Source organism: Aquarana catesbeiana, linkage group LG07 (genome assembly GCF_042186555.1).
Source record: "Aquarana catesbeiana isolate 2022-GZ linkage group LG07, ASM4218655v1, whole genome shotgun sequence".
Classification (NCBI taxonomy): domain Eukaryota; kingdom Metazoa; phylum Chordata; class Amphibia; order Anura; family Ranidae; genus Aquarana; species Aquarana catesbeiana.
In genome coordinates this window covers 166,808,734-167,097,091 of record NC_133330.1, presented here as the reverse complement: position 1 = coordinate 167,097,091, position 288,358 = coordinate 166,808,734, and the positions used below count along the sequence as shown (strand labels likewise).

The 288,358-nt window shown below is 43.7% G+C and overlaps 2 protein-coding genes across 4 annotated transcripts; both read right to left on the bottom strand.

Annotated features, from left to right (window-relative positions):
- Nucleotides 1–16,456: 16,456 nt before the first annotated feature.
- MGST3 (microsomal glutathione S-transferase 3) lies at nucleotides 16,457–41,619 on the bottom strand. The gene is made up of 6 exons (XM_073592854.1): nucleotides 41,483–41,619; nucleotides 33,635–33,758; nucleotides 28,426–28,499; nucleotides 26,398–26,455; nucleotides 20,285–20,357; nucleotides 16,457–16,736 (listed from the first exon to the last, which is right to left on the bottom strand). The coding sequence occupies exons 2-6, from the start codon at nucleotides 33,749–33,751 to the stop codon at nucleotides 16,615–16,617; spliced, it is 444 nt and encodes a 147-aa protein (XP_073448955.1). The 5' UTR covers nucleotides 33,752–33,758; nucleotides 41,483–41,619; the 3' UTR covers nucleotides 16,457–16,614.
- A 26,653-nt stretch (nucleotides 41,620–68,272) lies between these two features.
- LRRC52 (leucine rich repeat containing 52) lies at nucleotides 68,273–260,097 on the bottom strand. 3 transcript variants are annotated; one of them, XM_073592853.1, is made up of 2 exons: nucleotides 259,272–260,097; nucleotides 68,273–68,679 (listed from the first exon to the last, which is right to left on the bottom strand). In XM_073592853.1, the coding sequence occupies exons 1-2, from the start codon at nucleotides 259,948–259,950 to the stop codon at nucleotides 68,390–68,392; spliced, it is 969 nt and encodes a 322-aa protein (XP_073448954.1). In that variant the 5' UTR covers nucleotides 259,951–260,097; the 3' UTR covers nucleotides 68,273–68,389. The 3 variants fall into 3 exon arrangements, 1 of the variants encoding a protein (XP_073448954.1); XR_012235303.1 differs by lacking the exon at nucleotides 259,272–260,097 and adding an exon at nucleotides 163,653–164,248 and having other exon boundaries at nucleotides 68,550–68,679; XR_012235304.1 differs by lacking the exon at nucleotides 259,272–260,097 and adding an exon at nucleotides 80,425–80,758 and having other exon boundaries at nucleotides 68,557–68,679.
- Nucleotides 260,098–288,358: the final 28,261 nt, after the last annotated feature.

The window sequence follows — 288,358 nt, the reverse complement described above, 5'->3', positions numbered from 1 at the left end:
ATGGCGAGTTCTTTAAGGTGGTACTTGATGGCCATCTCAACAGCTTTTAGGATTGCAGCGAGTTCAGCAACTTGGCTGCTTTTTGGCCCAAGCTTGTATCCCACAGAGATCGGGGCTACACCTTGGGTCCATACAATCCTGATACCTTGAATGAATGTATGTTGTATATGCCTGTCCCAAAAAAACAACAATGCTCTGCGCTTAGTACAATATTCTAACGGTGTATGTGCGGCACATAAATAATTATATGACTAGTAGCAGCTGCTTAAATAGTAGAACATGTATATAGGCAATAATGAATCAATTAAATTAGATAAATATATAAATACACAATTATAAATATATAAATATATAAAGTGTCTCTTCAGTATTGCAGCAGCGCTGTGCACCCCAATTGAACAGGGTCTCTTTCTTGATCTATTTCAGAAAGTTCAAACATGGATCTGATAGCCAGAGATCCACCAATAAATAATCAAGATGTATTCTGTGAGGGTAGTAATCCTTTCACCAAGCAATACACCACGTGCTGGGGTCCCCAATGAAAACTCACTCACCAGAAATCAGATCAATAAAAGCCTTGATTAATAGTAGTAAATCTGCATCAATATCCAAAGCGACCACCAGATGTCAGTATTATTCCCAGTAGTTCCAATAGGATATGTAGAAGAAACAAAAATGCTCACATAGCGTGATACTGCTAAACATCTTTATTTGAACCATCCAAATATCCCCTTAAAACCATGCGTACCAAAATTTAATAAACATTGAGCAAAGATAACAAAGTGCACTGTGCCTGATTGCGTCCTCCAGTCGTGAAAACCTGTCAGGAGCGCTCCCTGTGTGTAACCACAGTCACACGCTTCCTGGTTCCTCGGTTGGTGGAGCACATGCGTCACTTCCTGTGCGACACGTCCCTAACGTTTCGTCACTTCCTGGACTTCTTCTGAGGGCGTGACACACAAGAAAGGAGGCCGGTATTTATATAAGTGGCAGGCGGAACAGCCAATCAGCAGAAGCAGACGCCCGGATGACTCACACATCCCCGCCCCTAATGCTAAATACTGTCAGCAATGTGTGAAATAACATCATCCGGACATTCTGCTCCCACAGGTCGTATTAAGCATGACAATACCGGTTCTAGTGGAAGATGACCTAATGCATAAAAAACAAGTACCTTGAATACCTGCAATCATTCAGTGTATGTGGCGCGGACATTGATCCGCAGCGCTATCATTGAGCAAGCACACTTTCGGTATTCATTAAAACTGATTAAAATATTCTCTCAAAATATAAAAGTATTTAGTAAACAAGAATTGTCTAGCAATTTTACATCATATATTGCTTATCCTATGAATAAAGATAAAACTGCATAGCGATTTCCTAGCATGTATTGAATAATCGCATACGCTAAATTGCACCTGATAAACATATGTTGGAATATTAAAATAAATATATTGTCTAGCAATTTTACATCATACATTGCTTATCCTATGAAAAGATAAAAACTGCATAGCGATTTCCTAGCACGTATTGAATAATCGCATACGATAAATTGCACCTGATAAACACATGTTGAGATATTAAAATAAATATGTATTAAAATTGTATATCTAAAATGTATATATGTACATATATAAAATATATGACAATCCACATGTAAATATATGTATATAAAACATTTATATAAAACGTGATCATATTGGACTCAAAATTATAATAAAAATTACACTGTGATAAAATGAAACTGGAACCATACCCCAGGGTATGTCTATGTGTCACTGATGAAACAATTTATGTCAAGCTCTATGTTAAGACCCTTGGGGGCAATCACATCCACAGAATAGATCCAATGGGTTTCACGTTTGGATAACTCTCGGATGCGATTTATGCCCCTCCAATGGGACTGGAGATGTTCAACCCCCCAAAATTCCAATCCCGTCGGGTCACTATCATGTTTTAATTTAAAATGCAGTGAGACGTTATGATCCTTATAGCCTATTTTTATGTTGTTTATGTGTTCAGCTATTCTCACCCGTAATAGCCTTTTTGTACGGCCTATATAGATTAAACCGCAAGGACATTTCAATGCGTACACCACAAAGGTGCTGTTGCATGTAATGAATTGTTTAATCCCGAAACTGCGATTATTAATCGGGGAAAGGAAACTATCAATTCCTCTAAGAGGTCTGGAGACCTCCCTGCAGGCTTTGCATCTCCTGCATGCAAAAAAGCCGTTGCGATCCCAAAATGTCGGAGGACGTTTAGGAGGGTCAATCACTTTCTTCACCACTCTGTCTCCAAAACTTGTGGTTTTTCTATAAATGAACTGGGGCTCAGAAGGTAATACTGTGGTGAGTTTCTTATCTAACCGGAGTATATGCCAGTGTCTTCTGAAGATCTCCTCCACTTCCTTGTATTGAGTATGAAATTGAGAAATAAAGCCCCACTCTTTATTACGATTTTTTTCTGTTGGTGCTACCTCAGAACCCACCGGCCGTGATTCTTGTAAGCATGTAATTCTAGGTATTTCAGCCACTTCCTCCACCACCTTCTTCAGTTTCTTCGGGTCATATCCCTTGGCTTCAAATCTCTCTGTAAGGACTTTAGATTGAATCCAGAACTGTGTATCTTCAGAGCAGTTTCTTCTTACTCTCATAATCTGTCCTTTTGGGATATTCCGGAGCCATAAAGGATGATGACCGCTTGAGATGGGCAAATAACTGTTCCTGTCTGTTTTTTTAAAATAAACTCTTGTTTCTAATTTATCGTTCACCCTATAAATGGTGACGTCCAAAAAGTTTATTTCTTCTTTATGCCATTCTGAAGTAAGCTTAATATTATTATTATTATTATTCAAGGCCTGTATAAATGCCCCTAATGACTCAGATGTACCATTCCAGATAAAAAACAGGTCATCAATGAAGCGTTTGTAAAATATAAGTTCCGGCCTTTGTTCTCTAAAAATGGTCTTATCCTCCCACTCCGCCATGAACAAATTGGCTATGCTGGGCGCGAATTTCGCGCCCATCGCAACGCCTCTTTGTTGTGAGTAGAATGTACCGTCATACCAAAAATAGTTATGACAAAGGCAGAAATCCAAGGCATTCCTAAGGAAAATCTTTTGGTTATGGGGGAGATCCTCTCTTTGACTAAGGGCCCAATTGAGCGCCAATAAGGCATCATCATGCTGTATGATGGAATAAAGAGAGGAAACGTCGGCTGTGACCAAAATTGCCTGCTCTCTTCCTATCAGGCTCACATTCTGCAAACAATTTAAAAAATTCTTAGTGTCCCTTATATATGAACGGGTATTAGTGACACTCTTTTGCAAGAACCGGTCCAAGTACTGACCCATTCTGGCAGAGACCGAATCAATACTGTTGACAATAGGTCTTGCTGGAGGATTAGAGGGGTCTTTGTGAATCTTCGGCAAGGTGTAGAGCGTGGGGATCCGACTGCTGGTGGGTAACAGGAACCTTTTCTCTTTGTCCGTTAGTACTCCGCTTTTTAAACCCATGTGTACTAGAATATCCAATTCATCCCTATAGGGCAGGGTGGGGTCATTCTTCAGACGTTTATATGTTACTTCATCTGAGAGCATCTCCATAATCTGGTTATGATAGAACTCCTTTGAGAGTATTACTACCCCACCCCCCTTATCGGCTGGTCTTATGATGATATCTTTTCGTTTCTCCAACATGGTAATCCCCTCACTGATATGCCTTACATTCATTTGTTTATCGGGTTTCAGATGTTCCAGATCTCGTAGTATTAACCCTTTGAATACCTCAACTTGATGGTTGGGATTGTTGAGGGGGTTAAATAGGGACTTATTTTTAAGACCACTATTGATCACCTCCCCTGGCTTATGAGTTACCGCTGATATATTAGGGGTGCATCCCAAAAAATACTTTTTAATATTTATCTTCCTAATATATTTGTGGATGTCAATGAAGACGTCGAACTTATTGATTGGTTTTTTCAAGCCACATTTTAAGCCTAGATTCAGAATATTCATCTCTTTGTGTGTTAGTTGTTTGTCAGTCAGATTGAAGATGCCCTCTACTCCGACTCCCTTCTTCTTTTTTTGGGTCCTAGATCCCGCTCTGCAACCACGATATTTTCTTCCTTTGATTGTGGGTATTGCGGAGGGTCCCTCTTTCGTTGCGGATGTTGAGTCTTCCAATATGGGGTATTGGGGTTGTTCTGGGGTTGCTGGTCCCTGTATTGAACCCACGGGTGGGGTCTCCCTCCACGTCGGGGTTGGTTCCGACCTCTGGACGAACGACCCCTTCCTCTCCCTAAAAAAGGACGGGGGTGTGGGTGATTATTAGCATAATTCTCTTGGTTATTTCGATATTCCTGCAGGGGCTGAAACCTGTTGTGTGTGGGTATGTCATAGGTGTTGGGTTGTGAATATCCATTCTGATTAGAACGTCTTCCATTCCCCTTTAGTTTCCTTCCTCCTTTCTGTATGGGAGTGGAACACCTAATCGGTGAATTTGCATACGAGGTGTTCCCTGCACGATCATTCGTAGATACCGGATAGTTAACCGATGGTAATCCTGGTATCAGTCGCCGGATCTGCTGTGGAGGTGCAGAAGGCTCTTGTATAGATTGATCTCCTGCCTCATTTCTACAAGGCACTTGTTGCCACGAGTAAATGGAATTCTTTTTGAAGTCCTCCAAATCCCTATGGTATTTCTTCAGTTTCTTTTTTTGTGTCTCTCTATCAACTTTTTCCAATTTCTTTTGTATTCTGGCATTAAACTCTATAATTTGTTGACTGTCTTTTATTGGGTCTAATTGCTGTTGTAGATCATTGATTCTTGACTCCAAATTGGCCATTTTGCGTTTTTTTCTTTGTAAGACTAACTGTTGTAGCTTGAAACCCACACCGTTAAAAAAGTCCAACCATTCTTGCATGGAACCTTGGTCATCCAACCCATCCTGTGGGGTGACATCCCATCTAAGGCTCCTAATGATGACTTTTTCCTTGATGTATTGTTCAAGACTACATATGTCCCACCAAGTACGTACTTGTTTTTCTAACACATGGCCCAGTGCTGACATTGCTCCATTGTAATTGGTTTGTGTGGTGGTCGGTTCATAACTGGTGAACAAAGCGTCCACATCAATGTGCCTATTACTTAAATACCGTAGGACGTCCATAGCAGCAGAGAACTAAATATGTGCCTTGAATGAATGTATGTTGTATATGCCCGTCCCAAAAAAACAACAATGCTCTGCGCTTAGTACAATATTCTAACGGTGTATGTGCGGCACATAAATAATTATATGACTAGTAGCAGCTGCTTAAATAGTAGAACATGTATATAGGCAATAATGAATCAATTAAATTAGATAAATATATAAATACACAATTATAAATATATAAATATATAAAGTGTCTCTTCAGTATTGCAGCCCGGTGGGTTCTGAGGTAGCACCAACAGAAAAAAATCGTAATAAAGAGTGGGGCTTTATTTCTCAATTTCATACTCAATACAAGGAAGTGGAGGAGATCTTCAGAAGACACTGGCATATACTCCGGTTAGATAAGAAACTCACCACAGTATTACCTTCTGAGCCCCAGTTCATTTATAGAAAAACCACAAGTTTTGGAGACAGAGTGGTGAAGAAAGTGATTGACCCTCCTAAACGTCCTCCGACATTTTGGGATCGCAACGGCTTTTTTGCATGCAGGAGATGCAAAGCCTGCAGGGAGGTCTCCAGACCTCTTAGAGGAATTGATAGTTTCCTTTCCCCGATTAATAATCGCAGTTTCGGGATTAAACAATTCATTACATGCAACAGCACCTTTGTGGTGTACGCATTGAAATGTCCTTGCGGTTTAATCTATATAGGCCGTACAAAAAGGCTATTACGGGTGAGAATAGCTGAACACATAAACAACATAAAAATAGGCTATAAGGATCATAACGTCTCACTGCATTTTAAATTAAAACATGATAGTGACCCGACGGGATTGGAATTTTGGGGGGTTGAACATCTCCAGTCCCATTGGAGGGGCATAAATCGCATCCGAGAGTTATCCAAACGTGAAACCCATTGGATCTATTCTGTGGATGTGATTGCCCCCAAGGGTCTTAACATAGAGCTTGACATAAATTGTTTCATCAGTGACACATAGACATACCCTGGGGTATGGTTCCAGTTTCATTTTATCACAGTGTAATTTTTATTATAATTTTGAGTCCAATATGATCACGTTTTATATAAATGTTTTATATACATATATTTACATGTGGATTGTCATATATTTTATATATGTACATATATACATTTTAGATATACAATTTTAATACATATTTATTTTAATATCTCAACATGTGTTTATCAGGTGCAATTTATCGTATGCGATTATTCAATACGTGCTAGGAAATCGCTATGCAGTTTTTATCTTTTCATAGGATAAGCAATGTATGATGTAAAATTGCTAGACAATATATTTATTTTAATATTCCAACATATGTTTATCAGGTGCAATTTAGCGTATGCGATTATTCAATACATGCTAGGAAATCGCTATGCAGTTTTATCTTTATTCATAGGATAAGCAATATATGATGTAAAATTGCTAGACAATTCTTGTTTACTAAATACTTTTATATTTTGAGAGAATATTTTAATCAGTTTTAATGAATACCGAAAGTGTGCTTGCTCAATGATAGCGCTGCGGATCAATGTCCGCGCCACATACACTGAATGATTGCAGGTATTCAAGGTACTTGTTTTTTATGCATTAGGTCATCTTCCACTAGAACCGGTATTGTCATGCTTAATACGACCTGTGGGAGCAGAATGTCCGGATGATGTTATTTCACACATTGCTGACAGTATTTAGCATTAGGGGCGGGGATGTGTGAGTCATCCGGGCGTCTGCTTCTGCTGATTGGCTGTTCCGCCTGCCACTTATATAAATACCGGCCTCCTTTCTTGTGTGTCACGCCCTCAGAAGAAGTCCAGGAAGTGACGAAACGTTAGGGACGTGTCGCACAGGAAGTGACGCATGTGCTCCACCAACCGAGGAACCAGGAAGCGTGTGACTGTGGTTACACACAGGGAGCGCTCCTGACAGGTTTTCACGACTGGAGGACGCAATCAGGCACAGTGCACTTTGTTATCTTTGCTCAATGTTTATTAAATTTTGGTACGCATGGTTTTAAGGGGATATTTGGATGGTTCAAATAAAGATGTTTAGCAGTATCACGCTATGTGAGCATTTTTGTTTCTTCTACATATCCTATTGGAACTACTGGGAATAATACTGACATCTGGTGGTCGCTTTGGATATTGATGCAGATTTACTACTATTAATCAAGGCTTTTATTGATCTGATTTCTGGTGAGTGAGTTTTCATTGGGGACCCCAGCACGTGGTGTATTGCTTGGTGAAAGGATTACTACCCTCACAGAATACATCTTGATTATTTATTGGTGGATCTCTGGCTATCAGATCCATGTTTGAACTTTCTGAAATAGATCAAGAAAGAGACCCTGTTCAATTGGGGTGCACAGCGCTGCTGCAATACTGAAGAGACACTTTATATATTTATATATTTATAATTGTGTATTTATATATTTATCTAATTTAATTGATTCATTATTGCCTATATACAAATCCTGATACCTTCCACTAGTTGGAGCTGTTTTGTCCTTATGGGGATAGGCGCAACCATCTACAAATACACACGGCAACTGTTTACAGTATTCATCATCATAAACCTTGAAGGGAGACAACAGTTGTTCTAAAAAGTCCGCATCCCGGGTTTCCGTGCAGGGATCGATACATGAACAATCAAGTAGCTCAGCAAGGCCTTGGGCTACTGGACTTTTCTTGTTCTGTTTGAATCGAATTTCCAGAGGCCACCCTTGCAAAGACAAATTCCAAGCAGTGATGTAGCTATTAGACCAGTGTTGCCAACCCCCCGAAGTGAAATTTACTGGCAGAATGCCAACATTTACAAACGGAAACCATTTTTTTTGCTGGCGGAAAACCGTGCAATTTACTGACAGATCCACATTCTTTACTGACACTGCAAAAAAGTACCTAAAATTACTGTTTTTAGTGCTAAACAGTGCAAATCAATATTTGAACTATAAACACATAGCTAGTGCTATTAGCAATGTGTTTAAGTTAAACAAAAGTCAAAAAAACATATTTCTCCACTGACATGAAGGTCAGGTTACCATAACCCAGCCAGCACAGAGTTCCCCCTTACATCAGAGTCTGCAGGATTCCCCCTTACAGTGCCAGGGAACTCTTATGTAAAGGGGAATGCTGCAGATCATGATGTAAGGGGGAACTCTGATGCAGGGGGGCTCTGGTGAATAGAGACCACCTTCCGCAGAGTGAATACACTAAGGTAAAGGGGGGTTACTAATATAGGAGGGGACCTTTATATCAGTGCCCCCTTACATTATTGTATTTACTCCCCTCATTACATCAACGACCCCCCTCAAACTGGCTTGGCGGAGCTGTCACTGACCTCCTCTCTGGTGCACCATGCAGGGCTCAGACAGCTCCAGCTTGGCGGCTCTGGTTTTATTCTTTAGTCTCCTCTCCACATTCTACACATGTCTGTCTCTTCCCGTAATCCGTTTCTTTCTAGGATCCTCCTCAGAGACTGCAGACATGATAAAAGACAAGAGATGGTCAGAGGCTGCAGACATGATACAGGAGGTGGACAGAGATTGCAGACATACTACAGGAGGTGGACAGAGGCTGCGGACATACTACAGGAAGTGGACAGAGGCTGCAGACATACTACAGGAGGTGGAGAGACTGCGGACATACTATAGGTGGACAGAGGCTGCAGACAGACATCTGTACGGCCGTGCTCCAGACTTACTATTCTGCCAAGGCTGCTGGCCACCCTGGGAAGAATCAACTCTTTTGGGCCATTTCCCAACAATTCTGGTGGCCTAGTCTATGTGCTGATGTAACCGCCTTCATAGCTGCCTGTTCCGTGTGTGCTCAGAGTAAAGCCTCGTACACATGATCGGATTTTTGGCAGGGACTTGTGTGATGACAGACTGTTTGCCTAAAATCCGACCGTTAGTACACTCCATCAGACAATTGTTGTCCAACTTTCGGCCAACAAATGTTGGATGGCAGACTAGTAAATTTTCGGCGGACAACGGTATGTTATCAGATTTTCATATCATGTGTACACAAGCCCATCACACAAAAGTCTAAAGTACAAACATGCATGCTCGGAATCAATGCTCACCAAACATGACATTAGCAGAAGGTGCCCAAAGGGTGGCGCTCAAGAGCTGAAATTCCACGTAGTACATCACTACGTTTGTGTTTGTTGGCCGACAATTGTGTGCCATGATTATGCAAGACAAGTTCCTGGCACACACTCTTCGGACAAAAGTCTGACGCTCTGTTGACCAACAATCGCTGTATGAGATTGTGTGTACGAGGCTTAAGATTCCACGACACCTTCCAGTGGGTCTCCTACAACCCTTATTATGGTCAACCACCATAATCCTTATGGTGGTTGACTGGTTCTCAAAAATGTCTCATTGTATTCCACTTAAGAAGTTGCCCACTTCTAATGACTTGGCTTCCATTTCTGCTCGGGAGATCGTTCACTTACATGGGCTACCCAAGGTGATCGTCTTGGACAGGGGTAGTCAGTTTGTGTTCCGGTTCTGGTGAGCCTTTTGTGCACAGTTGGGAATTCAGCTTGCATTCTCCTCTGCGTATCACCTGCAGTCTAATGGGGCAGCAGAATGAGCCAATCAGTCCTTGGAGCAGTTCCTAGGTTGCTTTATTTCTGACCATCATAACAACTGGTCAGACCTTTTACCGTGGGTGTAGTTTGCTCACAATAGTGCCTTGAATCCTGCTTCCCGATTATCCCAGTTTATGGCGAACTATGGTTTCCAACCTTCCATGTTGCCTGATTTATTTGTTCTGCAGAATATTCCTGCGTTAGAGGAGCATCTCAGTGGTCTTCGTTCCACTTGGGCTCAAGTCCAGGAGGCTTTGCCACACGCTAATGATAGGTACAGACTCCATGCTGACTGCATACGTCTGCCTGCGCCTTCCTACCAGGCTGGGGACAGGGTCTGGCTGTCATCTCGCAACCTCTGACTTCGTGTTCCCTCTTTGAAGTTTGCACCTCGGTTTATTGGGCCTTTCCGTATTCTCCGCAGGATTAACACAGTGGCCTACGCATTAGACCTTCCTTCTAATATGCGTATCTCAAATGTATTTCATGTCTCCTTATTAAAACCTTTGGTCTGCTTTACCACCTCGGTGCCAGGTCCTCACCCCATACAGGTTGAGAACTATGAGGAGTATGAAGTACAGTCCATCGTTGACTCCCATAGGTTCCGTGGGCGCATACAGTATCTGGTGCATTGTAAAGAGTACGGTCCGGAGGAACGTTCTTAGGTCTCATTCTTGGACGTACATGCCCCTTTCCTCCTCTGTAATTTCCATAGACGCTTTCCCCTCAAGCCTGGTGGTCCTCCGAGGAGGAGGGGTCATTGAGGAGGGGGTACTGTCAGGGCTGGGCTCAGCCGTCGGCTAATTGCCAGCTCCTATCTCTCTACAGTGACTCACCTACTTATGATATCCTGCTCATCAGTCCTGCTTACTTAAGCCGTCCAGCCCAGATGATCTCTACCTTCGCCTTGGTCAACATCACAGAGACTTTCTCCTGTGCTCCTGTTAAAGACTTGCTTGGCTGACATTTCTTCTGGCTCCAGATCCTACTTGCTGTTCCACTATGCTGATTCCTGGCTTATCTGACTATCCGTTGCGGTTACCGAACTTAGTCTGTTTTGACAACGTTTGTTCTATTTACTTTTTATTGTTAAACAAGTGTGATTTAACTGTACTTCTGTATCAGTCTGATTCATGGTTTCTGACATAATCTCAGCTAGAGACTCATAGAAGGCTAACGGAAGTCTATATTGCTTTACAAACAATGGTGGGGCTTGAGGGTCAGTCTGGATTCTAGCGAAGTGTAGTTCAGTACTCGTACAATCTTAAGAATCCTGAGCAAAGATTTCTTGGAATTCAAAGAGAAGCTCGAGGAGCAATTGTCGCTCAAGATCATTGGAGCATGCATCAGCAAGGGCTATCATCTCTTCGACTATCTTTTTGAATCCAGGAAAGCTTTCAGGCTGTCCTATCTCATATGCCTCTTCAAGTCTGGTGGTTGGGTCATTGGGTATGTAATGTGTACTTCCTTCCCATTCAGGCTCCTTGGGGTACTCTTGTACTTTGGTTGATCAAAGACAAGAGACGTCTCTTCAATTCTACAGGTACCATCGTTAGAATCATAATTTCTCGAGCTACCTGAACCTCAACAGCATAAGGCATCTGTTCCTGGAATTTCAGGGCTGAGTTCATGTCCTAGTATCCCTCAGGGTCCCCCCTTTAGTCAACTTCATAAGCAGTCATTGATCAGGTCAATTTGGGTGGCAGAACGATGCAATAAGTTGTTGCCGAAGTAAATTTGGGATAGTGGATTGTCCAGGACTATGAACACATGGGTGTGTGTCTTATTACCTATAGTGATATTTAAAAGGCATCTAGCAACTGAATTATGATCCTCAGAATCGTCAATGGCATCTGACATCCAATGTCGCTGAGGAGTGGAGAAACTGATCATTTCAGTGTTTAATAAGTCCATGGCTCACAAAGCTATGCTCTTGCTTTAAATCAATTTTGGCCTATTTTGACCTATTAAAGGGGTTGTAAACTCTTGTGTTTTTTCACCTTAATGCATCATATGCATCATATGCATTAAGGTGAAAAAACATCTGGCAGTCAACGCACCCCCCCCCCCCCCCAGCCCCTTGTTTTACTTACCTGAGCCCCTTCATCTCCTCGGCGGGGACGTGCTGTCCCTCTCTCCACGGGGTCCTGGCTCTTGATTGGATAGATTGATAGCAGCGCAGCCATTGGCTCCCGCTGCTGTCAATCAAATCCAATGAAGTGGGGGGCGGGGCCGAGTCCGGCACTCTTGTCTGTGGACGCAAATGCTGGACTCAGGAGCGCGCCCGCAAAGTAATCCTCCGGGAGAGCGCTTCTCCTAGGGGGTTGTCTGATGCGGGAAGGAGCCGCGAGAGCCGCCGGGGGACCCCAGAAGACGACGGCCACTCTGTGCAAAACGAGCTGCACAGTGGAGGTAAGTATGACATTTTTTTTATTTAAAAAAAATAAAAAACGATCCTTTACAATCACTTTAAGACCATTTATCTGGATAGGGATAAATAGGTCGCTGCTAACCCTTTCCACTCCTGTCAAGAACTGGGCATGATTTCCTAGTTTTATTCTCTTGATGAAAGGATATAGTCAGTACGTTATCTTGGAGGGAGATCTCTTATTTTATCACCGGAAATTTAAAAAATATGGTCATCATCTCCTACCTCCAGGCCATGATTGTCAGGTTGGATAACCGTGACATCAGGGAACTGACTATTCCTGAAATGGATTTCTAGGGAACCAGGCCTTTCTTCCACCAGGTGGCAGTGTCGCAGGAAATGGGGAGTTTTAAGTCTCTCATACTTAATTGGGGAATTGACTTGTGACCACATTACTTGCTTCACACAGTCAACAATTGTGTTCAGCCTTTTAACCACTTCAGCCCCGGACCATTTGGCTGGCCAAAGACCAAATCGTTTTTTGCGATTAGGCACTGCGTGGCTTTAACTGATAATTGCGCGGTGGTGCGACATGGCTCCCAAACAAAATGGACATCCTTTTTTCCCCCACAAATAGAGCTTTCGTTTGGGGGTATTTGATCACCTCTGCGGTTTTTATTTTTTGCGATATAAACAAAAAAAGCGACAATTTTGTAAAAAACGCAATATTTGTTACTTTTTGCTATAATAAATATCCCCCAAAAATATATAAAAAAACATTTTTTTTCCTCAGTTTAGGCCGATACATATTCTTCTACATATTTTTGAAAAAAAAAAAAAAAAAATCGCAATAAGTGTTTATTGATTGGTTTGCGCAAAATTTATAGCGTCTACAAAATAGGGGATAGTTTTATGGCATTTTTATAATTTTTTTTTTTTTTTTTTTTTTACTAGTAATGGCGGCGATCTGCGATTTTTATTATGACTGCAACATTATGGCGGACAGATCGGACACTTTTGGCGCTATTTTGGGACCATTCACATTTATACAGCGATCAGTGCGATTAAAAATGCACTGATTACTGTGTAAATGTGACCGGCAGTGAAGGGGTTAACCAGTAGGGGGCGCTGCAGGGGTTAAGTGTGTCCTAGGGATGTGTTCTAACTATAGGGGGATGGGCTACCTGTGACACGACACTGATCACCGCCCCCGATCACAGGGAGCTGTGATCAGTGTCCTGTCACTAGGCAGAACGGGGAAATGCTATTTACATCAGCATTTCCCCGTTCTTCCTCTCCGTGAGACGATCATGGGTATCCCCACGGACATCGATTCTGCGGGACCCGTGATTACACTCACGGAGCTTGCGGTGGGCACCCGCGCCCCCAATGCTACGTTTTAAAGGGCAACGTACAGGTACGTTAATATGCCTGTACGTGCCCTCTGCCGATGTATATCAGCGTGAGGAGGTCGGCAAGGGGTTAAGGAGATCCATCCCAATTATCATGCGATGGTGTGGGAGATTTGCAATAACAGGGTGCCTAATTTCCTTATTACCTAATTTAAGTTTAAGCCAGGCAGTACCCATGACTTGCAGTGGCTCTCCACCCACCCCGATTAGTGAGCAATCAAAGCTCCTAAGTTTTGGTTTGTTGGGCATTGAATTTTTTACTTCATTAAATTGTTCCTGCGACAGGATGTTGCCTTGGGACCCTGTGTCAATTAGACCTAAAATGAGGTGATCACCGGCATCGTGTACCTTCACTGTAGTGAAATATCTTCCATCAGATTCAGTCAACTCACACGTGAAATTAGCGTGTTTGAGGATCTGTGGGCTTTCCAATAATTTATGGTTGGCATTTATGTCACCGCACGTCACAGATTCTTTTTGCTTATTATTCCCGCTGGATGGCCTGCCGGGCTTTCTTGAGACGGAAGCACAAGGAGTAGGGGGCATTCCGTCCGACTGGTCATTTACAACCACTCTCAGTGGTTTAGCTATATTAGAGGGGTTAGATGAATACTGAAAGACAGGAGCAGAATTAACAACCAAAGACTGATTCCCCCTGGCCCTTTGACCGAGTTCCCTATTTAGGGGCATGTCAGTGGTATGATGTGCATCTCCCGTTATCGCATCCAGTGTTGTCCCCTTGCTGGAGGACTGTTTGGAGGTTTACCCATTCTGTGACCCTGGGTTGGTCACAGGAGCGGCCCCTAAAAAAGATGGTTTGGAAATTTGGTTATTTAAAAACTGGGTCATCTGTTCGAACATTTGTTTCACCTGCGTTTCGACTACCTGTGGTTCAATTCGCCCGCACTATGGTTCCAATTAGTCAGTGATGATTGGGGACCCTTTCGTAGAAAAAAAAACGGGAACCGTTTCTTTTAAGAATTTGATCGTTTTGGGGGTGTCATAACTTTTAACTGGGGCCCTGGACTTCCATTTTTTGCTCATTTGAAGTCCTATCTACTTCCTCTGTACATTTTTGGGAGTAACTTTGAAACTTAGGGGGCGACCTGTATTCTGACCCTGCCTCATTGTGACTTACCTGTATCTCCCGGTGATATGAATATTTCTGTCCTTTCATTTCTTGTTCTTCTAAACAACCTCAGCTCATGGATTCATGGTTTAACTAGGATGTCCATTTCTCTATCCGTTCCTCCATTGCTCTCTGCTCTGATTTGAGTATCTCAATCTCTGCTTTACTCTCTTTATTCCCAGCAGCAGAGATTGCTTCAATAGGGCTTTTTCTCTCTTGTCTATAATATTCTATTTCCTGTTTACATTTTTGATATTTCTCTTTTTCGCAGTTTCTTTAATAGGTTACGGGTCTCTTGATATAAGGGACTCTACTCTCAGCCTGTTGGAGCTTGTCTGACAGGGACCCTCTCTCATGTTTTTTGTCTGTTAAGGTGGAGCGGGTTTCCAAGAATTCTTAAACCACTTCCATACCGGGCCTATTCTGACACTCCTCTCCTGCATGTAAAAATTATCATTTTTTTTGCTAGAAAATTACTCAGAACCCCCAAACATTTATATATTTTTTTTAGCAGACACCCTAGGGACTAAAATGGAGGTTTTTTTAATCACACAGTATTTGCGCAACAATTTTTCAAACACGTTATTTTTTGGGGAAAAAAATAGTTTCATGAATTAAACAACAAAACAGTAAAGCTAGCCCAATTTGTTTGTATAATGTGAAAGATGATGTTACGCTGAGTAAATAGATACCCAATATGTCATGCTTTAAAATTCCGCACACTCGTAGAATGGCGCCAAACTTCGGTTCCCTAAAAATCTCCATGGGCAACGCTTTCAAATTTTTTACAGGTTACATGTTTCGAGTTACAGAGGAGGCGACGCGGCGATACCTCACATGTGTAGTTTGAATGGCGTTTACATATGTAGGCGGGACTTACGTGTGCATTCGATTCTGTGCGCGAGCATGCGGGGACAGGGGCGCTTTAAAAAATGGGGGTTTTTTTTAATTGTAATTTTTGGATTTTTACACTTTCTTTTAAAAAAAAATGTTTTGATCACTTTTCTTCCTATTAGTAGGAATGTAAACATCCCTTGTAATAGGGAATGGTGTGTGACAGGTGCTCTTTATGGAGAGATATGGGGGTCTATAAGACATTTTGGAAGACAATACAACAATAAGCCTGGTTTGTCCCCAAAAAAACAATATATACATGGTTTTAGTATAATAAGTATTAACAAAGTTATTGCCAGATCAATTGGTTAAAAGTGGTTAAAATCACCTTCTGATTCCCCAATATCCAATCCACAGCTGTTCCCATTATATTTTACAATACATTTCTCTAGATATTTTCTGTGAACAAAAGCACTTACTTTAGGGCTCTTTGACACTGGGGCGGATGGCAGGCGCTATTGCGCTAATCATAGCGCCTGCAAACCGACCCGAAACAGCCACTGCTGTCACTCCAGTGTGAAAGCCCCGAGGGCTTTTACACTGGAGCGGTGCGCTAGCAGGATGGGAAAAAAAAAAAGCAGCATCTTCGGAGCGTTGAAGGAGCGGAGTATACACCGCTCCTGCCCATTGAAATCAACGGGACAGCGCAGCTATACCGCAGGCAAAGTGCCTCTGCAGAGGCGCTTTGCGGTGGTTGTTAACCCTTTCTCGGCCGCTAGCAGGGGTAAAACTGCCCCGCTAGCGGCCGAATACCGAATACCTATTGTAAGCGGCGCTTTACCGCCGACACCGCCCCTGCCCCAGTGTGAAAGGGGCCTTAGGGTAACATTATCTTTACTTAGCTTTTAGAATCATCTGTACATTAAAAAACAATAACAAAAAGGTAAACTTTTTAAACATTTTATTTAGAAAATACAGATTATTAGAGAACACCATACTAATTTTGAATAGGTATTATTTTAACCCCTAACAGGGGATAAATCATAAACTGAATCAGCAAGAGAAATCAGCACATTTGGTCCCATTTGCTGTCTTTTCCTGGTTAGACCCATGTCTTTGGGTTAAAAGACCAGCCAAGTAATTTGAAGGCGGAGCATACTGTAGAACCAAACAGACCAAGGAGGGCGAAAGAACTAATGGCTCCTCTTGCACGTTTCTTTGGATCTAGTAAAAGTTTAAATTTTGAAAAGGAGAAAAAAACAAAAACAGTTGATTACTGTAATGTCAAAATATAATAGACATGATAAACAGTTGCAGGAATTTTGCCCAAGATCAAGCTTTAATAAACACTATTGCTAAAAAGGTCTGACAAATGCATTTTTTCAGTTTAGAAAAGGGGTGAGATAAGAAAGAGAGTGATCTTTAATTTGTATAAATTGTGTATTCATTTAAAATAAAAAAAAGTATGCTCCTTTAGGGCCCATTCACACCCAGCTGTCTGCAGCATTAATTTAAATGGGTTGTCAGTGCATCACAACAGACTGAAAACTGAACCTGCACTATTTTTTGTAACGCAGACTACCATGTGGTGGGGTGCGCTGCAAAGCGGGTGCATTGCTTTAATGGGTTAGGGTGCCTTTGAAAATTTAATGTCACTGCAATACATCACAAAAATCTACACTGTAAAAAGATTGGAGCTTACATTGCTGACCTCCTGAAAATGCTAGCTGACTGGCGGTCATGATGATGCTTTTACTTTAATACTGACAGCTACTGACCTGGGAGAAGTCATATGTCTTCCTGCTCAGTCACTCAAAAAGTATAGAGGTCATAGAAACCATGACAACCAGGAAATTAGCATTTTATAAAGGAGGGGTCAGCAATGATAGCCTTATTTCAGGTGGTATTATTAACCTACTTAGGTGGGTTGTTTTTTTTGGCTGTCAAATGAATAATGCTGCTAACTATTTCAGGGTATTTGAAATGCGTGTTCCAGGTAATTAAATCAGACGTTTTTTCACTAGATAAAAAAAAGTTTAGAAATAAAAGTATTTCCTTTAGGCCTTATGTTCTCAAACGGGGGTTAAAGGTGACACCCAAGCTATGATCTGAGAGGTTACATGTAGGGTTGTCCCGATATCGAGCATTTGCCCAAGTGCTTGTACTCGGGCAAATGCTCCTGATGCTTCACCCGATACCTTGACAGTCTGCAGTGATCGGCACATGGGGGAGTTACAAGCTTCTCCCCCGTGGCTTTCAGCTGCTTTAGTGAAATCTATACAGTGATTGTAACTCCCCCACACGCGATCACCGCTGACTGTCACCGCATCCTCCATGCCCCCTGCGTTCCGCTGTCCCCCTCCATGTCCTCCTCCTGTCTTTTCTGTATGGACAGAGTCAGCTGACTGTCCATTCACATAACTGAAACATTGTAACCTCCTGTGATTACTATGTCTCAGTTTATGAATGGAGAGGAACCGCTGTCTTCTCTCCATTCATTTTTAGTGCTGAGGCTGCAGAGAAAGGGACTGGGGAATCTCTATGCTCGGTCTCTTTCTCTGTCTCGAGGGGGAGATATCAGGGGTCTTAACAGATGATATCTCACCAAAGCCCCCCAACAGGGCTGATAAAAAAAAAAAAAAAATTATAGTGTGTGTCTGTATATATAATATACATATACACACACACATACACAAAATTTCTTCCACAGTTTAGGCCGATATGTATTCTACATTTTTTTGGTAAAAAAAAAAAAAAAAATTTGCAATAAGTGTATATTGATTGGTTTGCACAAAGGTTATAGCGTCTACAAAATTGGGGATAGATTTATGTCATTTTTATTATTAATTTTTTTTTTTTTACTGGTAATAGCAGTGATCTGTGATTTTTAAATCGTGACTGCGACATTATGGCGGACAGATTGGACACTTTTGACACTATTTTGGGGGACACATTTGTACAGCAATCAGAGCTACAAGTAGCCACTGATTACTGTATAAATGACACTGGCAGGGAAGGGGTTAAACACTAGGGGCGATCAAGGGGTTAAATGTGTTCGCTCAGCGTGTTCTAACTGTAGGGGGGATGGGCTACCTAGGACATGACAATGATCACTGCTCTCGATGACAGGGAGCAGTAGCTCCCTGTCATGTCACTAGGCAGAACAGGGAAATGCCTTATCTCTCCGTTCTGCCTCTCCTCGCCGCAATCGCGGGCCGCCGGCAAACATTGAGTTCCCGGGGCGCGCCTGCTAGGTGGCAAATTACAAGTACACCCTTTTGCCTACCCGTGCCACTCTGCCGACGCAAATCGGCGTGCGGCAGTCGGCAAGCAGTTAAAGCATCACTTAAGGAAAATATAGGGTACTGAAATTTGTTACCATATTATGGGCGAATGCAGTTTTAAAGCTTGACACGTTGGTTATCTATTTACTTGGCAAAATATCGTCTTTAATAGTTTACCAAAAATTGGGTAACTTATTGCATTTGTGTGCCATAAAATTAATCTTAGTTTATTTTTTTACTGATATTTTGCTTTTCCAAAACCACTGTGCTAATGCTGTGTAACATAAAAAAAACTGGAGCTACCACTATTTTAGTCATTCTTGTCTGCTTTTAGAAAAATTATATAGTGTTTTAGGGCAGTGGTTCTCAATAGAGATGGGCTTGGGCGTGTTAGAAACCCCACATGCCCCCGATCCTGCCAGGAAGCCGACACTGCACAGGGCTAATCACAGGAAGTGAGACATTTCCCGGTCTGCAGCTGCAGAGATTGGGAAATGTCTCACTGCCTGTGATTAGCCCTGTGCAGTGTCGGCTTCCTGGTGGGATTGGGGGCATGTGGGGTTTCTAACACGCCCGAGCCCATCTCTGGTTCTCAACCTCAGTCCTCAAGTACCCCCAACAGGCCATGTTTTTGGAATTTCTCTTAGATAAAATAGCTGTCCAAAATACCAAGCCATTGACTCTGATTTAAAGCACCTGTTCAAGATAAAGGAAAACCTGCAAACATTGCCTGATGGGAGTACTAGAGGACTGTTGAGAACCACTGTTTTAGGGGTTTTATGTAATCTTCAGGCATAAAATAATTTTTAAATGTGTAAAAAAAAAAAAATATGCAAAAATGGCTCTGGCAGCAAAAGGGTTACAATAGTTCATTACAATAAGGTGGTAAGAATTGTGCCCTGAGCTTTCATGCGCAGACGCATAAATTAAGTGTCATCTGATATACTATGGATGCCTCCGTCTGCTGGAACCAATACATTTACTTGGTTTATATGACTTTCCAGTAAGCCGCACTCACATAAGAACACATTGTGTATGTGTGTGTGTATACACACACACACACACACACACAATGTAGTTTAGGAATGCTGCACCAGGTCTGCAGTTAGTGGTCCAGAGGACTGCTGCACCTAAAAACTTCATTTGTTCAAAGATTTTAAAGTTACATCTCAAAAAGATCTTTTTGAACACAAATCTTTGAACAAATTAAACAAAGTTTTTAAGTGCAGCAATCCTCCGGACTTTTATCTCGCTATCTATAGAGATAGAAAATATATATATATATATATATATATATATATATATATATATATATATATATATATATATATTTTCTATCTATATATATATCTCTCTCTCTCTCTCTCTCTCTATAATATACATATATACACACACACACACACCATTTGCCAGATTGGCTTTGCTTGTGCTAACCACAATTAAGCACTTAAAGTCAGGGCAATAAATCTAAGCAGCTTGTGTACTTACCACCTGTAGAGTACCCAGCGGCATAAAGTTCTCTGCCAATAATCCATACAACTCCCATAGCACTAGCAGCACGCTGTAGGAATATAAACAAGTCAATTCAAGTGGTAGATAAACAAGTCAATCTTTGAGAAAGTAAAAAAAGGAACCTTAGGCTATATCACTTAAATTAATGTGTAAAAACAAATGGATGAAAGGAATTAAACCTTTGTAAGACCTATTAAAGTGTATACATACTAAAGACACACTGATTTTCAAACAGAGAGTGCAAAGATGCAAATGTAATATCCACAGATTAACATTCAAAATGTAAAGCTGAACTCCAGGCAAGCCTTGCAAATTTTCCTTTATTACCCATTTCCATTGGGTAGATATCTTTCTTTTCTTTGTCCCCTTGACATCATCACAGGGATCCCAAATCTTCTTTCTTCACCAGTGAAGCCTGCATTGTGAAATACTTACCTTCTTCTAGAGATTTTCACTGCACAGCCCTGACCTACACCACACAAACTGGCCTTTTTCTCTTCCAAGTGTTCATGTGTGCCGTCAATGCCCCATTCATTCTGTATAGATGCTCCAAACTCATGGCAGCATCCAGCAGCAAGAAGACAAGTATGTAACCATAAGGGCTTCATTTATAAGACATCATCACTAAAAGCGAAGTCGTTCTTTAGGAGGTGGGCAATGAACCCCAAGAGTAAAATAAGCAGCAGTTTTCTCTGAGAGCCAGTATAGAGTGCCCTGTGTTGCATTTACCTGGCATTGTGCAGGCAAAATCAACTGGATAAAGATATGATCATTAATTTCTATGACAGCACAGGGGTTTCATCACGGTATTAATATCTGTGCTACTTACACTATTTTTTGTGCCAACCCAACCAATATTTTACCCTTCATTGACCTGAATGGCATACACACACACACACACACACACACACACACACACACAGTCGTGCTCAAAAGTTTGCATACCCTGGCAAAAATTGTGAAATTTTGACATTAATATTGACTCACTTTTATTTAACAATAGCAATCACATGAAGTCATTTATTATCACACAGTTTTTTGGATCCTTTTTAAATAACAGAAATCACCCAAATGGCCCTGATAAAAAGTTTACATACCCTGAAATGTGGCACACACAAGTTAAAATGGCAATTAAAAGGTTAATTTTCCATCTCCCTTATCAGACAGGACTTCCAAAAACTTAGGGAAAGAGTGAAAGAAACTGAGACCAGACTGGGCGAGGTGGAAGATGCTATCCCACCCCTACAAACTTCTTCAGACCGTGTGCAAAGGCAGATACAGCAACTCCTTATAAAGCAAGACGACATGGAGAACAGGCTAAGAAGATGTAATATACGCCTGATAGGCCTGCCGGAAGGATCTGAGGGCAAGGACACTACCACTTTTCTAGAACAACTACTGATCACTACTTATGGGAGAGAAGTCTTTTCTCCTATATTTGCGGTAGAGCGGGCGCATCGCATGCCAGCAAAACCCCCTCCCCAGGGAGCTCCACCACGCACGTTCATAGCTAAACTCCTTAACTATAAGGATCGGGACACTGCTTTAAGAATGGCTAGGGAAAAAGGCAATATTCCAGTTGGAAATGTTAAAGTAGCCATTTTCCCAGATTTCTCGGCAGAAGTCCAGCGTCGTCGTCAGAGCTTTACGGAGGCCAAACGCAAGCTAAGAAATTTACAATACAAGTACTCCATGCTCTTTCCAGCCCGTCTTAGGGTGGAACATGAGGGTCGTGCGGTCTTCTTTGAGGATCCAGAGGAGGTGATCTCTTGGCTGGAACGAAGAGCCAATCCTCAACAAGCTGATTGATTAAGTCCCACTGATAACGTAGATATGACCAGGAACTGCTCCTAACCAGCGCAAGTTTTACGCATAAATCCTGTTTACCCACAGTACAAGAGTCAAAATACCCTCCGGGGCTCCGGAGAGAGAAAAACAGTCCTACAATAAACATGCATCCTGCAGCGAGACTTTTCCCCACACAGTTCTGGGAAGCAGCACCATGCTCATTGGAACATTATCCGATACTTAGAGGTTCCGGTTAAACGGACACAAGAGGATCGAGTGACATGGCTGACATTACTTACTCTATTTAATGTCCGGAGTTTGAACCAACTGTTCTACATTCCATTGTTCACTAAGATGCTAGAATACTTCTCAGATAACAACCAGTTAAGGGATGATGCCCGCACAAGTTTGGGTCAGTGTAGGGCAGGGAGGGGGGTGGGGGTTCAAATGTTTTTGGTTCGTTTAAATTTGAATGTGCATACGCATTATAGGGAAAAGGTAACATTATATATGTGTCCAATCTTTTGATGAGTACATTTGTGTCGCGTGACAAGTGCTTGAGACAACTATGTCTGAAAATTAAAAATCTCTGTGCCTTGTGTGGAAGGAGCAAACTGTTACATATAAATGGTTTATTAATGTTTAAAAAGTCTTACATATGGCATCTTTAAAATTTTTTACATGGAATGCGAGGGGCCTGCGCGAGAAATTTAAGCGTGCGGCAGTCTTCACATTCCTGAAGAAGCAACATGCGGACATAGTGGTACTTGTGGAAACTCATATTGAGGGAAGCGTTCAGATGGCGCTTCGTAGGCCTTGGGTTGGATGGGCGTATCACTCTACCCACACATCTCATTCCAGGGGAGTTTCTGTGTTGATAGCTAAGTCCGTACATTTTGAAATGGGTGAGCTGATTACTGACCCACAGGGCCGCTATGTATTTATTCACGCCAAAATATATGGAGAACCTCTGCTCATAATGGCCTTTTAAATACCACCTCCATTTAATGTGTCCATAGTTAAGGAGGGTATATCATTCATGACCCATCATCCAAATGTAGCAGCGATTTGGCTAGGAGACTTCAATGTCACTTTAAAAAAAGGTTAATTTTCCACATTTGTGGCTTTTTAAAATCACAATTTGTGTCTGTGTATAAATAGTCAATGAGTTTGTTAGCTCTCACATGAATGCATTTAGCAGGCTAGGCACTGAGCCACGAGGAGGTAGAAAAGAACAGTCAAAAGACCTGCGTAACAAGGTAATGAAACTTTACAAAGATGGAAAAGGATATAAAAAGATATCCAAAGCCTTGAATATGTCAGTCAGTACTGTTCAATCATTTAATAAGAAGTGGAAAATTAGGGGCTCTTTTGATACCAAGCCAAGGTCAGGTAGACCAAGAAAGATTGCAGCCACAACTGGTGGAAGAATTGCTCAGGATACAAAGAAAAACCCACAGGTAACCGCAGGAGAAATACAGGCTGCTTTCTACAAAGTGTGGTTGTTTTTCAGGAGCAAAATTCAACGATAGTTGAACAAAAAAGAGCTGCTTGGTTGAGCTGCCAGAAAGAAGCCTTTACTGTGCCAATGCCACAAAAAAAAGCCCAATGAGGCATGTCAAGGTGTTGTTGGGCATATTGTAACCAGGCTTTTTTGTGGCACTTTTGTGGTACAGTAAAGGCTTCTTTCTGGCAACTTGACCATGCAGATCTTTTTTGTTCAAGTATCATCATAGTGTGCTCCTCAAAAACCAACCACACCATCTTTTTCCAGCCTGTATTTCTCCTGAGGTTACCTGTGGGCTTTTCTTTATATCTCAAACAGTTCCTGTGGCAGTTGTGGCTGAAATCTTTCTTGATCTACCTGACCTTGGCTTGGTATCAAGAGATCCCCAAATTTTCCACTTCTTATTAAGTGATTGGACAGTACTGACTGGCATATTCAAGGCTTCGGATATCTTTTTTTTTTATCCTTTTCCGCCTTTGTAAAGTTTCATTACCTTGTTACGCAGGTCTTTTGACTGTTCTTTTCTACCCCCTCATGGCTCAGTGTCTAGCCTGCTTAGTGCATCCATGTGAGAGCTAACAAACTCATTGACTATACACAGACACAAATTTTTTAACCTGCGTCTGCCACCTTCTGTATCTGTACCAAGGCCAAACATTCCAGTGTATATAAGCTTTTTATCAGGGCCATTTGGGTGATTTGTTATTATGGTTTAAAAAGGATCCAAAAAAACTATGTGATAATGAATGGCTTCATGTGATTGCTATACTTAAATAAAAGACAGTTTTTTTTTGGCATTAGATTATATTAATTATATATATATATACTCTATCTCTGCTGGAAACAGTACATTTACTCGGTTTACATGACTTTTCAGTAAGCTGCACTCACATGAGAGGAAGAACTGTAATGGTCTTGTCAACAGAAGGACACATTGACAGGTCCTGTATGACGTGTGTGTGTGTGTGTGTGTGTGTGTGTGTGTGTGTGTGTGTGTATGTGTGTATGTGTGTATGTGTGTATGTGTGTATATGTGTATATGTGTATATATATATATATAATTTTTTTTTTTTTCACATAATTTTCCAAAAGTGAAAGTAAAAGAAAATCACAAATTTTGGGTTGACATCAAAACAGTAATAGGAGGGGAAATCTTTCAATGGGGACACTACTCGAGCCTCACTTTGGAGGGATAATCACAGGGGGTATAATCCTCCCTTATTCTATCCAAAATGGAAAAAAAAAAAAAAAAAAAAAAAAAAAAAAAATATTGCCTTTGGTTACACTTTAGGCCTCATGTACATTGGTTTATTGTAAATGCCATTTTTCCTAACGGGAGAAAATCGGTGTTAAAAATGCACCTAAGCCCCGTTTTTTTCTAACGCAATTAGGTGCGTTTAGGCATTTATTTCATTGTCCAGAATTGCAATTCATTCTGGCCATTGAAATGAATAATTGCTGAAGCGCTAAACTTGCTTAGGCACGTTTAGCTGCGTTTGGCATGATTTTTCTGCGTTCACGAGAAAGAGATTTGACTGCCTGTAAACTCTGCTGCTCCTAAACTCCTCTAAAAGCCTGTGCATGGATACATAGGCTTTTATTGATAAGCATTCAGGGGCTTAGGCAAAAAATGCCAAAAGCCCCAAAAACTCCAATCCAATTTAGGAGCAGTGTGCACAAGGCCTTAATAACATTATAATTACATAAGTGTTTATCACAGTTTAGAAAATGTTTTTTTACTATGCCTTTGTTATAGATATGATATCATTGCATGGCACAGGTTTTTTGGTGCAGTTTTACAGCAAATTAAATAAACAAAGCATTACATTTTGGATAGAGTAGCATTTTTGGGGCTAGTATACAATTTGCCTGAGCTTTAAGTCTCGTACACACAATCAGATTTTTGGACGACCATTCGTCCGTTTTTTTGTTGGCATGCTAGTCTCATGTCAAAAGTGAAGAGGTTACTCACCATACGAAAATTCTCGTACGACAGAATACAAATTCAGAAGTGACGTAATGTGTTGAATAGTTATGTATGTGTTCTTTAGTTTCTGAGCATGCGTAGTCTTGCTCTTATTTTTAACTAACTATCCGAAAATCAGCAGATCGTTTGTCAGACGAAATTTTACTTCTGATTTTCGTATCATGTGTACGGGTCTTTAGAGTTAGGTTTAGGGTAAGGTCTACAGAATATGTTTAAGTTTAGAGTTCAAATATGAAAAATGTGTATACAATAAAAGTTAGTTGTGCCACATATTTGCGTGCTGAGATTTCTGGGGGCAACACTCCAAAATCAGAAACAATTAGGCTCCATACACTCCTAGGCCTTTGGAATAGCGGGTGGAATCGCCGTGATTCTGCATGCAATTCCAGAATAGCGGCAAAACACAGGACGCAATTGCGATAAATCGCTCTGCAATCATGGCAAAATCTAAACCTGCTATGCTACATTGTAGCGATTTTGCCGCGATTGCAGTGCGATTTATTACCCACCACATGTGGTAAAATTGCACCGCGATTGGGGTGCCATTAACAAGTAATGGCACTGCAATCGCGTCCTGCTGCGATTCTGAAATTGCGGGCAAAATCACTGCGATTACAAGCGCCTAGGTGTGAATGGAGCCTAAACTCAAGCTAAATGTGAATATACTGTAAAAGCATTTCATATTTCCAAAGTTAAATTTGAAAATCCAAGTGTTTGAACCTGGATTAGTAAAAAACAACCTGAAATAGGTTAAGCACAACCAAGAATGATGCAAAGTAAAGAGCTAACAACAAACTAATCACTTACCGGATGTGTAAGTCCTCCAGCAGCAAGGAAGAATAAAAAGGGAGGGTATGATTCCAAACTGTAAAATAATGCACAATAAATACAAGGAGCATTTTGTTTGGCATTTTCAAGCACTGTACAAGCGTTTCTGAATGTGTATCAAGTTTCAGGTGTTTGTTTCCTGGGCTGGGCAAGGGGAGGAGTGGAGGGCAAGGGGAGGAGCAGAGGTGTTTTTCAGGCGCAAAAAAATCCATGCAAATGCATGTGTTGCACGCTTACAGTCGCATCCAGGCAAAAATGACTGAATACACTCAAAAGAATCTCATGTACTTTTTCGAACGTTGGGAACTGAGCCTTCAAGAGTGAACAGGGACAATTAGAAAGAATGGGATTCTGAATGTTACATGTAGTCAGGCATTGGGAAAAAAGCTGAAAATTACTGGACGTGTGAACAAGCGCTAAATGTTAATGAAACTAAAAACGTGCCAAGTATAAAATTTCTACTTTAATTTAAAAGGTGTCTTCACATTTTTACCAAGACAGTAGAACAACCACAGTCATTGATGGTACCTGATCAACACTGGGAGCCATAAAACAAGACAATTACTCTTCGTTAGTTTTCTGTTTTGTTTTTTCTACCGCCAAACAGTTATTCCCCCAGGAAATCTATGAAATGCACGTTTCTGACCAGGAAGCCAAGGAAGTGTATTGCTTTGGGGAAAAAACAGAGTAGCTAAAATTTGTTGTCCTAAAAGACTTCCTAAAACTATTTCATTATCCTGTCAGTGGGTAACTTATTAGACCTCATGCACACTGGACGTTTTTAGGGGCGTATAGAGTTTTTTTTTTTGTCTCTAAACTCTCCTGCATGTTAGCCTATGTGTCCAAGCACACGTATTGCAAGCTTTTAGCAGAGTTTAGTGGTAGGAGAGTTTCAAGGCAGGAAAAAAATCCCCACTTCTAGTGTGTCCAAGATCAGCAGAGTTTGGACAGAAAAAATGCTTGACAACCCACGTTAATACTCGGTGCGTTTTAGCGCTTGATCATTAATTTCAAATAAATTATTTATTCTGGCCAATTAAATGAATCGCATAAACCCTTGTAAAAGCGTTAAAACACTTTCTGGAAAACCGCTGCTGCCAGGAGGAAGGCTTCTAGGAGAGTTAAAAAAAAAAAAAAAAAAAACACAAAAAAAAAAAAAAAAAAAACACATCCTGACTGCATTGCATGACACCTAAATCATATAGCCAGCAAAAAAGGACAACTGCTAAAGTCAGGTTTTTTTTTTTTTTTTTTAGATCAGGCTTAGTTTACAGGATACACAGCAGACAGCACCCATTTAGGGTTTCCTAGATTGCCAAGCTAATAACAAACAGGCACAGGTAAGAATGGGGCGCTACCCCAATGCTGGGTTCCTCATTTGCATCTCAAGGCTTAAAGTGACACTAAAGCTTCGTTTTTTTGTACATAACAAACATATGATACGTACTTCCACTGTGCAGCTTGTTTTGCACAGAGTGGCCCCGAACCTGGTCTTCTGGGGTCCCTCGGCGGCTCTCACCCCCTGGGACAAGCAATCTCCTGGGGGGTTACCTTCCGGGCACGCTCCCGAGTTCAGCATTCGGCGTCCATAGACGCCGAATGCAGGACTCGGCCCTGCCCCCCTGGCGGCCGCGTCATTGGATTTGATTGACAGCAGCGGGAGCCAATGGCTGCGCTGCCATCAATCTATCAAATCAACAGCCGAGAACCCCCGAGCAGGGAGACGGTATGTCCCCATGGGACAAGTTCGAGGGTTCAGGTAAGTAAAACAAGGGGGGGGGGGGGGGAGGGGGCTGGTCACTGATGGGTTTTTTCACCTTAATGCATAGGATGCATTAAGGTGAAAAAACACAAACCTTTACAACTCCTTTAATTTTCAGTTTTATTTTCAACACCCACATCCCCTTTTTTCCAGCCCCTTGGCTGAATGTTGCATCTCATTCTACTGATCAGTAAGGGTACAGGATAAGTAAAGCTATGTATAAAATCTCAGAGACATATACTTACGTATTTTGATGTGCCCGCTGTATGCAGTTAAAGATCTTGCCATTTTCTGGATCACTACTGTACATGTTAGGATACTTGTAGGAAGAAAATGAACAATCTCAGTTAACATCAGAAATCGCCAACACTTCTCTATTTAAAAATAACAGACAGAGGAGCTCAATGCAGTACTGCCAGCCTCAAGAAATGTACAGTTACAAAATATTTCAACATAATGTTTGGTAACTGACCAAATCTGCTGACCATACAGATATGTGCTAATGTTAGGATACCAATTGTGTTTCAGGTTTACAAGTTTTAATACTTGTAAATTAACCAATTAATAGACAGTAAACACACATTTTCAATTTATAATCAATATCAATTTCCATACTGTTTTTTCCAACAGTGTTGAGAAGATGGTAAAATGTAAAAAAACATTAAATTAAATTAGAGGATCTCTTTATTAAACACCCTTTTAACCCAATGAACGATTCTGTCTAAGCAATGGATAAGAAGTAGAGAGCTTAAAAAGACCAGCCCTAACCACACTTTCTAAGTGTGTACAAAAGGTCAGGAGGTAGGTACAACAAAAAGACACAGCAAGGGACACATCATACTAAGTGTAGGTTATGTCCCTTGTGCAGACTCTTGTTTTTAGGCTATAATACTTCCCAAAACACTGATTGATTCCAGCTTCACACTGGTGCAATGCAGGAAACCCTGCAATTCAGTGTCGGTTCCCGCATCGCACCTGAATCGCACACTGGTTCACACTGACACCTGCAAACCGCTGGGGGTGTCGATGTAACGTTAATAACCCCCCCGATCTGTTTGCAGATCGCAGTGTGAATTGTCAAATGGTGCAGGAATCGGATCACATAGGTGTAAACACCCATGCGATCCAATTCCAGTGCTGACCAAAAAAAGGGTCCTGCACCATTTTGGTGCGAATGCAATGCGATTTCAGCCAGTTTGTATGGCTGAATTCGCATCGCACAGACATCACATGTGATCTGCACAACAATGCGGTGCGAATCACAGGCGATGCCTGTGATTGCACGAGTGTGAACCCAGCCTCGGGCAGACCAGGAGTTCTAACATTACATGCTGCATTCTTGTTCCAGGTCAGATACTCAGAAAGAATGCAAACAGGTGGTGAGCAATGGTAACATTGAAGGGGACATTTATCAAGAAAATGAGTGAAACACTTCTGGAAAGTCAATGCAACATGTAAAGTGCTGTGAAAAAGTATTTGCCCCCTTCCTGATTTTTTGTTTTGCATATTTCTCACACTTAAATGATTCAGATCAAACGAATTTTAATATTACACAAAGATAACCAGAGTAAATCCATGATCCAGTTTTTTATTTTTTTTTGCCCCAGTAGAAGCCCCGTAGGTCGAAACACGTCGGACTATTTCACTTTCCATGTTGCCCCTTTTTTAATTGTGATCACTTTTATTATAATTGTTTTTTTAGAAATAAAACTCTCTTTTTTTATCTGCACTATGTGGAAGCAATATTTTTTTCTCCACATATTACCCTGATGTGAGTGTGTGTTCCGTCCTGGTACACCTGGTCTACCCTCCTTACAAGATTCCAGTTTCGAGTTCCAGCTATAACGGTTGATTCGTATGGTTTTTGAGTTTCCGTGGAGTCCGTTCCAGAGGTCCCAACCATCTGGACAACTTTACATCTGCCATGTGTGGCACACTGCTCGCAAAGACTCTATGTCGCTAACAGTAGAGTCCACCAGATCCGGTAAGAGCATACACTTACTACTCATCCATTGATGTTGTTTTCTTCTGATGTTGTTCCTACGGATGGATCTATACATCTACTGTCTACACTTGGAAACTCACCATTTCGGGTTGCTGTTCCTGTGTTTACACACCGTTGGACATTCATTTACATGTGGACATCACATTTATTTTTGCTCTAGGCAATCAGAACCTTTGTTTGTCACTTATGGAGTCCATTTAACCCTGTTCAAGGTTTTGTAGTTTCATGGACTTTATGCTTTATATTAATATCATGATATTTTTGTATGTTTTTTAAGCGCTACATTTTTTCTATCACCCCTCTTAGTGTTTTTGTCATACCGTATGTAGCTGCTCATTTTTTTATTTTACTTAGCACAGTGTTGTTCCCCACATCTTTCAGTTTTTAAAATTATTATTTCATTTATAAAGGGAATAAAGCTGTTCAAACCTGCCTGGCCCTATGTGAAAAAGTAATTGCCCCCTCCCCTGCTAAATCATGAATGAACTGTGATTAACCACTATTTTTTGGAAAGCGGAGTTAAATTTCACTTGCCAGACCTGTTGAATGAAGAAATCACATAAATAGAAGCTGTGTGACAAAGTGAAGCACACTAACAGATCACAAAAAGCCACAGTCTAAAAAAATTCAAGAACAGATTAGAAACAAACATGTATCAGTCTAGGAAGGCCATTTCTAAGGCTTGGGAACTCCAGTGAGCCACTGGGAGAGCCATTATCTACAAATGGAGATAACTTGGAACAGTGGTGAACCTTCCCAGGAGTGGCAGCCCTACAAAAATTACTCCAAGAGCATGACGACTCATCCAGAAGGTCATAAAAGAACGCAGGTTTGGACAGCTTTTTCACCTTAGTAAATGAAACCATCATTTAAAAACTGCATTTTGTATTTACTCGGGTTATCTTTGTGTAATAACAACATTTGTTTGATGATCTGAGTCAAGTGTGGAATATGCAAAAATCAGAAAGGGCAAATACTTTTTTACAGCATTGTATTTGCAACCTTTTTCTGGAATCCTAGGCAGCAAAACAATTGGATCGGGTCTGCAACAGCTGCAGATAATGAGACAGACTTTAACTCTAAACAGAAGCATAATTGGGAGGTGGTCAGAAACAGGTTTCGTTCTGTGGCAGTGATACTTTAGCACCAGAGGAAGGAATTTATGTATCAAGCTGAACACTAAGGGCTCTTTCTATCAGTGATGGGCTATCAGTGATGATCCGCCCCGTGAACACCCGCTTGCTCAGCGGGGATCGCTCCGCTGATCCCCGCTGAGCAGGAAGATGACAGGTCCGTCGCTGCGCTGCTCTCCCCTATGGGGGATCGGATGATGACGGACGTAGAGTCTGTCGTCACCCGATCCGATAACGGATGGAAAAGTAGGGTTTTCCCCCGTTACACTTTTCGGATCAGAGCGGGTCGGATGTCAGCGGACATGTCACCGCTAACATCCGACGCTCCATAGGGATACATGTATGTCCGTTTTTCATCCGAAAACGGAAGGATGAAAAACGGACATACATACATTATGTATGTATATATATATATATATATATATATATATATATATATTTAATCATTATATTATATATTTATTTTTTTTACCCAGTGAAGGTGCGTGTACATTTGATCTGTGTGAATGGGGCAAAAAACTTTTTTATTGGGCTTTTTCCTGTGGTCAAATGTTTTTCATTGCTATGAACCAGAAAATATTGTACTTTACTACTAAATAGAGCGAAGTATCATAGGCATTTCCTATAATACTTAGCGCCATCTAGTGGCCATCTGTTTTTCATTTTATATCAATGAAAAACATCCGACAAGCACAGAAAATAGCATACTAACTTTATTTTGTTTGGCTCCATTTGCAAGGAAACTATTTATTTTTGTTTACAAACTTTTTAGCTAGAAGGTTTCAAAAAGTGGTACAGAGAAACTAGCATCTAAAACAGAATATCATATCGGTACAGAAAATGACAAAAAGTACTAAACATGACTAAAGGCACATTACACACGATCGGACTTTGACAACAACGGTCTGACAGACCTGTTCTATCAGACAATCCGACCGTCTGTATGCTCCATCGGATAATTGTTGTTGCTTTTTCAATGGACAAAAGTTCGCTGTGCATGCTCTCAAACTTTGACAAAAAAAGTCCGATGGAGGATAATCTGATCGTGTGTACACAAGTCCATCGGACTAAAGTCCAAAGTACAAACACGTGTGCTCAGAACCAATGCTAAACATCAGCCAATAGCAGAAGTTGCCCAAAGAGTGGCGATAATGAGCTGAAAAACCACGTGATTTGGTCAAAGTTGGCTGAAAATGTTCTGCCGTGTGTATGCAGAACAAGTTTACGGCCAACGCCCTTCGGACAAAAATCCACAGAAAAGTCAGATGGAAGCCCGATCATGTGTATGAGGCTTAAGATGAGGCCCAATCTATAAAAGTGTGCAATATCCACGCACAAATGTGAATACTGATGCTGATAATGCAATTGTTTCAAAAAGGGAAAAAGAGAAGACCTCAACATTACCATATCGATACTTGCAGTTCTAAACATCGAGAATCACTCAAAGTTCAATGATCGAACCAAGGAGTCCATTTAAGTTTTTCCTCTTTACCTATGGACGCTAGACAAAGTTTAACGTAGAAGAGAACTGAAGAAGTTCTCTAATGTAAAGTGACTACCCAATAGATAACATCATCTGTAATGTAGTAGCTTCTGTGATTGAAGCAAATAATAAACAATGGGTTGTGCAAGGAAACAATTTAAATGCACTTTTACTGCGTGATCTGCTATGCAATTATTTTTATAAATACACACTTTAGAGCAAATCTGCCACATAATCTCTCACTGAGCAGTACTGCCTTGCTATGCAACAGAATTGATAAATGCCCCCTTGTGGAGAAGTGGGAGGGAAAAAAATAAAATAAACACACACGGCTTCAGCATCGGTGCAATGCTGCAGATGTCCCCTGCCGGCTCTAAGCCTGAAAACTGAGCGATCACATGACCGCTGATCAGTCAATTCTCTGGTCCACTCTGAGCACAGAACGGTGATTGTCAGTCTGTCCCTTCTGCTGTCACTGCAGCACAGGGTAGGAGCAGCTGGCTCAGGCTCTCAGTGGAATACCGAGAGGCTGATCCAGCCACCAATCAGGCATCTGGGTGGATCCTGACATTATCATCGAGATACATCCAGAGACTGAAGCGGCTTGGTGACGTCAGCTGAAAACAGGCTTCAGCCCACTGTTGGCTGATTCTGAATCACAAGAGTGCACAAGTCAATGCACTCTCGTGACCCACAAGAGAATTATGGGCAAAAGATATTAGGCCAGACTTCTATTTTAATAATCCACTGCTTTTTATTATGAGAAATTACACTGTTAACATGTTATGTTCTGAGAAACAAGAAAATAGTTGAAGAATGTGCCGGCTTCTTACCTCTACTTTATACTGCTTGCGAGCTTTTGACACCTTGATAGCCAGATGAGCCACCATAACAAAGCTGGCTGCCCCTGTGAGGAGCACATATCCATGTTCTTTGGAAAGGACCACCATCTTGAATCTGTAAACAATGACAAATAGATATGGATGTGACAATACTGATTAACCTCTACAAATTAGAACTGTACTACTCTATTGTAATCTTCAGCTGGCACTCCTTTACAGAATCACAGGGGGTAAAGCCCAGTTCCAGGCAAAATTATACCCCCTCCCATTCACATTAAAAAAAAAAAAAAAATTAATGGAAAAAAAAAAAATATATATTTTATGCTGCTTTCACACTTCAACGCTTGTATAACATGCTATGCATTTGAGAAAAAACACATAGCAAGTTTTAAAGAGGAAGTAAACCCTGATGGGTTTTACTTCCTCTTTTTTTCCCTGCAAAGTAAAAGCATAATGGGCTAGTATGCATCACATACTAGCCCATTATGTTGCACTTACCTGCAAACAAAGCCCGCAATGTCCCTGTTGTCCCCGCTGGTGGCAGCATCCATCTTCATCCGTATATGGTAAATATATCCTCCCGTGCAGGTTTAAGAGATATTTCTAGTACATATAGGTAAGCCTTACTATAGGCTTACCTGTAGGTAAAAGTGGTGTAACTAGGTTTACAAACACTTTAAATGCATTGCATTAAAACTTACCGCAATGTATCTGAGGTGAATAGCTGGTTTTTAAGGACGCCATCGGGTTCTGGCTTCTTAACAACCATCTAGTCACTGGTTATTAAAGACGTCAGCAGGTGTTGGCTCTTCTAGTCACTGCTTGTTAAGTAGCCGTCACCCTTAACAACCAGTGAGAACTACACTCCATTACATCCTTGGTGGTCAGCATGCTCCGGCTCCTCTTGTGCAGGAGTGATGCTATCATCAGAGGGGGGAGGCTCCAGAAAGATGGGCGGGACAGCCAGGAGCATCAGCTCAGAGAATGTGAGAGGGGCAGCGGAACCGACTCCTCCACAGAAGCTGGATGGTGACCACAATGGGGGGGGGGGCATTGTTTGTTTATATATCCGCTGATTGTTAAGGAAGCCAGCATGTGCTGGCTCCTTATCAATCAACTATTCACTAATTAAGGATGCTGGTGGGTGCCTGCTCCTTAACAACTCACATATTTATCTCACACACTGGATGCATTTTTTTGGTGATAGATATATATATATATATATATATATATATATATATAGTAAAAGAGTAATTATTTTCATGCGCTTTTGTCACTCTGGAAATGTGTCTTCTAGCGCAGCAAAAGCACATAAGTAAAGGCTCTTTCACACCTATGTCCATGGCAAATGCGTCCCTTGCCAGCTCCTCTTCCAGGTGTGGAGAATGGTGAGCCACAACTGCAATCTCTGCCCACACTGACCAGTCCCTTTGTCCCAACATCATCATGCCACATAAGTCTCCAGGACCTGAGAAAAACCTGCTGCTGTAATAGCCAATAGCAAGTGCTCCTGTCCATCAGCTAGCAACAAGCACAACAGAAGAATGACCTTTTGACCGCAGAATTGGGTAATAAAAGGGGCTTTTCAGATTTTGATTCTTTTAAAACTAAGAAGCTGAATAGTTAAATTTGTAAGTAGGAGGACCTGATGTGCTTCTACACCTGGAAGAGGAGCTGGCAAGGGACGCATTTGCCATGGACATAGGTGTGAAAGAGCCCTTACTTACCTATGTGCTTTTGCTGCGCTAGAAGACACATTTCCACAGGGACAAAAGGGCATCAAAATAAATACCCTTTAAATTCTCTCTAGATAGAGAGATATAGAGATATAGAGATATATATATAGCAAGTCTCAAGCTGGTCTACTGAATGTTATGATCAAACTCCTCAAAAGCATCCAATATCTAATTGGAATAATTGTAACCACAATTTTATATTTAGATTATCAAACGTAACCAAGTCAGTCATCCCATAACAATTCATATAATACTCATAGTAAAGTATATTGATGTAGCATACAGCATGGAGCGTGTGCTGCCAATCTTAGTAGTTGTGGGAGAGAGAAGAGGGGCAGATGATGTCATGATTCCCCCCCCCCCGTCCAATCAGAGAAAGCCTTGCGTCCAATGAAAAAAATGCAAGACGTTTCCCGAATGCCTGAGGTGGGGGAGTGAGACGCTGTGTTTAGTGTAAGACACGGGAAGCCATTCGATCACCCAGAAGAGGTCATCATAAACTGTATGTAGCACAAGCTATTACAAGCATTTGCAGCATCACCAGCATCCCTCTGGAGGTGGCTTATAAAGAATTAGGTTGTACCAAGCTGGACCAAAGTCCAATTTTTTCAAGATAATGCCTGGAGTTCTTCTTTAAAAGCTGAATTCCAGGCAGATATTAAATACACATACATTATTGCAGCTCTGTATTATTAATAAAGTGTAGTATAGCCGATTTAGCCGTTTGCATGGAATTCACCTGTAACCGCATGCAAGTGTGGGGTTTTAAAAGCAAAGGGTTGGCACACTAAACATTGATAAGATCTCATTTTTATGCACTTTGTAAGTTGTTAGTAAAAAAGACAAAATGATTGATGAGTTTGCATAGACTGGCAGCATAGAGATGCTTTGTTCAATAATACAATCGTATACCGATCGATAAGATTACATTGTGGAATCATAATATCACATTGTGGAATCATAATATCGCATTATGATCTTAAATTATATCTTGATTTAGAAACATCTTAAATTAATAATTTAAAATGATAATAAATTATGATCCTAAGAAATCAAACAAAATCCACTTTCCTGTGTGTGACATATTGAGTAAATGGGTTGCCGGCTATAAATTCATTACACCCATCACAAGAGATTGATCGGTAAATAAATGATTGATTATCGCAGCATGTATGGCCACCATAAAAGAAGCACAGGAACAAGGCATACAGTATCTGAGAGCACATTTAACATGGCTGTGTGTCGCCAGACTTGAGGATAATTCAGCTGGTTTTATGGAGTGGGTGTGGCGCAAACCCCAGTGTGGCAGACACACCTAACCTAATGCTGTCTCAGCAATGCAGTTAACCATCAAGTGCCAGCTTGTAATACCTCCATCATTGCCAGGCCAGTTTTCAGCTTTATGTGCTGTCTACACTGTACTCAAATGTCTTTTATACCACTTTTATGAGACAAGTAGAGCTTTATAGGTGATATTTAATAACCACTGAGGTTATTTTTTTTATTATATAAAAGGAAAAAAAGACCAAAAAATATGTAAAGAAAAATGATTTTTTTTTTTCTTTTAATAATTTTTGGGTGAATAAAAATGCCAGGACAGTGCAAAAGCCCCCCAAAAGACCCCTTTAAGAATAAAGAAACATGCTGGTTTTTAGAGAGTTAAAAGCTTGGTGATGGTGCACTAATACACGATTGTTTAGGTCATATACAGTGCCTTGCAAAAGTATTCACCCCCTTAGCCTTTTTTTGTGTTTTGTTGCCTCACAACCTGGAATTAACATGGATTGTTTGAGGATTTGCATCATTTAATTTACAGAACATACCCACAACTCTGAAGATTTTGTTTTTATTGTGAAGCAAACAACAAATAGGACAAAATAACAGAAAAATCAGTCAATACTTTGTAGAGCCACCTTTTGCGGCTATCACAGCTCCAAGTCACTTTGGATAAGTCTCTATGAGCTTGCCACATCTTACCACTGGGATTTTTGCCCATTTTTCCTTGCTAAACTGCTCCAGCTCCTTCAAGTTGGATGGTTTACGCTTGTAAACAGCAATCTTTAAGTCTGACCACAGATTTTCTATTAGATTGAGGTCTAGGCTTTGACTAGGCCATTCCAACACATTTACATGTTTCCCCTTAAACCACTCAAGTGTTGCTTTAGCAGTGTGTTTGGGGTCATTGTCCTGCTGGAAGGTGAACCTCTGTCCTAGCCTCAAATCACACACAGAGTGGTGCAGGCTTTGCTCCAGAATATCCCTGTATTTAGCACCATTCATCTTTCCCTCAACTCTGACCATTTTCCCAGTCCCGACTGCTGAAAAACATCCCCGCAGCATGATGCTGCCACCACCATGTTTCACTGTGGGGATGGTGTTCTTTGATGGTGATGTGATGTGTTGGGTTTGCGCCAGACATAGCGTTTTCTTTGATGGCCAAAAAGTTCAATTTTAGTCTCATCAGACCAGAGCACCTTCCGCCATACATTTTGGGAGTCTCCCACATGCCTTTTCGCAAACTCAAAACGTGCCATTTTGTTTTTTGCTGAAAGTAATGGCTTTCTTCTGGCCACTCTGCCATAAAGCCCAACTCTATGGAGCGTACGGCTTATTGTCCTCCTATGTACAGATACTCCAGTCTCTGCTGTGGAACTCTGCAGCTCCTCCAGGGTTACCTTAGGTCTCTGTGCTGCCTCTCTGATTAATGCCCTCCTTGCCCGGTCCGTGAGTTTTGGTGTGCGGTCGTCTCTTGGCAGGTTTGCTGTTGTGCCATGTTCTTTCTATTTGGTTATGATAGATTTGATGGTGCTCCTAGGGATCATCAAAGATTTGGATATTTTTTTTATAACCTAACCCTGACTTGTACTTCTCAACAACATCGTCCCTTACTTGTTTGGAGAGCTCCTTGGTCTTCATGGCAGTGTTTGGTTAGTGGTGCCTCTTGCTTAGCTGTTGCAGCCTTTCAAAAAGGTGTGTATATGTAATGACAGATCATGTGACACTTAGATTGCACACAGGTGGACATCATTTCACTACTTATGTGATTTCTGAAGGTAATTGGTTGCACCAGAGCTTTTTATGGGCTTCATAACAAAGGGGGTGAATACATACGCACATGCCAATTATCAGTTTTTTTATTTCTGAAAAATAGTTTTATGTATATATTTTTCTAATTTTACTTCCCCAACTTAGACTATTGTGTTCTGACCCATCACATATAATTCAGATGAAAAAACATTGAACTAAAGGCTGTAATGTAACAAAATAGGTAAAAAGCCAAGGGGGTGAATACTTTTGCAAGGCACTGTACAAGTGGGGTGGTGGTGATAGAGGTCACATAAAGTTGCTAGCTAAAGATGAAGGGGATAGGGAATATATGCAGAATAGGGAAGGTGGGATCAGTAGGGAGACAGGCTAGTGATCACATGTGTAGGAGAGGAGGAGGTAAAAAGGTAATATTAGTGCAAATCAATGAATGAGCAGCTCCTGCTGTAGATCCATTCTTTTATTTTTTCCATTCAAAGAATTAATTCCATCCTCTGTTGTAAGAGGAAGGGGAGGGATCTACAATGCAAGCTACTTTTTTTTTTTTTTTTTTTTTACATTTTGACCGCCGTGATTGGATATCACAGGGATCACAAGGTATGCTCACAGCCACTCAGTACACAGTGGTTTGTAGCTGGAACAGCCGTCCGTGGTCTTTATTTCAGAGGACTTTTATAAATGGTGGTGGGTGAAAAACAGTCCACCAATTGGTCATTCATAAACACACTGTGGCAGACAAGGGGTTAAATACCAATGCAGTGGGACTGGAGTTCAGGGATATTAGAACTGCTTAAAGGAACTCGTCTAGGTAAGAAACAAGCAGCAAAGCGAGAATAGGCATTGGGAAGGCCCTGTCACCTTGCCCATTCAGGGCAGACAAGGTCTGTTTAACACTCACCTGGACCACTTATTTCTACTTACCTGCACAGCACGCCTTCTACCTCAATAGACTTGTATGGGGAGACTGTGACCCTCCAGGATGCAGTGATGGAGCCTAGCAGCCAAATACCAGTACAACACTGTCCCCCGGTGGAGGGGGTGATGTCACCGGCCCTTGTAAGCCCCAACACCAGTGAACACCGGGCATTCTGTGCTGGTTAGAAGGAAAGGAAGGACTGTGAGGGAAAGTGTGTGTCCAGGAGGCACAGGGGCAATGTACAGTCACAGCCAGCAGTCTGCCAAAATCAATCACAGGCTGAAATAAGCAGCAGCTGTGCACAGCTCCAAGGGCTATTCGAGTATTGCACCGTGTGCATATCGGGGCATAAACCTCAAATGCAGACTTTCTGCTATCTGGGCTAGGATCAGGAGAGAAGGCACTGGTGATGTAACCTTCCCAGGAGGGCACCCGAGGCCCTGGGTAGATTACCGGTGCCTACTGCAAACCAGGTAGTGGAAGAAAATGAATGCAAATTTTACACGAAAAAAAAAAAAAAACTTGTTCACTGTGAACTTTAGTTAAGGGTCTATTTATAAAACATTCATTGGACGAATGTGAAACATATGGCCAGCTTGCATACATTTTCCACATATTTTCTCTAATATGGTTAATTCCTATGATTGTCGGTGCCACCTAGTGGCCAAGAGTCATTATTTTTCTAAAGTACCTCCATCAGAAAAAATACAGAATTTTGGCCACTAGATGGAGTTGTCAAGCATAGGAAATAATTGTATTAGAGAAAACATGGGAAAAACTTATGCAGGTTAGGTGACTACATGAGATTTGTCCAATGCAAGTTTTGTAAATAGACCTCCTAATGTTGTGGATTGTGCATTCACCACCGATTTTTGTGTTTGGGTCCTTATATCTGTGGCTCCAAGTGTACTGAAGCCAATAAGTCAGTATAACCACCAAGCAGATAGAATGTTTAGAAGGGGATCAGTAGTGGAAGCGCCTCTTATTCCCTTGTGGCAAATGATCATACACAGAACGATTGTATACAGTGATTGTATTGTTGATAGGTTTACTGTCTGATCAGATGATTGAAAAGTTGGTTCCATGAGCCATACAGGCTTTGTTTCTTTATTTGATGGATGTGCAATTTGATCAGAGCATCTGAATCCACAAGCAAACGTATATCCATAACCTTCCTTCCTATTGATTTAGACTCAATCTCAGTGGGATATACATCAATTGGCAGCACTGGGATACTTTGTTCATAAATATGATTGTATGTTGTTTGATCGGATTACATGACTGAAACAGAGATGCGATTGATAACTTACAACTGTATCCTATTGACCCATGTGTGACACATTGATGGAATGGGTTGTCAATTGTAATAAGTGCAGACAAGTTCAGATCCTGATCCGAACCCTCCTTAGTAAACCCAACAGGAAGCGGTCACTTTACTGGGCCAACCAATCACAGGTAGCCGAAGCATTCCATGGCTGCCTATGATTGGACCAATACAGTGACATCTTGGAATTAAAGGCAGCCATGGCATGCCTCGGCTGCCTGTGATTGGCTGGCCCAGCGACAGCTTCCTGGCAGGATCACTCGTGGGTCTGGACCAGGATCTGAACATGTCTGCATTCATCACTACTCCATTCTTCCTCAATCAATCATTTATGGAGGAGTGTATGGCCACCATTATACTGAGCCATCTGCTATGTGGAGTTCTGTCCACACTCATCAGTCATTTTGATGAAATTGCTTTATTTTGCTTGAAATCAATCGATGACAGAGTGTACACCAGTCCATAGATCCGATCATACGATCCTGTGATCAGATGGTAAGGTGTATGGCCCATCACACTCCATAAGTCAGAATAGCTGACACCTTCCAAGCACTGGCCCTGGTGTCACTCAGGATTCCTCCTGTCATATTGTGTCCCGGGAGGGAGGAGATCGGTGACCCCGGTGTGCACTGATCGCTCACCGGCTCGTCCTTCCTCCGCACTGTCAAGGTGACACAAACCGGAAGCCGCTCCCGGAGGAATCCTCAATACTCCACCGGCACTGTGTGACCCCATAGAAGACTGGGCTGTACACGAGACCCTCCTTCCTTGTGTGTGCCACCTACCTGTCCGTATGTACTAACAATCATATCACCTACCTGAACTTCTACCGCCCGGACCTGACAACCTACAACACTCCGCCTGAGGATCCGAACTGAGAGCAGGAGGAGGGGAAGGGGGCGGAGACTCCGTACATGCCCCGCCCACCAGACTACGTGCTCCACAACGTGACACTTGTATTAAGTAATATACAGTGTTCATGTATTTACAGTATATCACAGAAGTGAGTACACCCCTCACATGTATGTAAATATTGTATTCTATCTTTTCAGGTGACAACACTGAAGAAATGACAGTTTGCTACAATGTAAAGTAGTGAGTGTGCGGCTTGTATAACAGTGTAAATTTGCTGTCCCCTCAAAATAACTCAACACACAGCCATTAATGTCTAAACTGCTGGCAACAAAAGTGAGTACACCCCTAAGTGAAAATGTCCAAATTGGGCCCAATTAGCCATTTTCCCTCCCTGATGTCCCCGTGTGACTTGTTAGTGTTACAAGGTCTCAGGTGTGAATGGGGAGCAGGTGTGTTAAATTTGGTGTTATCGCTCTCACTCTCTCATACTGGTCACTGGAAGTTCAACATGGCACCTCATGGCAAAGAACTCTCTGAGGATCTGAAAAAAAGAATTCTTGCTCTACATAAAGATGGCCTAGGCTATAAGAAGATTGCCAAGACCCTGAAACTGAGCTGCAGCATGGTTGCCAAGACCAGCTTTAACAGGACAGGTTTCACTCAGAACAGGCCTCGCCATGGTCGGCCAAAGAAGTTGAGTGAACATGCTCAGCATCATATCCAGAGGTCGTCTTTGGGAAATAGACGTATGAGTGCTGTCGGCATTACTGCAGAGGTCAGCCTGTCAGTGCTCAGACCATACACTGCACACTGCATCAAATTGGTCTGCATGGCTGTTGTCCCAGATGGAAGCCTCTTCTAAAGATGATGCATAAGAAAGCCCGCAAACAGTTTGCTGAAGACAAGCAGACTAAGGACATGGATTACTGGAACCATGTCCTGTGGTCTGATGAGACCAAGATAAACTTATTTGGTTCAGATGGTGTCAAGTGTGTGTGGTGGCAACCAGGTGAGGAGTACAAAGACGAGTGTGTCTTGCCTACAGTCAAGCATGGTGGTGGGAGTGTCACGGTCTGGGGCTGCATGAGTGCTGCCGCCACTGGGGAGCTACAGTTCATTGAGGGAACCCATAGTTGCCAACATTGCAAAAAAAATTTGTGGGACACTTTTTTAGCTGTAGGCGGAGCCGTATAATAATTAGGGGGCGGGGGCATGTGTTTTTAGGCGTGGCATAGCAAAAAAAAAAGAAAACTGCGGCGCACGAAGCGAAAAATGGGCAAGGATTACGTGAATAGTGGCCGTGGCTTAAATAGGTGTGGTTCAAAGGGGGTGTGGTTAGAGTCTGAGATGAATGAGGGATGGAGAGGGAAAGGGGGGGAGGGGGATGGAGGGACAGCAGCCCCAGATCCTACACAACAATAGAAATATGTGTATTCTAGAAAGTTTAACAATCAGCAGATAAAGATACTCCAAACACCTGGTGTTAGCGCTTCAATCATCCCGGCACCATGATTGTTATGGTGTCAGGATGATTGAAGTGCATTATTTCTATTATTACATTGTAATATAAAATTAAATAATTCAACTCACCATAATGCCGAATCAGTGGGATCCCTGAGCGTGTCACTAGCCACGTTACCTGCCACCAGCAGAGTCCTTCTTTGCATCAGGTGCCCCCAGCAGAGTCCGTCCTTGCATCAGGTGTCCCCAGCAGAGTCCCTCCTTGCATCAGGTGCCCCCGGCAGAGTCCCTCCTTGCATCAGGTGCCCCCAGCAGAGTCCCTCCTTGCATCAGGTGCCCCCAGCAGAGTCCCTCCTTGCATCAGGTGCCCCCAGCAGAGTCCCTCCTTGCATCAGGTGCCCCCAGCAGAGTCCCTCCTTGCATCAGGTGCCCCCGGCAGAGTCCCTCCTTGCATCAGGTGCCCCCGGCAGATACCCTCCTTGCATCAGGTGCCCCCGGCAGAGTCCCTCCTTGCATCAGGTGCCACCAGCAGAGTCACTCCTTGCATCAGGTGCCCCCGGCAGAGTCCCTCCTTGCATCAGGTGCCCCCGGCAGAGTCCCTCCTTGCATCAGGTGCCCCCGGCAGATACCCTCCTTGCATCAGGTGCCCCCGGCAGAGTCCCTCCTTGCATCAGGTGCCCCCAGCAGAGTCACTCCTTGCATCAGGTGCCACCAGCAGAGTCACTCCTTGAATCAGGTGCCACCAGCAGAGTCACTCCTTGCATCAGGTGCCACCAGCAGAGTCAGTCTTTACACCAGTGTTCCCAGCCTCAGTCCTTAAATCAGTGTCCCAGGCAGAGCCATAGTTACCCCCCCTGTACATAGTTACCCCCTCCTCCTGTACATAGTTTCCCCTCTCCCCCTAGTTACCCCCTGTGCATAGTTTCCCCCCCGTACATAGTTCCCCCCACTGTACATAGTTAACCCCCCCTCCTGTAAATAGTTAACCCCCTCCTGTAAATAGTTAACCCCCACTCCTGTATATAGTTAACCCTCCCCTCTCCTGTACATAGTTAACCCCCCCCTCCTGTACATAGTTAACCCTCCCCCCTCCTGTATATAGTTAACCCTCCATCTCCTGTATATAGGTAACCCTCCCCCTGCTGTATATAGGTAACCCTCCCCCTCCTGTATATAGTTAACCCCCTCCTCCTGTATATAGTTAACCCCCCCTCCTCCTGTATATAGCTAACCTCTCCCTGCTGTATATAGTTACCCCTATCCTCCTGTACATTAAATTTAAATTGCTGCAGAGACAAGAGCCAGTGGCGTCACTACAGCTGGTGTCACCCGGTGCAGAAAAAAATTGTTGTCACCCCCCCTCCACCAGCTATGGTCCCCCTTCAGTACAGACCCCCCTCCCTCAGTAAAGACCCCCCCCACTAAGTACAGACCACCCCTCCAGCAGTATAGCAGATAGCAGTTTAGACCCCCTCAGTGTAGACCCCCCTCATCAGTATAGACCCCCTCAGTACAGACCCCTCTCCCTCAATACCGATACGTGCAGCTAAAGAAGCCGATTGATTGGCTGCATGGGTCGAGCCCCCTTCCTCTCTCCACTGAACACAAAAGGGAAGATCTAGCGGTGCCCCAGGCGGCCATTTGGCTGGAGCCAGCTGCTCCAAAAATTAAAAAACTAAGATCCCAGATTTTCCCGATGAAAATCCCGATTCGGGACAGCCTCTGACGAGGGTCCCAAAATCGTGATTGTCCTGGGAAAATCGGGACTGTTGGCAACTATGGGAACCATGAATGCCAACATGTACTGTGACATACTGAAGCAGAGCATGATCCCCTCCCTTCGGAGACTGGGCCAATGGGCAGTATTTCAACATGATAACGACCCCAAACACACCTCCAAGACGACCACTGCCTTAAAGAAGCTGAGGGTAAAGGTGATGGATTGGCCAAGCATGTCTCCAGACCTAAACCCTATTGAGCATCTGAGGGGCATCCACAAACAGAAGGTGGAGGAGCGTAAGCTCTCTAACATCCACCAACTCCGTGATGTCATCATGGAGGAGTGGAAAAGGACTCCAGTGGCAACCTGTGAAGCTCTGGTGAACTCCATGCCCAAGAGGGTTAAGGCAGTGCTGGAAAATAATGGTGGCCACACAAAATATTGACACTTTGGGCCCAATTTGGAGATTTTCACTTAGGGGTGTACTCACTTTTGTTGCCAGCAGTTTAGACATTAATAGCTGTGTGTTGAGTTATTTTGAGGGGACAGCAAATTTACACTGTTATACAAGCTGTACACTCACTACTTTACATTGTAGCAAAGTGTCATTTCTTCAGGGTTGTCACATGAAAAGATATAATAAAATATTTACAAAAATGTGAGGGGTGTACTCACTTTTGTGAGATACTGTACATAGTACGTGCTTCACAACGTGAGACTTGTATAAAGTAATATACAGTATTCCTCTATATATGTAGCACTAACTCTCGGTGGAGCTGCTGGTTTAAAGCGGGCTTGTTACCTTCACTCTCGATACTGTTTCACCAGCGCCGGGTCTAGGGTTCCGCTGAGTTTACCTCTGGACGATATAAGCACCAAACGTTTGGGTAGATTTTCCAATGCTTTAATGAACAAATAAAGGAAGTAGCAGGAAAGAGGCAGAAGGAAAGCTGCAGGGAAGCTCAAATACCTTTCCTTAGTATTCTTCAGAACATTCTTAGTAATCGAACACTTGTAGTTGAATGCGCTCCCCTTGTGGGACTCAATCTTTGCCCGCCTGGATAGACCTCTCTCACTTGTCTAGCAGCCAGTACGTAGCACGAACAAAAGTCTCTGCCACAGACTTGTTTGAAACAAAACCCTTACGATCCTCTGCCACAGGATGTATTGGTTTACGATGAATGTCAGACACAGTACTTGAACCTTTAAGCCAACCCGGCAGTACTATGCAGCAAGACTACTTCAGGATACGTCCTCCAACCGAGTCACCAGGCCCCTCTCCAGACCAGCACTCTGCATTATCCTTCCATGACGGGTCCTCCCCTGGGATCTTCTCAGTTGTCCAGCTTCTTCACTCAGGATTAAAACATGGCGTCTGTCCCATAAATACCCTCTCCCAGAATGCAACTCGGAGGACCACCTCCACCGAGTTGTCTCCGGGACAGAGGAGCACTCATACGCTTCAACACGTTGCTTTTCCAACACAAGCCGATGGTGACAACGACACCCACCGGCACAGTGTGGAACCACATGCAACTCAGCCAAGCTGGAACAGAGGCAAATCCAACTTCCTATAATAAGTGACCCACTAGATTTACCTATCAGCGGTAGATAAAAATCTACCAGCGCTACATACTCCCCCCACTACAATAGACGTTGTCCTCAACGTATGTCACAAAAATAATAACTCCCAAGCCTGAGAGCAGGTATTTGAGCTTAAAACTTGGATCTAGGCAAAGAAGAAGGAAAGACAGTAGAAAGACATTATAAGATTAACATTTGTAAAACAATATGTTGACATCCGCAAACAAAACCATCCTATGACTGTACATTTCCTCACTATCTATCTTAGCTGAAAAGCCTAACCGCTTGATAGGAGATCAAATAGTTCCTGAAAAGGAAAACATATTAAACACACATGCAACCTATACAGTTTCAGGAGCAAAGTCTCATTTGAAAAAAATGAAACTCTCTTCCCATTATCTACATCAGAATAATCTTTAGGAGTCCATCCCTATATATATATATATATATATATATATATATATATATATATACACATTTTTTTCTTAAATGAAAGAAATCCGGCTAGCAAAAAGATGTCCTTGGATTTGAAACACTGAGATGAGTATTCAGATCTTGACCACAAAGATCTCTATATACTGACACTAACTAACTATCCCAAAGTTCTTTTGTCCATAATTACCAATAAAACCGGGGATCTGGCAATGTCAGTGTTTTTCCCAATTTATCCACTGTAGTGATGAGATAACGTCATCTTTTCGGGGTCTGCAAATGACCACTTTGTCAGCATGAATGTGCCGACCATAGTTCCAATGCATAAAACATCCACTGAAGCGTTCATCCATAGCAACAGAACATCCAGTTTTCCAGAAAGGCTTAGGCACAGACAAATAGTCCCAAACAGCTTCACTGTACCAAAGCTCCCGGTTAGCTTCAATCACTTGCATTACGTCCTGAGGGACATAAGGGAACTCCAAACCATATTCCGTAGCTACACGCTTGTTCAACATTCTCTGCCATCGTGCAAGTTTCGGTAAGGATCTATTTTTTCCCATACCAGGAGGCACACATGAATCCAATGACTTGCTCACCATAGACCCAGCCGGTGTCCGAAGTGAACTAGTAACTTTTGACAATGTCTCATTTACAGTGCTGTGTGGCTCCACACAAGGTGACGTCTTCCCAGAACTCATGGCTGTCCATTCAGGGAAAGTCATAGCAGAGGCGACATCCTCGCCTTGGGCCCACAACAGTTCCTGTGACATAGTCTCAAACAGGTCATCATCACCGGAGAGAGATCCGACGTGGATTCTATCTCCGAATCTCCCAGCTCTTCTGCTAGCAGATATTTATTTACAGTCCCAGATACATTCCCCATTAATTGCTCACCTGTTCCTGTCGTGGACTTTGTTGGATCCGGTTCGGGTAGTCTCTGGGGTAGGCCTCGACCACGGCCGCGGGAAGCCTTCACATATCCCACCTTCCTCTAGACAGGTACAACAGGGATAGGCGTAGTGGACGCGGAAATCAAAGCAATGTCCGCTGCTGAATCGGTAACAACATTGTCTCTCCCTGGAACATTCTCGGCAACAACAGGCAAAGTCACGGCCTGCCGTTCTCTTTCAGCAGGAGTAGCAGCTTCTACTGTGGTGACACCTGTAGCCCAGTCCATACGATAAGCACGGGGTGACATGGTAGGTTGCTCCACCACAAACAAATATTCTCCACATTGCGGGCAGCGACCAAATGGACGGAGATATACGGCCAGTCCTTCACATTTGCGGCAAATCATGCCCAGCCCTTCGATATCTCCGACGGTATAGAGAACAAACCTCCCCTGCGGCTTCAGACGAATACCGGTATCTGTAAGCAGGGTTCCGGTCAGCACAGTACTCAACACGGTGCTCGTAGGGAACATTCTTGGTCCCATAATTGGCTGCATCACTGGAAAAGACATGGCCACACTCTGATCTTCTCAGCACGATCACAAGGCCTCTCTTCTTCTCTGGCGCCAAACATATACACACGTCCCACGCGGTATCAAGTAGGGTAGGCTCCTCCCACTTGTTCTTCTGATCACGTAGCTTCCGGGCTTTTTTACTGGCGCCCGCCGCCTACGCACTCAGAAATAAAGTCCTGCAACTTTTAACCTCTTCTTTTCCTGAAATGACAAAGTCCAGCTCTCACCGCAAACTCCCGGTGAAACACTTCTCCAGGTTGCGAGAACTGACAGCTAACAAATCCCGGACGACGACCCCACATGTAGCCCTAACTCTCGGTGGAGCTGCTGGTTTAAAGTGGGCTTGTTACCTTCACTCTCGATACCTCTGTTTCACCGGCACCAGGTCTAGGGTTCCGTTGAGTTTACCTCTGGACGATATAAGCACCAAACACTTGGGTAGATTTTCCAATGCTTTAATGAACAAATAAAGGAAGTAGCAGGAAAGAGCCAGAAGGAAAGGGAAGCTCAAATACCTTTCCTTAGTATTCTTCAGAACATTCTTAGTAATCGAACACTTGTGGTTGAATGCGCTCCCCTTGTGGGACTCGATCTTTGCCCGCCTGGATAGACCTCTCTCACTTGTCTAGCAGCCAGTACGTAGCACGAACAAAAGTCTCTGCCACAGACTTGTTTGAAACAAAACCCTTACGATTCTCTGCCACAGGATGTATTGGTTTACGATGAATGTCAGACACAGTACTTGAACCTTTAAGCCAACCCGGCAGTACTATGCAGCAAGACTACTTCAGGATACGTCCTCCAACCGAGTCACCAGGCCCCTCTCCAGACCAGCACTCTGCATGATCCTTCCATGACGGGTCCTTCCCTGGGATCTTCTCGGTTGTCCAACTTCTTCGCTCAGGATAGACAGCTCAGGACCGTTCCTCTGCTGCTGTGGTAGGCCCCAGACATATCTCTGGGCCCACCCACACGCCGCAGCGACGTGGGCCTCCGGACCGGAGGACCACGAGGTGGTACTCTTAACACATACCTGTCGGCCAGGAGGGCCAGCAGGTGGCTGAAAACGAACCCCCTAAACATGGCGTCTGTCCCATAAATACCCTCTCCCAGAATGCAACTCGGAGGACCACCCCCACCGAGTTGTCTCCGGGACAGAGGAGCACTCATATGCTTCAACACGTTGCTTTTCCAACACAAGCCAATGGTGACAACGACACCCACTGGCACAGTGTGGAACCACATGCAACTCAGCCAAGCTGGAACAGAGGCAAATCCAACTTCCTATAATAAGTGACCCACTAGATTTGCCTATCAGCGGTAGATAAAAATCTACCAGCGCTACATATACATACAGTGTTATCATGAGGTGCCCCCACAGTGTGTCAAGGAGCAGTCCTGTGGGATGTATTCTTCTATTTCTGATTATGTAAAATACCCCCAGACATAGAACTGGGATGGGTCGTTTTGCGTTCCATGCTCTGCCTCACATAGGACATTTTAGGGCTTATTCACACCAGGTGCAGTGCGGTAATGTGTGTGAAATCACGTGTCCCCAGTCTGCACAAACATGGGCTGCCTTGTGGGGAGGCGTGCGGGTGCCATGAATTCTTATTGGCCCCCCACACATCTAGTAAATGCATGTTTGCGCCCCCATTAACGGGTGCGTACTACTGCAGTACCATGCATTTTAGTGGGGCGCAATTTAAAAAATCATGCCAGCTCCTTTTTTTTTTTGGAGTGTTTCACAAACATAGAGCAGCCTAATAAAAAACATAACGCACAGGAACGTGCAAAAAAAAGCACTCCGAAGCACCTCCTGGTGTGAACAAGTCCCGAGACTGGTGTGCCCTGGGATTGTGCGCAATTCTAAGGGGTGCCATGACTGAGAAAAGGTAGAAAAAACACTGGTCTACAACAATAAATTGTAAAAGGGGTAACTGACTAAAGTCTGGTATACACTGCAAGCTCTTTATTCGTTCAACCCAGCGGGTTACACAAAAAAAAAAAAAAAATATGGCAGATTGCTGTATCAACACAAACAATGTTAGTGTGGTGATCTCCCCAGCCATTTACTCTGAGTGCTGATAGGATGCTGGTTTCCCAGCATGTCCCTTTGACAAAGGTTGGTTATTAGACTGGCTTCTGTTAGACAGATATCTGTACACATTGACTGAAAGTCAGCAGGAACTGGATGATTTTCGGATAGTGTGTACCCAGCTATAGGATTAAAATTACTTTAAATCTGATTTACTAAAGATTCATAAATCAAAGCCTTCCTCTTGCCATTTATTTTTTATTTTTGTCTCAGTAAGTCTTATATCTGTCTGTTATTCTATTGTGGACACCATCCTGCCCCTATGCCACTGTCTTGCCCCTATGACACCTTCCTGCCCCTATGACACCTTCCTGCCCCATGAAACATTCCTGCCCCTATGACACCGTCCTTCCCCCATGACACCGTCCTTCCCCCATGACACCGTCCTTCCCTCATGACACTGTCCTGCCGCTATGATACTGTCCTGCCCCTATGATACTGTCCTGCCCCTATGACACCGTCCTGCCCCTATGACACCATCCTGCCCCTATGACACCGTCCTGCCCCTATGACTCCTTCCTGCCCCTACGACACCGTCCTTCCCCCATGACACCGTCCTTCCCTCATGACACTGTCCTGCCCCCATGACACCGTCCTGCCCCAATGACACCGTCCTTCCCCCATGACACCGTCCTTCCCTCATGACACTGTCCTGCCCCCATGACACTGTCCTGCCCCTATGACACCGTCCTGCCCCTATGACACCGTCCTGCCTCTTTGACTCCTTTCTGCCCCTATGACACCGTCCTTCCCCCATGACACCGTCCTTCCCTCATGACACTGTCCTGCCCCTATGACACTGTCCTGCCCCTATGACACCGTCCTGCCCCTATGACACCGGCCTGCCTCTATGACTCCTTCCTGCCCCTATGACTCCTTCCTGCCCCTATGACACCGTCCTTCCCCCATGACACCGTCCTTCCCTCATGACACTGTCCTGCCCCTATGACACTGTCCTGCCCCTATGACACTGTCCTGCCCCTATGACACCGGCCTGCCCCTATGACACCGGCCTGCCCCTATGACACCATCCTGCCCCTATGACACCGGCCTGCCCCTATGACTCCTTCCTGCCCCTATGACGCCGTCCTTCCCCCATGACACCGTCCTTTCCACATGACACTGTCCTGCCCCTATGACACCGTCCTGCCCCAATGACACCGTCCTGCCCCTATGACACCGTCCTGCCCCTATGACACTGTCCTGTCCCTATGACACCGGCCTGCCCCTATGACACCGGCCTGCCCCTATGACACCTTCCTGCCCCATGACACCTTCCTGCCCCTATGACTCCTTCCTGACCCTGTGACATGTTCCTGCCCCTGTGACACCATCCTGCCCCTATGACACCATTCTGCCCATATCACACGGTCCTGCCCCTATGACACCGTCCTGCCCCATGACACCTTCCTGTCCCTATGACACAGATCTGCCCCTATGAGGTTGACAGCTAACTTCACAGGCAGGATGTAGGTGCAACAAGGCATGGGTCATGGCAGGCAGCAAGAAAATTCAGCAAGCAAAACAGATGAAGGCTAAACAGGTAACAGATCCAACATTATGAGAACAGGTAGTAAACACATGCCTTTGATCTGGCACTGACTGCTCTGACCTCCATAGTGACCCTGATTAAGGACATTTCTGACAGTTGTTTTGACCACAGTGCAGCACTGAGAATCATCCTGCACACTGCATACACTGAAAGCTGATTGCTACAATAGCCTCTGTCTATAGTCCCCCCCAATATAAGTCGGAATTTGGCAGGAAAACACAAATGGGGTTTCTTCCTTACCATACTTGAGTCTGGCATTAATTATTAATGTAGTATTAAACACTATAATTTTGTTAGCTAAATGCATTCTTTTTAAATAGGCAAACATTCCCCTGCCCATAAAGAAGGGTAGTGGCTGGTATGTCCTTACTAGATAAAGCACCTCATCCCGAAGATTGATTAAAAAAAGGGGACAAAGGGAAGGGGATTATAGTGGTACCAACAACAAAGCAGTACGCAGAATATTTTTTATAAAAAACACATTTTATTACAATAGGTTAAAAACCAATAATTCATTGTAATGAAACACATATAAAAAGGAGCATGTACAATATTCTGTTAGCCAGAATAAGAATGGCTATTTATAACAGCAGGTCAATTCTTCCCTACTAGTTTCGCCAAAACATTGGTTTCATCAGGGGAATAGAATATGACACAAAGCAGATGTTGCTCTATGAGGAGAGAAAAAGAGAGAAAAACATATTTTTTAGAGAAACAATACACAAAAATATGAACGTCGCCCACGGGACTTTAAATGAGGTGTAAATGGTGATCAAAGGGTAAGCAAGTATAAAAGTACAAATATTTATTGAAAACAACAGCATAATCCATAATAGGACATGAGCATGGGTGTACAGGTTCATAAAACAGCAACATTGCAATGTAGTCCTAAAACATAGCCATCATATAATAGTAATACATATAATACAGGTATGCATAGTACATCTCTAACCCGACGCGTTTCGCGAGCTTTCCTCGCTTCATCAGGGGCTGATGTGCATAACTGCTGTCTGTAAATACAGATTAAAGTAATTAGAGTATCGGTTATGATAGGGTAAAAACAAGAAGCCAGACCTGGTCATCCCATACTTACTTGTATCTCCTTTGCTCCGCCTGACGCATGACGTTAGGGGCGGAGAACTCGGCGGATGTCCGGGTATTAGGCGGGGGGTGACAGTATGGCAACCTTTCCTTCACTACCTCTCCAACACTCAGTCGGGACGCTGCACTATACTGGTAGGCACCTTATCTATTTACTCTAATATGAATACCTGCACCTCACAGCGTACCTATCCTCACTTGCCGTTTCTGACTGACTCCTCCAATCACATTCTGCTTCTTCACACATAAGTACTTTTCCAGTTCATCACACCAATAATCATTTTGCCCCTTATTTCACCGTGCCTCTCCTCCCTTCACTTCACTCACTTTCTCTTTCCTTCCCTCTGGTCCCGTCCCCCCTCTTTTCATTTCTCTTCTCTTTCTTTGTCCTTTTTCTGTTACTATTCACTTCACTTCCCCCTGTTTTCCTCTCCTTCCCTTCCCTTTCCTTTCTCATTCACTCTTTCACCCTGCACCCTCCTTTTTCTCTCTGCTCTGCGGGACACTTTGTGCATACCATGCAAGTAGCACATATTTTGTATTTCTATGACAATACCAATGACATTACTTTAGACCTTGCTTACCAACATACCTTGCATTTATGCCACTACATACATCTCATACTTCCAAACTCTTTAATCTTATATTTATATCCCCATACAGTGAGTCGCCCTGCATTGCATTTGGGATCAATTTGGGTTCATGCTCTCCTTTCTCTCTCTCATTCTGCCATGCTGCCCCCCACGCCTGGCCTCGGTCCTCTGGTTGGGTCCTCCGCCCCTTCAGCTCCCGGGGGAGATGCCCTCCGCCGACCCGTGCCTGGGCTATGTGTCTGTAGCTTTGGTCCTACAAGTAAGTATGGGATGACCAGGTCTGGCTTCTTGTTTTTACCCTATCATAACCGATACTCTAATTACTTTAATCTGTATTTACAGACAGCAGTTATGCACATCAGCCCCTGATGAAGCGAGGAAAGCTCGCGAAACGCGTCGGGTTAGAGATGTACTATGCATACCTGTATTATATGTATTACTATTATATGATGGCTATGTTTTAGGACTACATTGCAATGTAGCTGTTTTATGAACCTGTACTCCCATGCTCATGTCCTATTATGGATTATGCTGTTGTTTTCAATAAATATTTGTACTTTTATACTTGCTTACCCTTTGATCACCATTTACACCTCATTTAAAGTCCCGTGGGCGACGTTCATTTGCTTTTTCTCTGATATTAGGGATGGAGGTGTTTTATGTTAGGGGTCAGTTCTCAGACATTCTTTATAATACACAAAAATATCAACATGATGCGCATTACTGAATGATTAGGCAGCATGGTATCATATGTCCGGTCCCCCTCCCCCGTAGCGTCAGAGGGGGGTGGGGCCACCCGGTTCGCCCCCCTCTGACGCTACGGGAAAGCCATAGGGATGTCCTCGTGCGTCAGAGGGGGCAGACCGGGTGGCCCCGCCCCCTCTGACGCTATGGGGGAAGCCATAGGGATGTCTCCGTGCGTCAGAGGGGGGTGGGGTCACCCGGCGACGACACTGTGTGGCCCCGCCCACAGTTTTAAAAGAGCTGTCACCTGCGAGGACGCATCATATGGCGTGTGCCTCCCATGGAGGTGGATCGTCTTTATTTTTTTTTTCCGCCCGTCGGCGCAGGTGAATGGACTACGTGAGACAGTTTAAATCTTTTAATAAAGGACTTCTCCCATGGTGTGTGTTGTTTTTTTTTTACCATTTTCACACTTTCTTGTGAAATGGTACAGGTACAATGTACCCGTTACCATTTCAAACAGGGGGGGTGGGATCTGGTTAAAGGGGGCTTCCAGATTCCGATAAGCCCCCCCACCCACAGACCCCCACAACCACCGGGCAAGGGTTGTGGGTATGAGGCTACCACAAAGCACCCTCCCAATGTTGAGGGCATGTGGCCTGGTACAGTTCAGGGGGGGGAGCGCTCTCTCGTCCCCCCCCTCTTTTCCTGTGGCCTGCCAGGTTGCGTGCTCGGATAAGGGTCTTGTATGGATTTTTGGGGGGACCCCACACCATTTTTAAAAAAAATTTTGGTTCGGGGTTCCCCTGTGGGGAAATCCCATGCCGTTTTTATCAATGAACTTTTATGTGTATTGCCGGACCGACAATTCATTATAGCCACGAGTAGTTTTAAATTATTTTTTTTCCTTTAGAAATGTCATTTTGCTGTCAGACTGTTCTAAAAACGGGAAACATGCGCCCCTTTACAGGCATACTATAGACACCCCCCAGGTACGATATTTAAAGAAATGTTACACTGTTATTGTTTCACTTTAAGCATTATTAAAATCACTGCTCCAGACATTTTTAAAACTTTTTTTTGCATTGATTCATGTCCCCTTTTAGGACAATAACTTGCATATTAACCGTTAAAATTAGCACTCTTGATTTCTCCCATAGACTTTTAAAGGGTGCTCTGCGGCTTTTGAATTTGCCGCGAACACCCCAAATTGTGCGCTATTTGGCGAATGGGCGAACAGCCAATGTTCAAGTCGAGCTCATGTTCGACCCAAACGTAAAGCCAATCCCTAGTTGCCACCTGTATGGGAATGACCTTGACAGTCCGGGTTTTGACAGCTGTGCCCGGGTTTGTGTCCTCCTGATACCCGGACACAGCAACATAGGCACCAGACCAGTCCTAACCCCAGTGTGAGAAGTAGCTGCAGCCCCGGTGTCACCAGCACTGTATCTTTCTTCCCAACCCCCCCAATGCGCTCTCTGAGTCCCACCAGCAGCACTCCACACCCACCCGCTCCTGTGGCTTCAGTAATGAGTGCCTCCTCCCTCCCCATCACCACCCCGTCTCTGACTGTGTTAGAATGGATGCTTTCTTGCTGGGCTCTCCCGCCAGCAGACTCCCCCCCACCAGAAGAAGAACCCCCCCCCCCGCGCAATGTGCCGATGAGGCAGGTGCAGAAGTTGCAGAACTCTCTCTCTCTACCGCCAGCAGCACCCCTCCTTCTTCCCCGCTCCAGTGGGCTGCAGGGCCAATGTTCTGTAATGTCCTGCAGCAGCCGGGTCACACTGCACTGTCTGTGCACTCTCTCACCCAGCTGCCGGTGCCAGAGACAATGAATGGTGGGCCACTGGACTGGTGTCCTAGCAACCAGGGACACTTTTGCAGGAGAGAGCATGCTGTTACAGACTCCCCCCCCAACAGGTTCGCACACACATCTTTGCAGCGGCTCCTGGAAGGTAAGGGGGTTTTGTCTCACTCTATGAAGGTCTCTACTCAGAGCTAACAGGGTCTCTAAGGGGGGGGGGTCTATGCTGCTAATATAAGGGGATGGGGGGGTCTATGCTGCTAATACAAAGGGACGGGAGGGTGTCTATAAAGGGACGGGGGTCTATGCTGCTAATTTAAAGGGACGGGGGTGTCTATGCTGCTAATATAAAGGGAAGGGGGGGGTCTATTCTGCTAATATAAAGGGACGGGGGTCTAGGCTGCTAAAATAAAGGGACGGGGGTCTATGCTGCTTATATAAAGAGGCGGGGGGGTCTATGCTGCTAAAATAAAAGTACGGGGGTCTATGCTGCTAATATAAAGGGACGGGGGGATGTCTATGCTGCTAAAATAAAGGGATGGGGGGTGTCTATGCTGCTAATATAAAGAGGCGGGGGGTGTATGCTGCTAATATAAAGGGAAAGGGGGGGGTCTATCCTGCTAATTTAAAGGGACAGGGGGATGTCTATGCTGCTAATATAAAGGGACGGGGGGGCATCTATGCTGCTAATATAAAGAGACAGAGAGGGTCTATGCTGCTAGTATAAAGGAACTGGGGGGGGGTGTCTATGCTGCTAATATAAAAGGGACGGGAGGGAGTATCTTTTCTGCTAATATAAAGGGACGGGGGGGGGGGCTATGCTGCTAATATTAAGGGACACTAATCTAATGGGGGTCACTCTGTAAGGAGGAGTGCTGATCAGTGGCGTCACTACAGGGGGACTCATTCACACTATAGTCGCCACTGGTGCTGATATAAGATGACTCTAATAAGATGAACTAATGGGGGATGCTGACTGCCGATTTAATGGTTGCTGACCAACCATTAGATCAGCAGTCAGCACCCCCCATTAGAGACCCCCATTATACCAGAGTCATCCTATATCAGCATTCAACACCCACCGCTTACAGACCCCCGTTAGATTAGAGTCCGGTGAAAGGTGTCCAGTATTCCAGTATTCCCCAGCTGATTGGAGAAAAGCCAATGTAGCACCAATATTTAAAAAGGGCCCAAAATACATCCCTGGGAATTACAGACCAGTTAGCCTAACATCAGTAGTATGTAAACTCTTGGAGGGGATGATAAGGGACTATATACAAGATTTTAGTAATGAGAACAGTATCATTAGCAGTAATCAGCATGGATTCATGAAGAATCGTTCTTGCCTAACCAATCTATTAACCTTCTATGAGGAGGTGAGTTGCCATCTAGATAAAGGAAGGCCCGCAGACGTGGTGTATCTGGATTTTGCAAAAGCATTTGACACAGTTCCCCATAAATGTTTACTGTACAAAATAAGGTCCGTTGGCATGGACCATAGGGTGAGTACATGGATTGAAAACTGGCTACAAGGGCGAGTTCAGAGGGTAGTGATAAATGGGGAATACTCGGAATGGTCAGGGGTGGGTAGTGGGGTCCCCCAGGGTTCTGTGCTGGGACCAATCCTGTTTAATTTGTTCATAAACGACCTGGAGGATGGGGTAAACAGTTCAATCTCTGTATTTGCGGGCGATTCTAAGCTAAGCAGGGCAATCACTTCTCTGCAGGATGTTGAAACCTTGCAAGTAGATCTGAACAAATTAATGGGGTGGGCAACTACATTGCAAATGAGGTTCAATGTAGAAAAATGTAAAATAATGCATTTGGGTGGCAAAAATATGAATGCAATCTATATATTGGGGGGGGGGGACTCTGGGGGTATCTAGGATGGAAAAGGACCTGGGGGCCCTAGTAGATGATAGACTCAGCAATGGCATGCAATGCCAAGCTGCTGCTAACAAACAAACAGAATATTGGCATGCATTAAAAAGGGGATTAATTCCAGAGATAAAACAATAATTCTCCCGCTCTACAAGACTCTGGTCCGGCCTCCCCTGGATTATGCTGTCCAGTTTTGGGCACCAGTCCTCAGGAAGGATGTGCTGGAACTGGAGAGAGTCCAGAGAAGGGCAACAAAGCTAAAAAAGGGTCTGGAGGATCTTAGTTATGAAGAAAGGTTGCGAGCACTGAACTTATTATCTCTGGAGAAGAGACGCATGAGAGGGGATATGATTTCAATATACAAATACCATACTAGTGACCCCACAATAGGGATAAAACTTTTTCGCAGAAGAGAGTTTAACAAGACTCGTGGCCACTCATTTAAATTAGAAGAAACAAGGTTTATCCTTAAACTATGTAGAGGGTTCTTTACTGTAAGGTGTGGAAGGATGTGGAATTCCCTTCTACAGGCGGTGGTCTCAGCGGGGAGCATTGATAGCTTCAAGAAACTATTAGATAAGCACCTGAATGACCACAACATACAGGGATATACAATGTAATACTGACATATAATCACACATAGGTTGGACTGGTCTTTTTTCGACCTCACCTACTATGTAACTATGTAAGTGGTTTTTGGGCTTTAACCAATAGAGCTTTTTACTCATTAAATGCAATATTTTTGCTTTCTTATAGGTAATATTTTTTTATACACAGGTAGTCTTTCAATGCACATATAGTGTTTACGTTTATTTCATCACAAAATATATGTATAGTTTATACTACAAAAAAAAAATGCTGTGCGCCGCTAAAATGTTCGGGTTTGGCTTGAAGAAATGGTGGCAACCCTAGCCACAGATGCGATGCTATGCTTTACAGCCATCACAGAAATGATACCCTCACTGATCAAGACCCATTCAATTGGATATCGCTGCTCTGCAAGCGCCCTGCAACCATGTGCAAAGCTGAAGGTGAGGAGGCAATGTACATTCTTACTGCCTGTCAAATGCTCTCTGAAGAGCGTTTCAAATGTTGACTGCTCTTCAGAAAGCAAAGCACATATAAATGCCTTCATTTCTTTTTTTTAAAAGATTTTTAAGAATTTTAGTTTTTTTTTTAATATTTTTTTTAGAATTTCATTGTTTATTTATTTATTTATTTTTTACCCTTTTTAACTGCCCTGTTTGGGGAGGCCTTTGGTGAAATATCAGGGTTCTAAACAGACCTCTGATATCTTACATTTGAGACAGAGAAATAGATTGAGGACATAGATTCATCAGTCCCTTTCTCTGCAGCCTCAGCTGCCCTGGACAGTGAATGAATGGGAAGCTCTCTGAGGCTTCCTTTTTATTCACAAAATGGTGCATAGTAAACACATTTACTATGCTTCAATGAGGAATGAACACAGTAAGCCATTGGTACCAATCACTCAATGTTTTCATTCAGGAAAGGAAGGGGCCAGTAAATATGATATATTTACCCCTCTACATCCTGAACAATCCACCGTGTGCCCTCAGCACAGAGAAGGGTTTCCAGCAGTGCTGAGGAGGGGGCATTCAGGGGGGCCCGAAAGTTGGTGGAAGGAGGTGCAGATGCTAGAATTGATCCTCTACAGTGTAGCCAGAGGCAGAAAGAGGAGTAGAAGCTGGCAGGGCTGCAGGGGGATCCACAAGTGTTAACAATAAGGCAGTATAGCTGGCTTTTCTGCACGGCAGGTGCCTGGGCCCCCTTTTGAACTGATGGGGCCTGAACCCGATACAGGAGGGCTGGCTGTACTGCCTTATCAGCAGCCCTGAGTGTGCTTTGCAGCCTACTGTGTCAGTGCTGTTACTTTTATTGAAGTGTAAATTTAAATTAGAAATTCAGCCAAAAATAACAAGATAAAATAAACACCCCCTTAAAAGATAACAAAAAAAACCCCATCTTTTGCTGCATCATTGGCCTCACAATTTCCCCCGCAGTACTTTTTTCTGCCATTAATGCCATTAAATGTCCTCATTCTGATGGCCAGCATTATCCAACCCACTTCCTCTGATCTCTGGTCATCCTGGGTCAGCCCCAGCCTGTTACTGGATAGTGTTACCGTCAAAGCCAGCTACCCACTCCCCCCCCCCCTCCGAAAGGTGCCAAATGTAGCAGCAGAGGGGGGAGGAAGCAAATAAGCGCAACTTTCCCTTTTGGGAGGAGCTCAGCTTTAACTTGCACATTTTCACTGGCACTTTGTACACTTGCAGAGCACTTGAAGCACAAGTTTTAGTTGACACTTTTCCAATTTTTAGCAAATTTGCAGCGCAAGTCTTTAGCAAGGGCAAAGTTGCAGTGGTGAGTCTGCAGCAAGAGCTCTGCAAGTCTACAGCATGAAAATTCAGCCACAGTGACCCCTGTGGTGGGATGACTATTGCACAACATACCTGAACCAGAACTTGCCGCAGGCTTGCAGAATGTTTGCAAAGAAAGGGGATCTGTAGTCATGCAATGTGGCTGCAACTGTGCAACAAACTTGTGAAGCATGGCAAGTCTAGCAATAGCTTAGCAAGTCATTTTCAAATTTGCAGCTCAATTGCTTGCTATCTGGGATGCTTCTTGCAAGATCATGAACTGATTGTCTACTTGTACTGTTTTTTCCTCACACTCCCGCCTTGCTGAATAGGGACTACAAGAAGCTGATACTACCCTGTTTCCCCGAAAATAAGACCTAGCGTGATTGTCGATGATCGCTGCAATATAAGCTCTACCCGCCAAATAAGCCCTACCCTGTTTCCCCAAAAATAAGCCCTACCCTGAAAATAAGACCTACAAGCACTTTAACTAGGGCTTATTTGGGGGGTAGGGCTTATATTGCAGCCATCACCGACAATCACGCTAGGTCTTATTTTCGGGGAAACAGGGTAGGTCATGTCAGGTACTTACACTGCTTGCATTTAAAAATGCATTTAATAATGTATTAGTGATTGCAAAGCTGTATTAATGTATGTATTTTATATCTGCATAGAGTTTAACCTTCATTCTTTGCATTTTGCATTAAAGAATGTGGATAACAGTCAGTGATTTGCACTTTATTCCACCTGGACGGCTGTCCGGGTGGACGTGTGTTGTACTGCCCCGGGCTGCTAGGCCAGAGACCTGAGGCCTATCCCAGGGGCATCTGGTTGCTAGGCTGTCTGAGGGCCTATCCAGAAGCAAGAGAGCAGTGTAGGGTTGGGACTGCGGCTTTCGGTCCAACCAGAAGTGACGGTTCTCCGGCCGGAGAACCTGTCGTGGTCGGAGGTAGAGGGGAAACTGTCGTCTAAAGGGACTATCCACCTTGTTACCGGGGACCACTGTAAGTAGCTGAAGCAAGTACCAGAGCAGTGTTCTCACCAACCGGGGACAGTGAAGAACTGGGAAACTTCAGCAGGCGCCAAGCCAGGGACCCAGCCAGCGAAGGCGATGCTTGCAGAGCAGTATTGTGTGTCAAGCCAGGGACCGAGAAGGCCAGCAGGGTGACGCTTAAAGAAGATACTGTGTGAGAGGATTGGAAGAGCTCAGGGGATCCAGTGGCAGTGGATCAGCAAGTCTAATGAGAGAGACTGGGAGCTCAGTTGAGTGAAGATCTACACGAGAAGATTGTAGAGGAAGTAAAGGAGTTTGTTACAACTTGTGTTAGAAACTGTTACAAGACTGTTGCAATAGGAGACAGCGATCCTACTAATGCAGATTTGGTGTCTTGCTGGATACCTTTCCCTGCATGGCTGTCTACCTGTAGAGATCTCGGAGTCTGCCAATTAACATTGCAACTGCTAGATGGTGTCCTGGCCCTAACCCTCTCTCCCACAGTTCTGTTTAAGAGACAATAAATCTCTTTGCATTCAAGAAGTGTCTGGCGCCCATTAATCTACCTTGCATTACACCCACCATGCCTCGTAACCCACTCTACATAGACGGATGTCAGCTGCCCCTAACTCTGGAGGTCACCATTAGGCCTGGAGGCCTGGAGAGGCCCTGGACTTGGCTACACTTTATTAAAGGAGAAGTACAGCCAAAGCTGCACTGCACTTCTGTGGATGACAGGAGTGCAGTTCATTCTGCACTCCTGTGATCCGCTTCAGCCCGCTCTCTGCTGACGTCACAGAGTTGGTCCAGGCACCGCGTCATCTCGACCACGGAGTCAGGATCCACCTAGATCCCTGTTTTTTACCTTCATGCATAGAATGCATGATGGTAAAATAGAATTCTGCCTTTAGAACCACTTGAAGGCAGGGGTGTCCAACCTACAGCCCAAGAAGGCTATGAATGCAGCCCAACACAAAATCATAAACTTACCGGATATTAATGCATTGGTTTATCAAAAAACAGTGTCAAATATTGCACTAGTTTTATGTTGCCCTCTTTTACTTTTATAATAAAAAAAAAAAATTACAAAAAATAAAGTTTTATTACTCAGATAGGTACAGTACATTATCTATATCAATAACCCTTAACTTGTGATTTGCCCAAATGTTTCTGCTCATCAGCTATCCTTATTGTTAGTGTATTTTATGTGTGGCCCAAGACAATTCCTCTTCTTCCAATGTGCCCCAGGAAGGTCAAACAAATGTGGACACTTTCTGCAGTTGTCATTAAATCCCACAGTCAAAAAACTTATGCATAATTTTGTCTTGAGGATCATGGCTTGCATTGCCTTGTTCCTGCACACTGTCAGAGCACAGCTTACATTACATTGTTCCACCATTTTGTGGGAGCACACCTTACATTACCTTGTTTCACCAGGTTAGTGGAGCACATCTTACACTACCTTGTTCCACCAGGTAGGGGGAGCATACCTTAAATTAACCTTGTTCCATCAGGAAGGGGGGGCACACCTTGCATGACTTTGTTCCACCAGGTTGGTGGAGCACATCCTACATTACCTTGACCCACCAGGTTGGTGGAACACATCCTACATTACCTTGTTCCACCAGGTTGGTGGAGCACATCTTACATTACCTTGTTCCACCACATAGGGGAAGCACAGCTTGCAGTACCCTTCTTCCATCAGGTAGGGGGAGCACATCTTACTTTACCTTGTTCCACCAGGTAGGGGGAGCACAGGTTACATTAACCTTGTTCCACCAGGTTGGTGGAGCACATCTTGCATTACCCTGTTCCACCAGGTAGGGGGAGCACAGTTTACATGACCTTGTTCCACCAGATTGGTGGAGCACATGTTACATTACACCCGCCAGGTAGGTGGAGCACAGCTTACATTACCTTGTTCCACCAGGTTGGTGGAGCACACCTTGCATGACTTTGTTCCACCAGGTTAGTGGAGCACAGGTTACATTAACCTTGTTCCACCAGGTTGGTGGAGCACATCTTACAATATCTTGCTCTGCCAGGTAGTGGGAGCACAGCTTACAGTAACCTTGTTCCACCAGGTTGGTGGAGCACATCGTACATTACCTTTTTCCACCATGTAGGGGGAGCACATCCTACATTACCTTGTTCCACCAGGTTGGTGGAGCACATCTTACATTACTTTGTTCCACCACGTAGGGGAAGCACAGCTTGCCGTACCCTTCTTCCATCAGGTAGGGGGAGCACATCTTACTTTACCTTGTTCCACCAGGTAGGGGGAGCCCAAGTTACATTAGCCTTGTTCCACCAGGTTGGTGGAGCACATCTTGCATTACCCTGTTCCACCAGGTAGGGGGAGCACAGCTTACATGACCTTGTTCCACCAGATTGGTGGAGCACATGTTACATTACACCCGCCAGGTAGGTGGAGCACAGCTTACATTACTTTGTTCCACCAGGTTGATGGAGCACACCTTGCATGACTTTGTTCCACCAGGTTAGTGGAGCACAGGTTACATTAACCTTGTTCCACCAGGTTGGTGGAGCACATCTTACAATATCTTGCTCTGCCAGGTAGTGGGAGCACAGCTTACAGTAACCTTGTTCCACCAGGTTGGTGGAGCACATCGTACATTACCTTTTTCCACCATGTAGGGGGAGCACATCCTACATTACCTTGTTCCACCAGGTTGGTGGAGCACATCGTACATTACCTTTTTCCACCATGTAGGGGAAGCACATCTTACATTAACCACTTCAATACTGGGCACTTTTACCCTCTTCCTGCCCAGGCCAATTTTCAGCTTTCAGTGCTGTCACACTTTGAATGACAATTGCATGATCATGCAACACTGTACCCATATGACTTTTTTTATCATTTTAGTCACACAAATAGAGCTTTCTTTTGGTAGCATTTAATCACCACTGGGTTTTAAATTTTTTGATAAATAAACAAAAAAGGACCAAAATTTTGAAAGAAAACATGTTTTTCTTTGTTTTTTGCAAAAAATTTTGCAAAAAAATAATCTTTGTTAATGAATTTAGGCCAAAATTTATTCTGCTACATTTCTTTGGTGAAAATAATAACCCAAATCAGTGTATATTATTTAGTCTGTAGGAAAGTTATACAGTCCACAAAATATGGTATATATCTGAAAATTGATCAATCCTGATGTACTTGAGGCCCAAAAATGTCAGGACAGTACAGATATCCCCCAAATGACCTCTTTTTTGAATGTAGATAGTCCAAGGTATTTAGTAAGAGGCATGGCAAGTTTTTTGAAGTTGTAATTTTTTTTTGATAATTTTTTTGAAAATTAACAGCTTCCCGACCGCCGCACGCCAATGTACATCGGCAGAATGACACGGGTGCCCAAAAGGGTGTACGTCCCTTTGTAATCCCGGGCTAGCAGGTGCCCGTGGGTCCCATGGCCTCGATGTCCGCAGGTGGCCCCTGATCGCAACAAGGAGAGGCAAAATGGGGAAATACCTAAATGTAAACAAGGCATTTCCCTGTTCTGCCTAGTGACATGATAGGGATCTACTGCTCCCTGTCATCGGGAGCAGTGATATGTCATATCCAAGGTATCCCATCCCCCCTAAAGTTAGAACAGGCTGAGGGAATACATTTAACCCCTTGATCGCCACCTAGTGTTTAAACCCTTCCCTGCCAGTGACTTTTACACAGTAATCAGTGACTATTTTTAGCTGTATAAATGTCAATGGTCCCAAAATAGTGTCAAAAGAGTCCGATCTGTCCGCTGCAATGTCGCAGTCCCAATAAAAATCGCAGATCACCGCCATTACTAATAAAAAAAAATATATAATAAAAATGCCATAAATCTATCCCCTATTTTGTAGACGCTATGACTTTTGCGCAAACCAATCAATATACACTTATTGCGATTTTTTTTTTTTACCAAAAATATGTAGAAGAATACATATTGGCCTAAACTGAGAAAGAAATTTGTTTTTTATATATTTTTTGGGGATATTTATTATAGCAAAAAGTAAACAAATATTGCTTTTTTTTTCAAAATTGTCAGGTTTTTTTTTGTTTATAGCACAAAAAATAAAAACCGCAGAGGTGATCAAATACCACCAAAACAAAGAATCTATTTGTGAGAAAAAAAGGACATCGATTTTGTTTGGGTACAACGCCACACGACTGCGCAATTGTCAGTTAAAGCAACGCAGTGCCAAATCGCAAAAAATGCTCTGGCCATTAAGGGGGTAAAATCTTCCGGGGCTGAAGTTGTTAAGAAATTAAAAAAACATATATTTGTTTTTACATACTGACACCAGTGCAGTACAGTGTCCTAAAATAATGGGTGTGGCAGTGATCAGGGGCACTGACTGGTGACAGTACGAAAAAACATTTTTTTTTACAATTTATTTATTTATTTATTTATTTATTTTTACTATATATTTTTTTTTATAACACAGTTTGACAGAGCAATATAATATTACCATAGTAACATTGTATTACTCTGGGGAAGTTATCATTATTTTATTTTTATTTTTTTTACATGTTTGCTTATAGCATTGAAAACGTTTGTAACCCTAAAAAAAAAAAAAACAGCGGGGGGGTGTGTATCACACACAATCCAGTGGGTTTGGCTTAAATTTTGGCTTAAATTGTGCTAAATGTGTGTGGCTAATTGGGGTGTGGTTTAATAGAGTCTAAGATGACTTACTGTGGGGACGGAAAGTATTCAGACTCTCTTAAACAGCACCTGAGTTAAATATATGAGTGTCACAGCAAAGGGTCTGAATACTTAGGACCATGCGATATTTCAGTTTTTCTTTTTTAATAAATCTGAAAAAAGGCAACAATTCTGTGTTTTTCTGTCAATATGGGGTGCTGTGTGTACATTAATGAGGAAAAAATGAACAAATGATTTTAGCAAATGGCTGCAATATAACAAAGAGTGAAAAATGTAAGGGGGTCTGAATACTTTCCGTCCCCACTGTATATAGTGCAGAATGCAGTAATGTTAAATAGGTAATGTACAGTGTGGAGTGTATGGCAGTGGGTAGTATGTGCAGTAGAAGAGTGGGGTGTATTTGGTGGTGGGTAGTATGTGCAGGAGAGGAGTGCGGAGTGTAAAGTGGTGGGTATTATATTCAGGATTGTGTAAGTAGGGCAGTGGATGTTGTCAGTTTTTTATTTTTATTTTTTTAAATGATTTTTTTTACATTTTTTCAAAAAGCTTTTTGGCAGCCAGTGGGTGGTGTCACTAGGGCAATGGACGGTGTCAGTAGAGCAATGGACAGTGTCAGAATTTTTTTTATTTGTATTATTTTTTACAATTCAATTCTTTAAAATTATTTCTTACAATTTATTTTCTTTCACAGTGCTTCTGGGGAAGGGGTGGGGGTATGAGGCAGTGGACGGTGTCAGTAGGGCAAAGGTTGGTGGCAGTAGAGCAGTGGATGATGTCAGTTTTTTATTTTTACATATTTTTTTTTTTTTTACAATTTAATTTGTTTAAAAAAATAATGGAGGGGGGGTTGGGGCCATGGACAGTGTAGGCAGGGTAGGGGAGTAGTTTTTTAATAAAATTTACAATTTTATTTTTTAATACTTTTTGCAATATTTTTAATTTAATTTGTTTTAATCAGCCTTGTCGGGGGTCTTTGGTGAGATATCAGGGTTCTAAACAGACCCCCGGGGGCCGGTGCTACCACTAGGCAAACTAGGCAGCTGCCTAGGGCGCACTGCTGCCTAGGGAGCCCAGCCACTGGTGTTCCTACTCTCTGCAGCAAGCAACTAAGTCTCAGCATCAGCCACCGCTCTGTACGTGTCATAGCGTCAGAGGCGCAGCAGAGGACTGTGTCTGTGTCCCGACTCCTGAATGAATGGAAGCAAGCAAACATTCATTGATGAGCACTGGTAGGCTGCATTTGATGGGCGCTGGTTGGGCTGCATTTGATGGGTGCTTCATTAAAATGGTGGGGTATATATGGGGGCGGGGGGGCAAAATGAGTTTTCGCCTAGGGTGTCAAAAATCCTTGCACCAGCCCTGCAGACCCCTGACATCTTCCCTTTGATACAGTGAAAGGGACTGAGGACACAGATTCCCTAGTCCCTTTCTCAGCATTGAAGATGAATGAACAGAAGACAGCCGCTCCTGTTCATTCATACACTAAAGCAGAGTAACACACAGGTTACTCTGCTCAGTTATTAGGACATACAGAGCATTTGGTAACAATCTCTGTCTGTGTCCAATTCAGAAAAGGAAGGGGCCAGTAAATGACATATTTACTGGCCCCTTCCTCCGCTCTCCATCCTGACACATCCTCCGCAGCGCACAGGAGAGGAGAGAAGGGAAGCTGGCTGGGGGGGGGGGGGGGGGGGGGATAGCACAAGGGGGTGGAGGAGAACGGGGGGCAGAGGAGGAGAACGAGGGAGCAGAGAAGAAGGAGTACACAGTGGGCTGGGAGAGAACACAGGGATCGGAGGAGGACACGGAGAACAGCCCGGGAGCGGTGCGGTGGGAGGCACAGCTGTATAGCCCCAGGAGGGAGAGGAGGAGAAGCGGCTGTCATGCAGGGAGATCGGTGCTTATGCTTACAGCTGTCCCTCCCGCTGCACCGGTCATCCCCCGCTGTGAACCAAGGGACAATCATCGTGTGTGCAGGGTGGGTCACAGTGGGCCCCCCTCCCCTCGGAAGGCCCGTGTGCAGTGAACATCCTGCACCCATGGATGATACGCCACTGGTTCCTACTGAATCAGCTGAATTTCGATCCATCTATGGCAGCTTTAAGCGTGAGTGGGCTGAAGTGCCAGTACCAGCATTACTGGTATAGTCAACCATTTCAGTTAAGACTTTTGTTTCTGCATACTGACACTTTCAGTATATGCAGCAATCCATATATCGACAGTAGAAAACACTTACACAGCAGCATCTTATATAACTTTCATTCAGTTTCCATTTTATGGAACAGAATCTCTTATAGTTCACTGCATCAATTTTACATTAAAAAAAAGTGTAGAAGTGTGGAATTAATTTTAATAGTTTGATAATTCGCTTACATCTAAAGATTTCTGTGCTATCAAAGAAAGTGATATAATCTGATGGAAAACAGACTTGTCATGTTGTTTGTGTCTGCTTAGGCTTCTTCTTTTTTCTTTGGTTTTGGGGGTGGAGGAGGTTCTTCATCTTCTTCATCTTCATCGTCCTCACTGCTGCCACACAGTCGGTCATAGATCACAATACAGACGCCGGTTATCCAAGCCACGACTGTACCGGAGCCAAATATGACAAACCCCACCAGCATGAGGAAAATGTAGTCTTTTTCATATAGGTTGGTGAAGCACATTAGATTAATATGTTTTTCAGTATTTTTTAATAATTCTCCATGAATATGCGCAGGTGTTGTACATGTCATGTTTTCTTCATCTGTAAATTATAGAGAGAGACAGCAAAAAGTCAGATTGGGACATATATTAATATTTATTAAATACTTATTAAAAAAGACAAATGAGGAAATTTCACTTGTGTAGAAATGTTTTATACAAAAGTTTACCTAAACCAAAAACTTTTTTTCTTCAGCAGTGGTGAACACTTTTCCAGGTGCCACCTAAGAGGGGACTTTCCTCACTTTTGCCACGTACACACGATCGGAATTTCGGCCCACAAAAGACCGACGAGAGTTTTTCGACGGAAAATGCGACCATGTGTATGCTCCATTGGTCTTTTGCTGGCGGAATTCCAGCCAGCAAAAGATTGAGAGCATGCTCTCAATTTTTTGGTTGGGAAAAGTTCCTATCTGAAAATGCGATCGTCTGTGGCAATTCCAACGTGCAAAATCCCTATGAATGCTCGGAAACAATTCGACTATGCTTCCGAGCATTGAACTTCATTTTCTCGGCTCGTCGTAGTGTTGTACGTCACCGCGTTCTTGACATAATTTAGGGGAACTTTTGCATGGCCGTGTATATGCAAGGCAAACTTGAGCGGAATCCCGTCGGAAAAGCTGTCATATCTTTTTCCGACGAGACGTCCGATCGTGTGTACGCGGCATTTGAAGAGATTTCCTTTCATTTCTCGTTGTGTTTACAGGTTGCGAAATAAAGGAAAATCTTAATGGGACACAAAAAAAAAATAATAACAACCTGAACTGGAATTGAAAGCATTTACTACTATATCCAAAACTAATAATAATAAAAAAATGTTTTAGGTTTAGATGTATTTTAAAGGAAACCTTTAGCCCTCGTTCTCACCGAATCCAATTTTGAAATCGTGCGACTTCACTTGAAATCACATGATTTCAAAGCTGCAGGTCAGTGCGACTTCAGTGCAAGTCGCACCTAAAATCACAAAAAATAGTGCAGGAACCTTTTTTCCAAATCTTTGAATAGTTCCATTGCCGACAATAGGGTGCGACTTGGTCAATGGTTAAGATGAACCAGAAGTACGTCGACGCGTTTCACCCCTCCTCCAGGGTGTTATCAAAGGTCCTTTGATGACGCTCTGGGGGAGGGGCAAAACGCGCTGACATACTTCCGGTTCATGTTAACCATTGACCAATTTTCCGCCTCCGTGGACCGCACACCATACAGCCGTGAACTCGGATTTTTTTACTGAAGCCTGTCTTTGCCAAATATCCTGTAAATGGAGCTTGAAATGCGCTTGATAATTTATGTTAAGCCATATTTCACTATGAGATTTTCCCATCTATGGAGTGTGGCATATCCTTTCTGTCGTAAAGCACCCTCTTGGAAGAGTTTGTTAAGGAACCATCCCACATACCCCCTAATCAATAGATCACTGTCTTTTTTGATCCCAGACTGCGAAGCTGAGCGTCTATTGTTTTTGGTGAGTGGGGTCACCAAAGGGGGAGTCACCTCACATTTTGCAAAGCTTTGGAGCACCGTTGCACTTTTTTTATAGAAGCACCAAGCACTTTACAGATTTGTGCATATTATATTATGTATAATTTTGTTGTATTTTGATTTGTATATCACAAACACATTGATGTATATGGCACTAATCATTAGGATGTGTATTATACTTTCTATCACTTTTAAGGTTGTAGCACCTTTGCACAGTGGCTGCAGTCTTATTATTTTCACTTGTATTTTTATTTAGTACTTCAGCGCGAGTTTTGAATAGATTTACTATATTAGGGGGTGTTACCAGTCCTCTATTTCCCCAGCCCGTCGAAATGCAGCTATAACTATTGAGGAGTCTGAGGCCAAGGCACTCACCCTCGAGGCTCAATACGTTCCCTCTAGGAACCCTATTACCTGTCTAGATATGCAGGCGGCTTACCGAGAGGCGGTCCTCATAGGGGTGGCAAAGGAAAAAAGCAACAATTCGCACAAACAGTGCATCTTTGAGCAGGGGGAGAAAACTAGATGACTTTTGGCCTGGTTGTCCAGAAAACAGCAGCCTATAATAAGTATAGCTTGCATAAAAGATGGTCAAGGGACAGTTGTGAGTATATCCACTCGCTAATAATGCTCGGTTTGCCTCCTACTATAGTGCCCTATACTCTTCCCAGGTAACTTATTCAACAGAACAGCTAGGAATTTATTTAGACCAGATAACCTTTCCCACTCTTACCACCTCAGCTCGTGATCGCCTGGATATCCCCATTACTCTTAAGGGGTTACAGCAGGCTCTTGGTGCCCTGCAGACAGGAAAAACCCCAGGAGTGGATGGCCTACCCCTAGAGTTTTATAAGCAGTATGGGGAACAATTGTAGCCTAAGTTATATTACATGATAAACCAGGCCTTGGAGGAGGGTATTCTCCCTGCTTCTATGGCTGGGGCAATTATTGTGGTGATTCCTAATCCTGATAAGGATCCAGAGCTCTGTACTCTTATATACTCATATACTCTTATCTGCTCAGCAGGGTATAAAACCTTGCAGTAGTGAAATAGAATAAAACATTAACCCTACCACTGCAGTCCATTTTTTAATTTTCACATGCCTGCTAAAATGTACTTAAAACCCCAAACATTATATATTTTCTGAAAACAGCAGACCTGTAAACAAAATATGGTAGTTGCAAATATATAATATTGGGCAAATGTTTATTAAATCTATATTTTCAGCAGAAAATACATTTAATGTAAATTTAGTGCACAGCTGCACTGGACTCTGTGTGCAGCAGTTTTAGTAAATCCCCCCAATATGTCTGACCAAGAAAAAGCTACTGCAAAAATCTAGCACATTGTCCATATCAGTTTAAAGATAACTGTTAATTATGGACCTAGAACTATTCTACTCACTCTGGTGTATGTGGCTATACCAAATATATATTGGGCAATTGACACAAACTTACATACATGGGCGCCCGCATGGGGGGGGCAAGGGGCCGATCCTGGGTGGGTACCCAGGGTGCACCGCGCCCAGGCACAGCAAGCTGCCGGCTGCCGCAAAGGGGGGCACCGCAGCTGTGGCAGTCACTTACTGTTACATTTAGCAGCAGTGGCGCCGTTCAACTCCCTCCACCTGGCATCTAGCAACCAGTGGCGTCATGTCATTAGGCCGAGGCGAGGCCCCAGCATTCAGAGCAGAGGAGGAACTTCTTCCTCCTTCACGCCTGGTCAATTTTGGTTCCATCCACCTCCTCCATCTTCTCCAGGCAGCGCGGCTCAGAGCCTGAAGGAAGGAAGGAAGGGAGCACGCCTGAAGAGCTGAGTGTGAGCTGTCCACCAGCACCAGCACCTGCCTGAGGTAAGGAAGCCTGTGTCCATGCTCTGGAGCTCATCTAACAGCACTACTTGTATAATTGCGATCAAGGTGTTAAAATTATTTCATGATAGATATGCGGGAGATATCATTGCTAACCTTCTAAAAATGCTCTTTACCTGGCTGTAATGCTGACCCGTGGGTCTCAATGCTTTCTAAGCCAGAGCCTGTATGTACATCAGAAAAGTTTAAGGAAAGTTAAAAATTCTTGTCTGCACACCTCCTCCGGGTTGATGATTATAAATATGGGAACAACAGAGCCATGGTGCTGGCATTTTCAGAAAGAAAAGTCACTAGTGGAAACCTCTGTAAACATAAAAGCAGATTAGAAATTGCTAATCAGACAATGGCAGCTTGATCCTTCTATTAAAAGAGAAGCATGGATTTTTTTCCCCTCGTATTCATACTTATAACGGATGGTGTAGCACTAATAAGAACCGTATTATAGTCCAGCATGAACTTTCACTGCATTGAATAGATTATGAATCAACTCCTCTTAAAAGTCCATAACAACAACAGTAGTAAATCTTGCAAAATTCACTCCATCACCCAAACACACTGCCTCTTACACTCAAGTAGATTAAACAAGCCTAGGTATTTCTCAATATCTACTCCTCAGCAGCATGGGAATAGAACTGCAGCTCCTTCAGATAGATAAAAGCAAGCCTAGATGCTCCACAACCGCATGGGAATAAATGTAACAGCTCCTCCGCCACATGTAGTACCCAGATAGAGAGAGAAAACACTTCATAGTGCAGACATCCTAGTCATCTTCTATTGACAAATTTAAAAAATGGTTGCACTCACAATTCAGTAAGATATAACAGGCAAACAAAGGAAATGTCCAGCGCTTCCAACCAGCAAAATGGCTGCTGCATCCCAGCACACAGGTCGCGTCACACGCTCCCCCTACGTGTTTTGTCATCACTGACATCGTCAGGGGCGCGACTTGTGTGCTGGGACGCAGCGGCCATTACTGAAATGTGAGTGTGACGCCCCTGGCGATGTCCATGATCTCCGCAATCAGAGAGCTGCTGCCTGTCAGTCAGCTGCTCTACTCCTCCATGCTCGTTGGAGCGCTGAGCTGTGGATGGGCAGGGAGGGGCCGTCGTCTCAGCCTCTCAGTGGCTCGCTGAGAGGCTATGACAGCCATCAGTCCAGGCGCCTGGCAGATCCAGACTCCCAGAGTCAAGATAATGTGGTACCTGGACTGATCTGTGTGACGTCAGCAGAGAGCGGACTTCAGACTCTGCTGAAAACGGGTCACAGGAGTGCAAAATGAACCCATAGGAGAAGCCCAGCCAAACGAGCTCAGGCTGGACTTCTCCTTTAAGCTTTTGCATCAGGTTTCTCAAACCTTTGCATGCCTGCGCTTTATGTGATAATGACTAAGCCCCTCCCCTTCATGACATTGTCGAAAATGGGCTGAGCATGGCCGAGGGTAAAATGATGCCCCCCCAAATAAAGTTCTGTGGACGCCCATGCTTACACACATGCTTAGTAAGTACTTGTATGGGTGTATATACATATATATATATATATATATATACACATATATACAGTACATATATATACACACAGGATGGGGGTTGTTGAAGCCTTTCATACACTGAGCTCAAGCAGATCAAGGATAAAGAGTCCCCAGTCCATTGTCCACTGAACCACAGCTGTACATTTCCCGATCTCCCCCATCAGTGGGTGAATGCACTCCTTCTATTTGTGCTAATTGCCCCTGAAGCAGAAAGTGTGCTGGGAAATCCAAAATATTACAGCAGTTACTAAAACAAATTACATCTTGTTACCTGTTCCAGTGACAACTGTGTAAGAGGGGAGTTTGCCTCACTTTGGAGAAATTTCTCCACACTGATTGCGCCTTCTGGACAGAAAGAAAAGGGAAATCCCCCCAATGGGACACAGACAGTAAAAAAAAAATAAATATATATATATATATATATATATATATATATATATATATATATTATGGGTTTTAAACGTTTTCTTCTCTTCCTTGCAGTCTACAAAAAAGTGCTTCAAAAACACCAGCTTCCACCTGCATACAGTGCACACTCACCACCTTTTTAGCTGCCAAATCAATGTGCAGCATAATCGGCTTGTATGGTGGTAATAAAGGTAATAAATCTGAGGAAATCTCCAGTTTTGTAACTACATCCTCCAGGGGGCAGCACTCTGTTGTTCAGCATACACCATAGGCAATACGGTAGATGGAAAAACACCAAATGTTGTGCAGTACTTATTTAATGAGGAACAATAGCAACCGTACACATCATAAAAAACTGACCCATCGAGACACATAAAAGCAAAGGGAAATGACCCACTTTCACTTACATCGATCGCTGCCACTATGTGCTCCAATGTTGCAGCACTATACAAGCTCTACTCGACACACATTTTTATGTCTCTGAATGGGTGTGGTTTTTATGATGTGTACTCTTACTATTGTTTCTCATTAAATGAAGTACTACACTATATGGCGTTTTTTTATTTATTGCCAATGGTGTATGTGAACAACACCCCCCTGGAAGCAAGGGTGGATTTGAGGGGAGAGCTCTGTATTAAGGGGGGTTGATGGGGAGAATTTGGCAATTGCGTGACCATGTAACTCTGTACGCAATTGAAACTTTTATCATTTTTTCACACAACTGGGTTTTTTAATTTTTTCCGTGTAAACTAAAAAAGACGGAAACTTAGATAACCAATATTTTTTACTTTCTGCTATAAAACATATTCAATAAAAAGAGTTAATAAAATTTCTTCATGAATTTGGGCCAAAATGTATTTTGCTACATGTCTTTGGTCAAAAAAAATCCCATTGTATATTATTTGGTTTGCGTCAAAGTTAGTGTCTGGTATAGATACTAGAATTTTTATTTATGTATTTTTTCATACTAGTAATGGCGCTGATCAGCACCTTATAGTGGGACTGTGATAGTGTGGTGGGCTAATTTTTAGATTGTAAGCTCTAACGAGCCTCGTGTACCAAATTGTAATGTAATGTAATGTCTGCCCTCATGTTGTAAAGTGCTGCGCAAACGGTTGGCGCTATATAAAACCTGTATAATAATAATAATATAATAATAATATTATACAATGCCTGTGCTAATGACACTGGCACCATGTACATAGCACACTCCTCAACTCTGCACTCTGTACATAGCACGCTTTTGCACTCTGTACATAGCACACTCCTGAACGCTGCACTCTGTACATAGCACACTCCTGCACCCTGTATGTAGTGCACTCCTGAATGCTGCACTCTGTATGTGGTGCACTCCTCAACCCTGCAATCTGTACATAGCACACTCCTGCACCCTGTACATAGCACACTCCTGAACACTGCACTCTGTACATAGTGTACTCCTACAATATGTATGTAGCGCACTTCTGAACTCTGCATTCTCTATGTAGCACACTCCTGAAATCTGCACTCTGTACATAGTGCATTCCTGAAAGCTGCACGCTGTATGTAGCACACTCCTGAACCCTGCACATAGCTCATTGCTACCTTGTACATAGCTCACTCCTGAACCCTGCACTTTGTACATAGCTCACTCCTGATCTCTGCTCCCTGTACATAGCATACTCCTGACCTCAGCACCCTGTACATAGCGCACTCTTGAACTCTGCACCCTGATTATAGCACACCCCTCAACTCTGCACTTTGTACATAGTGCACTCCTGAACTCTGCTCCCTGTACATAGCATGCTCCTGAACTCAGCTCCCTGTACATAGCATGCTCCTGAACTCAGCTCCCTGTACATAGTGTACTACTGAACCCTGCATTCTGTACATAGTGCACTCCTGATTCCTGTCTGGTCTTCAGGTCTCTTCAATGGCCAGCGGGGGATGACGTCACTCCTGTGTATCCACAGGACTGACACTTAAAGCTAAGCTGCGCATGCATAGCTCAGGTTTATAGCGCCACAGAAGACAGCAACCTGGCAGGTAGGGGTATTTTATTGCAGAATAGACAGTGCATGTCTCTTCTGCAGTAAAAGTCTGCTTGCTGTTTCTTACAGCAGAACTTCAGTTATGCTTTAGCAATGCCTTTGTAAGACCATCCCACTGTTGCAGTGCAGTTTAGCCATACACACACACCCTTTCATGCAGTATGCTCTCCCCCTGGGGGGGGGGGGGTGGTCAGGGCATGGTTGAATTCTTGCATCTATTCTCCGAGAAATAAAGTATTCAAAATGTATTTGTATTATGGGGATAGGGATTTGCATAAAATTCAGGTAATAGGGTAAGGTGTCAAAGTGTGTTTTACAATTTATTTTTTATTTTTTTTAAATGAAGCACTCAGCAACATGTAAACTCAGTGTTACAATTATTTCAGGGTTTAAAAAAACAACATCATTTCAACATAAAATAAAATGATACACCTAAATTAATAAAACCACCAAAAAAACATCCAATGAAAGGCAACTATATACAGTATATATTGTTTAAGGACCTTTTTGAAGGCCTTGCTGGAAAAAACTGCTTTCTTTAAAATGGATCGACAGAAAAAAAAGTGACTGCTGCTCTCAAATCAACCACAAACTAAAATTTGAAGAGCAAGAAGAATCATACATCAGTAAAAAAACACAAGAAAGGCAGAAAAGGGTGTGATTGCCCAAGAGCTAACTTGTTGACGACACGGATGTCAAAGTCTTTTGGGTTAAATGAAGACCTGTGAACAGAAGTAGGACACAGGAAAATAAACCCCACCACTGCAATTCATAAAAGTAAAGGATAGCCGATCCTAATCTGTCGCTATGCATCTTAGCAGCTTTTCCTATTCTATCACTATAGCAGCGCATACACAATAGGGGTTATTTACTAAAAGCAAATCCACTTTGCACTACAAGTGTACTTCAAGTACATTTGAAAGTGTACTTGTAAGTGCAGTCGCTGTAGATTGCTGTAGATCTGAGGGGAAGCTCTGAAATGAAGGGAAGCTCTGCTGATTTTATCATCCAATCATGTCCAATCATGTGCAAGCTAAAATGCTATTTTTTATTTTCCTTGCATATCCCCCTCAGATCTACAGTGACTGCACTTCCAAGTGCACTTGCAATGCACTTGTAGTGTAAAGTGGATTTGCCTTTAGTAAATCAACCCCAATGACTCTACAAGGCAAATAGACTGTGCACCTTGCAAGTGCAGTTGCACTCATTTTCTCCAAAGCTTAGTGAATGTTGAAAGGCTCTCCTGATCTAGGTTAGGCAAATTCATTCTGATGGAAGCAGAAAGAATAGCGTTCCCAGAGACATTTAGATTAAATTATTTATGGTATTACTGCAGACTAAAGCTATTTGCAATGTTATTTCCAATTAAAATTGTTGACAGTGGTATTATCACAGAGAACATTTATAAAATGCAGAAGCTGCAGCATATGAAATAAACAGGAGAATATACTGTTATGGTGGTGTGGAGCATCGGATATGCAGACACTGGGGGTTATTTACAAAAGGCAAATCCACTTTGCGCTACAAAGTGCACTTGAAATTGCACTGAAAGTGCACTTGGAAGTGCAGTTGCTGTAGATCCGAGGGGGACATGCAAGGAAAATAAAACACAGCATTTTAGCTTGCACATGATTGGATAATAAAATCGGCAGAGCTTCCCCTAATTTCAGATCTACCCCTCAGATTTACAGCGACTGCACTTCCAAGTGCACTTTCAAGTGCACTTGTAGTTTGCACTTGTAGTGCAAAGTGGATTTGCCTTTGGTAAATAACCCCCACTGTCACATACAAGGTTACTATACTGCATAGTGGTCTATTACAAAAGTGAATAAATCAAACAATAAAATATAATAACTAAATATAATAGTTGTGATGACCCTGACCTACTATGGGGAAAAAAGAGTAGTACTCAAACTTGGGAACATAGAGACTAAGGTGTTTTGGGTTTGGGTTTAGTCTATTAGATACCACGAGGAGTGACTTTCTACACCTGACATGACTCAGCAGGGGCTTTCTTGGCTTGATCATGTTGGTATGACTGGCTAGATCACCAGGAAACAAGTGGAACATACATGCCCAGATTTCTAGGACTCACTGGGCAGAGTGAAGTCTGTGCACAAGAGCCAGTCCCTGAAAATTGTGTGAGGTGCCAAACTTAGGTGTCCGTTTATGAAGCAGTGATCAGCGGTGATCCCGAGGATCACCGCTGATCACAGTCCATAAACAGTTTATGAAACAGTGATAATCGGGGGAGAACATGTTTGAACTTGTTCTCCCGCCGATTATCTCTACACACGGAGAATTCTCATGAATGACACAGTAATGGCCAGTTTATGAAGCGGTAATCTCACCGCTTCACAGTCAAAATTCACACTCCCAGGTTCACCAGCTCAGAGGTGGTGAATCGGGGAGTGAAGAGGAAATCTGGGGGGATCTGAGGGGGAAGGAGGAAGATTTTTAACTTCCTTATGCCTCGTTCAGACCCCCCAACACTGTAAGCATGTCCCCCTGTCATATTTATGTGTATACATATATATACATATATACATATAATGTGTATATGTATATATATATAATGTGTGTGTATATACATGTATATATAATGTGTGTGTGTGTATACATATGTATATAATGTAGGGGGACTCATTATTTTATTAACATTAATCGTCCGTGTATTGAGCGGTGATAATTTATCACTGCTTAATAAACTGACATCTCTGTATTTCTGGTGCTGTAATCTCGTAAAGTCTCACGAGATTCCAGTATCAGGGGCCGTTCTCCACTGTTTGAAGCATTTGTAGATCTCTTCACTCCTCCGAAGGTGAAGCGATCTACAAAGCTTCATAAACAGGCACACAGAGGAGAAAGATCTTCACTGTGAATGCCGGAGAACGAAGCAGTGAATAGATTTCACTGCTTCATAAACGGACACCTTAGCCTGTACAGGCACTGACTCTTCAACTTCTCAGGCAAAGAATGCCAAACACACCAGATAACTGCCTTTAGATCTGATATCGTCTCTCATGATTTAACCACTGCACCTGTCCTGATCTCTTTAGAGTTTGCTGTCAATTGCACTTCAGGCAGGTTCTGACATAAGCAGAAACTTTCCCAGAACTGGCAAAAGCAGTTACATGAAAGCTTGTAAAGTAGTACTTCTTTATAGGAACAAGCATGGAAACAGTACAAATTATTTCTAAAAATATGTTATTTCTAGATGTCTGTGACTGATTTAGTGTGGCTAATATACTAATGAGTAGAGCACGATTGCTTTTCAAAGTAAATTGTCACTTTGCAGGGAATTTTTTCCTACTAGTGAATTTTGTGACAATTTCTCAATCGCGTGCAAGCATAATTAAAAATAAAAGAAATTATTTTTGTTTTCGCTTGATTGGATAGTAGAAGTTAGCACAGCTTTGCCTCATCCACTAAGCTGAGGGAAGTTCCCTTGTAAAGTGAACATGCTTTGCTCCTTTAGTAAATCAGCCACATTGAGTTACATAGGCAGGTTTGATCCATAGGGAAGAACTGGGACAAATAAGGATATGCAAACTGCACAGCTAAGGATATTTCCCCCAAATCAGTCTGAATAATAAAATAGAATTATGGCAACATGTTAGTACCTTGTGTAGAGAACAAATGCACATTTTTTGCTATTCATTTTAAGACATGCCATTCTCCATTTCTTATGAGCTGGCAATATGACATTATGTTAAATTTTTACCATATGCACAAATAACAAACTGTGCTTCAGATTTTTATTGTTTTAAATATTTTTAGCTTTAATTTATATTTTTGTAATAATATTTTGCATTTGACATGTCTGCAACACATCAACCAGTGCGTTAAGCTTCCCTAAATGTGTCACATGTAAGCAGAAGATGTCCCTTATTCCCATTTAAAAATGTTGCAAAAATATGCCTTTTAGTGCTTTTCTTTTTATTATCTGTTCATAACATCAAAACATGATTTTATTGTGATTAAACCCTGATAAATTAGGTAATCATATGCAAAAATGTAAAAACATTCAGGAGCAACCACAATTGAAAGCGCTGATCGGGACAGTCTTGAAAGGACAATTCACAAATGCAGGACATTCACAAGGTTCTTAGTGCAATAGATGTCCCAGTTTCCTGGCGCCAGACCATTTTTGTCTGTTCATATGCAAAAATATAAGCTGTTCTTTTAATGAATCTGTAATTGTATATGTTGTTTCTAATTCATAGAAACATGCCATTGTTGTAGTGTAATTCATGTATGACTCACTGCAGTCCAGCTTTCTTGTGTTACCTTATGTTTTATAGAAGGCAATACCTAAAGTCTTTGTAACAGCAAAGGAGATGTCCTGAAAAAGAAAGCTGTCTACAATGGGAGAAGCATGTTACTTTGTTTCTCACGTCTGGTGTTCCAATAGTCGAGCACAGCAATGTGAAAACGGCAGGGAATCATTTTAGATAATTTTATCAGCTTACCCCATCATGCTGACAACCAGCTCTTCCTGCAGCGATAGAGATACAAAAGGCAGGGAGCAGCAGAGATATATTCAGGTGACAGTTATACTATATCAATGTCACCTGGAGCATGATCAGCTGACTTGAACTCATCAGGTAACTCTCTCTGTGCCACTGATGCCAGGATCCCACTCTGCAGTGTATAACAATCTATGGTAATTTTCTGATCTTGACAGCAGGAAGCCTAGTTTCCACCAGGGCATAGGAGCTAAGACATGCCTGATCTGTACTAGTGGTCCACAGAAACAGGTTTGGGTTTAGCAATGGGACTATAACAGGTCATAATCCTTTGCTCCTCTGAAACAACTCACACATGCCTGGCAGAGAAATAGCATGGAGAATGGTAAGACAAACAGAAACAACTGGCTTAAAGCATTTGTTACCCTAAAAAAAAAAAAAAAAAAAAAAAAAAAAAAGGATCCTGTTCTTTTAAAGCATGAATAACAGCACAGTGCTTGTGCTGTGTAATTTGCCCCCCTGTATCACCTAAAATACCTGGCTGCTCCTGCCTGGCTATGCCCTCCCACCTGGAAACTGACCACAGTTTACCACATGGCTGCTGAGCCCTGACACCGTGGGTAGTTTACGTGTCTCCGTCATCCACAGCTCTCCTCTTTGCTCTCCTGTGTCTCCTATGTCCTCCTTTGTCCTCCTCCCCTCCCTGTCTGTCAGCTTTGTGTGTGAGTCACCCCTCCCTCCCCTTACAGCACTGTTCCAAGAAGTGCAAACAATACTGCACACAATCACTGCCAGCCCCTCTGCTAGGATAACCTGTAGTATATACTGTGTGCCATTTTGTAAAATTCATCTTCTAAATACCTTATTCCTTCTCCCCGATCAGCAGTCACGTGACCGCTTGTCGCTGTCTCCGATGTATGTACTACAGAGGAAGATCACATGGCCGCACGGCAAACGTCAGAGGGAGATATCGGCCCCTCCCTCCCTAGTACATACATCGGAGAAAGAGAGCGACAGGCGGTCACGTGACTGCTGGTCAGGGAGAAAGAATAAGGTATTTAGAAGATGAATTGTACAAAACGGCATACAGTATATACTACAGGTTATCCTAGTAGAGGGGCTATCAGTGATTGTGTGCACTGCTTTAACAGCCCCTTTAAAGTACAGTAGAAAGCAGGCTCAGGTCTACGAAAGTGGTCAGGTAGCAAGGCAAGGTTGGGACAGGTGGCAGCAGTTCTTGGTCAACATACAAGTCAGGGTTTGAAAGTAAGCACATATTCATGGTCAGAATTAAAGCAGTGTTAATTTTGACTTCAAATTTTGATTTACTTATAGTCAGTCTTTTGACTTAAATGCCAGTTTTAGTTATATTTTAGTCATCTGAATTGTTTTAGTCGTATTTTAGTCGACTACAATCTCCAGTACTGTCAAGAGTCAGGGAAGAGGCCAATTGTTGAGAGGGCGCCCCTCAAGGCTAAGTGCAGTGTTTCCCTGGAAATGATACAGGGAGAGCAGTGCCCAAAGGTGCACGGTTTGCCAGGGGTTTGCTGGTGATGAGCTGGCTACTTGGAAAGAGCTGAGAGTCACTGGGACGAGCCGTAGGGACAGTCCTCGGTTCAGGTAGGTATCTCCAGTAGGGCAAACCAGGAACGGAAGGTGAGGACAAGCCAGGGGTCGTACATGTGAGATCAGTCCACAAGTATCAGATGCGAACTACAGGTGAGGGAGCAGACAAGAGCATAGTCGGTGGGGCAAGCCAGGGGTTAATCAGGAGAGGATCCGAAGCAGAAGTCAAAACAAGCTGGGTCAGTAATGGGGACTCAGAATCACGAAAACACAGAAGCTCAGGAAACACTGGGAAGCTGACGATAATCCAACAAGGAACGGCTCCAACAGCAGGCTTAAATAGACCCGGATGTACTGCCCACATCAGTCACACTGTGTGTGGTGGCGGCCATGATTGCCTTGGGCGGGATTACCAGTCCTTCTTTGACCATTTCCCTGATAGTGCCCCCCGGAAGGGGCAGCCTCCGGATGCCCAGGCGAGCCCATCTTTCAGGATACCTGGTACAGAAACTCTGCGGGAGGTTAGGAGGGTGTGGGTTACTTGCAGGCTTCCAGGAATTTTCCTCTGAGGGGTACCCTTTCCACTTAATGAGAAACTGGGCTTGCTTTCCTTGCTTCCAGCAGTCCAAAATGGCCTCCACTTTAAATTCTGGTTCGCCATCTATTAGGACTGGTAGGGGCGGCTCCTCCTCTCTCCCGGGAAGGGACTGGGCACGGCTGGCTTGAGCAATGACACATGGGATACTGGGTGAATTTTATAGGATTCCGGTAAAGCAAGTTCAAAGGCCACAGGGTTGATTACCTTCTTGATCTGGAACGGGCCAACGAATTTCAGCCCCAACTTTCTAGAAGGGCAGGGCAACCGGAGGTAAGAGAGCCAGACGTTGTCTCTCACCTTGAGGTCTAGGCTGTCCCTTCTCTTCTGGTCATAATGTCTCTTCGCATCTTCCTGGGCTCTTTGCATAGTTTCCCGGAGGGTTTGGAGGTTGGACTGGAGAAGGGTTAGCCGGTCTTGAGCTACGGGTATTGAGGTTTCAGGAATGGTGTTGGGAAGAGCGGACGGATGAAACCTGTAATTTACCCAGAAGGGAGATTGGTTGGTCGTGGCATGTACCGAGTTATTTTAGGCAAACTCAGAACATGGGAGCAGGGAGAGGCAGTCATCCTGGGAGAAGGAACCGAAGCATCTTAAATATTGTTCCAGGGTTTGATTTGTGCTCTCCATTTGCCCATTGCTCTGTGGGTGGTAAGCTGAGGATAATTGCACATCAATAGCCAAGCTCTTGCAGAGACCCTTCCAGAATTTGAATGTGAATTGCACTCCCCTGTCCGAGACGATGCTAGCAGGGAGACCATGTAATCTGAAGATCTCCCTGATGAAGATATCCACCATTTCCTTAGAGGTAGGTGTGCCCATCATGGGCATGAAGTGCGCCATCTTGGACAGACATAATAATATAGATATTACAGCGCTAGCAAACATAGTATTAATGAAAGGGAAAAAAACAAAACATTAATAACAAAAGTAAAAGTCCATATATAGTGACTGATGTGCTTCAATCCAACAAAAGTGCAAAAGTGCTCCAAAGGTTTCAGGTGTACCGCAACACCCCCTCCCATGTCCCCACTCACCAAATGTAGTAGACCCTCAACTTTTCAGTCTAAGGGTCACTTCAGGCTTAATAGTGATGGCCAGAAATGGCAACTTGAACATCAGATCATCCAATAAATTTACTAATGCCGTGTACACACGAGCGGAATTTCGGACAAAAAAAGTCCGGTTTTCATCGTATATTCCGACCCTGTGTATGCCCCATCGGACTTTTTCTGTTGAAAATTCAGACGGACTTAGATAGAGAACATGTTCTGTATTTTTCCAACGGAACAAATTACTATCGGAAAAAATGATTGTCTGTATGCTGTTCTGACGCACCAAAAACGACGCATGCTCTGAAGCAAGTATGAGACGGAAGCTATTGGCTAATGGCTATTGAACTTCCGTTTTCTAGTCCCGTCGTACGTGTTGTACTTCACCGTGTTCTGGACGGTCGGAATTTGGTGTGACCATGTGTATGCAAGACAGCTTGAGCGGAATTCCGTCGGAACTCCGTCGTAAAAACCTTCAGAGTTTATTCCGACACCAAAACCGGTCGTGTGTACAGGGCATTAGTTGAGAATACTCGGCCAGAATAATAGATACCTGTATGCTCTACATATTCAGTCAAAGGGATCGCTAAGACAAGGTCTTTCTATATATCTTAATTAGAGATATGCATCTTGGGTATGCTTGTGATTAGGGATAAGGCGAACACCCCCCCGGTTCAGTTCACATCAGAACATGTGAACAGGCAAAAAATTTGTTTGAACACGCGAACACCGTTAAAGTCTATGGGACACAAACATGAATAATCAAAAGTGCTCATTTTAAAGGCTTATATGCAAGTTATTGTCATAAAAAGTGTTTGGAGACCTGGGTCCTGCCCCAGGGGACATGTATCAATGCAAAAAGAAGTTTTAAAAACGGACGTTTTTTTCGGGAGCAGTGATTTTAATAATGCTTAAAGTGAAACAATAAAAGTGTAATATTCCTTTAAATTTCGTACCTGGGGGGTGTCTATAGTATGCCTGTAAAGGGGCGCATGTTTCCCGTATTTAGAACAGTCTGAGAGCAAAATGACATTTAAAATAAAAAAAGTAATTTAAAACTACTTGCATACCAGACCTGAAGGGCCTGGTAATGGAATTTAGGGGGACCCCAACGCCATTTTTTAAAAAAAATTTTGGCCGGGGTTTCCCTTAATATCCATACCAGACCTGAAGGGCCTGGTATGGAGTTTAGGGGGACCCCCACGCATTTTTAAAAAATTTTGGATCGGGGTTCCCCTGTGGGGAAAACCCATGCCGTTTTTATCAATAAATTATTATGTGTATTGTCGGACCGACAATTCATTATAGCCGCAAGTAGTTTTAAATGACTTTTTTTCCTTTGAAATGTCATTTTGCTGTCAGAATGGGAAACATGCACCCCTTTACAGGCATACTATAGACACCCCCAGGTACGAAATTTAAAGGAAAATTACACTTTTATTGTTTCACTTTAAGCATTATTAAAATCACTGCTCCCGAAAAAAACGGCCGTTTTTAAAACTTCTTTTTGCATTGATACATGGCCCCTGGGGCAGGACCCAGGTCCCCAAACACTTTTTATGACAATACCATGCATATAAGCCGTTAAAATTAGCACTTTTGATTTCTCCCATAGACTTTTAAAGGGTGTTCCGCGGCTTTCGAATTTGCCGTGAACACCCCAAATTGTTCGCTGTTCAGCGAACTGGCGAACAGCCGATGTGCGAGTTGAACATGAGTTCGACTTGAACTTGATACTCATCCCTACTTGTGATTGCTTTGGTTCTTGATCCTGGTATTGCTGGCAGCATTCAACCAGCACACTAATGGTTTAATTCTACAGAAGTTCAACAGCACCAAAAAGAGAGAAGACTCCTCTGGCCAAATCTGGACTATTGTGGCTAATTTCAGCAGGATAATTTGGAGACGTCAAATGCTCTGTAGAATTTATGAAACTGTGGTATTGTTGAAAAGTAGACTGGCTCTAATCACACATTCTAAATGTGTTTTTTACTGAACTAATCATTATTAGTTCAGTAAAAACCACATTTAAAATGTGTGATTAGAGGCAGTCTACTTTTCAACTATACCACGGTTTCATAAACTCTACAGAGCATTTGGACTCTGTCTCCAAATTATCCTGCTGAAATTAGCCACAATAGTCCAGATTTGGCCAGAGGAGTCTTCTCTCTTTTTGGTGCTGTTGAACTTCTGTAGATATAAACCATTAGTGTGCTGGTTGAATGCTGCCAGCAATACCAGGATCAAGAACCAAAGCAATCACAAGCATACCCAAGATGCATATCTCTAATTAAGATACATGGAAAGACCTTGTCTTATCGATCCCTTTGACTGAATATGTAGAACATACAGGTATCTATTATTCTGGCCGAGTATTCTCAACTAAGGAAATTTATTGGATGATCTGATGTTCAAGTTGCTATTCCTGGCCATCACTATTAAGCCTGAAGTGACCCCCTAGACTGAAAAGCTGAGGGTCTACTACATTTGGTGAGTGGGGACACAGGAGGGGGTGTTGCTGTACACCTGAAAACTTTGGAGCACTCTTGCACTTTTGTTGGATTGGAGCACATCAGTCACTATATATGGACTTTTACTTTTGTTATTAAAGTTTTGTTTTTTCCCTTTCATCAATGCTATGTTTGCTAGCGCTGTAATATCTATATTATTATTTTGTTCAAGTGGTTAGCACTTTGTGTACAGCAGCTGCACTTTATCCCTATATATATTGTTTGTTTTCACTTTAGGTCAATTTTAAAAACACTTGTGACACTCACAGCACGGGTTTATATATTTAGTAATATACCGTATTTGTATACATCTTGGACAGGCAGTCTACCACAACAAAAATGGTTGTTTTTCCTTTTGAAGTGGGCAGATCAACAATGAAATTCATGGAGATTTCTTTCCACAGTTGCTCTGGTACCGGTAGCGGTTTTAACAGGCCCCAGGCTTTGGCCCCCTTGTTGCATTGACAGACCATGCAGGAGCGCACGTATTGTTTGCAGTCCGGTTTAAAAGTAGGCCACCAGAAGGACCATGAAATCAGCTCAGTGGTTTTTGTAACTCCGAAGTGACTGGCTACTTGGTGATCGTAAATAGACTTCAGGATTTGCAGTCTCGCTTGTTTTGGGACAAAGACCTTGTTTTTATGCCATACGAACCCCTCCTGGCTCCCGAGTAGGAAAGGCTCTGCCTCCCTGCATTGGGATGAGGCTTGCTCAATTGTAGACTGGAGATCCTGCTGAAGCAATAGAAAATTCTGTTCTGATAGAATAGTGTTGGGTGTTGCTTCCTCTGGGGTATCAGGGAACATGCGGAAGAGGGCATTAACTTTACCATTTTTAGATCCTGGCTGGTAGGTGATATGAAACTGGAAGCGAGAAAAGAACAGGGCCCAGCGAGTCTGGCGGGGTCTCAACCTTTTGGTGGACCGGAGGTACTTCAGATTTTTGTGATCTGTATAGATCATATTGGGGTGACTGGCTCCCTCCAGAAGTTATCTTCATTCTTCCAGAGCTGTCTTTATGGCAAGAAGCTTCCAAACCCCTACATCGTAATTCCTTTCCAGAAGGCTCATCTTACATGAAGAGAAGGCGATGGGGTGAAATAGTGCCTTAGGCCCCTAGCCTTGTGACAAAATGGCTCCTGTGGCAATTTCAGAGGTATCAACCTCCAAGACATAGGGTAGTGCAGGATCAGGGTGTTGAAGAATCGGAGTAGAAGTAAACAGGGATTTAAGGGTATCGAAGGCGGTCTGTGCCTCAGAGGACCATTGGATGCGTGTATGCAAGCGGGTAGTTTGAGTGATGGGGGTGGAGAAGCCCTTAATAAATATCCTATAGAAATTGGCAAAACCAACAAACCTCTGCACACCCCTCTTATCCACTGGTCCTGGCCAGTCCACAATAGCTTTGACCTTTTGGGGGTCCATAGCGATCCCCTTGGTAGAGATAATGAGGCCTAGAAACAGGATTGATTCCTTCTTGAAACTCAAACTTTTCAGCCTTTGCATATAGACCATGTCTCTTAAGAGTGCCTAGCACCTTCTTTACATGAGACCTATGGAGTTCTAGGGTAGCTGAGAAAATAAGGATTCCATACAGGTAGACAACAACAAAGTGGTCCAGGAGATCTCGGAAAATGTCGATTACCAGGTGCTGGAAGGTGGCAGGTGCATTGCAGAGTCCGAAGGGCATGACCAGGTACTCGAAGTGGCCTAAGCGAGTTCAGAACGCTGTTTTCCATTTGTCACCCTCTTGGATGTGCCTGCAGCCATGGGATGCCCAAGATTACCGGAAACATGGGAGAATATAGGATGTCCAATCTGAGAAATTTCTGGTGGCCTGACTCGGTGGAAACGAGGAGAGGAGTGGTTGCATAGGTAACGGATCCAGAACAAGGTATGGAGCTATCAGCCAAGCAAACGGTAAGGTGTTGTTTTTTATGTCTCGCTAGCTCATCTTTGAGTGACTTTGACAGGCCCTGATGGTACTGATACCTCAAAGCCGCTTCATTCCAGCCTGTGTCTGCGAACCACTTATGGAAGTCCACCATATAATCTTCCACCAGCTGCCGCCCTTGCTGTAGGGTGTGCAGGGCAGTTTCAGCAGCGGCCACCCACTGCGGATCGTCGTACAATTGCACCATGGCCTCAAAGAAGGCATCTAGGGAATTAATGATGGGGGGCACCTTTGTTCCAGCAGGCCCTGGGCCCAGTTCTGGGGTTCCTCGGACAAGAGCAACATCATCAATGCTACGTTGACGGTCTTGAGGGAGAACGTGCGCGGTTGCAGGGCCAGGTACAGTAGGCAGGCGTTCTTGAAAGTGCGGAACTTCTTCCATTCCCTGTAGAAGTGCTCTGGGGTTGGTGCCCGGAGTTTGGGTGGTGGAAATACTACTGTAAGTTGGAGGTGGTGTGCTCCGATGCAGAAGAAGCTGCTGCAGTGCTGGCAGAGGGTGAGCCTTTATCTGGCTGGGCAGGTGGTGCTGCCAATTGCTGTAGACGCCCTTCCAGCTGGAAGTAGCCCTCCTGCAAATGTTGCACTGCCTGTGTAAGGGCGGAGACTTGCTGGCACAGAGCCTCTAAAGGGACACACCTCCATTGGCCTCTGACATCTTGGCTGGATTATACTCTCAGGAGTCAGGGAAAGAGGCCGATCGTTGAGAGGGCGCCCCTTGCTGCTAAGTGCAGTGATTCCCTGGAAGTGATACAGGGAGAGCAGTGCACAAAGGTGCACAGTTTGCCAGATTTTTGCTGGTGATGAGCCGGCCACTTGGAGAGAGCTGAGAGTCGATGGGACGATCGGTAGGGACAATGAGCGCTGGATTCAGGTAGGTATCTCCAGTAGGGCAAACCGGGAACAAAAGGTGAAGACAAGCCAGGTATCAGGAACCATGAATCAGACCGAGACAGAAGTATAGTTAAATCACACTTGTTTAATAATAATAATAAGGTAAACAGAGTAAGCATAGTCAAAACAAGCCAGAGTTCAGTAACCGGATCGAGTAGTCAGCCAAGCAAATGTCAGAGAGCCAGAGATAAACGTAGTAGTACAGCAAGCAGGATCAGGAGCCAGGAGGAACGTCAGCTGAGCAAGTCTTCAACAGGAACGTAGGATAAAATCTCTGTGATGTTGACAAAGGTGAACGCAGAGATCAAGTGTGCTGGACGACTTTAAGTAGGCAGGACTGACGAGCAGAATCAACAACAGCTGGATAACTGTGGAGAGAGATGGGAGCTGGCAATTAGCCGACAGCTAAGCGGCCAGCTCAGAAAAGGAAGGGCTGAGCCCAGCCCTGGCAGTACCCCCCCTCAACGACCCTTCCCCCTCGGAGGACCACCGGGCTTGAGGGGATAAAGTCTATGGAAATCACGGAGGAGGACAGGGGCATGTACGTCCGAGGATGAGACCCAAGAGCGTTCCTCCGGACCGTACCCCTTCCAATGCACCAGGTACTGTATGCACCCACGAAACCTACGGGAGTCAACAATGGATTGTACTTCATACTCCTCCATCCTCATGGTTCTCAACCTGTATAGGGTGAGGATGTGGCACTGAGATGGTAAAGCGATTGCAGACCAAAGGTTTCAATAAGGAGACATGAAACACATTTAAGATGCGCATACTAGGAGAAAGGTCCAAGGCATAAGCCACTGGGTTAATCCTGCGAAGGATACGGAAAGGCCAAATAAAACGAGGTGCGAACTTCACAGAAGGAACACGAAGTCGGAGGTTGCGAGACGACAGCCAGACTCTGTCCCCAACCTGGTAGGAAGGTGCAGGCAGGTGTTTGCGGTCAGCATGGAGTCTGTACCTATTGTTAGCATGTTGCAAAGCCTCCTGAACTTGTGCCCAAGTGGAACGAAGGCCACAGAGATGTTCCTCTAACGCAGGAATACGCTGCGGAACAAACGAGTCAGGCAACATGGAAGGTTGGAAACCATAATTAGCCATAAACGGGGACAATCGGGAAGCTGTTGTGAGCAAACTCTGTCCACGGTAATAGGTCTAACCAGTTGTTATTATGGTCAGAAATATAGCAACGTAAGAATTGCTCCAAGGACTGATTGGCTCGTTCTGCGACCCCATTAGACTGCGAGTGATACGCAGAGGAGAAAGCAAGCTGAATTCCCAACTGTGCACAAAAGGCTCACCAGAACCGATAGACAAACTGACTGCCCCTGTCCGAGACAATCACCTTGGGTAGCCCATGTAAGCGAAAGATCTCCCGAGCAAAAATGGAAGCCAGTTCCTTAGAAGTGGGCAGCTTCTTAAGTGGAATACAATAACACATCTTTGAGAACCGGTCAACCACCATAAGGATAACAGTGTTGCCTTAGGAGTTGGGTAACTCCACAATGAAATCCATAGGCAGGGGGGTCCAGGGCCTCTCCCCATTGGGTATGGGTTGTAGGAGGCCCACTGGAAGGTGTTGTGGAGTCTTACTCTGAGCACACACGGAACAGGCAGCTACGAAGGCAGTTACATCAGCCCGTAGACTAGGCCACCAGAATTGTTGGGAAATGGCCCAAACAAGTTGATTCTTCCCAGGGTGGCCAGCTGCCTTGGGAGAATGGTAAGTCTGGAGCACAGCAGTACGGAGACTGTCTGGGACAAAGCAGCGGTCACAAGGTTTCTCAGGAGGAGCATGGACCTGAGCAGCAAGAATTTTGTCAACCAAAGGAGAAGTAAGACTGGTTCGAACTGTAGCCAGAATACGATCAGGAGGAATCACAGGAACCAGAACCGACTCCAACTTGGAAGTGGAGGTAAATTGTCGTGACAGCCCTTACATTCTTAGTACCGGGTAAGAATGAGACAATGTAATTAAAACTCGACTAGAAAAGAGCCCATCACGCCCTTCTGGGAGAGAGGTGCTTAGCCTCAGACAAGAATGTGAGATTCTTATGGTCAGTAAGAATGAGAACTGGCACAGTGGTACCTTCAAGGAGATGTCTCCATTCTTTCAGGGCTAATATGATCGCCAACAGCTCTCTGTCACCAATCTCGTAATTGCACTCTGCAGGTGACAATTTCTTGGAAAAGTAGTCACACGGATGCATAGCGCTCTCAAAGTTAGGACGTTGAGACAGAAGGGTGCCAACTCCAGTCTCGGAAGCATCAACTTCTAGGATAAAAGGCAACGTAGGATCAGGATGTGCCAAAACAGAAGCAGAAACAAAGGCAGCCTTGAGACTCTCAAAGGCCTTAATGGACTCCGGAGACCAACTCTGTGGGTTACCGTTCTTTCTGGTCATATCAGTCAGGGGCTTGACCAGAGACGAGAAGTTACGAATAAACTTTCCGATAATAGTTGGCAAAGCCAAGGAAATGCTGCAGAGGAAGTAAACCCATGGGTCGGGGCCACTGTAGGACTGCCGAGTCCATCGAAAAACCAGCAGTGGAGATGACATTCACGATGGAACTCGCACTTCTCCAGTTTACAGTAGAGATTGTTTTCTCTTAGTTTCTGAGGCACACGATAGACATCTGTGTGGTGGCTCTCCTGGGACTTGGAAAATATGAGAATATCATCGAGATAAACATAACTGCAACAAATCTCGGAGGACATTGTTAATAAATTCCTGGAAAACTGCTGGGGCGTTACAAAGGCCAAAAGGCATTACGAGGTACACGATAGCAGGAGACGAGGATTTGCGGATGAAACCTTGAGAATGTGCATCTGCAACATACTCCTCCATGGTCTTATCCTCCAAGACCGACAAAGGGTAAACCCGGCCACGAGGGGGTATGGCACCAGGTTGAAGGTCAATTGCACAATCATAAGGCCGGTGTGGAGGCAAACTACCGGCTTGACCTTTGTCAAAGACATCGCTAAAATCGCAGTGCTGCTTTGGCAGGAAGGAGAGTGAAGAGGTGCACAGGACCTTGGCTACCTTCTGGAAGCATGTCTCACTGCATTGTGGTGACCAAGAGAGAGCCTCAGCACGGAGCCAATCAAAAGAGGGGTTGTGCCTCTGTAACCATGGATAACCAATAACCGGGGGGGTGAAATAACCTAGGTGAGAAAATAACTTGGAATTGTATTATCTCATGGTGAAGAGCCCTAAGGCCATGGACAACGGAACTGTCTCATGAGTCACATGGGCGGGCTGTAGAGGTCTCCTGTCAAGAGCCTCAATAGCAAGTGGAGTGTCATGCAGCTGCAGCGGAATCGAGTGCTGCGATACAAAGGCAGCATCAATGAACAGGCCTGCAGCCTCAGAGTCGATTAGAGCCTAAATATATAAATAGGATACCAGAGCAGAACACGAAGGGGGTGGTCTTCCTGGACCCAAAGACAGTTACTATGGATATAGTGGACAGTATTGGGAGAGTGGGTTTTTATAAAAATTCCAAAGTTTTATTGAAGTATCAAAGGCTAAAATTTTTCACAGATGTCATTAAGAAAAAGTTGAAAAAAGTTGATCCATCATACATTAATGGATGGGCTTAGCGCAGTGGTTCTCAACCTGGGGGTCGGGACCCCCTCGGGGGTCGAATGATGATTTGTCAGGGGTCACCAAATCCTGGGCTGTTCCTGAAGCCTGCACCGCTCTCCCAGCCTTTTTGCGGCCACCCAGCTGGGCTGTTCCTGGAGCCCGCGGCTGCCCACTCAGTCTCTTCGCAGCCGCCCATTCAGTTCACGTCATGGCTGGGGGGCAGAAACTAGAGATCAGCTGACTGGTGAGGAATGCAAAATGGGAGGGGTTGGAGGAGACCCTATCTCTTGATTTCGGTAAAGGTGTCACTGCTACGAGACACCACAAAGTCGGAGACACAGTGAGTAACACTACCTGTGATTATAGTTGCCATTAAAAGTCCCCACTACAGTTCTCATGTCAGCAGAAGACCTTAAACAAGAGCACCTAAGTTGGCTGATCAGAATTCCCCCAGCATTGCCACTCAACCCATCTCCCCGCCAGCTCTGCCACTCCTGTTCCCCCACCAAGAAGTAAGAGAAGGAATAAAAATAGAGAATACATAGAAGGGAGAGGAAAGAGGGGGAGGAACAAAGTAAAAGGGAGAGAAAGAATAAGAGAAAGAATAAGGAAGACGTCTAGAGAGAGGGAGGGGGGAAAAAAACAAGAAAATAGGATAGAGACAGATAAAAGGGAAAGAAAGGAGAACAAAGAGAAAGAGTGGTACATCCTAAAATGTACCATAAGGGGTTTTAATACTGTAGGAGTGGAGGGGGCTCAGGGAGCGCTAAATATCTGTGGGTTGGGGGCGCAAATGACTTGTCTTGCCTTGGGTGCTGACAACCCACGCTACGAAAATAATTTTACTGTTAGGGGTCCCCACAACTTGGGAAATTTTATCAAGGGGTCACGGCACTAGAGAGGTTGAGAACCGCTGGCTTAGCAAATGCAAAGTGTTCATACGGTATGCCCATTAACCAGACCCACAGACAATAAACAAACAATAACATACATATAACACACACGGTGCAGGTGCCTGCATTACCACAGATACACAAGGCCCCTATGGCTAAACGCCAAATAGAAATTAAATAACAGATAGCTAATTACAAAGGGGCATTGTGCATGTGTGGCCCCCCGGGGAGGCGGGGATTTGGAAATTATACTGACAAGAGATGGGCCGCTAAACAGGAGATAGCTTGACTATAGAATAACCACAGTGTACTGGATGTTCTTGGTAAATGGAATGGAGGAACTTCAAAACGTAAATTCGCATGCGCATGCTTCAGACATTTCATTCACAAGCAATATGTCCATTCCCAAAAATTGATTAAGCAGCGTGGAATTCAGAAAATCTCTATCAAAATGTAGTGACAGGTGAATATGGATCAATTGATTAGGTGACAACTGCCAAGTGCTACCCGCCTTAAACAGGATAAGGTAGATGAGAGTAACCTGGAACTGTCCTTTTACTCAGTATATATCATCTAGCAGTAGTTGAATGTATATCACTGCAAATTGTCCCAGGATCCACGTTCATATCTAAGCCATGCCAATTATGTGTTTCAAGAGATCTGTGCAACAATGCCAATGTAAACAAATGCTGATATTGGTTACGTTACCGCCTCTTGATTGTGTGAGAATGGCAGTCAAAGTCTCCTGTGCTTCCGCGGCAACACATCAGCTCCGTAGCTTCTCCGACCATTGTGGAAAAGTTAGACCACAGATGCTGTCTGTGACATGCTGTGTCATAAGTAAGCGTGTTTGCTGGCACTCCGCTTGTCCATGAGTTCAGGCTATGGCAGTGTCATATGGCAGGTAGTAGCCTTGGTGTTATTGGCTCCGTCTGGAAAAATTCAGTTCTCCCCTACAGAAAGTCCCCGTCTCCCATTAGAGTTGGGAGATGACTGGAGCGGCGTCTGCAAACCGTGATTATGTTGACGCGTTTCGCAACGTCATGTCACGTAGCTTCAACTGGACATGGAAGGGGCTGGCAGACATTTCTCCCTCTTATTGCTCTGAGATGCTGTCGCCCCTCCTCCTTCAGTTTTTTGCAGTGAATTTAACAGGGACGGGCTAAAAAAACAACAACAAAAAGCCCGGTAGATCTTCTTCTGTGTGTCTGACATTGGTCTACGGTTTCAAAGTTCTTATGATAAGCTAATCACATCAAGCAATTACACAAAAATATATATAAAGAAAGCAAAGAAAGCAGAGCCCATTTACACTGCACCTCCCAGCTCCAGCCTTTATCCTCCTTAGATCCCTATAATCGTCAAACAGGACGTATACCATAACAACAGTAGTGTAAGTAGAGATAACAATGCTGTTGTTTTCACTGACAGGAGGGGAAACAAAAATAGGAGTAAGATCATATGGTAAAAGAGGCATAGGAAGTGCAGTAAGAGAAGAGAGACGAGAAGAGAAACAGGGAGAATGCCGAGGAGAGAAGGTCCGTGGCCGCTTACATCAACAGATAGAATAGAAAATCTATATTAGATATTCAGGAGAGAGGAGGGGGCATGTGGAGGAAGGGAAAGGGAGGGAAAGAAGGGAGAAGAAGGACCAAGGGGGGAGACCATAGTAGCACAATAATTAAAAAGAACGGGTTCTTATTGATCCAAAAATGGTTGCATACTCAGTTCAGTATTCATAACCAAGGGTGCAAGGGACTTCAAAGTATATATCCACCATTTTTCCTTTTGTAGTAGGATACAATTGAAGTCCCCCCTTCTTGCTGGTAGCTTTAGGGTATAGATACCCTTTACCCTTAATCCGTCAGTTTTACTCTGGCCCTTTTAGTCTTACCAAGATATATTTTTGGACATGGGCATGTAATCATATATATCACTTTAGTAGTGGAACAGTTGATCAAGTCCTTAATCACATATTCCTTTTACCCCATAGCGTCCTTAAATATGTCAGTTCTGTCCACAAAGGGACATATCTGGCACTTTGTACAGGGGACCATACCCTTGCAACGCGGGTATTCAGATAGCCAAGTAGGATCCTGATGTCTGGTAAACTCAGAGTTGATAAGAATATCCCCCAAATTCTTTGATCTACGTGCCACCATCTTGGGTCCATCACCCACGATGTTAGCCAGGTTTTTGTTGTTAGTTCAGATGCTCCAGTGTTTCTCTAGGATTTTGCGTATAGAGTTCCATTGGGCCCCATATGTCGTGATCAGTCTTACTGGGCCTGGTTCCATTGTCTTTTATTCCTTTTTGTTGTGGTCCATAATGAGCAAGCTTGCTCTACTTCTGACCGCAGCCCTACGTTTGGCATTTCGGATCTGCTTGTGAGAATATCCTCGATTCTGAAATCTCACATACAGGTCCTTGGATTCCCTTCGCAGATCAGCAGCATTGGAGCAGTTATGTTTTATCCTCATAAATTGTCCTGTGGGGATTCCATCCTTTAGCCAAGGAGGATGATGACTGTCTGCCTGTAACAAGGTGTTTGCTGCCATTTCCTTTCGATAAGTGCAAGTGCTGATCCTCCCATTCCTCAGACCAATCATTAGGTCCAAGAATGACAGTTGGGATCGATCATAGATGTAAGTAAGGCGTATATTACGCTGATTAGTGTTAAGTTGGTCAATGAATTTATGGAGAGTGTCAATATCGCCTGTCCATATTACCAGCACGTCATCGATGTACCTCAGCCATGTATGTACATGGCTGAGGTACATCGGGTGGCAGAAAACATCCTCCTCCTCCCAGCTGCCCAGGTGGAGGCATGCATAGGCGGGTGCCCATGCTGCCACCATCCAAGTATCTGCTGATAAAACCGTGAGGCAAACTGGAAGAAGTTGTTGTTAAGGGCAAAACACAGGAGCTCAACTAGAAATTCATTTTGGGGACCAAAAAGTGGGAAGCTTTTATCCAGGGAACTTTTAACTGCTGTAATTCCACATTCATGTGGGATGGACGTGTATAATGATTCAACTTCAATGCTGACCAACCATGCTTCCCCCTCAACCTTTAGGTCAGCAATCCTGGCCAGCACGTGGTGTGTGTCTTGTACACATGACCTAAGTTCGCCTACCATCCCTTTGAAGAGGGAGTATGGATATTTCCCTATCCTATCTAGGGGCCCAGGAATTGCTGAGACAATTGGTCTCCCGGGTGGCTTTTCCAGGGATTTGTGCACCTTTGGGATGCAGTAGAAGGTAGGTATATTAAAGTCATCTACGGACAGATATTCAAACTCTCGTTTTGTCAGCAATCCTGCCTCCACTGCATCATCCAACTTGCTATTCAGATCCCGTACTACCTTGGGGAAGGGATCCCCGTCCAGTTTTTTGTATGTGTTGGAATCCCCCAAAAGGCGTTTGACCTCAGTTTCATAGTTTGTGTCGTTCATTAGGACAACATTGTCTCCCTTATCGCTTCCTTTTATTATGATGTTCTTGGCTTCCTTTAGCTCTCTTAGTGCTTGGCGTTCTATTTGAGTGAGATTATCATGGCCCAGATGTTTACATGAAATCCCACTCAAATCTATCTGGATCATATCAAGGAAAATGCCAAGCCATTTGTTTTTATTTAAGGGGGGCATCTTTTTGGATTTAATGTTTAGATTTACTAGTCTCCTTGTTGGGGAGGTGGTAGTCCCTCCTTCGTTTTTTTCCAGCAAAGAGTTAAGGATATCAATTGCATTCTGATCATCCATATCAAGATGTGGTACTGCCGCCTCTAATGGCTTGTCTTGTGTATATAGGGATCTGAAAAAATGTTTTCTCAGATATAGCACCACATACTTATAAACAGTGAATTCATCCATACTGCTCACGGGTGAAAAGGACATCCTGCATTGCAATAATTGGATGTGCCTAGGTGCCAGGGGAAATGATGATAAGTTGATGACTGTCATGTCAGATTTAGATGTGGGGTCATTTTTAGCTGGTTTTAACAATTCTGGCTTATCGTTCGTGAGCCCCCCGTTCTTTGTCTTGGAGTTTTCCCCTTCTGTGATCTGTTCTCTTTTGTTTTTTGGTGAGTCTGAGGATTCACCTGAGAGGGGGTGCAGGATACATTTTCCTCCACCGCCTCTTTCTCTAAAAAAGTCACTGCTCTATGTGTGTTACTTTCATCAACTGAGATTAATCCTGGTTAATGGGCATACCGTATGCACACTTTGCATCCATTAATGTATGATGGATCAACTTTTTTCAACTTTTTCTTAATGACATCTGTGAAAAATTTTAGCTTTTGATACTTCAATAAAACTTTGGAATTTTTATAAAAACCCACTCTCCCAATACTGTCCACTATATCCATAGTAACTCTCTTTGGGTCCAGGAAGACCACCCCCTTCATGTTCTGCTATGGTATCCTATTTATATATTTATGCTTGTTTCTGGTTACGGATATAGCCTCCATATTTGCGGAGTGGCACTGGGCTAGAGATTATTATCTGTGAGATGGCATGATTTATAAGGGTAGGCCTCCCTCTTGGTTTTTTCGATTAGAGCCTGTATCTCGATGGACGACTCAGCCCAAGAAAGGGTGACCAAAACTGGGGGCTTATCCTTCTGGACAACTGGGGATGAAACAACGCCACTTAAGGTCTTTCCATGACAGTACCTCAAGGTTCGTGTGTTCCCTGGACGGGTAGGACAGGACTTCAAAAAGTGACCTGCCTGGCCACAATAAAGGCACAATCTCTCCCTCCTCCTAAAGGCTCTCTCATCCGCAGAGAGAGACGCGTAAAGCCCAAGTGCATGGGTTCATCTTCACTGATCGACTCGGAACCAGGAGGCATGGGAGGTGAGGGAGGCACGGGTGGGACTGCAAAGCTCGGAGGCAAACGTACAGGAGGCTTCCGCAAGCGCTCCTTAAAAGAGAGTCTCTCTCTGAGTCTGGAGTCAATGAGGATGGCAAATGTGATCAACCTCTCCAGCTCAGTGGGTATATCTCGGGCTGCTATTTCATCCTTGATGGAATCCGAGAGACCATGAGAAAAAGCAGCCACGAGGGCCTCATTATTCCAAGCAACCTCCGCTGCCAAAGTACGGAATTCAATGGCGTAGTCGGCAACAGTTCTTGTACTCTGATGGAGATGAGGCACTTGGCAGCAGAAGCGGAGCATGCAGGAACGTCAAACACCCTTTTAAAAAGGAGGCCACAAAGTCAGGGTAACTCAAGACAACAGGTTTTTGCGTCTCACATAGAGGGTTTGCCCAGGCCTTGGCTCTCTCAGAAAGCAAAGATATCATGAAACCTACTTTGCTTCTGTTCGTGGGAAACGCCTGGGGCAGCATCTCAAAGTAAATCTCAACCTGGTTGAGAAACCCTCTGCATTGAACTGGATCGCCCCCAAATCGCTGGGGAAGCGGAGTGGAACCAGACATACCTCTTATAGAGGTAATACTCGAGGCGGGGGCCTGCACAGAGACTGGAGCAGCAGCAGGGACGGCCTGCAACTCAGGTTGTACCGGACCAGCCACAGTGGGAGTTTCCAGGTAAGCCGTGCGACTCAGGAGCATTTGTAACGCTATGGCAAACTGATCATGCGGCGATCTTGCTCATCCAATTGGGAAAAAATATTACCTACTAGTGGATTGACTGTATCTTCTGAATTCATGGCCTTCGCCTACTATCAGAAACCATGAATCAGACCGAGACAGAAGTATAGTTAAATCACACTTGTTTTAATAATAATAATAATAATAATAATAAGGTAAACATAGTTAGGCCCCTTTCACACTGGGGCGGTTTGCAGGCGTTATTGCGCTAAAAATACCGCCTGCAAACCACCCCTAAACAGCCTCCCCTGTTTGTTCAGTGTGAAAGCCCGAGGGCTTTCACACTGAAGCGGTGCGCTGGCAGGACGGTAAAAAAAGTCCTGCGAGCCGCATCTTTGGAGCGGTGAAGGAGCGGTGTGTTCACCGCTCCTAAACCGCTCCTTCCCATTGAAATCAATGGGACAGCGCGGCTATACCGCGGTAATACAGCGGCTATAGCCGCGCTGTACGAGCGGGTTTAACCCTTTTTCGGCTGCCAGCGGGGGTTAAAACCACACCGCTAGCGGCCGAATACAGCCGCAAAAACAACGGTAAAACAGCGCTAAAAATAGCGCTGTTTTACCGCCGACGCCCCCACCGCCCCAGTGTAAAGGGGCCTAAGCGTAGTCAAAACAAGCCAGAGTTCAGTAACCGGATCGAGCAGTCAGCCAAGCAAATGTCAGAGAGCCAGAGATAAACATAGTAGTACAGCAAGCAATATCAGGAACCAGAAGGAACATCAGATGAGCAAGTCTTCAACAGGAACGTAGGATAATATCTCTGTGATGTTGACAAAGGCAAAGGCAGAGATCAAGTGAGCTGGATGACTTTAATGCCCCGTACACACGGTCGGATTTTCCGATGGAAAATGTCCGATCGGAGCGTGTTGTCGGAAATTCCGACCGTGTGTGGGCTCCATCGGACATTTTCCATCGGATTTTCCGACACACAAAGTTGGAGAGCAGGAGATAAAATTTTCCGACAATAAAATCCGTTGTCGGAAATTCCGATCGTGTGTACACAAATCCGACGGACAAAGTGCCACGCATGCTCAGAATAAATAGAGAGATGAAAGCTATTGGCCACTGCTCCGTTTATAGTCCCAACGTACATGTTTTACGTCACCGCGTTTAAAACGATCGGATTTTCCAACAACTTTGTGTGACCGTGTGTATGCAAGACAAGTTTGAGCCAACATCCGTCGGAAAAAATCCATGGATTTTGTTGTCGGAATGTCCGAACAAAGTCCGACCGTGTGTACGGGGCATTTGTAGGCAGGACTGACGAGCAGAATCAACAACAGCTGTGTAACTGTGGAGAGAGATGGGAGCTGGCAATTAGCCGACAGCTGAGCGGCCAGCTCAAAGAAGGAAGGGCTGAGCCCAGCCCTGACACCAGGGGTCGTACATGTGAGATCAGTCCACAAGTATCAGATGTGAAATACAGGTGAGGGAGCAGACAAGAGCATAGTCAGTGGGGCAAGCCAGGGGTTAATCAGGAGAGGATCCAAAGCAGAAGTCAGAACAAGTCGGGTCAGTAACGGGAATCAGAATCACGAAAACACAGGCGCTCATGAAACAATGGGAAGCTGATGATAATCCAGCAAGGGGCGGCTCCAACAGCAGGCCTAAATAGACCCAGAAGTACTGCCTACATCAGTCACACTGTGTGCCGTGGTGGCCATGATTGTCTTAGGCGGAATTGCCAGTCCTTCTTCGGCCATTTCCCTGGCAAGTACATTTTTGTACACTAAAATCTAATGGGTTTAGTTAAATTGTAATGCATTATTTAAGCATTTCTCCAGAATTTCCAAACTCGTTATATAATCATGGAGTAAAAATATAACAACATGTAGTGGGGATGGGGAAGTAAATGGGAGTGAGGGAGTGCACAGGGCAGAGAACTGGTCTGGGAAGGCTATTAGTTCACACAGTGCTAAGAACTGCTACCTTGCGTGCAGTGGCATCGGGAGGGGGGGGGCTGATGGGGGCAGAACCACCGAGTGTGCCCCCAAAAAGCCTGGGTCTAGATATTCCTAAATGCATTATTAGCCCTGAGCCGTTAACAGGCAGCAGGGAACGATCTCCCGCTTATCCAGTGCGGCCGAGTGATGTACAAAAAGTCCCGCCTCCGGGAATTGATTCTAATTTTCATCATCATTTTCATTGATTGACTAAATTTATATTTTATTTTCATTTATATTTCGTCACTGAAAACATGCAGTTGATGAAAATTATGACGAAAATATTTCTGTTGATTAAATTAACACTGGATTAAAGCTATCATATAAGTATAAACAGCAGCTAATAAGTTGTGGACATTATAAGTGATAAGTGGATAAGTGGACTCAAACCAGTTCATACACAGACAAGCAAATGAAAAGGAACAAAAATGTGAAGGAGGGACATTTACCCACCAATACTTCTGCTTTCCACTGAGCTCCGCCTATCTGTTAAAGCCCCACTTAAGTGATAAATGGATAAGTGGACACAAACCAGTTCATACACAGACAAGCCAACCTTGCACAAAAGATCAGAGATACAACTAAAGATCTTCCAGGAGGTTGTGGTGCTAAATTTGAAAAGATTTGGGGCTGTTGGCTAGGTACTCTGAGCATTTACTTGCATATGATGTCATAATTCCTAATACACTCTGGGGAGGACTTGCAATATGTTGTTTTATACACCATGGTGTTCTAGAAGGGCTGGGAGATGGCAATAGCTAACACTACTATGATTTAGTTGGGGTCAGTTGTTAAAGTGGATGTAAACCCTCACATACACCCAGTGAAGTGAACAGCCTCAGATGATACACAGAGATGAAACAAATCTCCCTACAAAAGTTTTACATGCATATCTGCGGTCTTCAACATGCTATTTTCTTTAGGAAGTGCACATAGTGTTAGAAACTTTCTTTTCCTGTTCAGCACTGGGAGTGGATTATTGGCATACAGCCAAGACAGCTGATTGGAGCAAAGACACACACCCACCCTCCACATAGGCAGAGAATTGCAGGGCTGTGCTGTGACAAGACAAGCTCTCTGCTAATCTATTTATAGCAACCTCCCTCAACACAAATTTCAGGCTGTTTTTATCTTGGTTGACAGAGAACTTGTCAGAAGTTATCATGCTGATAACAGAAGAACGGAGCAGCAGAAACACACAGGACTTAGTGCTTTGAAGTAATTGACATAGGTTAATTTTGGTCCATGTGTCTGGTTTGAGAAAATCTTGCTGCATAGAAGTGCTATCTTCTGCGCAGTCATGTGTGTACCTACAGTACCATTTGTAAAATACAAGAAACATGTTTATTAAGGAGTTTCAGTAGGATATTTACAATCTCTGTGAAAGACAAAATTATAGTATGTTAGTGGAGGAAATCAAATAGAGCGTTAGAGAAGGACTAAAGTCAATGCCTGTATTTAATATAATTATTGTGAAAGTACTACCTTTCCTTAGCACTTTTTATACACATAGAGACATATATTAGCAGTGATATGGTGGCTAGTCTGGGGGCTATACATTCCTCCCTCAGAATTAGTAGTTAAAATAATGCATTCACAAGAAGGAAAACAAGCCATTGACCATACCTGAGATTCTAATCACTTGTAAGTGTAGCAGTACCCCCGAAGGAGCTGCTTTTGTTTGTTCAGTCCGTTACTCTGCCTCTCAACCCTAATAACAGCCTCAGCCCCCTCTGGCACACCTGGCAATCATGTAAGTGCAATGACCAATGAGAAACACACACATTATGATAAAACACAGAAATGATCTTTACTGCAATATTTGTGTGGAAGAATAACAGACAGTAACAATATATATTCAAGTATTCAACTAGAAAGCAATAACTGAGATTTAAGAGCAATATAGCTCTCAATCCTATATTAAAGCTGCTTTCAGAGGATTCCAAACCTGAGAATGTCCCCAAGAGCAGATGCTCACTTAAATGGTAAATAAAGCACAATATGACACTCTAAATCTGATTGGTTACCTTTACTCAGGTTGGCTCTATGAGTCAAGGCAGGAGGTGAAGAAGAAGAATGATCCTCTTTGTGTCAGGCCTCTCTCTCCTGTGCCCTGACACCACAGGCAGAACTTTAAACACTTTTTTCAAATCAACATGCAATGGCTTAACCTCCTAGATAAGCTGTCCCACACACACCCACTGCATATACAGAGCCCTGAATATGTGTGTGTAGATCCGTATAGCACTAATAGCTTCAGTCCTTTTGAAGAAAAGATAAAACTTTGTGTCTTCAGCTAACCACTTTTGTTGGGGCACTTAAACTCCTGGATAGCAGGGCCAAACAACACAACTGGCCCAAGGTGAGAGGACAATGATGTCTGTATACAGTGTCCCAGAAATGGATAGCCTTATCCTTTATCCCTGTGGCACTATAAGTGTCAGCAAGACGACTACCAGCAACGATGTCTGTATACAGTGTTCAAATAACTCCTTCTGTGATACAGTGTCCCTGTTTCCTGCAAATGGGTAAAAAAACCCTCCCCCATCCTGCGATCAATGCCCAAATGAACGTCCTGGAACAGGCAGGCTCTCCTGGTGACCCGACTGGTCACCACACTGGAACGCTTCCCTGTCAGTGCAGGTGCGCCTGAATGTGCACCTGGGATCCCCCTCTCTCAGGCCGGATGTCCCGACTGGAGGCCTGAATCGTGCGGGCAGATCACCTGAGAGACAACATCTCTACCTCAGGTCTGATCTCTTCCTCCGCCTTGTGCTGACTGAATTCTCCTCTAGGAATCAAAATGGAGTCTCTCCTTTACTGCCAGTAGAGCATGCTGGGATTTGGATTCCTGCCTCTTTAAAAGTCAGTAAGGCCACTCTGTGCTGAGACTTTATATTCCAGAGTCCTTTGCAGCTGCTTCCTGCAGCTTAGAACAGTCCCTCTGATTGGCTCCTGTAACTGCGCCTTTAATTGGCTTCTCTTCAGCCAATAGGCGCACACGGGAGGCTGCAGAGTCAACAGCTCTGTGTGAGCCAGTGAGGAGAGGGAGGGGGGTGAAAAGCCCATTCAGGGACTGACAGGCAGCTCTCTCCTTCTTTCAAGTTGGAAAGCCTGTGTACATCGAGGAGGCCAGCTTGGCAGGATTGCAGGTGACAGAGTGAGGCGCCCGCTACACAAGCATTGTGAGTTTTAAAGTATTTTCAAATCCAAAAGCAAAACTGTCATTTATTGCAGCATTCAAATCCTTACATGTGATAGCTGCATTCGTTTTCTTTTTTGGATTTGCTTGTCTTTATTTTCTTGGGTGTCTCTGGGTGGCTGCAGTCCATAGAAGAGGAATGGAACCACCCTTGCACAGTAGCATTGTAAACCTGTGGAGAGAGTAGTGTTGATGCACTAGTAGATTTAGATGGACTTGACTAGTAAATCAAAGCTGAACTCCAGCTAACCGTTTTAAGCAGTTACTGCAACAGTGTATTTTTTCCTCTTTTAAAATAAAGGTTTGCAAGCAGACAGCTTTTTATTTCAGAAGAAATGTGCTTTGTTTTCTATTGAATGTACTCTGAGCTGCTGTTGAGCTACTTTGGTGTTGCATGTGGCCCATGGTTTGTGAACCAGGGAGACAGTCGCCTGGTATGGCAGTAAATAGCCAGGTTAGGAGGTTGTTTACCAATTTCCATAGGCACCATTACACATACAGTATCAAGGTTGAATTATCAACAAACTGAATTGTTAAGTAACTCTGAATAACAGCCTGCAGAAGACATATGCAATATGTGTTGCAGAAGGGTATGAAGCACTGTGTGGGGGGAATAACAAATAAGAGAAAGAGACAGAGACAAAAAAAAGGAGGGGGGAAAAGGGAGAGAAAAGAAAGGAAAAAAAAAGAGTGAAATGAGAAAAAAAAAACCCTGCGACAAATATATAAAGCTGTTAACTGATATATCATGCACTGACACTCTATTCCCTAGAGTCCGAAATTATTTCATGGTATAACATAGTAGTCTTAAATGTGAACCATTTTGCCCATGCCTTAAGGTACTTCCTGGTTAGCCCTTTATTCCTACAAGTTAATTCTTCCATTAGATGGAGCTCATCAACCCTAAGTAGCCATTGCAAAATAGTAAGTATAGATCGCTTACCCCAATATAATGGGATAAGAGATTTACCCACATTTAGTAGCTGTTGAGTCATAGTCGTCTTATATTAACCCATTGATTCATTCGTACAGTGAAATAGGAATGTCAATGGTTCAGGTCTAATTACTCCCCAATGTATAAGGGAGATCAGCCTTGTCACTTCCTCCCAAAACTGGCGGATCTTAGGATAAAACCACCATACGTGCCCATATGTGGCTTGGTCTTCACAGTCTCCAGCACAGGGGTGAGTTTGAAGTGTACATTGCATGCAATTCCACTGGTGTATAATGCAACCGAGTAAGGAGTTTAAAATTTACCGCCACCATTCTGCATGAGGTAGCAGACATATAGGAGAGTTGTATAGCCTTATCTTTTTTATTATCTGTAAATTTAATTTGTGAGTCTACTTCCCACCGGCATGTATAATATAGAATTTTGCAAGGTCAGCAAAGCTTTATAAAAAAGTGAAATACAATGCTGTGGTGAGTCCTTAAGTTGAATAATTGCCTCTATCTTCAGTTCTTTTAAAGAGCGGATGGTTACATAGTTACATAGTTGAAAAGGCTGAAAAAAGACAGTTGTCTGTCCAGTTTAACCTGTGTAGGTGTATGTGTATCAGTGTCTATAATGATTTCCCATATCCCTCTATGTTGTGTTCTTTAAAATGTCCATATATCCATACTCCCTGCAGCCACCATCAATTGTGGGAGAGAGTTCCACATCCTTATTGCCCTACGTTGTTTAAGAACCCCCTATGCAGTTTAAAGTTAAACCGCTTCTCCTCCAGTCTCATTGTGTGGCCCTGTGTCCTTTTACACTCCCTATGACTGAATAGTTTATTTCCTATGCTGGGATCCCCATCAAGATATTTGTAGATCGCTATCATGTCCCCTCATAGGTGACTCATCTCTAGCAAGAAGACATTTAGTGTTTGTAGTCGTTCCTCGTAATTGAGGTCCTCCAGTCCCCTTATTAGTTTTGTTGCCCTTCTTTGGACTCTCTCCAGCTCTAGCATATCCCTTTGGAGGACTGGTGACCAGAACTGGATGGAAAACTCCAGAAGAGGCCTAACCAGAGTTTTATAAAGTGGCAGAATATATAGTTTTGTCTCTGGAGTATAGCCCTTTTTTTATGCATGCTAATATTCTGCCTGCTTTGGTAGCTGCAGCTTGGCACTGCATGCTGTTGCTCAATCTGTCATCTATTAGCACCCCTAGATCCTTCTCCACCCTTGATTCTCCCAGCTGTTCTCCACCTAGTGAATATTTTTTATTTATGTTGTTTTTTTTACCCCAAGTGCATTACTTTACATTTCTCCACATTAAACCTCATTGCCATTTGTCTGCCCACTCCTTTATTTTATTCAGGTCATTCTGCAAAATTTCTATGTCCTGATCAGAGTTTATTACTCTGCTTATCTTTGTGTCATCCGCAAAAACTGAGACTGAACTAGTTATCCCATACTCTATATCATTTATGAATATGTTGAATAGAATTGGTCCCAAGACAGAGTCGTGGGGTACCCCACTTACCACTCAAGACCAGTCTGAGTATATGTTATTTATCACTACCCTTCAGATCCATCCCTGTAACCAGTTTCTTACCAGAGCACAAACCCTATGGTCCAAGCCTGCAGACCTCAGCTTGTAAATTAAGCATTTATGGGGGACGGTATCAAATGCTTTTGCAAAGTCTAGATACACCACATCCACAGGCCCCCCCCTATCTAGATGGCAGCTCACTTCCTCGTAGAATGTTAGCAGATTGGTCTGGCAGGAATGTCCTCTCATAAACTCATGCTGATTACCACTAATGATATTCTTCTCCTCAGTAAGACTTTGGATATAGTCCCTAATCATCCCCTCCAATAATTTACCCACTATTGATATGCTGACTGGCCTATAATTCCCAGGAATATGTCTCTGCCCTTTTTTGAATATTGATACCACGTTGGCTTTTCTCCAATCAGCTGGTACCAATCCTGTCATTATGCTGTCCACAAAGATCAGGTATATTGGCCTGGCTATAACTTGACTGAGTTATCTGAGGACTCTCAGGGGTAAGCCATCTGGTCTTGGTGATTTATTTATGTTAAGTTTATTAAGTCTTTCATTGACTCCTCAAAAAAAGGGAGAGTTGGGCGAACCAGCAGGTGGGAACGTCCCAGGAAGAAAAGCGGCTACAAAGGCAGCAAAAAGGCACTACTGTAATCTGAAATAAATATACAAAAATATATTTTGTTATTAAATATGTAGATAAAAATATGTTAAGTGAACTAAAAGTTAATTAACATACACACTGATTTGATATTTGTTGAGTTCCACACTACAGGAAGAGTTATGGAACTGACACAATGGACAAACAGACAAATGGGAAGAGTTGTGAAACTGACACAATGGACAAACAGACAAATGGGCGGCACAGTGGCGCAGTGGGTAGCACTCTCGCCTAGCAGTAAGAAGGGTCGCTGGTTCGAATCCCAACCATGACACTACCTGCCTGGAGTTTGCATGTTCTCCCTGTGTCTGCGTGGGTTTCCTCCGGGTACTCCGGTTTCCTCCCACACTCCAAAGACATGCTGATAGGTTAATTGGATCCTGTCTAAATTGTCCATAGTATGTATGAATGTGTGTTAGGGCCCTTAGATTATAAGCTCCTTGAGGGTAGGGACTGATGTGAATGTACAATTCGTAAATTGACGGCGCTATATAAGTACCTGAAATAAATAAATAATAAATAAATAAATAAACAAATGGAATGGAATGGAAACAAACAAAAAACACATAACAAGGTCCGGACGCCGAAAAACCATACACACAGAGACTGCCAGTGGAAAAAAACACATAAGGGATGGTGAAAAAAAATGCACCCAGAAAAAAGTCCTATTTAGGCGGACTGTGTGTGTATGGCCCCCAGGGGCTGCAGAAGAGCAAGAAATTGTCGTAAGGCGGCTGGATACTGAATTGAAACTAGCAATGATTATAGCTGGAAGTTGAGGATCTCAGTCAACCGTGCAATAAATGGAGCTTCAAAAAATAACACCTCAAAATAATGCACACAATAATGTGCAGACACAGGAAATCAAGTGAAAAGATGGCAACTGTCAAATGGGGGAATCCCATGAGGTGGACAGATATATTCCTGTGGCTGTTGACATCAGGTACAAAGGTCCCAAGAGACTGTGGGTGTAATCTGCACTTATGCAGGAATGTAGTTGATGATGAGCATCCTGCTGTGTGCCTTAAGTAGGCTCAGAGTTCATGGACAACATACTGTAGTGAGTCATAGCAGGAGAGTATCTACATGTACATGCTACATCCACAGAAAGGGTTATCATGTAGCCACTGCAATAATAAAAAATACCATGCCTATGTACAGTGACATGTATTTCCCAAGTCCAGACAAAATGGGATAAAATCCTGATTAGGCAATGTGTAACATGTCAAATGAATTGAATGGGCAGTACAGAAATTGCATGACTATGGTATGGCCTATACCAAACCTATACCAAATCTTAAACTTTTAAATACCCAATACCAAACTTAACCTCTAAAAATAACCAGACCACCCATTTTGGAGTAAATTGGCCACACTTGGCCACTTTATTAAACATTATTTAACCATAACTTATCTTTAGGTAAAAAACACAATATTCCATCAGAAAACATTTCAAACCATTGTCAGGGATCCCTGGAGGCACCGACCACATTTTACCGTATCAGCGTGTCCAAACACGGCCGTCAGTCGCGGCCGCTCCGACTCAAACGACATTACTCAAACCTACCCGCTGATACCCATCTCCCAATGGCAGCTAAACCTTAGTTAACTGGCATCAACAAAGGATACCATACCGATAATGGTTCCCCACTTCCATCACTTTATTCTTAATTTCCACTGCCTCCAAAGATCCCCAACCGCCACAGACCACAGGTGTGAAACCTTACAGCAGAGCCCACTGAACCCCATCTTCCAGACCCAGGCACCATAAATCAATGCCTACCGCATTAAGGTGGACCCCGTCCCCCCTTAGGTACCAGTAAGTCTCCACCTCCAGCTCCCGATGTCGAACCACTATACCTCCATTACGTACTATAAACCGACCCATCTCCTTGTTAACTTTGATCCGTGTCTTGTTGAGCTTTTCTATAGATCTGGCAAACCGCCAAGACATACGACCCACATCTGACCACACCACCATAGTACGTGGAAAATCAGTACGGATCCTAAGAACATCAAATTTGATATCCCTAATAAGGTGGCGCATGGATCTAACCCCCAAATCATTACCCCAACATGTAGTACTAACACATCTGGGGCACGATCCAAACGGACGTACTTGTGGATTTCCGGCAGCACGCTGCTCCACAGCATGCCAGGAACTCCGATCCACCTTACCATAGCGACCTCTCTCTGCACTCCCAACTGTCGGCCGTTCGGACAAACATCCGCCCTCCGAGCCCCCCAAAAGGCAAATGAATGTCCCATAATCCATACGAGACCAACACCGGCATCTGAAATAAAAAATTGCTGTAGCATGTATAAACAAATAAACAACCAAAAAACCCCAACTTATCTCCCAACAGCACATGACTAACATAATTCGTCTAAACCAAGTGAGGGCGTATATACAGCTTGAACCGATCCGATTTCCACCGCCCTATACGTTTAATAACTGAACTGTCCAAACCCCACCGAGCTGCTTCGGTGGCAGCCCCAGTGCGGAAGGAGTGAGAATCGTAAACAGAGGGATCATAACCTGCCGCCAACAAACAACGACGAAAAAAAGAGATGAACTGATACCGCTATAATGAAGAGCCATCCCCATGAACCAGAAAGGAACCCCTGCTCGCTGGGCGGAAACCCAAGAAGTTACGTACAGCGGTAACCGGACAAGACACCCCACCCGGGATAGCGTACACGTGCACATACTTACTCTTGCCCGCCCGATCTGTTTTGGACCTGCGAAGGAAAAGGGCTACAGATGCATAACCACAGTGAACATCCCCAAACTGAAGTCCCCCTTGGGCCCTTTGAGAAGGACTAACCAGCTCACCTAACCGGAATGCCCCATAAAAAGCCAGAACAAATGCAACTCTGAACAACGCCGCTTCGTATTCCAAAGTACACACGTTACTCACCTCCACCAGCAGCTGCTCCAGTATAGCCAAAGTAATCGGTTGCCTGCTGTCTCTACTCCTTGTCCCTCTCCTATACCCTTTCAATGCCTGCCTGACCATAAATTCACTTGTAGCATCCCCTTCCCCCATCACTTTAAACCAAAACACCAACCCCGCAATCTTGCGATCCATAGCAGAGGCCGACACCCCACGTTCATAGTTCAATCCAATGAAGAACAATAAGGCTGTCACTCTGCCTGTTCCAACTCCACTGTCCACCTGTCCTAGCAACCCACACCATTCCCGCCAAACCTTAGCGTACACTGCCCATGTACTGGCTCAAACCGAGTTCTTGATCAAATCCGCCATGACTCCAACGGTATTTGCCACAACTCCGGAGGACAAGGATTCCCGTGCTGCTCCGCTGCAGGTGCCACTGCCCGGAATCTGTCCCACTGAAACCGAGACAAAGCATCAGCAACAGTGTTAGAAGAGCCAGGAATATGCACAGCATACAAAAAGACATTAAACTGCAAGCACCGCAATACCAGGTGCCGCAACAAACACACCACTGGCATTGAAGAGGCAGTCACTTGATTAATGACCTGAACTACCCCCATGTTATCGCAGTGCAATCTTATTTTCTGATTCTGAAAAACCTCCCCCCAAATTTCCACTGCCACGAAAACTGGAAATAGTTCCAACAAAACCAAATTCCGGAGGAAACCCGCCTTACCCCACTCCTCAGGCCACCTTTCAGCACACCACCACCCACCCAGAAAAGCTCCGAATCCAGACGACCTGGCCGCGTCGGTATAGAATTCCAAATCGAAATTGCTAACTGGACTCTCCATCCACAACGTTATAGGAATCCAGGAAGGCCAAATGCGCAGGTCCTCCCTGTGCTCCCGCCTCAGCGTGATGTAATGAATGGGGGTAAAGACACCTGCCGTCGCCGCAGACAAGCGGCGACAAAACACACACTCCATGGGCAGAATCCTGCAAGCAAAATTCAGCTTCCCCAACAGCGATTGCAGCTGGCGAAGCTGTATCTTGCGCTTACCCACCATACATCGGATCTCTGACTGGAGGGCGCGCAGTTTGTCCTCCAGTAAACGACATTCCATAGCCTGAGAATCAATCATTATACCCAAAAAACTGAGTTCAGTAACTGGACCCACCATTTTTTCCGGAGCCAATGGTATTCCAAAACGCACTGAAACATGCTGAAGTGTAGCCAGCAAATTCCCGCACACCCTGGACGAAGGAGGACCCACACACAAAAAATCATCGAGATAGTGAATGATAGAATTAATTCCCGACACGTCGCGTACCACCCATTCCATGAATGAACTGAAAGTCTCAAACAGTGAGCATGAGATAGAACAGCCAATTGGCAGGCACCGATCGACATAATATTCCTCCTCCCATTGGCACCCCAGAAGGTAAAAGCTTTCAGGGTGAACAGGAAGTAACCGAAAAGCCGACTCAACGTCAGTCTTTGCCATGAGGGCCCCTCGGCCATAGCGTCGAACCCAATTAACCACCGCATCGAACGATGTATACGACACCGAGCATGCGTCGGGATCAATGGCATCATTGACAGACCCCTCCTTAGGTAAAGATAAGTGGTGAATCAATCTAAATTTTCCCGGCTCCTTCTTGGGAACCACCCCCAAGGGAGAAACCACCAGGTCCGCCCTAGGGAGGGATAGGAAAGGGACGCTCATCTGGCCCAACACCACCTCTTTCGCTAACTTCTCTAATACTACCCCAGGATGTTCAAAGGCAGACATCAAATTTATGGCTACAGGAGAAATATTTTTTAACTCACATGGAATGCGAAAACCTTCGGAAAAACCCGAATCCAACAACCGGGCAGCCGCTCGATCTGGATATCTATTTAGAAAGGGACGCATCCTTTCCACCATCACCGGAGTCCTCCCTTTTTCCTGAAGAATCCCCGGGCTTGCCCTTCCCTCTCTTGAAACATCGGGATAACATGTGCCCACCCCCACAGCCTGAACATTCATGTTTGAAACGACAACCGCTTCCATACCTACAGGCCCCCTCATTAAATTGCCAACACACCCCTTTAACTTTTGGGGCCGGCTGTCCTGGGGCATCCGCACCTCCGACCCTGCCTGGAAATACTGAAGAAGCAGGCCGAGCCGCAGACATCAGCTTCATCCACAAGCTGATATGTTTATGGTCCCAGCGTATAGAGGGGCGAACCGCCTTCCTCTGACGAAATTGTTTGTCATATCGAAGCCAAGCCTGTCCCCCATACACCCGTTGAGCTTCACTAATTGCGTCCAAGTAACAAAAAAGCGCAGAGCAACACTCCGGCTGTTTCTCTCCAATCACACTTGCTAAAATAGCAAACGTTTGGAGACAATTGGAAAAGGATCGGGGAATAAGGCGATACCTACGTTTTTCCTCTTCATCCTTCTTGGATTCGTCCGGCTTGACCCTGTCTAAATTAAATTTCTCAAGTGGCAGCAAGGAAAAAATCTCTACGCATTCGCCCTTCCAGATTTTTTACCCGCACTTCCGTCTTGAGATGGGCACCCAAAGGACCCTCAAAGCAAACATACACTTCACACTTGGCTGCGTCTGCCAAACGTACCGTGTCAACTGCCTTACCTGATTCCTTACTCGACGCGGGCTTGTCACTGCCCCCTGGCCCCTCCTGCACCCCACCCCTGTCTCCCTCCGCAGTAGAGGAACCCTCACCAGGCCCCGGAACCGAAACCCCCGCAACCGGCGGAGCTGGCCCTGCCTGGCTAGGCACCCAACCCTGCACAGGAGAAGAGGCAGCCGAAACCCCATCAAAACGTTGAACAGGCGAGCGCAAACCCGATAGGAGAGTTTGTAAGTCGGACCCCATTTCTGACGCTGCAGCCCCTTGGGTTGCTGCCTGAGGAGGGGGTGCGCTTGCCGATAATGGCAGGGGAGGGGATGCACCCTGCCCCCCGCCGCCCCCCCCACCCCAAACCTAATAAACCACCCAAAACAACCTGTAAGGGAGATAAAGTGGTAAGATTGGACTCACCAGGCTGCACAGGAAGGGGGTCCCACAGCCGCACGTCCGGTCTCCACCACTGTTGCTTCAACCGGCCGTTCGTCCTTGGAACTAGACAACTCCCCCTCTGACCGGGAAAAAGTTGCATCCATTTGACCCGCTGCATCAGGAATGGACACCGATGAGGCCACAGTCAGGGGTCTGGAAGTGTTGGTCCCGGCCCCCGTGCTGCGCCTCGCTCCCGCGCTTCCTGCGCTTCTCCTGTTGGTGCCTACTGCCAAGGCTGATGACGATGGTACCTGGCTCTCTCCGCCCCCAGACCTAAGGGCCCGACCATCCTGTATATTGGATGAGGGGACACCGATCGCTCTGACCGACTGACCGTTCCCCCATGACGGCCTCTCCCACGCCGGGCCAACTCCCTAGAAGGGACCACATTAGGAGAGCTGGCCGTGTGCTCCCATCTCCCGTGCGAGCTGGCGGGACCGGCAGAGATGCCGCACCACGGCCGCCGCTAGATGAGCTCCGCCGGCGTCGGGGATTCCTCCCGGAGCTCGCACCGACCGCCGAAGTGGACGCCGGAGCCCGTTCGCCCGGAGGGTCCATCATGCGTGGGCTTCCTAAATGGCGCTGAGCTCGGGAGGAGGAGGGGGGTGAAAAGCGTTCCGGAAGACGGGACCTCCGAGCACGCTGTGCCCCAGAAGTACCTGCCCCCAGTGAGTCCTCCTCTGTAATCGCTGCTATCTGCCTGTGAAGCCATTCAGGGTCGTGTGAAGCAGCTGCGGCCCGCAGTTGAGTCAAAAATTCCTCCATGCTGGCCATGCTGAAGGGAGAGAGTCACACGCTGCAGCTGCTTCCTGATCCAGTGGCAAGAGACTGAACCACGGCCCTTGACTCCTCCTACCCCCTCCGGGAACATTAAACCTAACCACCCCCATCCTAAAGTTTATCCCCTCCCATTCTCTTAACCCCTAACCTTGCCGGTTTACCTCGGCTCCCATGTCATGCCAGCCCTCCAATAAGCCTGCGTCCCACTCCGGGCTTCTCTGTGATTGTGGTGATTGCTAAGATATTTGCTCCTCAAGTGTGTGTGTAAAGTCGTAGATCGAATTCTCAAGGCCGGTGGAGATGAATGAATACCATTTCCTACGGCCGCCACATATGGAGTCCTCGTTATATGTCTCAGGCCGTTCCTGGCCCCTTGAAGAGACAAAGCTGGTACTCGCTGGGCGCTAATGCGCTGATGATGTGGAACACGCTGAGTATACCGCAATGGTACCGAGTGGATTCCTGGCTGGTCTGTAGATGGAGCCGATTGTGAAACGGCCTTATGCTCTTCGTATGCCTCGTGGATAAGGGATCACATGAACAGCGTCACATGACCGAGATGACTTTTTTTGCAGCTCCATTTATTGCGCGGTTGACTGAGATCCTCCACTGCCAGCTATAATCATTGCTAGTTTCCATTCCATCCGCCTTATGACATTTTCTTGCTCTTCTGCAGCCCCTGGGGGGCCATACATATACAGCCTGCCTAAATAGGATTTTTTCCGGGTGCATTTTTTTTTGCACCATCCCTTTTCTTCCTGGAACGTTCTCACCTGCTGGTTCGCCCAGGCAGCAGCAACACCTCCCATGGGTGAATGGCACCTGGTCTGTATTAATTTAATTATATGGAGAAGGTGCTATTTACGGATACGTCACCTTTTTGTGTTTTTTTTTTCATTGACTTCAGCCTATGTTAGCCACGTGGGTATGTCATGTGTTGTGTTACTAAAACTACAGTCACTGTCGGTAAACCCTTCTTTTTCCTGCGTAAAAACTGTGGCGAAGAAGGCATTTAGTACAGTTGCCTTCTTTGTGTCATCTGTAACCATCTTCCCATCCTCTTCTTTTAAGTGTACAATGTGCTCCGATTTTGTCTTTTTGCTGTTAATATATCGAAAGAAAAATGTTGGGTTATTTTTACCCTTTTCCGCTATGTGTCTCTCGTAATCCTTTTTAGCCGTTCTGATTGCGATTTTACATTTGTTATTGCATACCTTGTAGTGCTCTAATGCTGATGATGATCCATTCCCTTTTTTTTTTTTTTTTTTTTTTAAAGGCCGTTCTTTTCTACTTGATGAGGCTCACATTACGGTTTAACCACCCAGGTTTAATTTCCACTCTTCTATATTTATTTCCCATTGGAATGCACAGTTTGATACCTTTGTTTAATTTGCTCCTAAAGCATTCCCATTTCTCTTCTGTGTTCAATGATTCCAGAATTTGGTCCAAATTAATGTCATGTAGCAATGACCGTAGTTCAGGAAAATTGGCTTGTTTGAAATTTAGTGTTTTCGTACTACCCATATGCCTCCTTTTCCTATGATTTTTGCTAAACAGGTGGTTGCGGGAGACTCCGGATAAACTGAAATAACTGTACATATCTCCACTGATCCATGAATATTGGCTGGTCTGCTCCACACAAGGACATTAATGGTTTAATCTTGATTCCTTTATCACTTGATGTAATAGTGGTGTCGACTCTGGAAACAATGATTCAAAACCTTTGTCTAGAACCTCTGGCATAAAATATTCATGTCTCAGCAAAGGCATTATTGGGGAATTATTTTCCCTCCTCCTACCTTCCTTCTATTCCTTTGAGGGGAAGAGGTTGGAAATCAATAATTTAAATTTATATGGCATGTGTTTAAATTGAATGAAAGTGGACAAAGAGGGGCTTTACTTGTTAGTAACCTGGGGGAAAATTTGGTAACGATCCTGGTGTATTATGTCCAATACAAACCAGGTGGCCTTTTTCCATTCTTTGCTTCGTTCCTTGGCTCCGGAATTCGAGGGAGATGTCATTTTAGCTGGGGACTCTAACTTGGCGCTGGACCACATATTAGATAAGTCACATCTTTCCCACCTTCAATCCCCTTCTAAACAAAGCCACAAATTTACTCAGCTGTTACACCATCATGACCTTATTGATGCTTGGAGGGAGGCCAATCCTATCACTCGAGACTATTCCCACTTTTCCAGAGCCCATAATCGTTATTCACGTATTGATCATGTGTTTCTCCCCTCAGGTCTACTGCCCAAACTGATCTGGGCTAAAATAATTTCGACGCCCTGGTCTGACCACGACCCCGTAATATTGATGTTCACTAATTTATCTATCAGATTGGCTAAGTCCCACTGCCAATTGAATGAATCTATACTTACTAATGAATCTTACTGTTTAGACATCCTTACCCACCTGAAAACTTATTTTGATATTAATAAGGCAGAGGATACCACCCCTGCCATCAATTGGGCGGCCCATAAGGCCCCCTTATGGGGCTTTTTGATCCATTTGGCATCTAAACTTAAAAAAGCTTGTGATGAAGTACTCCGTACCAAGATTAGGGAATATGAAGACCTAGCAACTCAACACAAACATTCCCCATACCCTGATTTGTTGACTAAACTTGAACAGGCACGTACAGAACTTAATATTTGTCTCACCACAAAGGCGGAGAAACATTTACGCTGGACTAATCATACGTTTTTCACTTGGCGGGACCGACCGGGTTTGATGTTGGCGCGTAAGCTTACCCCTAAACATTTACAAGTAGCTCTTCCAAAAATCAGACTTTCAAATGGCAATCTCTCCCAACATCTCCAAAAGTTTCTTCAGGAATTTCATGATTTTTACACTAAATTATACAACCCATCCAGGGTCACATTCCTGTTTCCATTAATAGTTTTTTGCACACCTTATCTCTGCCATCTTTCACGGAATCCCATAGAGAACTTATGGACCAACCCATTACCTGTGAGAAAATACATACCACTATTAGGATATTGTCATTACATAAATCACCGGGCCCTGATGGCCTCCCTAATATTTACTGTAGCACTTACCCCCAAAGGAGCTGCTGATATTTGATTGGGCTTACCATTCCTTTACTGTTTCACCATATCCATCATAGGGGTCCCATTAAAGACTTCTCTTTAATAATTTCAGCTCCGACACACAGTCTCTTTCTTCCATGCTTTATTTTAGAAAAATACATGCAATAGAGGGATGAAAAGTTTAGGGGGAATTCAGGTACCTTGAAATTGCAGATCAGGAACACTCTCTTTGATCCAGAGGGCAACAGCTCCACAACTGGATTCAGCAACCACCGGACAGGCCTCTCTCACTGACCCAGCAGCCGATCTGATGCTCAGTCATAGTCTCTGCCACAGACTTTAAGATTTGGTGTAACTGATACACAATCCTCTGCCACAGGATTGGGTAATTAATTGACTTGTTGCAATATCAAAGGCTTAATCGCATAGTACCGGTTCCCTTCTTCCGAACTTACGGTACTGTGTGGTATGTGACCCGGAATGCATCCTCCAACTGGGTCTCCAGGCCCTTCTAGAGGCACCGGCCTTATTGCGCAGTCCTCTCCTGAAAAGTCCTCCCCTGGATTCTCCAGTCGCTCTGCTTTTTCCCGCAGGCAAGACAGCACAGGACCATCCCTGGATCGGGAGGCCTCAAGACTTTTGGGCCTACCTTCAGTAACGACAGCTCAGGCCAGCCGACCCCGAGACAAACTTGACGGCAGCAACACACCTTATGCCAGGAGGGCCATCAGGTCGGAACTCCTTCTTTGTCACGGGATCTGTCCCTTAAGTACCCCCTCCCAGAACACACAGCAGGCAGACCACACCCACTGACTGTTTCCGGGCAAGTAGGCACTCAATACACCCAGCTTGTTGCAATTTCCAACCTTGGCAGAAATAATAGGGCGCCATCCCTAGGCCAAAGGGAAACCCACACAACCAGCCAAGCTGAAACAGAACCAGAATTTACAATAATTGCAGTCTGAGCTAAACTACAGCTTCAGACAACTACAGTTTTACTTATAGCCCCTGTATTAAAAATACCAACGCTACATACTCTCCCTGCTGCAATAGACGATGTCCTCATCGTCTGAAAAAGAAAAAGAAAAGACTCTCAGTCCTGAGAGTCAAGTACCTGAATTCAAAACTTGGATAGGAAGGGGAAAAAAGGTAAAGCGGCAACAAATTGTACATTTAACGGTAATACACACAGGAGAATTACAGTGACATATTTCCCCAGATCTGACTCTCTATCTAAACCACCCACTCTCCAGCAGCTTGACAGAAGATCCAGTTGAACCTGAAACAGAACACAAAAGGAAAAATCCAAGACACACATATCAATATACAACAGAGGAAGCAAGACCATCTCCCAGAAGATGAAGCTCTCTTTCCCCAGCATTTTCCGTTTTTTTTTTTTTTAAGTGCAAGAATTTTGACCGTAGTTATACGAACTCCTACCACCTAGTGGCAGAAACACATTATAACAAGTCCTTGATGCAGGTACTAGAGCAGGTAGAAAATCTTGACACGCATTTAACTAACACTCATAGTTGCCAACATTGGGAAAAAAAAATTAGGGACACTTTTTTTGGCTGTAGGCGGAGTCAGCCTATAATTAGGGGGCGGGGCATGCGTTAGTAGGCGTGGCATAAAAAAGGGCCGTGGTTTACGTGAAATAGTGGGCGTGGCTTACATGGGCGTGGCTAAATGGGGTGTGGTTAGAGTCTGAGGTGAATGAGGGATGCAGAGGGAAAGGGGGGTAGAGGGATGGAGGGAAAGCAGACCCAGACCCTACACCATAATAGCAATGTGTATTCCAGAGTTTAACAATCAGCAGATAAAGATACTCCAAACACCTGGTGTTAGCGCTTCAATCATCCCGGCACCATGGTTGTTATGGTGTCAGGATGATTGAAGCGCATTATTACTATTATTACATTGTAATATAAATAATGAAATCATTCAACTCACCATAATGCAGAATCAGTGGGACCCCTGAGCGTGTCACCTGCCACGTCGCCTGCCACCAGATGCCATCAGGTTCCCCCAGCAGAGTCTGTCCTTACATAAGGTGCCCCCAGCAGAGGGGGGAGAAGGGGGTGCAGGTATGTTGGTGACACAGGGGGGAGGGGGGAATCAGGTATGGTGGTGACACGGGGGGGAGAGGGGGGTGCAGGTATGTTGGTGACACAGGGGGGAGGGGGGGAATCAGGTATGGTGGTGACACAGGGGGGAGAGGGGGGAATCAGGTATGGTGGTGACACAGGGGGGAGAGGGGGGAATCAGGTATGGTGGTGACACAGGGGGGGAGAGGGGGGTGCAGGTATGTTGGTGACACAGGGGGGAGGGGGAATCAGGTATGGTGGTGACACAGGGGGGAGAGGGGGTGCAGGTATGTTGATGACACAGGGGGGAGGGGGGAATCAGGTATGGTGGTGACACAGGGGGGAGAGGGGGGTGCAGGTATGTTGGTGACACAGGGGGGAGGGGGGAATCAGGTATGGTGGTGACACGGGGGGGAGAGGGGGGTGCAGGTATGTTGGTGACACAGGGGGGAGGGGGAATCAGGTATGGTGGTGACACAGGGGGGAGAGGGGGGTGCAGGTATGTTGATGACACAGGGGGGAGGGGGGAATCAGGTATGGTGGTGACACAGGGGGGAGAGGGGGGTGCAGGTATGTTGGTGACACAGGGGGGAGGGGGGGAATCAGGTATGGTGGTGACACAGGGGGGAGAGGGGGGTGCAGGTATGGTGGTGACACAGGGGGGGAGAGGGGGTGCAGGTATGTTGGTGACACAGGGGGGAGGGGGGAATCAGGTATGGTGGTGACATAGGGGGGAGGGGGGAATCAGGTATGGTGGTGACACAGGGGGAGAGGGGGGTGCAGGTATGTTGGTGACACAGGGGGGAGGGGGGAATCAGGTATGGTGGTGACACAGGGGGGAGGGGGGAATCAGGTATGTTGGTGACACAGGGGAGAGGGGGGTGCAGGTATGTTGGTGACACAGGGGGGAGGGGGAATCAGGTATGGTGGTGACACGGGGGGGAGGGGGAATCAGGTATGGTGGTGACACGGGGGGGAGAGGGGGGTGCAGGTATGTTGGTGACACAGGGGGGAGGGGGGAATCAGGTATGGTGGTGACACAGGGGGGAGGGGGGTGCAGGTATGTTGATGACACAGGGGGGAGGGGGGAATCAGGTATGGTGGTGACACAGGGGGAGAGGGGGGTGCAGGTATGGTGGTGACACAGGGGGGAGAGGGGGGTGCAGGTATGGTGGTGACACAGGGGGGGAGAGGGGGGTGCAGGTATGTTGGTGACACAGGGGGGAGGGGGGAATCAGGTATGGTGGTAACACAGGGGGGAGAGGGGGGTGCAGGTATGTTGGTGACACAGGGGGGGAGAGGGGGGTGCAGGTATGTTGGTGACACAGGGGGGAGAGGGGGGTGCAGGTATGGTGGTAACACAGGGGGGAGAGGGGGGTGCAGGTATGTTGGTGACACAGGGGGGGAGAGGGGGGTGCAGGTATGGTGGTGACACAGGGGGGAGGGGGGAATCAGGTATGGTGGTGACACGGGGGGGAGAGGGGGGTGCAGGTATGTTGGTGACACAGGGGGGAGGGGGGGAATCAGGTATGGTGGTGACACAGGGGGGGAGAGGGGGGTGCAGGTATGTTGGTGACACAGGGGGGAGGGGGGGTGCAGGTATGTTGGTGACACAGGGGGGAGGGGGGGTGCAGGTATGTTGGTGACACAGGGGGGAGGGGGAATCAGGTATGTTGGTGACACAGGGGGGAGGGGGGGTGCAGGTATGTTGGTGACACAGGGGGGAGGGGGGGAATCAGGTATGGTGGTGACACAGGGGGGAGAGGGGGGTGCAGGTATGTTGATGACACGGGGGGAGGGGGGAATCAGGTATGGTGGTAACACAGGGGGGAGGGGGGGTGCAGGTATGTTGGTGACACAGGGGGGAGGGGGAATCAGGTATGGTGGTGACACGGGGGGGGAGAGGGGGGTGCAGGTATGGTGGTGACATGGTGTGCAAGAGGGGAGCCAGGACCATCAATGTCCCCAGCCAGCGGAGCCCCAGTCCATCCATGCTGGACCTCAGCCTTTGAGAAGTGTACTGCAGGGAAAGCTCCAAGCCTCCCATACACTGAATACACCCCCTCCCCCTATCTCTCCTCTCCCCCACTACACTGACAGGCCACTACTCACAGTGTCAGACAACTCCTGAACAGCCAGATGAAAGCCTCCCTTCTTCCCTCCCGTCACTCCCACTATTCCCTGAGCTCCGTTGGACACGGGGGGGGGGGGGGGGGAGGGTGATGGCAGTGGAGGCTGATCACGTCTTCCTTGTGTGCAGTGTAGAGCGGGGAGGGGTTGCCAATCCCTCCAACCAATAGGCTTCAGTGTACAATAGAATTTTCTATTTGTACACTGAAGAGAGAAGCGGATTGGCTGCCCCTCTCCCCTGCACTGAACACAAGGGGAACATTGTGACTGACTCGTGGAGGCAACGGCGGCCATTTTTGTGGAGCCGTTGCCGTTTTTTACAAAAACACTCACGATTTTCTCGGGACAAACCCCAAAAATTCGGGAAAACACCCGGGACAAAATTAAATCGGGACAAGGGTCCCAAAATCGGGATTGTCCCGGGAAAATCGGGACTGTTGGCAACTATGAACACTACCTAACTATAGTCCCCACAGTCCTCACAGCATAAAGACTTTCTTCTTTCCAGAACCGTCATTAACAGAACAGTCACTGACGGATCACCAATAAAAGCGAGGATCAGGCAAAGTCAAAGCTTTTCCTTGTGTATTCACAGTGGTAATAAAGTATATAACATCATCCTTGCCCGGCCGGCAGATGACCACTTTACCCGCGTAAATATGTCTCCCGTAGCTCCAATGCAAAAGACATCCGTTAAAACGATCATCCATATCTGAAAAACAACCTGTTTTCCTGAAAGGCTTTGGCACTTTTAAGTAGTCCCAAACATCCTCACGGTACCAGCTCTCTCTGTTTTCCTCAATCTCTCTCATGATCTCTCTGGAAACATAGGGAAACTCTAGTCCATACTCAGTGACTACTCGTTTGTTCAGCAACTGCTGTGATCGGGCAAGCCTCGGCAGAGATTGAGTGCTTCCCAACCCAGGAGGTACACAGGAAGTTGGCGATTTGTGCACCATACTCACAGGCAATTTCTTTGGCCCAGACAAACTAATATTTTCAGTGACAGTCTCGCTAGCGATTGTAGGAGTTTCCATTCAAGGTGATTTACTCCCCGAGTCCAATGGTATCCAATCAGACAGATTAAAGGCTGAAGCAAGATCATCAATATTTGCCCATAGGATCTCCTGAGACATGGTTTCAAACAAGTCATCGTCTCTGGAGACATCCGACAGAGAGTCTATTTCAGAATCCTGTAACTCCTCTGCGGGCACATATTTGCAAGCAGTCCCTTTATGTACATTCCCCCGAGATCTCTCACCTGTTCTTGTCGTGGATTCCTCAGGGATAACTTCTTTCACTGGATCCGGTTCAGGTCGTCTCTGGGGTAGGCCTCGACCACGGCCGCGGGAGGCTTTCACGTATTCCACCTTCTTTTGAGCGGGTGCAGCAGAGTGGGTAGTTGTAGAAGTGACAGCTTTAGTATTGTCCACTGTTAGTTCTCGGATAGCAGTAACAGCGCCACCCCCCTCAGGAACGATTGAGGTAGCAGATTTGGAGAAGATAGTCCCAGCCATAGGAGCAAACGTAGCAGTCTCCTCTATGGCGATGCCCGTGGCCCAGTCCATCCTGTAGGCACGGGGTGGCATGGTGGATTGTTCTATGGCAAACAGGTACTCCCCGCAATGTAGACATCGGACAAATGGATGGGGACTTGCAACCAGTCCTTCACACCTGTTGCATAACATACCCAAGGCCTCGAATCTCCCATCGTGTAGAGTATGAAATGCCCATGCGGCTTCAGGTGAATACCAGTGTCCGTCAGCAAGGTTCCAGGCAGCCTGACACTCGTAGTGGTACCCCCAGGGAACATTCTGGGTCCCATAGCAGACTGCATTCCTGGCATTCGGAACATGGCTTGCAACAATCAGATCTCCCTTCTGAAAGTTCAGACACACACGCGGTGTCTCACGCAGCAAGTAAATGGAGGACTCCTCCCACTGGTTCTTCTGGTCACGCAGATCCTGGGCTTTCTTGACTCCGCCCACAGCGGCTAGGTATTGACCTTGCAATTAACCCCTTTTTTAGAACAATGGCACAGTCCAGAACCCTCTATTGCATAAGTTCCTGGTGAACAGTTTCTTTTAGCTGCAATAGGTAACGGTAAATCCCGGACTTGAGTCCCCACATGTAGCACTTACCCCCGAAGGAGTTGCTGGTATTTGATTGGGCTTACCGTTCCTTTACTGTTTCACCATATCCGTCATAGGGGTCCCATTAAAGACTTCTTTTTAGTAATTTCAGCTCCGACACACAGTCTCTTTCTTCCATGCTTTATTTAAGAAAGACACATGCAATAGAGGGATGAAAGGTTTAGGGGGAATTCAGGTACCTTGAATTTGCAGATCAGGAACACTCTCTTTGATCCAGAGGGCAACAGCTTCACAACTGGATTCAACAAACACCGGACAGGCCTCTCTTACTGACCTAGCAGCCGATGTGATCCTCGGTCATAGTCTCTGCCACAGACTTTAAGATTTGATGTTACTGTTACACAATCCTCTGCCACAGGATTGGGTAATTAATTGAGTTGTTGCAATATCAAAGGCTTAATCACATAGTACCGGTTCCCTTCTTCCAAACTCACGGTACTGTGTGGTATGTGACCCGGGATGCATCCTCCAACTGAGTATTCAGGCTCTTCTAGAGGCACCGGCCTTATTGCGCAGTCCTCTCCTGAAAAGTCCTCCCCTGGATTCTACAGTCGCTCGGCTTCTTCCCACAGGCAAGACAGCACAGGACCATCCCTGGATCGGTAGGCCCCAAGACCTTTGGGCCTACCTTCAGTAACAACGACTCGGGCCAGCCAGCCCAGAGACAAACTTGACGGCAGCGACACACCTTAGACCAGGAGGGCCATCAGATCAGAACTCCTTCCTTGTCACGGGGTCTGTCCCTTAGGTACCCTCTCCCAGAATTCACAGCAAGCAGACCACACCCACTGACTGTTTCCGGGCAAGTAGGCACTCAATACACCCAGCTTGTTGCAATTTCCAACCTTGGCCGAAATAATAGGGCGCCATCCCTAGGCCAAGGGGAAACCCACACAACCAGCCAAGCTGAAACAGAACCAGAATTTACAATAATTGCAGTCTGAGCTAAACTACAGCTTCAGACAACTGAATTTTTACTTATAGCATCTGTATTAAAAATACCAGTGCTACAATACTATAAGAAATTTTCTGAACAGTTAGCACCTCACATGGCTCTCTAATTTCTTGCAAGATGGTGGAAAAGTCCCTTTAGATGAAAATAGGGCATACATCAGTGTGATTCCCAAACCACACAAAGACTCCACAGACATCCTTAAAGCGGAGTTCCACACAAAAATGGAACTTCTGCTTTTCGGAACCCTCCCCCCTCCGGTGTCACATTTGGCACCTTTCAGGGGGGAGGGGGGTGCAGATACCTGTCTAAGACAGGTATTTGCACCCACTTCCGGCATAGACTCCCATGGGAGTCTACGCCTCTTCCCGTCCCCACCGCGCTGTCTCCTGGGAAACACACAGCTCCCAGGAGAGAGTGGGGACCACTTACGATGTGCAGCGCGACTCGCGCATGCGCAGTAGGGAACCGGGAAGTGAAGCCGCAACGCTTCACTTTCTGATTCCCTCACCTAGGATGCCAGCGGCAGCTGCCGAGAACCGAGCTGCAGTATTTGTAGCTGCTGGCTTTTAATATTTTTTTTTTTTGGCGGTGTGGGTGGACCCCCGCTTTAATTACTGTCCTATCTCATTGAATTATTGCGATCTCAAAATCCTAACAAAACTTTTAACGTTACTTCTTGGTACTTTTTTGGTGCAATACATCCACAAAGATCAATCTGGCTTTATAACTGAACACCAAACGTTGGATCAGATTCGTCGCTCCATAGCGTTGATCTCTGCGGTACATTCTAAATGGGATGCTCCTGTATCAAGGGAACTATTACTTCATTGGACCTTCATAAGGCCTTTTATAGCTTAAATTGGGACTACTTATTTACTATCCTGGAAGCTTTCGGATTTGCCTCTGCCTTTATCTTATTGCTTAAACAACTTTATAGTAACCCTTCGGCCCAGGTTTCCACCCAGGGTTATAGATCAGCATCGTTTCCTATCCAACGAGGAACAAGACAGGGTTGCCCACTTTCCTCATTGTTATTCGCCCTAGCAATTGAACCCCTAGCTGTAGCAATTCGATCTCATCCTAATATACATGGCATATGTTGTGGGCAACGGGAACATAAATGTTCCCTGTTTGCCAACGACATCCTCATGTATGTCACAAATCCTCAATCAACCCTACCTAATCTTTTGACCCTGTTCCACCAATTGTCCCAGATTTCAGGGCTCTCTTTAAATACTCAAAAGGCGACGGCCCTTAACCACTTGCCGACCGCCTAACGACATATACGTCGGCAGAATGGCATGGGCAGGCAAAATCACGTACCTGGTACGTGATTGCCTTCCCGCGGGCGGGGGGTCCGACCAGACCCCCCCGATGCCAGAGGCGGTCGGCTTTGGTCTGGCAGCGATCATAGATGAGGGGGAGGCCATCCATTCGTGGCCCCCCCCCTCACGATCGCTCCCAGCCAATCAGAATCTTCCCCTGCCTCTGTATAGTACACAGAGGCAGGGGATGTGACGTCATCTCTCCTCGGCTCGGTATTTTCCGTTCCGGCGTCGAGGAGAGAAGACTGAAATGTGAGTGCACAACACTACACATTCCAGTAGAACCAGCCAGGCACACAAAACACCCCCCTTTACCCCCCAATCCCCCCCGATCACCCCCAATCACCCCTCCCCCCCAATCACACTGACACCAAGCAGTTTTTTTTTTCTGATTACTGCATGGTGTCAGTTTGTGACAGTTAGTGTGGTAGGGCAGTAAGTGTTAGCCCCCTTTAGGTCTAGGGTACCCCCCTAACCCCCCCTAATAAAGTTTTAACCCCTTGATCACCCCCTGTCACCAGTGTCGCTAAGCGATCATTTTTCTGATCGCTGTATTAGTGTCGCTGGGGACGCTAGTTAGTGAGATAAATATTTAGGTTCGCCGTCAGTGTTTTATAGCGACAGGGACCCCCATATACTACCGAATAAATGTTTTAACCCCTTGATTGCCCCCTAGTTAACCCTTTCACCACTGATCACCGTATAACTGTTACGGGTGACGCTGGTTAGTTCGTATATTTTTTATAGTGTCAGGGCACCCGCCGTTTATTACCGAATAAAGGTTTAGCCCCCTAATCGCCCAGCGGTGATATGCGTCGCCCCAGGCAGCGTCAGATTAGCGCCAGTACCGCTAACACCCACGCACGCAGCATACGCCTCCCTTAGTGGTATAGTATCTGAACGGATCAATATCTGATCCGATCAGATCTATACTAGCGTCCCCAGCAGTTTAGGGTTCCCAAAAACGCAGTGTTAGTGGGATCAGCCCAGATACCTGCTAGCACCTGCGTTTTGCCCCTCCGCCCGGCCCTGCCCAGCCCACCCAAGTGCAGTATCGATCGATCACTGTCACTTATAAAACACTAACCGCATAACTGCAGCGTTTGCAGAGTCAGGCCTGATCCCTGCGATCGCTAACAGTTTTTTTGGTAGCGTTTTGGTGAACTGGCAAACACTAGCCCCAAGCAGCGTCAGGTTAGCGCCAGTACCGCTAACACCCACGCACGCACCGTACACCTCCCTTAGTGGTATAGTATCTGAACGGATCAATATCTGATCAGATCAGATTTATACTAGCGTCCCCAGCAGTTTAGGGTTCCCAAAAACGCAGTGTTAGCGGGATCAGCCCAGATACCTGCTAGCACCTGCGTTTTGCCCCTCCGACCCGGCCCAGCCAAGCCAAGTGCAGTATCGATCGATCACTGTCACTTATAAAACACTAAACGCATAACTGCAGCGTTCGCAGAGTCAGGCCTGATCCCTGCGATCACTAACAGTTTTTTGGTAGCGTTTTGGTGAACTGGCAAGCACCAGCGGCCTAGTACACCCCGGTCATAGTCAAACCAGCACTGCAGTAACACTTGGTGATGTGGCGAGTCCCATAAGTGCAGTTCAAGCTGGTGAGGTGGCAAGCAAAAGTAGTGTCCCGCTGCCACCAAGAAGAAGACAAACACAGGCCCATCGTGCCCTTCCTGCTGCATTCGCCAATCCTAATTGGGAACCCACCACTTCTGCAGCGCTCGTACTTCCCCCATTCACATCCCCAACCAAATGCAGTCGGCTGCATGAGAGGCATTTTTATGTCCTCCCGAGTACCCCTACCCAACGAGCCCCCCCCAAAAAAGATGTTGTGTCTGCAGCAAGCGTGGATATAGGCGTGACACCCGCTATTATTGTCCCTCCTGGCCTGATAATCCTGGTCTTTGCATTGGTGAATGTTTTGAACGCTACTATTCACTAGTTGAGTATTAGCGTAGGGTACAGCATTGCACAGACTAGGCACATTTTCACAGGGTCTCCCAAGATGCCATCGCATTTTGAGAGACCCGAACCTGGAACCGGTTACAGTTATAAAAGTTAGTTACAAAAAAAAAGTGTAAAAAAAAAAAACACAAACAAAAATATAAAATAAAAAAAAATAGTTGTCGTTTTATTGTTCTCTCTCTCTCTATTCTCTCTCTGTTGTTCTGCTCTTTTTTACTGTATTCTATTCTGCAATGTTTTATTGTTATTATGTTTTATCATGTGTGCTTTTCAGGTATGCAATTTTTTATACTTTATCGTTTACTGTGCTTTATTGTTAACCATTTTTTTGTCTTCAGGTACGCCATTCACGACTTTGAGTGGTTATACCAGAATGATGCCTGCAGGTTTAGGTATCATCTTGGTATCATTCTTTTCAGCCAGCGGTCGGCTTTCATGTAAAAGCAATCCTAGCGGCTAATTAGCCTCTAGACTGCTTTTACAAGCAGTGGGAGGGAATGCCCCCCCACCGTCTTCCGTGTTTTTCTCTGGCTTTCCTGTCTCAACAGGGAACCTGAGAATGCAGCCGGTGATTCAGCCAGCTGACCATAGAGCTGATCAGAGACCAGAGTGGCTCCAAACATCTCTATGGCCTAAGAAACCGGAAGCTACGAGCATTTTATGACTTAGATTTCGCCGGATGTAAACAGCGCCATTGGGAAATTGGGGAAGCATTTTATCACACCGATCTTGGTGTGGTCAGATGCCTTGAGGGCAGAGGAGAAATCTAGGGTCTAATAGACCCCAATTTTTTAAAAAAAGAGTACCTGTCACTACCTATTGCTATCATAGGGGGTATTTACATTCCCTGAGATAACAATAAAAAAGATTTAAAAAAAAAATGAAAGGAACAGTTTAAAAATAAGATAAAAAAGCAAAAAAAATAATAAAGAAAAAAAAAAAAGCACCCCTGTCCCCCCCTGCTCTCGCGGTAAGGCGAACGCAAGCGTCAGTCTGGCGTCAAATGTAAACAGCAATTGCACCATGCATGTGAGGTATCACCTCGAAGGTCAGATAGAGGGCAGTTATTTTAGCAGTAGACCTCCTCTGTAAATCTAAAGTGGTAACCTGTAAAGGCTTTTAAAGGCGTTTAAAAATGTATTTATTTTGTTGCCACTGCACGTTTGTGCGCAATTTTAAAGCATGTCATGTTTGGTATCCATGTACTCGGCCTAAGATCATCTTTTTTATTCCATCAAACATTTGGGCAATATAGTGTGTTTTAGTGCATTAAAATTTAAAAAAGTGTGTTTTATCCCCAAAAAATGCGTTTGAAAAATCGCTGCGCAAATACTGTGTGAAAAAAAAATTAAACACCCACCATTTTAATCTGTAGGGCATTTGCTTTAAAAAAATATATAATGTTTGGGGGTTCAAAGTAATTTTCTTGCAAAAAAAAATAATTTTTTCATGTAAACAAAAAGTGTCAGAAAGGGCTTTGTCTTCAAGTGGTTTGAAGAGTGGGTGATGTGTGACATAAGCTTCTAAATGTTGTGCATAAAATGCCAGGACAGTTCAAAACCCCCCTAAGGACCCCATTTTGGAAAGTAGACACCCCAAGCTATTTGCTGAGGGTCATGTCGAGTCCATGGAATATTTTATATTGTGACACAAGTTGCCGGAAAGAGACAAATTTTTTTTTTTTTTTTTTTGCACAAAGTTGTCACTAAATGATATATTGCTCAAACAGGGGTGCAACGGATCGTCATCGATCCGTGACCCGTACGGATCAAGCTCCACGGATCGGGACACCCGCGATGTGCGGAGCGCTCTGTGGCCTCGGCCATAGGAAAGGCTGTAGCTTCGGCCTAGCTCCGGAGCGGCGGCCATCTTGGTACACCCGGCGGCCGTTTAGCACGTGATCGCTCCGTCAAATGATGGAGTGATCACTTGCAACAAACCGGCGTCATGTCATGACGCCGGTTCCTCTCTCCCCTCTGTGTACTGATCTGTACAGTGGAGGGGAGAGATCTGATGTCAATGCCCTGCTGCAATACTCTGCCATGCCCTGCTGCAATACTCTGCCATTCCCTGCTGCAATACTCTGTCATACCCTGCCAATAGTCTGCCATACCCTGCCAATAGTCTGCCATACCCTGCCAATACCCTGCCAATACCCTGTCAATACCCTGCCAATACCCTGTCAATACCCTGTCAATACCCTGCCAATTCTCTGCCAATACTCTGCCAATATACCTTGCCAATATATAGGCCAATACCCTGCCAATACTCTGCCAATATACCCTGCCAATATACCTGCCAATACCCTGCCAATACTCTGCCAATACTCTGCCACACCCTGCCAATAGGGAGATTGTGGATATTACAGCGGGAGATTTTATTTTTTTTTTTTAGTTTCTCCGAAAATGATCCGAACCGTGACTCCTGATCCGAGGAACGATCCGAACCATGAGTTTTTTGATCCGTTGCACCCCTATCAAACATGCCATGGGAATATGTGAAATTACACCCCAAAATACATTTTGTTGCTTCTCCTGAGTATGGGGATACCACATGTGTGAGACTTTTTTGGAGCCTAGCCTCGTACGGGACCCCGAAAACCAAGCACTGCCTTCAGGCTTTTTAAGGGCGTAAATTTTTGATTTCACTCTTCACTGCCTATCACAGTTTCGGAGGCCATGGAATGTGGTATCCCCGTACTCAGGAGAAGCAACTAAATGTATTTTGGGGTGCAATTCCACATATGCCCATGGCCTGTGTGAGCAATATATCATTTAGTGACAACTTTGTGCAAAAAAAAAAAAAAATGTGTCACTTTCCCGCATTTTGTGTCAAAATATAAAATATTCCATGGACTCAACATGCCTCAAAGCAAATAGCTTGGGGTGTCTACTTTCCAAAATGGGGTCATTTGGGGGGGTTTTATGCCATCTGGGCATTTTATGGCCTTCAAAACTGTGATAGGTAGTGAGGAGTAAAATCAAAAATTTACGCCCTTAGAAATCCTGAAGGCAGTGATTGGTTTTCGGGGCCCCGTACACGGCTAGGCTCCCAAAAAGTCCCTCACATGTGGTATCTCCGTACTCAGGAGAAGCAGCTGAATATATTTTGGGGTGCAATTCCACATATGCCCATGGCCTGTGTGAGCAATATATCATTTAGTGACAACTTTTTGTAATTTTTGAGTTTTTTTTAGTCATTATTCAATCACTTGGGACAAAAAAAATAAACATTCAATGGGCTCAACATGCCTCTCAGCAATTTCCTTGGGGTGTTTACTTTCCAAAATGGGGTCATTTGTGGGGGTTTTGTACTGCCCTGCCATTTTAGCACCTCAAGAAATTACATAGGCAGTCATAAATTAAAGGCTGTGTAAATTCCAGAAAATGTACCCTAGTTTGTAGGCGCTATAACTTTTGCGCAAACCAATAAATATACACTTATTGACATTTTTTTTACCAAAGACATGTGGCCGAATACATTTTGGCCTAAATGTATGACTAAAATTGAGTTTATTGGATTTTTTTTATAACAAAAATTAGAAAATATCATTTTTTTTCAAAATTTTCGGTCTTTTTCCGTTTATAGCGCAAAAAATAAAAACGGCAGAGGTGATCAAATACCATCAAAAGAAAGCTCTATTTGTGGGAAGAAAAGGACGCAAATTTCGTTTGGGTACAGCATTGCATGACCGCGCAATTAGCAGTTAAAGCGACGCAGTGCCAAATTGTAAAAAGTGCTCTGGTCATTAAGGGGGTAAATCCTTCCGGGGCTGAAGTGGTTAATATTTCTTTACCCCCCTCGACGGTCTCGACCTTACGAAACACCTATAATTTCCAATGGGCACAAAACTCCCTCCCATATTTAGGTATCCAACTGACACCCTCAATCGATACTCTCTATCGGGCTAATTATCCCCCACCGGGAGGATCGTCTCCGGGAGGTTCTTCAACGATGGGCAGACTATCCCTTGTCCTGGTTTAGTAGAATCAATTATTAAGATGACTTTTCTACCTAGGTTACTTTATTATTTTATAGGTTACTTTTATTACTTTATTATTTTAGGACTTTACCGATTGCTATATACAGTGACTGCAATCGGACGTCCTCCATTTTATTTGGAACAATAAGAAACCTCAAATGAATAAATTGACACTGTACGTCTCAAAACGGTCTGGTGGCCTTGGCCTCCCTAATCTACAAGCTTATTACCAAGCGGCTCAAATAACCCAGCTTTCTTACACAATGGCCAAATGATCTACACCCCTCTGGGTCTCTATTGAGGCCCTCTCGTGCCACCCTTTCACTATAGGTTCTCTAATGTGGCTCCCTAGCCGTCTTCTCCCTCCTATTTTGTGCTCTACCCTGTCTCAATCACTAGCAGTCTGGGACAGAGTACGACATCGTAAGCCTCTGTCCTCCCCACATACTCCACTAGCTCCCATATTCTTCAACCCTGAATTCTCTCCCAGAATGACTCCATTGCTATTCCTATGGTGGCTCAACAAAGGGCTCCTTAGGATAGGAGACTACCTTAATGGGGATCAAACGCACTTGATGCAACATCTTAAAGACACAATGCAGATGCCCTCCGGCGAACTATTTCGATATAATCAGATTATTTCTTTTGTACGATGTAAACTTAACTGGTTGAATGGACCCCTTGTACTTACAAACTTTGAATTATCTTGCCAAACGAGGGGCCTTTTACGGGGAAGGATATCTACAATATACACTATCCTTACTGACCCGAAGGCTAAGCTCCCTTACATGAATCAATGGGAACAGGACTTGAATACCACGTTGGATCGGATTGGCAAGATATTGCCTATGCTTTATCCAAAATATCAATCAATACAACATTAATTGAAGCAAATTATAAAACACTTCTATGTTGGTATTTGGTCCCGACCAGAGTCGCAAAGATGCACCCATCTGCGTCGCCTATCTGCTTCAGGCGTTGTGGCCAGATGGGTACAATGTTTCATGGTTGGTGGCAGTGCCCTGTGGTCACTAGATTTTGGATTTGTATATTTAACCGAATATATTCTGTGAGGGGGGTTACGTAGATCCCCGGAACCAGCGCTTTTTCAAAAACTATCTGATATGGTCCCCAAAAAATCAACTAAATGAATCACATATGTTTTTGGCAGCAAGAATTACTATTGCTAAATACTGGAAGCAGTCGATGGTTCCTCTTAATTACGTGAAGAATAAATTTAGCTGGATCATGGTTAAATGGTTAATGACAGAATTACCTGTGTCCTTCGCAATTCTACCAAGAGGTTTGATGCAACATGGGACCCACGGATACGTTATCTATCTACACCTTAAAGCGCTTCTGGCTGATCCTCTTCTTTCTTTCCTCTCTTTCCTCTCTCTTTTTTCTTCTTTCCTTTTTTTTCTTTCTCTCGATGTATTTCCTTTTCTCTCTATTTTCTTTTTTTTTCTCTTAAAATTTATGTTGATCTGGTTATTGTTGCTAACTATAAGATGCTATGACAGAACATATATCTCTATGCTGACATGATACTAATAGAAATATATACAGGGGGTTCCCTTTTTCCCTCCTCCTCCCTACCCTTCCCAATCCCCCCCCTCTTTTTTTTTCCTCCCCTCTGTTCCTTACAGCATACATTTTTTCCTTGTGCAAGTCATTCCTAATGCTATAAGTTAAAGTAGCTTGATGGGACAACCTGCAACCGGTCCCTATTCGGTTAGAAATGTATTTTTTGACTCTACAGTGAATGACTTAACAAAAAACAAAAAAAATAAAGAGGGGAAAAAATGTTATTGTGTTACATGGCTATGTTAATTGGCAATCCTGCCAAATGCATTTTGCGTTGAGTTTGCTCTGTTTCTTATCCAAAGGTTCTATGTTTATGATTATTTGAAAAAGTAGCACTACTTGAGGGTGCTCGATTTTCATTCCTGTTTTAGTCACTTGTGCCTTATACAATATTGTTACTTCAATAAACATACTGAAATAAAATGAATGAAAGTTACATTAAGATTGGAACGTGTTGAAATTTTAACTACATCTGTTGTAGGGAACAATTTCGCTAATAATAGGAACATATGACTTAAGGGATGTTCCAATGGTATTTATGAGGCCTAACATATACTGTATTGTACTGTTTTCTTAATTGTTTTTCTATTTAAAATAGCAATAAAAATGAAAATAAATGAATAAATACCGTATTTATTGGCATATAACATGCGCCGGCGTATAACACGCACCCCAATTTAAGAGGGAAGTTTCAGGAAAAAAACTTTTTTTTTTAAATAAACCACTTTGAAGCAAAATAATGGTCAGTGAGCATCAATGCAGCCTGATTAGTGCCCATCTGCAGCCTCAATGCAGCCTAATCTGTGCCCATCTGCAGCTTCAGTGCAGCCTGATCTGTGCCCATCTGCAGCCTAATCTGTGCCCATCTGCAGCTTCAGTGTAGCCTGATCTGTGCCCATCTGCAGCCTGATCTGTGGCCATCTCCTCCATCGATGCAGCTCACCATCTCTCTTTGCAGGAAATCACCGAGCCATCATCTGTTTACTCGGCATTTCAGTCGGCAGTCACATACATAGTCCTGACTCCGCCATCGGCATTGGACCAGCTCCTGTGATAGACAGAACACCGGTCCAATGCTGGTGGCGGAAGTGGGACTGTGTCTGTGACATGCGAGCGGAGTTAGAGCCGAGCGGAGAGCTGAGTGGAGAGGAGATGATGGCTCGTTGATTTCCGGTGGCACTCGTCCCCCTTCTTCCCCTCCGAGGTACGTTTTTCCCCCTATTTTCAGGGGGAAAAAGTGCCTGTTATACGCCAATAATACGGTAAGCACTGTGTGTAATGCACAGTATAAGGCACTGTGTGTAATAAATGCATAAGGCACTACGAGGGGCACTACATTTAAGAGACAGATGTAGCACCCTCCTAGATAGGTGCTAGAAGAGAGTATAGTTTCTGATCTTTCTGCTTACCAGGAAGATTGTCAGGTAAAACTTAGAGTGCTCTCTGCCTACCAGGGAGCAGGATCTATTGGTTAGGTCTGCTCATTGTGCTCAAGTGCAGCTCAGCTTGTTTGACTGTCCCTCACAGGTTCAATAGGGAGGCATATTGGACAGTGAAAGGGGACCTGACAAATGAGTGCACAGGCTTTGTTACAGTCCTGGCAATTGGCAGAGGAGAAATGCTGCATTGCATGCTGGGATACTGTATTAAAGCCCCGGGCATATGTGCTCAGAGCTAATTGAGCCAGGGAACAGAATCCAGGAGGGAGGGGGCAGCTGCCCTCTCCTCCACGAAGGTTGTTGTGCAGCCCTATGCGGTCGACCCAGGGGACTAGAGTGAGGGAGAAGCTGAACCCATAGGTCCTGCAGAGCTGACTGGAAGGGAGACACCAGAACAGATCTGATTCTGCTTACTGTGAGCACAGATCTGTGTCTTTGGGGCCTGTCGAATGAGGGCCATCCCCTTCAGCTAGAAGAGTCAGTGGACGGGTGTCAGTAAAGGGGATGCTAGAGAGTATCTTAAAAATAAAGTAAGTCCTCAAATCTGCTGCTAGTGAGAGCAAGAAGACTAAATCCCTCCATACATGTGGATGTATGGTTAACCTCCCTGGCGGTATGATTATTTCAGATTTTTGTGTCTCAAAGCGGTACAATTATTTTGCATAGAAATTTGGCGTTTTATATTGTAGGCCTGTAAATCTTAGCAATAACAAACTTAAATCTGTCCACCAAAAGTCTAGTAGATATCCCGGGTATGATGAAGTTTGAAACACAAAATCATAAATTATAATATAATAAATAAAAATAAATAATTAAAAAAAAATATATATAATAATAATAAAATTAATTTCCCCATGATTCACTATTGCTCAATTCTGCAAGTGTTCTAATTTACTATCGCTGTTTTCTAGCTGGTCTAAAGCCACTTTTGACGTAAAGGGACACTTTTTGGTTGCTATGGACAATCTCAAGATTCCAGGCAGAAAGATCAGTATATATAATATAAAACTGCATGCAAAGCACTGGACAAAGCATTGGGGACAAAAGGGATGTGAAATAATTTCATACAGTACTATAATCTGTAAGATTACAATACTGTATGTGTCATGATTTTTACATTTTTTGAATTTGCCGCCAGGCTCCGCCCCTGTGCACCGCGACGCTCGTAGGGAACGGAGCCTGGCCCAGAGAGACTTCGGGCGGAGGACAGAGCCTGCAAACACAGTGGGGGGACATCGCAGGATCCTGGGGAAAAGGTAAGTATACCTCTCCAGGATCCTGCAATGCAATCCCGAGGCTCGGGGTTACCGCAAATCAGGGCTTTTTTCAGCGGGAGCGCAGTTCCGGCACCTTCAGCACTGAATGTATGTAATGGCAAGGGGTGCTGGATTGTGTTACAGTGTCTAATGATGCTGGCTGCTGGGGGATCTATTGTTACTGAAGGTGCTATTTTTTTTGCAGGGGTTTATTGTTGCTGGGGAGGTCTATTGTTGCTGCTGGGGGACCTATTGTGACTGGAAGCAATCTATTTTTGCAGGGGGAGGTCTGTTGTTGCTGGCGGGGGATATATTGTTGCTGGGGTGGGTCACTTTGTTGTTGAGGGGATTTACTGTTGAGGGAGCAGTCTATTGTACCTGGCTGCTGGAGGGTCTATTGATGTTGTCTATGGGGGGGATCTTTTGTTGCTGCCGGGGGTCTATTGTTGCTGGAGGGGGGTATTTTTTGCAGGTGGTCCATTGTTGCTAGGGGGGAGAAGGGGTCTATTGATGGCTGCAGGGGATCTTTTTTATACTGCTTTTCTTGTTATCATTAACAAATTTCATACAAATTACTTAGTACCACAAATATTACTTGGTTCTGTATTTTATAAAAGGGGCAGTATTGGGAGGTGGACAGGGGGTAGAACCAAGTAACGGTGCTCGGAGCAGAGACAAGGGCTAACTCCGAAAGGCAGAGTTCCTGCACCTATTCTTTGAGAAAAAAAGCCCTGCTGCTAATGGTGCTAAAATTTAACCCCGAGCCACACTTGGGAATACCGTCAGGGAGATTAAAACAGTAGTTCCAGTTGAATTATCGTTATCCATTGTGAATAGTTCCAGCTGAATTATCCCACTGATCCTTTCTCCCATCCAAGTTCCAAAATAAAATACAAAAACACAAATACCCTGGACTGGTCATTGAGCAACGGGAGTAAGGGTGGGAAAAGTGGAAACCCCTAGCAAGTAGGAACCCTCAGTACCCATCTGCTGGTAACCAGAGGGAGGCCTAAGACGTCAACACTCAACAAGCCCTACAGGGACAGTGCTACACAGATATGATACATCTTTATAAAATAAAAAATGGAATATATTCCCCCTATATTATCCCTCTAGTGCCTGGAGCTACTAAACTGACATCATATTTGTGAGCCTAACCAAAGGGATTGTGGGATTAGTAGTTCTACCAGATGACTATCCCCCTCCCTACATGACTATACATCCAGACCACATATCCCAGGGATCTTTGCTACCATCAGGGAGACTGCTTGGAAATCCGCCCTAGGCTCTCTTCTTCCCGGGCCTCATGTGTGAGGGATCTCCACATGCAGGGAGAGCAAGAGTGTGGCCTACCACGCGGAGTACAACATTCCTGTCCGACCGAGAAGGGGTCCAGCGCTACCTGCTGTTCATCGGACATCTGACCAGCACCAACCTGACCATACAGCAACCCACGCTTCGTGTTCCGCTTTCGGGTGATCATCATAGGCGGGTCCGCAGGCAGGACGTCTACTTGGGAGTCGTTATCTGGAAGGTGCTTGATTGGCCTGGTCGTTGGTGAGAGGGCATTTGCCCACCTTTGCAACAATTTCCTTGGTTGTTTACTGGGACATTGTGCACAGAAAGCTTTACTTTGGGAACACTTCACTGCACTTCTATTCGAACACTTATATAAGCATTCTTAGCTGCAGTAAGCATAAGAGATACTACCACTCTGTTACTACACCTTATTGGATACAGTTAATCAGCTCTGACTGCCGATGAAGACCATCAGATCTGCAACGGCGACATTCTGTCAGTGTTACTTAAAGGCCCCTTATACCATCCTTGCTTAGCTTCATCTCTCATTAGGATAAAAGGTTAGAAAGGCCGGCCTGGCTTTCTAGAAGTATTGTCAGAATCTATGCTTAACTTTGTTTATCCTTTCAGGCTATGCTCCAGTGGTACTTCATTTTATATTCTGTATGTATATATAGTATCCTGTTGTTACCAACTGTCTTAACTGTTTTACTGGGTGAATCATTTTACTGAGCTTGTGCTGTTAACTAAAGCTCAGGTGAACCAAAACCCTTATGGTACAACTATACCCTCTGAAGCATCCCAGTAAACGTTAACAGACTATAAACAGATTGAGTGTTGTCTTAATACTCAAAGGTGTTGCAAGGAAGTCCTCAAAGGGTCGTGCTACATATGATAAAACTAAAAAGACTGGTTATTGTTGCAAAAGTCATCAATACACACCAGGCAGATCTCTGACGTACACCATTGGTGGATTTAGCCAATTTAGAACATGCTTTATCTATCACTACACTTGTCTTCTATCTTTTAAACAGTCCTTTATCCATTGTAACAAATGGTCCCAAATAAACTGTCGAGCAGAGTGGAACAGGGTATACGTTGCTGCCAGATGAAGCATTTCATTAACAGTGGTGGCTGGTGTTTATTTTTGGGGGGGTGGCAACCACCCCCCCGGCAGCACCTTAAACCCCCCAGCCCCCACCCGCTTGCTCGCTGTCTTACCCAATCCAGGTGGCAGGTGGTGGGCATCGGTCAACGTTGGACATCAGGCAGCGGCATCAGGTGGCGGGTATCAGGCTGCGGCATCGGGCATCAGGCGGCATGCATTGCGCAGCAGCTCCTGTGTCCTTTCCTCCATAGCTGCGGTGGCCGTGCGACTCCTCCCAGGTGTCCAATACGATCTCCTGTCCTTTCAGCCAATCGGGTGACGGATCTCACGACCCGCTTCGTGATTGGCCGGGAGAAGGATCAGTGTTAAAATAGTGAATATTCATTCGCTATTGTAACACACCTGAGTGGGCTCCGTTCGCATTCTCTGCACCCCAAGCCCACCCTATTTTGAAGCCTATTAGAGCCTCCGGCTCTAATTGGTGCTTCAAAAAAACACCCCCCCCATTGGAATACTGAAAGGGGCTGGATGCATGGATAGGGGGGAGACACCCGGGATGTCTGCTACACTCTGTCTGAACCCAGAGTGTCAGGTGGGTTGGAAGATTCACAGGGTCATGGTGATGCAGATAAGCAGGTAAATGCAAGCAGTTCTCAAGGGGGCCGTGCTACACTTGTATAAAAGAGTAAGTCCAGCCATACATGGTTCGAATCTCGGCCAGTTCCTGCTGAACCGGCCAAGATTTGTACTATTAATGAAAAGGCTGGATTTGCGTGCAATTATCTCAAGCGGTTGCTATAGATGCTGTTTTCTCCCCCTGCCAGAAGACAATGGCCCAGCAAAAAGGGATTCCCGCATCAAATGTCTCTGTTGATGGGGAAATCAAGCAGATTATGGGTTGCAGGAAAGAAATTCGCTGTATGTATGGCTGGCCTAAGAGGTTACTTCCCTTATTCCACTCAGTTACAATGGGAAAGAAAATCTAATATCCTTGAATGGTGCCTGATTGTTTGAAGACATCTCACAGCATTCTCCTGTATGGATCATTCAGTGTTTATCAAATAGAAAGATACAAAATAGCATTGTTCATCACGTAACATTCATCTGCAGATCAAAGGGATGAATTTCACAGATGAGGTCAGTTAAAAGAGAAGTATGGCTAAAGCGCTTTGGCCGTACTTATCTTCTGGGTCACAGGAGTGCTCTATTTCTGCACTCCTCTGAACCAGATTCAGCCAACAGTGGGCTAAAACCCACTGTCAGCTGACGTCACAGAGCTGAGCCAGGCTCTGCAGGGATCCTGGCAATAATGTCAGGATCCACCCACATGCCTGCCTGGCAGCTGACTCAGCGCACTGCTAAGAGCCTGAGCTGGCCACTCCTGCCCCCTCTCTAGCACTCCAGTGAGCGCTTGAGGGGCAGAGAAGAGAGCTGGTGATTGACAGTCACCTCTTTCTGCTCACTGAAGACTGAAATCTGAGGGATCAGTGGTCATGTCATCACTCAGTTCTTGGCAGGGGATAGATGCAGCACCGGAACAATGCTACAACCACACAGGTGAGTTTTTGCACTTCTCCTTTAAAGCATCCTGTCAAGTGAAAAAAAAGGTTCTTTTAAATAAAATGTGTTTTATATCTAACCCGTAATAACCCTTAGTTTACCTTAACCACTTAAGGACCGGACCATTATGCTGCTTAAGGACCAGAGCACTTTTTACAATTTGGCACTGCGCCGCTTTAACTGCTAATTGCGCAGTCATGCAATGCTGTACTCAAACCAAATTTGCGTCCTTTTCTTCCCACAAATAGAGCTTTCTTTTGGTGGTATTTGATTACCTCTGCCATTTTTATTTTTTGCGCTATAAACGGAAAAATACCGAAAATTTTGAAAAAAAAATGATATTTTCTACTGTTTGTTATAAAAAAAATCCAATAAACTCAATTTTAGTCATACATTTAGGCCAAAATGTATTCGGCCACATGTCTTTGGTAAAAAAAATGTCAATATAATAATCGTATATTTATTGGTTTGCGCAAAAGTTATAGCGTCTACAAACTAGGGTACATTTTCTGGAATTTACACAGCTTTTAGTTTATGACTGCCTATGTCATTTCTTGAGGTGCTAAAATGGCAGAGCAGTACAACCCCCCCCAAATGACCCCATTTTGGAAAGTAGACACCCCAAGGAAATTGCTGAGAGGCATGTTGAACCCATTGAATATTTATTTTTTTTGTCCCAAGTGATTGAATAATGACAACAACAAAAAATAAATATTTACAAAAAGTTGTCACTAAATGATATATTGCTCACACAGGCCATGGGCCTATGTGGAATTGCACCCCAAAATACATTCTGCTGCTTCTCCTGAGTATGGGGATACCACATGTGTGGGACTTTTTGGGAGCCTAGCCGCGTACGGGGTCCTGAAAACCAATCAATGCCTTCAGGATTTCTAAGGGCGATAATTTTTGATTTCACTCCTCACTACCTATCACAGTTTTGAAGGCCATAAAATGCCCAGATGGCACAAAACCCCCCCAAATGACCCCATTTTGGAAAGTAGACACCCCAAGCTATTTGCTGAGAGGCATGTTGAGTCCATGGAATATTTTATATTGTGACACAAGTTGCGGAAAAGTGACACTTTTTTTTTTTTTTTTGCACAAAGTTGTCACTAAATGATATATTGCTCACACAGGCCATGGGCATATGTGGAATTGCACACCAAAATACATTTAGCTGCTTCTCCTGAGTATGGGGATACCACATGTGTGGGACTTTTTGGGAGCCTAGCTGTGTACGGGGCCCCGAAAACCAATCACCTTCAGGATTTCTAAGGGTGTAAATTTTTGATTTCACTCTTCACTGCCTATCACAGTTTCGGAGGCCATGGAATGCCCAGGTGGCACAAACCCCCCCAAATGGCCCTATTTTGGAAAGTAGACACCCCAAGCTATTTGCTGAGAGGCATGGTGAGTATTTTGCAGCTCTCATTTGTTTTTGAAAATGAAGAAAGACAAGAAAAAACTTTTTTTTTTTCTTTTTTCAATTTTCAAAACTTTGTGACAAAAAGTGAGGTCTGCAAAATACTCACTATACCTCTCAGCAAATAGCTTGGGGTGTCTACTTTCCAAAATGGGGTCATTTGGGGGGGGGGGGGGTTGTGCCACCTGGGCATTCCATGGCCTCCGAAACTGTGATAGGCAGTGAAGAGTGAAATAAAAAATTTACGCCCTTAGAAAGCCTGAAGGCGGTGCTTGGTTTTCGGGGTCCCGTACGCGGATAGGCTCCCAAAAAGTCTCACACATGTGGTATCCCCGTACTCAGGAGAAGCAACAGAATGTATTTTGGGGTGTAATTTCACATATTCCCATGGCATGTTTGAGCAATATATCATTTAGTGACAACTTTGTGCAAAAAAAAAAATTGTCTCTTTCCCGCAACTTGTGTCACAATATAAAATATTCCATGGACTCGACATGACTCCCAGCAAATAGCTTGGGGTGTCTACTTTCCAAAATGGGGTCATTTGGGGGGGTTTTGAACTGTCCTGGCATTTTATGCACAACATTTAGAAGCTTATGTCACACATCACCCACTCTTCTAACCACTTGAAGACAAAGCCCTTTCGGACGCTTTTTGTTTACATGAAAAAATTATTTTTTTTTGCAAGAAAATTACTTGGAACCCCCAAACATTATATATTTTTTTAAAGCAAATGCCCTACAGATTAAAATGTGTTTCATTTTTTTTTTTCACACAGTATTTGCGCAGCAATTTTTCAAACGCATTTTTTTGGGAAAAAACACACTTTTTAAAATTTTAATGCACTAAAACACACTATATTGCCCAAATGTTTGATGCAATAAAAAAGATGATCTTAGGCCGAGTACATGGATACCAAACATGACATGCTTTAAAATTGCGCACAAACGTGCAGTGGCGACAATCTAAATACATTTTTAAAAGCCTTTAAAAGCCTTTACAGGTTACCACTTTAGATTTACAGAGGAGGTCTACTGCTAAAATGACTGCCCTCGATCTGACGTTCGAGGTGACACCTCACATGCATGGTGCAATTGCTGTTTACATTTGACGCCAGACCGATGCTTGCGTTCGCCTTTGCGTGAGAGCAGGGGGGGACAGGGGTGCTTTTTTTTTTTTTTTTTTTTCTTTATTAGTTTTTTGCTTTTTTATCTTATTTTTAAACTGTTCCTTTCATTTTTTTTTTTAATCATTTTTATTGTTATCTCAGGGAATGTAAATATCCCCTATAATAGCAATAGGTAGTGACAGGTACTCTTTTTTGAAAAAATTGGGGTCTATTAGACCCTAGATCTCTCCTCTGCCCTCAAAGCATCTGACCACACCAAGATTGGTGTGATAAAATGCTTTCCCAATTTCCCAATGGCGCTGTTTACATCCGGCGAAATCTAAGTCATGAAATGCTCGTAGCTTCCGGTTTCTTAGGCCATAGAGATGTTTGGAGCCACTCTGGTCTCTGATCAGCTCTATGGTGACTCGTTTAAATTGATGATAGGCAACTCCTATCCTCATATTGATTAGTGGTTCCAAATTAATAATAACTACTGCAGTAGGGAACAGACACAAAAGATACGCTCAGCATCTTTCCAAATTACTGTTCTGCTTTATTATGACGCAATTGAAGGTTTTTATGCACATGATTATGTAGGTATCACATTAATATTACAATTGTAGGTTTATCGTAACAAGGGGCGTTACATAGGCAGGCTTATTCTAATCAGGACTCAAAAGAATGTAAACATTTACTGAAAACATTATTAGTGCTGTGTGCACAGTGAGGACAGAGTGCAATACATACAAAATACAATACAATTATATACAGAACGTACACATTTCCATTACAGTCTCCCCTCTTTTGATCAATATTTTGATCACTAACCATACCTGCTATCACCTTTAACCTGGAACCTCCACACGCTTAGGTGGAGGTAGTCCTGACCAAAGAGGCAAAAAAAAACTCCATTGTGGAGAAAATAATAGCTGAGCAACTTTTTCATTACAAAATGACTTTTCATTGTGAAAAACAAATGATTGATAAGACATATTTACAAAGTACTGTCTGTACACTCCTGTGGCCAGAATGGCCTTCTAGCTGAATTGTGGGCATGCTGACTTATCAGCATATGTAAACACAGACAATTCTACATAAAATGGAAGACATACAAAAGACAAATATAACTTCAACATGGCTAAACTACTTTTCAAATATATATATCCCTTACAATTAAAGTAATTTAATCAAAAAGTACCCTAGACTGTGATCACAAGAGGGAAACAAATCAAACACAGAGATTTCTTTAATTTAGTCATTTTTGCAGTGTCTGGTGTGGATCCAGGTGACTTTTCCTTCAAGTTTTGCAAAAACTGTACATGAAATAGATGCTGCATTGAGTCTCCAAACATTTCCTTATATATAAATGTCTCTTAACAATCCACAAGTCACCTGGCTTTAGTTTTAGATCCTTCCAAACTTTTAGGATCTGGAATTGGGGAGAAAACACATAAATTAGTTTGTCAAAAACCTTAAAAAATCAGCAACATTCTCTGTGAGATCCGAATGAAGGAGTTCAGCTGCTGAGACAAAATATAAGCAAGTGAGTAACACACTCCCAAACCAAATCTTATAGGGAGAGAGTCCAATATCCCCCTTAGGGGCTTGATAAAATATAAGAAAACATTCAGGCAAAAGTTTTCTAGTTTCTTACTCTACTTTTTCCGCTACATTGTATACAGTAAGGGATGTAAAAATAAAACCTCAAAACTTCTAGTAAGGACTCTCCTATAAAAATGATTTCCTCTGTTACTCTCTGTACTTTCTGGCACTCTGTACTTACAAACTACTTCTGATAACACTTTTTACTGTGGCCTTTGCAGTAGCATTTGCCACTGGACATCCAAAAAACATGTCCATACAGACAAAATGCATACTCGTAAGAGCCTAACTTGGGCATCTGGATAGATCTTTTTGTAATCTCTGGAAGGGATGTTCAGCTTTTGGTAACACCTTTGGTAACAGGTAAAACAAGAAGTGGTATGTTATAAAAACAACTGTGGGGAACCCTGGCTCTATCCCACGCTCATTTACTAAGGCAGCCATAACTGCTTGTGACTGATGACACGGTCCATGTGTCAAGCTGGAGGGAAAAGAGTGGCTGGCAGACATAAATGATCACCTTTTCCAAAGTCCTATTTCATAAGAAGTTGCCCCCTGTGGACCACTTGTTCTTCTCGTTCTGGGGTCCTTAAAGTTGAATTATTAATCCCAGCTATACTGGGCCAGAACTAGGGTGGAATCTGTGAGTTGCACAGACTCATCAAGTGTCCGGGGCTGTAAATGCAGCCTCCTTAGTCACCTGGTCTGCTTCCATGTGTGAAAGTTAATATGGCTACCTCAGCAAGAACCTGGAAGGCTGAAAACAGCCAATCAAATTAACTTGGCATGCTTGGTTGGTTTACCTGCCGAAGTAAAAACAAACTTCTGGCCCTTCAAATGGAACCAAAAGCTCTCTATATCTCGACTATCTATATAAATATACACTCTTTTTATAGCTCACAGGCTTTGCTAAAACATGGAGCTCTGCTTCTTGAGCTAGGGAAAAAGGATCCAATGACTTTGAATACAGAGTATCCTTCTGGGTGATAAACTGCATACTCAAATCTACAAAAAATGTAATATCTGGGTCTTCAGGGAGTGTGTCCTGCACTGGGCTCACAGCAGCTGATTCCTACACCATCAATTTAACACAAGGTTTTTCCTTTCTTTTGAATAAATGTACGCATTTTTCATTGTTAGATTTGTACATAAACAAACTCATATTTTAAACCTTTCATTAGACAAACATTTAGTTAGCTGTATATTTGCTGCACAGAATGTCGGACCATTAAAAATTAAATGTTTGACCAAAACAATATCTAACTTTGTCTAATAGCACCTTGGCATAAAACTACAGCTCTGATATATCGGGATGAACCCTTCATTACTGGGTCCAGCTTGCATAAATATATTACAATGGCTTTTTTTCTATCATGCTGTTTGTGTAAGAACTCCAGTTTCATGTTTCAAAAGACAACTTTTTCCTGGCAATAATATAATAAATGATAACAATACCCTGCGGTCATGCAGAGATGCCCATAAATCCAAAATATTCTTCTGCTTATACCACGGCACTTACAAGGAAAAGGGGAACATCATTTCACAATCCACACATTCTGCTTTGGATTTCAAAAATAAAAATAAATAAAACAAAAGGATCAACAATCTGTATGATGGACCAGAAAGCATCAAAAACTAAAAAACAACTGGCTGCAGGTGGCATCTATCCTAACAGGGTGTGTGGACTTGATGTGATGAGTCTGTTATATTTAAATTCTATTTATTATTACTCTCACATCATGGACCGCACATCAAGTTATTATCAAAAACCTTAAAATTTCATTTTTGTAGAAGAACTTCTTATGTATTCCATCCATCTTGGCTTTGTTAAATATTATGGCAGCTTTATTCAAAATAACAATCTCATCTTAATCTTTTTTTTCTCCCAATAAGGGCTTATTGAATAAATGTAAAATTACAAAATTGTTATCTTAATCTAAACTAATCCCATTTTTACAAATTTCCCCAATAACCTGGATTTCATTTTCAACCAAAGGTTGTCTAAACCAGTTTCAATATATCTATATTATTAATAAAATTGTTAAACTCATATTAGAAATGAATACTCATTATTACTTAATTTTACTTAATTTTCCTTTTTTAAATGCACTGTTTCCACTATCAAAGGATATTCAATTTGTGTAATACACGGTTAAATGTAACCTTCATTTTACCATGTTTGGAAAACAGATTAAAAAAAAATAATTGTGATCACATTGTTTACCATTAGATCCGTTAACCAGGCACATTTTGTTATAAATGTTTTGTCTAAAAAAACTGGAATTGGCATGATGTCCTTCCAGCTTATCACTAACCTCTCATCCCAGCCACATTTCTTTCATGAGAGCGCAAAGGAGGGGGTCACATCTGCATACATGACACACGCAAGCAATAGAACTAAAGCTCCCAGCATTCACACATACACCAATATCTCTCTAAAATCGCTTACATTTTTCCCATTTGTACACAACACATGCATATCATTCTCTCACTTTCTTTTAACTCTCATTAATATTTCCCTGCCTAAATTCTGCTTTCCTTATTTTGTTCAGATATCCTTTATATCTAGCTTCTATGATCAGACGGGCAGCCACAGTGCTCATCCCATCTTCCCTCTCTGACAACATATAAAGTATTCTGTTTTACCTCTCATTTCTCTGTTTCTGACTCTAATAGTTGTAGTGCCTTAACATGAAAATGTCCCTTTCTGTCTAGTGTTAATGTCACCCTTGATCCATTCTGCTCACATAGATAGCTGTTTCTCTAGCTGTTTACTCTGCATGATTCTTAGTCCCTATGGCCTTTGGTAACCCAGTTACCCATTGTGGATCCCTGTCCACTCTAACCATTAATCTAGGGGCTCAGTATAGGCGGAACCGCACCTTCGGTTCATATGTAGCGCTCCTCTTGCGCTGGGCATTTTTGAGGGTCTCTTACCCTTCATTCCCTTACTTAATTCAATGCCCATAATGACTGGCCAGTCTTCTCTCTTCTCTACTTGTGCTTATACCCTCTTGCCTCTAAACTACTTTATCTAGCAGATTTACTACATATACCTGTGAACAGCACTATTCTTCCCTTTCTTATCTATAACACTCCAATGGACAATAGACAGGGACAACATAACATATAACCACCAATCAATACAGTTCGATTAAGTGTAGTAAAATAGGTACCCTTTGTCCCGAAAATGCCTTACCGATCAAGGAAGTCTGATAACGCAAATGTAAGCAAAAGGCTTACCTCAGCCGGCTGATTATCAGAAATCCCCGGATCGTCTCAAGCTCCTCGTTTCGGATACTCAGGGTCACCTGGAATCCCCTCCTAAGGCAAAGCTCGCCATGCTGACTCGGTTAAATTGATGATAGGCAACTCCTATCCTCATATTGATTAGTGGTTCCAAATTAATAATAACTACTGCAGTAGGAAACAGACACAAAAGATACGCTCAGCATCTTTCCAAATTACTGTTCTGCTTTATTATGACGCAATTGAAGGTTTTTATGCACATGATTACGTAGGTATCACATTAATATTACAATTGTAGGTTTATCGTAACAAGGGGCGTTACATAGGCAGGCTTATTCTAATCAGGACTCAAAAGAATGTAAACATTTACTGAAAACATTATTAGTGCTGTGTGCACAGTGAGGACAGAGTGCAATACATACAAAATACAATACAATTATATACAGAACGTACACATTTCCATTACAATGGTCAGCTGGCTGAATCACCGGCTGAATTCTCAGGTTCCCTGTTGAGACAGGAGAGCCAGAGAAAAACACGGAAGACGGTGGGGGGGGGGGGGCATTCCCTCCCACTGCTTGTAAAAGCAGTCTAGAGGCTAATTAGCCGCTAGGATTGCTTTTACATGAAAGCCGACCGCTGGCTGAAAAGAATGATACCAAGATGATACCTAAACCTGCAGGCATCATTCTGGTATAACCACTCAAAGTCGTGAATGGCGTACCTGAAGACAAAAAAAGGTTAACAATAAAACACAGTAAACGGTAAAGTATAAAAAATTGCATACCTGAAAAGCAAACATGATAAAACATAATAATAATAAAACATTACAGAATAGAGTACAGTAAAAAAGAGAAGAACAATAGAGAGAATAGAGAGAGAGAGAACAATAAAACGACAACTATTTTTTTATTTTATATATATATTTTTTTTTTTTACACTTTTTTTGTAACTAACTTTTATAACTGTAACCGGTTCCAGGTTCGGGTCTCTCAAAATGCGATGGCATCTTGGGAGACCCTGTGAAAGTGTGCCTAGTCTGTGCAATGCTGTACCCTACGCTAATACTAGTGAATGGTAGCGTTCAAAACATTCACCAATGCAAAGACCAGGATTGTCAGGACAGGAGGGACAATAATAGCGGGTGTCACACCTATATCCGCGCTTGCTGCAGACACGACATCTTTTTTGGGGGGGTTCGTTGGGTAGGGGTACTCGAGAGGACATAAAGAAAATGCCTCTCATGCAGCCGACTACATTTGGTTGTGAATGGGGGAAGTGAATGGGGGAAGTACGGGCGCTGCAGAAGTGGTGAGTTCCCAATTAGGATTGGCGAATGCAGCAGGAAGGGCACTATGGGCACGACGGGCCTGTTTGTCTTCTTCTTGGTGGCAGCGGGACACTACTTGTGCTTGCCACCTCACCAGCTTGAACTGCACTTATGGGACTCGCCACGTCACCAAGTGTTACTGCAGTGCTGGTTTGACTACGACCGGGGTGTACTAGCCGCTGGTGTATGGCAGTTCACCAAAACGCTACCAAAAAACTGTTAGCGATCGCAGGGATCAGGCCTGACTCTGCGAACGCTGCAGTTATGCGTTTTGTAAGTGACAGTGATCGATCGATACTGCACTTGGGTGGGCTGGGCTGGGCCGGGCGGAGAGGCAAAACGCAGGTGCTAGCAGGTATCTGGGCTGATCCCGCTAACACTGCGTTTTTGGGAACCCTAAACTGCTGGGGACACTAGTATAGATCTGATCAGATCAGATATTGATCCGTTCAGATACTATACCACTAAGGGAGGTGTACGGGGCGTGCGTGGGTGTTAGCAGTACTGGCGCTAACCTGACGCTGCCTGGGGCTGGTGCTTGCCAGTTCACCAAAATGCTACCAAAAAAACTGTTAGTGATCCCAGGGATCAGGCCTGACTCTGCGAACACTGCAGTTATGCGTTTTGTAAGTGACAGTGATCGATCGATACTGCACTTGGGTGGGCTGGGCTGGGCCGGGCGGAGGGGCAAAACGCAGGTGCTAGCAGGTAGATCTGATCCGATCAGATATTGATCCGTACAGATACTATACCACTAAGGGAGGCGTATGCTGCGTGGATGTTAGCGGTACTGGCACTAATCTGACGCTGCCTGCGGCGACGCATATCACCGCCGGGCGATCAGGGGGCTAAGCCTTCATTCGGTAATAAATGGTGGGTGCCCTGACACTATAAAAAATAAACGAACTAACCAGCGTCACCTGTAACACTTATACGGTGATCAGTGGTGAAAGGGTTAACTAGGGGGCAATAAAGGGGTTAAAACATTTATTAGGTAGTATATAGGGGTCCCTGTCGCTATAAAACGCTGACGGCAAACCTAAATATTTACGTCCCTAACTAGCGTCACCAGCGACACTAATACAGCGATCAGAAAAATGATCGCTTAGCGACACTGGCAACAGGGGGTGATCAAGGGGTTAAAACTTTATTAGCGGGGGTTAGGGGGGTACCCTAGACCTAAAGGGGGCTAACCCTAACTGCCCTACCACAGTAACTGTCACAAACTGACAGTAATCAGAAAAAAAAACTGCTTGGTGTCAGTGTGACGGGGGGGGGGGGTGATCGGGGGTGTTTTGTGTGCCTGGCATGTTCTACTGAGTGTGCGTGTGTTTGTGCACTCACATTGATGTCTTCTCTCCTCGGCGCCGGAACGGAAAATACCGAGCCGAGGAGAGATGACATAATTTCCTTTGCTGCTGTTTAGCATACAGCAGCAAAGGAATGTTCTGATTGGCCGGTGCCGATCGCAAGGGGGGGGGTCACGAATGGATGGCCTCCCCCTCACCTCCGATCGCCGGGGGACAAAAGAGGACTGCCTCGGGCACCGGGGGGGGTGTCCGATCGGGCCCCCCACCCGCGGGAGGCAGATCACGTATATGTACGTGATTCTGCCTGCCCGTGCCATTCTGCCGACGTAAATCGGCGTGAGGCGGTCCTTAAGTGGTTAAAGAGGAACTGCAGTCTGCTCACATAATTTGTAATAAAAAACATCTTTACCATTCTGAAGCTTCCCTCCAAGCACTTTGCATATTATTTTATATATACTGTGATTCTGTACTTGCCAAATATGCTGCAGAAATCTCTCTCCACTGAGTCTGGCTGCAATCATTTTAACTGTGGGCAGCTGGAGCTGCTGCCGATTCACTTCCTGGATTTACACAGTCACACAGCTCCAGCTCTGCAGCTCTCATTGACCCTCTAATGACTCACCCTCCCTCCCTTCCTTTCAAACTCTTACGAGAGATGTGCATGATGTCATAAGCCTAGGCTTTTTTCCAGACAAGAGACAGAAAGTGGGCTGTATAAGGTATTTACTGGCAGAAAAAAAAATGTTTTAATAGATAGAAAGATTAAAAAATTACTGAAGTCCTGCTTTAATCAGTCCAGGTTAATTCTTTCTTCCCTTTCTCCCTTCATTTTTTATTTTCTGCAGTTTTTTTGTTGTTTTTTTCTAATTTATTAACCATTAATAATAAAACTTTGTTCATGGTTACACAGTAGGTGAGGTTGAAAAAAGACACAAATTCATCAAGTCCAACCTATGTGTGTGAATATATGTCAGTATTACATTGTAAATCCCTGTATGTTGTGGTCATTCAGGTGCTTATCTAATAGTTTTTTTGAAACTATCAATGCCTCCCTGCTGAAACTACCGCCTGTGGAAGGGAATTCCACACACTTTCTGCTCTTACAGTAAAGAACCCTCTACGTAGTTTAAGGTTAAACCTCTTTTCTTCTAATTTTAATGAGTGGCCACTTATCTTATTAAACTCCCTTTCACGGAAAAGTTTTATCCCTATTGTGGGGTCACCAGTATGGTATTTGTATATTGAAATCATATCCCCTTTCAAGTGTCTCTTCTCCAGAGAGAATAAGTTCAGTGCTCGCAACCTTTCCTCATAACTAATATCCTCCAGACCCTTTATTAACTTTGTTGCCCTTCTTTGTACTCGCTCTATTTCCAGTACATCCTTCCTGAGGACTGGTGCCCAGAACTGGACAGCATACTCCAGGTGAGGCCGGACCAAAGTCTTGTAGGGCGGGAGAATTATTGCTTTATCCCCAGAGTTAATTCCCTTTTTAATGCATGCCAATATTCGGTTTGCTTTGTTAGCAGCAGCTTGGCATTGCATGCCATTGCTGAGCCTATCATCTACTAGGACCACCAGGTCCTTTTCCATCCTAGATTCCCCCAGAGGTTCACCCCCCAGTGAGTAGATTGCATTCATATTTTTGCCACCCAAATGCATTATTTTACATTTTTCTACATTAAACCTCATTTGCCATGTAGTCGCCCACCCCATTAATTTGTTCAGATCTTCTTGGAAGGTTGGAAGGTTTCCACATCCTGCAGAGAAGTTATTGCCCTGCTTAGCTTAGTGTTGTCCGCAAATACAGAGATTGAACTGTTTATCCCATCCTCCAGGTCGTTTATGATTAAATTAAACAGGATTGGCCCCAGCACAGAACCCAAGGGGACCCCACTACCCACCCCTGACCATTCTGAGTACTCCCCATTTATCACCACTCTCTAAACTCGCCCTTGTAGCCAGGTTTCAATCCATGTACTCACCCTATGGTCCATGCCAACGGACCTTATGGGGAACTGTGTCAAATGCTTTTGCAAAATCCAGATACACCACGTCTACAGGCCTTCCTTTATCTAGATGGCAGGTCACCTCTTCATAGAAGGTTAATAGATTGGTTTGGCAAGAATGATTCTTCATGAATCCATGCTGATTACTGCTAATGATACCGTTCTTATTACTAAAATCTTGTATATAGTCCCTTATCATCCCCTCCAAGAGTTTACATATTATTGATGTTAGGCTAACTGGTCTGTAATTCCCAGGGATGTATTTTGGCCCTTTTTTAAATATTGGTGCTACACTGGCTTTTCTCCAGCTGGTACCATTCCAGTCAGTAGACTGTTAGTAAAAATTTGGAACAATGGTCTGGCAATTACTTGACTGAGTTCCCCAAGTACCTTCGGGTTCAAGCCATCTGGTCCCAGGGATTTATTAAATGTTAAGTTTCCCAAGTCTATTTCTAATTCTGTCCTCTGTTAGCCATGAGGGTGCTTCCTGTGATGTATCATGAGGACAAACATTGCAGTTCTGGTTACTAAAGCCCCCCCGATTCCCTTGTGAAGACTGAGGAGAAGAATACATTCAATACCTTCACCATCTCCCCATCCTTTGTAACCAGATGTCCTTCCTCATTCTTTATGGGGCCAATATGGTCTGTCCTCCCTTTTTTACTGTTTATATACTTAAAGAATTTCTTGGGATTTTTTTATCTATGTGCTATGTGTCTTTCATGTTCCATCTTAGCCGCCCTAATTGCACCCTTACATATCTTGTTGCATTCTTTGTAAAGAATTTGCTTTCATATGCATTTTTACATTGGAGTTAAGCCATCCAGGACTTTTGTTCGCTCTTTTAAATTTATTTCCCAATGGGATGCATTGGCTATTGCCCTTATTTAATATGCTCTTAAAGCAAACCCATCTCTCCTCCGTGATCTTTGTTTCTAAGATTTTATCCAAATTTATCTTCTAGCAAGGTTCGTAGTTTAGGGAAGATGACTCTTTTGAAATTCAGTGTCTTTGTGTTCCCCTTATGTTTCCTATTTGTGTGATTTATACTGAAGCCAATTGACCTGTGATTGCTGTTCCTATTATTCTTTAATTTTGTAGTTTTAAAAAAAAAATCACAAAATTGAAAGAAAAAACATTTTATCTAATTTGCAAATAACTTTGCAATGCTTTGTACCAGAATCATAATTTTAGTGTTATTTTAATTAGGATAAACTATAGAATAAATTGTATACATTTTAGATACAGTAACACAATTTTTTCTAAAACTGGTCTCAAAGAAAAAGTGGTATTTTTCAGTTTTGTTACTTTTTTTTTGTCAAAGGATTGCATAAAAAATATTTTTGCAAGACAATATCATGAAAAGAAAGCCTTGTTTGTTCCATGAAAGCAATATACAGTATGTCACAAAAGTGAGTACACCCCTCACATTTTTTGTAAATATTTTATTATATCTTTTCATGTGACTACACTGAAGAAATGACACTTTGCTACAATGTAAAGTAGTGAGTGTATAGCTTGTATTAAAGTGTAAATTTGCTGTCCCCTCAAAATAACTCAACACACAGCCATTAATGTCCAAACCGCTGGCAACAAAAGTGAGTACACCCTTAGGCCCCTTTCACACCTGTACGACACGACAGTCGTACGACTGTGGATCCGACTTTGCCCTGCGACTTGAAGTCCGACTTCAATAAACAGGGATCCAACTTTGATCCCCAACAATACTAGGCACTGTCTTGTATGAATCTTTAGGGGGAACTCCACGCCAAATTTAAAAAGAAAAAAAAGGCATGGGTTCCCCCTCCAGGAGCATACCAGGCCCTTCGGTCTGGTATGGATTTTAAGGGGAACCCCCCATGCTGAAAAAACTGCGTGGGGGTCCCCCCCAAAATCCATACCAGACCCTTATTCGAGCACACAGCCCGGCAGGTCAGGAAAGGGGCTGGGGACAAATGAGCCCCCCCGAACCATACCAGGCCACATGCCCTCAACATGGAGGGATGAGTGCTTTGAGGCAGGGGGGCCCGGTGCCCCCCCACCCCAAAGCACCTTGTCCCCATGATGATGACGACACGGCCTCTTCCTGACAACCCTGGCCATTGGTTGTCGGGGTCTGCGGGTGGGGAGCTTATTGGAATCTAGAAGCCCCCTTTAATAAGGTGGCCCCCAGATCCTGGACCCCCACCCTATGTGAATGAGTATCGGGTACATTGTACCCCTACCCATTCATCTAAAAAAAAAGTGTCAAAAATAAAACAGTACACAGGCTTTTAAAGTAATTTATTAGGCAGCTCCAGGGTCTTTTCCGACTTCTTCTCTCCTCTCCGGCTCTTCTCCCTCTTCTGGCAACATCTTCTGCCTCCTCCGCTGATGTCCTCTGCCGGTTCTTCTCCGCTCTCCTCTGAGGTCTTCTAGCCCTCTCTGGTTCTTCTCCCTCTGTCCACTGTCGTCTGCCTCTGCCGGGTCTTCTCCGCTGTATTCTCCGCTCTGTTCTTCTTCCGATGTTGACTCAACGCTCTCTCCCACTCTAATGCTGGGTGCGCGGTGTGCCACTACTTATATTGGCATGGGGCGGGGTCAGTGGAGGCCCGCCCCTTATGGCATCACCACCCAGGGCATGATGAGATACTGTATGTATTACTTTGTTATCTTAAAGTGGTTGTTAAGCCACTGTCAAATATTTATATAATCCTGTTTGTTTTCTAATTGTGTGCCCCATTCTCGTCTTACGTGACCGGCCGGCTCTCCTCTCTCTGGATCTGACAGCCAGAGCAGGAGGGGCCGAAAAACCCCCCGCTGACATCAGTCGGGAAGAGGAGAGGAGGAGAGAGAGGGGGACGGTCATGTGGGTACTGAGCAGCGCACTGAAATCAGGTATAGACGGCATTTTTTTATGTAGCAATATGGACTATAATTGACAGGAACAGCTATTCCCTGCCCTATCTTATATCATATTATCCCTCTAGTGCCCAGCGTCAGACTGATATCATATTTGTGAGCCCAACCAAAGGGATTGTGGGATTGGTAGTTCCAACAGACGGCTGTTCCCCTGCGTGACTATGCATCCGAACTACATATCCCAGGGATCTTTGCTACCACCAGGGAGATCACCCGCCTCAAGCTCTCTTCCTCCTGGGCCTCGTGTGTAAAGGTCCTCTCCATGCATGAAGAGAGAGGTTGTGGCCTACCACAGGCTCCACAGCATTCCTACCTGATTGAGAAGGGATCCAGCGTTGCCTGCTGTTTATCGGACTTCTGATCAGCACCGTATCTACAGTGCAGCTACCCATGCTTCGTGCACCGCAATGGGGGATCATCACAAGCGGATCTGCAGCCAGAACGTTCATTTGGCAGTCGCTATCTGGAAGGCGTTGAATTGGCCTGGTCGTTGGTGAGAGGGCCATTGCCTATCTTTGCAAACCTTTCCTTTGTTTCATTGGGACACTGTGCACAGACAGCTTTACCTTGGGAACACTTCACTGCACCTTTATTTGAACACTGTACATAATTCTTTTATAGTCATCACAAGATATACTACCACTCTGTTACTACACCCTATTGGATACAATTAATGAGCTCCGACTGCCGATGAAGACCATCAGATCTGCAACAGGGACATTCTGTCACTGCTAATTAAAGGGCTCTTACACCATCCATGTTTAGCTGCATCTCTCATTTGGATCAGAGGTTAAAAAGGTCGGCCTGGGGTTCTCTTTCTAGAGGTACTGTCAGTATTACTGCTTAACTTGTTTATCCTTTCAGGTTATGTCCAAGTGGTATTCCACTGTACATAGGTGTATATAAGTATTCTGTTGTTGCCTTCTGTCTCAACTGACATTTTTTAAGTGGTCATTCGGCTGAGTTTGTGCTGTTATCCCAAACTCAGTTGAACCATTACCTCTTTGTACAACCACACCTTAACTGAAGTATTCCAGTAAACGTATATATTCTATTAACGCATTGAGTGTTGTCTTATTACTTAAAGGTATTGCAATGATGTCTGAACCCAGAATGTCAGGTCGGTTGGAAGGTTCACAGGGTCATGGCAATACAGATGAGCAGGTAAATCCAAGCAGGGGGCCGTGCTACATTTGGGGGCTTGTCCGGGATGCTATCTGTAGCAGGCCCTAGCCAAGAGCCACAATCCGCATGGGAGGCCGCCTCGGAAGCTGTGGTTGCTTGGGGCAGAAATCAGAGAGCTCAAATGTAGAAAAGACTTGTCCTAGAGCTCTCGGGAAGTGAACACATTGAGAGAGAGATTAGGAGGTGGGTGAGAGCTCTGGCCCCAGAACACCGGGCTTACATTGTAGACACGGAAGTTGAGTACGACTTGGATCAAGTTGGGGTACTACTGGAGTGGCAAGAAGAGATACCTATCTGCCTCCAGAGGGAAGAGGTACATCTAGCCAAAGGAGTCCAACTCAAAGTGCGCAGGGAGTCTGTTGAGCAGCAGTCCCCACCAAGGGCTCAAGAGAAGGGCCCAGTATCGGGGGGAGCCAAATCCCAAGGAGTCAACATCCCTCCTCTCTCTTTTTATACAGATATGAGCTGGCTATTTCACAGTTTGGTGAAGAATGGCACTGGAAATACCAACCAGAGCTATCAGAGACTCAGGTTATTTTTGGGGCAGTTACCAACCCCTGTAGGGGAAGATGAGTTTGAAACCTGGATGAGTCAAGCTTTACAGGCCATGGGAGAATGGAGTGTTCCAGAGGCTGTGAAACAACAACGGCTCAGTGAGAGTATCCAGGGTCTGGCGGCTGATGTGATCCATAATCTGAAGATGGGAAAGAAAACTTGTATTGCTATGGACTACATAGGCACCCTGTATGCTGTATTTGAAAGAGTGGAGACTATCGCAGACTTGAAGTACAAATTCAATCACACCCACCAGCAGAGAGGGGAGAGCCTGTCTGAGTATATATATATATATATATATATATATATATATATATATATATATATATATATATATATATATATATATATATATATATATATATATATATATATCTAGAGTAGACAGAATGCTGCATCAAATCATCCTCAAGAGGGATATTGATCCCAAAGATGCTGTCCAAGCTCGTCTAGACCGGGTCCTGCAAGGAGCTAGGCCAAACCACCTGATTGTATTAAAGCTATTACTAAAAAGAGTACCAACGTGGTGAATACCTACCCTGAATTGATAAGAGAGGTACGAGAGCAGGGGACTGAGGAGCAGGGGGCTATTACCTGTCAGTGTGAGGAACGTCACCGGTCACCTGATTAGTCTGCGGCCTCGGATGGTGATTGGGAAAGTGAGTGCTGCCACCCCAGTGACAGGGAATGATCTAGTTCAGAAAGGAGATGGAAGAGAGACCACTGTCCACTGCTCAAATCTACCATCAGGATGGGAGGGGAAGATTAAAGCCCAATTAGCCTGATGGGAGAAGATGTTCCCCAAAGATGACTTTGATGTGTGCTGCGTCAGGAGTGCCCAACATCGAATTTGGCTGAAGACAAGCCTTTTCGTAAAAGGGCCAGGCGAATCCCTTTGTGTGACCAGGAGGACCTAAGAGAACAGCTGGCTGAGCTGAAGAAGTCTGGGGTCATTAAAGAATCCAGGAGCCCTTATGCATCCCCGGTTGTGGTAGTGAGAAAGAAGAATAGCTCCCACTGAATGTGTATTGACTACCGAACCCTGAACCGAAGGACTATCCCAGACCAGTACACAACCCCCCCCGCATAGAAGAGGCCCTGCAATGTCTATCGGGGGCCAAATGGTTCAGTGTGCTGAATCTAAAGAGCAGATACTACCAGATACCCATGCATCCAGATGACTGAGAAAAAGCGGCCTTCATCAAACCTCTAGGACTTTTCGAATTTGACCGAATGCCACAAGGATTAGCTGCCCCCCTCCCACTTTCCAGAGACTGGAGAACACTGTGGGAGATATGTACTTGGTGGAAGTGCTAGTGTACCTTGATGATTTCATCGTGTTTGGGAGAACGTTGGAGGAGCACGAAGCTCGGTTGGAGAAAGTTTTCCAAAGATTACACACATAGGGACTGAAGCTGTCGCTAGAAAAATGCCAGTTCTACCAGACCTTGGTTACGTATCTTGGGCACGTAGTTTCAGCAGATGGGATAGCTACTGGCCCTCGGAAGTTGGAGGCCATTACTTTTTGGCCTCGGCCGAGCACCGTCACTGAATTGAGGTTGTTTCTGGGGTTCTGCTCCTGCTATAGTAGATTCGTGAAGAGCTTCTCACAGATTGCTAGACCGTTGGATGAATTCTTACAGAAACAGACAGAAGGGGATCTGCAGAAAACCAAGAAGGGAGGGCCCAGGAGGCCACGGGAATCCATCCAGGAACAATGGACAGTGAAGTGTGAAAAAGGCTTTTGAACAACTGAAGGGGAGTCTTGTGGAAGCACCAGTGCTGGCCTACACTGACCCATCCAAACCTTATGAGTTGCACGTGGATGCCAGCAGAGATGGCCTTGGGGGAGTGCTATTTCAAGAGTCGGAGGGAAGACTCCGTCTGGTAGCTTATGTGTGTCGCAGCCTCACCCCCCCTGAGAAGAACTATCCTGTACACAATTTGGGGTTCTTGGCCCTCAAGTGGGCAGTGGTAGATAAGCTACGTGACTATCTGTACGGGGCCACTTTTGTGGTGAAGACAGATAATAACCCTTTGACTTACCTATTAACCACTGCCAAGCTGGATGTCACTGGACATCAGTGGTTGGCCGCTCTGTCTGAGTTTCCGTTCAGTCTGAAGTACTGACCAGGAGTGGGAAATCGGGATGCTGATACTCTTTCCCGAAGACCCCATACCACAAATGTTGGCCAGAAGAGTTGGGTTCATTTACCTCTGGAAGGAGTATTGGCTGTATGTCAAGAAGTCGAGCATAAGCACAAAGGAGCGGTAGGAGCTGAAGCTGTAGGAGTCAGTCCTTCTGGAGTGCCCAGATATTATTGTGATTTGACACAAGTGCACAGGCAAGAATTGTCTGACAAGAGAAGATACGAGGTGGGACCAACTGGAAGATCTATTGGGAAAGATTTTGAAGAAGTCTCTATCCATTCGAGACCATCAGATGCTGTTAGATAGTTCAATTGAGGGAGCAAAAGTAGTCCATAGAGAGTGGGAACGAATGCAGAGGATGGAGTCATATACCGTAGAGCCCCTTCTGAAGATCCAGAGGGTGTTCGTCAATTGTTCCTCCCAGAGAAACACCAGCTAAAGGTATTGACTGCCCTTCATGATGATCATGGTCATTTAGGCCTGGACATAACCTTCAAGTTAGTCAGGCACTGATTCTATTGGCTATCCATAAGAGCTGAGGTGGAAAGCTATTGCCGCTCTTGCATCAGCTGCGGATGACAAAGGCACGTAAGCTGACCATGGTGTCAGGGCTCAGCAGCCATAATAAACCATGGTCAGTTTAAAGGGGGTGGGCAGAACCAGGCAGCATCAGCCAGGTATTGCAAGTGATACAGGGGGTCAAATTACACAGCACAAGCACTGTGCTGTATAACATGCTTTAAAGGATCCGTTTTTTTTTTAGGGTAACAAACACTGTAAGTAATGAGAATGAGTTAATGCCAAATAAACAGGTTCATAGAAGAAATGTAAAAAATGTCTTTAGTCCGTGCTTTAGTCCATAGTCTAATATGTAAATAAGACATGGACTGGGCCAGGAAGCAGGGGGCATCAGTTGATTTATGGAAAAAAAATGTCTGAAAAACTGCAACAGATGTAATAAATAAATCATGGTCTGAATGTTCTAAGGTTACGAATACAGTAAAACCTTGGATTGTGAGCATAATTCGTTCCAGAAACATGCTTGTAATCCAAAGCACTTGTATATCAAGGTGAATTTCCACATCCATTTATTCATAAGTCCTTTAGTCTATAGTCCATATAAAAAGATTATAGCAATGTGATAGGTTGTGTAACCATAAAATGTCCATCCACAAATGGAAGCCTCCACAAGGAGATTAGAAGCAAAATCCAGCAGAAGAGAGACACCTCTAGGTATAGCAAATAGGTTACATTAAATGAAGGTGCAACAGTTAGAAACTCACATGGTTGATGATTAAAAGAGGCACATCTAAGTATGCAGGCATCCGGGGTAAAGCTGTCCACATAGACCATCCTCCACACTGTCGGCTCTCACCATTGTCAGTCTGCAATCGTGACAGGGAAGACTACCCTGAAAGCAAGGTTTTAACTGCTTGTGGACAGCTTTACTCCGGATGCCTGCCTGTTTTAATCATCAACCATGTGAGTTTAATGTTGTACCTTCATTAAATGTAACCATATTTCTACACTTAGAGGCGCCTCTCTTCTCTTTTATACTCAGTTGTGACATGAAGCTATGTGCATATCAAGACATTGCTTGTATATAAAGTCAAAATTTATTAAAAAACTTTGCTTGTCTTGCAAAACGCTCTCAAACCAAGGTTTTACTGTCATGTATCCCAAGGTTCATTTTTGGGAGTATGGCTCCTAAACTTGCTTCTAAGCCATACAGCGTTCCATTTTTGGGCGCTTATATTATGTATACAACATACAACCTTGGGGGTTAGAGGAGTTAATTGGGTAAATATCAATGACAAAAATCTAGTCCTATTAGATCATTTATGAAAAAACAGATAACGAGGGGGAGATATAGATGTAGGATGGATCTCTCATATAAAGTAGAAGCACAGTTTATTTTTTAATATGCATTTCACTAGTTCACAAAAACAATGTTCTAAAACTGGAAGAAATGCAGAGAGGGCCAACTAAATTAGTAAGGATGTCAGTTATAAAGAAAGGCTAGAAAACACTAATTAGTTCACATAAAATAGAGGTATCTGAAAGCTATATGATTACAGTGCATATAGAAAATATAAATGAAAAGATGACTACAAAAGATGGTGCAGCAAATAATCTGTTTTGTCCAAGCTGGCCCAAAAATATATTTAAAGTGCCAGCAAGCCTGGAATTCTCAAAAATGAAGGATGAAAAAAATAAACCCGTTTTGTTAATAGACACAGAGGGTTTAATTTACAATTATCTTCCAATTTTAATGAATGATTATTTTTATTCAAGGAAAGCTCAGAATGTTGTAAGACTAAGGGGTCAATTCACTAACGTTTACCGCATGCGATAACGCAGTCACGTGACTCATTTACAAAATTTATTGCATGCCGTAAATAAAGTCAAATTCATAAAAAAAAATAAAAAAAAGATTATGCGGTATTTGCTGGTAAATATCGCAAACGGTCCAGAGAGTAAAAAAGCATGCAATATTTACCGCCAGGGTTTTGCTGCACGGTATCTCATGCAGTATTTATCAAAAAACAGTGTGGGGGTTGAGGGGCCGAAAGGCCTGGTATGCATTGGGGGGGGGGGGCATGCTGTTTCTTTTCATATTTTTTAAATGTTGGCTTTTTTTCTTTTATATTCAGCTGTCATTGGGGAACCCACTGACTGCTGATGAGTCATTCATTGTTAAGGATGCGGTGGCCGGCTCCCGGCCTGCTCCTTAGCAACCAGCTCAATGGGGTAAATTACCGCATCAAATAATGCGATAATTACCGCTAATTCGAACAAATACCGCATTAGGTATTTAATGCAAAATTCTTAATGAATTGAACACTTGCACAATTGTTACTGCATGCAGTATTTTACCGCATTTTATTAGCCACTTTTAACTCTTGACTCTTGAATTGACTCCTAATTAACATATGAGGGAGTCAGTATCTGTGAAATGTGTAACATCCTGTACACACGATTGCACATTTTGACAACAAAATCCATCAGATTTTTTCCGACTGTTGTTGGCTCAAACTTGTCTTGCATACACATGGTCACACAAAATTGGTTGGAAATTCCGAACGTCAAGAACGCGGTGACATACAACATGTACAACAAGCCAAGAAAAATGAAGTTCTATAGCCAGTGCGGCTCTTCTGCTTGATTCCGAGCATGCGTGGCACTTTTTGCGTAGGAATTGTCTACACACGATCGGAATTTACGCTAATTTTGTTGTCAGAAAATTTTGTGTGTTGGAAATTTCGATGGAAAAAGTCCGATGGAGCCTACACACAGTCGGAATTTCTGACAATAAGCACATTTTCTATCGGAAAGTCCGATTGTGTGTACAGGGCATAAGATGGTGTTGTATTTTTGCACGGAGGCTACCACACTGCATTTTTTTTTTTCAGGCTGCTTGAATAGGTTGAATTTGATGGCGATACCATGCAATCCTAAAGTATAGGATAGATCCTTGTCAACTATGTGTCAGTGCTAACCAGACATGTAACACTATGCATCCATAACAACCAAGGTTTTTGTATATATTCCAAAAAATATTGAAGTTCACTGTAAGATACTTCATGCATTTAATACTTATTACTTAAAGAATGGAAGACAGCCGATAGACCTATAGATAGAAGCCACAAAGGATGATTTCCAGGCAGCTGCGAAATCAACTCTTCTTCTGTAAGAACATAACTGAATAATGTTTATTGCTGTGTTGTTTGATTAGGAGAAGTTTGGCTTAGGACACACATAATCAGGTTGGGATATAAAAAAAAAAGCAAAAAGCAGTAAATTCGCTAAACTGCAGATCTTGGAATAAAGCATTCACTGTGTGTTTCACAACCCTTACACACCCATTCACAAAGAAACTATAACAAACAAAAAGTGCAGCACTCCTAACTAAAAAGACACAAGTAATCTCATCTCAAAATCACTATATGTGCATTATACTAAATGTCCCTATTTATCCAAGGAACACAACACTTTGTTGGAAATAGAGAGATGAATGAAGCTTGCGTGAAAAACTGCATGAAAAACTGGATAATCCTCTTTTCAGAGTGACACATAAAATGCCTTATTGTGCCAGAAATATCAGGCAGAGCTAAAGATGTGGTGTAATCTACCTTCTGCTCCAGATTCCCTCCAACAGCATGATAAATATGTTTGGTCAAGAGCTGTCATTGTATTATACCACTTCCTTAGGACTATACTGTATACCTGTAATATTTGTCATATTTAGGGGATATGTTTTGATTTTGGAGTTTGGAACACCAGCCATATGTGTTGGTGTGGCTCTGCCCCCTAGGGGACTACTTGAAATTACCTGCTCATCTCCACTGCTATGACCTGGTGAACATTCCAGCCCACCTGACACTCTGGATTCAGACATCCTAGTACCGCTGCAAAGTAATGAATCAAACAACTCGGTGTATTTAGATTCTGATAGTATTTACTTGAATCAACTGAAAAGGGAGGTACACAAAAACAAGGAGAGAAAAAAGCTGCTGAGCTTTTAGCCGACAGCGCCAGCTCAGCAAAATAATTCCTCCGAAAGTCAAAACAAGGTAATAACACATATGCAAAACATTAAAAAACTTCCTTTAAAAATGTAATACTTTCCCCCTGTTGATGAATGTAACCAAATGGACTAGACTGGCTCACTAAAAGAGGTGACCTGGTGGAACTACAATGGCTCTAGCAGTGAAAGCTCAGGCCTAGAAATGATAGTACAAGGGCCCTTGTGTAACTGTACCTTTAATGTTCTCGTTGCAGATCTGATGTTCTTCACCGGTATGTCGGAGCTCGTTATTTGTAATCCAGTTAAGTATAGTGAGATGTACTAGGTTCCTTGTAGAATGTGAGGTTAAGGCATTTAAACACTGCGTGTAGCTAACTTCAGGAAAGTGTACGTAAAGTGGATGTGTCTGATGCAATGCGTCCCAGTGATACGGTGACAAGAGTGCAGACTGAGCTAAAACCCTTCTGGCGCGGGTGGAAAATGTTATACCACGTGGTAGGCCATAACCTCTCTCTCTCCACACGGAGAGATCCGTCTTGTGTCAGGCCCAGGAGGAAGAGAGCGACAGGTGTGTCACTGGTTTCTTTTATAGCTCCTCCCAGCAATCCCTCTGATGGTAGCAAAGATCTCTGGGATATGTGGTCCAGATGCATTGACAGGCAGAACAGTTATCAGTCTGGTAAACTACCCATCCCATAGTTCCCTTGACTGGACTCACAAATATGATGTCATTTAATAGCACTGGGCAATAAGGGACATGCAATGCATAAAGACATCGGAGGATTGCCGTACTTTGCAATTGTAGTCCACAGTGCTACATTGGTAAAAGCAAAGCAGTCTTTTATTTTTCAAACGGTAAATTAAACAGTTTGACTTAAAAAGCATAAAAAAAAAAAAAAAAAAAAAAAAAGTCCACACCCTTGGCACACAAAATAAAGATTTGGTTCACTGCTAGCATATGCCTGTTCCACAGTGTAAAAAATATAACACAGATCATTCTCACAAGCATGTTCTGCTTCACACAACACCTCACGTATGCCTACTGACTGCTTCCTGCTCTTTTCAGCCCTCTCTTGCAGGTGGGTTAACCCTTTCTGGACCACAGTACCTATAGTCAGGGTTGGTGGCTTTTTCCCACCCAAAATCTCTCCGTGTCTCATATGAGGACCTAAAAATCCTAGGAAAGCTACAAATCAGCATTGTGTAATAAATACTAATGCACAAACCACCAAGAGCAAGATAAAATCAAATCTAAATAATCTAAATACAGTAGCTGCCAACCAAATAGGTGTTCACACACATAAATAAATATTAAAAGAAAATGTGACTCTTACTAAACCTCAAGGGTAAACTAAAACTGAAGCAGCTAAAGATAGCTCTAGATAACAAATAACCACTGAAAGTGACTGTACAAAAATTGTGCAAATAGTGCAAAAATAGCAGCTATGGTAAACAATGTGCAAGCTACTGATACAATCTCGCAAACAGTCAATATAAGTGCAAATAACAATTATGCAGTGATTGTGCAAAATAGGCCAAATAAAGTGCAAATAACAATTCAGGACTTTCAATAGTGCAAGCAAATTCTTGTGCAAGTAAAAACAACGTCCAATGTGTAACAAAACAGTCTTTTAAGAAGTGCAATAAATCCAAATAAAGTGCTGAATCCCAATGTGCATCCAATATAAAGTGCATGTGCCACACTCCAATTAGCGTACTCCATCCAATGTGAGTGATACCGTTTCTCCCAGCCTCTCACCTCATACAGGCAGGTCCATAAATATCGACACAATTCTAATCTTTTTGGCTCTATACAACACCACAATGGATTTGAAATGAAATGAACAAGATGTGCTTTAACTGCAGACTTTCAGCTTTAATTTGAGGGTATTTACATCCAAATCAGGTGAACGGTGTAGTAATTACAACTTATTGTATATGTGCCTCCCACTTTTTAAGGGACCAAAAGTAATGGGACAGATTAACAATCATCCATCAAATTTTCACTTTTTAATACTTGGTTGCAAATCCTTTGCAGTCAATTACAGCCTGAAGTCTGGAACGCATAGACATCACCAGACACTGGGTTTCATCCCTGGTGATGCTCTGCCAGGTCAGTTCCTGCTTGTTCTTGGGGCATTTTCCCTTCAGTTTTGTCTTCAGCAAGTGAAATGCATGCTCAGATTCAGGTCAGGTGATTGACTTGGCCATTGCATAACATTCCACTTCTTTCCCTTAAAAAACTCTTTGGTTGCTTTCGCAGTATGCTTCGGGTCATTGTCCATCTGCACTGTGAAGCACTGTCCAATGAGTTCTGAAGCATTTTGCTGAATATGAGCAGATAATATTGCCCGAAACACTTCAGAATTCATCCTGCCGCTTTTGTCAGCAGTCACATCATCAATAAATACAAGAGAACCAGTTCCATTGGCAGCCATACATGCCCATGCCATGACACTACCACCACCATGCTTCAATGATGAGGTGGTATGCTTTGGATCATGAGCAGTTCCTTTCCTTCTCCATACTCTTCTCTTCCCATCACTCTGGTACAAGTTGATCTTGGTCTCATCTATTCATAGGATGTTGTTCCAGAACTGTGAAGGATTTTTTAGATGTTGTTTGGTAAACTCTAATCTGGCCCTCCTGTTTTTGAGGCTTACCAATGGTTTACATCTTGTGGCGAACCCTCTGTATTCACTCCGGTGAAGTCTTCTCTTGATTGTTGATTTTGACACACATACACCTACCTCCTGGAGAGTGTTTTTGATCTGGCCAACTGTGAAGGGTGTTTTCTTCACCGGGAAAGAATTCTTTGGTCATCCACCACAGTTGTTTTCCGTGGTCTTCCGGGTCTTTTGGTGTTGCTGAGCTCACTGGTGCATTCTTTTGTAAGGATGTTCCAAACAGTTGATTTGTCCACACCTAATGTTTTTGCTATCTCTCTCTCTTTTTTTTTGTTTTTTCAGCCTAGTGATGGCTTGCTTCACTGATATTGACAGCTCTTTGGATCTCATATTGAGAGTTGACAGCAACAGATTCCAAATGTAAATAGCACACTTGAAATGAATTCTGGACCTTTTAACTGCTCCTTGTAAATGGGATAATGAGGGAATAACACACACCTGGCCATGGAACAGCTGAGCAGCCAATTGTCCCATTACTTTTGGTCCCTTAAAAAGTGGGAGGCACATGTACAAACTGTTGTAATTCCTACACCGTTCACCTGATTTGAATGTAAATACCCTCCAATTAAAGCTGAAAGTCTGCAGTTAAAGCACATCTTGTTTGTTTCATTTCAAATCCATTGTGGTGGTATAAAGAGCCAAAAAGATTAGAATTGTGTCGCTGTCCCAATATTTATGGACCTGACTGTATATCAAGTAAACAAGCCAAACTTGGACGATCCACATTGACTGATCGGTTTCTGGCAGATCGATTCCCCGGTCATTTATGAACAGTCAAGTTCTCGGGCTGGCAGCGCTCAGTGACATAAAAAAGCAAGAGGAGGGCTCCATGGTGTAGTATCTAACCAACACTTTAACAATAAAATAGTAGTAACTTACAGTAGAAGTAACGAACAAACAGCGTGTAAACAGGACAGACTTCCGATCTCAGCCGCGACCAGAAGTGACGTCACCACGGCTCTAAAAAGTGGTGACGTCTCTTCCAGTTTATTTGGATTTTATTTGATAGACCAACACAAAGTGGCACATAATTGTGAAGTGGAAGGAAAATGATAAATGGTTTCATTTTTTTTTTTTTTTTACAAATATGTGAAAAGTGTGGCATGCATTTGTATTCAGCCCCCTTTACTTTGATACCCCCTAACTAAAATCTAGTGGAAACAATTGCCTTTTTTTAGTAAATAGAGTTCACCTATGTGTAATTTAATCTTATTAGAAATACAGCTGTTCTGTGAAGCCCTCAGATGTTTGTTAGAGAGCCTTAGTGAACAAACAACATCATGAAGGCCAAGGAACACACCAGAGAGGTCAGGGATAAAGCTCTGGAGAAGTTTAAAGCAGGGTTAGGGTTTAAAAAAAATATCCCAAGCTTTCAACAGCTCATGGAGCAATGTTCAATCCATCATCCGAAAATAGAAAGCGTATGGCACAACTGCAGACCTACAAAGACATAGCCAAGAAGCCCATGGTAATGCAAGAGGAGTTGCAGAGATCCACAGCTCAGGTGGGAGAATCTATCCACAGGACAACCAATTAGTTGTACACTCCACAAATCTGGCCTTTATGGAAGAGTGGCAAGAAGAAAGCCACTGTTGAAAGAAAGTCATAAGTAGTCCAGTAAAGCAAAATGCTATGCTTGGCAGAAAACTAGGGATGAGCTTCGAGTTTGAGTCGAACTCATGTTCGACTCGAACATTGGCTGTTCGCAAGTTCACCGAACAGCGAACAATTTGGGGTGTTCGCGGCAAATTCGAATGCCGCGGAACACCCTTTAAAAGTCTATGGGAGAAATCAAAAGTGCTAATTTTAAAGGCTAATATGCAAGTTATTGTCATAAAAAGTGTTTGGGGACCTGGGTCCTGCCCCAGGGGACATGGATCAATGCAAAAAAAAGTTTTAAAAACGGCCGTTTTTTCAGGAGCAGTGATTTTAATAATGCTTAAAGTCAATCAATAAAAGTGTAATATCCCTTTAAATTTCGTACCTGGGGGGTGTCTATAGTGTGCCTGTAAAGGGGCGCATGTTTCCTGTGTTTAGAACAGTCTGACAGCAAAATGACATTTTGAAGGAAAAAACTCATTTAAAACTACCCGCGGCTATTGCATTGCTGACAATACACATAGAAGTTCATTGATAAAAACGGCATGGGAATTCCCCAAAGGGGAACCCCGAACCAAAATTAAAAAAAAAAAATGACGTGGGGGTCCCCCTAAATTCCATACCAGGCCCTTCAGGTCTGGTATGGATATTAAGGGGAACCCCGGCCAAAATTTAAAAAAAAAAATGACGTGGGGTTCCCCCTAAATTCCATACCAGACCCTTCAGGTCTGGTATGGATTTTAAGGGGAACCCCGCACCAAAAAAAAAAAAAAAAACGGCGTGGGGTCCCCCCAAAAATCCATACCAGACCCTTATCCGAGCACGCAACCTGGCAGGCCGCAGGAAAAGAGGGGGGGACGAGAGTGCGGCCCCCCCTCCCTCCTGAACCGTACCAGGCCACATGCCCTCAACATTGGGAGGGTGCTTTGGGGTAGCCCCCCAAAACACCTTGTCCCCATGTTGATGAGGACAAGGGCCTCATCCCCACAACCCTGGCCGGTGGTTGTGGGGGTCTGCGGGCGGGGGGCTTATCGGAATCTGGAAGCCCCCTTTAACAAGGTGACCCCCAGATCCCGGCCCCCCCCCTGTGTGAAATGGTAAGGGGGTACATAAGTACCCCTACCATTTCACGAAAAAAGTGTCAAAAATGTTAAAAATGACAAGAGACAGTTTTTGACAATTCCTTTATTTAAATGCTTCTTCTATCTTCCTTCATCTTCTGGTTCTTCTGGCTCTTCTGGCTCTTCTGGTTCTTCCTCCGGCGTTCTCGTCCAGCATCTCCTCCGCGGCGTCTTCTATCTTCTTCTCCTCGGGCCGCTCCGCACCCATGGCATGGGGGGGAGGCTCCCGCTCTTCTCTTCTTCTTTTCTTCTCTTCTTCTTCATTTTCTTCTCCGGGCCGCTCCGCAATCCATGCTGACATGGAGGGAGGCTCCCGCTGTGTGATGGCGCTCCTCGTCTGACAGTTCTTAAATAACGGGGGGGGGCGGGGCCACCCGGTGACCCCGCCCCCCTCTGACGCACGGTGACTTGACGGGACTTCCCTGTGACATCACGGGGAATGCCACAGGGAAGTCCCGTCAAGTCACCGTGCGTCAGAGGGGGGCGGGGTCACCGGGTGGCCCCGCCCCCCCATTATTTAAGAACTGTCAGACGAGGAGCGCCGTCACACAGCGGGAGCCTCCCTCCATGCCAGCATGGATTGCGGAGCGGCCCGGAGAAGAAAATGAAGAAGAGAAGAAGAGAAGAAAAGAAGAAAAGAAGAAGAGAAGAAGAGAAGAGCGGGAGCCTCCCCCCCATGCCATGGGTGCGGAGCGGCCCGAGGAGAAGAAGACAGAAGACGCCGCGGAGGAGATGCTGGACGAGAACGCCGGAGGAAGAACCAGAAGAACCAGAAGAGCCAGAAGAACCAGAAGATGAAGGAAGATAGAAGAAAGAAGAAGCATTTAAATAAAGGAATTGTCAAAAACTGTCTCTTGTCATTTTTAACATTTTTGACACTTTTTTCGTGAAATGGTAGGGGTACTTATGTACCCCCTTACCATTTCACACAGGGGGGGGGCCGGGATCTGGGGGTCACCTTGTTAAAGGGGGCTTCCAGATTCCGATAAGCCCCCCGCCCGCAGACCCCCACAACCACCTGCCAGGGTTGTGGGGATGAGGCCCTTGTCCTCATCAACATGGGGACAAGGTGTTTTGGGGGGCTACCCCAAAGCACCCTCCCAATGTTGAGGGCATGTGGCCTGGTACGGTTCAGGAGGGAGGGGGGGCCGCACTCTCGTCCCCCCCTCTTTTCCTGCGGCCTGCCAGGTTGCGTGCTCGGATAAGGGTCTGGTATGGATTTTTGGGGGGACCCCACGGCGTTTTTTTTTTTTTTTTTTGGCGCGGGGTTCCCCTTAAAATCCATACCAGACTTCAGGTCTGGTATGGAATTTAGGGGGAACCCCACGTCATTTTTTTTTTTTTAAATTTTTGCCGGGGTTCCCCTTAATATCCATACCAGACCTGAAGGGCCTGGTATGGAATTTAGGAGGAATCCCACGTCATTTTTTTTTTTTAATTTTGGTTCGGGGTTCCCCTTTGGGGAATTCCCATGCCGTTTTTATCAATGAACTTCTATGTGTATTGTCGGCAATGCAATAGCCGCGGGTAGTTTTAAATGAGTTTTTTCCTTCAAAATGTCATTTTGCTGTCAGACTGTTCTAAACACAGGAAACATGCGCCCCTTTACAGGCATACTATAGACACCCCCCAGGTACGAAATTTAAAGGGATATTACACTTTTATTGTTTGACTTTAAGCATTATTAAAATCACTGCTCCTGAAAAAACGGCCGTTTTTAAAACTTTTTTTTGCATTGATCCATGTCCCCTGGGGCAGGACCCAGGTCCCCAAACACTTTTTATGACAATAACTTGCATATAAGCCTTTAAAATTAGCACTTTTGATTATTCATGTTCGTGTCCCATAGACTTTAACGGTGTTCGCATGTTCGAACAAACTTTTTTCCTGTTCGCATGTTCTGGTGCGAACCGAACAGGGGGGTGTTCGGCTCATCCCTACAGAAAACTAACACTGCACATCACCCTGAACACACCATCCCCACCGTGAAACATGGTGGTGGCAGCATCATGTTGTGGGGATGCTTTTCTTCTTCAGTGACAGGGACGCTGGTTAGAGTTGATAGGAAGATGGATGGAGCTAAATACAGGGCAATCTCAGAAGACTTGAGACTGGGGCGGAGGTTCACCTTCCAGCAGGACAACAAGCCTAAACATACAGTCAAAGCTACAATGGAATGGTTTAGATTAAAGCATATTCATGTGTTAGAATGGCCCAGTCAAAGTCCAGACCTAAATCCAATTGAGAATCTGTGGCAAGACTTGAAAATTGCTGTTCACAGACTCTTTCCATCCAATCTGTCAGGGCTTGAGCTATTTTGAAAAGAAGAATGAGCAAAAATGTCACTCTCTAGATGTGCAAAGCTGGTAGAGACATTCCCAAAAAGACTTGCAGCTGTAATTGCAGCAAAAGGTCATTCTACAAAGTATTGACTCAGGGGGGGCTGAATACAAATGCATGCCACAATTTTTACATATTTATTTGTAAATAAAATTTAAAAACCATTTATCATTTTCCTTCTACTTCACAATTATGTGCCACTTTTTGTTGGTCTAACACATAAAATCCCAATAAAATAGTTTTTGGTTGTAACATGACAAAATGTGAAAAATTTCAAGGGGTATGAATAATTTTTCAGTACACTGTATATATATATATATACACACACTATATTTCCAAAAGTATTGGGACGCCTGCCTGTACACACATGAACTTTAACGGCATCCCAGTCTTAGTCCGTAGGGTTCAACATTGAGTTGGCACACCCTTTGCAGCTATAACAGCTTCAACTATAACAGCTTCAACTCTTCCATAACAGCTGTCCACATGGTTTAGGAGTGTGTCTATGGGAATGTTTGACCATTCTTCCAGAAGTGCATTAGTGAGGTCAGGCACTGAAGTGGACGAGAAGGCCTGGCTCACAGTCTCTGCTCTAATTCATCCAAAAAGGTGTTCTATCAGGACAGAAGGGTCAAGCTCAGGACTCTGTGCAGGCCAGTCAAGTTCCTGCACCCCAAACATGCTCATCCATGTCTTTATGGACCTTGCTTAGTGCATTAGTCCAAATCATTTGGTGGAAGGGGGATTAGTTAGGCACTGATGTGGACGAGAAGGCCTGGCTTGCACTCTCCACTCCACTTTAATTTAACCCAACGAACAGTGTTCTATCGGGTTGAGGTCAGGACTCTGTGCAGGCCAGTCAAGTCTCTCCACCCCAAACTCGCTCATCCATGTATTTATGGTCCTTGTTTGTGCACTGGTGCGCAGTCATGTTGGAACAGAAAGGGGCCATCCACAAACTGTTCCCACAAAGTTGGGAGCATGAAATTGTCCAAAATGTCTTGGTATGCTAATGCCTTAAGAGTTCCCTTCACTGGAACTAGGAAGCCAAGCCCAACCCCTGAAAAACAACCCCACACCATAATCCCCCCTCCACCAAATGATTTGGACCAATACACCATAAACACATGGATGGGCGAGTTTGGGGTACAGGAACTTGACTGGTCTGCACAGAGTCCTAACCTCAACCCCTCTGTCCTGATAGAACAATCCTTCAAGTAATGATAGAACACCTTTGGGATGAATTTGAGCAGAGACTGCAAGCCAGGCCTTCTCGTCCACATCAGTGCCTGACCTCACAAATGCGCTTCTGGAAGAATGGTCAAACATTTTCAAAGACACACTCCTAAACCTGGACAGCCTTCCCAGAAGAGTTGAAGCTGTTATCGCTGCAAAGGGTGGGCCAACTCGCTATTGATCCCTACGGACTAAGACTGGGATACCATTACATGTGCATGTAAAGGCAGGCGTCCCAACACTTTTGGTAATATAGTGTACTGTATGTACAGTATATTCTTTTATATTCAATATATATATATATATATATATATATATATATATATATATATATATATATATATACACACACACACACACAGTATGGGCCTTTTCACACGGACATGTCCATGTATGGGCTCTGCTTTGCTCAGCATGGGATCACTCCGTCCATAACCACTGAGCAGGCAGATGACAGGTCCGCCTCTGTACACTGTGCAGGGACAGACCTGTCAGAGCGCCGCTCTCCTCTATGGGAGATTGGATGAAGACGGACCGTAGAGTCAGTTTTCATCCGATCCGTCAGACGGATGGAAAAGTAGGGTTTTCATCCGTCACACTTTAGCGGATCGGAGCGGGTCGGATGTCAGCAGACATGTCAGTGCTGACATCCGTCGCTCCATAGACCTGTATGGAGCGTCCGTTCAGGTCCTCCTGTCATTTTTGTAAATATTTTATTATCTTTTCATGTGACAACACTGTAGAAATGGTGCTTTGCTACAATATAAAGTAGTGAATGTACAGCTTGTATAACAGTGTAAATTTGCTGTCCCCTCAAAATAACTCAACACACAGCCATTAATGTCTAAACCGCTGGCAACAAAAGTGAGTACACCCCTAAGTGAAAATGTCCAAATTGGGCCCAAAGTGTCAATATTTTGTGTATTCACCATTATTTTCCAGCACTGCCTTAACCCTCTTGGGCATTGAGTTCACCGGAGCTTCACAGGTTGCCACTGGAGTCCTCTCCACTCCTCAATGATGACATCACAGGGCTGGTGGATGTTAGAGACCTTGTGCTCCACCTTCCATTTGAGGATGCCCCACAGATGCTCAATAGGGTTTAGGTGTTGAGATATGCTTGGCCAGTCCATCATCTTTACCCTCAGCTTCTTTAGCAAGGCAGTGGTCGTCTTGGAGGTGTGTTTGGGGTCGTTATGTTGGAATACTGCCCTGTGGACCAGTCTTCGAAGGGAGGGGATCATGCTCTGCTTCGGTATGTCACAGTACATGTTGGCATTCATGGTTTCCTCAATGAACTGTAGCTCTCCAGACCATGACACTCCCACCACCATGCTTGACTGTAGGCAAGACACACTTGTCTTTGTGCTCCTCACCTGGTTGCCGCCACACACGCTTGACACCATCTGAACCAAGTAAGTTTATTTTGGTCTCATCAGACCATAGGACATGGTTACAGTAATCCATGTTTTTACTCTGCTTGTCTTCAGCAAACTGTTTGTAGGCTTTCTTGTGCATCATCTTTAGAAAAGGCTTCTTTCTGAGATGACAGCCATGCAGTCCAATTTGATGCAGTGTGCGACGTATGGTCTGAGCACTGACAGGCTGACCCCCCCCCCACCCCTTCAACCTCTGCAGCAATGCTGGCAGCACTCATATGTTTATTTCTCAAAGACAACCTCTGGATATAACGCTGAGCATGTGCACTCAACTTCTTTGGTCGACCATGGAGGGGCTTGTTTTGAGTGGAACCTGTCCTGTTAAACCGCTGTATGGTCTTGGCCACCGTGCAGCAGCTTAGTTTCAGGGTCTTGGCAATCTTCCTATAGTCAAGGCCATCTTTATGTAGAGCAACATTTTTTTTTTCAGATCCTCAGAGAGTTCTTTGCCATGAGGTGCCATGTTGAACTTCCAGTGACCAGTATGGGAGAGAGTGAGAGCGATTGGAGGGAGGCTGGACCCCAAAGGAAAACCCGCAAACAGACAAGAAAAGGTAGCACAAGCATTAACCCCTTCCCTTCCAACCTGGGCAGCTGGGTGGACTAACTTAACCAAAGTAGGCAACCTGCCTACATGTCATTTACCGGACCCTTCCTTTTCTGAATGGACAGCGTCACTGATCGGTACTGATCACTGACTCTGTCCATTCATAAATTAAGCATAGTAAATTGTGTTTGCTATGCTTCAGTTTGTGAATAAATGGTAAGCTCTGTACAGAGCTATTCCTGTCCATTCATTCTGTGCATCTGAGGCTGCAGAGATGGAGATTGAGGGCTCTGTCCTCAATCTCCTTTCTCCGTCTCAAAGGTGAAACATCAGAGGTCTGTTTAGACCACTGATATTTCACCAAAGCCCCCATAAAGGGCTCCTAAAAAAAATTGTAAATATAAAATAAATTATAATGGTAAAAAATTAGTGGAACTACCAGGGTCGCAAAGGTCGCCCTTGTTACCCTGGTGTTCTGCTCCTGGGCTTGGCAGAAGGGCCCTGAACTTGGAGGCATAAAATCAATCAATGAGTATGAGCTATTTGCTGTGGAGAAGGAGTAACCCCTATCATTGGGATGGGATAGTCATCACACGTCCACTAGGTTGTGTTGTGAAGTTTTTAGTTTTTTAACCAATTACATTTTTGAGGAAGTGATAGAGCATCTACCCGTTGATGTATCAAGGGTAGGATTAAGGACACAGTTAAAATCTCCTGCAAGGAGAATCACCCCTTCGGCAAATCTCAGTTGTTTGTAAAGGTATTGAGTAGTCAGAGTGATTTTATCCTGATTGGAAATGTACAAATTGGCTAATGTATATGTTTTGTCACTAATGGTAACTTTCAGGAATACAGTGAATCCGGAAAGTATTCACATCGCTTCACTTTCTCCACATTTTGTTATGTTACAGCCTTATTTAAAAAATGTATTAAATTCATTATTTTCCTCAAAATTCTACAAACAATACCCCATAATGACAACATGAATGAAGTTTGTTTGATATCTTTGCAAATTTATTAAAAAAAAAAAAATAAAAACATTTACATAAATATTTACAGCCTTTGACATGACTCTCACAATTGAGCGCTAGTGCATTCTGTTTCCACTGACCATCTTTGAGATGTTTCTACAACTTGATTGTAGTCCACCCGTGGTAAATTCAGTTGATTGGACATGATTTGGAAAGGCACACACCTGTCTATATAAGGTCCCACATTAAACAGTGCATGTCACAGCAAAACCAAGCCATGAAGTCCAAAGAATTGTCTGTAGACCTCTGAGACAGGATTGTATTGAGGCAATGTCTGCAGCATTGAAGGTCCCAATGAGCACAGTGGCCACCATCATCCGTAAAAGGAAAAAGTTTGGAACCACAAGGACTCTTCCTAGAGCAGGCCGCCCAGCCAAACTTAGCAGAAGGGCCTTAGTCAGGGAGGTGACCAAGAGGCCAATTGTCACTCTGACAGAGCTCTAGCATTTTTCTGCGAAGAGAAGAGAACCTTCCAGAAGAACAACCATCTCTGCAGCACTCCACCAATCATGCCTGTATGGTTGAGTGGCCACTCCTTGTTAAAAGGCACATGACAGCCCACCTGGAGTTTGCCAAAAGGCACCTGATGGACTCTCAGGCCATGAGAAACAAAATTCTCTGTTATGATGAAACAAACATTGAACTCTTTGGCTTGAATGGCACGCCTCATGTCTGGAGGAAACCAGGCACTGCTCATCACCTGGCCAACTGCCATCCCTACATACAGTGAAGCATGGTGGTGGCAAAATCATGCTATGGGGATGTTTTTCAGCTGCAGGTACAGGGAGACTAGTCAGGATCAAGGGAAAGATGAATGCAGCAATGTACAGAGACATCCTTAATGAAAACCTGCTCCAGAGCGCTCTGGACCTCAGACTGGGGCGAAGTTTGATCTTCCAACAGGAAAACGGCCTTAAGCACACAGCCAGGATAACAAAGGAGTGGCTACAGGACAACTCTTTAAATGTCCTTGAGTGGCCCAGCCAGAGCACAGACTTGAACCCGATTGAACATCTCTAGAGAGATCTAATAAATGGCTGTGCACCGACGCTCCCCATCCAACCTGATGGAGCTTGAGAGGTCCTGCAAAGAAGGATGGGAGAAACTGCCCAAAAATAAGTTTCCCAAGCTTGTAGCATCATATTCAAAAATACTTGAGGCTGTAATTGGTGCCAAAGGTGCGTCAAAGTTACGAGCAAAGGCTGTGAATACTTATGTACATGGGATTTTTTTCATTTTATATTTTTTTTTTAATTTGCAAAGATTTCAAACAAACTTCTTTCATGTTGTCATTATGGGGTATTGCTTGTAGAATTTTGAGGGAAAAATTAATTTGATGCATTTTGGAGTAAGGCTGTACCATAACAAAATATGGAAAAAGTGAAGTGCTGGGAATACTTACTGTATGCACTGTAAGCAGTGGCGTCGCTAGGGGGTGGCTATTGAGGCTATAGCCCCAAATCTGGGGCCCATAGCCCTGAGTCTCTTGCCGCAGAGGTCCCTGCCTAACCAGTGGCCCCTGGCCTCTCTACAGCCAGGGCGCAGGTGGGCAGGCTGCATGAGAGAGCCAGGCAGGCGGATAACAGAAGCGAGCGGGCAGGCGAGAAGAGATGACATCATCTCTCTCTGTCCGCCCCGCATCACCACTCTTCCGCCCTCACAGCGCAGGCCTCTTCAATGTCGGAGGTGCGGCGGAGAGCAGCGAGATGACATCATCTCTCACTGCCCGCCCTGCATCACCGCACTCAGGCCACAGGAAAAGAGGGGGGACAAGAGAGCGCCCCCCCTCCTAAACCGTACCAGGCCACATGCCCTCAACATTGGGTGGGTGCTTTGGAGTAGCCCTCCCAAAGCACCTTGTCCCCATGTTGATGGGGAGAAGGGTCTCATCCCCACAACCCTTGCCCGGTGGTTGTGAGGGTCTGCCGGCGGCCCCCCCGTGTGAAATGGTAATGGGGTACATTGTACTCCTACCATTTCACCCAAAAAAGTGAACAAAAAAGGTAAAAAAAACACACACACAGCTTGGCACAAGTCCTTTAATAAAAAAAAAAATTCCAGCGATGTAATCCTTCTACGATCCACGAACGATACAGCCTCCTCCATAGGAGGCGCCCGGGAGAATGACGTGCAACTCGGGTGACAGTTCTTAAATAACCGAGGGTGGGGCCACCCGTGATGTGGACAGGTGACCTCGCCCCCCTCTGACGCAAGGGGAAATGCCAGGGTTACCCAGTGACATGTACGGGTGACCCCGCCCCCTCTGACGCGTCACGAGAAACCCCCGTTGCGCCAGAGGGGGCGGGGTCACCTGTACATGTCACTGGGTAACCCCGGCATTTGAGGCCCTTCCCCCCATCAACATGGGGACAAGGTGCTTTGGGGGGGCTACCCCAAAGCACCCTCCCAGTGTTGAGGGCATGTGGCCTGGTACGGTTCAGGAGGGGGGCGCTCTCTCGTCCCCCCTCTTTTCCTGCAGCCTGCCAGGTTGTGTGCTCGGATAAGGGTCTGGTGTGGATTTTTGGGGGAACCCCACCCCATTTTTTTTTTAAATCTTGGCATGGAGTTCCCCTTAATAGCCATACCAGACCTGAGGGGCCTGGTAATGGAATTTTGGGGGACCCCCACGCATTTTATTTTTTATTTTTCAATGACTTTCAATGACTTTTATGTGTATTGTCGGGACCGAATATTCATTAATAGCCGGCACTAGCTTTAGAAATGTCATTTTGCTCTCGGACTGTTATAAACACGGGAAACATGCACTACTTTACAGGCATACTATAGACACCTCCCAGGTACAAAATTTAAAGGAATATTTCACTTTTATTGTTTCACTTTAAGCATTAATAAAATCACTGCTCCCGAAAAAACGGCCATTTTTAAGACTTTTTTTTGCATTGATACATGTCCCCTGGGGTAGGACCCAGGTCCCCAAACACTTTTTATGACAATACCTTGCATATTAGCCTTTAAAATTAGCACTTTTGATTTTTCACGTTCGAGTCTTTAACAGTGTTCGAACAAATTTTTTGCCTGTTCGCATGTTCTGGATGTGAACTGAACCGGGGGGTGTTCGGACCATCCCTACTCCAGACATACCTTCCACCACTTTGTGGACAGCACATAAGGCAGTTATGAGAGGTCACCTAATTAATACTGCTTCAGCCAAAAATAAATCAAAATTAATGGATATTAATACCCTAACTAAAGAATTAGACAAACTATATTACAAATATTTCCAATCCCCATCTCCAGATTTATATAATCAAATCCAAGATAAAAGAAGAACCCTTGACACATTGTTGTCTACTAACACAGAAAAGGCCTTGAGATGTTCCAAAGCAAAATTCCTACTATATAGCAACTCTGCCTCTACCATGTTCGCTAGAAAGCTAAAACAATCTACTAACCCCCCTGCATGTCTATAAATTACGAAATTTTAACGGAAATTTAGTCTCTCACCCTAAAGAAGTTATGGAGATTTTCTCTGATTTCTACAAGAATTTGCTATCTGCTCCTCATTCTTCACCAAGATATTCTTCTTTGAATTGGCTTGGAGATGTTTTGCTTCCCACTCTGTCCAGCAAATTGAAAAACTGAACGCCCCTTGTACCGCTATTGAAATGTGAGATTATTACGTCCCTGAAAACTTCCACAGCACCTGGTCCAGATGGGTATTCTACCTTATAATATAAAATTTTTTCCCATATTTTGACCCCTCATTTAACCAAACTATACAATTATATTTTACAAGGCAATAAATTCCCAGAGGACCAAGTCTAAAAATGCTAATGCACACAATAATCAAATACGCTAAAAAGGAGCTGCCTACATAAAAAAGTGTACTCGCATAACTCAAACAAATAAAAACAAAATATGTGGCGCTCACTAACCCTGAGTGAAATGAACAAATAAACAACCAGGTGCAATAATGATAAATAAACAATCCATAAAAATTCTAAATAACAATAGAAGTCAAAAAGGCAATAAAAACCTTTCATAAAGTGCAATCAAGTGCAATAGTGATACGCATTAAATCCATAAATTCAAGAGCATAATATAAGGCAATAAGAACCAAACATAAAGCACAATAGTGAATAATAAAAAGTGCAATAAGAAATGCTAGTAGCTCATTCTGAATGAGTGCAAAAATAATATGGGATAATGAGATAGCGATGTGCAAAACTAAAAGAAAACGTGACACACTAATGTACATAACATAACATACGATGAATGTCCCAAACGCACTGTCAAGTGACCATAAAAAATAATAAGTGCAATCCAATAAGCAGTATAGTGCAACTCCCAATATCAGCGGGACCCGATCTTCTGATAATGATGATAAAGGGAAGTGAAAGTGCAAAAGGACAGTCACTGTAATGAAAAGTGTCTCGGATAGATAAAGATCATCCAATCATAGTCCGGAGCTGCGACACCTGTTTCCCCCAGCCTCTCACCTGTAGCAGCGGCCCCCAATGGGCCGAATCGAGCATGAACCAGCAAGTGAAGTGCTCCACAGAGGATCCGGTTGTAGTCACATCACACGGGGACACTCGATATCCAATTCACAATTGCACTCTTCCACACTCAATGAGTGCCATCGGATAGATAGTAAAAGAAAAAAGGTGGCTCCATAGTGCAGTATTTAAAATGTATTTGCAACAAAAACAAGCAGTAACTTACATTCAAACATAGATGATAGCAGCAGTGGAAAATGGATGCGTCCGGGTTCGGCTGTACCCGGAAACAGCGGCACCTGGCTCCTCGCTGATGCGTTGCGTCACTAACACGTGACTTTCTCAAAGGGTAAAGGAGTCAGGTGTCGAACAGCCAGTTTAAACAGTCCCATCCGCTGTCATGACAACAGCGGATAAGCATACAAATAAAATCTTCCTTGATAATAGCAGTAAAAGCATCAAATGCAGCATGAATAGTAGATACATAACATAAATACAGATTAAAAACAATGACGGAGTGAATATCATAAAGATAATAGATCTATCAAATACACAGACGCCATCTGGTGGTAAAAAAGAGAGATAAATACAGCCCATAGTTCAAAATTCGCTAATGACATCTAGTGGAAAAAAACATACATAGGAATCTACCAAATATATAGAGACGCCATCTAGTGGTAGAAAATGCGAAAGACATATATTACGTAATCCATAACTCTCTAGTGACATCTAGTGAGTAAAACACATAGAACACTTAAGAATAACTAGGGAGGAATAACCCAAAGCTCCCAACCCCACTAGTGACATCTAGTGGAAATGAAGCATAATAGCATTAAAAAAAGCAAACAAATGACCTCCAACACATAATAATAGAGAATGTGCAAAAAACATTCAAATTGGGATAGATGGTGGATAAGTCCAATTCAATAAAATATTAGAGAATGTGCAAAAAACATTCAAATCGGAATAGATGGCGAATAAGTCCAATTCAATCAAAATATAGAATTCTTGATACCTATTACACTAATAATAGCAATAGCATCTTCCACCAGGGGACACTAATGACCATATTTAAAATTAAATCAATAAATGAGTAAAAACGGAAATCAATAAATAAATTAAAAATTGGAGATAAATAATAATTTCACATTATGCCCTAGTGGCAAAAAAGTGCGTAATTCATAGATCCATCTGGACTCGGCTTGACTGATCTTTATAACTATTATCACCCCTCCAATGGGGTTTATATTTTTCTATTCCACAGACTTTTAATGACGAGGGATCACTGTTATGATATTTTGCGTAATGTCTTGATAAACTATGTTCCCTCAACCTCTTCCATAGTGCTCTCTTCGTTCTGCCAATATATTGGATTTGGCAAGGGCACTCCAATAGGTACACAACCCCTCCACTACGGCATGATATAAAATCTTCTATTATATAGTTTTTAGATGTCACAGTTGGGGTAAAGTTAGATTTCTTTTTCTTGCTTTCTTTTGTGTGTCAACATGTATAGCAACTTTTACACGGAAAATACCCCTTACCCTCGAAGAACAAAAACTTTTTTCTATTCGGGGGTCCAGGACATTTTTTGCCAAACGATCCCTCAAAGTGGGAGCTCTTCTATAAACTAATTTAGGTCTTTCCGGAAGGATAGTCCCCAAATGACAATCTGTTCTAATAATGTCCCAATATTTTTAAAAAATTCTCTTAATTTGCTTGTGTTGGATATTGAAATCCATAATAATGGGTACGTTATCTTGATTAGCTATGTCCTTCGTACTATCTTGCATTAATTTTTCTCTATCGAGTGATGCAACATCCTGTATTTTTTCTTCGATGAACTGTCTTTATTTGTTTGAGTTATGTGAGTATACTTTTTTATGTAGGCAGCTCCTTTCCAGCGTAATTGATTATTGTGGTTTTGCGCATTAGCATTTTTAGACTTGTTTCATTTTTTCATCTCACTTTTACTAGTGCTGCATACCATGGAAGTATTTCAGTTTTTGGATAATAGAACTCTAGTTATAGATGAAATTTTTGAAAAACAGGAGGCCAATCATGTGGGATATATTGAAAATTGTTTTAGAAAAATAGGCCATTTAATGGAGAAGAAAATCAATGCATGGTGGGATATAGCAACACATGAAAAATATATAAATAAATTTAGTACCTAGAAGACTCCGATGGGATGTACTCATAAATGATGGCTTAGTAGATAAAGAATCTACAGACGAATGGTTCCATTTCTTTAATGATAGAGGTCTAGAATTACTTGACTTCCTTATCAAAAGAAAACAAAAGAAGATTAGATTGTTGGATAAAACCATTAGAGAAATAAAGGCTACTTTGGAGCCTTCTAAAGAATTGCCTGAATTCATTACACTGTCTAAACAATTAAATCATGATATGGAACAAAAGGATAAAGAAACAGCTGCAAGAAAAAGGAAAAAATATCAGAGAGATGTAAAAGACTTTGAAGATGACCTCGTCTTTAAATGGCAGAATAAAGTTGAAGAGACGGTTATCAACTCTAATAATAGTTCTCCTGTAAAGGAAGTAAGAATGAATGATAATTTAAATTAAAGAAAAATTGGAGGAACATTGCCCATGAATAGGATACAGGGAAACCACAATACGTACAATACTCCTAACCAAAAACAAAGGTGGAAAGGGAATAATTGGAAAAAAATGTTTTGGAGGAATAATGGACAAAATTACAATTATCAAGGAAGACCTTATCAACAGTCCCCTCATGATAGAAGATCTCCTTTTCCCGCCTGGAGGAACTATGAGGGCAATGGAGGGAGAAATAATTATTCAGACAGATCAAGAAGAGATGAAGGACCAATTAGAGATGATAGATACCTTGAATATGAGGATAGAAGAGGCAGATCCCCCCCACGTAATAGCGGTTATGCAATTCCAGGTCAGAATAGATTTGAACAACTACGAAGATATGATGAGGGAGGGAGATCGCCTTGGTATCAAAAACGTCAACAAGGTAGACAAGAATGTGAAAGAACACCATATCGTTTTTTAGAACAAAGATTTCGGGATTCCCCAAGACGCCATTATCGAGAAGATCCTGTACGAAGATATGACAGACGGACTCCGGATCCCAGCCCAGACAGAAGAACAAAAAGAAGGGAAGAGAAGAAACAGGAAGGACAGAGGGACCAAGACAGGGAGGAACGCCAGAGGAAAACTCCAAGAAGATCCACAGAGAGAAAAAATGGAAAAAAAGAAAAACGAGAAGAGGATGTCGAGCAGGGATCAAAAAACAAAAGGAAAAGGGAATGTTAGGAGAAGGAATTATTAACATAAGTGGGGTTGAATTAACACGAGAGGAAATAAAAGTGTTAGATAAAGGATTAAAATTTGCCCCAAAAAAGAATCTTAATAAATTTAACGCCTATGTAGATATTAATACATTTATTAGAAGTCTTAATATCAAAAAAATACATGCTTAGCAATCCAGGAGAAGGAAGAGGAAGGGATGTACCAGATACTAAAGGCATTTTATTCAGTAATCTTCGTAACAAATCTCTCTTCAATCCACCCATAGGGACGGATGGACATGTTGATGTCTTTAAAAAATGGTTCTGAAGGACGTACAGGATTTAACAATACAAAAAGTGTTTGACCCAGGAGATATAAAGAGTGGTATAAAAAAATTGGAAGCAAGAAAAGATATCATGATAAGACAAGCGGATAAAGGAGGGGCTATAGTCATACAATCAAAAGTTGACTACAATGAAGAACTAAATGGACAATTGAATGATGCTGAAACCTATCAGATACTACCAAATAATCCTACGATGAGATATAGGAAAGAATTGGCCAAAGTTATTCAGAAGGGATCTGAAAAGGGCCTATTGAATAAAAAAGAAACTGTATATTTACAGCTAAAAACATGTAGGGTACCTGTTATTTATACATTACCCAAGATCCACAAGGATAAGTTAAAACCTCCGGGTAGTCCTATAGTGAATGGGATTAACTCGGTTGGTGCACGAATTGGAGAATATATTGATTGGTTTTTGTAACCCGTGGTAAAGAAAACTAGATCTTATTTGAGAGACACGAAACATCTTATTCAACTCCTAAATGACATTACCTTGATGGATGGACCTATATATTTGGCAACAGCCGATGTCGCATCCCTTTATACAATTATCAATCACGATGAGGCCTGTAAAGAACATAGCACATATCATGAGGGACTCCATTTTAATTCTAAGACACCATCTTATGTTTTACAGGAAAATTGAGAAAACTCAAATATGAGTTTCAACTGAAACCCACATCATCTTTAAGCTGTAATCTATAGAAAGCCTTCTCAGGGTTACATATATATTTAAATATAGCTAGAATGTGGAGTTTGTCCTAGCTCATGTTTGTTCTTGATAAGATAAATGTTTCCCTCAACATCTGTTTAAGAATACATATATACTGTTATAGTGAAAATGATGCAAGATTTTGTCTTATAACACCAGCTAATAGGTAAATATTAACTGAACCTATTTTCATTTCAATGACATGTATAAGTTTAGTAAAACTCCTCCCATCCTCTCAAACGACATAAATACTGTACCATTGACCATTTCTAATTAGATGTCTTTAAGTGGCTAAGCAAACCTGTCTCCTGTGTCACTTTATTGATATCTCCAGGCCTGGGGGTCTACGGAGGTCTTCCTGCATTACCTGAACCTATCTGGGTGGTCTTAGAAGCAGAAATTTCCTTACAGAACTGGGGGCTCGTCCTCTGGGATAAAAGCCAAAAATCATCTGAAGGTAAGTCTTTATTTTGTCTTTATTGACGAAATATTTCTTGCCTCAGCTCTGATTAAAGCTTTTTAGACCCGTAAATTAGTAGGGGATAAGAACCACGCCAGAGGTTAATATTGGAGGGTTTTTGGGAAACCCACAAAGATAAGCAGTACTGTATACACATATATAGAGACATTCCTTTTGGGAAGGGATATGAAGTGGTTAATGAGGAAATAGACTCCGGTGACCCCAAAATCTTTTGCTTTTTCTTATCTATCGCATTAGAAGTTATAAGATAATCTGTCGTGTGTGTGTGGATCAGAAGACTGGGTGGTAAGAACAGTCGGCTCCCACTGTCAATATGGGTCAGAAACAAGGTAAAGAAGATCCTCCCCCTCTTCCCAATCCAGGAGAAACATGTAAGGATTTTGTAGCCAGAATTTGTGGTACTAATTATGAATTCATAGTCCCATGGGTTTCAAATTTAGCGGGATGGACCAAAGCCATACACAGTGTAGACCCTTTTCCCCGGGATGGCGCTAATGACGAATTTCACATAGATATGATAAAAGGATTGTGTTTAGGAGATAAGAGAGCTTTCCCTTGGTACCCCGGGGATCCTCAATGGGATTTGGATTATATGGAAAAGGGAGGAGAGAACTGGTTAAAATACGCCCCATATTGGTTTCAGAGGGATAATAAGAAACAGAAAAAGCCCACCAAATGTTTAAGTAAGGAAGATTATGACCAGAAACATAGAGAAGAAGCCAATAAAAAGAGATTTGTCCCTGACCCAATAGCCTCACCCCTGCCAATAGTCAGTCATCCTCCACCCACATATGTACATGTCTATCCAAGTTTAAGAAAGGAAGATATTGATCTTCTGGCTGGACATTATGCAACCAGACAACGGCAGGTCCCCCCCGCTCCACAACCACAACAGCAGATGCCTCCCGCTCCACAACAAGATAGACAGCACCCACAGAGGGCCCGAGTCGAGGTAGGTGAACCAGAAGAAGATCAGGGAGCTATAGGAGGGGTAGTTTCACCACCTGGCCAAGAGCAGGAGGAAGAAGACGTTAAAGGGGATAGAATATTTAGTCCCCCTAAAACAAAGAGTGGAACTGTATATAGTAACACTAACCTTCAAGCACCCTTCATGACCATTGGAAATGAATTATTAAAAAAGGTAATAGACATTGAGGACATTGATAGGATAGTAAAACATTGCCCCAAACCCACCGCCTCTGCAGGAGGCACTTTAACTTACTTAAAAAAGGCCTGTAAGGGTAGAAATTACACACAGGAAGACATGCGTCTTATCATTGATGGTATCATAGGACACACCAGTTCCTGGAGCTGGGCAAATGTTCCAAGTATAAACACTATTGACACTGGAAACGCGGGAGCATATGGGCTAAACACAGTACCAGGTAGGAACACCATGTGGACAGAATTAGAGACTGAAATGATGAGAGTATTTAAAAATAAAAGTTCCCTCCCTACTGCCATAGCATGCAAACAAAAGTCAGGAGAAACTGTAGTTGAATTCTGGAAAAGGTTTCATGAAAATTGGACAACAGAAGCTGGATTAGCTACAACTACTGATGTGGGAGCTTTGTTTATTCAAACTTTTATGAATAATCTAAAACCCCAGTTCGCCTTGGTGGTGAAACAGATGATATCTGAATGGACCACACAGACGATTGACCAATTTCAGGAAACCTTAATACAGAAAGAAGCAGCAGGGTGTTTTGATGTAATAAAAGAGAAAGCAGTGAGTAGCCTTTATCAGGGTGGAGTGCGAACTCAGCCTCCCCAAGATAATGGTGGACAATGGGGCAGTGGAAACAGAGGCAGAGGAAGAGGAAAAACAAAAGGGAGAGGGCATGGTTTTTCCAGACTACCCCAGCAGTCACGCACATGTTGTTTTAACTGTGGACAACAGGGTCACTGGAGAAATCAATGTCCTTATGAATGGAATAACCCAAATACTCAAGATCAAGATCAAATGCATACACAGGGGCCCCAATCTAGCCAACCGAATCAAGTTGCCCCAAAGCAACAGGGTCCCCGATTCCCTATACAGTGGAATCAACAGCAACTGAAATGAAGCTGCCCAGAAGGTAGTATCCCAGCATTTCCTTTGATCTCACACTCTTACAATGAACAACCAATTGTGACCCTATATGTCAAAAATAGGCCTGTTCCGTTTTTAACTGATTCAGGGGCAACTCGGAGTACCCTCAGTGAGGACTACTACAGAGGTGAGACTAAAATTGCTGAACCTTCTATGGGAATTAATGGGATACTTACCAAAACATACAAAACACCACCTTTACCAGTAAGTGATGTTGAAAGGGGAGGTGCAACAGTCTTGCATCATTGTTTCAGGATTATACCAAATTATCCTGTGAATCTCTTGGGTAGAGATTTGATGGGAAAATTGGGTATAACACTGAAAATGACTACTGAAGGAGGGGTCTTCGTACACTCCAAGGTAATACCAATATATTACACTGAGGATAGTGATCTCCCTCCACCAGATGATCTGGTATGGTCAAAAAGCTCCTTGGATGTAGGTCTTATTTCTTGTACCCCATACAAGGCAGCTTTAAAATCATGGGCACAGCCGGTTTATCACAAACAATACCCCATTTCAAAAGAAAAAGAGGAAGGAGTGGCCCCAATGGTGGAAAGGTTCCTGCAGCTAGGAATTCTTAAAGAGACACTGTCACCCTACAACACCCCCATTAACCCAGTAATGAAGCCGGACGGCTCTTACAGGTTTGTACAAGACCTCAGAGCTATAAACAACCTAGTGATACCCATCGCTCCCATAGTGCCTGACGTGCCATCACTCTTAACCTCCATACCATGCGATGCAGAGTATTTTTCGGTCATTGACCTTTGTAATGCATTTTTTTCAGTTTCTGTTGACGAAGAGACACAGCCTATCTTTGCATTCAATTTCAGAAACCGACAGATGACGTGGTGTAGATTACCTCAGGGCTATGTAGACTCCCCTGTAGTGTACACAGTGGCCCTCCAGGCAACCCTGCGGTCTTGGACACCCCGCCATGGTTCCGTCCCACTTCAATATGTTGATGATTTGTTGTTATGTAGTCCAAGCCAGAAAGCATGTAAAAATGATGGTTTAGATCTGTTACATTGGTTAGCAGACAATGGTCACAAGGTTTCTAAGAAAAAGCTACAATGGTGTCAGGAAACTGTTGAATACCTTGGTTTTGTACTCTCCAAAGGAGAAAGGAAAATCAGTCACAAGAGAGCTGCGGCTCTCGTGGGTCTGCCCCACCCACTTACTAAGAAGGACATGCTATCCTTTCTTGGAATGATTGGTTACTGCCGCCAATGGATACCTGATTGTTCCTACTATGATAATCTCCTGAGGCAAGCCACAGGTACTGACATGCCAGATTGTGTGAAATGGAATGATGAAATGTACAATGCTTTTGTGTATCTTAAAACTGCAATGGTCACATCTCCTGGACTTGGACTACCTGAATATGGTAAAATGTTTCACTTGTTTGCAAGGGACAACTGTAAAATGATGGCGGGGGTCCTGGCTCAGGAGCATGGGGGGAAACTCCGCCCTATTGCATTTTTTTCAAAAGTTGTGCCGATGCCAGTACAGGGCATGCCGGCGTGTCTCAGAGCTCTGGCATCCTGTGCGATGGTGGTGGAAATGGCTACATCATTCACTCTAGGACATGCCACCACACTACACACCACTCACAATGTATCCATTCTACTAAAGAATATCCATACCCAGCACATGTCAGCCCAGAGGCTGAGCGGTTATGAAGTAATTTTACTTTCTAACCCAAAACTTGAGATAAAATATGCCTCTCCCACTTCTGGCCCAGCTCCAATCCTGAATGCCTTGCTAGGCTTGAAAGGTGAAGAAGATGAGGTAGTGCCTCAACATGAATGCATGGACCTCATCCACCAAGACACATCCCCGAGACCAGACATGTCTTCAACTGCTCTCCCTGGAGCACAGAATGTCTTTGTGGATGGGTCTTGTTCAAGACCAAATGATAACACATACCATGCAGGGTATGCTGTTGTTCAGCTGCCTGATAAAATACTGGAAGCAAACCCTGTCCCATTCCAATCAGCACAAGCTGCAGAACTTATAGCCCTTACTCGAGCTTGTCAGCTTTTTGAAGGGCAGGATGTAAACATTTACACAGACTCCAAGTACGCGTACGGTGTTGCGCATGATTTTGGAGTCATATGGAAAAGGCGGGGCTATATAGCAGCAGATGGTAAATCCATCTCACATTCCACGCTTGTCACAAGTCTGTTAGAAGCTATACAATTACCAAGGTCCATAGCTATACTACACTGTAGGGCACATACAGGGCAACAGGATGACATAGCCAAAGGCAACGCCTTAGCTGACAAAGCAGCAAGAGAAGCAGCATCCACACAGCCTGCAAACATACAAATGCCATTACTCTCACCAGAAATTCCTCTTTTGGATCAAACATTGCGTGATCTCCAAGCATATGCCACAGACCAAGACATCCAGCAATGGAACTCAATAGGTGTGCAGACAAACCCAGAAACTGACCTTGTCTGCCAAGAGGGGAGACCATGTATCCCTGTAGCCAGTGCACCCATTTTTATTTCACAATACCATGGGATAGGTCACAGAGGGTGGAAAGTCACATGTGAACTTTTGGATAAGGATTTTTATATTCCAGGTCTTCCCTCTCTCGTTAAGGCATATGTTTCCAGATGCATCACATGCATTCGGAATAACCCTAGCAACCCTCACAAAGCAAAGCACGAACATCTGATATATCCATCTACACCATTCACTCATCTGCAGATAGATTTTACACACATGCCCAAACTAGGTAAAAGACAGGAATATTTGCTAATAATAGTGGACATGTTCTCAAGATGGATAGAATTGTTTGTAACTACAAAGGAAGATGCACAAACAGTAGTGAGGATTCTGATACAAGAAATTATCCCAAGGTGGGGTTGCCCACTACAGATCAACTCTGACAATGGTCCTGCATTTGTGGCCAAAGTTTGTCAAGACCTGGTAAAAACACTGAAAATAGAATGGAAGTTTCATATTCCTTACCACCCCCAGAGTTCAGGTATAGTGGAAAGGATGAACAGAACCATTAAAGATAAGATCAGGAAGGCCACTGGAGGTACGTATGCAAATTGGAAGAAGGTCCTACCAGCTGTACTAGCCGAGGTAAGAATGACACCCTCTAAAAAGACAGGATACTCTCCTTTTGAAGTCTTAATAGGTAGGCCATTCCCCACCCCATGGGCCAGACAGCCACTTATGTTAGAAAGAGGGGACCTAGATCTTATTCAGGAAGAATATGTAAAAAAACTTATTGAAACTTTGGATAAAGTTGAAAGGAATTTTGCTCGCACCTCTCCTTCTTCTTCACAGGAACCTACACACCCTTTCCAGGTGGGTGACACCGTGGTGGTCCAGAGATTGAACCGCACCAAGAAACAGGAGTATCCCTTCGGACCCCCAACCACAGTGATCGCAGTCACCCGCACAGCTATTTTGGTAGAAGGACAACAGGCCTGGATTCATGCAAGTCGCGTAAAGAAGGTCAACCAGGACCCTAAGAAGCAAGGCAAAGATAAAGCACAGAGAGGTGAAGCAAATGATATAAATCCTCGAACACTGAGTGAAGCAGGTGGTCAAGACTCTGAACAAGATGACGTCGCTTATTTCACCACGGACTTCTGGGAAGGCCTTGTGCCTCCTATGCTGGGCTGCCCTGATTGTGTTCCTGCCAACTTGGCTGATAACTAACTGTATTTATCATTCTGAAGATTTGGGACTCATAAAGGGTATTTGTGGGGCCTCTAACACTCTACAACAGAATAATACACATGACAGACGCAAGAGAAATGAAAACTCAGAAAGTTTTACAGATAAAATGTTATTGTTGAAGTTTAAATATAGCTACGCCCAGAAATCTGGATTTGAAAAATGTTGGATATGTAGTAAACTCCATCCTAGCACTGCTAGAATCCCCTTAATGGCAGTACCTCTAAACTTCACCCCACTCCTTAATGGCACACCTCCTGTCATCCTCACAGAAGTCATAAGAACACTTTCAAATAATACCCTTACTTTCCAAATTACTGGTAGAAGTAATTCCCCAGACTGGTGTTTTAGGTTGGGAAACTCCACAAACGGAGCTGAAGTTTGTCAACAAGCTAATATTAACTTTTCAATGACTTCAATTGAAAGCCCTTTCTTTCATACTTCAGAACCTGCCCTAAACACCACTCTAATAAACTTTCTTAACTCCAGTTCCACTTCCACAGTAGGACAATTATTGTCGAGTTTAACTTTTTCCAGTTTTTCTGACGAAATGATGACAATATTCAACAAACGATCCTTAGCTCTAGGAAACAGTATTTATATTTGTTGTGGAAAAATCTGTCACCCTTGGATCCCCACTGAACCCCAAGGATGGTGTTATCTTGCATCCCTAGTCCCCATCATGGGCGTAGTAGGAGATAGCAAGGGAAGACACCTCCTTGAAGCTAGCATGCATCCTAGGTACCCCCTCAAACACCGCAATAAAAGGGAGTTATATCTTACAAAAGATATGGCATGGGCTTGGTTCCCCTCATGGACTGGGTGGGGAATAGACTTAATGAAAAGGTTGAATAATTACACTGGAATCATTGATGAAATAATGGAAAAGAATTCTGATGATATTACTAAATTAAATATAGAAACTAGGGCAATTAGAAAACAATTAGAACTACACGAGTTAGCCATAGAAAGCATGAGTGCTGCTTTAACTGGGTTATGTGAAAACACAGAAGATTATGAGTGTTGTACCTGGTTTCATAACACAAGTATTGAGGTACCAGATTATTATGATATAATTGCACAACACCGGAAAGAAGTAAACAAATTACAAGATGAAGCTAGAAACATTGCTAAGACATGGGATCCTTTTGCAAACCTAAGTTCTGGGATAGGAATTTTAGCATGGATAAAAAGTGCTGCCATAACTATAATTATGATTATTCTTTTTGTTTTGTTCCTATATGCCTGTTATAAGCTTATAATGTGCATAATTGTTAAGGCATCCCGAACCCCTGATCCTGCTGCTGCGAATAGAATTTATCTGAGTATGTATTATGATAGAAGAAAAATTACATAACTGTGAAAGGTAGTGAGCCATATAATAATGTCTCAAAGAGGGGATTGTAAAGAACATAGCACATATCATGAGGGACTCCATTTTAATTCTAAGACACCATCTTATGTTTTACAGGAAAATTGAGAAAACTCAAATATGCGTTTCAACTGAAACCCACATCATCTTTAAGCTGTAATCTATAGAAAGCCTTCTCAGGGTTACATATATATTTAAATATAGCTAGAATGTGGAGTTTGTCCTAGCTCATGTTTGTTCTTGATAAGATAAATGTTTCCCTCAACATCTGTTTAAGAATACATATATACTGTTATAGTGAAAATGATGCAAGATTTTGTCTTATAACACCAGCTAATAGGTAAATATTAACTGAACCTATTTTCATTTCAATGACATGTATAAGTTTAGTAAAACTCCTCCCATCCTCTCAAACGACATAAATACTGTACCATTGACCATTTCTAATTAGATGTCTTTAAGTGGCTAAGCAAACCTGTCTCCTGTGTCACTTTATTGATATCTCCAGGCCTGGGGGTCTATGGAGGTCTTCCTGCATTACCTGAACCTATCTGGGTGGTCTTAGAAGCAGAAATTTCCTTACAAGGCCTTTCAAGCGACTAAATGGGCCCTTAGAAGTCTAAGTGACTTAAAATGTAAACAAAGGAGGTTTCTTCTAGACTGTCTAAGATACAGCCTAGATTCCAACTATTTTTGGCACAATAATAATTATTATAAGCAAGTTTGTGGTAATGCAATGGGCGCAAAGTATGCGCCCAGTGTTGCCAATCTGTATATGTCAGAATGGGAAGAGGAAGCACTATATAACAATGTACCATATCAGCTTACACTGTTCAAACGTTATATAGATGACATTATTATAGTTTAGAGTGGGAATAGAGAGAGCCTCATTGATTTTTGCTTCAACCTTAACACTAATGACAAAATATAAAACTCATTTGGGAAATAAGTGATGATAAAATCAATTTCTTAGATTTAGTAATAGAAAAAGAAGGAAGCAGATTAACGACCCATATGTATTTCAAAACTGTCGATAGGAACAGCTATCTGCCCCTTGATAGTTGTCATCATTCCCTATGGTTAGATAATATACCAAAGGGCAAGTTAATCAGATTAAGGCGGAACTGTACCACAGAAGAAGTGTTCTTTGAACAAGCAAAAATGATTGGAGAGAGATTTGTCCAAAAAGGATATCGAGCTGAGTTCATCTAAGAAAAAATACAGGATGTTGCATCACTCGATAGAGAAAAATTAATACAAGATAGTATAATGCTTCACTTCCACTAGATGTCACTGGTGGGGTTGGGAGCTTTGGGTTATTCCTCCCTAGTTATTCTTAAGTGTTCTATGCGTTTTACTCACTAGATGTCACTAGAGAGTTATGGATTACGTAATATATGTCTTTCGCATTTTCTACTACTAGATGGCGTCTCTATATATTTGGTAGATTCCTATGTATGTTTTTTCCACTAGATGTCGTTAGCGAATTTTGAACTATGGGCTGTATTTATCTCTCTTTTTTACCACCAGATGGTATCTGTGTATTTAATAGATCTATTATCTTTATGATATTCACTCCGTCATTGTTTTTTAATCTGTATTTATGTTATGTATCTACTATTCATGATGCATTTGATGCTTTTACTGCTATTATCTAGGAAGATTTTATTTGTATGGTTATCCGCTGTTGTCATGACAGCGGACGGGACTATTTAAACTGGCTGTTCGACACCTGACTCCTTTACCCTTTGAGAAAGTCACGTGTTAGTGATGCAACGCGTCAGGGAGGAGCCAGGTACCGCTGTTTCCGGGTACGGCCGAACCCGGAAGCATCCATTTTCCACTGCTGCTATCATCTATTTTTGAATGTAAGTTACTGCTTGTTTTTGTTGTAAATACATTTTAAATACTGCACTATGGAAACACCTTTTTTCTTTTACTATCTATCCGATGGCACTCATTGAGTGTGGAAGAGTGCAATTGTGAATTGGATATCGAGTGTCCCCGTGTGATGTGACTACAACCGGATCCTCTGTGGAGAACTTCACTTGCTGGTTTATGCTCGTTTCAGCCCATTGGGGGCCGCTGCTACAGGTGATAGGCTGGGGGAAACAGGTGTCGCACTCCGGACTATGATTGGATGATCTTTATCTATCCGAGACACTTTTCATCACAGTGACTGTTCTTTTGCACTTTCACTTCCCTTTATCATCATTATCAGAAGATCGGATCCCGCTGATATTGGGAGTTGCACTATACTGCTTATTGGATTGCAATTATTATTATTTTTTATGGTCACTTGACAGTGCGTTTGGGACATTCATCATACACATTAGTGTGTCACGTTTTCTTTTCGTTTTGCACATCGCTATCTCATTATCCCATATTATTTTTGCACTCATTCTGAATGAGCTACTAGCTTCATTCTGCATTTCTTATTGTACTTTTTATTATTCACTATTGCGCTTTATGTTATGTTTATCTTGAATTTATGGATTTAATGTATATCACTATTGCACTTGATTGCACTTTATGATAGGTTTTTATTGCCTTTTTGACTTCTATTGTGATTTAGAATTTATGGATTGTTTATTTATCATTATTGCACCTGATTGTTCATTTGTTAATTTCACTCAGGGTTAGTGAGCGCCACATATTTTGTTTTTATATTCCCAGAGGAAATGCTTCTAGCCAATATGTGTCTATTATCTAAACCCCATAAAGATCACACCTCACCACAGAACTACCACCCAATATCAGTTATTAATAATGACCTAAATATTTTTGCCCGCTTGTTGGCAAACAGAATGGCGGCGGTCATCATCTCATTAATCCACCCAAATGGGTTTTATTCCAGGCAGACAGATTACAGACAATTTAAGGCTTGTCACAAATATAATACAGGATGCTAACCTTCATGCAAACCCAGTAGTTATACTTAGCCTTGATATTCACAAGGCCTTTGATAGTGTCAGTTGGTCGTACCTGGAACTATTAGTCCCCAAATACGATCTCGGCAATTAATTCATGCATGGTTTTAGAGCTTTATATCAAAACCCCCAAACTAGAATTAGACTTCCAGGTGAACTCTGAGTTCTTTGCATTAGGTAGAGGAACTAGACAGGGATACCCCCTTTCCCCTTTCCTTTTTGCCCTGGTCCTTGAACCCTTCCCTTGTACCATCTGAAATAATGTTAACATTAAAGGCTATATCAAAGGCATAAAAGACTTCAAAATGAGCCTATACGCCGATTACGTTTTGTTGTTCCTTTCAGACCCCTTAATATCCCTTCCAAACCTTATCAAGGAAATAGAAACATTCCAAGATCTCACCGGCCTATGGGTTAACCTATCCTAATGTACTGCAATGCCTATAAATAGTCCACCATTTTTAACGACATCCTTGCAGGAGAGATTTTTTTCTCATGGACTTCACACTCTTTTAAATGTTTGGGTATCCTCCTTACCCCATCTTATAAAACTCTTTTTTCAAACCAATTATCCACCATTATTCACAAATATTAAAACAATACTAAAATTATGGTCTAATTATCACATCTCCTTTTTGGAGAGAATAACTACTACCAAAATGGTGATTTTACCTAAACTACTTTTTTATTTTAGAGCTTTACCCATACTGATCCCTAAAAGCACTATAGACTCCCTTCAAAGAGAAATTAACACATTTATATGGCACAACAAAAGGCAGAGATTTGGTTACTCTCTCATGCATAGATCTCAATTAAATGGAGGTTTAAGCCTTCCTAATGTATGGTGTTATTATCTAGCAGCAAGATTTACACAGTTAGCTCAATGGTTTTCTCCTTCAAATCAAGTTCCCTGGTTATATTTTGAAGAACAATCATACCATTCCATCTTCAAGGTATTTTATGGTCTAGGTCGATTCAACCCAGAGGCCCAGTACTGCTGGTAAGCAGACATTTTTATCTTTGGTGCTCTTTGTGGTGTCCAGTCACTATTTGGAGTCAGTTTGATTGTGTGTCACTGGAACCAAGATCCATGTGTGGAATACTCTGCAGAACTCTTCTCATTCTTCCTTTTTCTTTTTGCACAACCATACCTTCCTATATCAAGGGGACTGCATTTTTCATCTATTGATATTCAAGTGGACTGCTCACATTGTTCATATGTGTTATTAGCGCAACTCTGTTCTATACTACTTCCGAGAAGAATTGATGCTTTTTTTTTGTTTACAAACTATTTTATTCAGAGTAAAATGGTGCTACATGTAAATACAGATCAACAAACAAAATGCATTAATGCGTTACATTACAGTCTTGTATATTTGGATCTTCTCTTCTGTTCATTTACTTTCCATTTTGTTAATTGATAAAAATAAAAAAATAACACATGCGGCATTCTTAATTTACAGCATTTTTCATACTTGCCTAAAACTTTTGTGCAGTAGTGTATGTTTTGGGTTTTTAATATAAAGCCGCCTACCTATATAAAACCTTAATTGTGTAAAGTAACTATCACATTCCATTGCTGTGTCTTTGTAAATACCAGTTAGATATTGACTGCCAGGATATTTGTGACATTTGAAAAGCTGATAATGAACAATCACCCTGAAAAAAAAGATGTGTGGAAACAAATTGATTCTGTCACCAAAACAAACTATAGGGGTGAAAAGTTTATATTGTTCATGATACACCAAGATACAATCAACACAAGATGTTATTTCTAGGCTAAGTGCTCTCATGCATGTTACCAAATGAGCTAGTGTGATGGCTCCTATAACAGTGACCCAGTCACTGGATATACAGTAAGTGTTACTGCTGAACCTCTTACCCCTGTTGCTAAGTGCCAACATTCAACGTGTACCTGTTTTGAAACTAGTAGATGCAATTACACACGACTATGAAAGATGAACTGCATCTTCTTTGTGGTTTGCTGAAGGAATCCTTACTAAATTGTCTCTATTAAAGTGAACCTGTACTGCTATTTAAACTTGCAAAAGCAAAAGTGCCTAAGAACAGACACCCCAAGATCCCTACTATTAATTGTGTTATAGAAAAACTTCAGTCCCACTCCCTGATTTGGTTTCATCTTGTTGTAGGGCCTGGAATTTACTTAGTTCCATTGCTAAGCTCTGGCATCTGGCAATCCACTATCCAATGAAACTAACTCATTGGCCAGTACAGGCACTGTCTTTTATGATGGAATGGCAGTTGTTGGAAATAAGTATAAAAATGGCATCTTGTGGTGTCTATCCTTAGGAAAAGGTTTATTTAAAACGTTTACAATGGTGCACAGATTCACTTTTAATATAGGCTTTTGCACAAACATAATTCACATAGGTCAAATATTTGTGTTTTCTTTATAAAATCTTTCTAATTGTTGTTAACTGTGATAGAACTATGCAGTGTCAGTAATTTATTGGTGTTTGGTAAAAAATGCATTGGAGCGATTGTCACAGTATTTGCAGTGTTTAAATTTCTCTGAAGATAGCGCTGAGGAACAGTGACATCACCAGCACCTACAGAAATTGGCTAGAAGTTGGGGTTCGAGGTAAATAACTTTACTTTATTCCTCTAATTGTTTAGGTGTTTGTCATTTCTGTTTTTGCGAATATGAGGCTTAGTAATATGGTATATAAGGTCATTACTATAAGGTTTATAATAAATTGTTAAATGGGATTTATACTTTTTCAATAATTTTTGCAGCAGTGATCTATGGCAACCAATCTATGGAATATTTATTACTAAGCATTTTTGTTGCAAGGAAAGACATTATTTGAAGTAAATGAAATCAGTATTCCATAACATTTCAGGTATATTTGTATATTAACAATTACAAATGTATCTAGCTGATTAAAGAACTTTTGAGTATCTGTTCATATTAACTAATGTATTTGCTAATGCTGATACCAAATTATTGATCGGTGTTACAGCAGGACAGCAGCAAGTGAGACAGACCACTAAACCTGCCGCCAATTGGGTGCTTGGGAAAGAGATTTCATGAAGATACATTTTTCAGGTTACTGGAACATCTCCAAGCAACCTGGCCCATGCTTCAGTGCTCTCACTGAAAAGAGGGAAGGAAGTAGTGAATCACAGATAAGCCATTAAAGGTCCCAGTGTGGTGGAGGACAGTCAAAGGATTACTTCTGGATTTGAGGTTGATAGGCACGGCATTTTGGGTTACAACCCTTTAAGAGTCTGCTCATCCACAGTCTTTCCGGTCTATAGATGTACCCATGAGCTGTACATGATAGTGCTAATAGTTATTACTCACCTGTGGGGCTGTAACCACTATAAAAGCTAAATAAATAATGTATTCCCTTACATGTAATCACTAAAATGTTATTACACATAAGGGAATATATATATATATATATATATATATATATATATATATATATATATATATATATATACAGGGCTTTTTTTCTCAAACAATAGGTGCTGGAACTTAACCACGACCCCACAAAACCCCTCCCCCTACACACACCCTCCAAATCATATCAAATAGTGGGTGTGTTCAGTCAAATTTCACGAACAGTGGGAGGGTCTTAAAGGGGCATTAAATATCAGGATTGCATTACATACAGAGTACATAGTTCATGGGGGTTACACACAGAGTGCAGAGCTGTCACTTGTAAACACAGAAACCAGACTTCTGTGTTTACAAGTGATTGTGGTGAGCAGGCACCAAAGGGTCTGTCTGAGCCAGATGTAGTGGAACTGAGTTCCACCAAGTTCCCCCTGAAAAAAGCCATATATATAAATATATATATATATATATATCCCAAGTAGGAAGGTCTGACACAGTTTCCAGCAGACTAGCACAAAGGGGGAAGACTGGACTGTAAAAGCAGCCTGAAACAAAAATGGGCAGTACACCAAGAGGATCAGATCTCATTTCTTTACTGAGATGATTGGTTTAAATTTCAACTTAAATGAAAGAAATGAATCTGAGTCTCTTTTAGCAATCTAGCAGCCTTGGTGGTTACACTTCCCTGTTCTACAAGAACCTGGTCAAAGGGTGTGAATAAGCACCTTACTAGAAGGGTGTCTACTTACCCACTGAAATAAAACCCTTTATTACTTATTATTTGCCAAGCTGAGAAATAGAAAACCTGGCTCAACCACTAGAGTACTAGTTATCTGCCTAAGGAAGGCAAACACATCAATGTTTAATAACCTTAGCAGAAATAAACAATGGTGAACTTTATCTTTGATCTTCTGGAACATCGATGGTAAGAGAAACTGTCAGTGAGAGGTGATACCAACCCATCTCAATCTGCTAAAGTGATACTTTCCTTTTTAACTATAAGTATAAAACACAGCTGATACACACATTATTAGTTAAAATTGTTTAGAAGTATATAATATATTGCAGCCTTTTGTGCATGAAGTGGATTATGAAAGAAATGGGAAAAATATCAGCAGATGTTAAGTTGACATGGTTCTCTTCTTTGAAGTGATATTCACACACTTACAGAACATAATGTTCAGCCCCGGAAGATTTGGCTGCTCAATGACCAGAGCATTTTTTGAGATATGGCACCGCGTTGATTTAACTGACAATTGCGCGGTTGTGCGATGTCGTACCCAAACAAAATTGACGTCCTTTTTTCCCCACTGTGACAGACCTAGCCGGGAGAGAGACTTTTGGAGGGGACTGTATGCTAGCCTCTTGCCGATCGATCGGGGGCCCTTGCATTTGGGGGAATGGTGCTCTTTGTGAGCTGTATGCCTGGGGACCCTTGAGGTGGTATTACTGTGGATTCGGGTCCTGGTCCCCCAGGACACACAGACTCTGGGGACACTGGATTTACCATATTGGAATAGTGGCTGATTCATAATGCTGGGACAGATACTGTTAGGAGATGCTGATGTAAATTCCAGCACCTGTCTGTCTGTTGTCTGCTAAAATGTGTATTGTAAATAAGTCTATAGTATGGGATCTAAGAGTCATTAGATCCCCATTGTTGTTTGTGTTAATTAACTCTGCTATTGTGTGAAGAAGAGTCTATGTTGATTGTGATAATGTTGATTGGATTTTCTGAACTACAAGACGGCCAGTCTGGCCTAAAAGTCATGTCTGAGTCATTTAGGCTGTCTAAAGGGATTAGTTAATTAGCTCATGTTAATTAGGTTAATTAGGTTGCAGATGTATTGTTAGAGTAATATGAGCAGGAGGTCTGCACCTCCACTTTTAGTGTATAAAAGCCTGTATTTTGCAATAAAGGAGATTCCTGGTTGAACGTACATACAGCCTGCCTGGTGTTTGTTCTGAGCTATCACAACTGGACTAGAACTGCACAGAGCTGTAGTTCTAGTCCCGGAGCATCGGATGACCGAACAATCAGATGTTGTGATCTGCAGTCTGATTCTATAGCAGCAGAGGAGTGTCGGGAGAGTGGAACTGAGTGAGCAAGGGGCTCGTTACATTGGTTGGCAGCCATGGGATTTGCTCTCCAGTTACTGGGACACTCCAAACCAGCCTGCAGGAGAGCCACGCTGAAAGACTTGCTTGAGAGCCGTGGAGGGAATGGTGGGATCGTGCTTCCTTGCCGTGAACACATCCAAACCATCACCTGGATCCAAGGTAGCAGGATAGCAGGAGAGGAGAGATACCAGCCACCATGGATGAGGAATTCAGAAGGCGGTTGCGAGAGAAGGAGATACAGCACAGAGGACCAGTATCAGAGCAGGTCCTGCTAGGATGGTTTGATTCTATCCGCTGTGAACTCTGGAAGGAAGCGCCAGCACCAACAGAAGTATCTGTGAAGTTACAAGGAATTTCCCCAGCTGAAGTGCTGGCAACCGGACAGAGGGTCCAAGATCTCTGCCCTACACCTGCGGCGGTTCCGGAGGCTCAGGGTGAGAAGGAGGTGGTCACTTCCCAGCAGCAGATCAGGATACAGGGGGAGAAGGGAGAGGAGGTGTTCGTCGTCCCTCCCCAACAGTTAGCCGGAGCAGATGGTGTGGGGTTTCCAGCAGAAGGGCTGGCAACAGGGCCGAGTACTGCTGGACTCTGCCCTCAACTAACAGAGGATGGATGGGACTTCAGTCTCCACCTGTATACCCCAGGGATGCTGGGCAGTCGGCCCAGATCCCCAACAACATGACGGAGTGAGCCCAGACACCCTGTCTTCTCTCCAGCGGCAGAAAGGACTCCAGGGAGAAGGGCCAGTCCAGGCCTCTCCCCAGCGGCAGATATGTTCTCTGAGAGAGGCAGAGGTTGGCTGGGTGAGTAATACTTTGTTTGGAACAATTTGTTTGGGGTACTGTGTGGGTACAGGCATTAGAGGACTGGAACTACTGACTAACTTCGGAGTCAACCCGTCTGGGGTCTCCTCCTGTGTTAGTCTCCTGCCGAAAGGGGAGAAATGTGACAGACCTAGCCGGGAGAGAGACTTTTGGAGGGGACTGTATGCTAGCCTCTTGCCGATCGATCGGGGGCCCTTGCATTTGGGGGAACGGTGCTCTTTGTGAGCTGTATGCCTGGGGACCCTTGAGGTGGTATTACTGTGGATTCGGGTCCTGGTCCCCCAGGACACACAGACTCTGGGGACACTGGATTTGCCATATTGGAATAGTGGCTGATTCATAATGCTGGGACAGATACTGTTAGGAGATGCTGATGTAAATTCCAGCACCTGTCTGTCTGTTGTCTGCTAAAATGTGTATTGTAAATAAGTCTATAGTATGGGATCTAAGAGTCATTAGATCCCCATTGTTGTTTGTGTTAATTAACTCTGCTATTGTGTGAAGAAGAGTCTATGTTGATTGTGATAATGTTGATTGGATTTTCTGAACTACAAGACGGCCAGTCTGGCCTAAAAGTCATGTCTGAGTCATTTAGGCTGTCTAAAGGGATTAGTTAATTAGCTCATGTTAATTAGGTTAATTAGGTTGCAGCTGTATTGTTAGAGTAATATGAGCAGGAGGTCTGCACCTCCACTTTTAGTGTATAAAAGCCTGTATTTTGCAATAAAGGAGATTCCTGGTTGAACGTACATACAGCCTGCCTGGTGTTTGTTCTGAGCTATCACAACTGGACTAGAACTGCACAGAGCTGTAGTTCTAGTCCCGGAGCATCGGATGACCGAACAATCAGATGTTGTGATCTGCAGTCTGATTCTATAGCAGCAGAGGAGTGTCGGGAGAGTGGAACTGAGTGAGCAAGGGGCTCGTTACATTGGTTGGCAGCCATGGGATTTGCTCTCCAGTTACTGGGACACTCCAAACCAGCCTGCAGGAGAGCCACGCTGAAAGACTTGCTTGAGAGCCGTGGAGGGAATGGTGGGATCGTGCTTCCTTGCCGTGAACACATCCAAACCATCACCTGGATCCAAGGTAGCAGGATAGCAGGAGAGGAGAGATACCAGCCACCATGGATGAGGAATTCAGAAGGAGGTTGCGAGAGAAGGAGATACAGCACAGAGGACCAGTATCAGAGCAGGTCCTGCTAGGATGGTTTGATTCTATCCGCTGTGAACTCTGGAAGGAAGCGCCAGCACCAACAGAAGTATCTGTGAAGTTACAAGGAATTTCCCCAGCTGAAGTGCTGGCAACCGGACAGAGGGTCCAAGATCTCTTCCCTACACCTGCGGCGGTTCCGGAGGCTCAGGGTGAGAAGGAGGTGGTCACTTCCCAGCAGCAGATCAGGATACAGGGGGAGAAGGGAGAGGAGGTGTTCGTCGTCCCTCCCCAACAGTTAGCCGGAGCAGATGGTGTGGGGTTTCCAGCAGAAGGGCTGGCAACAGGGCCGAGTACTGCTGGACTCTGCCCTCAACTAACAGAGGATGGATGGGACTTCAGTCTCCACCTGTATACCCCAGGGATGCTGGGCAGTCGGCCCAGATCCCCAACAACATGACGGAGTGAGCCCAGACACCCTGTCTTCTCTCCAGCGGCAGAAAGGACTCCAGGGAGAAGGGCCAGTCCAGGCCTCTCCCCAGCGGCAGATATGTTCTCTGAGAGAGGCAGAGGTTGGCTGGGTGAGTAATACTTTGTTTGGAACAATTTGTTTGGGGTACTGTGTGGGTACAGGCATTAGAGGACTGGAACTACTGACTAACTTCGGAGTCAACCCGTCTGGGGTCTCCTCCTGTGTTAGTCTCCTGCCGAAAGGGGAGAAATGTGACAGACCTAGCCGGGAGAGAGACTTTTGGAGGGGACTGTATGCTAGCCTCTTGCCGATCGATCGGGGGCCCTTGCATTTGGGGGAACGGTGCTCTTTGTGAGCTGTATGCCTGGGGACCCTTGAGGTGGTATTACTGTGGATTCGGGTCCTGGTCCCCCAGGACACACAGACTCTGGGGACACTGGATTTGCCATATTGGAATAGTGGCTGATACTGGGACAGATACTGTTAGGAGATGCTTATGTAAATTCCAGCACCTGTATGTCTGTTGTCTGCTAAAATGTGTATTGTAAATAAGTCTATAGTATGGGATCTAAGAGTCATTAGATCCCCATTGTTGTTTATGTTAATTAACTCTGCTATTGTGTGAAGAAAAGTCTATGTTGATTGTGATAATGTTGATTGGATTTTCTGAACTACAAGACGGCCAGTCTGGCCTAAAAGTCATGTCTGAGTCATCTAGGCTGTCTAAAGGGATTAGTTAATTAGCTCATGTTAATTAGGTTGCAGCTGTATTGTTAGAGTAATATGTAATATTACACCCACAAATAGAGCTTTCTTTGGGGGGTATTTGATCATCTCTGCAGGTTTTATTTTTTGCGCTATAAACAAAAAAACAAAACAAACAAAAAAAAGCGACAATTTTGAAAAAAACCCCCCCAAAAAAACACAACACACAATATTCTGTACATTTTGCTATAATAAATATCCCCGATTTAAAAAAAAGCAAATGTTTCTCAGTTTAGGCCGATATGTATTCTTCTACATATTTTTGGTAATAAAAATCCCAATAAGCGTATATTGATTGGTTTGCACAAAAGTTATAGCGTCAACAAAATAGGGGCATTTTTATTATTATTATTTTTTTTACTAGTAATGGCAGCGATCTGCGATTTTTATCCTGACTGCGACATTATGGCAAACACATCGGACACTTTTGACATATTTTTGGGACAATTGACAATTATGCAGCGATCAGTGCTATAAAAATGCACTGATTACTGTATAAATGTCACTGGCAGGGAAGGGGTTAACACCAGAGGGCGATCAAGGGGTTAACTGTGTTCCCTGACTGTGTGTTCTAACTGTAGGGGGAGGGGACTGACTAGAGGGGAAGACAGATCGTGGTTTCTAGCTATTAGGAACTCAGGATCTGTCTCTCCTCACAGAACAGGGATTTGTGTGTTTACACACACACGTCCCTGTTCTGCCTCCCGTGGCCGCGATCGCTCGTGGCTGGCGGTCATCGTGACTGCCGGCCACAAGCATGGGCACCCCCTCAGTGCCGCGGGCGCCGTCCCTGCTATCCCGCTTAAAGGAGCCGACGTATAGCTACGAGGGCTCGCGGGAACGTGCCGACCTGTCGCTGTATAATGACAGCGGCTGGTTGGCAAGTGGTTAAGTAATGCACCAGGTCTTTTAGACTCCTGATGGCTCACCTGTCCTCCAGTGAAGTTAATTGAGCACAGATCATGCTATGTTAGCTTTTCCCCACAGAGGCTGAGGAAAGTGACATTCGAGTCTGGAAGTGATGTAATTCACACTACTTTCAGGTTCTTACTTGGCAGATGAGAATAGTAAACAGACATGCTCTGGTCTTCCCTCTACCTGGCGCCACCTGGGGGGCGAGAGGGTTTAGAATTTATAGCCACCCGATTGCTTCTACCTGACAGCCAACCATATGCTATACCTCTGTGGTAGTGAAAGGGTTAAACTCTGTTTTTATCTATCACAACTTGGTTGAATAGCTCTCAATATGTGCTTGCCCAACATAGACTGTGAAAACAACAACATACTTTTGTTGGTGCAGATAACATGGTACCAGGTAGTTGGGTTCTTGGGGATGAGGTTTGGGTTCCCAGCTACCATGGGATAGTGGCTAATCCCCAGGATTCCTGAAGTGTGCAAATTTTGGCTGAAGAGTTTGCAGCTTTGTTGCCTGAAATAATATAATAATAATAATAATAAATAAGGACCAACTAATAATGCTATCCATATGCTTTTCCCTGGTGAGCTGGGTCTCAAGACCCAATAATTTGAAGGAAATTTTAAGGGTGGGCTCACAAACGCCATATTCTCAAAGTGTGTTGGATATGTTAGGGAGAGCTGACAATTCTGTATAAAAAGAGATATTGTTTCCATTTTTTATTTTAGGTAAGTACAGTCAAAGATGGTACCAGGGCATAGTTCAAAGGTACAAATACAGAGAGAGAATGTTGGGGGAGAGGGTAATAGGGGAGGGAAGGCAATAATGCACGCCATAGAACTGGGGTAAAGCTCCCAGAGATCATGGCTGCAGAGCATTGGGTGGGGAATAGCTCGCACCTTCCAAGCCAAAATGATGGTCTGTTTTGCTGCTAAGAATGAATGTTGCCAGGTTACGCTGGTATTTATGTAGGTCCTTAATCTGATCATTGAGTAGGACAATTCATGGGCAGCGCAGCCAAAGCACACTGGTCTAGAGGGTAGTAACAAACAGGCACATTCACCAGATATATTTGTATCACCAACCTCAATGCATTCCCTTAATGCTTGTGTTAGATGCTGAAGAATGTTGGTGACCCTAAAGGAAGGTGATCCTCCTTGGTTTTAATAGCTGGAAAAGTTGATAGCTGCAGTACTTTTTGATATAGAAGTGGACTTTGGGAAGGACAGGGCATTGAGATTGGCATATGAAGTAGAGATCAGCTTGGGTGTGCATGAATCAGCCAGCACATGAATTCAAACTAAGTGAGAATGTTTGTAACAAAGCAGAACTTCACGCTGTCAATCTGTTAATCAACATTGACTAATTTTAATCCTTAAGATGCTAGGTTTAGTAAATAGATAGGAAAATATATCATATTTACTTATATTAAATGTTGTTTAACATTTTTTTCAGTTACTTCCTGGTTTCCAGGCCCAGGCAAATGATGTCATACATCCCAGGAGTGTTCGGGAGGGGGAGGGGGGTTACTCGCTAAGCACACCCTTCTGCTTGCATGCAGGAGCTAAGGACAGATGGATTCCAGGAAGTAAATGCTAAATCATCTGCCCTTACTCAAGTTGGGCATGGGCAAAAATGCTAGGGGGTGTTTTTCTCAGCAAAATAAAGCATTGAGATATGGACAGATGGGTGAGTTTGCTTTGAGCATTCAAAATTAATTTATAAATACATTTTTGGTTTGTGGTGCTCAGATGCAGTGTAGTTACACTTTAAATGACCCGAAGATGAGGTATCTGACGCAGTGTTGTATTTTCATATATCAAAAGGTATCCTTAGAATGGGTTTGATATCTCCTATCTTATCTCTTAAGGTCTCTTAAGAGACTTTGAAGGACAGAAGATTGGATTGGACTGGATTGAGTCACAGGTAAGCGTACTGAGATTGGTGAAGTAGAAAATTTGAGGGAGTTACACTTACACTTATGCCCTGTACACACGGTCGGACTTTGTTTGGACATTCCGACAACAAAATTCTAGGATTTTTTCCGACGGATGTTGGCTCAAACTTGTCTTGCATACACACGGTCACACAAAGTTGTCGGAAAATCCGATCGTTCTAAACGCGGTGACGTAAAACACGTACGTCGGGACTATAAACGGGGCAGTGGCCAATAGCTTTCATCTCTTTATTTATTCTGAGCATGCGTGGCACTTTGTCCGTCGGATTTGTGTACACACGATCGGAATTTCCGACAATGGATTTTGTTGTCGGGAAATTTTATATCCTGCTCTCAAACTTTGTGTGTCGGAAAATCCGATGGAAAATGTGTGATGGAGCCTACACACGGTCGGAATTTCTGACAACAAGGTCCTATCACACATTTTCCGTCGGAAAATCCTATCGTGTGTACGGGGCATTATACTTACATGCCAGTTTTCCTGGAGATGTGGGAAAGTTTTGGAATCCATGTAATGGACACGGCATGGTTTTGCATTGCTTTAAAGCATAACTAAATGCAAAATATCTTTTTTTTTTTAACTTTTGGAGAGAGTAGAGAGGGTTTAGAATAACTGACAGTTAATATTGCTGTCTGTGCCTCCGTTAGGGAGAGTCACTCTTTACTTGCCCTGTTTACCATTCTCACGTGAAAGTAAAATAAAATCCAAAATATTGAGTGGACATCAGAACAGTAATAGAAGGGAAATCTTCCAATGGAGACACTCATTTTGGAGACCCCAGCGACACCCTGGGATTTTGTCACTTTGAAGGAATTTCCTCTCACTTCCTGTTTTGAAGTGAGCGGAAATCTCCCTATGGAGCCACAGATGGCAAAAAAACTGGCAAAGGTTATAACCCTCCCTTACACTATCCAAAAATGAAGAAAACGTTTTACCTTTAGTAACACTTTAGGTGCGAAGGAGGAGATGGGGGCCGGGAATGTGTAGAATATATATGAAAGTTTGGATAGTAGAGGGATTAAACAGAGTGAATATGGCCAATCCAAGAGATAGGGAGGAAATTCCAGGAGGCCAACATATGTTTACATTTCTGGAATAAGGGTCGGTATTTGACAAGGTATAAGGCTAAGATATAAGGCTGGGTGTAGCTTTTATACCCATGTAGTCAAAGGATTTTGGGGCCCAAAAAGATAATTGGCTTTCAGTGATTCCATTATTTCAGGGAGGAGTATGATTTTTGGAGATGTTGATTTTGATTGGTAGATGAGTAATCTCAAGATAATAACACTCAATCATGCACTCCCAGCATTGAGACTGAGCTGTCACTGACAGTTCTAGGCCTTGGACTAACAATGGGGAAATGAGTTAGACAATCACAGTGATTACTAATTTCAGAACCCTCACCTGCATTTCTTTCCCATCTGTAAGGAAAAAAATTATACATTGTGAAAAAAGTTAAAACACTAAGATCAAGGCTTTATCTATGCAACTGTAAAGCTGGCCATGCATGGGTCAGTTTTTTTCGTTCAGGCAGGGGTTTGAATGAAAAAAACTGACTTGAATCCTCCATCCACACATTCGATGTGGATGCGGGAATCCTCTCTGCTGTATCATTGTATTCTGACAGAAGGACTCCCCCTGAATGGATACATGGAGCTGCAGCTTGGCTTGAATGCCCCCATAGCAAGCTGCTTGCTGTGGTGCACTCAACAAGAGGTAGGGGCCAGGAGCTCCAGACAGGGACCTGAGAAAAAGAGGATCTGGGCTGCCCTGTGCAAAACCACAGCACAGAGCAGGTAAATATAACATGTTTGTTATTTTAACCCTTTCTCTGCCAGGCCCTGTGCTCCATTTTGTACACTTAGGTGGCCAGACCATTTTTGCAATTTTTCCATTGCTTTTTTATTTTTCACTTTTAGCTTGCAAAGTTTTTAAAAGACCCCCCAAACCATATATTTTCTGAAAGCGCATGATCAGTAGAATAAAAAGAAGGTGCTACTGATTTCTAAGGTCCCACGATATTTGCGCAAATGTTTATCAAAACAATATTTTTGCTAAAAATCCACTAAAATCATGATTAGCAGATAAATACACAGCAAATTTTACAAAATTCCTACTAAATATAAAAAATTAACCTGTATTGAGTTACGTAATAAGAAATATTTGTAACTTTTAAATTGCATCTTTTTGAGAAAAGGTGAATATTTAACAGTTGCAAAAATGTAAATATCCAAATTTCTCAAAAAAAAATCAGAAGGTCTTCCTTTTTCCCTTACAGCTTTCAGAATTTGTGAAAGGCCCCAAAAACCATATATTTTCTGAAAGCATATGACCTATAGAATAAAAATAAGGTGCTACTGATTTTTATGATCCTGCAGTATTTGCGCAAGTGTTCATCAAACCAATATACTCGCAAAAAATACACTAAAACCATTATTAGTAGATAAAAACACCACTAATTTGACAAAATTCCCTCTAAATCCCTACTAAATATAAAAGCCTAACCTGTATGGAGTTAATAAATAACAAATATTTGTAAATTTAAAATTGCGCCTTTCTGCAAAATGGTGAAAATCGAACGTACCCACAAATTTCTCAAAAATCTGGAGGTTTTCATTTTTCACTTACAGCTTTCAGAGTTTGTAACCCCCCCCCCCCCCCCCCAAACCATATATTTTCTGAAAGCATATGACCTCTGAAATAAAAAGAAGGTGCTACTGATTTTTTTAGGCCCCGCGGTATTTGCGCAAATGTTTATCAAAACAATATTTTTGCAAAAAATACATTAAACCATTATTAGCAGATAAAAACAGCTAATTTTACAAAATTCCTGCTAAATTCCAACTAAATATAAAAGCTTAACCTGTATGGAGTTAATACATAACAAATATTTGTAATTTTTACATTGCGCCTTTTTGCAAAATGGTTAAAATTGAACGTACACAAAAATGTAAATTTACAAACTTCTCTAAAACTCTGAAGGTTTTAATTTTTCCCTTACAGTATTCAGAATTTGTGAAAGACCCCCCAAATCATATATTTTCTGAAAGCATTGGACCAGTGGAATAAAAATAAGGTGCTACTGTTTTTTAAGGCCCCGCAATATTTGCGCAAATGTTTACCAAAGCAATATTTTTGCTAAAAATACACTAAAATCATTATTAGCAGATACAAACACAGCAAATTTTACAAAATTCCTGCTAAATTCCTACTAAATATAAAAGTTTAACCTGTATTGAGTTAAAACCAAATTTTTGTAAATTTTAAATTGCGCCTTTTTAAAAAACAGTGAAAATCGGACGTACACAAAAGTTTCTTAGAAAATCTGAAAGTTTTCCTTTTTTTACTTACAGCCTTCAAAATTTGTAAAATAACCCCCAAACCATACATTTTCTGAAAGCACATGGCTAGTAGAATAAAAAGCAGCTGTTACCAATTTTTAAGGCAGCGTGATTTTTGCGCAAATGATTATCAAAACAATATTTTTGCTAAAAATACACCAAAATCATTAATAGTGCACATAAACACAACATAACTTACAACATTCCTGCTAAATTGCTACTAAAGCATCGTTCACGTGTGGCATACTAAAGTGTATGCCCATGGAGGGCCATGTTTACCCGCATAGGAGTGTACAGGTGTCCCATATCCCCGTAAGGCAGTCCCATATATGTCAATTGGGATGCAACGGCTGCACAGGCATAGCTGCTGTTCCCAATCTGACATCCGTGTGGGTGTGGGTACACCACCCCGAACACAGACAGTGTGAGCTCAGGGACATGCATGTGGACCTGCATGGATATAAAATTGGGACAATGGCTCTGTTCGTGCAGTTGCTACATCCCAAATGACATCAATGGGACTGCCTGCACAGAACACCAGTGCATCCCTGTAAAGGTATGCCGTATATGCCCTGTGTGAACAAGGCCTTAGGCCCCTTTCACAAAAGCACACCGATCGGGTCTGCCTGTTCGTTTTTCAGGTGGGCCCAATCGAACCACCCATTGTTCTCTATGGAGAGGCTGATGTAAATGGACATGTGTCCATTTACACCTACCTGTATCCGATCCAGTCCAGTCCACTAAAAACAGAGGGATGGGGATCCCATACCCCATCCATCTAGCAGATCGGATGGTATCCGATGGAACTGGACAGTTGGTCCATTTCCATCCGACCGCCCCATAGAGAACAGCAGGCTGTGTCCGTGACCTCTTTGCATCAGCGGAGTGAACAAGGACCCATCAATCGCCTGCTCAGCGGGGATCAGCAGACAGATCCCCTGCTGAGCAGGCAGATCTGCTTGACAGAGCCCGCTCCATGTGAAAGGGGTCTTACCAGGAACGGCTGGACCATTAGGGGCGCCGCCCCTGCAGGCGCTGGACTCATACGTTTGTATGAGTTTTTTTTTTTTTCAAGCCACATGATAAGAACCTGAGGCTCTAATTGGCTTGAAAAAGGTTGGGCTCGGGCGCAGAGTACTGCATCCAAAACACACCCACTTGTGACAATAGCGAATAAAATTTATGACACTTGAGCATATCCCACCTGATTTCCGAGGGGGAAGAAATTACCAAAAATTATTACAACTGGAATCTCGTTGGATACATATGCTCAAGGCAACTCCTTTTTCCGGTCTACTAACCATTTTTATAGCTTTGATGATTTTCCCAAGTTCACAATTCTCTGGTTATTTATCTGTTTGTTTATTTGGTTGTTTGTTTTGCTTGATTGTTTGTGAGTTGTTTGTTTATTTGTCCTTCTTGTCCTTTTTGTCGTCTTTATCATTTGTCTTATGGTTAGCTGTCTGTCTATTTGTGAGTCTTGTCTGACCCCTCCACATTTGGCTCCACCAATATTTCTCTTTGTGCCTTAAAACAGATGTTTGCAAATTTCTCTTTTAACGTCCCCCCTTTTAGGTTTAGTTCTTTAGGAATATTAGAGATGATATATTATTTACAGATGTATTGTCATTTTCATATTTACTGGACTTGTATCTAACTAGTTGTGCATATATTATCTACCAAGCTTGAGCAATTGGGTGACTGCACCAACGCTTGGGGGTATTTGCCAGGTGCTGTTGCCCCTGATGCTACCCCGGTTTTTCATGCCACCGTGTGCCTTCCTGGTCTTTGGACCTGTTCCTTGGTCCTATTCCCTCTTCAAGTTCTACCTACTCCTCTTACAAGGCGATCAATACCAGCATTTATTGCCCTGGATAATGCTTTCCTCTTGAGATGCAGTCCTCCCACCCCCAGGTGGTGTCCATCCTACTCCGTGGGTCCTAGAGCACTAGGACCTTGTGGTTTCGAGGCGATTGAGGTATATGACCGCACCTGGCCGTGATTCACGTCGGCCGGGTGGGAGGCATATAATGGCCGACATTCTGGTGTTCTGCCGAGAAAGTTCCCCTCGGCGGATAATGACCCCCCCTGTAGTGCGCAGGCGCAGCGCTTGCCCAGTAGAAACAACAAGGGAGCCGCCGAAAAAAGGGCCGAAGCTGAACATCTGAGTGAGCTGTACATGGCGCCTGTGTGCGAAGACAATAGTAAAAAAAATGACTTTGTAACAGGCCCCTAGCGGGCTCGCTACGCTCGCCATGCTTCGGGCACGGCTTCGCTACGCTCGGCATTTTAATATTCTAACTCTATGTCCACTTGGATGGTGGGGCTTTAACGTGGACTTAGGTTAGAATGTAGTGCGCAGGCGCCGTATACAGCTTATGATCAGCTGTTCTTCGGCAATTTTCGGCGGCTCCGTAGTCGTTTGTACTGCACAAGCACAGCGCATGCTCAGTACAGGGGGGTCCTTATCCGCCGGGGAACTTTCTCGGCAAGACACCAGCTTACAAGTTGCCGGAGACATGCGGGGACACACGCAGTCCACAGGATTTGATGCAGGTTGTTTTTTTCTTTTTTTCCTTTCTAGTGAACTAAACTGTTAATTAATCTATACGATCACCCTCTGTGTCATGAGTTGACATGGATGATCTGATGCTTAGTATTTTAAGCAAAGTGTATTCTCTTCTGTCTTTATTCTCAGTTTAACGTCTGAACAAACCTACTCTGTGGCTTCTGCCCCCGCTGTCATTTACTTACACAGTGTAAGTGTAAGTTTAAGTGTGTTTATCTTTTCTTCCCCCCATTTTTTGAAATGAGAAGTGCTAGTTTGCACATAAACATTGGTACGGTTTATTGGTATTGGTTTTGCATATATTTTTAGTCTGGTCCGTGTCTGCCTCCTGTGGCCACCTGCAGCTCTGCAGTGGATTTAGCACTTCAGCATTTATTAAATACATTTGTGATCATTTTTCTAAGTGGTATCTCAGGAATACAGAGTAAGCATATTGGATGGCTGATATTTGCATACATATACATAAAGTTCAATTAAATGTAAATTGAATATATAAAAAAAGTTGTTATGCAATAATTATGGTATGCTATTTGCATGATTTTGTTTTGTTTTGTTTTGAGAAAGCCCAACACTAGGGAGAAACATGATGGGATTCAAGCTTATGCCGCTCTAAACAGCTCTCGGACCAGATTTATGGGTTTTAAATCTATGTTTTTTAAACATGACTTTAGATAATTTTGGTAATAAATTTTGAAGATTTTATCATAATGTTTTTTTTGGTCTGATTTTGTCTACACCGCTATAGTCCAATCCAACTTGTTATATCTATTTCATAGTTACATAGTAGGTGAGGGTGAATAAAGACAATAGTCCATCCAGTTTAACCTGTGTAGGTGTACGTGTGTCAGTGTCGATAATCATTTCTCATATCCCTGTATGTTATATGTAGTTAGTAGTAAACAGTCCAAGGTCCCAGAGCTGGAGACCATGGGGCAAGTCTGGTTACGTTTGCATCAATGCGCACCTGTTGATATCCAGTGCAGTTTCCAGCACACAGTGACAAGGATTGATTAAAGGTCACTACTCACAAGTCCCCAGGACAGCTGCCTCCTTCCAGCTTCCTCAAGACATGGTCTAGTGAAGTGAGACAACACCTCTCAGAACTCGATCCCTGGTGGCGTGACTCTGCATTCAGCTACGAGCAAAGTCCATGCAAACCTTTAGCCCTTGCACTTCTGAGGCCTCTTAGAGAAGCTGTTCAGGTCATGGGCTGTCTGGAGGCAGCAGCCCCTGCACCTCTAGAACCCTCCTGGGGAACCCTGCTCTACAGTGCTTCAAACCTTTTATCTACATTCCAGCCTCCTACTGGATACTTCCCCTCAAGAGATTGGTTTGAACCTGATAAATATTCAGACTGGTCAATTTGAATCTCCTGCCCTAAGCAGGAGGCAGGAGAAGGCAAACAAGTTCCTAGCCTGTGAGACTCTGAACAGGCCAGTACAAACAATTACTGCACTCTTGATTACAGAAGAAGCCTGTGACAGACTCACCCGGAACAGAGGCTTTTGTAGGGACTGAATGCTAGCCTCTTGCCTACCTACTATGGGCCCTGGCATTTGACAGAGCTACAAGCATTTAGGAAGATGTCCTGTGATGTAATGCCAAAGGATATTATTAAGGAGGCCATGATGGTCTTTGCCAGCTTGGAACTCAGTGAACAAGACATATGTGAAAAGTAAGCTGGTTAATGAGATCTGGACTGAGGGTCTCCTGCTGTCTACTAGTCTGAGGTGGGGTGAGATCACTGTTGGTGCTGTTAATTACGCTATTTAACTCACCTATTGTCTGCTAGCGAACTACTGTGGGGATGTGTCTATACATGTAATAATGTGTATTGTACTTTGTGAGCTTGATTCCGGAAAATCTGACATGGAATGAGACCTCTGAGTTACCCAGGTGGCTAGTTGTTTAATCAACTTAATGTTTTTTAGTATATGTTGGCTAATTTGACTAACTCTTGGAGGATCCTCTATGATGGTATTAGCCATGAGTCAGCTCTACCTTGTTACATAAACCATGGTGTGATGTTTTGGGTAAACATTTGGTTTTATTGTTCATGTGGTGAGTGACCTACTTTTCAATTGTATAAAAAGCCTGTATTTCTTTTCAGTAAACAGTCTTCCTTTTGGATATTACCTCACATCTAGTCTGTGTACGATGTTAGGAGTAAAAAGGGCTGGTATTAGCTCTCGATCTGCTCCAAGCGGTTTGGAGCGCAGGAAGTGCTGGTTGGTGTAAGGAAGCATCTAGTCGGGGTGCCTAAGTGGTTCTGTCACAGAACCAAAGCTAAATTTGTCTAGCAACCTATGCTAGGAGGGTGCTACTTGGGCACTATTGTTTCTGGGCCCTACTATGAGTAGAAACTAATAGTGCATAGGTACTGTATGTGGTATCCCCACAGCAGTAGGAGGATTGTTTTTTTTTTTTGGGTTGTTTTTTTGGTGATGGGTCATAATACTGGTAAGAAATATACAACTAAAATAAAAAAATAAATAAAAATTGAACTATTTTAATTGATAATAATAAAAACAGTCAGGAGATATCCATTAACGTTTACCACCAAACAAAAGCCCAACTTGAATAAAACAAGGTAATAATAAATCCAATCATAGCCCTGACTACTGTATTTACAGACAAAGAGCAGTGATCTGGCTGTTAAAATCAGCCAGATCTCTTAGTAAAAGCAGCACATATTACACACATTACACTTGTTAGGCACACAGTTAACCCCTAGAGCGCCTATTGTTGTTAACCCCTTCCCAGCCAGTGTCATTAGTATAGTGTACAGTATTAGAGCTGATCACTGTATTAAGGTCACTATTGATGTCAGTTGGTCAATTAGTGTACCTCCCAGTAAGGGTCTGTTAGTGCCAGGTTGCCCGCCACACTATCACAGTCCCACTATAAGTTGCTGATCACTGCCACTACCAATATTGCGTCACAGCTGCATAAATTGCAGGATATATACTATCATTTGTAGACTCTATAACTTTTACACAAACCAATTAATATACACTTATTGGGATTTTTTTTTACCAAAGTAGTACAATACATTTTGGCCTAAATTTATGAAGAAATTAGATTTTTTGATGTTTTATAACAGAAAGTAGAAAGTATTGTTTTTTTTTCAAAATTGTTGGTCTTTTTCCGTTTATATAATAAAAAATTTAAAAAATCCAGGATCAAACCAAAAGCTCTGTGTGAAATTCTTTTTTTTTACAGTGATGCATGGCTGAGCAATTGCCATTATAAGAGTGCACCATGGCTGTGTGTTCGAAAGCTGCAGGGCTTGTAAATGAACTACAAGCACCCTCGCAGTTCATTCAGAACTACAAGCCATCTGCCGCAGCTGATGACAGTACTTGTAGTTCATTCATTCACAGGAAACTGTGAATAAATGATGCGGCTGTGTGGGCAGAGCCCTGCACGGCCATGCTGTTTTTGAATTGTGACAGATGGTACAGGGAAAAGAACCCTGCCCACTGTCACACTGAGGGCGGGATCAGGGGACAAGGCTGCAGGAACCAGAAAATGTTACATGTTTCATGCTAAATGCAGGTGAAATGTATACCTTATGCAGGGCTTTTTTTCTCAAACAATAGGTTCTGGAACTCAACCACGACCCTTCAAAACCCCTCCACCCACACACACCCTCCAAATTACATCAAATAGTGGGTGTGGTCAGTCAAATTTCACAAACAGTGGGAGGGTCTTAAAGGGGCATTAAATACCAGGATTGCATTACATACAGAGTGCAGAGTTCAGGGGGGTTACACACAGAGTGCAGAGCTGTTGGTTGTAAACACAGAAACCGGACTTCTGTGTTTACAAGTGATTGTGGTGAGCAGCCCCCCCAAGGGTCTGAGCCAGAGGTGGTGGAACCAAGTTCCCCCTGAAAAAAAATCCCTGAACTTATGTATTCCAAATGGTGAGCTTATCCTTTAAAGCCCATTGCAAAATGGCAAAATTTCAAAATATTTTTAATTTTTTTGGGAAAATTTCGTGGAAATTATATCTCGTAATTCTTCTCATCTTTACTGCAAAAAATAATTAGTTACTGATTACACATAAATGATTTGGTTGATGTAATGCTCAATATAGGACGTTTCAATGTTTAATAAATGTAAAGATTTGGATCATTTGTCTATTAAGGCTCCATGTACACTAGCAGCTCATAATCTTGAGTTTAGGAGCTTTTGGCGTTTTTTTTTTGCCAAAGCTCCTAAACTCAACTCCATAAAAGCCTATGGGGGTTATTTACTAAAGGCAAATCCACTGTATACTTCCAAGTGCACTGCACTGCATGATTGAATGATAAAATCAGCAGTGATTCCCCTCATTTCAGATCTTCCCCTCAGATCTACAGTGACTGCACTTCCAAGTACACTTGCAGTGCAGAGTGGATTTGCCTTTAGTAAATCAACCCCACTGTGTCCATGTACACAGGAGGTTCAACCTCCTCTAACTGAATGCGGAAGAATCACGTTCAGGATAGGAACTTTTTGACCACTGGCCACAAAACCATGGTAAAATCACGCCACGATTTTGCCACGTTTTACTTTTTCCCACAGTTAAGCATGGTGGTGGGAGTGTCATGGTCTAGGGATGCATGAGTGCTGCCGACACTGGGGAGCTACAGTTCATTGAGGGAACCATGAATGCCAACATGTACTGTGACATACTGAGGCAGAGTATGTTCCCCTCCCTTTGGAGACTGGGCCACAGGGCAGTATTCCAACATGATAACGACCCCAAGCACACCTCCAAGATGACCACTGCCTTGCTAAAGAAGCTGAGGGTAAAGGTGATGGACTGGCCAAGCATATCTCCAGACCTAAACCCTATTGAGCATCTGTGGGGCATCCTCAAATGAAGGGTGGCGGAGTGCAAGGTCTCTAACATCCACCAGCTCCATGATGTCGTCCTGTGAAGCTCTGGTGAACTCTATGCCCAAGAGGGTTAAGGCAGTGCTGGAAAATAAAGGTGGCCACACAAAATATTGACACTTTGGGCCCAATTTGGACATTTTCACCTAGGGGGTTTACTCACTTTTGTTGCCAGCGGTTTAGACATTGATGGCTGCGTGTTGAGTTATTTTGAGGGGACAGCAAATTTACACTGTTATAGAAGCTGTACACTACTTTACATTGTAAAAAAGTGTAATTTCTTCAGTGTTGTCACATGTAAATATATAATAAAATATTTACAAAAATGTGAGGGGTGTACTCACTTTTGTGATATATTGTATCTTATTTTGTCATTGAAATACCCAGACATTTTAAAAGGAGAAGACCAACCTGAACCACATGCCAAAACGCACCAATGTGAACCAGGGCTCAAATTGGTAAGCAATATTTCTTTTTTTTAAATCAGGAAAATATGAAACTGCATAATAATATTTTTGCATTTTCATTTGCAGCAATCAGGCAGAGCTCTAGTTTGCATGCCACATGCTGTCCATCACTAAAAGCTTTGTTGAAACAAGCTTGTTTACAGATCTCAATGGGCAAAACTCAAATTTACATACACAAGTAAATGAGTCAGAACAGTGTCATATCCCTCCCAATCTCCTTCTAACACTATAGGGTTTATTTACTAATGTTAGAGAGTGCAAAATCATGACTGGAGTAGCTCAGAGGTACCCATGCTTCTGATACTTAGTCCCCTATACCTCCAACCCCCCAGTCCCATTAAACACATGACACTGATTCTAGTTAAATGGCTGTCCGGCCTTTTATTAAACAACAAAATAAATAAATAACACTTTTAACAGTAACCTAAACCAAAGCTAGATGTCCCCTTACAGGTCTACCAATACCTGATCCCTCTTAGAGGACTACACCCAACCAGAGGACATCATACCAACGATGGTTCCCCACTTGTATCCCACCAACAGATTTTTTAACCCCATCTGAGGGGTCCCAACAGCCATCTCCACACCTACATCCAAAAAAATCAACTTACCCTATCCCAGGGATGGAGGGCGGGACGTTCCACTGCTGTCTTCCCAACGTCGACTGCTATGGTACCACCCCTTCCTCCAGTCTTTTCTCCTACACTCCTCCCTGTCACCCCGTCTGCTCACCAATGATGTAAGTAAGAAACTCCCACCTATCTCTAAGGCACATTAACCTTCCACTGCCTGGTTCCCCTTCCACACTGTCGAAAAAGTTTGTTGAAGACTACCTATTAGATTGGGGCCTGGAACCCAAGCCGCATCCCATATCAAACGAGAGAACAAAGAGAGAGGGTGCCCGAGGGATTTTATGGGCGAGGGTTGAAGCCAGACAGAGAAGTAGAAGGCATATATAAAAGAGTATTACAAAATGTATTAGTTTATAAGTGCATATAAAGATATTAAAATCACAAGACCAGTGGTTAACTTATGGTTATTTACAGCAAAAAATTCTGAGTCAAGAAATGGGTCTCATGGTAAGAGGCCAATCAATATACATGAGTTCAGAGCTCCCGTGTCCTAAATCATTGCCCCCCCCCCTCACGTGCAGAACCAGCTCATCGGGGGGGGGGGGGGGCAGTCTAATCTGGCAAAACGGTGGACCTCGGGTAATACCCGGCTCCAGAGCATGCCCGGCATGCCTATCCACCTGACAGTGCCCACCTCCCTGGATAGTCCCAACTGCCTGCCATTTGGACGCATGTCAGCCCTCCTGGTCCCCAGAACAAGTACGAATGCCCCATAATCCAGATGAGGCATCCTGGTAGACCTGAAATGAAAACAAGGAACAGTGCAGCAGACACACGCAGACTACACACAAACAATAATAAAAGAGAAAAAGAGACAGACCAACAAAGAGAGTTCAGATAAGATGAGGACGGATGTATAACTAGTACCTATCCGACTTCCACCTACTGATGCGTTTAGTGAAACCCGCATCCAACCCCCAAAATGACGCCTCGGTGGCTGCACCAATGCGAAAAGAATGGGAAGAATTTTCTTCAGATTGAAACCAGATGCCAGGAGGCATTTTCGAAAGACCGCAACAAATTGGAATTTGGACAGCAAGGCGCCGTCACTGTGCAGCAGCAAAGGACCATCCACCTACAGCCAAACGTTTAAGAATCCCTCCACCGCCAAGACCGGGCATAGACCAGGGCAAATTCCACATAATAATACTACCCGCATACCCCTACCTCCTTGGTCCATCTTGGACCATCAGATCACAAGCTGAACTGAATCATTCGCGCGAGCCCCCGGGCACCGTCTTTGGAGGACTCACCAATTCACTGATTTGCAGCGCTCCCCAAAAAAGGTGACCAAAAAAGGCTGCCTGGAACAAAAGAACATTGTAAGTAGACGAACACAGACCAGGCAACCGCCCCAGGACTGAGCGTAACACCGAAAAAGAAACTGGCCTGCGGGTGTCGCTAGCACGGCGGCCCTTATGGTAACCCTTGAGCGCTTGACCTTTTTGGCCATAATTCCAACAGATATGTTTGGTGCAAAAACAACACTCCACAGCACCAAAGGAACCAAAAGAACCCCATACCCACAGGGAAGCATGGTGGTGGCAGCATCATGCTTTGGGGCTGTTTTTCTTCAGCTGGAACAGGGGCCTTAGTTGAGGTAGAGGGAATTATGAACAGTTCCAAATACCAGTCAATATTGGCACAAAACCTTCAGGCTTCTGCTAGAAAGCTGAACATGAAGAGGAACTTCATCTTTCAGCATGACAACGACCCAAAGCATACATCCATATCAACAAAGAAATGGCTTCACCAAAATAAGATTAAAGTTTTTGAATGGCCCAGCCAGAGTCCAGACCTGAATACGATTGAAAAACTGTGCAAGAGGGCTGTGCACAGGAGATGCGCTCGCAAGCTGACAGATTTGGAGTGTTTTTGCAAAGAAGAGTGGGCAAACATTGCCAAATGAAGAGGTGCCACGCTGATAGACTCATACCCAAAAAGACTGTAATAAAATCAAAAAGTGCTTTAACAAAGTATTTGTTTAAAGAGGAGGTCTGCCCAAAAATAAAAATAAATAAATACATAAAAACCAGCAGCTACACATACTTCAGCTGCTGGCTTTTAATAATAGGACACTTACCTGTCCTGGAGTCCAGCGATGTCGGTACCGCAGCTGATGTTTCCATCAGCTGTCGGGTGTTGCCGGCGCCATTGCGAGTAAGGGTACCCAGCAGTGTGGCCTTTCGGCTTCATGCCAGGAACCCTACTACACATGCGCAAGGCCCCCTCCTCTCTCTTACTGGGCCGGCGACAGGGGAAGGAGGAAGGAGGAGGAGGGAGCCCCAGCTGTGACGTAAATAGCCGCGGCTGAGGCTCCCGGAAGTGGGAAAAGATACCTGTCAAAGACAGGTATCCTGTCCACCCTCCCCCCCTCCGGTGCCAATTGTGGCACCGGAGGGGGGGAGGAATCAGATGAGCGGAAGTTCCACTTTTGGGTGGACCTCTGCTTTAAGGGTGTGCATGCTTATGCAACCATATTATTTTCGTTTTTTATTTTTACTTCCTTCCACCTAAAAGATTTCAGTTTGTTGTTCAACTGAATTGTACAGTTTATAGGTCACATTAAAGGTGGAAAAAGTTCTGAAATTATTTATCTTTGTCTAATTTTTTTACATCACAGAAACCTGACATTTTAACAGGGGTGTGTAGACTTTTTTATATTCACTATATGTGACAGATCACTATATTAATTCTGTGGCAATCTTGTTCATAGCGTGTGTGAAAAATCGCAAAAATTTGTAGATTAATAACAGACATTTAGTAACAGAAATTTGCGTGACACTCGCAAACGTTCAGCCGCTAAATGTAGAACAGGAACTACGAATGATTTGAACACATTCGCATGGTGTGACATTCGGAAATAGGGTGTAACTGCGTTCATAAATCTTCTTCACAATGTCTGAAAAGAAACCTGCTGACCCTTTTTTTTAAATAAAATCCTTCTGCTCTGGAAATCTTGTGTCCTGTACGCACCCTATATTAAATGTTTATTGTTGACTGTAGGACTGTAATAAAGTAAAAAAAAAAATGATAAAGAATATGTTAAAATCGTCAATCAATTGCTCCAGTCTCTTCTCCCACTCCATCAGTGAGATGTTGGACCCATTGAAATTGGGCACCAGAGCTAAGGTCACTCTCACTGGCACCATGGTGGCCCCTGTTTCCACATCTGTGCCAGCTGCTGAATGGGGCATATCCTGTTGACTTATGCCAAGTGGAGGTGTGGCCCCGGCTCACTGCCTGCAGGGGAAGAGAACTCAGATGAGACTGGTTGATGCAGCAATGTATATTAACATGGTAATGTTAACAGAGAATAGTAAACTCTGCAGAGACAGCCACACCAGACAGGAAGGAAGGCTACTACTCGAGACATACCAACAGTCCCTACTCTGTCCCTCCTCAAGAGGAACCTGACCCCATGCTAATCCGACTATCTCTAACCAGCGGGAGATCTGTCCCTGACGTACCCACTTTGCAGAATGCATGCCAACCCAAAGTACTTTTTTAGAAGCATTGCCCACATCAAAGATGGTCACCAGATCAGTCAGGGTAGAAGTGTCCAATCCTACGAAGTCCAATCCAGCAGTGTCCTATGGAGATTTTGTTTTCCCCCTTGTCCTCCACTCTCCTTGCACAGCGGCTGCTGAACAGAGCCACCTTTGCAGGTAGACTAAACCACATATGCCTATGAGGGGAATTTGCAAGGGAAGTGGATTTGTACTAGAAGGGGGATTTAGGGTGGGAAGGAGTATTTGTGCTGGAGGGAAAGAGGATTTTTGCTGGGAGAGGGGATTGTGGGGAAGAGCATTTGTGCTGGGATTTGGGATGGGGAGAGTATTTGTTCTGTGAGGGGGAATTTACAGGAAGGAGGATTTGTTCTGGGGGGGGGGGGGTGGAAGTTGCAAGGAAAGTAAATTTGTACTTGAAGGGGGATTTGGGGTGGGGGATTTGTGCTGAGAGACATAACACGCACAGAGTGTCTTGTCCCCACTCCCCGCTCTCTGCTTGCAGGATTTGATTAACAGCAGCAGGAACGAATGGCTCCCGCTGCTGCCTCTCTGTTCTGTGAATCCAGGGATAGAGGAGAGAGCCTCTAGAGACAGGCACAGCCCTGGATCAAGTGAGGACTCAGGCAAGTATAAGGGGGGAAAAGGGGGGGCAATTCAAATACTGGGATATTTTTTACCTTAATACAGGGCCTGCATTATGGTAAAAAATGTCCTGGCTTTAGAACCACTTTAAACATATCACTGTGTTTTCTAACATCTGGGAAGCCCATGCCTGTTCTTCATTCATGGACATTGTGACTTGTAAATCCAGAGCGAAGTGCTAAGGCTTTGACCAGCAAGCTCTTCCTTAACATCTACACATAGCCCAATCTAGAGTCTTATTAAGTAATGAGGCATCACAGTATTTTCTAATGTCTCGGAAGTCCATGCCTGTTCTTCATTCAAGGATAGTGCAATTTCAATTACAAGATACAACAGTCATAAAAGCTTTTACATGTATTGCATAGATCTAAGTGCACTCAGACTCTCTGGGCAGTATCATCTGCAAGGATAACATTACTAAGCATCCTAGAACAACAAAGAAGCAATACCTTCAAATAGTGAACACATTTACAAAAAGACAAAAGAAACACAAGGGGGAAGGGGAGGGGTAATAGATCTGTTCTAGTAAATGAGTCACCTGTTATGCTATGGTCTTTGTTCAGTGGGCCTTCTTGTAGCTGTGTCGGTAAGTATATAACATAATAAGTTCTAATGTAAAATAAGATCTGAGACTGACCCTAAGGATGATTTACTGAAATCTGAAGTCTTAAAATGTAGCCAGCTCATTCAAGTGTTGTGATGGGTTATATATATATATATATATATATATATATATAGAGAGAGAGAGAGAGAGAGAGAGAGAGAGAGAGAGAGAGAGAGAGAGAGAGAGAGAGAGAGAGAGAGAGAGAGACACACACACACTTATACACAGTAACTTACAAAAGTGAGTACACCCCTCACATTTTTGTAAATATTTTATTATATCTTTTCATGTGACAACACTGAAGAAATGACACTTTGCTTCAATGTAAAGTAGTGAGTGTACAGCTTGTATAACAGTGTAAATTTGCTGTCCCCTCAAAATAACTCAAAACACAGCCATTAATGTCTAAACTGCTGGCAACAAAAGTGAGTACACCCCTAAGTGAAAATGTTCAAATTGGCCCCAAAGTGTCAATATTTTGTGTGGCCACCATTATTTTCCACCACTGCCTTAACCCTCTTGGACATGGAGTTCACCAGAGCTTCCCAGGTTGCCACTGGAGTCCTCTTCCACTCCTCCATGATGACATCACGGAACTGGTGGATGTTAGAGACCTTGCGTTTCTCCACCTTCCGTTTGAGGATGCCCCACAAATTCTTAATAGGGGTTAGGTCTGAAGACACGACTTGGCCAGTACATCACCTTTACCTTCAGCTTCTTTAGCAAAGCAGTGGTCGTCTTGGAGGTGTGTTTGGGGCTGTTATCATGTTGGAATACTGCCCTGCGGCCCAGTCTCCGAAGGGAGGGGATCATGTTCTGCTTCAGTGTGTCACAGTACATGTTAGCATTCATGGTTTCCTCAATGAACTATAGCTCCCCAGTGCTGGCAGCACTTATGCAGCCCCAGACCATGACACTCCCACCACCATGCTTGACTGTAGGCAAGATACACTTGTCTTTGTACTCTTCACCTGGGTGCCGCCACACACGCTTGACACCATCTGAACCATATAAGTTTATCTTGGTCTCAGACCACAGGACATGGCTCCAGTAATCCATGTCCTTAGAGACAAAAAAAGGTAAAGGGAATAAAGAATTCTTCAGTGAGGAACCAGCAAGCTAGCAAAAATATAAATTTATTTGGAAAAAATTATACCACATATACACCAGACAGTGTCAAAAAAATGACTGAGACAACCTGAGGAGGATCGGAGTGTCTAACATGCCGGATGTACCTTGATGTCCATGGTCTGGTGAGATCGTGTCATTTTATCTCCTTGATCCAGCTAATACGCTGTTTCTACACATCAACATCCAGATAGACACACACTCCTCCATACATCTCTGCATAGCACCCACACAGCAGTCTGTACTAGTTATCAGCTGTGGTGGACTACCAAATCGCAAGTGCTATCATCAGCAACCCTCGTTGTCTATATCTACAGTCACATTTTAAAGTCTGTCCTCGGCAGTGGGCATAGCGGCATCTTATTACCCACGGCTGCATACCGTCACCTCTTGGCTTCCCATCTTTATCTAGAGACACTATACATGAGACGATGCAAATCCAACCAGCCAATTAGATGTGATTGCATGTGTAGTGGTGGCCATCTGTATGTTGTTCTCTGTTTTTAGACAACGTTGTCTATTTTATTGTTAGTGGTGGTATTTGGTTTATTCACCGTCAATATATTTTTTTGACACTGTCTGGTGTATATGTGGTATAATTTTTTCCAAATAAATTTATATTTTTGCTAGCTTGCTGGTTCCTCACTGAAGAATTCTTTATTCCCTTTACCTTTTTTTGTCTCTGATATGCCTCTTAATTCAGAGGAACACACCCACTCATAATCCCCTGAGCTGGGTGCTTGCAAGCGGCTGCATTTAAAGGCAGATATCTTTATGGGTATAAGTCCCATCTGTCTTTATACATATATTTAATCAAGCAAGGTGTTTGGTTCATAAATTCTCCTCTTTTTATTCAATCCATGTCCTTAGTCTGCTTGTCTTCAGCAAACTGTTTGCGGACTTTTTGTGCATCATCTTTAGAAGAGGCTTCCTTCTGGGACGACAGCCATGCAGACCAATTTGATGCAGTGTGCGGAGTATGGTCTGAGCACTGACTGGCTGACCCCCCACCCCTTCAACCTCTGCAGCAATGCTGGCAGCACTCATACGTCTATTTCCCACAGACAACCCCTGGATATGACGCTGAGCACGTGCACTCAACTTCTTTGGTTGACCATGGCGAGGCCTGTTCTGAGTGGAACCTGTCCTGGTAAACCGCTGTATGGTCTTTGCCACGGTGCTGCAGCTCAGTTTCAGGGTGTTGGCAAGCTTCTTATAGCCTAGGCCATCTTTTTTAAGATCCTCAGAGAGTTCTTTGCCATGTTGAACTTCCAGTGACCAGTATGAGATAGAGTGATAACACCAAATTTAACACACCTGCTCCCCATTCACACCTGAGACCTTGTAACACTAATGAGTCACATGACACCGGGGAGGGAAAATGGCTAATTGGGCCCAAATTGGACATTTTCACTTAGGGGTGTACTCACTTTTGTTGCCAGCAGTTTAGACATTAATGGCTGTGTGTTGAGTTATTTTGAGGGGACAGCAAATTTACACTGTTATACAAGCTGTACACTCACTACTTTACATTGTAGCAAAGTGTAATTTCTACAGTGTTGTCACATGAAAAGATTTAAATAATAAAATATTTACAAAAACGTGAGGGGTATACTCACTTTTGTGAGATACGATATATATACATATATATACACATATATATATATATATATATATATATATATATATATATATATATATTTCTATCTATATCTCTATCTCTATATATATATCTATCTATATCTATATACACACATACACACACAGCAGGTAAAACGGAAAATTGTATACTTACCTGATGGTAATTTTCCTTTCCTGATGCAAAGCATGACAGCATACACGAATGGGACAGGCTCCGCCTCTCGCCCAATCAGGACTGGTTATACTTTATTTAAATAAGTCACCTCCCCCTAGACGGCATTCTCGTAAATATACTCAAATGCAAAACCCATAAAGGAGGGACCTGTATGCCGTCATGCTTTGCATCAGGAAAGGAAAATTACCATCAGGCAAGTATACAATTTCCCATTTTCCTTACACAAAGCATGACAGCATACACGAATGGGATGTAGCACGCCCACTAAACCTATAAGGGAGGGCCATGCGTTTGAAACAACATATCATTAGATTAGTTTAGAACTGAAGTAAATTCCTCTGCTTCCAATGTTCAGTGTTTGCCAACCTACCAGATTGAAATTTACTGACACAACACCTAAAATTTACTGGCACAGTCAAGTTTTTACTGCCATATTTAAAAGTTACAAAATGACAGTTTTAAGTGCAAATTTCAGGATTTAGGCTACAGACAAGTACAGTATGCAATTAGCAAAGTGATTTAAGGTAGATATTAAGGCAAAAACATATTACTTATTTTATTTTCGATATAGTAAATAAGTAGCTCAGGGACAGGAATGGAGAAGGCAAAAAAATTAGAAGGGGCGGCACACACATACACACACACAATTGACTCTCACAGTGACACTGACATCAGTGTGCAGCAGCACAGATGATGGCACCTCATCAACATGACACCTCCCCTCCTGAGTCACAGTGACCCTCTCTCTCCATGCTAGGTGGTCCCTCCAGTCCACTCCTGGCTTGCCTTCCTCCCGTTCCACAGACCTGCACACGAGGCTCCAGCTGCTCCGTTCCCTTGCACCATGACTTCACGCGACACACTGCGGGCACAGTCCGGGCACACTGTAGCAGGCACTCGGATCATCTCGGCCAAACGTCACAGCCATATTTTTTTACTGGCAACCTTTTTCTTTCACTGGCATTTACTGGCAGCAGAAAAGTGCCCATTTTTTACTGGCTGCCAGTAAAAATACTGGCGGTTGGCAACACTGCCAATGTTGCCTGATTGATTTTGCAATAGGCAAAAAATGGTTTGTAGTATATGAACCTGGTTGGTATCCTGTAAAATTCTGGACCTCTGAATCTTGCCCATGAGCATACCTCCCCTCTGATAAATTCATAAATCTAGTGCAGAGCTCACTTTATCTTCCTTCTATAAGCCCCTTAGGCTACTCTGACCCGATATAATGCTATTGTGAGAGTCTTCTTCTGATACTGCCAGGCCTGAAGAGGCCACTGTCTGACATTCTAGAGAAGGACCACTTCCATGTATTTCTTCCACATAGAGTCCATTACTGACGCTGACATTTTAGTTTGGGCATGCCGGAATGGTGATGTCTTGCCCAGAAGCAAAGATGCCCTCGCCTGGCACTATGAAAGAGTTCTCAAAGATGTGATATCCTTAAGAAATACTACTTTAGTGTCACTGAACCTATTGAGTTAGTCTTGTTCAGAAGAATGACCCTGGTTGCAGTCGTGAGCAGAGGATTCATCCTAAAATTCTGCGAGAATTTGTTCTAGTATACCTGGAGTTTGCCGCAGGTTCCCCCGGCTTCCACAAGGTTTCAAATAATGAAGGTGAGATCCCACAATGAGCCGTTCTAACTTGGTCTCCCAGTTGCTAGATGTAACGCGGCTGAATTTGGATACACTTGGCTCTGCTGTGTAAGGTCTGAGATCTCAGGAAGAATAAAATAGGAGAAACTTGGGCCAAAGACTGTACTTTGAGGACACCATGGCCTGTAAGGCCACCAGATCATTGCCCTTATCCAAGCTGTATGACTGCGGATCCTGGTTGAACTAGACGGACTTGTGTCCTATTTCAACCTGCCCAACCATGCACTATGATCCTGATGAGGAGCTTAGAGATCACGAGTCTGATGGCTATACAGGCTAACCTGCTGACCCAGCTGGATGTTAGTAGATCCACTGCTTCTACTTCTGGTAAGCTCCTCTTGCAGGAATGACTTCCCTTCCTGACCATTGAGTTTACTGCCAAGTTGAGATTCATTGAACCGCTTGTTGGTCTAGTGACTCATCCTTGACATCCAAGGCTTCGTATTTTACCGTGTCTGACAGGAAGTTCTGGGACACCAGAACACAGAGCGATGAGATGAGACAGTTTTTACCGTTGGCAAACCTGAATAGGAGATGTCTCTTGCCACGACGATAGGAGATTACCTATAGCCGTCCGTTTGGAGCATACCTGAGGCCTCCTAGGCTGTGTTGCCAAACGACTTCCCCACTTGGGAATCACTGTATCCCTGCTGTTAGACACTTCATCCTCCACTGGCCTATGTCATTGACTTGAGCTAGGAGGTCACCAAGGTGAAAAGACTTTGATTGTTACGTCTGGAAGTTTATTAAAGTTGATAAGATTAACTATCCTTAGCCACCATCAACAGGACTAGTCTTATATGTGGGGGTAATCTTCCCTGGAATAGGAAGCAAAATCTTTCATTACTTTAGAAGGCCAGTTTATGATGTTCTCAATTTTCTTGACCATTTTGAGACCATGGGATACAAACAGATCGGATAGAGCTAGGACTTGCCTCCACATCAGTCCTAGTACTGTCACCCTCCATGTGGGCAACTCTACAGTATTCTCCTGAACAGCTAAAATGTCATTATTATAATGAGATTAATTGGCCTTCCCTCTGAATCAGGGTTTGCCAGGACCTGGAGGATGTTGAACCACCCACATCTGTTGTCCACATAAAGGAACCTGAAGCCCTTGCTTCTGCAAGACGGCCACTACTGGAAGCAATGTTCCGTAAAATGTGGAAATATCAATGGTTGCTGAACGAGCCCGAAGTGAAATTCTCAGAAGCCTGCGTGTACCAAAGTGCGCATGTACACATCAGCTAGATCCAGAGAAACTGTAGCTGTTTCTGATAGTTTGAGTGATTGTTGTCAATGACTCCATATGACGTTTTGCATCTTGATCCTCTGTTACATATTTTGCCTGAATCTGTTTCCGACTGACAACAATGGACCGATTGTTCCTGTTTGACAAGATTTGATAACATTTGCTTAAAGCCTTGATTGCTCTAAAGAACCATAGTGGGAATTAGAGGAGTTGAAAGCGTGGGAAGAAATTCTATTGACTTCCTTACTGACTTCCTTACTGCACAAAGTACAACTCACCAGCACACCTGGAATCTTCCGTTGTCCCAAGGTTTTGTTGCAGACAGATCACAACACAAAGACAAGTGCTGCACAGGCTCCACTGATCCTGAGTCTCCTGCTCAAATTTGCATTAAATTTCTGCAATATAACACATACTGGGCACATTTGAGTGAAAAGGAACTTTGCTGCTCCTCGAGAGGAGCAGACTTGAGCTTAGGTGATTAAAGACGATTATGGATCTTCCAATCTTTTCTTTAGCTCTTCTCAGGCCCTGTCACCAATTTTTTGTTCTGGGCCTAGGTGACTAGCCTAAGGGATTAGTCCCTGATTCCATCTTGAATCATATTCCAATCGACTTAGAGAAGGTATACGCCATCAGTGGGTTAAGCCATAGGGCTTGACTAACCCCACAGAATAGTAGGAGGGACAGCCTGCTGCATCCATAGTGGTTGCACTGCCTCACTGGTCACTCTAATTTTACTCATGGCCCAAACACCACAGAGGCATATTACTGGCCAAGTTTGCCCTCACCTTGTCTGCTGAGAACCAAATATCCTTGGCTACTGAAGTGATCTCCAACACAGGTCATACCATACTCCTTAATGGTAGTATAAATCTTCATTTCCAAATCTATATTGCTGTTTCCATGTCTCTGCGAAGGCTATCGCATCATCCGCTGGCAGACTGGCACTTCTGGCTGGTCTGATGAAGATTACTTGGCTTGGCCAACTGCCTCTGCAGTAAGAGTTGGGCTTTACAGAGGGGATCTTGCATCCTCTGCTAGCATGAAGACACATCTGGCCAATCTGTTGAACGCTCTTTGGCCTGCTGTTTTTTGAGGCAGGAGGTACCCTTTAAACAGACTCAGCTGTTTGATTAGCTTAGTATCTGAGTCTTAGCCACTAGAGATCCACCCAGTCAGTTTTCACTTGAGTGAACACATCTGCCGTTGTGTTTTACTGCCGCCTGATATGCAACTTGGCTTAGCATCTTGGCGGGCACGTCAGCTAACCACACTCCCCATGATGGTCCTTATTATGATTTATGATATTTTTTAGCCTGCCCCTTCTGGCAGGACTTTGAATGTATCCCAGTTTTAGAGCCAAACAGGACCTGTCACTGCCCACGCACTCTTTTGGAAGAACAAGTTGCCACTTTTCCTTTGGGGAGTGGTGCTGGTATTTAAGGGCTGGAGAGTTTTACAATCCATACTGCCCATGCACTCTTTTTTATATATGAAAGCATACCTACCTGACCCTCACCTTATAGATCGTGGCTGGACTCTGGGTAAGCTTATGGCTCAAGATATGAGCTGCAGGTTTGTGGTCATAATTAAGGATGAGCTCAGGCGTGTTCGCATGCTGCATGTGCCGAGCCCGCCAGGAACTAGGCACTGCACAGCGCTAATCACAAGCAGTGAGACATTTCCCGATGTGCGGCTGCAGAGATCGGGAAATGTCTCACTGCCTGTGATTAGCGCAGCTCATTAGCGCAGCGCAATGCCGACACGCCGGAGCTCATCCTTAGTCATAATAAATACCTGGAAGTACTGGCTAGGACATAGCCTTAATACAATATCAGTGGCCATCCACACACCCATTTGCAGACATTGAAGCAGCAAATGGATCTATACGCTGTGAGCAAGGGTTAAACCCTTTGACAGAAGCAATTACAGATAGTAGTGTACTAAACCAATTGCTTAAAGCACTGTAAACTAAGCAGAACACTGAAATTTTGCATTTAGACATAACAAATAGGTTAATGCATAGCAATCATTAAACACAGTGCACCCAAAAGCAGACCTCACAATGCATAGCAGCAACACAATGCATAGCACTAGCATCCATATTGAAGCATCATTTTGTCATCATAAGCAGCGCATTGAAGGGTTAATATACCTGGCAGGATCACCTACACTAGGGAACTGCCCTGTAAAGGTTAAAAACAGGAAATCCAAGCATTAGAGCATTGATACAGTGATCCAAAACCTGCAAAGCCAGGTTAATAGGAAAGACCCAACTTTGCAGCAAACACCTGATATATCAGTTCATGCATTAATAGTCCTACAGACAAACAAAACCTGTGAGGCAAATGAAACAGACAGAACTATACACAGCAGTTTAACCTACTTTGGCAGCTTGTGTATTAACAACATAATGATTCAGACACACCATGACAGCCCATGGAAAGGTTACCTGTTCTGTGCAACACCCTTCCCCGACTGGCTCTAAGGGGGGGATGGGGGAGGCTCCATACCTGACAGGTCTGCACCAATCCATTCCCAGGCAGCCACCTGGAACTCCCGGCCACTACTACAGTGGGCCAGAAGTTACCCCAATATCATCTCGCTGCTCCCTGCCGACTGAAAGCCGTGTCCAGCCACAGGAAACAGACAAGGAGCCATCTTGGAAGGGGGCAGCCCTGACCACAAAAAAAACTTCCAGCATCTTTGCAAGGGAAACCAACATATCCAAAGCCAAACTAAGAAAATGTGTGTGTGTGTGGGGCCACAACTCACCAGGGAGGAGAGACTGGATCAGTCCTAACTAAACACAAGACAGAACTGTTTTACCTGCATCCAAAAACCAGTATCCCAGCCCCCCAGTATCTGGACCTGGGGGGGTCTCCCTCGTATGGAAGTTTTACACCCAAACAGATCGTGTGTGGGCTTCATCTGACTTTCTCTTTCTAAAATTCTGATGGACCTAGAAATAGAACATGTTTCAAATCTTTCCGACGGACTCAATTCCTATCGGGAAAACCGTTCGTCTGTATGCTAGTCCGACGGACCAGTCCGTCCTGAAGCTCTGTATAGAACATGAGCGTTCAGCAAAGCCAATTGAAATAAGTATACAGACACTTTTTTATACCAGCGTCTGGCCTTATGGGCAACTAGGTACGGCGCCAACAACTGGTCGTTAAGGTCCACCCCTCCCATATTTTGGTTATATTCGTGGACACAGATGGGTTTCTCCACAACACCAGTCGCTGTAGTAATTTGGACTGTCATGTCTGCATGAAGGGAGGTAAGAACGAAAGCATTCTTATTATCCCTCCACTTCATAGCGAGCAAGTTATTACACTTCAAGCAGGCTCTATCCCCCAGCCTAAGAAGGGAATCTACAAGCTGCTGGGGAAAGCCCCGGCGATTAGATCGCACGGTGCCACATGCTCCAATCTAAAGATCAAACAAGTGACGAAAAAGTGGTACGCTCGTGTAATAATTGTCCACATACAATTGGTACCCCTTTCCGAATAAGGGTGACGCCAAGTCCCACACAATCTTGCCAGCGCTTCCTATGTAGTCAGGGCAGTTTGTCGGCTCTACGTGACTATCTCTTCCCTCGTAAACCATAAAACTACATATATAGACTGTGGCCCTGTCACAGAGCTTATACATCTTGACCCCGTATTTGGCACGCTTGTTGGGAAGATACTGTATGAATGACAAGCGGCCAGAAAACTTAATCAGGGACTCATCAACACAGACAACTTGATGGGGAGTAAACAAGTCTGCATAACGTTGGTTGAAGTGGTTTACGAGGGGCCGAATTTTGCAGAGTCGATCGTATCCAGGGTCTCCACAAGGACGACAGAGTTCATTGTTGTTGAAGTGCATGAACCGCAAAATCTGCTCGTATCGTGCCCTGGCCATGGAAGCAGAGAACACGGGCATATGGTGAATTGTGTCAGTGGACCAATATGACCGCAACTCACTCTTTTTAGTTATGCCCATGTCAAGGGATAGGCCCAGAAAGGTCTTAAATTCGGAAACCGTAATTGGTTTTCAATCTCTGGCAAGGGAGGATTGGGGATTAGCGGCGATGAATTGACCAGCATACAAATTGCTTTGGTCCACAATAGATCTATGGAGATCTTCGGTAAAAAAACGTGAATAAAAATCAAGTGACGTAAAATCAACTGTTTCCACCTGAATGCCGGGTTGGCCAGTGAATGGGGGAAGTACGGGTGCTGCAGAAGTGGTGAGCTCCCAATTAGGATTGGCGAATTCTGCAGGAAGGACACTATGGGCACGACGGGCCTGTCTTTGTCTTCTTGGTGGCAGCGGGACACTACTTGTGCTTGCCACCTCGCCAGCTTGAACTGCACTTATGGGACTCGCCACGCCACCACGTGATACAGAAGTACTTCTCTGCTCCGTACGAGAGCCCTGCGGTTCTTGCACCACAACAGCAGAAGAAGATCGGGGTCTGGTACGCCTGACCTTGGAGGGACCACAACTTTGTCGTCAGAGCTATCTGTCAAGGAGCCGCTGTCGTCTACAGGATCGTATTCTGAGCCTGAATCTGACAGATGATTAACTTCCTCTTCACTATCTGTCATGCTCAGAAACGTGTAGGCCTCTTCACTGCTGTACCTCCGATTTGCCATTTTGGGCTCTAAATTTACTGGTACAGTAGTGAGACTCACAGGTAAAAAAGCTCATAGACTGTCAGCAAATATAACAAACGCTACCAAAAAAACTGTTAGCGATCGCAGGGATCAGGCCAGACTCTCGATACTGCACTTGGGTGGGCTGGGCTGGGCGGAGGGGCAAAAGCAGGTGCTAGCAGATATCTGGGCTGATCCCGCTAACACTGCGTTTTTGGGAACCCTAAACTAATGGGGACACTAGTATAGATCTGATCAGATCAGATACTGATCCGTTCAGATACTATACCACTAAGGGAGGTGTATGCTGCGTGCGTGGTTGTTAGCGGTACTGGCACTAATCTGACACTGCCTGGGGCGACGCAGACCCTATCTGACACTAAAACCTAACTTATATCATCCGCCGGGCGATCAGGGGGTTAAACCTTTATTAGGTAATAAACGGCGGGTATAAAAAACAAACTAACTAACCAGTGTCACCTGTAACAGTTATACGGTGATCACTGGTGAAAGGGATAACTAGGGGCCATAAGGGTGTTAAAACCTTTATTAGGTAGTATATGGGGGTACCTGATGCTATAAAAAGCTGACGGTGAACCTAAATAAAAAATAACTAACCTGCGTCACCCATAACACTTATACGGTGATCACTGGTGAAAGGGTTAATTAGGGGGCAATGACGAATGATGGCCACAGTGTGGACCTGAATTTCCGGGAGGCCGTCATATGATTGCCTCCCCTTCGCACGCTTGGCGCGCATGGCGCGCTGTGATCACGAGTCACTGAGACTCTGGTGATCACAGAGCCGAGTAAAGGGCCGATCCCGGCCCCTTATCACGTGATCAACTGTCAGCCAATGACAGCTGATCACATGAGGTAAACAAAAGCTCGGTAATCATTTTTTTATTCTCCTCACGCTGACAGCGTGAGGCGAAAAAAAAAGCCAATCACTGGCTTATGTGCAAGGGACATCGGTTCCGAAGAGGAAGAGGCACGTCTGCCTCATCTGTGCCCACCAGTACCCCCTGCCAGTGCCACCTGCCATTGCCACCTGCGATTGCCCACAGTGCCCACCAGTGCCACCTATCAATGCCCATGAGTGCCACCTATCAATGCCCACAAGTGCCACCTATCAATGTCCACCAGTGCCACCTAGCAGTGCTGCCTATCAGAGTAACCAACCAGTGCCGATCGGTGCCCATTATTGCCACCCATCAGTGCCCATCACTGCCACCCATCAGTGCCCATCACTGCCACCTATCGGTGCCCATCAGTGCCACCTCATCAGCGTACATCAATGAAGGAGAAAAATTACCTGTTTGCAAAATTTTATAACAAAATATAAAAAAAATATATATATTTTTTTTTTAATTCGGTCTTTTTACATTTTTTAAATAAGGAATAAAAACTGCAGAGGTGATCAAATACCACCAAAAGAAAGCTCTATTTGTGGAATAAAATTTCATTTGGGTGTTGTATGACAGCGCAATTGTCATTCAAAGTGCATCAGTGCTGAAAGCTGAAAATAGGTCTGGACAGGAGGGGGGTTTAAGTGCCCAAGTGGTTAAAGGAATATTTAATTTTTATTGTTTCACTTTAAGCATAAAAAAAAATCACTGCTCCGGAAAAAACGGCTGTTTTTAAAAAAAAATTTGCATTGATACATGTCCCCAATAACTTGCATATAATCCTTTAAAATTAGCACTTTTGATTTTTCATGTTAATGTCCCATGGACTTTAACAGTGTTCTGGCGGCTTTCGAATTTGCCCCGAACACCGCATATTGTTTGGTGTTCGCAGAACATCCAAACAACCAAAATTCGGCCCGAACTTATACTCAGGCCGAACCGTTCGCCCATTCCTATTCACTATGTGTGTTCATTTTTCCAATTCACAGAATATATCTTTCTTACATCTTCTGAAGAATAAAGAGCTCAAATATTGCAAAACATTATTTATTATTAACAAGATCTTTCAATTCTATAAATATGCTCCAGTTAATTTAACATGCAGATTTGTTCACATGTGCATTAGACTTGGAGCTTTAGTTGAGGTTAACAGCCTCTTCCATAGATAATTAGCAAAAACATTATCTTCGACACACAACCCTGCACAAACAGGTGGGTCTGTGTAAAAGTTGTATCACTATCAGTGGTATACAGCAATGATTTAGATAATTCAGTCAAGCACTTCACGTTGCTATTTCTACATGTGGATCCTTTAATACGCCATGAGCCAGGTTTTGAATGATTTAATACAGCTTGCAAAGTTCTCTACAGATGCTCAGTCAACATATAATGCCCAGGGCTTGGGTTCCTTTTGGTCCTTCGGCCGACCATGGCCATTGTTGACTGTGCTTGTGTTGTGATCTTTTCCTTGGCCCACCCCATGGGGCCGGGTTGTCCTATCCCGCTTGCTGGGCGGATCACCTGCGGTGGTTGGCTCCGCCTGCCTCTGTCTGCACGTCCATCTGCGCCATGTGACGCCGCGCATCACTTGATTGGTTCAGGTTCACTGCCTGGCATCCTGGGACTAGTAGGCGAATGGAGGGCTCACTGGCACATGCGCAGTGGCCTCCTTTCGTCCACACTCTGCCGGTGATGTCAGACGCCGACCGAGTGGGGGGGCATATAGGGCCGGCACTTCCAGCTCTCCATCAGCTGGATCCCAGGGGCAGCCAGGCTGTTACTCCCTTAACTACATGTACTTTAACATACCTATATTCTTTGGTTCTAGTCTGAATGACCTAGCATTAATTTATTAAATTTACCTTCTCCAGTACTGCACTAAGGTATCGATTTAGCATCTGATACTTTGGGCGACTGCTGATAGTCACCCTATCTTGCTGTATGCGACTGCGACTGTACTGTGTGATTGTAACTTTTTTGGTTGAAATTGCACTAGGATAACTACTCACACACCTGACACATTAGGTTAATGATGAGAAGTACCCTATTTCATTATAACTCTCAATATACGTTTACTCTACTATCCATATTCACCAATGGATCATAACTTTCCTTATACCCTTTCCTTTCTTATTCACTAACTTTTATTTTTTCCTCCTTTTCTTTTCACTGCATAGGGCCCTTTGGCCACACTACAATCCTTAGCTTTGTCAAATTGGGAGTTTTTTGGCACCCCTGTACCTGCGTTTTTCTCCAACAGAGGTTTTGTAAGTATTGAGGCTATGTTAGCCCACAACACTGGACTATGTTTTGTCCATTATTACATATTGCTTTCTTTTTCCTTTCCTTATTTGCTTCTAGCATGGCCCCTGTATGCCCCCTGTAGCCACTCGTTTACAGCGTCCTTCCTGCTGTTGCTGGATTGCTTTGGTGCACGCCCTGTGTGTGGGGGTATTTCTAGGTAGGTGGGACTGGTGACTGCTAGGTGGGAGATATTACGAGCCATGTCACACGATCATTTTGCTCCATGTCTTTTGTGTTTTTGTATACTATGTAATTTCAATACTAATCTGCTGTGCCAATTATTAAAATGTTGTTTTTGTATTTATTGTTATTATAGCCATTGTCGAATACTGGCAATTACACATTCCCTGAAGAAGCCAATGTTTGGCGAAACATGTAGGGATCGCTATCAGTAATTACCATAGGCATATGGATACTCTGGCCAGTATTAGCAATCACATGTTTACTCAGTTTTTTTTATGCACCTATGATTGTCTCCTCCAGCACATCATGTGATTCCCCAGGAACAGCTAACACTATTTGTTGGTTAGGCCCGACACTGACTCAGCCAGGTCCCAGCAAATGCCCTTTGCAGGCTGGGACTGCGGGCCCAAATGGCGTAACACAAAAGTCCTTGTGCTAGCTGCCCTAACTATGGTTACTGATCCCAATTTGCCCTCTTCAGTCCTTTCCAGCCCTCCTGACTGCAGCTGCCTTTCTCCACTGCCCCTTTCACCACAGTCCACTCTTCTGGTTCTGCTCTCATCTCAGACTGCATGCTCCCAGTCCTCTCAGGTGTGCCTCCCCAGTCCTCCCAACTGTGCCTCACTCACCAGCCTGCCCCCTGCCAATCCAGATTGGGGATTGGTCAAGGCTCCTTGAACACCCCAGGTGACGCCACCTCCCTTCCCACCTCTCTTTTCAGAAAGCACAAGAAGATTCTAGAAAGAAGTGGGAGGTCCTACTGACGCCATCTGTGAGTCACCCACTACTACCCTGAGCCCAGAATGAAAACAAACAGGCCTAGCAACCAGCCAGGCCTGCTTAAATTTACCTATCCTCTCTAGCACACTACTAGAGGGTGCCACACTCACCCCCCTCTAAAATCCAGCTGGTCCCTCAGCTGGGAAAATAAAAAATAGCTCCTGGGCCCAGGTGCAAAGGCATCCCATGAATTAAATAGGAGGGGTAAAAGGGAATAAACTTGGATGGGGAACATATATACAAATAAAAGCGTATCAAAAATATAGAAGATTATTTTGTTCAGTATTTACAGCATATACATTGCATTCCTAGTTACAAGTTCCTACCACTAGGCAATTATTCAAATAAAATAGACCAGAGCATCTCCCTCTCAAGGGAATCCCTTCGTCCGCAGGATCCATAAAGCCAGCCGGAGATAGAACAACAACAAGCATCCTATTCTACCAGCTACCTGTACACTTTACAAATTTTCTGTTAGAAGGGGGTTATAAACCCACTGACAGAAAGAACAAAAACAATCAAAGCACTCAAAATCACTTCAAATACACTTTCACCTAGAGTTCTGTCAGGAGGGGGCTATGGCCTGCTGACTGAACATTAAAGGAGAAAAGACACAGCATAAAGAAACAGTCCTCTTTGGATTTCCTGATGGGAGGGACTCCTCCCCGAACAAACAGGCTCCTTAAAGGGTTAGTTCAAGGAACAGACCTCAACCTAAGTGTCCTTGCAACAGGAAAAGGGCCCATTCATTGGGCACAACAGGGTGGCAGGCCCGTCTGATCCTGCAAAGTCAGGGAAGAAGAAAAACATTCACACTGCAACCCTCCAGCAGTCCATGTGACCACTTTTATGATGGCTGTACCTCCAACAGTCCTCTCAAGCATAAAAGCGCGGGTCAGGCAATGTTTTCCTGCCGCCCTCTTCCTCCCTGATGGAGACAGAGTGACTCTTCGTAGGCCGTCCCACCTTGGCAGCCATCACTCTGTCCTTGTAGAGGGACCTCCCCAGCCTCCATTCCTTAGGAATGTCCTCAAAGTGAGCCCAGGTTTCCTCACATTCTGGCACCCGCAACGGCTTGGGGATGTGTAAATACTCCCAGACCAGGTCATCCTCCCACTCTCCCCGTGGGTTCTCGATGATGTCCATGGTTTCAGGAGGGACATAAGGATAGTCCAGACCCCACTCCAGAGCAAATCTTTGCTGAACTTCCCGCTAGAACTGGGAAAATCTGGGCAGCTCCCTTGGTTTTCCTTTCCCAGGCAGGACACAGGCATCAGGGGACCTCTGCACCCACTGCCGGTATTCAGCTGCTCTGGTCTGGGAGGTGGTTGGTCTGTTCATGAAGATCTGTCTGTAACTGATGGGGGTTCCTGCAGCTTCTTCAGGTATCCTAGCAGTATAAGGGGGGGGGGCGTGACCAGATGGAGCACTGTTGAGAGCGTGAGTGAGGAGTGAGGCATGTGTGTCTCCTTCCGTCCACCCGGTGCCTGCCGATGGTTGCCGCTACTTGCCGCGCATAGCCCCGATCATCCAGCGATGAACCCCGGCTGGCGAAATTATCTGATTGGCAGCCGGGCAGCGTGATTCTTCCCTTCCTTGGCTGTCTGACTGGCTGCACGCAGCAGAGTGAAAGCTGCTGAGCTCACAAACATTGTTTACGAGCGGAGAGGCGGGGAATGAGAGGAGAGCTTTGAGCCACAAGACACCCTGTAGTACCCGGAAGGTGACGGAGGTGGATGAATGGGAAGGCAGTGATTGCTGCGCTGAGCCCCCGTGCCCTGAGAAAGCTGCAAGACTGGTACTCCGTATCTAGCACTATTAGAGGGTCAGAGGAATCCCCCCTGTGGACACGTGAGTAAAAGACAACTCTGGAACCTTGTACCCTCTAAACTCTCTGAAGGACGCGTGAGAAAAGGGGTGAGGTAGCAGGACATGTTATATGCTGGGTTAGAGACTGTGTATATTGGGAAGCTTAAGTCTAGATCCATACAGGCTGGGCTGGAACAGTGGCAATAGTCTGAAATACATGTGTAATAAAACTAGGACTGAGGATTGCCATACATGCCCGTTATAGAAGTTCTGAAATATCCTCCCTCTACGCTGATCTAATTTTATATATTTAATTCTGGACTAAAATAAAAAGGGTTAATATCTCATAGACCCTTAGCAATCCACTGTGACTTTTTGCATGCTTGAAGTCGCAGACATCAACTTCCTTTATTTGAGGCTGATCTGTTGCCTGGTGGAGGATAATAACTAAAGGCAAATAGCCTAACTAGGGGTCCATTGATCCCCGTGATATCAGGGGATTCCTTCCCCTTTTTTTTCTTTTTTTCTCTTTTTTTTTAGGGGAGAGTTACAACATATCCGGACGGTATTTCGTTAACTGCGGAATACAGAATGCAACACCTACGCTCCTCAAAGGAGAAAAATCCTCAACAGATGGCAGCGGCAGCAAAATTGGAGCAATATGCCCATGCCCCGGCCCAGCCACAACCAAAAAAGGGGACACAGGCTAAAGCACAACAGGGGGCTACGACAGATAGTCAAGGCCAGTCAACAGCTACAGCGTTGTCGGCCATGACAACAAAAACATCGAGTAATAAGAGTCCAGAACCGGCTGAGCAAAATGAAGATGTAATAACCAACCCTTGCTTACCCCTAGAGAAAGAACCAACATTGAAGGATGTCTTTTTGGCAGTGAGTGCATGCAAGAGCTCGCTAAAGGAACTTTGTGACCAAATGAAAGGTGTAAAGGAGGATTTGATATTGGTCAGAAGGGACCTACAAAAAACAGAGGAAAGAACAACAGCCCTGGAGGGGAGGACAAGCCAACTATAAGATGATTTATTCCCACTAATAAAAGAAGTGAAAAGTATGAAAGAACAGATGACTAGATACACATCAAAAATGGACGAGATGGAAAATAGGCTCCGAAGGGATAATGTGAGGATGGTGGGGTTGCCAGAAAAGAGTGAGGGTCCTAACCCTATAGAGTTCCTGGAAAATGGCTTGTTGAATTTCTTAGAAGGGAGACATTCTCAATAATGTTCTTAATTGAAAAAGCACATAGAGTCCCTTTTAGGGCCCCGCCAGCAGGAGGATATCCCAGGCCACTTTTGATGAAGTTTCTTAACTACAAGGATAAAGTGACACTGCTGCGGAAAGCAAGGGAGGTGGGAAATATTTTTTTTAATGGCACCAAGATATCACTATACTCTGACTTTTCGCCAGAACTTCAGAGGCGTAGAGCAGAGTACATACAGATCAAGCGTACTTTACAGAAATTTAAGCTGCTGTACGCCCTTCTCTACCCAGCTAGGCTACGTGTAACGGCATTGGGAGGAACCCAGATTTTTGTCTCCCCAGCCAGCGTCAAGAGGTGGCTGGAAGAGAACAAGGAGAAACTGTAGATAAACTAAAGGAAGGAGGGAGGTGGAGAAGGGTTTTAGTTGCTTTGTTTGAAATGATTGTTCTCATACATCTTTTTTTTTCTTCTCTTTTTTTTTTTTTTTGTGTTTGATACACTTTTTGGATTTTCTTTTTTGGTACTACCTTGCCCTTTTTTCATCTCTTTTTTAAATTGAAGAAATGGGTGGAGGGGGGACAGCTACACACAGATGATGTATGGGGAGTGATGGATGGCAGCGAATTTGAGGAACAAGTGGTGTGGGGAACGGTCACTATAAGGCCCCTTAGGGTACACCTAGATAGGTGGTGGGGGAAGGGGGAGGGAGGGTAGGGGGTGGGGGGTGGATGGGTAGGGTGTGGGGATGGAGGGTTGGTGGGGAGAGGGGGGAGGCAAGACAGGAAATTATCAATTTATTAACACAGGGGAATTGTGGATTAAATGAGAGTCAAAGATTCAGGGGTACACCACAAAAGAATTCTATAGGAAAATATGGCTGTTCTTTGTAAGATAATACACAAAGTAATAATTTTTGGCACAGGAAAATATTGTTTGAAACTCACATGATACTATTTTGGAAGGTGAATTTACTTTTATTAGTTGTGTTGTTTAAAATTATAAAAGGTATTGCAAAAGAGTTATGTGCACGGGGATCTCAACACAAAACAAATTATATTAGAGTACAGATTAGATATGAATTTAATAAAAACTTATTTTTGAATAGGAACCGACGACAGCTTTTTATATATCTCCAGCCTTTATATGCAAGCTAAAACACTCAATATAGGATCCTAGAATGTCAGGGGGTTAGGGACACCGGCCAAAAAAGCAGCAGTATTCTCCATGTTGGAGAGATACGGAGCAGAACTGGTATGCCTGCAGGAAACACACCTAACTAAACATACAGCCCAGCAACTACAGAGTAGGAAATACCAACTTCAGTATCATTCGGTATATTCTTCTTATTGTAGGGGGGTAAGTGTTATGGTGAGATCTGGGGTGGCTTTTTCCTGCAGTCAGACTAGCATAGCTGATATATCTTTTTGTACTGCTCAGTTGAAAACAGAATGTATATTGTGGCCTATATTTATATTCCTCCGCCATTTAAAATTGATGTTATGCTCAGACTAAACAAATTCTTGTTAGATAAAGAAGAAGCACCGGTCATAGTAGTAGGGGACTTCAATGAGGTCCTAGACAAAAAGTTGGATAGGTTTCCCATACGGATACACTCAGAACCTGTAGGGAGGGGGCGATTGAGTCAATTTTTGGACAAAGTGGGGTTGATGGATATTTGGAGGGCGCAGAATCCGGGAATCCAACAATACTCCTGCTATTCAACCTCATACTCCACGCTCTCCAGGATAGACATGGCATTGGGTAATGACAGAACACTCCAGATTACAGAAAAGATCGTATATATGCCAAGAGGAATATCGGATCACTCCCCAATGGTTATTACATTGAAATTAGGGGGGAAAAGTGCCCAGAGTGGGTGGAAAAAAAACCCATATTGGTTTTAACTAATTAAAAAAACAGATGGGGCTCTGCCTCAACTGAGAGAATTTGTAGAATGTAATGAAGGCACGGCTGCAGCTGGGATATTGTGGGATACCCTGAAGGCATATCACAGGGGTGTTCTGATCCAGCAGGTAGCCAAATTTAATAAAGATGCTAGGGTATTGGAAAAAAATATCAGAAGAGAGGTACTAGAGGCTGAAAATAATTATGTAATAGATCCATCATCCGAGAGGGAAAAAATATGGTTGGATAAACAACAAGATTATAAGATAGAACTTATGCGGAAGGTTGAGACCAGACAACTCTTTTTGCGGCAGTCTTCCTTCGCAGAGGGCGAAAGTGTGGGAAAGATGTTAGCGCAGCTGGTGAAGTCCAACTCCCCACCTTCCACTGTCCCTACTATTAGGACTCTAGGAGCAGAGATTTTATCTGATACCACAAAGATAGTGCAGACATTCAGGGCTTATTATAAAAATCTCTATACAGCCCAGAAGGTGGGAGTAGAGGGCGTAATGGAGGACTTCCTGGGTAACTTGGAAATACCCACCACAAGGGGAAAGAGAAGAGTTGGAATCTCCAATAACTTTAGTAGAACTCCAGCAGGCAGTAGCTAGTATGGCAAACCAAAAGTCCCCTGGCCCAGATGGTCTCCCGACTGAGGCATATAAATACTATGGAGAAATATTACTCCTGGAGCTTTTAAAAGCACTGGGGGGAGTGGCCAGGGAGGGAAGACTGCCTGCTTCAATGCTAGAAGCAACTATTATACTTATACAAAAAGAAGGGAAGGACCCTTTAGATGTAGCGGCATATAGACCAATTTCTCTTTTATGTTCCGATGCTAAAATTCTAGACAAGGTCCTGGCAGCGAGGCTGAACAGATTTATTTAAAAGCTGATCCATCCAGACCAGGCGGGATTTATAGCTAATAGATCCACAAGTACGAATATCAGAAGGACATTCCTAAATTTACAGACTCCAACGGAGAACGAAGGATCAAGAGCCGTGTTGTCACTTGACGTGACTAAAGCTTTTGACAGCATGGAGTGGGGATATATCTGGAGAGTACTGGGGAAATTTGGACTTGGTCCCTCCTTTGTCTGTTGGATAAAGATGCTTTATTACAGACCCAGTGCTAGGCTTTGAATTAATAACAAACTCTCGGATAAGATTGAGCTTGAGAGGGGGACAAGACAGGGGTGCCCTTTCTCACCCCTGCTATTCGCCCTAGCAATGAAACCGCTTGCCATTGCTATAAGATCAAGCTCTGAGATAACTGGGTTTCAGAGGAAGACGAGAGGTGAAAGAATTGCGTTATACGCGGACGTTATCCTTCTCTACCTGGGAGACACGGGGCAATCCTTGACAAAAGCAATGAGTATAGTCGAGGAATTTGGTAGCTTCACAGGGTTAAAGATAAATTGGGAGAAATCCGAACTTCTACCACTGGATCCCATTACTGAGTTAACAATACCAGGAATGCCTCAGCTGGTAGTAGTGGATACATTGAAATACCTGGGGATAGCCCTGACGAAAGACCCTAATCAATTTATAAGTAAAAATCTTATACCATTGCTGGCTAAATTTAAACAGAAAATTGGCATCTGAAAAAACGGTTTCCATTGTCAGTGGGTGGCAGATGTAGCCTTATAAAGATGATTTGGATGCCCCAATTATTGTACCTGCTGCATAATTCTCCAGTTTGGGTATGTAAGAAATGGTTCAACAAAATTGAGACCCTTTTCAGGGAACTAATATGAAAAGGGGGACAAGCCAGGCTCCGACTACGAACGTTACAGCTCCCAGCAGGGGAAGGAGGTCTAGCATTACCTCACCCTGAGCGTTATTATCTATCGTCGCAGCTGCAGCACTTAATGGGATGTAACACTCTGGGAGGAGGTACCCCTAATGGGAAAATAATATTCACTGGTGCTCTACTAGGAATGAGCCGAACACCCACCTGTTCGGTTCGCACCAGAACATGCGAACAGGCAAAAAATTTGTTCGAACACGCGAACACCGTTAAAGTCTATGAGACACGAACATGAATAATCAAAAGTGCTAATTTTAAAGGCTTATATGCAAGTCATTGTCATAAAAAGTGTTTGGGGACCTGGGTCCTGCCCCAGAGGACATGGATCAATGAAAAAAAAAGTTTTAAAAATGGAGCAGTGATTTTAATTAAAGTGAAACAATAAAAGTGTAATATTTCTTGAAATTTCATACCTTGGGGGTTGTCTATAGCATTCCTGTAAAGGGGCGAATGTTTCCCGTGTTTAGAACAGTCTGACAGCAAAATGACATTTCAAAGGAAAAAAAGTCATTTAAAACTACTCATGGCTATTAATGAATTGCCGGTCCAACAATACACATAAAAATGGCATGGGAATTCCCCACAGGGGAACCCCAAACCAAAATTAAAAAAAAAATGACGTGGGGGGTCCCCCTAAATTCCATACCAGGCCCTTCAGTTCTGGTATGGATATTAAGGGGAACCCCGGCCAAAATGTAAAAAGAAAAAATGTCGTGGGTTCCCCCTCAAAATCTATACCAGACCCTTCAGGTCTGGTATGGATTTTAAGGGGAACCCCACGCCAAAATTTAAAAAAAGAATGGCGTGGGTTCCCCCCAAAAATCCATACCAGACCCTTATCCGAGCACACAACCTGGCAGGCCGCAGGAAAAGAGGGGGGGACGAGAGAGCGCCCCCCATCCTGAACTGTACCAGGCCACATGCCCTCAACATTGGAAGGGTGCTTTGGGGTAGCCCCCCAAAACACCTTGTCCCCATGTTGATGGGGACAAGGGCCTCATCCCCACAACCCTTGCCCGGTGGTTGTGGGGGTCTGCGGGCGGGGGCTTATCAGAATCTGGAAACCCCCTTTAACAAGGAGACCCCCAGATCCCGGCCCTCCCCCCTGTGTGAAATGGTAAGGGCCTACCATTTCACAAAAAAAGTGTCAAAAATGTTAAAAATGACAAGAGACAGTTTTTGACAATTCCTTTATTTAAATGCTTCTTCTATCTTCTATCTTCTTTCTTCTATCTTCTATCTTCTATCTTCCTTCGGTTTCTTCCTCCATCTTCTTCTTCTTCTGGTTATTCTGGTTCTTCTGGTTCTGCCTCCGATGTTCTCGTCCGGTATCTTCCTCTGTGGCGCCTTCTTCCCTTCATCTTCTGGGCCGCTCTGCATCCAGCATGATGGGAGGCCCCTGCTGTGTGACGCTTCTCCTCTTCTGAGGGTTCTTAAATAACGGAGGGCAGGGCCACCCGGTGACCCCGTTACGTAACGGGTGACCCCGCCCCCTCTGATGTCACGTGGAATGCCACAGGGAAGTCCCCGTCAAGTCCCCGTGCGCCAGAGGGGGGTGGGGTCACCGGGTGGCCCCGCCCTCCATTATTTAAGAACCATCAGAAGGGAAGAAGATAGAAGATAGAAAATAGAAGAAGCATTTAAATAAAGGTATTGTCAAAAACTGTCTCTTGTCATTTTTAACATTTTCAACACTTTTTTTTGTGAAATGGTAGGGGTACTTTTGTACCCCCTTACCATTTCACACAGGGGGGAGGGCTGGGATCTAGGGGTCCCCTTGTTAAAGGGGGCTTCCAGATTCCAATAATCCCCCCCGCCTGCAGACCCCCACAACCACCGGGCAAGGGTTGTGGGGATGAGGCCTTTGTCCCCACCAACATGGGGACAAGGTGTTTTGGGGGCTACCCCAAAGCACCCTCCCAATGTTGAGGGCATGTGGCCTGGTACGGTTTAGAAGGGGGGGCGCTCTCTCGTCCCCCCCTCTTTTCCTGCGGCCTGCCATGTTGCATGCTCAGATAAGGGTCTGGTATGGATTTTTGGGGGACCCCCACGCCATTTTAAAAAAAATTTTGGCACGGGGTTCCCCTTAAAATCCATACCAGACCTGAAGGGTCTGATATAGATTTTGAGGGGAACCCCACGCCATTTTTTTTTTTAAATTTTGGCCCGGGTTCCCATTAATATCCATACCAGACCTGAAGGGCCTGGTATGGAATTTAGGGGGACCCCCCACGTCATTTTTTTTTTTATTTTGGTTTGGGGTTCCCCTGTGGGGAATACCCTTGCTGTTTTTATCAATGAACTTTTAAGTGTATTGTCGGACCGGCAATTCATTATTAGCCGCGAGTAGTTTTAAATTACTTTTTTTCCTTTGAAATGTCATTTTGCTGTCAGACTGTTCTAAACAAGGGAAACATGCGCCCCTTTACAGGCATACTATAGACACCCCCCAGGTACGAAATTTAAAGGAATATTACACTTTTATTGATTCACTTTAAGCATTATTAAAATCACTGCTCCTGAAAAAACGTCCGTTTTTAAAACTTTTTTTTGCATTGATCCATGTCCCCTGGGGCAGGACCCAGGTCCCCAAACACTTTTTATGACAATACCATGCATATAAGCGTTTAAAATGAGCACTTTTGATTTCTCCCATAGACTTTTAAAGGGTGTTCCGCGGCTTTCGAATTTGCCGCGAACACCCCAAATTGTTTGCTGTTCGGAGAACTGGCGAACAGCCGATGTTCAAGTCGAAAATGTGTTTGACTCAAACTCGAAGCTCATCCCTATGCTCTACATAACACAATTATTGATGCGCTAGAGGCGGATTCCTTTTGCTACAGATATCCAACAATAAAAATGATAACTAAAATATGGAAAACAGTTAAAAAACAGATGGGATACAATGGACTAACTGAATACACCCCCCCTTTGGAATAACTGCAATTTGCAGGAAATCCTTCTGATAGGAAAAGCAAGAGAATGAGAAATACATGGCATTAAAAGGCTGAGTCAACTGTATCTGGGTAATACTTTTAAAAAATTCTCAGACTTGAGACGAGAGTTCAGCATACCGCAATGTTCATTTTATACCTACTTACAGTTGGGACATGCCCTTGAAGCCCAATTTAGGAATCAAGTGGAATAAAACGCCCTTTCTACAAAGTATACTCCAGGTAGGCTCCACTAAGGGACTTATATCCAAAATATATGGACAGATAAGAAAAGAAGCCAATACTGAGTGGAAACTCCGCAATGAAAAGGAAAGATGGGAAGAAGATATAGGGGTAATAACACAGGAGCAGTGGAGAAGAATTCTAGAGATGGGCCAATGGTATCGGTCTCACGCCCACAGAAGGAATCCCACCTGATGCTGATAAATAGAGCTTACTATACCCCCAAGTGGCTGTTTAAGTTTGGCAGAAGATCAGATGACAAATGCCCCAGATGTCAAGGAACCTGCGGTCTCATACACATGGTGTGGAGATGCCCCAAGCTGTTTAGTGCTTAATACCATTAGTGATATATTTGAAATAACACTGAAGATGGAGGCTGTAATATGCATACTGGGGTATAGGAAGGAATGGGGGGCGAGGGAGAGTACCACAATTGCAATATTAAGGTCCAGCTCACCCAAGGGCGCACCCCCCTCTAACACTGGCTCCTTCTGGACTGGTATAGCAGGGGACATATAAGCGGCCGGCATTTCAGGGACAGTTTTTAGTTCCTGCTGGGCAGTAGTCGCAGTCACCAGGTCTCTGACCAGGCCGCAGGCCAAGACAGACTCCTCTTCCCTTATGTCGCTGAAGTTCGCAGGGGAGTCAACAGGCTCAGACTCCAGCCCGCCTGACGGCGATGATTCAAGGCCCGCTCTGGCCTTCCGGGATCTCCGCGGCTGCACGCGACACAGTCCTGTGTGCAGGTCCATGCTATAGTACTGTGGTTTCTGCTGGTTGGATGCAAGCCGGGTGAGCGGTTTGCCACAATGACTGCACCTAACCCAGGCACTGACCACCATGGTCGTTATACTGCAGTCTGGACACAGCAGGCACATCAGCACCACCCCCTCAATAATCCAGAGGGCGAATCCTCCACGATGCTCCAACCAAACACCGGTGTGGACCAGTGTCTGCTTCAACAAATCAGGCAACGAGGTCAGCGCTGAGAGTAGGCGACCACCCTCTGCTATATTACTTCTCTGCCTCATTTTGTCTGCTGCTCTCAGGGAATGCTGGGTCTCCTGTAGGGTGTATCACCGCCCCCTCGCTTCCAGACAAACTGGCATCTGTAGAACTGATAGGCAGGCCCCTCCCCGAGCATGCTGCTGTAACTCCTTGTTAGATGGACTGAAGTTTGCAGGCATGCTGTGACTAGCATGTTGCTCAGCACCGACTGTGCCCAAACAACTAAAAGCAGATCGCCGCTGACTTCTCCGGTGATTGCCAGTAGTAACAAAAAAAGTTAGTAGCCCATGTCGTACTGAAAGGAACATTCTTAGCACAGTCCCACCCACAGGCACCCGCAGGCTTACCCCGATCACCCCAGGCAACAGTAGACAGTTCCAGGCACACTTTACTGTAACAAGCAGGAATTAGAAGCAAAAGTTTAGAATGTCCAGCATTAGCAGAACGCTGGACATATTTGTAAACCATAGGTGCGATCGTCTGCCATGGTTGCAACGGGTGACAGTATATAATAGAACAGTTCCTTAGTTGCGGGATAGGCACAAGTGTCCACCCCAGCCGGGGTTGGGGCGATTGGGTGAGCAGGCAGCAATAATTGACAGATGGCTCCCGGTGTTTGCTATGGGCAATGGCACTTGATACTATAGTACTGAATGCAGGCAAAGCATATTAGTCCTCAATCAGTGGAACAAAGTGCAGTTCCCTGGCTCGGTCAACTTCGGTTGCTAGGGGTAACGTCTCGCAGGTTAGCTGTGAACAGACATGCCGGACGAGCCCCCAGATGTATCAGTACCCCTCCGCAGGGGCTGCTGAGAATTGCAGTTTGTCTGTCACCCTGTCCAGCCCTGCATTCACTCTCAGGCACTCCGAGACATAAAGCAGTCAGTGAATTTTGTTTTTTGTTTTATTGAGGGGTATAACTTGGATTGGGATGGGAGATATGGGATGCCCAACTTGGATAAATAGAAACAGCAATTGGTTTTGGGACAACTATGTACAGTCCTTGTACATATTTCTTCAGCTTCCTCCTGCACAAACTTTCTTGAAGCTTATCACTCCTCCAGTGCATCACTTGCTGCAGACTGTTACTCATAGTCTCCTCCAGCACATCACTTGATTACCCAGAAACAGCTAGTACTATTTGTTGGTTAGGCCTCACACTGACTCAGCCAGGCCTCAGCAAATGCCCTTTGTAGGCTGGGACTGCGGGCCCCAAATGGCGCAGCAGAAAAGTCCTTGTGCATGCTGCTTTAACTATGGCTACTGATCCCAGTTAGCCATCTTCAGGCCCTGCCAGCCCTCCTGGCTGCAGATGCTGCTCTCTGCTGCCCCTTCCACCACAGTCCACTCTTCTGGTTCTGCTCCCATCTCAGACTGCATGCTCCCAGTCCTCTCAGGCGTGCCTTCCCAGTCCTCCCAACTGTGCCTCACTCACCAGCCCTCATGGCTGCGACCAGTTGTCCTCCTGGAGTCTCTTAGCAGTGCTCTCTCCTGCTGCCTCTCCTTGCTCTCTCTTATGCCTCCGGTCCAGGACCATTTCATGTGTTCCTGAATGTGGTCCCGACTGCATCTGAGCCCAGGTCCAAGGTCACCCCCCCCTCCCCCCCAGACCGGGGAGCTCCCTCAAAGGCCCCGACAGCCTCTGCACTCTCTCACTTCAGCTCTTCCACCCGACAACTCCTCCCCGCCTGGACTGACCCATGGTATTTAAGGAGAACTGTCCCCTGCCAATCAGGATTGGGGATTGGTCAAGGCTTCTCAAACACCCCAAGTAGCTCCACCTCCTCTCCCACCTCTCTTTTCAGAAAGCACCAGAAGATTCTGGAAAGAAGTGGGAGGTCCTGATGAGTCACCCAGTACTACCCTGTGCCACTCCCAACCCAGAATGAAAACGAACAGGCCTAGCAACCAGCCAGACCTGCTTACATTTACCTATTCTCTATAGCACACTACTAGAGGTTGCTACAATATTTAGTATGTAGGAAAGTTATAGAGTCCATAAACTATGGTATACTATACAGTGCCTTGAAAAAGTATTCATACACCTTAAAATTTTCCACATTTTGTCAAGTTACAACCAAAAATGTAAATGTATTTTATTGGGATTTTATGTGATAGACCAACACAAAGTGGCACATAATTGTGAAGTGGAAGGAAAATATAAATTATAAATGGTTTTCAAATGTTTTTACAAATAAATATCTAAAACATGTGGGGTGCATTTATATTCAGCCCCCTTTACTCTAATACCCCTAACTAAAATCTAGTGGAGCCAATTGTCTTCAGAAGTCACCTAATTACTAAATAGAGTCCACCTGTATGTAATTTAATCTCAGTATAAATACAGCTATTCTGTGAAGCCCTCAGAGGTTTGTTAGAGAACCTTAGTGAACAAACAGCTTCATGAAGGCCAAGGAACACACCAGACAGGTCAGGGATAAAGTTGTGGAGAAGTTTAAAGCAGGGTTAGGTTATAAAATAATATCCCAAGCTTTGAACATCTCACGGAGCACTGTTCAATCCATCACCTGCAAACCTACCAAGACATGGCCGTCCACATAAACTGACAAGCCGGGCATGGCGAGCATTAATCAGAGAAGCAGCAGAGATCCACAGCTGAGGTGGAAGAATCTGTCCACAGGACAACTATTCGTTGTGCACACCACAAATCAAGTCTTTATGAAAGAGTAGCAAGAAAAAAGCCATTGTTAAAACAAAGCCATAAGAAGTCCCTTTAGCAGTTTGCGATAAGCCATGTGGGAGACACAGCAAACATGTGGAAGAAGGTGCTCTGGTGAGATGAGACCAAAATGGAACTTTTTGGCCTAAAAGCAAAACGCTATGTGTGGAGAAAACTAACACCGCACATCACCCTGAACACACCATCCCCACCGTGAAACATGGTGGTGGCAGCATCATGTTGTGGGAATGCTTTTCTTCAGCCTGGACAGGGAAGCCGGTCAGAGTTGATGGGAAGATGGATGGAGCCAAATACAGGGCAATCTTAGAAGAAAACCTGTTAGTTTGCAAAAGACTTGAGACTGGGGCGGAGGTTCAGCTTCCATCATGACAACCACCCTAAACATATAGCCAGAGCTACAATGGAATGGTTTAGATCAAAGCATATTCATGTGTTAGAATGGCCCAGTCAAAATCTAGACCTAAATCCAATTGAGAATCTTTGGCAACACTTGACAATTGCTGTTCACAGATGCTCTCCATCCAATCTGAAAGAGCTTGAGTTATTTTGCAAAGAAGAATGGGCAACAATTTCGCTCTCTAGATATGCAAAGCTGGTAGAGACATCCCGAAAAAGACTTGCAGCTGGTGGTTCTACAGAGTATTGCCTCGGGGGGGGCTGAATATAAATGCACACCACACTTTTCAGATATTTATTTGTAAAAACATTTGAAAACAATTTATCATTTTATTTCCACTTCACAATTATGTGCCACTTTGTGTTGGTCTATCACATAAAATCCCCATAAAATACATTTACCTTTTTGGCTGTAACATGACAAAATGTGGAAAATTTCAAGGGGTATGAATACTTTTTCAAGGCACTACATATATACCGGTATATATATATAGATATATATATAAATACTGTATCTGAAACTCGATCAATTCTGATGTACTGACCGCCTATCTCATTACTTGAAGCCCCAAAATGTCAGGACCGAACAAGATCCCCTTTTTCGGAAAGTGGACAGTCCAAGGTATTAAGTAAGAGGCATGGTGATTTTTTGAAGACATTTTTGTACCAATTCTAGAGACACTGACTGGTGACAGTATGTAAAAAAAATACATTTCTTGATTACATATTTTCCTTTTTTTCCCCTGCTTTTCTTTTTTAAATACTGTGACCAGAGTAATACAGTGTTATCATAGTAACACTGTACTAATATGGGGAGGTGGTCAGGTTTTGTTTATGCACACTATGATTGCATAACAGTGAATATCACTGTTATAAACAACCAATTTTTACTGAATGAAATCCATTGATTCAGTGTGTACTATTATGATTAGCTGTGTTTGGCCACATTGTGACACAAAGCCACAGATTGTGCCACAGATCGGCCCGTGGGGTGTGCGTGAGGTGTCATTCTGGGAAGACGTCATATGACATCCACCCAGAATGGACAAAAAATAGAAAAAAAGGGACACTCCTATGGCCACATCCATATAAATTGTATGTCATAAGAAAAAAGAAGGGGGTTTAACAAAGACCCCCTGAACGGACCTTAGAGGCACAACAAACCTGAGAAAACATAATCAAAATAGCAATATAATCAATTTTATTCAATATAAATACATACAATACAAAGACATTGACAAAAGATAGTAAAAAATCATCTATATAAAAAAATATACATGATACAGGCCCCGATGTGTCTACGTGTTTCGTATAGAACTTCTTCAGGACACATTCAGGTTTCAGTTAATACACAAGAGGGTTTCACTTGTAAAGAGGCTTTCACAAGTTCAAAAATGGTAGTTCAAATTTATTCTAATATAGACATCAAGCTCTTAGCAATAGAGGTGGATGACCATCAACTTTTTCCATTTACAACCAATCTCGGGGTTCAGTTCCAACGAGGAAGGGCCAGTAAATAGCCAATAATAAATAGTAGCAACCATGGGGGGGCACCAATGAGCCCATAAACCGTGTCTGCTCATGTGGTCCATGGTCATGGTCCATGTGGAACCGTGCAAATGCACTCGGGGAGCTTAAGGTAGAATTGGATGTAGATCCCCAGGAGGATACAGAGATGTTCCTTATTTTTTTTCTATAGATGATTTTTTACTATCTTTTGTCAATGTCTTTGTATTGCATGCATTTATATTGAATAAAATTGATTATATTGTTATTTTGATTATGCTTTCTCAGGTTTGTTGTGCCTCTAAAGTCCATTCAGGGGGTCCTTGTTGAACCCCCTTCTTTTTTCTTATGACATCCACCCAGAATGGGAGAGCTCCCACCTGACCTATAGACAAATGACAGATAATTAAAAGTGTATGTCCAGACACATTAGAATATTCGTATGATAATTTGTTCATAAATTCTTTATACATTCAATGACTGGATGGATGTCATTCGAAAGTAGTTCAAAATTTTGCTTGCTTTAAACATTCGATTTTAAAATGAATGTTATTTCCCTAATGCAAAACCACATATATTTTCAGAAATATGTTAGCTGGAAACATTTTCCATCCTGCTCCTTCGAATTTTCTCATCACTGTGGTCGAACGAACACAAATTTGACACCACTAACGATTATAAAATCAAATGAAAGTTCTAAAAAATGAATAATTTCAAAGCAAATTCTGCTAGTGTAAAGCCAACTTAAAGTGGTTGTAAACCTTTACATATACTCAGTGAAGTGACTGGCCTCAGGTAATATACAGAGATTAAACAAATCCTCCTACATAAGTTGTACCTGTTTATCTGCAGTTTTCTCTACATCAGTTCAAAGTCCAGAATTTTTAAACTTGTCTCAGCTGTCAGACAACAGGGGGCAGAGAGCTGAAGTTACACTCTGTAGAGTTCAGCGAAGAGAACTTTGATAGCTGGTTGGAGGGAAGCGACAAACCCCCCTCCACACGGCACACAGGAACAGAGCTGAGGCTTTCAATCAGCTGGAGCTCCCTACCCTGTCACCTTTTTTCTCTTGGTGTCAGCAAAACTTGTCAGAAGTGATTCATTCTGAAAGCAGAGGAATGAAGCAGCAGACAGAAATCACACTTAGAGCTCATAATTGAGACAAGTACACACTATAGAGGGCAGGGGCGGTTCCAGGGGGGGAAACAGGGCAATTGCCCCCCCATAGAAATTAGTGATGCGGGTGAGCAGGCAGGCCAATCAGCGGGTGAGTGAGCGGGTGGGTAAGCAGGCCAGTCAGCGGGTGAGTGAGTGGGTGGGTTGGCGGGTGGGCCAGTCGGCAGGTGAGCAGATGGGCTGGCCAGTCAGTGAGCCAACGGGTGGGGGAGCAGAGAGATGACATCATCTCTCACCGCCCGCCCTGCATCACTGCAGTTCTACCCTCACTTTGCAGCCTGGGGCAGCAGAGAGAATACATCATCTCTCTGTTGCCTGTCTTCACTCTGGCAAGTGGCAATCTGCACCTTAGCAGGCAAGTGACAATCTGCACCTTAGCAGGCAAGTGACTATCGTGTGGTAGGTGACATGGCAAGTGAAAATCAGCAACGTGTGTCAGGTGACATGGCAGGTGACAATCCGCAACATGTGGCAGGTGACATGGCAAGTGACAATCTGCAATGTGGCGGGTCACGTGGCAAGTGACAATGTGTGGCAGGTGACGTGGCAAGTGACAATCCGCAATGTGTGGCAGGTGACGTTGCAAGTGACAGTCCGCAATGTGTGGCAGGTGATGTGGCAAGTGACAATCAGCAATGTGTGGCAGGTGACGTGGCAAGTGACAATCAGCAACATGTGACAAGTGACAATCCGCAACGTGTGGCAGGTGACATGGCAAGTGACAATCAAGTGACAATCAGCAACATATGGCAAGTGACAATCTGCATCTGGTGGCAGGAGACGTGGCAAGTGACAATCCGCATCTGGTGACAGGCAAGTGACAATCCGCAACTTGTGGCAGGGATGTGGCAAGTGACAACCAACATCTGAAGGAAGATGACATGGCAAGTGATACACTTGGGGCTCCCACTGATTCTGCATTATGGTGAGTTGAACTGATTTTATATAACAATGTAATAATAGAAATAATGTGCTTCAATCATCCTGACCCCATATCAACCATGGTGCCGTGATGATGGAAGGGCTAACACCAGCCATTGCTCCGATAAATTAACTGCAGAATTTTTCTGGCAGTGCCCCTCCCGAGACTAGACTCTGGATCCGCCCCTGCAAAGTACACAGTCAATTTGCCTTTTAGTAAATCAACCCCATTGTGTTTTTATTTGTGTATTCTCTTGTTTCATTTTCTGTTGGATTTCCTAATTCCAAATGTAACACGCTGGTAGATGAATGGCATTGTACTGCATGATGTGATTCAAACAGTTCACCTGTGATTTTTCAACATGCTATTCCAAGGTCCTATTGCATATTGTTTTGTTAAATTACACTTTAATGGATAGGATCATTAGATGTTTTTATACATACTGTCTCAAACTGCTATGCTGAGCTGCCAATGATCTGCTCCATATCATGGTCTGTTACTCTCAGTATATACTAATGGGTGTTTGGCCATTCATTGGAAATAATTCCATTACTCCATCCACCCAAAATACAAATCTGGGAAAGAAGCTATAGTCAGTCACAAGCAAATCAGAAGCTGCAACACACAGGTACTGTGCCCTCTAGTTTTAAAAATAAAGGAGCCCATTTCCCCACATATATCATCTCAGATTGTCAACTGCATTACTTCTTTATCCTCTTCATGTGTCATCCTAACTAGCAGTAGGCTTATTAGCCCTGTTTAGCCATCTGACTTTGTGGGCTGGTTGGCTCCCTAGACTTTGAGGTGCCAGGAGAGGCAAATACTACTTGAGGCTGGGTTCACATATGCTGTGCCCGCAATTAACAGCATGGGTCCCGTGCATCCTTGTTCACCAATTCAGGTCCAAATTTTTGCCTGAATTTGCACTTGAATCGGAACCAAAGACGCACAGGACTCTTTTTAAATGGGAACAGCGGGCACCCCAGAACTGTGTGAAACAGCTCCATTGAGAGCCGGTCACACTCTCCTGTAATGCAAATTGAATGCGGGGAAACCCGCATTCAATTTGTATATGTTTGAACCCGGCCTGACTATCATGTACATTTAGGCAAGTCAATGCTGGAAAAGAAACAGAAGGATACACAAATCTGCTTCCTAATGAAACACCTCACTTGGTGCCTGCTGGTGGGGAGTATGACAAATCTAATGATTTAATGGTGGTGGAGTGGTGGACAGGATGAGTGGTCCACATTAAGAATATAAGGAGAATATTGGTACAAATGGGGAGAATGGTAAAGGAAGATTTTACACCTTGCTGCTTTTCCTCCTTTATTGAAATACATATACCATTGACTATAATGATTTTGCTATGGTCAGTTATAGGCTTTTCTGGTGTACACCACCATAGACACCAGGTCACTGACAGTTCATCTACTATATCTCAATTGTGAGTCAATTGTGCACTTAGAAAAGCCTTCTAAAGATTATTTGGTGCTTGAACTACAGACTTTACTATTAAATTTGCTCAAATAACAGGGACTAGTTATTGTTGAAATGGAACAAATCTTGTAAGTCTTTTGTGAGATGTAGAGCATCCAACTAGGACACAGTCTCTCACAAAATGGCTGTTGGAGTCCATGATTGTGGACATGTTTCTGCTCACTAATTTTAGATGATAGCTTACCTAAAAATGTCCAGAGGTCTGTTTGTTTGGATCCTGGGTCCTAATGGGACATCGCAATGTCACTGATACATTGCAGCCACAATTTGTGCAGATGGCAGCTGGTAACACAAAACCTGCATTGCTATGACAAAGAGCTGTGAAAATGTATACACTTCTCAGAATATAGACTATAAAATGAAAAATACTTGATGTATCGTTCGTTGATTTAAGATCAGATTGAAACCTGCCCTAAAATATATCTAAACCCGAAGAACCAACATTTAATTTATTGCAGACTGCCAGTCCTTGGATGTGGTGGCTGCATTAGTTTTAATATTTCAGGCTAATGCCGCGTACACACGAGCGGACTATTCGACCAGACTGGTCCAACGGATCGAGTCCGGCGGACAATTCGACCGTGTGTGGGCTTCATTGGACCTGCAGCAGACTTTTTCGGTCGAAAATCTGATGGACTTTAGATTTGGAACATGTTTCAAATCTTTACATCGGAACTCCGCCGGACCAAGTTCGAAAGTCCGCTCATCTGTATGCTAGTCCGACGAACGAAAACCGACGCTAGGGCAGCTATTGGCTACTGGCTATCAACTTCCTTATTTTAGTCTGGTCGTATGTCATCACGTACGAATCCGTCGGACTTTGGTGTGATCATGTGTAGGCAAGTCCATTTCTTCGGAAAGTCCGTCGGAAGTCCGCCGAAAGTCCATTGGATAGACCGTCAGACCAGTCCGGTCGAAAAGTCAGTTCGTGTGCAAGCGGCATAAGAATATTTTCAAAACGTACAAAAAAAAAAACCTGTTGATCTTGCCAATAATGTAAAGAGAAAAACAAATCAGCGCAATAAAATGACCCCAATATATATAAAAGCTGCTGAACACCAAGGGTCAAAATTCAAATCCCTAAGATAAAATGTACAAAACACAGTGCAGCGCTAAACACTCCATAAATCAAATATAAATGTCCATAGATCAAATATAAAAGACAATCTGTGAGGTCTTCTGTGATGAACTACAGATACAATCATGCAAGTGACTTCGTGGGAAAATGAACCTCCACCAAAAGTAACAATGGCAGCTCACCTCACAGAGTGGACCCTTTGATTATAGAGAGTCAAACACACTTTCCCACTCAGGGTATGTATCAGCAAGCAGATCCAAGATAATCCCTTCCTATGGTCGGTTTTGCAATCGGTAGTTACAGCTCCCAAGCCACAATCGGTAGTTACACCTCCCAAGTCATGCAAATAAAAAGGCAATACATAGTGCTCTCCGTAGAAAATGGAATTTAATGAATATAAAACAGATTAAAAACTCACAAAAGTGGCACTTCAAACCAAGTGCCTGGTATGAACAGTGTGTGTAACAAGGTCAGCGATGGCCACAGGTGACATCACGTGACTTCCGTCCACCCGTACACGCTACGTCCCTGTGGGCGGGACTTCGTCAGCAGATACGGAAGTGACGTGAACACCCGCTTTAAAAAGTGTACAGTAGATCTTGCCAATAATCCAGTGTCCTTGTCACTTCCTGTGAGTCAAAAAGAAAGCACAAACAACCTTATCTTTCTGGTGTAAACTATTAGTCCCATCAATGCACCATGTAATGGAGATGAACAATTGCAAACATGTTTGAAGTCCAGACTATGTGACAACTATGACTTATTCCATAGATACAGTGGAGATATGAGTGTAGCCATAAAGGGACATGAAGTAAAAAAAAAACTGAACAAGAAAGCTAATGCAGCACGACAGGTATAGGCCAGTCATTCATTCATAATTTAATAAGCATAAATGTCTAACATACTCTATCTCGTTAAATGTTGTTTCCCTAGTAGGGCCCTTTATCAATATACCAACATTTGTTTAGGTGCACAGAAACAGCATAACTTGAAATTCAAAAAAGCCAAAAAACAATGGCTGCAATCCATGACGAATAATGCACAAAAAGTTTCAAAACTCATATAAAACACAATTCTCACCAGTGTACAGAATTCAAGCACTTCTTCAATCTTTCTCAATCCTCCTAGAACTCTAAGAACAGCTAATTCCTTATATCTAATGATAGATAAATAGAATACATTCAGATGGAACCACAAGTGCAAGTAGCAAACAGCAGCATACAAATGCAATGAAATCAAAATTTGATTAAGGATTCAACAACTCAGTGTATGGCATCCTTTTCATACAACCACTCAACCTTAGTCTCTTATTTTGGAATGAGAAACCTGATAGTTTTTGTGTTCTTGTTGCTCACCTGTAAAGTAAATATCAGTTTCCATCACCCATTTAAGGAATTCCTTCAAGGGGCAGTAACAGTCCCAGGGGTTTGAGCTAAGGCCTAGTGTTCGTAGGCTAGGCAATTCACTGACTGTAGTGACGTCCAGATAAGTCAGTGCTGTGCGACTGAGATCCAGCTGTCGAAGGCCTGTATTGTTGGCAAATGCATCCTTCTCAATCTCCTCCAAGTTAGGATTGTCTGATAACTTCAAAACAACTAAACTTGTCAAAAGGTAGAAAGTGGCAGATGTGATCTTGGTGATATTATTATAGCTCAAGTCCAGATAAACCAATGACATAGCAATGAATGTGGCTTCCAAGGAACTTCCCAGAATATTGTGGCTGCAGTCCAGGTACACAAGGTCAATCAGAAGATTGAGATCCACTGATGGCAAATAGGTTAGATTGTTGTGAGTTAGGATTAGTTGTCTGGTATCCATTGGGATTCCAGAGGGAAATTCTTCAAGCTGTCTGTCAGTGCAGTTCACTAAAAGGTGTTCACAAGTGCATTCCTTTGGGCAGCATGTGCCAAGCTCTACAAGACTACAAACTACACTCAAAAGTAAAATACTCTTTGCTTCCCTGAGAGAATAATGTCTTTGGTTATCCATGAAACTGATGTGTTCTGTAGGTTTTCTGCAGAGAAGGGTAACCATCTGAACAAGGGTAAGACCTATTTGTACAATGTCTTTTTACAGCAGATGATAACAAGTCAGCGGTCATGTCAAGCAACATGCACATTTTCCTTACCATGTATACTGATGTCTACTGTAACAATTCTCTGCTTATTCAGAGGCTCACGTTGCTCTCATTCTTCAAGTCTCATTGACAGTCTATTTTCACTGCCTGGCTGTGAAAGTGCTGCTGCTTACATGAAGCCACTTTGAACTTGAAATTGAGGACAGTTAAATAGCTGGCTTGGACATACAAGAGCACACATCTCTCTCAGTCACACCGGTTGCCAATTGACACCTTCATGACGTCAGCTGCTAATCAAAGGCAGCTCTGCTTTTGCTGAAGCAGAACAGTAGGGCATTGCTGAATGCTTGGGAAAGCACCGCACATACGCTCTTCTCGTTTCTGCAAGGTCACAATGCTTACTTCCTAATAGGACATTGAATGTAGAGCTATTTTTTAGCTTTTTTCATTCGCTGGTTCTTTGGCATGTAGGATACAAGAGGTTTCCCACAAGCATTTTTTTTTGTTTTTTTTTACAAATTAATAGTTGTATTGTTGTCTTTTTTAATATAGCTTAATGATTTGCTTATTATATTTCTTTCTGTTTTACAGTTTTTACTATATATATATATATATATATATATATATATATATATATATATATATAGTACTAGACAGTTCTAAGCAGGTATGGAGAAATGCTGTAAAGTAAGAATGTTTGTAAAAATATAAATTTTAAAAGTTTATTTTTATCAATTTACAAAATGCAAGGTGAGCGAACAGAATAAAAATCGAACAAAGCTCAAAATAACATGTGTTATAGAATGCAAATGCATCTTTAATAAATAAATAAATATATATATATATATATATATATATATATATATATATATATATACACACACACACACACACACACACACACACACACACACACACACAATACTGTACAAAACTTTTAAGAGTTTATTTGTTATCAATAAATGTAAATAAACAGAAGAGAAATACAGTCAATATTTGCAGTAATCACCCTTTGCCTTCAAAACAGTATCAATTCTTCTAGGTAAACTTGCACACAGTTTTTGAAAGAACTCGGCAGGTAGGTTGTTCCAAACATCTTAAAGAAATAACCACAGATGTTCTGTGGATGCAAGCTGCCTCAAATCCTTCTGTTTCTTAATGTAATCCCAGACAGACTCGATGATGTTGAGATCTGTGGGGGCCAAACCATCACTTCCAGGACTCTTTGGTTGTAGTCCTGCTGCAAAATAAACTTGGTGCCAATCACACTCCTCCCTGATGATATTGCATGGAGGTTAAGTATATGCCTATATTTCTCAGCATTGAGGACACCTTTGATCCTGACCAAATCTCGAACTCCATTTGCAGAAATGCAACCCCAAACGACTCCCAAACATACCGCCAATGTCATTAACTACTTCAATACAGGGCACTTTCACCCTCTTCCTGCCTAGGCCATTTTTTCAGCTTTCAGCGATGTCACACTTTGAATGACAATTGCGTGGTCGTCCAACACTGTACCCAAATACATTTTTTTATCATTTTCTTCACACAAATATAGGTTTCTTTTGGTGGTATTTAATCACTGCTGTTTTTTTAAATCTTTTGTTAAAAAAAGAAAAAAATACCAATAATACCAAAACACTGCTAGGCACACAGTGCGTCCCTGTGGGTGCGCAATTACGGCTATACCGGGCACCGTGATATGACGTCGTCCCGGAATGAGAGCCGCACCACTCTGCGGTCATTTGACGGTGGGCAGGCAGCAAGTGGTTAAGAACTGTTTTCAGCATAAAGAAAAAACAAGAAGTTCTGGAAGTGATGGCTTGGCCCCCACAGAGCCCTGATCTCAAAATCATTGTGTCTGTCTGGGATTACATAAAGAGACAGAAGGATTTGAGGCAGCCTACATCCACAGAACATCTGTGGTTAGTTCACCAAAATGTTTGGAACAGCCTATCTGCCGCGTACCTTCAAAAACTGTGTCCAAGTGTACCTAGAAGAATGGATGCTGTTTTGAAGGCAACGGTTGATCACACCAAATATTGATTTGATTTGGATTTCTCTCCTGTTTGTTTACTTCCCACTTTGTTAATTGATACAGATAAACTATTAACACTTCTACAGTATTTCTAAAAACAATCTTACTTTCCAGCATTTTTTCACACCTGCCTAAATTTTTGCACAGTAATACTGTATATATATATCTCACAAAAGTGAATTCACCCCACACCCCTTTTGTAAATATTTTATTATACATTTTCATGTGACAACACTGAAGAAATTACACTTTGCAATGTAAAGTAGTGAGTGTACAGCTTGTATGACAGTGTCAATTTGCTGTCCCCTCAAATTAACTCAACACACAGACATTAATGTCTAAACCGCTGGCAACAAACCTGGGTACAACCCTAAGTGAAAATGTCCAAATTGGGCCCAAAGTATCAAAATTTTGTGTGGCCACCATTATTTTTCAGCACTGCCTTAACCCTCTTGGGCATGGAGTTCACCAGAGCTTCACAGGTTGCCACTTCACAGGAGTCCTCTTCCACTCCTCCATGATGACATCACAGAGCTGGTGGATGTTCAGTTTGAGGATGCCCCACAGATGCTCAATAGGGTTTAGTTCTGGAGACATGCTTGGCCAGTCCATCACCTTTACCCTCAGCTTCTTTAGCAAGGCAGTGGTCATCTTGGAGGTGTGTTTGGGGTCATTATGTTGGAATACTGCCCTGCGGCCCAGTCTCCAAAGGGAGGGGATCATGCTCTGACTCAGTATGTAACAGTACATGCTAGCATTCATAGTTCTCTCAATGAACTGTAGCTCTCCAGTGCCGGCAGCACTCATGCAGCTCCAGACCATGACACTCCCACCACCATGCTTGACTGTAGGCAAGACACACTTGTCTTTGTACTCCTCACCTGGTTGCCGCCACACACGCTTGATACCATCTGTACCAAATAGCCCCTCCAGTGCCTATGCATTCAGCCCACCACATTTTTGGATCTCACTTCATGGTAGTATCACTAGATCGGAGCCTATTCCCTTCATTGGCACCACACATTGGTTAACATTCACATATTATGCTCCTTGTTTTTCCATCGGACCCTGTTCCACAGCTTCCGGACCAGGCATTCTTACGGCCCATGCTCTCTGGCAGTGCGCGCTCCACGCTCAGCAAAATTTATTCATTATGCATCCGCCCCTGAAGATTGGACACATTCCATGAAACGCGTCAGTATTATACAGATGCAGAACGCTTTATTCATAAGTTCTTTGGATTAGGCTGTTATTTCAACAATACTGATTTTCAGTTATTTCTATCATGGAGGCCATTTATTTTGTCCATGTACAACAGTTATGGTTTTTAACATGCTACTTATTCTTATACATGGTTTGTAATATGATGTATCTCTGTTATGCATCTACTGTTTGTGATGTACCTACGCAATCATGGCAAACAAATTAATTCATAAATACATGTTTTTATATTTGACCCATTTTGACTAGCCACAATATGTACCTCATTCAAAGTCCCAACCCTTTCTTTTGACACTATCTGAACCAAATAAGTTTATCTTGGTCTCATCAGACCACAAGACAGGGTTCCAGTAATCCATGTCCTTAGTTTGCTTGTCTTCAGCAAACTGTTTGTAGGCTTTCTTGTGCATCATCTTTAGAAGAGGCTTCCTTCTGGGATGACAGCCATGCAGACCAATTTGATGCAGTGTGCGGCGTATGGTCTGAGCACTGACAGGCTGACCCCCCACCCCTTCAACCCCTGCAGCAATGCTGGCAGCACTTATTTGCCTATTTCCTAAAGACAACCTCTGGATATGACGTTAAGCACGTACACTCAACTTCTTTGGTTGACAATGGCGAGGCCTGTTCTGAGTGGAACCTGTCCTGTTAAACTGCTGTATGGTCTTGGCCATGGTGCTGCAGCTCAGTTTCAGGGTCTTGGCAATCTTCTTATAGCCTAGGCCATCTTTATGTAGAGCAACAATTCTTTTTTTCAGATCCTTAGAGAGTTCTTTGCCATGAGTTGCCATGTTGAACTTCCAGTGATCAGTATGAGAGAGTGAGAGCGTTAACACCATATTTAACACACCTGCTCCCGATTCACACCTGAGACCTTGTAACACTAACAAGTCACATGACACTGTGGAGGGAAAATAGCTAATTGGGCCCAATGTGAACATTTTCACGTAGGGGTGTACTCACTTTTGTTGCCAGCAGCTTAGACATTAATGGCTGTGTGTTGCGCTATTTTGAGGGGACAGCAAATTTACACTGTTATACAAGCTGTACACTCACTACTTTACATTGTAGCAAAGTGTCATTTCTTCAGTGTTTTCAATATCAAAAGATTTAAAGCGGAGGGCAGCCGAAAAAAAATATTAAAAGCCAGCAGCTACAAATACTGCAGCTGCTGACTTTTAATATATGGACACTTACCTGTGCAGGGAGCCCGCGATGTCGGCAGCCGAAGCCGATCTGTCCGTCTGCTCTCGGCTGCTGCCGCCACCATCCTCGGTAAGGGAATAAGGAAGTGAAGCCGTGCAGCTTCACTTCCTGGTTCCCTACTGTGCATGCGTGTGTCGTGCTGCGCGTCCTCTCTGGTCCCTGCTGTGTTCTGGGACCTGTGTGTCTCCAAGAATACAGCGGAGGAGGACAGAGTAGGCACCGGAAGTGGCGTAGGTCACCGCAAGCGCTGCAGTGATCTATGCCAGGTAGTGGGAGCAAATACCTGTATTAGACAGGGATCTGCTCCCCCCCCCCCCCCCCCGAAAGGTGCCAAATGTGACACCGGAGGGGGAGAGGAATCCAAATATATAAGATATATATATATACAGTGCTGTGAAAAAGTATTTGCCCCCTTCCTGATTTTTTTTTTGCATATTTCTTACACTTAAATGATTCAGATCATCAAACAAATTTTAATATTACACAAAGATAACCCGAGTAAATCCAAGATGCAGTTTTTAAATTATTATTTCATTTATTAAGGGAAAAAAGCTGTTTAAACCTGCCTGAACCTATGTGAAAAAGTAAATGACCCCTCCCATGCTGAATCCATGAATAAACTGCGATTAACCACAATTTTTTGGAAAGCTCAGTTAAATTTCACTTTCCACACCCAGGCCTGATTACTGCCAGACCTGTTGAATCAAGAAATCACATAAATAGAAGCTGTCTGACAAAGTGAAGCATGCTAACAGATCACAAAAAGCCACACATCATGCCACAATCTAAAAAAATTAAAGAACAGATTAGAAACAAACATATATCGGTCTAGTAAGAGTTTCAAAGCCATTTCTAAGGCTTTAGAACTCCAGTGAACCACTGGGAGAGCCATTATCCACAAATGGAGATAACTTGGAACAGTGGTGAACCTTCCCAGGAGTGGCCGCCCTACAAAAATTACTCATCCAGGAGGTCATGAAAGAACCCAGAACAACATCTAAAGAACTGCAGGCCTCGCCTGCCTCAGGTAAGATCAGTGTTCATGATTCAACAATAAGAAAGAGACTGGGCAAAAATGGCATCCATGGAAGAGTTCCAAGGCCAAAGCCACTGCTGACCAAAAAGAACACAAAGGCTCATCTCACATTTACCAAAAAACATCTTGATTATCCCCAAGACTTTTAAGGAAAATATTCTGTGGACTGATGAGACAAAAATGTAATCTTTTGGATGGTGTGCGTCCCGTTACATCTGGCATAAAACGAATACAGCATTTCATAACAAGGACATCATATCAACAGTCAGACATGGTTGTATTAGTGTGATAGTCTGCGGCTGCTTTGCAGTTTCAGGACCTGGACGAGTTACCATAATTGATGGAACCATGAATTCTGAGCTCTACCAGAAAACCCTAAAGGATAATATCCGGCCATCAGTTTGTGACCTCAAGCTCACGTGCACTTGGGTTAAGCAGCAGGACAATGACCCGAAACACAATAGCACATCCACCTCCAAATGGTTCAGACAAAGCAAAATTTAGATTTTGGAGTGGCATAGTCAAAGCCTGGACTTAAATCCAATTGAGATGCTGTATTGTGACCTTACACAGGCCGTTCATGCTGGAAAACCCTCCAATGTGGCTGAATTAAAACAATTCTGCAAAGAGGAGTGGGCCATAATTGCTCCACAGCAATGTGAAAAACTCATTGCCAGTTATCGCAAATGCTTGATTGCAGTTGTTGCCGCCAAGGGTGGCACAACCAGTTTTTTAGGTTTAGGGGGCAATTACTTTTTCATATAAAGCCAGGCAAGTTTGGACATCTATTTTGCCTTAATAAATGAAACCATCATTTAAAAACTGCATTTTGTATGTAGCACCCTGGTGTTTAGGCAGGGTTGCTCCTAAATTTACCTGCCAGGTATAGCTGCCTTGGCCAATTGTTGAGGATATATATACAGTATCTCACAGAAGTGAGTACACCCCTTACATTTTTGTAAATATTTTATTATTTTATTATATCTTTTCATGTGACAACACTGAAGAAATGACCCTTTGCTACAATGTAAAGTAGTGAGTGTACAGCTTGTATAACAGTGTAAATATGCTGTCCCCTCCAAATAACTCAACACGCAGCCATTAATGTCTAAACCGCTGGCAACAAAAGTGAGTACACCCCTAAGTGAAAATGTCCAAATTGGGCCCAAAGTGTCAATATTTTGTATGGCCACCAATATTTTCCAGCACTGCCTTAACCGTCTTGGGCATGGAATTCACCAGGTTGCCACTGGAGTCCTCTTACACTCCTCCATGACGACATCACAGAGCTGGTGGATGTTAGAGACCTTGCAAGAGGCGGAGTATTTTTTTTTTTTTCCTATTTTCGGGTCCGTCAGGCAGCGTGATTGACGATGGATGTACATTGCGGGCCTTTTCTTTTTCTTTTGTGGTTTTTACTTTTTGACCCAAAACCCATTCACATAGGGGGAGCGGGATCTAGGGGCCCCCTTGTTAAAGGGGGCTTCCAGATTCCGATAAGCCCCCCCGCCCACAGACCCCCACAATCAATGGCAAGGGATGTGGGGACCCCAAAGCACCCTCCCCATGTTGAGGGCATGTGGTCTGGTATGGTTCAGGGGGGGGCGCTCGCTCGCCCCCCCCATCCTGTTCTCCAGGCTGCATGCTTGTCTAAGTATCTGGTATGGATTTTTAGAGGGACCCCACACCATGTTTTTTTTTTAATTTTGGCGTGGAAAACCCCTTAAAATCCATACCAGACCCGAAGGACATTTTCTCCTTTAGAAATGTCATTTTGCTGCGGCACTGTAAAACACATCACACATATGCGCCACTTTACAGGCAGGCTAAGGAGACCCCTCCAGGCACCATATCTAAAGGAATATTTCATTTTTATTATTTTACTTTGAGCATTTTTAAAATCACTACCTTTAAAATTAGCACTTTTGATTTTTCATGTTCGTGTCCCATAGACTTTAATAGGGTTCGCATGTTCGCACAAATTTTTTACCTGTTCACATGTCCTGGTGCGTATCGAACTGGGGGTGTTCGGTCCATCCTCGTTGGTGGCATTAGATACGAGAAGGGAAATGCAAGGTCAGATTATGGGTATATGGGGCATCTCAGCTAATGGGCAGGGGTTTTCTTGAATCCCTTTGCTTGCTGGGAGAACCTATATATTTGGGTGGAATCAAGTGTACGAGGTTCTGTGCCACCTGGACAGCTGTCTGGGTGGATGTGTGTTGTATTGCCCGGGCTGCTGGGCCAGAGTTTGGACCTATTCCAGGCACATCTGGCTGCTAGGCTGTCAGAGGGCCTATCCAGAAGCAAGAGAGCAGCATAGGGTTGGGATTGCAGCTTGCAGTCCAACCAGAAGTGACGGTTCTGCTGGCTGGAGAACCTGTCATGCTCGGGGGTAGAGGGGAAGCTGTCGCCACTAAAGGACCATCCACCTTATTACCAGGGACCACAGTGAGTAGCTGAAGCAAGTACTGGAGCAGTATTCTCACCAACCGGGGACGGTAAGGAATTGGGAAACTTCAGTGGATTTCAAGCCAGGGACCCAGCCAGTGGAGGTGACGCTTGCAGAGCAGCCTTGTGTGTCAAGTCAGGGACCGAGCAGGCCAGTGGGGTGAAGCTTGAAAAGTATCTTGAGTACCAAGCTAGGGACCCGGCAGTGGGGCAGGGGTGACACTTGAGGAAGATACTACCATGAAGATTGGAGGAGCTAGTCTAGTGAGAGAGACTGGGAGCTCAGTGCCAGAGTTTGGACCTATCCCAGGCACATCTGGCTGCTAGGCTGTCAGAGTGCCTATCCAGAAGCAAGAGAGCAGCATAGGGTTGGGATTGGGGCTTGCAGTCCAACCAGAAGTGACGGTTCTGCCGGCTGGAGAACCTGTCATGCTCGGGGGTAGAGGGGAAGCTGTCGCCACTAAAGGACCATCCACCTTATTACCAGGGACCACAGTGAGTAACTGAAGCAAGTACTGGAGCAGTATTCTCACCAACCGGGGACGGTAAGGAATTGGGAAACTTCAGTGGATTTCAAGCCAGGGACCCAGCCAGTGGAGGTGACGCTTGCAGAGCAGCCTTGGGTGTCAAGTCAGGGACTGAGCAGGCCAGTGGGGTGAAGCTTGAAAAGTATCTTGAGTACCAAGCTAGGGAACCGGCAGTGGGGCAGGGGTGACACTTGAGGAAGATACTACCGTGAAGATTGGAGGAGCTAGTTTAGTGAGAGAGACTGGGAGCTCAGTGGGCTGAAGAACTACAAGAAGTGATTGTAGTGGAAGACGAGGAACTTTTACACTTTGTGTTAGGGACTGTTAAGGACTGTTGCCATAGGAGACAGCATTCCTACACATGCAGATGTGGCGTCCTGCAAAGTTACCTGCAGGAAAAAACGAATAATGATGATATAATTTTTACAAAATAAAAAAAAATGTTTATACAATTAAAAAACCTTTGTGAGATTTTTTTTTAATTCAACAAAATTAAAGATATATTTTACACATAAATGAGCACATCTAATTTTTTTTTCATATCACAAATCCAAACCATATTGTGAAAAAGATACCTATGTTTGCACTTTTTGGTTCTAGAGCACCCTGAACATTCTGTGTCACCTTAGAGTGCCTATTACTCACAGAGGTGAAAGAGTGACACAGGATGATCATTGCCTCAAGGGTCATGGGGGACACATAATAATCAGGGAACTCAGGAACCAAAGGGGACACAGGATGATCAGGGGCTTGGGATTCAAAGGATGATTAGAGTCTCAAGAATCACATGATGATCAGGGGTCACGAGGGACACGGGATGATTAGGAAACTTGGGGGTCACAGGGAACACAGGATGAACAGGGGCTCAGGGGCCACAGTGGACACGGGATGATTAGGGGTGCAGGATGATCAGGGGTTACAGTGGACACAGGAAGATTGGGGGTTACAAAGGACACAGGATGATAAGGGGTTACAGAGGACACAGGATGATTAGGAGCACAGGGGTCACAGGAGACAAAGGATGATTAGGAAATTTGGGGGTCACAGAGGACACAGGATGGTTAGGAAATTTGGGGGTCACAGAGGACACAGGATGATTAGAGGCACAAGGGTCACAGGATGATCGGGGTCACGGGGGACACAGGATGATTGGGATTCAGAGGTCACAGTGGACACAGGATGATTAGGGAACTTGGGAGTCACAGGGGCAAAGGATGATCAGGGGCTCGGAGGTCACAGGGAACATAGGATGATTAGAGGATAATTAGAGGCACAGGGGACACAGGATGATCAGGGAACTCAGAAATCACAGGGGACACAGGATAATCAGGGGCTCGGGGGTCACAGGATGATCAGCGTCTCGGGGGTCACAGGATAATCAGCGTCTCGGGGGTCACAGGATGATCAGGGGTCACAGGATAATCAGGGAACTCAGGAGTCACAGGGGACACATGATGATTAGGGTCACAGGAAGATTAGGGGTCACGGGGAACACAGGATGATCAGGAGTTACAGGGGACACCTCATTATTAGGGACTCAGGGGTTACGGGATGATCAGGGCTCACAGGGACACAGGATGATTGGGAGTCAGGGGTCACAGTGGACACTGGATGATTAGGGAACTTTGGGATCACAGGGGACACAGGATGATTAGGGGCTTTGGGGTCACAGGGGTTACCCTCTCTCTTTTTCTCTCTCCTTCTCCTCTCATTCTTCTTCTCATGTTTCTCTCCTTCCCTCTCTCTCTCTCTCTCTTGCTCTCTCCCTCTCCTTTATCTTTTTCTCTCTTTCTCTCTCTCCCTTTTGCTCTCTCTTTTTTTCCCTCTCTTAGTTTCTCTCTCCCTTCTCTCTCTCATTCCCTCTCTTTAAAAATACATAAAACATATGTAAACCTTCAAAAATATTAGGTCAAATACCAATAAAAATCAACATTATAAACATAAGGATTTGTGACAACTATTCCATCTTCCACTGAGAGCATTGCTACAGCAGCAATAGCAAAGTCACATACCTTGTGCTTACTCTGTTTTACATAGCACACGCCCAGCTATTGATTGAAAGATAGGCGTGTGTTATGTAGAGCATGAAAGAAGGCACGAGGAGTCATGGGAACTGTAGTTCCTTGTGCGAGATGCAAATGCTAGCATAGTGGAAGGAAATGACATGCCAAATCTGCAGAACTCCTCCCATCATCACTAGCAATATCCAGCAGAGGAGGAATGGTGGAGGGATTAGAGACCCCAAATGCAGTTATATGGTAGGAAAATAATAATTTCAGTTATTATGTTTATTATCATGTGTAACTTTCAGTTATTTATATGAGGATTAACTAAAATGTGTATGTTGCCTTTAGTGGTACTTTTAATGATTCAGATCATCAAACAAATTTTAATATTACACAAAGATAACCCGAATAAATACTAAATGCAGTTTTTAAACAATGATTTTGTTTATTAAGGGAAAAAAACTGTCCAAACCTACCTGGCCCTGTGTGAAAAAGTAATTGCCCCCCTTACTAAATCATGAATGAACTGTGATTAACTACATTTTTTGGAAAGCTGAGGTAAATTTCACTTGCCACGCCCAGGCCTGATTACTGCCAGGCCTGTTGAATCAAGAAATCACTTAAATAGAAGGTGTCTGACAAAGTGAAGCATGCTAAAAGATCTAATTCCGCAATCTAAAGAAATTCAAGAACAGATGAGAAATAAAGTAACTGATATGTATCAGTTTGGAAAGGGTTACAAAGCCATTTCTAAGCTTTGGGACTCTAGCAAACCATAATGAGAGCCATTATCCACAAATGGAGAAAACTTGGAACTGTCGTGAACCTTCCCAGTGACCAGCCTATCAACTCATCCAGGAGGTCATAAAAGAACCCAGAACAAAATCTAAAGAACTGCAGGCCTCACTTGCCTTAGTTAAAGTCAGTGTTTGGGATTCAACAATAAGAAAGAGACTGAGAAAAATAGTATCCATTGGAGAGTTCTAAAGCGAAAGCCACTGCTGACCAAAAAGAACACAAAGGCTTATCTCACATTTGCCAAAAAACATTTTGATTATCCCCAAGAATTTTAGGCAAATTATCCATGGACTGACGAGATAAAAGTTTAACTTTTTGGAATGTATTCCTCGCGTTATATCTGGCGTAAAACGAACACAGCATTTCATAAAAAGAATATGATACCAACAGTCAAACATGGCGGTGGTAATATAATGGTCTGGAGCTGCTTTGCAGCTTCAGGACCTGGACGACTTGCTATAATTGATGGAACCATGAATTCTGCGCTCTACCAGAAAATCCTGAAAGAGAATATGCGGCCATCAGTTCATAGCGCACTTGGGTTATACAGCAGGACAATGATCCAAAACACTCCAGCAAGTCCACCTCTGAATGGCTAAAAAAACAAAATTAAGGTTTTGGAGTGGCCTAGTCAAAGTCCGTCTTTAAATCTGATTAAGATGCTGTGGCAGGACCTTAAATAGGGCATTCATGCTCGCAAACCCTCCAATGTGGCTGACTTAAAACAATTCTGCAAAGAAGAGTGGCCCAACATTTATCCACAGGGATGTGAAAGACTCATTGCCAGTTATCACAAACACTTGATTGCAGTTGTTGATACCAAGGGTGTTACAACCAGTTATTAGGTTTAGGGGCAATTACTTTTTCACATAGGGCCAGGCATGTTTGGACATTTTTTTCCTTTAACAAAATAAATCATAATTTAAAAACTGCATTTTGTATTTACTCAGGTTATCTTTGTGTACTTTAAAATGTAATCCGAATCATTTAAGTGTGACAAATATGCATAAAAAAAAATAGGAAGAGGGAGAAATATATTTTTCATAGCACTGTATATAAAGAGCTGGGGCTAGGGCTGGTAAGCCCATATAATCCAATGACAGTCCATTCACATAGGTGATTAGCACACCTTACAAATTCCTGCAGCAAGAACCTACGGTTTCCTGCATCTGGAATGGCAGGTGTATGCAGGGAGCTGTGGCCACTCAGCCCATATGTAGAGCTCACTTCTGGAGGGGCTGCTTAGAATAACACAGGTTCTTCCACAATAGTACAGAGGTTGCCATCCACAGGCACATTTCCATGCACACCGACAACACAAGCTCAGTCTAGGGTATGTGTTTTTAGAATTTATTGCTGAATAACCTGAAACAAGAGAAGGGGTTCAAGGGTTTCAGGATACTTCAAAACAATCAATAGGAGGACAAACTTCTAGCACAAATCCTTATAGTAGCAGGCACACATTAAAGTCCCAACCAGGTCTTACTCACAATGTTCTTGGAACTGTCTGCCATCCAGATTCCACAGAAAGATCCACAGTGAGGAAAATCTTGCACCAGACTAGGACTTAAGAAAAGTGCCCACCAGCAAAAAATTCTTTATCAATCTTCTTCAGTCCCTCAGCCCAGCTTCTACTGAGGCTCAGACTGCAATTCTTGTCTCTCTCTAGCTACCTCCAAGGGGCAGCAGCCCCAGGAGAACTGTAATGCCCTGTACACACGACCGGTTTTGACGTCCGAATAAACTCTGAAGGTTTTTCTGACGGAATTCTGACGGAATTCCGCTCAAGCTGTCTTGCATACACACGGTCACACCAAATTCCGACCGTCAAGAACGTGGTGACATACAACACGTACGACGGCACTAGAAAAAGGAAGTTCAATAGTCCATGCGCCACCCTTTGGGCTCTTTCTGATAATCTCGTCGGAACAGCATACAGACGAGCAGTTTTTCCGATAGTAATTTGTTCGGTCGGAAAAATATAGAACAGGTTCTCTAAGTCCGTCTGAATTTTTGTCAGAAAAGTCCGATGGGGCATACACATGGTCGGAATATACGATGAAAAACTCCCATCGGACTTTTTCTGACGGAAATTCCCATCGTGGGTACGCAGCATAACTCTTCTAGCAGAGAAAGAGCACTCTTGAAAGACCCCTCAAACATTTATCAGCTCCCTAGTCACTTTCTGGATGCCTCCTTAAATATTTAAACTGAACATTTGACTCTTCCCGCCCTATATTCTGGAAGCTTCCTCCAGAATCAGGTAGGAGTAATCAAACACCCAGTTTAAAAATCCCTGACACACACCTGTCATTCCAGACGCATGGCTTGTCACCCGTGTGAATTAAAGTAAAATATGCCTTTATTCCCAGCATAGGGTAGCGTGTAAAGGACCTAGATTGGACAGCGCCTCACACACTAGGCTGGCCCAGGTCCCACCCTGCTTCTTCTGCAGATGGGATAGTCACATACCTGCCTTTATAGATAAACTCTACCATATCCAACTCTACCAGCCTCTTCACATATTTCCAGCTGAAGGCCTATTATCCAGAATAAAGAATGTTCACTCATTAAGCTTTTCAATGGTTTACTGAAGAACACTGGCGTAGCATTGCAGTCCATAACCCAAATTCCTGAAAAGTGTCTTTATAGTGCAGCACATAGTACCGCCGTTACACGACCTCCTGAACAGTAGTCTCTACAGTGTGGAGCACTATACTGCAGCTATCATGAACACATTAAGACCAGTCTCCCTTCACTGTCCTGTGAGTCCCCCAAAGACAAGGTGTCTCTTAGGCTTCATGTACACTGCTGCTGGTAAACAGACATTTAAGAGAAGTTGGGTGTTTTTTTTCAGCTGTCCCTGAACTCTCCTCGATGTTATCTTATCAGTACATGTACACAGGATCATTTATAGTCATTTCTAGGCAGTTGAGTTTAGATGCATTTTTTGGAAAGCAAAAAGAATGTGTTCAGGACGAATGTTCATAGGCATTTGAAACGCCAAATGCCTGTAACAGCTTGTAAACGCGATAACTCATATTTAGCCACTTTTCGTTTACAGGCATTTTTAATGGAGATACATTTTTGACTATTTAAAATAAAAAAGAACGCTTCTATATGCAGACGCGGCTAAGCGTGGCTAAACGCGGCTTGTAAACATGGTAAAACGAACATTTTAAAACGTCTGTTACTATCTGGCAAGTTAAATCGTTCAGGAGAGGTTTTAAAATGTGCCGTGTACATTAAGCCTTAATGAAGAAAAGGAATGTGGACAGCCGCACTCCAATATAAGCCTTTATTGTAGCAGATAGTCAGTACAGTTAAATCACACTTGTTTAATAATAAAAGTAAATAGAACAAACATAGTCAAAACATAGCCAAAGTTCGATAACTGGAATGGATAGTCAGACAAGCCAGAAAGTCAGAAAGCCAGGGATCAGCGTAATGGGACAGCAAGCAGGATCTGGAGCCAGAAGGAATGTCAGCCAAGCAAGTCTTTAACAGGAACGCAGGAGTCTCTGTGATGTTGACCAAGGTGAAAGCAGAGATCATCTGGGCTGGACGGCTTAAGTAGGCAGGACTGATGAGCAGGATATCATCAACAGGTAAGTCACTATGGAGAGATAGGAGCTGGCAATTAGCCGAGACCGAGAAGGAAGGGCTGAGCCCAGCCCTGACAACCTGTTATTTCCACACTGTGGAGGGCGTCACTCTCAATTCATTACCTGGAGAGGTTCAACCTCTTCTTTTGTCCTGGACTTTTACATTAAGCCTTAGTCCTAAGCCCCGAGGATATCCTAAACCAATAAGCACAAGTATAAGGGTAAATGGCGCTACCTATATAATAAAAGGCGACAAACCCTGATCACTTGTTAGGTACTATGTGCCTCTGTTGTGACTAATACATGTGCGTATACCAATGGTGCAATACCTAATAAATAAATTAACAATGTGCATATACCAGTGGTGCAAAACCTCACTAAATTACCAAATAAATATGAACTGTGATAATAATGCAAAATATACATAAAACGTGATGCTCCAATAACATACATGCAGGTGAAAATAAAAATAAAATTAAATAAAAATAAAAATGAAAGTAAAAATAGAAATAGAAAAGGCCAATCCCAAATGTGTATGAGAAATATTAAATAATAAAAAAAAATATTTAAAACTTTAAAAAAAATATATATAAAACGAACCCCAAAAAATGAACGTGCTAAGTCCAAAAAATACATCAAGAAATCAATCCAAACAAAGTCTTTCGAATTATGTATGCAAAAATCTCTCCAAACCCAGATCAACCAGCTGTACTCCTCTCCTAATACTCTCTCCGATATCCAGTATAGGTAAGGTTTTCATGCAAAAAATTAGATATGGGCTCCCATAGTGTAGTATTTGAATAAGGAGATGTTTTTATTACAAAATTAAAACAGTAAAAAAAGAGACAAAAAATAAAAACAAAAACAAGTGTTCCATGCTAAGGAAACTCCTCAAACAGTCCTACAGCAACGGGAAAAAGGGACAGTTTCAGACCCGTGGTATGCCTAGGCGGAATCATGCACTGACATCATTTCCGGGTGTGATAGCGGTTCAGTGAGCCTGTGGAACGCAGCTGGAGTGCACGCTGCAAGCGAGACATACCACAGGTCTGAAGCTGTCACTTTTTCCCATAGCTGTAGGACTTTTTGAGGAGTTTCCTTAGCATGGAACACTTGTTTTTATTTTTATTTTTTCTGTCTCTTTTTTTACTGTTTTAATTTTGTAATAAAAACATCTCCTTATTCTTATTATACTACACTATGGGAGCCCATATCTCATTTTTTGCATGAAAACCTTACCTATACTGGATATCGGAGAGAGTATTAGGAGACGAGTACAGCTGGTTGATCTGGCCTTGGAGAGATTTTTTGCATACATAATTCGATCCAGCTGCAGGATAGCCTTGGGAGGTCCATAAGGAGCTGGATACTGGTTGGAAAGGTTGGAGCCTGGCTGCATGATCTATATTTGGAGACAGCATCGATACATCAAGCTTATCTGCTAAGCGAGACACCCCTGTAGGGGTTATTGGAGCTGGTGAGTGGGGACCCAAGAGGGGGAGCACCTAAAAGTCACCTGGATTTGTTCCTGTGTTTATTGTCACCAAGCACTTAAATATCACAAAAGACTTTGTTTGGATTGATTTCTTCATGTATTTTTTGGACTGTTATTTTTTGGGGGGTTCGTTTTATACATTTTTAAAAAAAAAATTTTTAAAGAATTTTTTAATTATTTAATATTTCTCATACATACACATTTGGGATTAGCCTTTTCTATTTCTATTTGTAATTTGTAATTTCATTTTTATTTTTATTTAATTTTATTTTTATTTTCACCTGCATCTATGTTATTGGAGCATCACGTTTTATGTATCACTTTTTAAATATTTTGCATTATTATCACAGTTCATATTTATTTGGCAATTTAGTGAGGTTTTGCACCACTGGTATATGCACATTGTTAATTTATTTATTAGGTATTGCACCATTGGTCTATGTACATGTATTAGTCACAACAGAGGCACATAGCACCTAACAAGTGATCGGGGTTTGTTGCCTTTTTTTATATAGGTAGCGCCATTTACCCTTATACTTGTGCTTATTGGTTTAGGATATCCTCGGGGCTTAGGACTAAGGCTTAATGTAAAAGTCCAGGACAAAAGAAGAGGTTGAACCTCTCCAGGAATCTATCCTGTTAACCCATCCTGACAATCCATTTAACCGCCTGAGCCCTCTCCCAACCTCCCCCTGCGGATGCGGACACGGAGCCGGCGATGTTTCGATCACCACAGACTGAGCAATACCCAGAGTAATCCAGGCAGCGCGGCTGTCCACGTGGAGGAGGTGAGCAACATGGCGACGCAGACGGACGGGCCGGAGCCCGCTCTCACGGATCAGAGCAACTTTGCGGCTCTGATGCAAGCCATCACGGGCTGCCAGTCCTCCTTGTCCACACTTACTACTAAGATAGACACAGTTCAATTGGAAATCGGTCTTATCAGACAGGACTTTGAGAAGGTGAGACACCGTGTGACAGAGGTGGAGCGCAGAGTGGGAGACGCGGAGGATGGGATCAGAGAGCACTCGGCCTCCCTGCATACTTTGCAGGTGAGGGTGAAACACTTAGAAGCAAGGGCCGAAGATTCTGAAAACCGTAACCGACGCAATAATCTGCGGATTATAGGACTCCCGGAGGGGTCGGAGGGCTTAGAAGCGTCCGCCTATACCGAACGGCTGCTTCGTTCATTGTTCCCGCAAGCAGCTTTCTCTCCGTTTTTTGCAGTCGAGAGGGCCCACAGGATGCCACCGACCCGAGGTCCGCCTGGGTCCCCACCTCGCACATTTATATTTAGGCTGCTGAATTTTAGAGACCGGGACCTGATACTGCGTGAGGCCCGCAAGATGGTGGAGGTCCGACACGAGGCGGCCCGCCTCATGTTCTTCCCGGACTTCTCGGTGGACACTCAAAAGCAGCGCAAGTCCTTTGATGCGGTGAAGCAGGCTCTCAGAACCAAGGGACTGCGGTACAGTATGTTGTTCCCTGCCCGACTTCGAGTCCAGGATGGTGAAAGAGTCAGGTTCTTCACTTCCCCCAACGAGGCCTCGCAATGGTTAAACACCTTGGCCCACCGCTAGAAGAGATGCCTGTTTTGTCATCAGGTAACTGTTTATTGCAGCTGACTTAGCTCGGGAAACCCTGCCGGATAAGTAATGTTCCTTTGGCCTAGTATTTGTCTTTGCTAAGCAGCCAAAGCACACAAGATTTAGTGTCTGAGGCAGAGCAGGGGGGCGCTTGATGGACTGCTTGCTCTTACTTAACCTGTCATCTGCTAAACACTCAGATGGATAGACATCCTCTCTGCAGGAGACAAGCATTAGTGTTTTTTGTTTTTCTTATTACTTCCTTTTTTCTTCTTTTTCTGTGGATCTAGAGACAGTTGCTGAATAGCAGGTGCAGGGTGCCTTACTCTACTCCTCAAGTTAACCGTTGCACTGACAGAGAGATATTACCCTTGCACTCCTGGGACACATTGGAGGAGAGAACCGTCGAACAGACTGACATGATCTTAGCTAACTGCTTGGTTCACTAATGGCAATACCCGGCTCTTGAGCCAAGGAATGTGACAAATTTGCTCAGCTCAACCAACCTAACCCTTTTTTTCTAACCTGCATTTTATTTTTGGTCTAGGAGAAAACAGAACTTCCTCATATGTTATTTTTCTCTAAGTTTTTTTTGGGGGGGAGGAAATGACGGAAACTCAATTTTTCAAGTTTGCGCCCCTGGCTTCGGCCAGGTGAAATCTGTGTGAACTCCTGCTTGATGGCGGCATCTCCTTCAGGTTGAGACTACTGTACCCTTGAGTGGTGGATTTCTACCACGTGTCCTCTAAGTTCATGACCCCGGTTGGTCAATGATCATATCTAGTTATGGGGAACAAGCACACTTTGGTTGGGGGTGTGTGCGGGGTGGGGGTGGGGATTAAGTTTGGAAGGGTACTGCTATGATAGTTATACACAGGAATGTATGTTGTATAGATACACTGGTTCAAGAGGATGGATATTAACCAAAGTGTTGATTTCAGGTGTGCTGTGGGGGAGGGGTTGGATCTGTTTCCCTTGGGGCCCGGGTGCACTTCCTCCTCTGCCTCAAATTATCTAAAAATCCCATGGCCCCTATAACATTAATCTCTTGGAACGTTCGAGGGATGAACTCTCGCATCAAGAGATCCTTAGTTTTTAACTTCCTTAAGATGCACGCCCAGATGTCTGTATCTTGCAAGAGACCCACCTCACCGGGGGCCGGTCCTTGGTCTTAAAAAACCGTGGGTAGGACACTACTACCATGCAACCTTCTCCACGTATGCTAGGGGGGTAAGTGTCTTAGTGCACAAGACCCTATCTTTTACACTGTTGGATCTGCACCTGGACCCCGAGGGTAGATATGTAATATTGCATGCAGTTGTTGCAAATGTGCCCATGGTGATTGTGGGATTGTATATACCCCCTCTGGCATCATTACTGATACTTCACAAAATTATGAAGTGTATAGCAGGTTACTCTACGGATAAGGTGCTGTTAGCGGGGGACTTCAATATGCCTCCGTGCCCGCATGTGGACAAGTTGCTGCCGGATGCGGCCACGGAGTCCTCGCTATCCAGGTGGGCTGCCACTTTCGGTCTTACGGACGTCTGGAGGTGGAAAAATCCCCTACTAAGGTCATATACCTGCCAGTCTGCCTCCTAAAGGGCCATGTCCCGCATTGACCTGGTGCTAGCCACGAGTGCCATCTTGACAATGGTGCAAGAGGTCTCCCACCTGCCAAGGGGTATATCTGACCACTCCCTGGTCCTGCTCCAGTTGAAAATGACCCCTGCCCCCACTGACTGTCTTTGGCGCTTATCCCGGTTCTGGGTATCAGACGAACGTATAGCGGCAGATGCGGAGGTGGCAATGCGGGAGTTCTGGACTGATAACCCGCCTGCTACGACACCCGCATCTAGTTGGGAGATGTTCAAATATCATGCTAAAGAACATTACCAAAATGCCATAGGTCTCACCCGACGTCAGACTGGGGCAGCTCTGCTGCAGGCTGAACAAAGGGCTACAGATTTAGAAGCTCAGTATGCGGTTAGTAGGGATGAGGCCCACAGAATAGACTTGCAGTGTGCTATGAGGGAGGTTGTGCTACTTCGAACAACGGCCACCAAAAAATTACTACTTCATCAAGCACAGCGTATATTTGAACAGGGGGAGCGGACTGGACGTCTCTTAGCGTGGTTGTCTAAGGAGCAAGCAGTCTCAACCACTGTGGCCAATATTAAAGACGCCTCGGGACGGCTGTTGTCGGACCCCCGAGACATCAATACCTGCTTCGCGTTGTATTATAGGGACTTATATACGTCCAGGGTGGGATACTCCACCACTGATCTTCAAACATACGTTGAGGCCACTGAATTGCCCTCCCTATCGGAAACAGCTCGTAAGCGTCTAGACGCTCCAATAACACTCAAAGAGCTCCAAAATGCTATAAGATCTCTTCAAGCGGGTAAAACCCCAGGGGATGATGGATTCCCCGTTGAATTCTATAAGGCCCATGTTGAGACCCTTGCTGTCAGGCTGCTGGAGGTCCTCTCCGCCTCCTTTGAGTTTGCTTCTCTGCCCCCTTCCATGTCAGAGCTGTAATTGTGGTCATTCCCAAGCCTGGCAAGGATCCTGAACTATGCTCCTCGTACAGGCCCATCTCGCTCCTTAACGTGGATGCGAAGATCCTTGCAAAGGTTCTGGCTACCAGACTCAATGCAGTTATCTTGTCGCTAGTACATGGAGACCAAACTGGCTTTATGCAGGGCAAGGGTACAGATATTAATCTGCGGAGATTATTTACTGTACTAATGAGACCGGCTGCTGAAGGGGAGGCCAACGTGGTGGCCTCCCTGGACGCAGAAAAATCCTTTGACTCGGTGGAGTGGGAATACTTATGGCTAGTACTACAAAAGTTTGGGATAGGACCCAACTTTGTACAGTGGTTACGACTACTCTACTCAGGTCCAACGGCTAGAAGCCATACAAATGGCATCCTATCATCCTCTATTTCTCTCCACCGAGGCACCAGGCAGGGCTGTCCGCTCTCACCGGCTCTCTTTGCTTTAGCGATTGAGCCGCTGGCGGCACTTCTGAGGGCATCTACGGAGATGGGAGGTATTTCGTTCCCTCCCCTGACAGAAAAAGTAACACTTTATGCGGACGATATGCTGCTGTATCTCTGTGACGCCCAACAATCACTAAAAGCTGCCCTAACTATCATTGACAGATTCGGGATGTTCTCTGGGGTCAGGGTGAACTGGGAGAAATCTCTCCTGTTCCTCCTGATGGATGCTCCGCCACCAGCTGGCCCCCCTCTTCCTCTTAAAAGAGTGACGAAGTTCAAATATTTAGGCATTCAAATACAGACTGATCCGAAACAGTACCTAGTAGACAACGTATACCCCATCCTTCAACAGTTTATCCAGCGTTGCTTGGTTTGGAAAACACTACCACTGACTCTGGTTGGGAGGGTAAATCTTATTAAAATGTCCTTCCTTCCTAAATTTTTGTATGCTTTTCGCCACACTCCAATTCCCATCCCCAACTCGTTCTTTGTAAAACTAGACCAAGCTATCACCTCCTTCCTATGGGCGGGGACAACACCCAGAGTTGCTAAACAAACACTACAGCTATCACTTTCAGAGGGTGGCCTCTTCCTCCCAAATTTTAAAAAATACTACTGGGCGGCAGTGTTGGTCTCGGTGAGGTGGTGGTTTACTCAAGACAATACTAACCCAGCGGTCAATCTAGAAGCAGCGATTCTTGGATCATACTCTGAGCTCAGCAACTTGGTCTATAGAGGCCCGAGGTACAGCCCCCAGGTTACAACACATATGAAAACAACAATTAAAGTTTGGCAGCAGGTATCTCAATATTTTAATGGCGGGAGGGATGTCTCTCCATATACTCCGCTGTGGGGTAACCCAACAATGCTGCACTTCCAATCTGTACCAGATCCTCAGATCTGGGCCAGATACTATGTCCGGACATTACGGGATATTTTCAAGGATGGGCAACTTCTCTCCTTTGGAGAGCTGAAGGGTAAATTCCACCTCCCTCCGTGCATGTTCCGGTTTCTGCAACTCAGACATGCAGCCCGAGCGCAATTTCCGGAGGGAGTGGAACTAGCAGTTCACTCGATAGAATCCCTATTAATAGCTGTCCTCTATATACCTTAGGCTTACCTGCAAAGCTACCTCTAAAATACTCCCGCTATTTAACAAATGGCATTCAGATATCCCGGCTCTAACTGAGGAGGACTGGACAGAGGGACTGCAACAGTGCATACCATTTATGATCTCGGCCAGAGATAGGTTCATCCAGCTAAAGTTTTTGCATAGGGTATACTACACCCTGCATAGGCTTTCCACTATCTACCCGGGATTGGACGATACTTGCCCTAAATGCAGACAGTCAGTGGGGACCTTTTTTCATGTGGTTTGGTCATGCCCAATATTGCAGAACTATTGGACCACAGTGGTGGCAGAGGTTAACAGAGTGGCAGGGCTGCACTTGGAGGTGGATCCGCTTGTTTTTCTCCTGGGCATTACTGACAACTTAGCCACGGCAAAATATACAAAACTGTTTGTGTTCTACACAGCTTATTATGCCAGGAAAGAGATATTATTGCGCTGGAAGACGGGGGATCCTCCCATGGTGGGGGCGTGGCGGGCTCTGGTTAATGCGGCACTACTGTTATACAAACTTACTTATATGGGTAGGAACTGTCCTCAGAAGTTCGACAAAATCTGGGCGGCCTGGGTTGAAGCTAGACACCTTACTGTATAGATGTTTTTGAGAACCCCCCCAGGGGGCATCTCAGAGAGGGGCGGATGTGGTGTTTCTGACATTTGGTTCTGAGGGCCTGCGGGTTTGGAAGTATAGAATTTACAGGGGTGGGGGAGGTTTATTCTCCTCCCCTCCCCTACACATGCCCTCTACAGCACCTCTCCCTTTTACTTCTCCTTATCTCTCTTTTTGGCTGAGGGTCCCTGGTGAAGGCGTGTGGTTCCCCGATGATAAGGGGTACCCAGCCGAAAAACGCTACAGTCTGCTAAGGTGTTTGGTAAAATACTTGGGGAATAAGAAGGATATGTAGGTAAATAGACTGGGGGGAAGTTGCATAGATGACTCATGTTCCTATAACGCATGTTTATTAGACCACAACATTTACCATTGTAAATTTGGTTTTACAAATACTTCTGTATAAGATACTTAATTTGAATTCTCAAGTGTACTGTACCTTTTTATTCAATAAACATTACCTGTGTTAAAAAAAAAAATACGATGCCACCAACTCCCAGTTCTCCTCTTTGGGCTCTCTACGGACAGGCTCAAACCCTGTCACTGTCCTTGGAGAAACCCTGGTGCTGACTCTCCTCCGCACACAGCACTAAGCCTAGGGAGCCAGGATGTCAAAACGAAAGATAGAGCCAGCAACTCTGAAGTCCATATCAATATCTTTATTGCTTACATGAAATTGAGTATAAAAATCCTTGATCACAGCACATTGCAAAACTAAAACTAAAAAACAAGATTATATATATATATATATATATATATATATATATATATATATATATATATATATATATTACAAAACTCCAGCCCTATATTAATCAATTAAACAATTATGCAATTAAGATCAATATACAGGTGTAGCACTGAGAAAGTAGCATTGAAACAATGGCACAAAATATCTAGTAAAGAGCAAAGCTCAAGTAAATGGGTAGAAAATGGGGACCGATCTGTACCACAGCATATGTTGTTCCAAAACGATAGGAACCAAAAAGATCAATTAAAAATATACGATTGTGCCATTAATCTAGTCCCAGGTTCTTGCATCCCTAGAGCCTGGGTATATCCCCTCAGTCCCCCAGAGATCAAAGCCATGAGATCTTCTGAGACCTCCTCTATGTCTGTGTAGTAGTCTATCTGGATGACATTCTCTTTTTTTCCCAAGATTTGCCTACGCACAGACTTCATGTCCGTACAGTTCTGCAACACCTTTGTGAGAATATGCTTTATGATAAGGCAGAAAAATGCCTCTTTGAGAAATCTTAAGTACCTTTTTCTGGGCTACAGTGAGGAAGTATTCCCATTCCTATGGGGGCACTTGATGAAGAAGAGGAGCCAGGAGCACTGGCGGGGGACCCATGAAGTGGAGGTTCGGGAACGCTCTGTGAAATTCCTTTGCTCAGAGCAGGTAAGTATTGTTATTTTATTTTAAATGGCTTTACAATCACTTTAAAGTCCTTGCAGTGCTTCACACCACAAGTTCTACATAATTACAGGTTGAGAAGATGTCTAGCAGGCTCATTTTACAAAGGTTTGTGATATATAACGGGAAATCACGTGCTTTAAAAAGCCTGCGTTGCAAAGTGACTGTTCACATGATATATATTTTGTCTTTAGTTACAGTTGCCAACTAACATAAACTGTATTTTATCTTGGTATGAGCAAATCTGCCTGGGTTCATTTCAGGAACAGTTTCTAAAATTGTGCTTGAATTTCCAAGTTTGCAAACTTTGCAGCAATCTTCATTGAAGTCTATGAGGGGCAAAACTTGTTATCTTGTCCTGGCCATCTAGAGGGCTAATAAGCCAGCTATCATCAAACATCAGGCATGAGAAGCTGGTACTGCCATGGGGATGTATGCTAGTGCCAAAATTAACCACTTGCTTCCTGGTGCATGTTTTTAATTTTTTGCATACATGTTAAAATCTGCATTTTGTGCTAGAAATTATTGTAAACAACAGAAAAGTATACATTTTCTGAAAGCAAAGACCCTGGAGAAAAAAATGGTGGTAGTTGCATTGAAAAAGAATGAATAGGTTCCCCAATCCACTTAGATTGCTGTCCTATGAGCTCGAAAATTCCTATGAATTCCTTAAGAGGTATAGGTATAAGTGTATAATGTGATATCACATGTAGTGCTACCCCCAAAGGAGCCGCTAAAGTTTCAGATTACACTGAAACAGTGACTGCTTACATCAAAAAGTGCATAGATGATGTGACAGTCAACAAGATTATCACCACATGTGCCAACCAGAAGCCATGGATGACAGCAGAGGTTCGTGGGCTGCTAAACACCAGAGATGAGGTATTCAGATCAGGAGATAAAGCAGCTCTTAAAACAGCAAGAGCCAATCTGTCTCATGGCATCAAGAAGGCAAAACAACAATATTCTCAAAAAATCAAGGCAAAACAACAATATGCTCAAAAAATCAATAAACACTAGCGACAGCAAAGAAACATGGACCCAGTGGCAAGACCATCACTGACTACAAGCCCCTGCCACAGGCCAATGACAATGACACTTCCCTCCCGGATGCACTCAACCACTTTTATGCCCGGTTTGAGATGCAGAACCAAACACCTTCACAAAAACTACCCACATCCCCAAACGACAGGCGCTCTGCTTTTTTCCAGCCGACGTAAGGAAGACCCTGTCTGGGGTCAACCGACAGAAGGCTGCTGACCCTGATGACATACCTGGACGTGTACTGAGAGACTGTGCTGTACAGCTGACAGATGTCCTTACAGATATCCTAAACATTTTGCTGAGCCAGGCGGTCGTCCCTACATGTCTTAAATCCACCACCATAATTGCAGTGCCAAAGAAGACATGTTCTGTATTGACTATCGTCCCAAAGCACTAACTCCAATAATGATGAAGTGCTTTGAGAGGTTAGTCATGCATCATATTAAGTCCAGTCTTCCATACACTCTGGACCCATATCAGTTTGCATACCGTCCAAACCGTTCCACAGACTATGCAGTATCCTCTACCCTCCACCTGGCCCTTACCCTTACCCACTTAGAACAGAAAGACTTTTATATTAGAATGCTGTTTGACTTTAGCTCAGCATTTAATACAATAATTCCTCAGCAACTTATCACTAAATTGAACTCGCTGGACCTCAACCTGCCCTTCTGTAATTGGATCCTGGACTTTTTAACCGGAAGGCCTCAGTCAGTCTATGTGGCTGCAGCACCTCGAGCACTACCACACTGTGCGCGGGTGACCCACAGGGATGTGTGCTCAGCCCGCTGCTCTTCACACTGCTGACTCACGACTGTACTGCAAAGTTAAGCTCCAACCATATCATCAAGTTTGTGGATGACACAACTGTGGTAGGTCTCATCAACAACAATGATGAAACACTCTACAGAGAGGAAGTGGCACAACTGGTTAAATGGTGTAGTACAAACAACCTGCCCCTAATGTAAGCATACAAAGGAGGTTATGATGGATTTCAGGAGAAATTCTGTTGATCACCCCCCACTGACCATAGACAGCTTGACTGTTTTGTGAGTCAGCAGTACTAAATTCCTGGGAGCGCACATCTCAGAGGATCTTACCTGGACAACCAACATCACGTCACTAACTAAGAAGGCACAGCAGCGCCTATATTTTCTCCGCCGCCTTAAAAAAAGCCAGTCTTCCTCCACCCATCCTTACTACATTCTATAGGGGAACCATTGAGAGCGTGCTGACCAGCTGCACCATTGTCTGGTATGGGAACTGCAGTTCTGCTGACCGCAAGACCCTGCAGTGGCTAGTGAAGACAGCTGGTGTCTCTCTCCCCTCCATCCTGGACATTTTCCATACACAATGCTCCAGCAAAGCTATCAGTATCCTGAAGGATCCTACCCATCCCTCCCAGAGACTCTTCCAGCTCTTGCCATCAGGTAGAAAGTACTGAAGTATCAAAACCTGCACTGTCAGACTGCTCAACAGTTTTTCCCTCAACTCCACTCCTCTTTGAAACCTCTTCTACAACCTATATATCGTGACCAGGAATGTCTCACTTCCCCTGCTTTTTACTCTTAAATATACACTAGACGCTTTTACAAACACTTGCTGCTACAAAGACTCTTAGAAATACACAGTATATGTAAAGTTACGTAGTTCCCAGATGTGTATAAGTTTATCATTTTTTATTTTAAGTTCTTCGCTGTGTTTTATTCTTTGTATATTTATAATTATGTTTAATTAGTATGTAGCACCGTGGGCCTGTGAGATACGACATTTCGTTCTACTGTATGTCCTCACGTGTAGTAGAATGACAATAAGGCTTGACTTGACTTGACTAAAGTAAATTTGGTTCCGTACTCTGCCTCTCAACCCCAAGAACAGTCTCAGCCTCTCTGGCACACCTAGCAATAGTGTAAGTGCAAGGAACAATGAAAACCACACACGTCATGATAAAACACAGAAATTGCCTTTACTGTAATATTTCTGTAGAAAAGTGACAAACAGTAGAAATATATTTTCAAGTAATTTAACTGGAGAGCAATAACTGAGATCAAGAGCAATATAACTCAATATATTATATCAAGCTGCTTATAAGGGATTCCACATCTGTGAATAACCACAAGAGCAAACACTTCAATGACAGTAAATCACAATATGACAACTTTATACTGAATTGGTTACCTCTACTTAAATTGGCTCTATGAGTCCAGGCAGGAGGAAAGCATAAGAATGACCTTCTCTTATGTCAGACCTCTCTCTTCTGCCCCCTGACACCACAGGCCCAACTACAAACACTGTACCCAAATCAACTCCCAAGTCAGTCTACCTCGTACATACACTACATATACAGAGCCCTGAGTATGTGTGTGCGTGCCCTTATGGCACCAGTAGCTTCGGTCCCTTGGAAGAAGGATGAGCCTTGTATCTTCGTCTAGCCACTTTAGTTGGTGCACTTAAACTCCTACTTGCCAAAGTGTAACTGTGGTATGCTGACAGTATCCAGATAGCAAGACGGACACTGTGACTATATAACAGCGTCAATGAGACCCAGGTTCTAGTAAGTGTGGGCAAAGTGAAGTAACTCTGTCTGTGTGCAGTGTCTTTGTTTCCTGCAAATGGGCAAGTGCCCTCTCACCAATCCTGCGGTCAAGACCCAAACAAATGTCCTGGAACAGGCAGGCTCTTCTGGTAACCCAATTGGTCACCTCACATTGGTACGCTTGACGCCGTCGGTGCAGGTGTGCCTGGATATGCACCTGGGATCCCCCCTCAGGCTGGATGTCCCTGACCGGCCATGGATGGCTGACAAGAAGCGGTGGACTGACCTGGAAGGCAACACCTCTCCCCTGGATCCAGTATCTTCTCCTGCCTCGTAGTAACTGACTTCTCCATGAGCCGACAAGATCTTCACTGTCCTCTGTGCAGAGAGTGCTGGATCTTGTAGTCCTGCCCCCATATAAGGCTATAGGGCCAGAATGCTTTGCTGCTGCTGGAGTCCCTCCTCTCCTCCCTGCCAATGAGAATGCAGGGAAGAGAGCAAAGTGAGCGGCTGTGTGCGCGAGCGCTGCTCACATTATCTGAAGTCAGTGAGGAGGAGAGGGATTGGGAGAAATTCCCAGCAGGAGCTGACAGGCATGCTCTCTCTTCAGTGAGAGCCTTGGTCAGCTTGGCATGGCAACGAGAGATGCA

What these genes read in the sequence shown, in the direction of transcription:
- MGST3 (XM_073592854.1), bottom strand. Translation starts at nt 33,751, where the DNA reads ATGGTGGTCCTTTCCAAAGAACATGGATATGTGCTCCTCACAGGGGCA. An exon ending in CTGGAGGACTTACACATCCG is followed by an intron (nt 20,358 to 26,397) that starts GTAAGTGATTAG and finishes ATATTCCTACAG; the next exon opens with CGTGCTGCTAGTGCTATGGG. An exon ending in CGCTGGGTACTCTACAGGTG is followed by an intron (nt 16,737 to 20,284) that starts GTAAGTACACAA and finishes AACTTTTACTAG; the next exon opens with ATCCAAAGAAACGTGCAAGA.
- LRRC52 (XM_073592853.1), bottom strand. Translation starts at nt 259,950, where the DNA reads ATGGTTACCCTTCTCTGCAGAAAACCTACAGAACACATCAGTTTCATG. An exon ending in AACTGATATTTACTTTACAG is followed by an intron (nt 68,680 to 259,271) that starts GTGAGCAACAAG and finishes TATAATTTACAG; the next exon opens with ATGAAGAAAACATGACATGT.